This window comes from Rhinolophus ferrumequinum, chromosome 6, assembly GCF_004115265.2.
Source record: "Rhinolophus ferrumequinum isolate MPI-CBG mRhiFer1 chromosome 6, mRhiFer1_v1.p, whole genome shotgun sequence".
NCBI lineage: Eukaryota > Metazoa > Chordata > Mammalia > Chiroptera > Rhinolophidae > Rhinolophus > Rhinolophus ferrumequinum.
This window is the reverse complement of record NC_046289.1, coordinates 8,750,937-8,994,502: the sequence shown is the minus strand read 5'-3', so window position 1 is coordinate 8,994,502 and position 243,566 is coordinate 8,750,937. Positions and strand designations below refer to the sequence as shown.

The window sequence follows — 243,566 nt, the reverse complement described above, 5'->3', positions numbered from 1 at the left end:
CATGAAGGCTTTGCCCTCATGATCTAAGCAACTCCCAAAGGTCCCACCTTCTAACACCCTCACCTGGAGGTGGGGGTGTTCGAATTTGGAGTTGGGTGGGAGGGGGGGGGCACAAATATTCAGACCATAGCCGGCCTGTTGGGAAAGGAGAGCTTGGAGTTCATCCTGAGGGTTTTGGAGAGACAATGAAGGGTTTTCAACATGACAATGACCCAATCACTGACCTTACACTCCTGTATACCGTGTCCTAGGTGCTGACAGCAGCCTGACAGGATCTTAGTTTCCAGCAAGAACTAAACTTGTGAGTCTAGAGAATATTTCAAAAAAAACTAAACATCTCTTCCATGTCCTCAGTGGTTCCTAGTTGGGTCAATGAAGCATGGTTGTTACCCAGACATAAGAAAAAACCCCTTGGGATATTAATTCAATACTTGATTCTTTTTCTTAATCCCCTTTCTTTGATACCTTGGAAAATCTGATAAAAGCTGTGAACCTTTTCCCCCCAAAATGCACACCTTCTCAAAACAATGCCTTCAGCTTAAATGCACTCATTAGAGCTTCCAAAGGCCTTCCTTGAAGGTAAAACCCCTGCCTTAACTAGAAGCCCAAGTTCCCCACAGGAAGGGCACTCAGGTCTGACCTGGACCCAGGAGGATGGACAGGCCTCCCTCCCTGCCGAGGCCCAGCACACAGCTCTGCACAGCTCCCCCCAGAGCACCCATTTTTCTGGACTCTGTGCCATGACCCTTCCACACCCCACTCATGAAGGTGAGACCTCCTCGTCCCAGAGGGCGTTTCTGTTCTGACGCTGAATCTGCAGCCCCCACCTCTGTGTTCCTGGCCCTGACCTGGTCCTCCACCTCTGGCCCTCAGGTTTGGTCTCTATAGCAGGCAGAATTCTAAGCATGTCACCCAGTGACCCTTCCCCTTATATACTCCCCCCCACTTTTGGGTGTGGGTGGATCCTGTGACTATGATGAGATTGCACTCCTGTAATTATGTAAAGTTATAGGATGAAAGGGAGATTTTGCAGGTGGCTCTAATCTAATCACTCAAGACCTTTAAAAGCAGAGTGTTCTCTGCTCATCACAGAAGTCAGTGATTTGAAACAAATGGGGGATTTAAAGATTCTTACCACAGCCTCCAAATGAAAGCCCAGTCTGGTTGCCACCTTGATTTTGGCCTGTGAGGCCCTAAACAGAGAACTCAGTCAAGCCTACCTGGGCTTCTGACCTACAACCATAAGACAATAAATGGGTATTATTTTAAGCGGCTAAATTTGTGATAATCTGTTACACAGGAATAGAAAAACTAGTATCGTCTTGATACCCCTTCTCCTTTTATCAGGCTGAGGGTTGTTCAGTTGGGAGCTGGCTGAACATATGCTGGCAGCCTCAGGATTCTTGTAATTCCTGGCTTCAGTGGACTCCTGGGACTTCGGGTCCTGCCCCTGTGGGAGTCCAGGGTCCCCGCCTGCCCTCAGCAGCCCCCAGTGTCAGGGAAGCCAGGCACGCTCACTGCTCATGGTGTTCTGGCACATGGTCACTCAGCCTGTTGCCCGGGAAGGCACAGGGAAGCAGACATGAATTCTCATTGTGGCAATCTAGGATAGCTTCCTGTCCAGACCGGTATCTTTATCAGCATGGCAGAGGCCACTAGTAGTCACATCCTGTATACTCCTTCCCTCTGGATCATATGAAGTGAGCCCTGATCTTCGGCCCCCAGGAATGCATCATCCCCGGGGAAGCACTGCATTCCAGCCCCTTTTGCAGCTAATGTGCTTCTGGGACTGGCCAGTGAGAGGTGAACAGAGATGAAGCCTGCAACTCTCTGGGTGTGCAGTTGACAGGAGTAGGTGGGCCTGCCTCTGCCCCTTGGCTCCTCCCCACAGGCTCTGCTGCAGGCGGGGAGCGACTGTTTTCCACCCCGCAGATGAGAGCAGCACTTGAAGGGAGGCAGAGCAACAAGATGGCAGGAGCCTGGGTCTCCCAAAACAGTCCTGGCTGAGAGTCTTATGTGACTATGTAATAGAGGAAGAAACTTCTCTTGTTTCAGCCAAGAGGGCCTCTTTTACAACAAGCAAATAGCCGTTCTCATGAATGCAATAGGGAATCTTTCAATTGCAAGTGTCATGCAGGGTGTCATGAGGGGTCTCAACTCCTGCTTCCCACGTAAGAATGCAGGATATGATGAGGCCAAAAAGGAACACCCACGGAGCCATAGATAGCGGTTCATACCACCATATTCCTGCTGGCGGCTGGGTTGGAGACACAGGAAGCAGGAGCCACGCGATCCCCAACCTGCTGTCCGCTTCTCTGCCAACCATCCTCACTTGCCAACTGCAATCCGCCGTGCAAACTGCAATCCGCGCCTCTCTGCAATCCGCAATCTGTGCTTGCTAGTTTAGCCACGGCAGTTATATTAGTGGCTAATGGCTAACCGGTAACAGCTGATGGCCAACTAGTCCCAGCTGATGACCATCTACTACCCGAGCCAGCACCTTTCCACGTGAGGCCGAGAGCCTGGAAACTGCACCCCTGGCTCTGTCCCTACAGCAAGCAATAGAGAAATCAATCCAACAAATAGGATTTATCTGTTCCTTCTCAATACATCACTAAAACAACAGTAAAGAACTAAAAATAAAGCAAGGCTTAAACCTGAATGGACAAACAGAAGGGGAGAGAAGATGGCAGAAACACAGTTTTGGGAGCCAGAAATCATATGGCTATGTAGTTATACTTAGCAGTCCCAAGAAAGCTGCATCATAAGTTGTTAGTGGAGAAGAGGAGAAAGAGGCAACTGTGCCCTGTAGAACCCCCAGAGGCTCAGCCACTGGACTGGCATGAGCTTGTGGAGGTTGGCATGAAGGTGGATTGGCAGCAAGAGGGCTCGTTGGAAGTCTGTTTAGGAAGCAGGCAGATGCCCACGTACCCCTCTCCAGCAGACGACTGGAGGTTTATTTTTGGTGAGGTTCGGTCTCTAGGCCAGGAGGCACCAGGAGCTTAATAAAAATGAGAGTTTCCAGTACCTGCCTGTTGCTCCCACTGCCAGCACCTGTGACTCCCACCCAGGGCCCCACCTGTGAGGCCTACAAGGCAGGCTGGAAGTATCAGGTGTTGGTCCCTCCAGAAAACCCTCAGCCAGTGATGGATTTTAGTGGAGGGATGAACATCCCTCCGGTAGGACCACGCTGAGGCCTGTTCCACACTGTCCCCCAGAGGTTGGTAGGATTGAGCCTCAGTTGCCTACAGTGAAATCTCCCTTCTTAATGGGTCCTTTCTTGACTGCAAAACTGTTATACTCGAGAGCATTTGAGATCTTGCTCCCTGGCATATGTCATCAGTTTGGCTCAGATTGCTGGGGGTAGGTGGGTGAAATAAACTATTGCAGCTTTTAGCAGCAATCCCCCTTTCAAATGAACTCTTCTCTCCTATTTATTTAATTGTTTGTTTATGTCCATATGGACTCACTGATATTTATTTTATACTTTGGTTTATAATCCAATAGTACTGCTTCAATTACCATTTTTTGCCATTTATAATGTGCACTTTTGGGCCTTAATTTGTGAGGAAAAATAAGAATGTGCGTTATACATGGGTAGTACTAATTCCATATGTGGGGACAGAGCAAGGAGTGCAGTTTCCAGGCTCTCGGCCTCATGTGGAAAGGTGCTGGCTCAGGTAGTAAATGGCCACCAACTGTGATTGGATGGCCATTAGCTGTGGCTAGTTGGCCGTCAGCTGTAACCAGTGAGCCACTGGCCACTAATATAACTGCCGTAGCTACGCTATCAGCAAGAAGATGGTGGCTGGCAAGTGCGGATTGCAGTTAGCAAGTGGGGAGTCGCTCAGTTAGCAGGCAGAAAAGTGGACAGCAGGTCGCACGTCGTGTGAATCGAGCCTCCAGTGAGACTACAGTGGTATGAATCCCCTACCTATGGCTCCGTGGGTGTTCCTTTTTGGCCTAGCCACATCCTGAGTTCTTATGTGGGGAGCGGGAGCTGAGACCCCCGAAGGCCGCCCCGCACGACACATGGCGCAGCGAGCAGGGTACGGTGCCGGCCAAAGCCCTCCGAAGGGCTGTGGAGCAGTTTGTGCCTATGAACACTCAGTCTCAGTAAGACCAGGAGGAGCAGCTGCTGGAGAGCTGGATCCCCGTGGAGGGGTGGAAAGACGTGGACGGTTCCCCAACCAGCATAGGCCGGAGAAAGCAAAGGACATTGCGGCCCTGTGGGCTGGGAAGTGCTTGCTGACACAGCCCGGATGCAGGACTTGTAGTCCCAGGAGGAAACACTTGCTGAGTCCTCCGTGGGAGATGAGGGCGAGGCCAAGATCGTCCCTCACTCCCAGGACAGCCCTGGCGAATGACTATGGACTATGGGGAATTGCCTTCCATCCCTAATTTAATGGACTGCTTGGCTGTTTGCTTGGGAACATACCACCATGTAGTGGAACTGGCAGATGTTTGCTTTTGTGTCTCTACCGGCCGCCACCGTGGAGAATATGTGAGGGCCCTGACTGTGCCCAGGAAGTCTGGCTGTGCCCAGAGAGAGTGGCAGTGCCCTGAGAGCCCTGGCTGTGTCCAGGAAGTCTGGCTGTGCCCAGAGAGAGTGGCAGTGCCCTGAGAGCCCTGGCTGTGTCCAGGAAGTCTGGCTGTGCCCAGAGAGAGTGGCAGTGCCCTGAGAGCCCTGGCTGTGTCCAGGAAGTCTGGCTGTGCCCAGAAGGACTGGTGGTGCCCTGAGAAACCCTGGCTGTGCTCAGAGAGCCTGGCTGTGTCCAGGATATTGCATTGACCTCCAGGCTCATTTTCTCTATTTCTTGTCCCAGCCCTAGCACTGGCATCCTGGTTCCTTTTATCAGAGCATGGTATTTAAACCTCAACGTCTGCATGGTTGCTGTGCTCATTGCTACTGGGGTGTTGTTGGTTCTAGGCCCTCTCAGCTACAGAGCAAGGAAATAGATGTATGGACACTAATACATATACCGTGTTTCCCTGAAAATGAGACCTAACTGGAAAATAAGCCTTAGCATGATTTTTCAGGATGACATCCCCTGAACAAAAGCCCTAATGTGTCTTTTGGAGCAAACCTTGATATAAGACCTGCTCTTATTTTCAGGGAAACACAGTATATACACATACCTGTATTTTCCAATTTGTAACCACCTGCGTTAATGTTGAACTAAACATGAATTTACACCGATGTCTCCAACTCTAATCCCTCACCACATGGCCTCCTCCTCTTTCTTCTCTGTTAATTTCCACTCTAACAGAGAAAAACATTGCTCCCTTCACCTGTCACCCACTTACTTAATTGGTTCAATTCCAGTATACAGCACAGCAGTATCAGAACTGTGGGTCCAGGGCTCCACATTTTTTGTGAAGTTTAAAAATACTATGTAATAATCTCTACTTGTCCCATCCTGAAATGGAATTCACATATGATATCATCCAGTGACACACAATATGCTGCCCAAACTGTAATATAGAAGAGAAATAAAAGGAAGTTATTTATAATAAAAAAGTGTACATTTCAATATGTATATGCTCAAACACTATTATACCAGCAGATATAATGAATCAATTGCTTGCATTCATTTACGTTTAGATTAAGATCATACGATATTCAACTGAAAATTAGGAATAGTTTTTATATTTGATAACTTGAAACGGGCTTAAGAAATATATCTCTATATTCCTACCCATGTGTCGATATCTAATCGCCATGAATGTGACAGCTGCACATACAGACTGATTCAAGTACCATGAGTGACTTTGCTACTGGCAACACAATTTTCTGAAATGATCAAAAACTCTTAGTAAATTTCAGAACATATCAAAGCACAATTTCTCCCTGATTTTCAGGATAAATGAAATTTCTGGAAAATTCAATCTGTGTCAAAACTATGCAAAAAATACATGTAAGATGTAAAGTTCTAGGCTCAGATAATTATGAGTTTTTTACTTACATGAAATTTGCACAGGGTAACTTTTAGTTGTGTGGGACTGTCCTGCATATTTTAGGATTCAGGCATCCCTGGCACCTATATACTAAATTCTAGAGCATCTCTCCCTCACTGTGACTACCAAAAACATCATCAAATCTTGAAAATGTCCCCTAGGGGGCAGTATCACCCCTGTTAAAAAACGACTATCTTAGAAGCTAACTTGAAAAACCAAGGAATGTTGACAATTATTTAAAGAGAAAACAAAATATGAAACGAATGATATTCATATTTTGGCATTTGTTTTAAGAGTAATTTGGCATTTTGAATATTTTACTTGTGCATAAGAATTTGGTATATGTGACAAATTAAAGTTATGATTCCAATTTTAATTGTGTACTCCAGTAAGGGATTTGATCTTGTGGTTATAAAGATGAAACATATTCTATTTTTAAACCAATTTTGTAAACAACATTGTTTAAGAAAACTTAAAATTCAAAATTGTATAAGTTTATTTTATTAGATTATAAGACTCACCAACGTTCATGGGAAGGCTTTTCTTGTTAGAAACAAATGCAGTGTTTTAAAATAAAATTGATTATATATACAAACTTAAAAAGAAAATTGGTTATGTTAATATATACACAACCTAAAATATTTAGGGGATTTGATTAACTAGGTAGTAAAGATCCTTTTAGATTTAGACATAGAATATTAAGGTTTTAATTAAACCTAAAAACTTAACAATATAAGCTTTTAATTTTTATTTCAAAAAATTCAATGTTAATTAATTAACAAAACCAAGCCACAAATAGACTTTACTGTTTATAAAAGCTGTTTCAAGGTTAAACTAAAACTCAAATGTATACCAGCCACCTTCTTAGTCTCCCCTGAATAGTGCCAACTGGGTTTCTGGAATTCACAGGTAAAGACTGTAAGCTTAAACCAAACACCAAAAAGCAATTAACCATAAGGGAAAAGATTATTAATTTGAATACATTAAAATTAAGAAGCTCTATTCAACAAAGTCACCACTAGAAGAATGAAAAGTCAAGCCACACAATGGAGAAAAAAGTGTTTGTCACAAACATAACTAACAAAGGACAGATATCCAGAATATATAAATTACTCTTACAAATCAATAAAAAAGCAAACTATCTAATGGAAAAACATGCGAGAGACTTAAGAAACCACAAAATGAGGCTATTCAAATATCAAATAAATATGTGAAAATATGCACAATCTCACTGTGAATTGGGAAATAGAAATTAAAACTACAATATGAGGAGTTGTGCTTCTGGCTAATATGTGAAAGACCTTTGTTACTGCTGAAAAACAAGAAATCAATGGATAAACAAACAAAAAACACAAACAAAATACATATTTTTTCTTTAAAGTCAGTGTTGACAAATATTCTGTTTCTGTTGCATACTCTTCTTCTTCTTCTTCTCCTCCTTCTCTTGTCTTCTTCCTCTTTCTCTTCACTGGTCCTTCAAAACTGTAAAAGCCATTCTTATTTCATGATCTGAACAAAAGCAGGTAGTGAGTTGGATTTGGACTGTGGGCTAACCCCCATTTTAAAGTCATCAAAGAGCTGTAGACAAAGAAATATAAAATACTTAAATTCAAAAGAGATAAGCCCTTCTTAGCTACAAGGTCCAGCATCAAAAACCAACCAACAAATAAATAAAATAATCACAAAACGTACAAAGAAGCAGGAGAGTATAATTGTAGTCAAGAAAAAAATCAGTTAATGGACATAGTTAGTTCCATTGATGACCCATATGTTGGAATTATCAGAAATATATGCATACTTTAAAATAATTTTAGTAAATATATGAAAGAATCTAGAAGAAAGTATAAATATAATGATTGAAGAGACTGGAAATTTCAGGAGAGAGTTGGATGCTCTAAAAAAGAATTAAATGGAAATTATAAAAATGAAAAATACAATATGTGAAATTATAAATTCACAGAATGTGATTAATTGCATACTGGACACAATAAGAATTGAATTTGAAGAAAGGTGAATAAAGATAATTCAACTAAAGCATAGAAAGAAAATGAAAAATGAACAGAGCTTCAATAACTTGTGAAATAGTATCAAGTAGCCAAACACACATGTAATTGGTGAGAAGAGAAATAATATGTGAAAAATAATATTTGAAAAAATATTGGCTAAAAATTTTACACATTTGATAAAAACAAAAAACAGTAACTCATTGATCCAGGAAGTTCAGTGAATCCCAAAGAGGATAAATCACCAAGGCACATTGTAGTCCAACTTCTGATAATCAAATATTAAAATAAAAAAATTAAAAGCATCCAGAGAAAAAAGAAACATTTATATAGCAACAAGATTAATAGCAATTTTTTGAAATAATAAAACAACGGTGACAAGAAGATAACCGGATGACAACTTTAAAAAGTACTGAAAGAAAAAAAGCTTTATCAATCTAGAATTCTATATCCAATGAAAATATCTTACAAAAATGAAGGAGAAATAAATACATTTTAAGATGAACCAAAGTTTAGAGTGCTTTTTGCTAGAAGATACACACTTCAAGAAATTCTGCTGTGAGCGGCTGACCAACGACTGGTGACCAACTACTTCAGCCGGGGGGAGTACAAGGCTCATAATACCAGCATGGGCCAGGGAGCTGTGTCCTACACAACAAGATTGAGAATCAATGACTTGAACCAGAGTGGGGGTTGGGGGGAAGGGGAAGAAAAGGGGGGAAAAAAAAGAAATTCTAAAGAAATATCATCAGGTTGAAGGGAACTGATGCCAGATAGATGACTGAATGAGCAGAAAGAAACCAAGAACATAAGAAAGAGTCAATATGTGGGCTAATATAAAAGACCTTTTGAATTATCTTTATACACACATATGAATGTAATCTTAAAAATAATTATTGAAAATAATGACAATGTAGTATTATGTGATTATAACATAGACAGAAGTGTAACATATGATCAGATCACAAAGGACAGGAGAGGGGTAATTGGAACTGTTATAAGTTTCTGATATTGTTTGTGATGGAGAACACTATTTGTTAAAATAGAACGTGATAAGTTAAAAATTCATGTTTCAGTTGCTAGAAGAAACACTAGACACAACACAAAGAGGCTTTGCTAAAAAGTTAATTGAATAACTAAGTGGCATACTAAATGATACTTAATTCAACCCAAAATAAGGCAAGGAAGGATGAGTGGAGGAAAAAAGAATATATGGGAAAAAGAAAAACTAAACAAAGATGGTAGTCTCAAACCCAACCATTCTGATAGTTATTTAAATATCAATGAAATAAACACTTTATACAAAAAGCAGAGTTTTTTCAGACTATTTAAAAAAACATATAGACCATTCACCAAGTTAGACCATATACTGGGCCATAAAACAAATCTCATAAATTTCAAAAGATTGAAAACATACAGAGTACATTATCTGACCACAGAGCTATTAAATTAGTAATCAACAATAATAAAATATGTAGAAATTCCTTAAATATATGGGAATCGAATAACATACTTCTCAATAAATCATGGGACAAATTAAAAAACCATAAATGAAATTTAAAAATATTTTGAATTGAATGAAGATAAAACACCAAAATGTGTATGGGATGTGAGTAAATCAGCATATATATATATATATATATATATATATATATATATATATTTTTTTTTTTTTTTTTTTTGCAGCTTTAAATGTTTATATTAGAAGAAAGATTTATAATAAATTAGCTGTTTCCAAATTAAGAAAAGCAAATTAAATTCAAAGTAAGTGGAAGAAAAGAACTAGAGATAAGAGCAGAAATCAGTGAAATAAAAAACAAAGAATGGGAAAAACAAACAGTCCCAATTTCTATTTTAATAACACTTTTTAAAACCCTACCTAGAGTTTTCCTTGATCAAGGAAAAAAATGAGAGGAAAAAAATCACTATCATCAAGAATAAAAGAGTAGTTATCACAACATTAAAAGGATAATAAGGAAATATTATAAGCAAATTTTTGCCTGTGAATTTGACAATATAAGTATAATGGACATTGCTTGAGAAATTACAGAGCTAACCCATGAATAAATAGAAAAAGCAAATTTAAATATTAAATACATTTAGTTCAGCCTGGGCAGCAGGCCTAGAATGCTGAGATCCTGGGTCCTACCCTCTGTGCGTCTGTCAGCCGCACAGAGTACCGACAACTAACCAACCTGGCTGGGCCTACTCCAGTGGAATTCTCAGGACGGGATTTGGGAAGAATTCGATTCCTGCTTGTGAGCGCTCCCTTGTGGCAATATCTCAAACTGAAGCACGTTGCAGGTGAGCTGGATTAACACACAAACAGCATTCAGCTTTGTTGGGACAGAGGTTTGTTTTGAGGGCTGGAGCAAGTTTGTCACGAATCTCAAATTGAAAGTCCTGCCAGGGTAGCTCCCTTTCTTGGAGCAAACTTTTGTATTGAGTGAGCAGAGGTCTCACATTGGAAGAGTATTTCCAGTAACTTCTTTTTAGGATATCTCCCCAACTCTCACCCAGGCAATTAAATGCTGTTTCTTCCCCACTCACAGGTTGAGCTCCTAATCCAGGCTCGTGAACATGACCTTACTTCCCAGACCACATCCACAGAACCAGTGATGGGAGTTGGCAAATCTGGACTAACTGGGGTTCTTTCCCTGGAAATTTCTGCCCATTTCTACATGTCAAACACTGTGATAGAACCTGGGGAAGGAGCAGTGAACAAAAAGAAAATTTTGCTCTCATGTACAATAAACAAATAAACACATAAATACAGCTCTCTCCCTCTCTAGCCCTCTTGCTCTCTCTGTCTCACTCTATGTCTGTCTGTCTGTCTGTCTCTCTCTCTCTTCCACTTCAGCCATGCTCATTCTCTTCCCTGAGAAAGTACCACTAATGAATCCTGCTTGCATACTAATCAGCTTGGGGACCTTTGATTCTTCACTGTGTCAGCAAGAAAAACCAAGACTCCCGTACCATTTTGGTGCCTTGACTCTGATTGCACTCTGTCTGATTGCAGCCATTTGGAACATACATTCTTTTCAGGCTAATCCCATCATTGTTCGTGGGTTGCTGACTCCATCATAGAATCATGTGGCCAGAGACGAGGCTCCATGCAGACCCCTAGGAACCGTCATGTAGCTTCTGGTGAAACGGCCAGATTTTCCCTTAAAACCCTAAGCCAGTCTGAGGATGTTAAGGCAGTTTTTGGAGGTGTTAACCTGCTGCCTTCTCGGACCACTGGTGCTCTGATAATAAATGCTTATTCTATGAACCCCCTCCCAAAAAAACCCACAAACGCCTGAGTACATAACAGGTCAGATGGCGTTAAAGCTATGAAGAAAAGTGAACTGGAGTAAGAGGGATAGTGGGTGTTGAGTGGGGGCTGCTCTTGTAGACAGAGAGGTCAAGAAAGAATTCTCTGCTAAGGTGATCCTTGAGCGAAGGCCTAGAGGAACCGAAGAAGCAGAGGGAGCCATGGAGCAATTTGCTGAACAGCATGGGAGGAGAGACTGGTAAGGACAAATGTCCTGAGGCAGGAGGTGTTTGAAGCACATTGAGGAAGCAAGTGTGAGTGAGACTAGAGGCTTTGTGGACACTTGAAAGGACTGGCTTTTGTTCTGAGTTAGATAAGGAACAGTTGGAGGGACAACCTGAGTATGTGTTATGATCCTCCTACGTGTCTTAAAGGTAACAGTGAGACACTGGCATTCATTCGGGAGCCTGGGGGATCCATTCGAGACTCTGGAACTGGAAGCATCCTCAGGACTAGTGGGTAACACCCCCTGGAGGCTGCAGGTCTGGGTCCAGAATGGTGCCTCCCCCCCCAAACAGGCTGGGCTTTAGTACTGGCCACTAGATAGCTCCAGGTTTTTGCCCATTTGATTTATTCCCTTTTAGGAGTTTCTATCTTTCTTCTCCCATGAGACCGAAAGCTGAAAGATGGGCTGGGCTGGTCTCCTCTTTCTTGGGAGGAGAGACCCCCTCCTCTGCCCAGACCTCCCTTGGTAGCCAAGTGGGAACTGTGGGGCTGCAGGGCTTCCATCTGGGCAGATCAAGGACCACCCAGGTGTTTGCATATTACACAGTCAGGAACTCTCCTGTATTCACAATGTAAGTCCTCTCTCCTGTTTCACTGACACACAGCATCTGCCCAGGACATCTTTCCTTGTCCTACTTTAGATAGAGATGTACGTTTTGAGAAATAGTGTTTTAATATAAGAAAAACTGCAGTTCAAATGCCACGATAAATGACAGCAGAAGAACCCAGAGAGCTCCCATCCTGTGTAAAGGAGGGGACAGAGGAGAGATGCTCTCCTGTGGGATTCATTAGGGCCAGATATTTTGGATTTTGAAGATGAGCCAAGTCTCTGGACAGTCTTACATGAAGATAGCATGAACATCCATAAGAATCACCATGCATGGTCAGCCCATCCTGGGGTGGATCCAGCCCACAGGCCACCAGACTGTGCTCCAGGCCGTGGGCTGAAAGGCTTTCCTTCCCCAGCACCAATCTTTCCCTTCGATGTCCCTGGGGCCAGGCTTGTGTCCCTCGGAATAACCTCCCTCCATCTCCTTTGCATAGGAGGACACTAGCTTATTGGAAGATTCCCTTGGGTTGTTCCTTGCCATCCTGGAGAATTAGACAGAGTACCTACTGGTCTGTGAGGTGAACTTTCATAGCCCCAAAGCAGGGTTAATGGAGCTTGTATCAAAGTGGAGTTCATTTATTCATTTATCAAATATTTTCCACATGTCGCTGTTTGTCCCCAGGTTAATGGAGCCTATATCAAGTTGCTTTCCTGCATCCCTGTGAACTCCACTCCTACTGGCCTTGGTCTTACCTCGGTGCCCAGGATTGTTCCCAGTGTGACCGGGCTGTGTGACACCGAGGTGCGTTATCACTGTGTGTGTCTATAGTTGAGAACGCGTAACAGCTCATGCCGCTCTTTACTCTGAATAAGCTAACACAGGTTAAGAACCTCTCACCTCTCTCTTTGCTGCTCTTCTTTTCTCCCTCCCCATTTCTTTTCCTCCCATTTTATTTTTTCAGTTCTACTGCATATGTATTGGTTCGCTATGGCCACAAGAATGCCACCTAATAAACTGTCCCCAAACACAGTGCCTTAAAACAGCAATCATTTTTACCTTGTGGCTCTGCAGGTAGGTTTGGGCAGCTCTGGTGATCTAGGCTGGGCTTGGCTGACTGGCTCTGCTTCAAGCTGCGGCAGCTACAGCAGCTTCGACCTTTACTGATGGTTTGTGCGGGGTGGCTGTGCCCCACATGTGTTCATTCTAGAGTCCAGCAAAATGATGGGACAGCAGCCACTCAGGGGAACTTCTTTTATGGCGATGGCAGAAACATAGAAGGCGTCTGAAGGCCTAGGCTTGAAAGTGGCGTGCTGTCCCTTCCATTCCATTCCATAGGCCACAGCAAGCCGCAAGGTCTAGGCCAAAAGCAAGGAGTGTGGAATTACTCTGCCCAAAATGAGGTTGTGGCAAGGCAGTAGATACTGGGAGGGGTGAAGAATGGGAGCTGGTAATTGAATCCCCCACCCCCGTCAGTGCCCCGTACATACCTGTCCAGTGTGTCCCACGTGCTGACCTGTATATTCTCCAGGTTTGGAATGCACACCCAGGGGCACTGAAAACTACTGGCTGTGAGGATTTCTTTAACTTGATTTCCTCACGGGATCCGTTTGGCTGCAGAAAGCACAGAGGGCAACGGTGCTTGTGGTAGCTGAAAAAAAAATAGAAGAGATTTTTTTTTTTATGAAAAAAACACGACCAACCAAGAGTCGGGGCTTTTAGGATCAGGGCCTGGGGCGTCATCACCATGGACTTGAAGTATCGATTAGCAGAGCCATTAGGATGCAGCTGCTGGGGCCAAAGCCAAGGCAGAGACCTCTGGGTCAGAGCGAAGCTTTCAATTCATCTGCAAGACTTCAGAAAAGAGACCAGCAAGGAGCCTGTGCCAAGAGCGGTCCCTAGTTATCTCATTTAATGATCACCACAGCTCTGGAAGTCGGTATTTTTAACCCCACAAAATGGAGCGCTTGCATCTGTGCAATTATACCGCTCTCCCTGGGTAATTACTCGAATGGAATTTTGTCGAGTGTGATGCAATCCATTTCCCAGCATTGCTGGAAAATTTTGAAACACAGATCAAGTACCCTCACCTTCAAATCGTATCAGGAAGCTTGCTGAATTAAAAAATCCAGTATAACAAGAATATCACTCATGCAATGTGCAGGCAATGCCTCCGAGGCAGCCTGCAAAACCCCCCCTTTGCAAGGAGGGTGGGCTGCTCTGTGGTTCCCCCATTCACCTGCTGACCTCAGTCCTGGGTCTCCAGGGACCACATATGGGAGGCTCTGAGGCCTGGGGCAGGCTGAGACACCTCCAGCCCTCCTAGAGGACCTGGGGACTTTTGTAGCCCTGAGCCCTGAGCCTTCTCCTTCCATCTGCAGGGCTTGTCACCTTTGGTTATCTGACAGCAAGTGGGGGCTGTCCGCTTTTCAGCTGCCTTTGGACAATGGCTAACTTGAGAATCCATGTCAAGAGGCTTTGCTTTGGTGACTGGAGAGGAATGGGGTGGAGGTGACACGGGACAGGTAGAAGGAAGCACCGATACCGATCTATTTCCTTCTCATCTCCATCATCTTATCTTCTCCATTTCCCCTCTAGCTGGAGTCGCTCCCTCACCCCTTGCTTTCCTTTCACCCCACCAGAAATGTGTCTCTGCCACTCTGCCCTCTGCTTTCTCTCTTCGTCACCCCACATTCGTGACCCTCTTTTCTCGTTGAGGAAACGAGGCTCCAGCAGCTTTCCCAAGGCCACGAAGGCAGGGTCAGAGCTGAATTTGAACTAAGAGCTCCAGGCTCCAAACTGCAGCACACTTGGGTTTGCACATCGCAGTGCTCCCGCACACATTGCCTGGGGGGCTTGGTAAAAATCCGCTTCTGTTCAGCAGGTCTGGATAGAGGCCCGGAATCCTGCGTTTCTAACAAGCTCCCAGGTGATGATGGTGCTGCTGGTCCATGGACCACACTTTGAGTAGCCCCAATAGAGTGTCTTACAACCAACGTCTACATGTGTTATTCCCTCTTGATCCTTGTCACAACCCCGTGAGGCTGGCAGGGCAGGAGCGAGTGCATTTATATTTTACAGGAGAGGAGGCTGAAGCCCGGAGTTGGCATGGCATGTTCCGGGCAGCAGGCAGCACCCAGGAATTGGAACCTAGGTTCCTGTTTGGGAACCTGATGCCGGCTTTGCCATGCCGCTTGACTCCAAGATGGAACTGCATGCAGACGTGGGCTCCAGCTGGCCAGGTACAGCTCTGCAGCGGCTGCAAACCATTCTGTGTGTTTAATGTCATCCATGCCCCTGTCTCGAGAGCAGCCATGAAATTGTGGTGATTGTCCTATTATTCCGAGGTCCCATTGTTCCTGGCCTAGTGAGGTGCCCCAGTAAAGTGAAAGACTTCAGAAAAGTTGTGTGTGGCCATAGGTGAAGAGCACGCACGGCTCAGAGGGCAGAGCTTGTGGTTTCCTTACGCAGGATCAGGTGTGCTTTGTGGGCTGGCCTTGGCAATGGAAATGGGCCATATAAATTATACATTGAAATAACAGAGGCTGCTGCAGTCTGCCAGAAAGTCTGTGATGGTAGAGATGACGGACTTCTTTGCCGGGGAACTGTGGGCTGTGCCAAGGGCATCAAGAGAACTCAAGAAGGAAGGGGAGGTTGAAGCCAGGTGTTCAGCTTCTGGATATCCTATCAGCAGGGACACATGCTTTTCTCTGTGGTCAAAGCTCACTGGCCTTTGGCCAAAGACCAACACGTTCAGAGCTGCAGCTCCAGGGCAGGAAAAGAAGGATGGAAAGGGTGCCATTAACGAGTGACAATTTCAGCCCAAGGAGATCTGAGAAAGTCAGGTAGGCGGGGTGGAGGTGAGGGAGCCTGAGAGTCCAGCTTATCTTTTGGGTAGCTGGGGAAACAGAGGCCCATAGACAGGGCTACCTGCCCCAGGCCACCCAGATTACTGAGGGCAGCATAGGGGTCAGGGTGCTGGCTGTTGTACTGTAGTCTCAAGTTATCCCCCCTGCTTCATTCACCTCTTTGCCTTTTCATGGGCCAGGTTTTGTCTGACTTTCCTTAAGCAGGACAAGGGACTCTGGATTTCAAACAGACAGTAGCAGGGCACTGTTTTTGCCTTGGAGAGAATGACTCATTCTGGGCATGCACACAGAAAAAGGCAAAATATCTAGGATCGGGGAAAAATGCATTTTCCAACAGGTTGTCACCCCTTTTGGTCCTGGGGCAAGGCTCTTTTCTTGGGCCACTATTCAGCTGGCGTTTCAGTATGCCTTGCGTTAGAGTACATTGGTGGCCTGTCTGCCCCTCAATAAATGTTCGCCAGTTAAATGAGTGGATGAGCTGTGTGCACACGTCTTTTTTCTTTCAGGCTTTGTTTGCTTCTCCAACAAACCTGACTTGACATCTCCTGGCTGCCAGCCAGGTCCTGTGCCTGGCACTGGCCACTCAGAGATCAGTGCCATTGTCTCTGCCTCCAGGGACTGTTGCCACAATGCTCTTATGTAAATAACATGGATATTATCATAGCTACACTTTCTGGAGCAGTGCTACTCCAAGAGCCCATCTGCTCCTCCAGAAGGAGCTTGCACCATAACATAAATCAACACACTGTTAACTTCACTGAGAAAGTCTTAGTGTGAAAAAGAAAAGTCGGCTACCGCCTAAAGCGTGTGCTTCATAAAGGAGTTGATTGATCTTCTAGCACAAGGTCCTATCTCATCACGGAGCCTGACAATAATCGTGGCTGCTGGTCTGTGGACCATACATTGAATAGCAATGTTCTGGGGCACTTTATGTGCATCAGGCACACAACTGAACACTACGTGTGTGTATATACACACACCCATACATATACACATGTACATACCGTGTTTCCCTGAAAATAAGACCTCTCCTACAAAATGGGAGGGGTGCCAGTTACAGTCCCTGCCACAACAATGAGGCTCAAAAAATGTCTCCTTTCTTTATTTTTTAAACTAAATTAAATCTGGTTTGGAGCTGCCATTATCAAGGTGTGGGACAGGCTGACTATCGGTTGTTCTTCAGAGCTCCCTCCAGCACACCTTGGGCTCTGCTATCCAGAGCAGCGTGAGGAAAGAGACCCCTGGTTTGCACTGCCCCCTCTGCTGCCCAGTGTAGCTGACAAAGGGGGCTGCTCTGTTTTCTGAGGGACACTACAACTCTGAGGAGGGGACAGGAAGTACCCCTTCCCGAGAGCTCGGGTTGGATCCATGGAGACTCACGCTCCTGGCGCGAAGGCCATGCCTTCATAGGATGGCCTGCAAACAGGTGCATTCCAAACAGGTGTTGATGGAAGGGACAAAGGAGGAGGCAGATTTGAGCTGGGCTGTATGTGGTGGAGTGTCGTGAAGAGGACACATTTATGTGCAACGCCCAGATCGAGGCAGAAGGAGGAGCAAACAACACTCCTGGATCAAACTGCACAATTTATCTTAGAGCCAACAATGGTGAGTGGCATTTTGTGTGTGGCAGGAGGAGGAGAGTAGGGAGGTAGGAGGGGTTTGCATGTTCAGACAGGATTGGGATCAGGAAGGAGTGGGGCCTTCGTGTTCCTGCAGCAGCCAGCCAGCTCTCTTTAATCACAGCCAGCCCAGAAGAAACAGGCCTTGAGGTCCCTAAGAGCAACGGTGGCCATCATTATTGAACTCCCTATTTGCCCGATGCTTTTATGCCCATTACCTCTAATCAGCACCACAATCTTGCAAAGTAGACACTATTGTTCCGGTTTTACACAGGAGGAAACTAAGGTCCAGAGAAGTTAAGTAACTTGCCCAAGCAAACCGGTGCCAGAGCTGAGGTTCAATTCCAACTGCAATGAGCTTCCTGTTAGACTCCGTTGCCTTCCACATCTACAACAGAGACCCAAAACACCTGGAGCATTGAAGACTAGAAAGAAACAGACCATGTGGATAAATGGTGGGGGCCTCCAGATTGAGGACGAGATGAAGATTCTCTGAGATAGTTCCGGGGGAAAGCCAACATACATTGACCTTTCAAGGGCAAGGTGAATTACTAGTAGTGGAGAAAAAGGAAAAAGCGTTTATGGTGGGGACAGCATAGACACACGTGTGGAGGCAGGAGCGAGCACGGTTTACAGCACAAGCAGAGGCAACAATCCTGCTAAGAGCTGGAGGCTGAGTCGGGAGGGAGTTTGCTATAAGAAATGTGGGGGTGTGCTGGAGGGAGCCCTGAAGAACAACCGATAGTCAGCCTGTCCCACACCTTGATAATGGCAGCTCCAAACCAGATTTAGTTTGCTATAAGAGATTTTGGACTGGCTGCAATGGGACTTAGGTATCAGGTCCAGTTCTTGAACAGAAAAGTGAAACGATGAAAGCAGAAATGAAGGGAGATTAAAAGCCAAGGTACACAGTTTACCGCCACAGCCAGGACTTTGAAGAACGCATATGATACACTCTGTAAATTAGGTATTAATAACAAGTGGCTTTTAAACACATTGTCTAAGTTTTCTCTCTCTCGTTGTGTATATTTTAAACAGGGCTGTCATTCAAAACGTAACTAACACATCAAATAGTTTTTTCCCTTTTTCTGACTTAATGAGTTTAACTGACATTTGTCTTACTTTTCTGGAAAGCTGCTGCCCCTAAACAAAAAGCATGGGCATGACCCCACAGCTGTGAGAGCCGCCCTGTTGCTTTGACAATGGAAATAGTAGGCACCTGTAGGTAGGGCCCTGCCACCTGCTCCCTGACTGGGCTGAACACTTGGCAGGTGCTGAAAAGGAGGGCGTGGACTGAGGATTCTCCGGGAAATGATGCCCAGAGGGGCCCGGGGTGCCTGGCTCTGCTTCCACCTCCAGTGGAAGAGCACCTTTTCCAAGACACGGTGAGAGCCTGGAAGCTGGCTTTGAATTGGTTTTCATAACATTGTCAACTCAAAGTTAAACCAACATAAATGAACTTAACCTAGGGCTTAAGGAATAAGCAAGCTAGAGAAAGGTGAAATCCATGGCTGAGATGGTAAGGGGTCATCTAAGATGGCTGAGTAACCCAAGGCCACGGTCACTGCATATCCACCAGGTGTGAGGCTCCGCGCTAGGCGTAGGGTAGATGCAAAGATGGCTCAGGCCAAGGATCTGCTCTCAAGTGGAGAAGCCACAGCTGCTGGTCCTCATAGGTCACCTCTTCAAGGACCCGTTCTCTGACACACACATCCCGTGCCCCATTCAGGGATAGTTGCCTTACCTGGGGCCCCACGGTTCTACATGTTCACACTGATCGTGTTGCTCACCACACTGATTTGTCATTTGCTAACTTATCTGTCTCCTGTGCTCTCTATTGCTAGTGCGTCATTGCTTGGATCGATGTTTTAAAAAATTGATCATCCGGTGAAGGTATTGATCATCCGGGTAAGGTATTGAAATCTAGCCAAGGGAGTGAATGAATAACTTTGAGTTATCTTGAGATCATTTGCTTTCCTAAGAGAAGTAATTTATGACCTGTCCTGCCAAAGCTCAGAAAGAAACCATCTCCCGTGTTTCTGGGCTCCAGAGTGGTTGTGGAATTCTGAGAAACTACAGCCACCAACAGGCTACTGGATGCTCAGTCATCTGGGACAGGCTGGACGGTGAGGGCAGAGCTCCGAGGAAGAAATGCCAATCACCTTTGACCTTCTCACTCCTGGGGAGGAGAATTCAACCATGTTCCCACCAGCCTTTGTTCTTCTAGACGGGAGTGGCTTCGGGTAATGACGACCATTAACTGTAGAAGTATTGTCCCTCACTCTTCTCCTTCCATCATGTTGTCAAGTCCGAGATGTCCAGTTTGACCAGTATGACAGCACAGAATTTGAAAGAGAAAAAGGACAGAAGATGAACAGCTGCCATCCAGCTGGTAGGCCTTTGTGGATTGTCATGCGAAGAATCATATTCCCTTCCTCCCCCACATGAGCTCAATTCTTCCTTGACCTCTCTGTTCTTTCACCTGGTTCAGGAAAATATTCTTTAGGCTTCTGGACAATAATAGACTCACTGTAGGTGATGAAAAAATGCAATCCCACATTCTGTTCTCCGATGTGAAGTTCCCTCTAATTATGTTGGCATAATGAGTTGACACAAGACATACAGTGGTCACACACTCATACCAGGCAGTTGTGGTTTCTTAGCAACAAAGTAGCAATTGTGTTAAGTAGGTCTTGTTTGTGTCTGGGTTCATGCGTATCAAGAGCTGTAGTCACTGTTAAATGTAAATTGACATTTTGTGCATGAATTGATTTTTTTTCTCTAGACTCTATTGCCATGTAGTCACCTAACAAAGAATTTGAAAGACTGTTCTTGAAATTGTTTCACGGGTCTGGAGCTAATTTTAAGAGAATTAAGAGCTAATCTCATCTGCTTGCGCTTACCATTTCCTGTGTGCTGTGCTTTGAGTTACAGCAAATTGCCTGGAGTAGTGTAGAATATCCATTCTGAAGCTCTGCCTTAGTTTCTAAATCCATCAACTCTTCCTATTTTTTATTGCTCAAGTGATCTTAGAATGTCTTATTTCTCTTTTACCCTCTGCAATAGAGGTTCAGGAGGAGAAGAAACACGCCCATGTCACCGAGCTAGTGAGGGGTAGGACTAGGGTTTAGACCCAGAGCAGCCCACTGTGTCATGTCTGTGGGATATGGAGGTTTCTGGTTTGCGACTCGAGTTCCTATAGTGTCTCCTTAAAGATGGTAGCCATAGTGTTCTTGGGTGTCTATGATGTATGTTATCTCTCTCCTAGAGTCGAGTATCAAATGGTCATTGTTCAGGCAGGCCCTCCCTCTGGATCAAGATATGGGAGGGAATAAAGCCAGACTCTAGACTCCATGGTGTACACTTCCCCCTTCCTGCCATGTCACTGGTATTCTATTAGTATGTGCTGAATGAATGAATGAATGAATGAATGAATGAATGAATGAGTGAGCAAGTCTAATTCATAGCCAAGGGTTACGCTTGCCATGCAATCTGAAGCAGAACATAATGGTTTCCATTACCCAACACTCAGGAGATTATTTTGCAGTAAACGACACTACTTTTGCATGTTACCAGAGAATTGTAAGTTCTCATTATTCAAATTATTGTTCTCCATAATTATTGTGGTGACACAGGGAGAGAAACAGAGCTGTCCCCTCTTATGAAACAGTGAGCCAGCATGAGTCAGGAATGAGCATTGGCGGGTGCTGTGGCGAAACAGGTGGCAACGGACTGCTTAGGGCTCTGTTTGCCAAGACAAATGCTGTCACCGTGCACAGCATTAAGATCCTTGCACTGTCTTGCTGAGAAATTGTGTAGAAATATTTGCTACCAGCTTAGTCCGTTTCATCCTGAATGTGAGCCATTCGGACACAGGCTTACTTCTGAGGTGCTTTGAATCTTTTGGGCCACAGCATCTATTTATAGCTGGGTTTCCAAATATAAACTAACCAAAACCCTGCTTCATCTCCCCGTCCAACCCACACGCTCTGGAGGCACCTCACTGAGCATTCGGTATGTCCAAGTTGTACCCGGAAATGAGGGCTAGAGACACCCCTGTGCTAGCGAACCATCACCCATGCTCTCATTTGTGTCTATTCATTCATCACTTCTATTTTTTCTCTCTTATACTAAATGCTCATCAATTTCTTGCCAAGTGCCAGACAAACTGGGAGATGTGAAAATGCATGTCATTCTTTATGGTGAAGAAGTCCCACTCACGAGACATAGTGTCATTATTGGACAGGTTTTACTGAAGATTGACTGGCAAAGGAGGGACCTTTACAACTCAGCAATGCCAATGGCGTAATATGGAATATTAGACATCGTTGTCTTTGAAAGTCTTTCCACTACTCTGTCTCTTTGTGTTTTGGCCGTCTCCTCTCTTCCTTTTTCCTCAGAGGAGGAGACTTTCATTCCTGTCTCCCAGATGACTCAGGGAACACATTTGATGGCTAAAGATTCACTGATGCAATCTCTTCAAACCGTAAGCATCCATCTTCATTCTTACTCCCTCTCCTACCTCTCTTTTCAAGGGGAAGGAGTGAGTGGTATAAAGATTTAATTCACCCATGGAAAGAAGTTATATCGCACACTTTCTCCTCCACCCCTGCTCCCAACCCTCCTTTTTGCCTTAGAACTGATTTTGAGTTCCGATCAGTTTTGGTTTTAAAACACTTGAAAGAGGTGAAAGGGATTAAGAAGTATGAATTGCCAATTATAAAAATAGTCATGGGGATGTAAAATACAGCATGGGGAATAGCCAATAATATTGTAATAACTATGGATGGTGTCAGATGGGTACTCGACTCATGGGGGCGATCACTTCGTAAGGTATATATACATGTCTGATCACTATATTAATACACCTGAAACTAATATTGTATGTCAACTGAAATGGAAAAATGAATTTAAAAAGTTAAAAGCAGAACAAAACATTGATATCATCATTGTAAGAAGCTGTACTTGTTAACAGTTTGTATATCTTGTTTCAATTAGCAGAATTTGGTCCTGTCCAAACGTCCACGGAGACATCCGGTCCACGCCAAAAGGTCCTTGAAATTTGGTCCTGTCCAAAATGTCCACGCCTAGGAAACATTCCTGCATTCAAACAACGCGTAACATTTATTTATACTTTTTGTTTACCGGATTAATACATAAAAAATACTATCACTGGTCCAGTAATTGTGTTGTGGCTTACTGCCAATCATAACTCTTCTTGCCTCAGGAGCCTTGCTGGTCCTGGCACAGGGGGTGAGATAGGTGGGTCGATGGGGACCAAATGTTTCTGTGGACATTTTGGATAGGGACCAAACATCCTGCAAAGCTTATTTCTCCTTTTAGATCATAAGCTCATATAAGGAAGGGCTGCCTCTCCTTTATACTCCTTCTGTTCTCTCTTAGCTCCGAGCATAGTGGTAGGTAAGTAGAGTGATGCTTTATAAATATTTTTGTAGGCCGGAATAAGTTTTTCACGTTGGGTTCGAATAAAGGAGTCACTTCCTTAACGCAAAAGAACTGAGCATGTAGGCCAGGAACCCAAATCAGCTTTCAGCTCTGCTTGTTGAAGGGACTAATGAATGAATCCAAGGTGAAAACACAGACAAGTAACAAATGTGTGATGTGGCCCGGTGGACGCTAACATGGAACAGAGAGGTTGGAAACAACTGGGTGGCATTGCTTCCCTGCATAGATTTGAAATCTAAATTACGAACAAAACAAAATATTATGTTGGTCGGTAAGCACAGAACCCTAGCCTCCCAAACCAGTGAATGAGGGAAGCTCACCTTCGTACGGACATTGTGCTTATTCCTCTGCTCATGCGTCTGCTCTAGTGTCCCACCGGACTTCTTGTACAAAGCTCATGTTCAAAGATAAAATTAAGAATTTCAAGATGGTAACAGGAGAGCATTAAACCTGAAGCACAGGCCTTTCTGAGCACCAGGCCCTCCCCATGCAAATGTCTAGGCTGTAAGCCCGTTGAAGCTGGCCCTGCCCGGCACATAGTGAGTACTCAATAAATACTTGGTTAATGAATGAACGAGTGTTACATCTCAAGCCCAGGCCTCATTCACCAAAGCTCGATTGTTGAAATGATCCCAGGACTCAGTTATAATGTGGGGGGTGGTTTTCTCCACATATCCACTAAGCAATTCTCCAAAATATCAGCTAGGTGTTCCACAATTTAGTAATAACTTGATTCGGACACTATATATCTGGAGATAGCATCAGACCTCACAGGTTAAGTACTCAGTCTCACAAGACTGCCCCCCACTTCAGATGCCAATCACAAGTCCGGGTTTGTCATCTGTGCTTCTGACAGATCAGCTATAAATCAGAGGTTCCCACGAGTCCTTCCTTGGGTTCGATTAGTTTGCTAGAGTGGCTCACAGAACTCAGGAAAACAGCTTAATTACATTTACTTATTATCAAAGGATACGATCAAGGATACAGACAAACAGCCAAATGGAAGAGATGCATAGAGTGAGGGAGGTGGGAAGAAGTGTGGAGCTTCTGTGAGCTCCCTGGGTACAGCACTCTCTCTGAAACTTCACCTGTTCAGCAACCTGGAAGCTCTCTGCACCCCCTATTATTGGGATCTTATTGAGGCCTCCTCACATAGGCATAATCAATTATTCACTCCATTTCTACCCCTCTCCGCTCTCTGGAAGATAGGGGTGGGGCGGAAAATTCTAAGCGAACGATCTCGGCTTGGTCTTTCTGGCGACCGACCGGCACCCCACCAATCCAGGAGCCCACCCAGCATTGCCTCATTAGAACAAAAGATGCTCCTAGTGCTCTTACCACTTAGGAAATTACAAGGATTTTAGGAGCTCTATGCCAGGAACCAGGGGCAGAAACCAGTATAGATAGATTTTTCTATGATCGAACAATGGTCCATTCGTGGCAGACAGAATAGATAGAGTAATCTCTCAGATGATTTTTTTTAAAACACTTCTGAGCCAAGGGTTTGAACCTTTTTCTTATATGAGATGTGTTAGTCAGCTGTAATACTGAGCAAATTTGAGTTTCGTCAATTCCATCTTTTGCTAGAGAGAGGTGGTCCTTAAGAGAGAGGAGGATGGGAAGGGATGGGGCATGAACAAGTCATGGTTAGGGGAAGCAAGTTCCAGTGCTGGAAAGATTACTTGTCACAGAGTATAGCATTTGATACATCAATAACCGTTCCGGTTCAGAAAAGCTTGGATGAACAAATCTGTTGAGGCAACTCGACGTCAAAACTTTGGGGGCCTGGTGAGTCGGATCTGTCCGCTCTGGACTTCCCTATACGTTAATGTGCTGATGATAAAGTGAATAAATGCCATCAAAAGAAACTGGAATGCAGTTTTCCCGAAGGGAATAGATGGGGAAGAAATCAAAAGACAGAGGTCTGGAGTCCTAATTCCATTATACCTCCCTCCTAAATGAAGCTCATTGTTGATTTAGAGATTGTAGAGAATCAGATTCACACCACGTTTATTTATTCATTCAACCAGCATTTCTCAAGCATCTACTCTATGCCAGGCACCGTGTTAGGTGCTGGGGCTTTGAAGTGAAATTCAGCTAAGTCCTCATGTTAGAGAAGCCCTCACTTTATCCTGAGATGAAAATGTGGTGGTTGGGATGGGGTGGGCATGGAGCCCTCCCACCTCTTGGTGCAAATGACCATTCACATCCAGGGCCCCCATGGTGGAGGAAATCATTTAACCCCCCAGAGGTTGGTAAAGTATGAGTTGCCATGGCAACAGATGAAAGGCAGTTGGAATTGGGTATGAGGGCCCCAGCTGTGAGCACACCGTCCCTCCTCCTCTGCCTGAGTTCTAGCTGATGATTCCTTGCTTACAGCAGAGACTGTTTTCCTGGAGGTGGGATTGACTGAAGAAAGAGCAGAAGGAAGAGGGGTGCTGGGAAGGGGAGAGGAGAGGAGAGACACTACAGATTCACGTAGAATAACGAGCTAAAAAGCGTTAACACTCATTGGACCCTCATCACATGCCAGGCACTGTGCTGTCTTTTGCTGCCTCATCTAAGCTGATTCTCACAGTAACGCTGTGTGGCTGGCAGTCCTCCTTCCCCTGTTATAGAGGCGAGGAAACTGAGGCTCAGATGGGCTACAGATAAACTGCCCAAGTTGGTAGCAGAGCTGAATTGGGTCTGCCTGATCCCCATGCCTGTGCTCTCTACGCCAAGTGTCCCTGGGGGTGTGGAGGAGAAATGACTAAAATGCAGATTGCTAGGTGCAGCTCCAGATCTGCTGAATCAGAATGTCTGGGGGTGGGACCCAGGAATCAGAACACGAAGGCATCTGGATATTGCCTGGTCTGAGTGAGGTCTAGAGAGGGGAAGTGACCTGCCCCAGGCCTCAGGGCTCGTTAGGACTAGGAGACAAGTCTTGTATGCCAGCTTAGTAGGCTGAGAGGTGTGGAGTGGGATGTTCACAGGGAACCAGGAGAGAATATGATGGGCCCGACCACTGAAAGGTGCCCTTCATTTATGACAAGTCTCCATCTAACTGGTACTCCCGTCATTAAAAGAAAAGAGGGAGAGAGAAGTTTAACCAGTGCTTATTCTATTTGCTTTCCAGCATTTTTGCCTGCAAGGCCAACCCACTTCCTAGCCTGGTCACCAGGGTAACCATCACCCCCACCTTGACAGTCAAGCTCCTTGCACCCACATCCAGGGCCTCGGGACCCAGCCCTATAATCAGCCTCCTGCTGCTTCTGCACACAAGCAGCAGTGACAGTCAGATAGTCAGCTCCCGGTTCTCTGGGCCCATCACCCCATCACTGTTCACAGACACCCCCTCCTCAGGCTCACTCACTGAGTTTGCTTCCCTCGCCCACTGCCTCCCAGGAGACAAATGTGCAATCTGCTCCTGGCAGCGTTGTATCATCACCTCTGGAGGGAGGAACCTGCCCTCCAGTTGAGGCACAACCCAACACACACAGCCCACACAGGAGGAAAAACACCCCCTCCCGGAGGCGGGGAGCTGTGGCAGTAACCGTCCTCTCCCTCCAGAGACAGCTGAGGGGGCGGCTGGAGTTTAGGAAGAGTTTGCTAAGTGACATCAAAAGAGGGGCTGTGGTGGCCAATAGGGAGAATGAAGCAGCTCCCCGGCTGCTGAGCCCAAGGGACTCTTGCCTAGGAACTTGGAGCCCCTCCATCACCACAGACACCTAGAGTCTCACCCTGCAGGGAATGCAGCTGGGAGCCCTCTTCAAGGACCCCACCATAACAGTTTCATGCGGCCAGGCTGTTAGGGACATGAAGTCCCGTCAGGACATCAAAAAAACCAATTCCATCCAGCTCATCAGGCCCAGGGGCCACCCAAGGACCCTGCCTGCAGGACCGAGCTCCTCTGAGCTCCTTCCTGGACTCTTGGCGCTGATCTGTGCTCTATCCTGATCTCTGTCCCACACACTCCGTTGTCTCCGCCTCACCTCTTCCTTCCCTCATCCCTCCTGTCTTGGACGCATCTCAGACCGCATCGGATTCTCTGGGTCTCACCTGTCTCCTAGGCTCTGAGCCACTTGCTCAGCCCTGGGGACCAGGGATTGCTGTCTTGATTATCCTCCTTTCTTGGTTCCCTGCAGTCTGAGGCCAACCCCTCAGGCTCCGCCCCCAATTTCCTGACTGGGATGAACCCTCCTCCTGAGGCGCTGGGATCTGGCTTCTCCAGCCTTTACTGAAAGAACCAGGTGGAAAGGGTTCATGCTTCAAGGAGCCAACTTTGCCCAACAGGGGTCAAAAGGGAGGAGGAGGCCTTACTTGCCTCCTTCCCACGGAGAGGTCTGCACAGCCTGTCTGGAGACGTCCTGTGTGGCCGAGCACCTGGATGTGCCCGCTGATGCACTGGGGGCCAGCGAGGCAGCCCAGGCCCCTGTGTTTGCTTCCCATCCTGCCCTGCGTCCCTTCACTCTCCCCTCACTCTGCCTGTCCCAGGATTGCACCTCCCGAGGAAGGGTTAGCCCTGAAGCTTTGCCTCAGACTGTTTTCTAGGGAATCTGGGCTAAGTCAGCACCTAGATTCAAATAGAACAGAATTCTGGATCTGTATCATCCAACCTAATTCCCTCATTTCACAGAGGGAGCTGAGGCCCAAAGAAATGAAGCGACTTCCACGAGATGTCAAATGCAGCATAAGGAATGTAGTCAATGGTATTATAATAGCTATGTACGATGTCGGCAGGGTAGCAGACTTGGTGGGGTCACCACTTTGTGAGGGGTGTAAATGTCTGATCAGTACGTTGTTTTGTACACCTGAAACTAATAATAAAATTAAATTAAATTAAAAAAAAAGAAATGAAGTGACTTCCCCCAACTTGAATGTGGGGGAAAATCTATGCCTATTCATTACTTTAACAAATAATCAACGAGCACCTACTATGTACCAGGCAATAGTCTAGTCACTGGGAATGCCGTGGTGAATAAAATGGACAAAACCCCTGCCTTTGTGGGACACAACATTTGAGTGGGGAATTGGAGGAGAAGAGGACTGTAAATGAGATGAATAAGTAAAATATTCAGAATGCTAGACCTGTACGTGCTGGTGGAGGTGTTAGGAGATGGACTGTGTCCCCCAAAACTCCTATGATGAAGTCCAAACCTCGGTACCTCAGAAAGTGACTGTATTTGGAGGTAGGGCCATTAAAGAGGTGACCGAGGTAACATGAGGTTATTAGGGTGGGCCCTACCCTGATCCGAGCGGTGTCCTTATAAGAAGAGGAAATTTGGACACACAAAGAGATACCAGGGATGCCTCCACACAGAGAAAAGACCACGTGAGGACAGAGTGGGAAGGTGGCCATCTGCAAGCCTCAGGAGAAACCAACCCTGCCAACGCCTTGGTTTTGGACTTCCAGCCTCCAGAACGGTGAGACAATACATTTCTGTTGTTTAAGTCACCTGTTGTTTAAGTACTTTGTTATGGCTGTCTCAGCAAACTAACACAGTGGGATTTTAATTTCAGAAAAGGCATCCCGAGTTGGCCTCACAGAGAAGGAGGCATCTGAGAAATACCCACAAAGACATGGGGGGGGGGTGCATTATCTGAAAAGCCAACGGAAGAGCATTCCAGGCATAGGGAACGGCAGGCTTCACGGCTCTGACTGGGGTCATACCGCCAGTGTTCTGGTCTTTAACATGAGTGTTTGAGGAGGAGCAAGGAGGCCAGCAGGTATGAAGAGAGCAGAGTGGGTGAGGGAGGAAAATGGGAGGATATGAGATGAGAGAGGTGAGGGGAATGTGGGAAGACGTTCTCTGCATGAGACGGGGAGCTATTGCATAGTGTAGAGCAGTGGTTCTTAATCGGGGAGGAGGGGGTTTTGCCCCCAAATGTCCTTTATGGTAATGTCTGAAGACATCTTCCATGGTCACAGCTGAGGGTGGGGTTGAGGAGAAGTCAGGACAGGATACTGGCAGCTAGTGGGTAGAGGCTAGGATGCTGCGAAATATCCTATAATGCGATCGCTCCTCCCCCACCAACAACGAATAACTGGGGCCCACATAGTAACAAGGTCGAGAAGCCCTGGTATAGAGCCTAAGGTAACTGGGCCTGACTTTTGAGTGAATAGGATCAGTCTGGCTGTGTTGGAAGCAGCTTTAAAAGTGGAAGAGCAAAAGCAGAGGCTCTGTTAATCCAGGTGAGAAATAATAGCGGCTTGGACCGCAGGGGTAGAAGATCTTCTGCTATGTCAATTTAGTGCTCCCTGTTCTATCCTCCCTGCCTCTCCCCTCTTTCTTTTTTCACTTTCTCTGTTAACATCAACAGAGCCCTTACCATGTGCTAACCATTGTGTCACATGCTGGGCAGATTCCAACAGACGTGGTCCACTAGGAGCCTTGTCTATTTGCCCAGACCCAAGCTGAAGAGAAGGGAGCTACAGGGAGCAGCTGCCGTCTTGGGGGCAGACTTCAGGAAGTCCGCTTGTGGCTGCAGATGGAGCCCTGTGGCAGTTATCAGCAGCTGCAGTCTGCTAAGACACTGAAGGAAGCATGGAATGAGCACTGGGTGGTGATGTCATCATCCATCCGGCTGCACAAGCCAAACCTTGGAAATCATCCTGAATGCCTCTGTCTCCCTGACCTCTACCCTCCCCCCCAATCCATTCCCACTTCCTCCAAAACATCTATTGACTCTTTTCACATCACTCATCTCTATCATGATGACTCTAGTCCAAGCTACCATCATTTTCCACCTGGTCTCTCTGATGTCACCCTTGTGTCCCTACAGTCTTTCATTAATCAGGACAGATAGGTCATACTGCAGTAACAGAAAACACAAGATCTCAGTGGCTTGACGCAATAAAAGTTTATTTCTCACTTCTGCAAAAGTAGGTGGGGTGGCCCTCCTCCATCAGTCTTGTAACTCCCTGTATTGTTTCCATAGCTGGTATCATAGTTTGTAATTACATATTTATTTACATGAATATTGGATCTATTTCCATTGTTGTTCCTAGGACGTGTGCTCCTTGATGGTAGGATCCATACTTAGCTTGCTTTGTATCCCTAGATCCAGAACAACTGCTGTAATATAGCCAGAATTCTTGACACAGTTTTGAATGAATGAATAGACGAATGCAGTGGCTAAACTACAACAGGAAACCACGCAATCTCCCCAATCTAAAAAATTCTAAGGTATTTCAGGCATAAGATATCATATGGAATATATATGTATATTTTAAGCACGACAACGAAACACTCAGATATCACTAGCCAGTTCAAAAAATAACACATCACCAATGCCCTCTGTGTACCGCCTTCCGGATCACATCTCAGTCCCAGAGATTAACAATAGACTGTATTTTGTGTTTATTATCTCCTTTCGTTTCCTCGGTCATTTAAACCACCTATGGATTATATATATATATATATATATATATATATATATATATAATATATCTATATCTATATCTATATGATATATATATAAAAATATATACGAGTATATATAAAATTGTCTTTGAACAGTATATAAATAGTGTAGATAACCTTTGGCATTTGCATTTGTAACTCCACACATTCATGAAATTTTTCTTTGTTGAATTATGTAGTTGTGGTTCATTTTCAGGATCATAGTTTTCCACCGATTGAGTATAACACAATTCATTTATCTGTTCTCCTGTAGATGGGCTTGTGAGTTGTTACCAGGTTTTTGCAATTTGTACTGTCATGAACTTTCTTGTACAGTTCTACCTACGCAAGTGTGCGCAAGTTTCTCCAGAGTATATACCTTGAAGAGATGTATTCCATTTTACAACTGAATGCTAAATTATTTTCCAAAGTGGCTTCCAAAATGGTTGCACCATTTTTCACGTCCACCAACACTATGCAAGAGTTACTCCTCCTCCACATCCTTCAAACACTTGATGTGGTCAGACTTCAACGTTTTTGCCTATTTGGTGAGTGTGTACTTTTATCTTTCCCTGATTATTAATGACGTTAAGCTTCTTTTCATAGATTTATCGGTGATTCCTCTTCTGTAAACTGGTGGTTTATATGTTTTGCCAATTTTTCTGTTTAGCTGCCTTCTTACCGATTTGTTGGAGTTCTTGATTCTGGACAGCAATTCTTCTTTTGTTAAATTGTTGGAAATATCTTTCCCCAATCTCTGTTTGTCTTGTCACTGTCTTTGTGGTGTCTTTTGATGAATATAAGTTCTTAATTTTAAAGTAGTTAGATTTATCAATCTTTTATTTTATAATGTGTGCTTTTTGTCTTGTTTAAAAAAGCTCTCCCTAAACGCTTGTACACTGTTGGTGGGATTGCAGATTGGTGCAGCCACTATGGAAAACAGTATGGAGGTATCTAAAAAATCTGAAAATGGAACTACCTTATGATCCAGCAATTCCACTCCTAGGTATCTATCTGGAGAAATCCAAAACTCCAATTCAAAAATCTTTATGCTCTCCTATGTTTATTGCAGCACTATACACAATAGCCAGGACATGGAAACAACCGAAATGCCCATCGGTAGATGACTGGATTAAGAAATTGTGGTACATTTATACAATGGAGTATTATGTAGCCATAAAGAAGAAAGAAATCTTACCATTTGCAACAACATGGATGGACCTAGAGAACATTATGTTAAGTGAAATAAGTCAGACAGAGAAAGACAAATACCATATGATCTCACTTATATGCGGAATCTAAAGAAAAGAATAAGTGAATGAACTAATCAGAAACAGTATTGGAGACATAGAGGAAAAACTGAGGGTTGCCAAATGGGCGGGGGGGGTGGGGATAAAGGGGAAGGTGAGGGGATTAGAAAACAGTTGGTAACCACAAAATGGCCACGGGGTTTTGAAAATTAACTTGGGGAATGTAATCAATAATGTTGTAAAGATTTTGTAGGGTATCCAATGGACACACGTCCCATTTGGGAGACCACCTCGGGGATGATGTAGATGCCTGATCAGTGTACTGTACACCTGAAGCTGAACAATAATGAATGCCAACTATAATATTATATATATATATATATATATGTATATACATGTATGTGTGTACTTACAAGAAGCGGAGTACAGCATTAGGAATAGAGACAGTGGAAAGGTAATGGCTGTGTGCGATGGCAGGGGGATGGTGGATGGGGGGAGGTGGGGGTAGGTGGGTTCTCACAGTGTGAGGGATATAAATGATAAACGTCTAAGTATTACTTTGTCTTGTGCACCTGAAAGTAATAAAAAAAAAAGGGGGAAAAAAAACCCCAGCTCTCCCTATTCTGAAATCATAAAACTGTTCTCGTGTATTTTCTTCCAAAAGTTTGAAAGATTTGTCTTTCATGTTCAGGTTTTTTTTATTTACCTGAAATTGATTTTTTTATATGGGCTGAGGCAGAAATTTAATTTAAATATTTTTTTCTCACACTGATAATTGCATTAGTTTCCTATTGCTACTGTAACAAATTGCCATCAATCTAGTGGCTTAAAACAATATAAATTTATTACCTTCCAGTTCTGGAAGTTAGAAGTGGGTTTCACCAGACTAACAGCAATGTGTCAGGAAGGCTGCATTTCCGTTTGGAGGCTCTAGGAGAGTTGAGTTTTTTGTTTTTGTTTTCCTTTTCCAGCTTCTAGAGGCTGCCCATCTGCAGTAACTTTCCATCTTCAAAGCCAGCAAACGGCCAGTCAAGTTTCTCCTCCATCATATCACTCTGACACCGACCCGTCCTCTTGCCTTTCTTTTGTACTCACAAGGACCCTTAGGATTACATTGGGTTTACCTAGATAATCCCAGATAATCTCACCTCAAGATTTTTAAATTAGTCACATCTTCCAAGTCCCTTTTGCCATATAAGTTAAGATAGTCACAGGTTCAGGGGATTGGAATGTGGACATCTTTGGGAGAGCATTACTATACCTCCTACAAGAATCAGTTGATTCAGTGCAATTTATCAAATCTTTCTTGAACCTGGGTATGGAGGGACACTGGTCTGGTGGTAATAACAACAACAACAACAATAACAATAATAATAGCAAACACTGTGCCAGGAATTTCTCTAAGCATTGTATGCATATTATCTCATTTAATTCTTACTACAAGACTTTGTGCTAAGCACCACTTTTATTCTGGTTTTTAAGGTGAGTAAAGTAAGGGACAGAGTGGGTAAGTACCTTGCCCACAGTAGGAAGTGGCAGAGCCAGGATTCAAAACCAGGCAGTTGGGCTCCCAATTCCATGAGCATAACTCCCATGCTATCGTTGAATGAACGAATGAAGTGAATAAATTTAGCTTCCCTTAGCTGGGTGCTCAAGCCTAAGTCACCTAACTTCTCTGACCCTCAGTTCCATTATCTGTAACACTGGAATAGTCATGCATCTCTTCTGTACTTCACAGGGCTGCTTCTGGGGCACATTGAGACAGGTCTTAAGAAAGCAGTACAGATAAGGAAAATGGGCTCCAAAAGTCGTTCCACTGGGTGTCATTGGCAGAGCCAGGACGGGGACTCAGGTTTCCTGGCAGCCCAGGGGTGGGTGTGGGTGGGCTATTTCCACCACAGGGTGGTAACTGTAGCACTTACAGATTCCAGCCATCAAACAGAACATTCCTCTTCAACAACCTCCTGCCCTGTAACAGCCAACATCAAAGGTACGTCTGTGTATTCAATCATCATTAAGAATGTTAGCAGGTGTGAGATGATGCTCTTACAAAATCCAAATATGAGCTAATACTTCTTAGCTGAAACAGGGTCAAGTTTGCAAGTATTATTATCAGTTACAAATGAGAGGAAAAGGAGAAGAATTTCACAACATGACAGAAAAGGGAGGCTGCAAGGTATTTGCTGAGGAAAACCACCTCCCTCTTCTCTTTGCCCCTTCTCGGTCCTGATCCTCTGAAGATCTACCTCTTTTTGCTTTCCCTCCTTAGTGGCATAGAGATCTGAAAACCTGGATTTCAGCTTTGGGGTAGCAACCGTTTTGTTTTGCTTTGATCTTCAAAAGGCAATATTGAAAAAAGGAAAAAGAGGAAAGGGTGGGAGGATCCACTCTACCAGTTATTAGGACATAACAAAGCAACAAGATCAGGGCAGCAGTGGTGTAAATCAGTGGAACAGCAACGAGAACCCAGAAACAGAGACGTGTGTCTATGGAGACTGGGCATACTATACAGACACCATCACACATTGGTGGGGAAAAGATGGATTGTTTGGTAGATACTGCTGGGAAAACCGGCTCAATGTGTAGTGAAAATAATATCGTATTCCAACTTTGGATGAATTAAGAACTAATTATGATAGGTAAAAGTATGAAGCTAACGAGGGGAAAATAGAGAAGAATATTTTGCGACCGTGGGTAGAAAAGATCCTTAAACAAGACCCCAAAGCATACTCTGCAAGGCTAAAATCGGATGCATTTGGCTACACCAAAATGAAGGATTTCCCCTACTCAGTAGGATAGCAGAGACCAAGATAACAGGATGCTTGAAAGATTGGGAGATATTTGCAATATCCAAGACTGACAGGGATTAATATTTAGAACATACAAGAATTCCTTCAATTCATTCAGAAAAATGATAGGAAATCTAGCAGAAAAATAGGCAAAGGATGTCAATGGGTACTTCACAGGAGAAAATCTCAGTGGTTCTTAAGTATATGTGGAAAAATGGTTAACATCACTAATCATGAAACAAATACAAATGAAAACTACATATTACTTTACCAATATCAGATTGATATAAATTAGGACATCAGATAATTACCAAATGTTATGGTATAGAGTGGGAAAACAGGAATATTCCTATCTTTATGTGCCATTCATTGGTGGGAGTGCAAACTGGCAAAGCCATTTTGGAAAGCAATGTGGCAGAGTGAAACCAGGCAGTGGAGACTCCATGACCCAGAAATTCCATTTCTTTCTTATGGTCCATGAGAGACACGTCTAATACCCATCCTAGCATTGCCTGTGATAACGAGGAACTGCTGGCAACCTAACTGTCCGTTATTTAAGGAATTGATAAGTAAAACGTGTTAGGCGCACAAATCCAATAACATCAATGGTAGGAATTAATGAGCTCTAATGCATTACGTTGAGGGAAAAACAAGAAACAGAGTTCTTAGCACAATATCATTCATGTATATTAAAAATAGATACATGAATTAAAAACAGTATCTTTCCAGGATATACACTTGTACTGGTACATATCTTAAACACAAGACAGAACGGGTAAATGGGGAGGGGATAGGAAAATGCGCGTGTGGAGAGAGAATGAGTGGAAAATAACAACGACAACAAAAAAAAGGGGGGGGCCTTGTTGACGTTTACGAGCTGAAGAACACGGTCAACATAACTCATCCCTGAGGTTCAAAAACTGCCCGTCTCACTTTCATCGCTTCCTATTCTTAATAGAAGCAAAAAGCAAGCGTCTCAACGTGGCTGCCCAGAGCAGGGCCTGCCTGTCTTCCACCCACCTTGCCAAGCACTCGCTTCCCCGCACTCCAAGTTCTACTCTGAGTGCACGTCCCACAACCCACACACATTCAGGCTTCAATCCGAAATGGCCTTACTCTGATTCATTTCTCTTGGAAAACTCTTCTGGATCGTTTAAGATTCAGTTTAAGTTGTCTCCCCTCCAGGACTCCTTTCCTGACCGCTACTTTCCCCCAAATGCTAGCCCGTCCAGGACCGCATTCCCATGCACTCCTTCCCCATCACCCCGCTACTCGCCACGGTGTAATTGCTTATTTGGGGTACACTCCCCCCAGAGCTAGAGCTGAGCTAGGCTGCTTTCTGTGTCCGAAGCTAGCCAGCTGGGGTGAGCGGACCTACAAATAACCGGAACGTCACTCCAGCTGACTAAACAAGACCCCAGCCCACCTCCCCATCCTTTGCTTCCCCTCTTATTGGTTCAGCCTCTCCGCCCCCCGCCCCCGCCCCTAGCACGCCCCCAGCCCGCCCCCGCCGGTTGCGGGAGGTGGAAGGCTCTGCGCACGCGCCGCGGGGTGGGGCGCACTCGGTCAGGGGCTGGCAGAGGGCAGAGAGGGCGTGGTCAGAGGGGCAGCGGGGGCCGCAGCGACGTTGCTCGGCAGTTGCGTCCAGGCCGCGAGCGCGCGGCGCCCGGGGGGGCGGGGCTGAGGCGGGCGCGGTGGCATCGCTCCCGCCCCTGGCCCCGCCCCCGCAGCCCGCCCCCGCGCCTCGCCCCGCCTCCTCGTCTTGCCCGTCCCGCCCCCTCGGCGGCCGCGCTCCTTCTCCAGCTGCCGGCTCGCCGCCCGCCGGGTTCCCGCGGCCGAGAGCGGGAGAAAGTCCTGCTGGTGGGCGGCCGCGGGGCTGCGCGTGTCCGGCATCCCGGGGCCGCTCCGGCCAGGGCGGCGAGGGGGCCCGGCGGTCCATGCATCCGCCGCCTCCTGCCGCCGCCTCTGCGATGGATTTCAGTCAGAACAGCCTGTTCGGCTACATGGAGGACCTGCAGGAGCTCACGATCATCGAGAGGCCGGTCCGCCGGAGCCTCAAGGTGATCCCCGGGGAGGAGGAACTGCCTGCAGGGCGCCCGGCGGCCGGCCCGGGCCCCGATTTCCGTCCCGTTCCCCGTCCAGTCCCCGAGGTGGACCGGGACCCTCTCGGAGTCCGGCCCCTCAGCCCTCCTTTGGTCGCCGTGTCACCCGAAACTGGCCCCTCTCGGGGCCCCTTCTTCAACGCAGCCCGGGTTCTCTCTGCCTGGCCCTCATCCCCGAGGGACGGGCCCCTGGCTCACTAGTCCCCTTCCCCAGTCCGGCCCCCAGGAACGGCCGGCCGAGACCCTGTCCTTCCGGCCAGTCCAGCGTGTTCCCCCCACGCCTCCCCTCTCGGACAGCCGTGGCCCCTCAGTTGCGGCCCTACTTCCCCCCGCCCCTGCAGAGCTCCGCTTCGGAGCAGCAGCCGGCTGATCCTCGGTCCTCTCTTGGGTGCCCCCCTCCGCGGCCCCCTGGTACTGCCCGAGTTCTGGCCCCACTCCTCAGTCAACACAGCCGCGACTCCTCCCCCCGCCTTTCCCCGAGACACCCCAGATCCCACCCGCCCTCCTCCCCCGCATCGGAGCACGCTCGGGTCCCCCTGTCTCCAAGTCAGCCCGGGCCTCCCCTCGCCTCCCAACCAGCACCCATACTAGAGCCATCCTGCTACCACCCATCTTCAAAGCGCTGTCAATCCTTTGCCCCCATCCTGAGTCACCACACGTCCTTTCCTTCCTTTCCTCCCAGCCCCTCCAGGACTCTAGCGGGGACCCTGCTTCTCACCCTCCTTGAGGGAGTCAACCTTCTCTAGCTCCCCCCCACCCCCCTAGCTCCCCGACCCCGCAGAGTCATCTTCCTCCCAGCTTCCCAGAGGCTCCAACCCTCACTGCTGGCAAACCTAGTTTACGGAACCCCCTGCCCACCCCCATCCTCTTAATAGCTTTTTTAGCTCCTCTCACTCCCACCTGCGGCAATATCTCAAATCTCTGATTTCCTCCCAGCCCCAGATTTTATTCGCCACCCCCCCTCCAGATTTCGTCTTTTTCATTCCCACTCGGCTGCAGTCTTCATCCATTACCCTTTTAGCATTTCCTGGGGTGGAAAATGCTGGAGAGCCTTGGGGTGGTAGAGATAAAAAGTATAGATATATTTTATGTATGCATATAAAATTAATTACAGCAATGTTCTGAAGCCGCAATGTGCTTCTCAAGGGTCAATCTAAAAGCTAGAGAGTAAAACAAGAGAGAAACAAATAAAAACCAAACCCCAAACCTCCACCACCCAAACCTAATATTAGAGACCTCTCTGATTGAGGTCATCATTAGAGTCTCCAGGCCATTGATTAGTTTTCAATGATGATGCTTAATTGTGAAACTTTTCCATTAGTCAGTAGTAGTCATATAGGGTCCCTGGAGGAGTACTGGGGGACAAGACTGATGGATATTTGTGTGCATAATTTGTATTTTACACTTGACAGACACCAGAAGAAATAGAAAGATTGACAGTTGATGAAGACCTCAGTGATATTGAAAGGGCTGTTTATCTGCTCAGGTATTTCTGAAAGTCTTTCTGTGACATTGCTGCTTTTCCCCTGTGGCTGCATAGTGAATGCTTTCTGAAATGTCACGTTATACTTATGTTCAGATTTACTTAACCATTTGAACAGAGTACTTTTTCATGCATAGCACTTATTATGTTATAAGTTAAGATTTAGATATGGACTTATAAATTTGAGAGCTGAAATCAAATAAGATACCTTGCTTACAGAGTATTGCTTGGAGGAGGAACAGAACAAGTAATGGTTTGAGTTGAACCTCATTTTTTTTTTTTTTATTCTCCAGGTTTGGTGGTTCTCATACAACATCCAATACGTTTAGATGAGATTTAAGAATATCCAGGGATTAATTTTAAGTTAATTGTAGAGTATGAACCTTACATGCTATATACCATATATTAATAGAATGTGGTAGTTCAACTTATTGCTCAGGACAGCCTGTTCATATTACTTTTGCTATGTGAACTTTATAATGTTTTATGAGAGATTTAAAAATTTAATTGTGTCTACTCTCATTTAAGTTTCATCTCACAAGCTCTACAGAATTGCTTAAGGCAAATGGTTATTGCAAATATTTACAAAATTTCTCTCAACTGTTTTAAAAATTGTGGATTTAGCTTCTTAAAAGCTAATGCAGTGAATGTTAATTTAATTAATCTATGAAAATACTTAAGAAACAAAATTTCCTAAAGTATTTTATGTACCTATGTTTTAAAAATTTTCTTTTATTTGCACATCCCTCCCTCCCCCCCTTTTTGACAAATTAGTTTTCACTTTTGTTTTTCAGAATCAGATTTTGAAAACTGGTGTTATTTACCTCCTGGGATATTTGTCATCCATGTTTCTTTAGCTTAGGTCTACTTTGCCAGTTTTAGGTGCTGACAAGTTTCTTGTTCTCCTTTCTTGTTCTCCATTTCTAGACCCATGTTATTCATTGAAGAATCCTGTAAAAAAAAATTCCATCTCAATATGTCCATTTAAAAACATTATTTTTTAGCCTTTTAGTGAGTGGCATCTTGTGTTTCGTCCTTCGTTTAGTAAGAATTTTAGCATGCTTACAATTTAGACCTTTCTTTCTGATAATTCTATCAGTTTAAAGTGTTTCTAGATCTTAGACCTTATGTTCATGTTCTTTTTGTGTTATTTGGTAGCTACTTTCATCACTTGTACCTGTTTCAAGAACACTTTTATTTATGAATGAATTTGTAGCATGTGTTTTTGGTGTTTAATAGAGAATATTCCAACACTTAACCTATTTTGATACTTTATTGTTATATTTTAAGTACTTTATTCCTTAATAATTAACATTTCCAAAATGGTGAACAATCGTTGTAAGCATCTGCTTTTCCCCACAGTTCTTTGTTTGGAGTAGGTAGACGATTGATGAAAGTTTGGATAAGTTTGTTTTAACATCAAGCAGTTAATGATTTGAAATAAGTTCCTATTCACTCCTACTGAATTCTTTTCTTTGTATAAATGCTGGCTTACAATTAGGAAATGGAGAGTCTTGCTCTACTTACTTGCGACAGCAGATACCGTATTCTAGATATCAGTGACAAGGCTTCTTTTTTAGGATAGCTTATTTGTTTTCTATTTTGCTTTTATTGTTTGTTAGCGAACCAGGTCTTCTGAGTTGTCTGTATTTCTCAGACACAGAACATAACAGACACATCCAGTTCTGGAACTTACAAAGCCCTGATAGAGACAGATGGGTCCTCTCATTTTTAGACAAGAGAATTTTAAAAGAGATCTGATATCTCCTTTAGTTTCTTGTGGCTCATCTACCTTGAAGGAGCTTTGCAAGGTGACTGAGAAGGCAAACACTAGTTTGGTTGTGTATGGCTTCTCCGGCTGAGTTCTTCTTTTGTATTTCTACCATCTCACCACCTCCTGGGGGAAAGTGGGATTTCCCCTTTAGGCCAGCTTCTGAAGGGATAACACTAAGACTGCCTGAAAGGTTCTTTCTTCCATGGGATTCAGAGGAGGGTGTCCAATTGTAGACAAGTTCCAAACTTTGCCTCTGTTAAAGCCTTATCTGCTCTCAGGTACTGACCCTTCTGTTTAAAATGTAATTTTTTGCTTTTTGAAAATTTGTGCTCTCCAATGCTGTAGAGCCTAACACTGAGTTCTGTTTTTTTCTCCCCTCGGATTTTCAGGTTTATTTTTCAGTGCTTTACCTTTTCCTTTGTATGTAATATTGTTTTTTTATTTATTTTTATTTTTTATTTTTTTCTCTCTGCTTTTGAATGTTAGATTTGTTTCTTTAGCTCTCTATTTTGTATATTAAAACTTTTGGAATATTATGTTAAATTAGAATTCAGAGTCAAATGTGCAAATGTCAGTAGGAAATGCTTTATATTAGTGGAGATTCTGATAGCATTTAAATTGAACCTAATATATTTTTAAAAATCATATACAGAACACTGTCATCCAATGAAAAACAAATTACAGTGTTCATTATCTTACCCTAAAGTATAGCAGGTCACTTATTAATTCATGCTATTTTCACAATTAAGTTTAGAACATTATAGTATTTAAAGATTTGACACAGATGAATTTGTGGTTTTGCATAAATAAGATGCTGATGTACCCATCTGTGGCATTTAACACTGAAGCAAAACTACTTTGCCTAATAGTCACAGCTTGTGCATTAGTCAAAATCATACCAAACATCTTTTTCCTGTTCTGTCTCTTCTTTGTGATTTTGGTATATATTTTAGGAATGTACTTAAAACATGTGAATTATTTTGTTAGAGAAGAATCCTAAGCATGCCTCCTGTGCTTTCACTAGGTAAATCTTTACTCATATCTCTAATTGCCTATCAGATAAATTGCAGACCCTTACGCTTGGCTTAAGTGACTCTATCTTAGCGGTACAATGTGGTGTCCCACTAGGCCATCACATTTTTTAAATGGCTTGATTGAAATGTAGTTCATACGCCATATAGTTCACCCATTTAAAGTGTAGTGTTCAGTGCTTTTTAGTGTATTCAGAATGTGCAACCCTCACCACAATTGATTTTAGAACATTTTCATTACCCCGGTAAGAAACCCTGCGCCTGTTAGCAGTTCCTCCCCACTTCTTCCCAACCTTCTCAGCCTGTGGGAACCACTAATCTACTTTCTGTCTCTATGGATTTGCCTATTCTGAACATTTCATGTAAATGAAATTATATACTATGTGTGGCCTTTTGTGACTGACTTTTCTCATTTAGCACGTTTTCAAGTTTCATCCATGTTGTAGCATGTATCAGTATTCCATTCCTTTTTATTGATGAATAGTATTCCATTGTGAGGGTACATCCCGTTTGTTTATTCATTCATCAGTTGGTGGGCACTTGGGTTGTTTCCACTCAGTCCTTCACTCTTTGAAGCAGTCATTCTGGTCTCTTCACTGTTACTCACAGACATTGCATTCATCCTTAACTCTGCTTTTCCCCATCCTGGGATAACCTTTCATTATATCTAGCCAACACTTTCCACCCCCAGGATCCAGCTGTAATCCTGCGTCTTTCATAAGGCCTGTCCTAACTGATGGAACCACATGGATCCCAGGCTTGTCTGAGCTCCCATATCACTTAGTGTTTGCATCCATCAACTAGTAATTAATCACTACTTTGTATGCATTCATTCTCTCTCTCTCTCTCTCTCTCTCTCTCTCTCTCTCTCTCTCTCTCTCTCTCTCCACTTTCCTTAATAGATTGTAAGTTCTTCTAGGGCAAGCCATATTTTATGTTGTTGCTGTTTTGGTTCTTTCTTGATCTTTGCTGTGATATAAATATATACCTTTTAATAGAATAAAGTATATTTGTGTTTTTTACGATGATCAAAATGTTAGGTGGATTAAGCAGCTTCTGATTTTTTTGCATCATAGGAAATACAATCAGACAGATTTAGGTTATGTCCTATTCCACCATTTATTACTCGTGTGACCATGGACAAGTTACTTATGGTTGTTAAGCCCTGGTTTCTCACCTGTAAATGGAAGTAATAATTGGTTTCCCCAGGTTGTTGCTTATGGACCCTGACACAGAATAGGCACCCAGTTAATGTTAATTCTTTCCTGTGATCTTTCCCCTTTCCCTACTTCCTTGCTTTTTGGGTGCTCAAGATACATTTCAAACTTTTAAAAGTGGATAAAAGTATTAATTTTTCCTTCAATAACTGAACAAACAGGCAAGTGAAATAACTGACGTTTGTGATAAATATCTATTAACTTCCTTTACTAGTAGTATTTATCAGAAACCAGAATCTTCACAAATTATAATTAAGCATTTTCAACTGAGTGATAACAAGATCAGCTTGTTTATAGATTTATATATATACTTTTTAACCAAATGATAGTAAGCAATATTTGCTATTTACATTATGTATTAAGTGCGTTGATTGGTTAATGTACCGGAACTAACTTTTATGTTGCTTACTTTTACAGTCACTTGTCACTAGTTTTCACTTGGCACTGTGAATTTTAAAACATTTTGCACTTTACCTTTCAGGGAGAGTCAGGATTAAAGTGCATCTTTTTGAACATTTCCCCTTTTCTTTCTCTTCCCATCTTTTTTTTTTTTTTTTTTTAAGGCGAAAGTGCTCCCCCTGGTGATATCACAGAGTGAGTTTTCTGCAGCCAAATCTGGAAATAAAAGTACTGTAAACTGTGGCTATTGCTAATCACATCTGGGAACTCTTGCATTCACGACTGGAATATGGTAGCAATCAGGTAGTGAGGAAGAACTCCAGTGATAAGCTTTGCTACTCTCTTACATTTGATTGTTTATCTTTTAAAAATACCTATCCTATTTGCTCTGCATATGTGAAAAGTCGTGTGAAAACTCCTTATATACCCTTATTTCAAAGATCTTCTATATACCTACACTTCTTTTACTTTCACTATTGTCTTGATTTTTTTTTATTCCTTCTGCCTTTTATACTGTTTCAGTGAGGAGGTGTATAAGGGGTGTGTGTGTGTGTGTGTGTGTGTGTGTGAGAGAGAGAGAGAGAGAGAGAGAGAGAGAGAGAGAGAGAGGAAGAGAGAGGGAGTGAGAGGGGAGAGATGGAGAGAGAAGAAGAGAGAGAGGGAGAGGGAGAAAAAGAGAAAAAGAGAGAGAGAGATGGGGAGAGAGAAAAAGAGAGAGAGGGAGAGAGAGAAAAAGAAGGAGAAGGATAGTCAGAGTCTTGAGTGGCCAGTATTGCTTGCCCAGTTTTCTTGAGTGATGTACAGGAAAGGCCTATTTAATTCCTCACAATTGGGATGGATAAATCCAAAAATATTGGTTAACTTGTGGAATCATAAAAATGATACAGACCTTCAACATTTCATTTTAATATTATATATATATATATATATATATATATATATATATATATATATATATATATTTGTTTATGATGTAGGTCCACTACCTTTTCTTTGAGTATGGGTCTACTGATTATAGTTCAGAATCCTCTTTCTTGCATAAATCGTCCCCACAGTGCATTTACAATGTCAAGTTCACGTTTATTTAAAGATTAGTGACAACTTAAAGATGCTAATGAAGCAGTCTGAAAGCACGGTCCTGGATTTTTATGATTTCTCCTTGTTTTTTTTGCAAGTTGTCTTATTCTTCCTACTTTAATAGCAATTTTCTTTGGCAACTTTATTGAGTTTTTTTAAAACTTTCCCCTTAGTTTTCATAGAAACACTCTTTTGCATTCATATGTTTATATAATATTTAACTAAATTATGTAATTGCAATATTAGGTGAAATTGGGATAAACTATTATATTTGGGAACAAACACAGCTGACTCTTGGTTGCCACTCAGCTAGTGAGAGCAGAAGTCTGTGGGTATTCTAGAGAATAGCCTATTAGCTATGAGCTTTCAGCTCGCCTATGGCAGTCTTTTGACACCTTGTTGAGAGGGATACTATCCCCTGTCAAAGCATGCACTGTGATGATTTTGCTCCCTCCTTGGATACCCATGATATTCTCTCTTGTTTTTGAGTTTGGTCTTGTCCACGGTCTGGTTTATTCTTCTTTCACCTTTATATACTTAAAAAAAAAAAATAGGAATGTCAGTTAAGAGGTACTTTCATAAGCTTGTATTTTGTTTTTTAAAACAAACTTTCTGAACATATGCAGAAATGTGCAGGAATGATAAATATACAGCTCGTTGAATGTTCACAGGTGAACACATGCATGCAGTGAGCACCTGCATTAATAAATAGAGCATAATCTATAGTATTAGCCTAGGAGACTCCCTTTGTACGGCCTTGTCTAGTTCCCCACACTTCCTGCAAAGGGTAACTACTATCCTGACTTCTAACACCAGAGATTAGTTTCCCTGACTTTGAACTTTATGTAGTAGGGACCATGTAATGTACTGTTTTGTGTTTAGCTTCTTTTGTTCAGCCTTAAAAAAAGATTTGTCCTTTTTGTTTCATGGAAAAATAGATTGTTCATTCTCATTGTTGTATAGTATTCTATTATATGAATATACCACAATTTATTCATTCTACTGTTGACGGACATTGGCTTGTTTCCAGTTTTTGGGTATTATAAATAATGCTGCTGTGCACACTCATGTACAAGCCTTTTGGTGAATACATGAGTATGTATGCGTTTCTTTTAGGTATCATCATAAAAATAGAGTTACTGGTCATAGCATATGCATATGTCCATCTTAAAAGATATTGTTAAACAATTCCCAAAGTGTGCTTGTACCAATTTATACCTCTACCAGCAGTATATGAGTGATTCCAGCCTATATTTCTTAGGAAACAAAAGTGACAGACTTTATATAGTACATGAATTTCTAGCATATCAATAATGAAATACCTACTTAATCGCCCATGGAAGTTTCTGTTTTTCTGTGCATGATTTGCTTATATCATCTAACTTTTTTCTTTTCCTACAAGAAAGACAGTTTCCATAAGTTTTACAATTAGTCTTTATACTGCTAAACTGTTTGGTTAGAAGACCCTTGGTTAGAAGTTCTTATTTTAGGAGTATCACCTTCAGTTGCTGCACTTTTAATGATCCTAAGAGGTCCCATTAAAAAAGAAAATGCAAGTTACCATCTTCTGTGAAGATGATGCACAAATGACTTGCCTTTGCAGATAGAAATAGGAAGCGTCTTCATTTTCATGTTTTAGGATAGAGAGATCACTGTTTCACGTATTGAGAAGAATACATAATGGATTCCAGCTGTATATCTTCCATCATCACTGAGGCCAAATTACTTAAGTCTTGGCAAACCCTGAATTCCCCTGTTTTGGAAAAGTACTGGGCCTCTGAATATAAGGGGTTTGGAGACTACTTCCCATCTCCTTTTCCTTGGGTTTTGTTAGGGAACAACGATGGGAGGGATTTGCTTCTTTTCTCCTATTTACTGAAGCTTCAGAAAGCTCTGTCTATGACATCAGTGGAAAGCAGAATGCTCTCATGAGATCTGTAGGAAACGCTTAAAAGTAAACTATTTTCGTCAATGTAAAGGCGACCCATATAATCTCTTGGAAAGACCTAGAGCTTAATAAAATGATATGATTCTGACAGATTTGAGCACTTTTCTTTAGTATAGCTACTTAAAATATCTACAAATTTCTATGATAAAACACGATAAAGTAATATCAAAATGAATGATTTTACAGATTTGAATAAAAGGTGGGTTATGTAACTACAGTGTAACCATAACATGTTTGTGCATATTATAAATGCATGTATGTATGTGTGCATGTGTATTTTCATGAACAATTAGTTCATACTGACCCTTGGAAAGTAGCTAAGTGAGATGCAGGAAGATTGCCTTTTGTCCCAAATCATAGCTAATTAGTTCCTGGTAAAAATTTGGAGTTGTATTCCTTGGCTCACTATCTTGTTGAGTTTCTTAGTATTCAATTGTGAATTAAGATGCTGGCTGTACCAAGTGGTAAAAATCGTATATCTCTTAGAATTAGGGTCACACGATGGGTATTAAACCATTGAACAGGTTGGAGGCATGGAGCAGTTTTCAGGCTTAATTCTTCAGTCACCACTTGTAGCTTCGTCCTTTGGTGTGTGGTGCACATGTCAGAAATAATTATATCCTCACCTATGGATGTCCCCTATAGTGTAATTTTCCATCCAAATCAGAGATGTTAGTAATGGAGATTTGTAATGCCACTAATAGTTACTTTAGGATAAAGCTTAGGTTTAAACATACAAAATGCTTACTGAGTACTTATTCGTTAGGCGCCCCCTGAGGACTGAATGGCATTGTACCAGCAGATACTTGTGTTCAAGGAAGTACCTGTTTAAGGAAGCAAATGCATTTTTCTTAAATGTCAACAGCATGGAAGTCATCCCCAATTAACAAGTGTGTTGGGCATTGAGAAGGCAGTGTGTTGTGTCAGAAACACATACTTTATATGAAGACAGATCCAGATTTATTCTTGGGGCCTAGCCTTGCTCGTTTACTTACTGAGAGACCTAGGTTAAGTTGCTTATCTTCGAGTCCAAGCTTCCTAATCTAAACTGCGAATAATAATATCTACAGTGTGGGATTGTTAAGAAGATGAGAGGAAATGTATGTAGAGGGCACAGTGCTTGGTGCCGAGTTGTGTTCAGTAAAGGATAACTGGTCTTTGAAATCATCTGTTTGCAATTCAGAACATATTTTACTTTGGATGTTACAGGAAAATTCCCATCCAGAAACTTCATGTGGTTATAAAGTTTTCTCGCGAGATGATGCCCCATTTGCAGTTAATCCTCTAGCCTGACCTTAGGCAACCAGTGATCTGCCTTTTGTCACCATAGGTTGGGTTTTTCTGTTCTGGAATGTAGACATATGTTTTCATATCTCTTGGATAAATGCCTAAAAATGGAATACTAGGTGTCATATGGTGAGTGCATATATATTTTTATATGTTTTTCTTTTTTACCATTTTATTGAGGTGTAATTAACATCCACTGAACTGCACATATTTAAACTGTGCAATTTGATTAATTTTGTCATGTGTATACCCATTAAGCCATCATCACAATTAAGATAATGAACATATCCATCACCCTCAGAAGAAACTTTGTGCCCCGTTGTATATTTTCTCCCATTTCTCTGATCCCTTCCCCTACTTCAGGCAACCACTGATCTGCTTTCTGTCACTCTAGATTAGTTTGCAATTTCTAGAATTTCATAGAAATGAATCATACAGTAGCTACTCTTTAGTCTGGCTCCTTTACTCAACATAATTATTTAGAAGTTCATTCATGATATTGCATATATCAATAGTTTATTCCTTTTTATTATTGATAATTATTCCATTGTAAGGATATAACACATTTTGCTTATCCAGCCATCAATCAATGGACATTTGGGTAATTTCCGGTTTGGGGCTAGTACAAACTACATGGCTATAAACATTCATGTGCAAATCTTTGTGTGGACATGCACCTTCCTTCCCCTCTGATAAACAGCTAGGAGTGGAATAGCTGGGTCGTACTGTAGATATATGTTTACATTTTTAAGAAATGGCTAAACTATTTCCAGTGTGATTGTGCAATTTTACATTCCCACCAGCAGTGGATGAGAGATTGAGTTGCTCCGTATACTTGCTGATACTTGGTGTGTTTAGTCATTTTATTTTTAAGCCATTCTAGTGGTATTTCTAGTGGTCTAGTTACTGGTATTTCATTGTACTTGTTGTTGGGTTCTCCAAATGACCAATGGACATTGAGCATCTTTACATGTATTTATGAGCCAGCCATATATTGTGTTTGGTGAAGTGTCTGTTCAAGTTTTGGCCCATTTGTTGGATATCTGCTTTACGAATATTTTCTCCCAGTCTGTGGCTTGCCTTTTAATTTCTATAAGAGTATCTTTCAAAGAGCAAAGGTTTTTTTACTTTGCTGTGGTCTAATTTTGATGAGGTCTAATTTATTGATTTTTTTTTTTTTGCTTGGTAGTACTTTTTGTGTTATATTTAAGAATTTTTTGCCAAATTTTAGGTCATTAAGATTTTTCCCCCTGTTTTCTTTTATAAGTTGAAAGGTTTTAGCTCTTAATTTTAGGTCTGTGATCTATTTCCAGTAAAATTCTGTGTATGGTATAAGATAAGGGTTGAAGTTAATTTTTTCCCCATATGGCTATGTTGTACAATTGAAAGAGCCCGTTTGCTATTGTAAAAGCCAGGGGACCTGGCATCTGTCTCTGTGGTCACATTCAAGTCACTTAAGTTCTTCAGCATCGTTCCCTCCTCTTCCCTCCATGTGATATTATGGGTTGGGCCCAGTAGAAATTAAGGATCCACGTTGCTTCAGCAGGCTATCCTCAATTCTAAGAAAAGGAAAAGATGTTGAACTCCAGTTTCTTATTTCATCCACGAGGCCGTGCTCATGGATGTCCCAGAAGGCACAGAAACTCCTCGGGTAGGTGAACAGGTTCAGACCTTTTTTTTAGAAAGGGTCATTTGTAAGGTAGATACTCATAATTCAGAAAGTGCCTGTGTTTCATGAAGGATTAGATGCAATATTATAATAAAACCAAAAATATTGTTCATTTTGCAGAACTAAACTAAAATACATCAGCTGAACAATATTTTCTTTAAAGAGCTCTGTACATTGTAGATTCGGTTTGAATAACTTTTGGGCAGAATGTGTACCTCACATAATTTTCCAGTTATTTGGTGGATTTTTCCAGATATCTTCTTGCTATTGGTTTCTAGTTTAATTCTGTAATGGTCATAGTGATGTAGGATTCGCCTGCAATTTCTGAATGTGGGCCGGGATCGTGTCTTGTGAAGCCGAAGAATGGACACACATGGACCAGGGAGAGGCAAAGAGTTGCAAAGGAAGATAGTTTATTAAAGCAACAGGAAAGGTTACAGCTCCCAAGCAGGAGGGGGTACCTGAGACTGGGAAACCCACTAGCTAAGGCAAAAAGCTTTACTTTTATATTTCTGTTTCTCCCCGGGAGGGGAATGTTGGAATGCTGGTGCCTACCAGTATGATGTTTATCAGATCCACTCCGCTGCTCCAGCCTAAGGGAGACTTTTGAAATGTTCCTGTTGCCCCAGAGCATAAGATTAAGGTTTTTACCCTGAGGAGCAGGTTATCTTGAGACTTGGAATATGTGGGCAGTTTCAGTTTCTGCTCAGTCTACCAGGGAATTCCTAACTGCCTGATGTCATATTAACTAACCTGTCTCAATAGAACATACTTTGCTTGACTTCAGTTCTTTTAAATTTGCTGAGGTTTGTTTTTTGGCCAGAACACGTGGATCTTAGTGAATATTCCATGTACACGTGGAAACAACGTATCTTCTATTGTTGTTGGGTGTAGTGTTCTAAAAATGTCAAATAGGTCAAGTTAGTTGACGGTATTTTTCAGATTTTCTGCATCTCTAAGGATATTTTCTATTTGTTCTATTGACTACGGAGGGGAGTATTAAAGTCTCCGTACTTGTGGACTTGTCTATTCCTTCTTTCAAATCATTTTTACTAGCAGTTCATATATTTTGGTATCTGTAGTTAGGTGCATATATACTGTGTTTCCCTGAAAATAAGACCTAGCCGGACAATCAGCTCTAATGCGTCTTTTGGAGCAAAAATTAATATAAGACCTGATCTTATTTTACTATAATATAAGACTGGGTCTTATATAATATGATATGATATAATATAAATTACCGGGTCTTATATTAATTTTTGCTCCAAAAGACGCATTAGAGCTGATTGTCCAGCTAGGTCTTATTTTTGGGGAAACAGGGTAGTTAAGATTATTATGTTTGCTTGGTGAATTACCCCTTTTATAGTTATGTAATGTTTTTATCTCTAGAAATATTCTTTGTTTTGAAGTCTACTTTATCTGATATTAATATAACTCACTCTAGCTTTCTTTTGGTTAGTGTTTACACAGCATATCTTGTTTTGCCCTTTAACTATTCTTTTAAAAAAATAATTTTTATTTTGGAATTACTTTACATTTCCAGAAAAGTTGCAAAAATAGTACAGAGAGTTTCCATATACCTTTCACCAGTTTCTCCTAAAGCTACAATCTTACATAACCATGGTAAGTTTGTGAAAACTGAGGATTTAACATTGGTATATCACAATTAACCAAACTCCAGACTTTATTTGGATTTCACCAGTTTTTTCACTACTGTCCCTTTTTTCTGTTTCAGTATCTAATCCAGAATACCACATGACATTTAGTTGGCAGAGCTCCTTAGCTTTCTCTTGGCTTTGACACTTTCTTAGTCTTTCCTTGCTTTTCATGATCTTGATAGTTTTGAAGAGTACTAGTCAAGCATTTTGTAGGCTGTCCCTCAATGTGTGTTTGTCTAATGTTTTTCTCCTTAATTAGATTGGGATTACGGGCTCTTGGGAAGAATACCATAGAGGAGAAGTGCCTTTCTCATGCCATTATTTCAGGGGGTACATGCTATCAACATGACTTATCAATGGTGATGTAATGTTGATCGCTGGGTGGGAGTAGGAGTGGGGTGAGAGGACTGCCCAACCTTTTCTCTGATCTGTTTCTCACCATTGAGTATGTTGTTGATTGTAGGTTTTCTATAGATACCATTAAGGGAAGGAAGTTTCCTCTGTTCCTAATTTGCTGACAGTTTTTATCATGAATGGGTATTGAATCTTGTTAAAAAAAATTTTTTCTGAATCTATTGGTATGATACATGGCTTTTCTTATTTTGTCTTTTAATATGGTGAATTATACTGATCAGTTTTCAAACAAACCAGCCTTGTATTTTTGGAATGAAATCTACTTGGTCATGATGTATGAGTTTTTTTTTAATATGTTTCTGGATTCTATTTGCTACTATGTTTTTGAAGATTTTTGCATCTATTTTAATGGGAAATACTGGTCTGCAGTTTTGTTTTCTTGTACTATCTTTGTCAGTTTTGGTTTTAGGGGAATGCTCATGAAATAACTTGGGAAATCGTTTCCTATTTTCTGGCCGAGGTTGTATAGCATTGGTATTATTTCTTCCTTAAATGTTAGGGAGAACTCACTAATTAAACCCTCTGGGCCTGGAATTTTCTTTTTTGAAAGGTTTTAACTAAAATTCAATTTAGTTAATAAATGTAGGATTATTTCAGTCATGCATTTCTTCTTGAGTTTTAGTAGTTTTTGTCTTTCAAGTATAGGCATACCTCATCTTATTGCTCTCCACTTTATTGTGCTTCACAAATGTTGCGTTTTTTACAAATTGAAGGCAAGACCCTCCACCAGTATAAGGATGATGACTCGCTTTATTGTGGTGGCCTGGAATCAAACCTGCAATATATCCAGAAGTATGCCTATATTTAACTCTATTTCATGTAAGTTATTGACTTTATGGGCATTGAATTATGCTATGCTAGTATTACCTTTTAATGTTTGTGGGATCGGTAGTGATGTCTCCTCTTTGATTCCTGATATTGATAATTTGTGTCTTCTTGCTGTTTTTCTTGTTTAACATGTCTAGCGGTTTATCAATTTTATTGATCATTTTAAAGAAACAGCTTTTGGTTTTATTATTTTTCTTCAATGTGTTTGTTTTCAATTTCATTGAGTTTTGTTCTAATATGTATTATTTCCTTTCTTCTGCTTGTTTGCATTCTCTTCTTTCTCATTTCTTAAGGTAGAAGCTTAGGTTATTGATTTTAGATCTTTCTTCTATTCTAATACATACATTATAATGCTGTAAATTTCTCTCCAGGTACTTCTTTAGCTGCATCCTACAGATTTTAATATGTTGTGTCTTCATTATGATTTAATTGAAAAACTAAAAACATTTTCTCTCGAGACTCCTTCTTTGACTCATGAGTCATTTAGAAGAGTTTTGTTTAATTTCCAAATATTGGGGGATTTTCCAGATTTTTTTCATTACTGATTTCTAGTTCCATTATGGCTTGAGAATGTGCTTTGTTTGATTTCTATGACCTCCCCCTCCTTCCCCATTAACAGCTCTGATTTCATTTCTTACATTTTCCTTCTTTGCTTGGTGTGTATTCCAGCTGTCTTTGCTGTTCATTAAACATACCAAGTACACATCTACCTTAGGGCTTTTACATGTGCTGTTCTTTCTGTTTTTAATGTTTTTTTTCCCCCTCAGATATCTGAATTGCTAGCTCTATCATTTACTTCAGATCCTTACTCAATTGTGGGTTGTCTACTTATCTTAGATAAATGGCACCACCATCTACTTAGTGTCACAAGTTAAGCACCTTGGAGTATCCTCAATTTCTCTTGTTGCTCATCTCTGGTATTTAAACAGAGTAAATCTTCCTTTTACAAAATAGAAACATTCACAAGGTTTCTGTCATTTTCTGATACAAACATTAAAAAAAACCCACATTTGTTTAGTTAAACTGAGTTTCAAATATTTGATTAGCAGAAACCCACTGCTGGGTCAAAATTCCAGTGTTTTTTCTTTGGAAAACACTCATTTCTTTTGGTATAGTGGTGGGTAAATAGATGTGGCCTCCTTTTTTTTTTTTCCAGGAAAATATTTTTTAACGTTCCAAAATAACATATATTTTATTCAGTTCTAATCTCTTATTTATTATAAGGGCATATGTATATAATAATCACTCTCTAGACTAATTTTGTATTTCTTTTTATCAGTCAGTGAGAACTGTGTAACTTGTGTTTAAAAAAAAATTTTGTTGCTAAGAAACATAGAACTGAGCCACTAAAAGCTGCGTGACCTTGGTGACATCATTTAGCTCCTCTGTACTGTCAGCAAAGTGAGGGAGATGTACTAGTCATGCTGTTAAGATTTTTTCTTGCACTATGACTCTGTAAACTTGACTCAGGGCTTGCCCCCGTTGTTAACTTGCCTCAGGGGGTTAGTGCACTTATTTCTTTACTCTGTCAGAAGGATTGGCTTGTATCTAGTTAAAAAACCCAACTCAGTGTATACTAGTCAGCTCTGATTCTTTTGACTAGTGTTTTCTATAAAATATTAAAATGTTCAATATTTTTCATATTTAAATATGTGTGCTGCTCTCAATCCTTTTGTGTAGATAAACAGTGTATAAATAAGAATAGAATGGCTTGTTATTTCATCAAATAATTATTTCATAGTAAAAATCATTACATATTGTGATTTAAAAAGTCCATTATACTGCTTAATTTCTTCATGATTCCCACACAAATAGCATGTGGACAACATGTTAAAATCTATATCTATATCTATGAATCTAGGAAAGGTATATATATCTTAAAGATATATATATATATCTTAAATATATATATATATCTTAGATATATACGTATCATATATATCATTATTTGTTTATATATATGAGTAAATTTACTCATTATTTATTTATATATCAGTCTTTACTCATTGAGTTACATATGGTATAATTGACAATTGTGTTTCCTTAGACAATATTTTTTCTTGTAAGATAACTAGAGGACAAGTGATTCATATATTGCTAAAAGGAATGATATGAATGTCTAAAATAGTTCTTGAATTACAAGGGACATCAGGAAGAAAATTGACTATTTCTTTTAAAGAAGAAAATATATGTGTGAACTTAATATAAATTAATTGTTATTTAGGAACCCATGAGACATCTTATAGGATTAGTAGTTTGGGTTTTTTTTTTTTAATTAGATTCTTGCTTTTTGAAGACAGTATCCTAACCCTGACAATAACTAGCTGGTTGACCTTGAGAAACTTTCATAATCTCTGTAGGTGTTGGTTTCTTCATTGTCACAATGTGAGGAGGTGAATTATATTTCTAAGGCCCTCTTTAACTCCAGCATTCCATTAGAGAAAAGCAATCATCATTTCACACAGCTTTTACGAGATTGATTTTTGGTTGACTGATGTACATTTACATTTTATAATTGATTTGTTTGTATCACTTCTGATTCAGTGCTTCAGTTGTAATAATACCAGTCAAATGAACGGAGAGGAACCACAGTATCATGTTAGGGACTCTTTCTGGGCTAAATTATTTACTCCTAGATTTCAGTTATTGTCTCCATGACATAATTTCCAAATCTGTGGCTATAGCCTTGGGCTTTTCTCCCCAACTTTGGACCCGGACTGCTTGCTGGGTCTTGTCACCTTGATGTCTCTACCAGGATGTCTCACTGGCTTTTCAAACTCAGTGTGCCTGAAGCTGAGTTCATCATTTTTAATCTAAATTTGCCTCCACTTGTTATTGAAGCCTGACCATCCTTTTAAATCACACTGCAGGGAAGCCTGGGAATAATTTTGTACTATTGTTTTTCTTTCAGTAGTTCGTTTTATATCAAGTCCTATCGATTTTATTTCTGCAAGAAGCCATTTCTTCCTCCTACTCTAATTCAGATACACAGAAGCAGAGTGCTTTGTTTTTATTATTTTCTTTCTGCTTCTAGAACACAGTGACTGGCAATTCATAAGTGTTCAGTAAATCGTTATGAAATAATTGAATAAATCTTGTCAAGCATGGGATGTTTGAACACATTGTTCCTTCTCCACTTTTCACCAATTCCTACTCATTTTTAAGGTCACAACTCTTCAGGGAAGGCTTCCCTTGACCTCCAAAGTAAGTGATGTTCTTGATAGTGCTTTTCCTTTAGAGGTCTTTGCACACTTAGGATGATTTGATTGATTTTTGTTGTTGTTTAATGCATGTTGTAGTGCAGGGGACCCTGCTCGCTGCGCCATGTGTCGTGCAGGGCATTTTGCACTCTACGCCAAGTGTCGTGCGGGACGTCCGGCGGGGTCTCTGGTCCCACTCCCCACACAAAAACGCAGGACATGGTGAGGCCAAAAAGGAACACCCACGGAGCCATAGGTAGGGGAGTCACACCACTATACTCTCACTGGCGGCTGGGTTGGAGACACAGGAAACAGGAGCCACACAATTCTCAACCCTCACTGTGCCGCTTGCAGACTCAGCCACCATCTTCTTGCTAGCTCCCCCCTTCTCTTCCTTTTCTCTTCTTTTGCTAGCCCAGCCACGGCAGTTATATTCATGGCTAATGGCTCACTAGTTACAGCTGACGGCCAACTAGCCACAGCTGATGGCCATCCACTACCCGAGCCACACCTCTCCATGTGAGGCCGAGAGCCTGGAAACTGCTTTTTGGGGCTCTGTCCCCACACATGTCTTCTGTGACTGTGAAGCTCTAACAGGGCAGGGATCACGTGCTGTCTGTCTGTACCACCTTCTCCTTGCCCAGGGCTCAGTGCCCTGCTCAGTGCCCCATGTGTAAGAAGCACTCAGTTTATAGTTATTGCCTGACAAATTCTATGGCTGGGCCCAAAACATAATTAGATGGTGTTGGAGACTCCAGAACCACCGCCTGGCACCCAACAGGTTCTGAAGAGATACTACCTGAATTATTGGACACATCAGTCTACCTGTTTTCTGAGGTTAAGTCTTTGGGTTCCTTCTCCTTCCTACGATAGCTATGAGTGTTTATGCTCCTTTCTTCCTCCAGGTGCCAGGGATTTTCTGATTTTCACAGCTGTCAGTTATTATTCTACGTTCCCTCCTGGGTTCCTCATTTGCTGGATTGGCCGCTATGTAAACCCAGTCTTCTTAGCTACTCTTCCCCTGCTACGTGTATATATTTTTAAAAAGTATTTTTTTTAAAGGATTTTTACTGCCATTTGTTAATGGGGAAATAGAAAGGCTGATTTAAAAAAATAATAGAAGAGGTTACAATGTTTCCAGAAATCTTCCAAATTTGTATAGTTATTCCTAAACTCATGTTTTACGTACCTTTCAATATTCCTGCTACAGTTTATATAGTTAGGGCAGACCCTGGTAATGTTTCCTTTTACTCTTTGTAAAATACTGTAGAACAATGATTTTAAATGTTTTTTTACCATGACTCACAGTAAAGAATACACTTTAAATTGTGACCTGGCATATGTGTGTATGCTAAGATATGATTGAAACTAAATGCTAATAATTATCTTGCTATATATTACTTGAAAACATATGGAAGTTAACATCACATATAATCTGAATGTTGAAATACAATATGGAAAAATCCCAAATAAACAATACAAAAGCAAAAATAAGGAAAGATAAATGCAACAGGTGTGTGTGCCCCTTCGTAAGTGCATTGCACTCCAGGACAAGTGAGCATAAGTCCATCTTGTATACTGTTCTAAGATTCCATGTGGGCTGTGAGGGGGCAAAGAAAGGGTAAAGTAATTCTAAGGTGTTACTGGAGGATCAGAGAGCTGTTCGTACTTCTGTTGGTACAAAGGGAAGGGGAGAAGGAGCTCAATTTTGGATATGAAGTTGAAGACCCATTCGGAAGAAATGTGGTCTACATAACTGGTGAAACTGGTTTAATCCAAAGAGGAGTTTGTCTCTTCTTCACAATAAACATGCAACTTCTGAATACTATGTTGACATGGCATCGGGATAGTGAAAGATATAATGGCAATTATCAGTAAAAGGATATACCGTATTTCCCCGAAAGTAAGACGTAGCGGACAATCAGCTCCAATGCGTCTTTTGGAGCAAAAATTAATATAAGATCTGGTATTGTATTATATTATATTATATTATATTATATTATATTATATTATATTATATTATATTATATTATATTATATTATATTATAAAGACCCAGTCTTATTTTATATTTTATAGTAAAATAAGACCGGGTCTTATATTAATTTTTGCTCTAAAAGATGCATTAGAGCTGATTGTTCGGCTAGGTCTTATTTTTGGGGAAACATGGTACATTACTAAATAATTCATGTGCACATTTTTCTCTTGCAAAATGATCAACATAGAGACATTTTTAGGCTTGATAGTCCAGCCTCTTCTCCTGAGGAGACTATGATCCCAGGTAGTAGGTGGGCCTAGGTTATGGACTTGGAAAGCATAGTTTGGAATCGTGGCTCTAATCTTTAGATGGATGACTTTGGGTAAATCACTTTTTTTTTTCTGGGACTGTTTCCTCAACTGTAAAGTAAGGGTAGCAATATACTGCGTATGTATTGTCGAGATTAATGTGATAATGTATGTAAAATGCCCTGCCTGGCACATAGTAGACCCTTCAATGTTAATTTTTCTTTTCCATTTACTCGTCCTTGTGTGCTAGTCACAAATATAACTTGTTTCTATATGAGTCCAAGCATGATGACTATAAGCAGAGTTGAATGGTTCTCTAACTACTTAAACTTTCTAAAGTGATATTTTGAAGATTTAACGTTATGAAGGATTCAATTTTGTAGCACTAACATGAAAATATGCCACATTTGGAAAATTACTGATATTGTGGATTGCTATTCAGTGTCTTCTGCTTTAATTTCTTGAGTCATCTGTGTCTTAAAGTTTTTTCTTTCTGGGAAGTTTAATTTTCTAAGCTACTAATTTAATTTTATTCTATTTATTAAAACTATTTAATAATTTACTTTGAGTAAAGAAATAATTAAATGTCATCTATGTAAAGTTTAGTTTTCATTGTGAACTCAAAGCAAGGCCTATGTAGCATCTGCTTTATTGTTATAAATTCGAGCATTCGAGCAGTGTCAGCAGCTTATGTGTTATATTTTGGATTTTGAAATGAGAGCTGCTAGGATTAGGGTCACAGGCTCTGTATATACAAATCATTTAAGATTCTATACATAGTTGAGCAGTAACAGAGCTAGAGTTCTCCGATTTATGTCTCTAATAGCGACTATGTGACATGGTCATTTTGGGATAGCGTCTGTTCCTTTTTGTTTCCCTTTTCCCGTTGGTTTAGGAGTGAATAAACTATGAGACAGGACTTTTTGCTATACAGTCAGGATTCTTAGTGTGTGAATCTGTCTTCCTCATTAGATTTTGAGCTTTCAGACGGTTGAGGAAAGATATAAGAATAGAGAAAGACAATGTTGTCAGTATCTAGGTCTGTTCTGACATGCAGCTTATCTTGTTTGTGGGGGAGGGCATGGGTCTTGTAAACTGGCACAGATAGCCTCCTTTTTAGGGACTCAAGATAATGTTTCTAAAAGTGCTTTAGGCATACAATATAGTAAGAATTTCTGGTCCTTTTCTAGATTTCCCACAAATTGTTTATCATTTTGTTTCCTTCCAGCATCATTGAGAACCAGTTTTTTTGAAATTGTGTATTTTTAAAAACATTAAGTTGTACAGTTTCCTCTACTAGTGCTACATAGCTTAAGATCAAGAGTGGGATGGAAAAAAAAAGAAAGAGTGGGATAGAAAAAGCAAATGGATAGATTTGGTATTGTCTGGGTGCGCAGGTTGGAAGAGGGGCAGTGTTGTGGAATGTAACGGTTAGTGCATGGGTTTTAGAGTTGTGCAGGCTAGGTACCTTTGGGCTAGTACCTTCATCTTTCTAAGCCCTACTTTCCTCTATAAAATGGAGCTAATAATAGCATCTACTGTACCTTATAAAATTATTGTGAGAATTAAATCAGATGACTGCAAGTAAGGTGCTTATTAGCATAATGCCTAGCATATACTGTGTTTCCTTGAAAATAAGACCTAGCCGGACAATCAGCCCTAATGTGTCTTTTGGAGCAACAATTAATATAAGACTAGGTATTATATTATATTATATTATATTATATTATATTATATTATATTATATTATATGACCTGGTCTTATATTATAGTAAAATAAGACTGGGTCTTATATTAATTTTTGCTCCAAAAGACGCATTAGAGCTGATTGTCTGGCCAGGTCTCATTTCGGGAAACACGGTAGTATATTACCTATTATTGTTATGGTTGTTATTAGCAGGAGGAGAAATGAAGAAGTAAGGTCACTGGTGGGACTGTAATTGAAGTAATAGGGAGTTTCAGGCTGGTAAGGGAGAAAGGGAAACTAGGAGAATTTATTAGAAACTAGAGAATAAGAAAGAATTGAGGGATTAGAAATGTGACGGGGGTAAAAAATGGATTTAGCTATAGAAAAATAGAAAGATAAAAGTTTTTGGGCAGTAAGTGAGATCACAGAGTTTGAGATTCTAGAGATGGAGCATTTCCAGGCAATGATGTGATCCAGCCTTTGACAACAGTTGCTGATGTGGAGACAAATTCAGTTTGAATCAACAAATGTGGAGCTCTTACTGTGTGCTACAGATTAGGGAATGTAAAATTGGGGCAAAATATCACTGGATTAGAGCAGATCAAAAACTAGCTATTCATCGTTTACCTGAATGATGAAATTACCCAGGGCAGTGGCAGGAGCTGGAATGAGAATGAAGACTGAAACTTCATTATTGCAAAAAATGTTTGAGTGCACTGACTTGTTTTTCATTGGTATAAGATATTACTATAAATGGCTCTTTAAAATAGGTGCATCTCCCAATGGGAATAAAATAATTAGTAACATTAATTTAGAATTTAAAAGATAGCTGTCCTAAATTCATTTATTTAACTAGTCTTTTTTTTTCCTTCCTCTTTCCTTTTTAGCCACTAGCGTACAGATTAGATGATTAACCCAGTTCTTTTTAGTTTTAGAGAAATGGCTTGCTGAGTGGGATTGTGTCCCTTTTGTTTCTGAGTGAGTATACTAGAAAAGGAACATGTCCCAAAGAATAGCACAATTGGGGCAGAAGGAGCAGCTCGTGTTCAAGCCTGTATCATTGTTCCTTGTGCCCAAGTTGAAAGTTGCAGGTTTTGAAGTCTAGGAAGTTTATTTTGTAAAAAGAAAAAAAATATATCTGTATATACACATTGATTGAACATTTATTTTAAAATTACATATACCATATCGAATAGCAATAGAGCGAATTTTATACTGTTGACTTAAATCTATGCTGATTGTTTTTGGTTCCTTCCATGCAGTGGTTGGTAGCATAGATTGGCACACATTTGGCTTATTTATAGTCACTGCGACCGAAGTAAGCAGGAGATAGGTAACAGCAGGTCTACAGCCCCCAGGAAGTTCCCAGGCACGAAGGCCAGCACCCTACTTTCTGTACAGCCAAGTGTGCTCTCTGCCATGTTGATTGTCTGACACACAGCCCTCTCCCAAGCGGCCCTCATACCCTCCTCAAGTGTGCACTTAAGTAGACTGCATGCTACCCCACCTCTGCCCACTGTTCTTACCCACTCACGTCTCACATCGTAATTATGAAGGAGCCCTGTGGCCCGGACGAAGGGAAGCAGTGAACCCAGGCAGTCCACGTCAGATGGACCTTCTGCTTCGTTTGGGCAAATTGTTACTGTGCACTTGGCTCATTCCACTCATGTAGTCTGAAAACTGAGGAGTCTGAAAAATGTGAAGAATCTGCAGTTTCCTTCTTTATTTTTGTTTTTCACATTCTTCCTCTATCATGGTAGCTCTCAGAGTGTTGTCTCCAGGCTGGCAGCACCAGCATCGCCCGGGAACTTGTTAGAAATGAAGTTGTCAGGCCTCACCAAGAGCTATGGACCCAGAATCTCGGGGGGGTAGGGGGGCAGTTTTAACAAGTGCTCTGGGGTGATTCTGATACGTGCTCACTCGAGCATATTGTGTTTACCAATCTGTATACATGGCCTTGAGGGCTCCCATAATCCACTAAGCTTGATGTATCGGTTGAAACATGCAATGGCCATTGCTGGAGGTCATAATTGTGTAATGTTGGCAATTTCATATGGTTCAACGAATAGTTATTTTGTGTAAACCAGGGCTTCTTAGACATTTTCTTGTTGAATCATTGACATTCTTTGTTGTGGGCAGCTGTCCTGCACATTGTAGGATGTTTAGCAGCATCCCTTGATTCCACCTACTGGATTATAGTAGCATCTCCCGAGTTGTGTTGATCAAAAATGTCGTCTGACGTTGTCATACATGCCCTGGTCGTGGTGGGGGGAGCACTCCCGGCTCTCCCTGAGAACCCCTAGCTAACCCAGTTGCTTTTCCTGCTAAGCAGTAATACCCAACACACCACCCAAATAGATCCATTTTCCTCATGGGTGGGAGAAGGGCCAGACAAAAAGCAAATTTACTTTCTATAATTTATGTTTCATAGAGATTCTGGTGATTACAATTTAGCTTCACTTTCTTTTATATTTTTTCATGCCCTGTTTACAGTAAGCAGTGCCACCTAAAGATTATTTTCTTTTCTAATATTGCTGTCAAAGTTGAATGGCAATCTGATTTTGTTTCTGTAATTCACTCATTTTGCTTGGATGCCCAAAGGATTTTTCTTTTTCTTTAAAAGTCCAGCAATATATCTCAGTGTTGCTTATGCTGGATTGATTTTTCTCAGGTATATGGTGTGCTCTTATGAATCTTTTTTTTTCAATTCAAGAATTTTTTTTTTTAATAAGTTTTTTTTCAGGGTTTCTTTGCTTTGGTTTTCTTCTTTAGGGACTTCTCTTAAAGTATGTCGGATCTTCTTTGCCTGTCTTATGTATCACTTTCTTTCAGTTTTTTTTTCCTTTCTCTCAAATCTTTTTAATTTTTTTAATTTAAAATTTTTTCTCTTTTCACCTTTTTTTCTTAATGCATTATTTTCTTAATGCATTTTTCTTAATGCATCATTCAGCCTTATGTTTTTTCTAGTTTAGTCTTTTCTGAAATATTTTTTTCTAGTTCTTTCCTGAGTTCTTTCACCTTGTGTTTTTCCTGAGTTCTGTCACATTATTTTTCAGTTTTCATAATTATGATTCGTGTGCTTTTCCCCATATCTTATACATTTTCTTAATTCTTTTTTTTTTTTTTTGGCTTTTGGAGAAATAGGTTATTGTTATTTGTTTTGTGGGCATCTGTTTTTCATTGTCTTTAAGACTATTATTTCAGTCCTTATTCTCTTTTTAAAAATAACTACATATGGAATTTGATCATGATCCTTATGTATTTCTCATTTTTATGTGAAATTAGTTTCGTAAAGCTTAGAGGCAGGTGTGGTTCAGGATAGCTTTTCTAATTTCAGAATTCTAGATTCCCCTCCTTTTTTTTGTCATGTCAAAAAATGGGATGCCTTACTTTCTGAGGTTTGTTGGTTCTGTTTCTCGATAGTACCTTTGTTTGGACCTTCTCTTTCAGTTGTGTTCTGTTGTTTCTGTGCTGCTCAGTTTGAAATCTATTTCCTAGAATTTGTCTTCAATGTGGACTTTTGTTCTAGATGTTTTGAGAGTGCATGGGGATTAGACTACTTCAGCCGCTTCAGATATTACTATGGATTCATCGAACTCCTCAGCTATTGGAGTGTATAAAATCATTCACAGTGTTAGCTGCTATCCATACATGAATACAGTTTGGGTTTGTGTTGGAAATCTTATCATTTAGTTATGCTATAGATGTCATGCATGATTTTTAAATTTTACTCTCCTAATTGTTCTGTTTTTATGGGGAATTCAGGAATTTTCAAAAAATTTGTTCACTGCTTCCATCTTCCTAGATGCCCTTCTACCAGTCTTCCTTTTTGTATTTATATACTTTATTTGGCACAAATTTATTGAAGTATTATTGATGTACAATGAACTGCACATATTGAAAATGGCCTGATGAGTTTGAAATACGTATATGCCATTGAAACCCTCATGTGACCAAGATAATAAATGTATTCATTACCCCTGAAAGTTTTCTCAGGCCCCCTTCTAATTCCAACTTTATTTTTACCCCCTCATTCTTAGGCAACAACTGATCTGCTTTCTGTCATTACAGTTTAGTTTGCATTCTCTGTAATTTTACATAAATGGAATCATACAGTAGTATGTATTCTTTTTAGTATGGCCTCTCTCATTCAGCATAATTATTTTAAAATTCATCCATGTTGTGTATATCAACAGTTCATTTCTTTTTATTGCTAATAATAATCTACTGTATGAATATATCACAATTTGATTATCTATCTGCCTGTTAGTGAATATTTGCGTTGTTTACAGTTTTTGTCTATTACAAAGAGAGCTGTGATGAATATTTGTGTTCAGGTATTTCTGTGGAGATATATATATATATATATGTATATATATATATATATATATATATATATATATATATATATATATGTGTTTTTAATTTCTCTTGGGTAGATATATAAGAGTGGAATGTCTGAGTTGTTTGGTAGGTGTATGTGTGACCTTTTAAGACATTGTCAAACTTTTCCAAAGGGGTTGTACCATTTTACATTCCCACCATGGTGTGGGAATGTGCTGCCTCACCTTTGCCAACATTTGGTACGTTCAGTCTTTATAAATGTTAGTCATTCTAGTGGATAAGTAGTGGTTTCTTATTGGGGTTACACTTTGACTAACTAATGATTAATTTTGTTTAGCATCTTTTTCATGTGTTTATTTGCCATTTGCATGTTTGCTTTGATGGAAGTTTTGAAATCTTTTCTCCATTTATTATTGGGCATTATTATTATTTGGTTTGAGTTCCTTGTATGTTCTAGATACAAGTTGTTTGTTAGATATATGTCTTGCAAGTATTACATACCAGTCTATGGCTTGCCTTTTCATTTTTTGTAACAGTCCCTTTGAAAAACAAATGTTTTTAATTTTAAGTTCATTTTGTTGGTGTTTTCTTTTATGATTTATACCTTTTGTGTCCTGTTTAAGAAATATTTGTGAAACCCAAAGTCATTAAGATTTTCTGCTAAGATTTTCCTTTAGAAGTTTTATAATGTTGGTTCTTACTTTCAGGCCTGTGATCCACTTTGAGTTAATTTTTGTGTGTGTTTCAGGTGGGGAGAGAGCCATTGTGTTTTGCATATGATTATCCATTTGTTCCAGCACCATTTGTTGAAAAGATGATCATTTCCACATTGAATTGTCACCTTTGTCAAAAATTAATTGCCCATTTATGTTTGGGTTGATTTCTGCACTCTCTATTCTCTTTATTCTTTTGCATTGATCTATATACTAGTGCCTATCGTAGACCAGTGCCATGCTATCTTGTTTATTGTAGCCTTATAAAAAAGTATTGAAACCAGATAGTATTAGCCCTGCAACTTTATTCTTTTTCAAATTCATTTTGGCTATTCTAAATTCTTTGCATTTCCATATAACTTTAGAATAAGCTTGTTTATTTCTGCAAAAAGCCTGCTGGGATTTAGATTCAGATCATGTTGAATACTTCAATTTGGAAAATCGACATCTTTACAGCATTGGGTCTTTAATCCTTGAGTGCTAAATCTCTCCCCATGTATTCAGGTTTCTTTATTTCTTTCAACATGTTCTGCAACTTTTGGTCTACAGATCTTGCACGTCTTTTACCAAATTTTCCAAATGTATTTCATATTCTTATGTTAATGTAAATTGAATTGCTATTTAAATTATTATTTATGATTTTTCTTTCCTACTCTATAGAAATACAGTTGACTTTTATATATTGACCTTGTATCCTGCCATTCTGCTTGATTCACTTATTAGTTCTACTAGCTATTTTGTACAGTACATTTTAATTTCTTCCTTTCCAGTCCATAAGCCTTTATTTCTTTTTATTGCCTATTGCAGTGGCTCAAACCACCGACACAGTGTTGATGTAAGTGTAACAGTGACAAGGGAGAAAGGATTCATTCTTTTTTTTTTTTTTTTTAAATTACAGCTTACTGGGGATATGGTTCTGGAGATTAAGAGACATAGAAAACATTCATTCTTCCACCTTTAAGTACAATGTTAGCTGTAAGTTTTTCATAGATGCCCGTTATCTGGTTGAAAAAGTTCCCTTCTGTTTCTAGTTTATTGAGAGTTTGAACTCATGAATGAATGTTGGGTTTGTCAGATTTCTACATCTGTCTGTTGAGACATTCATATGTGTTTTTAAAAAATCTGTAATATTGATTGATTTTAAAAAAAAACTTAACCTTTTTATGTTGAGGTAATTATAGACTCACATGTAGTTGTAAGAAGTGATACAGATACGTACCCATGTGCCCTTTCCCCAGCTTCCCCTGTGGTAACATCTGGAGAAACTATGGTTCCATATCGTAGGCAAGATACCGACATTGATAAAATCAAGACAGGTAAATTTCCATTACCCAGGACCCCTCATGTTACACTTTTGTAGTCGCATCTGTTTCCTTCTTCCCCACCCAGTCTTTAACTCCTGGAAATCATGTAATTTGTTCTCCGTTTGTATAATTTTGTCATTTCAAGAATGTTATATAAATGGAATCATACAGTCTGTAACATTTGGGGTTGGCTTTTTCCACACAGCATAATTCTCTGGAGATTCATCAGGTTTTATGGCATCTAGCAATTCTTTGTTCCTTTCTTTTTGCTGAGTGTCACTCCAAGATGTGGATACCACAGTTTGTTTAACGATTCACTCATTTAAGGGTATATAGGTTGTTTGTGTTTTGGCTCAAATAAAGCTGTTATAAATATTCATCCATAGGTTTCTTTTTTTGTGAACACAAGCTTTCATTTATTTGGGATAAATGCCCAAGACTGCAATTGTTTGGTTGTATATTGTTGCATGTTTAGTTTTTTAAGAAACTGCCAAATTGCTTTCTAGAGTGGCTGTTCCAGGCTACATTCCCACCAGCAAAGAATGAGTGATCCAGTTTCTTTGCATTTGGTGATATTATTTTTTATTTTAGCCATTCCAATCAGTGTAGTGATATCTCATTGTGGTTTTAGTTTACATTTACCTAATGGTTAATGATGTTGAATACCTTTTCATTTGCTTATTTACAGTCTCTATATCCTTTATGGTAAAATACCTTTTGCCCATTTTCCAATTGGTTTGTACGCTTATACTATTGAGTTTTGAGAGTTTTAATTTTGTTTTTTTATTTAATTTTATTTTTTTTAACATTTTTTTATTAGTTTCAGGTGCACAAAACAATGTAATGAGAGTTTTTATTTTTTAATATCTTAGATCCTAACCCTTGGTCAAACATGTGGTTTGCAAATATTTTTTCCCAGCTTGTGGGTTGTTTTTTTCATCCTCTTAACAGTCTTTTCACGGTGCAAAAGTTTTTAATTTTGATGAAGTCCAATTTGTCAATTTTTTCTTCAGACTTTTGGTCAAATATGAGAACTCTTTGTTTAGCTCTAGATCTAGAAGATTTTCTCCTATATTTTTTTCTAAAAGTTTTATAGTTTTAGGTTTTAGGAAGATGTAAGTCTGTAATTCATTTTGAGTTAATGTGAGACTTAGGTCAAGGTTTTCTGTTTGTTTGTTTTCTGTTTGTTGAGATCATGTAGAATCATGTTTTTTAACTATTGGTGTCCAGTTGCTCCAGCACCTTTGGCTGAAGAGACTGTATTTCCTTCACTGAGTTGCCTTTGTACTTCTGTCAAATATCAGTTGGGCATATTTGTGGAGGTCTATTTCTGAGTTCTCTCTTCTGTTCCAGTGATTTATGTGTCTATCCCTCTGCCAATACTATGCAGTCTTGGTTATTGTAGCGATATAATGTCTTAAAATTGAGCAGACAGGTTCATCCCACTATATTCTCTTTTTTAAAAATTGTTTTTAGCTCTTCTAATTTTGTTTCCATATAAGTTTTAGAAAAATACTGTCTATGTCTCTGTCATGCAGGGGAACCTACTCACTGCACCATTTGTCATGCAGGGAGTCACGCGGGGTAGCATGCGGGGCCTCTGCTCCCGCTCCCCACACAAGAATGCAGGACATGGTGAGGCCAAAAAGGAACACCCACGGAGCCATAGGTAGGGGAGTCACACCACTATAGTCTCGCCAGCGGCTGGGTTGGAGACACAGGAAGCAGGAGCCACACAATCTGCAGCCTGCCGTCTGCTTTTCTGCCAACCGACCGACCCCCTTGGCTAACTGCAATCCGCTCTTGCAGGCTCAGCCACCATCTTCTTGCTAGCCCCCATTTTCTGCTAGCCTAGCCACAGCAATTATATTAGTGGCCAGTAGCTCACTGGTTACAGCTGACGGCCAACTAGCCACAGCTGATGGCCATCCAGTCACAGTTGATGGCCCTTTACTAGCTGAGCCAGCACCTTTCCATGTGAGGCCGAGAGCCTGGAAACTGCACTCCTGGCTCTGTCCCCACAGTCTCCCAGAAATCTTACTGGGATTTTGATAAGAATTGTGTTAAACCTGTACACTGATTTGGGAGAATTGACATCTTTACATAGCGTATTACGTCTCTAATTATTTAGATCTTTGAATTCTTGCATTAACATTGTGTAGTTTTCAACATATAAGTCTTGTACTTTTGCTAGTATTTTATTTTTTGAGTGATTGTAAATGGTATTGTATTTTTAATTTCAGTGTTTATGTGTTGGATTTTGTCAAATGTTTTTTCCGCATTGATTCATATGATCATGTCATATTCTTCTTCTTTAATCTGTTAATATGATGGATTACACTGGTTTTGAATATTGAACCAGGTTGGCATTCCTGAAGTAAGTCCCATTTGTTCATGGATAATTCTTCCTTTTATATATTATTACTGTATTTTATTTGCTAATGTTTTAAGGATTTTACATCTATATTCATGAGAGATTTTCTTTTATAGGTTTCTTTGTTTTTTTGTTTTTGCCTCGTTTTGATATTGATGTAATGTCAGGTTCATAAAATGATTTAGGAAATGTTCTCATCTGCTCGGGTTTTTGGAAGAGATCATGTAGAATGGTGTTAATTCTTCATTAAATGCTTGGTAGAATTCTCCAGTGAAACTATCTGGGCTTGGAGATATTATTTTAGGAATTTTAAAATATGAATTCAACATCCTTAATAGTTGTATGTGTATTCAAATGATGTGTTTCATATTGGGTGAGTTGTAGCAGTTTGTGTTTTGTGAGGAGTTGGTCCATTTTGTCCAAGTAGTCAGATTTGTATGTAAAGTTATTTGTAGCATTCTCTTATTATCTTGTGATGTCTGCAGGATCTGTAGTGATAGCCTCTCTTTCAACCCTGATGTTGGTAATTTGTGTCTTTCGTTTTTTGTCAGTCTATCTAGAGGTTCGTCAACTTTATTGATCCTTTAAAAGAACCAGGTCTTTGTTTTATTTCTCTATTGTTTTGTTTTTATTTAATTAATTTCTGCTCTTTATTATTGCCTTTTTCTGCTTGCATTGTGATTATTTGTTCTTCTAGGTTCTTGAGGTGGAAGGTTGAATTATTGAAGTTTTTCCCTTTTTGTAATGGGGAAACTTAGTGTTACACATTTCTGTGCACTACTTCATCTGTGTCCCACAAATTGTGATATGTTGTATTTCATTTTTATTCAGTTCAGTGTATTGTTAAAGTTTTCATTGGGATTTCTTGTTTGACCCATAGATTATGTAGCAATGTGTTTTTTGGTTTCCAAGAATTTGGAGATTTTTCGGTTATTTTTCTATTATAGATTTTAAGCTTAATTCCAGTGTGGTCAGAGAAAGCTTTATATGATTTTAATTTTTAAAAATTGAATGAGGATTGTTTTATGGCCCAGGATGTGGTCTTTCTTGATGTTTCTTTGGGCACTTGAAAGAATGTGTATGCTGCTGTTGTTGGATGGAGTGTTCTGTCGATATTAATTAGATCTTGTTGGTTGATAGTATAGTTGAATTGTTCCATATCCTTGATTTTCTGTCTAATTGTTCCATCATTTGTTGACAGAGAGGTGTCCAAATCTCTGCCTGTGTATTTGTCTGTTTCTCCTTTGAATTTTGTCAGTTTTTGTTTCACATATTTTGTAACTCTGGTGTATACACAGTTAGGATTGCTATGTCTTCTTGGTGGATTACTTCTTTTACTATTGTATAAAATCCCTGTCTGTCTCTGGTGATTTTCTTTTCTCTGAGGTCTACTTTATCTGATACTAAGATATAGCCACTCTTGCTTTCTCTTGATTCACAATTCTATAATGTATCATTTTCTGTTCTTTACTTTCAATCTGCTGATATTGTTATATCTGAAATTAGTTTATTATAGGCTGCAATTAGTTGAGTTACTCGTATGTTTTTAATCTATTCCACCAATCTCTGTCTTTTAACTGATATATTTAGACTATTTCCATTTAATGTAATTATTGGTATACGGGGCTTAAATCTGCCATTTCATTCTTTTTTGTTTGCCATTTGTTCTTGTTTTGTTTCATCCATGCAGTGTTTTTGTCTTCACATCTGTGATGTATTAGAGATCACATATGTTTTTCCTAATTGCAAAGTTAGTGAATAGAATTCATTGAATGTTCAATGTTAAATATTACTGACATCAATTCATCCAGTGAGCCATCCATTCATACACCCTTTTAAAAGACATTTACTGACCTTGTACTCTGGGCCAGGCATTGTCATGTGAAACAGTACTTTTTCAGATATTTCTCTTCTCTCTCACTTCTTTAGCAGTGTATTTGTTTCTACAGGCTGCTGTAGTAAATTGCCATGAACTGGATGGCTTAAAATAGCAGATTTTATTTTATTACAGTTCAGGAGGCCAGAAGTCTGAAATCAGTATTACTGAATCAAAATCAAAGTGTAAGCAGGGCTCTAGGAGAGAATCTTTGCCTCCTCCAGCTTCTGCTGGTTGTCAGCATTCTCTGACTTGTGGCAGCATCACTCCAATGTCTGCTCTGCGCTCAAGTTGCTTTCTGTTCTGTTGGTTTTCTCCTCCGAGTATCTCTTAAGGACACTTGTTATTGGGTTTATAGCCTACGTAGATAATCCAGAATGATTGCTTTATCTCAAGATCTTTTTCAAATTAAGATAACATTCATAGGTTCCAGAATTAGAATGTAGACATTTATTGGGGCTGCCATTCAACCCAGTACAAGTACCATATCGCCCTGAAAATAAGACCTAGCCAGACCATCAGCTCTAATGCATCTTTTGGAACAAAAATTAATATAAGACCCAGTATTATATTATATTATATCATATTGTATTATATCATATTATATTAAAAAGACCTGGTCTTATATTATGTAAGACCCAGTCTTATATTGTATTAAAATAAGACCGGGTCTTATATTAATTTTTGCTCCAAAAGACGCGTTAGAGCTGATGGTCTGGCTAGGTCTTATATTTGGGGAAACATGGTAGTATTTTTATATGCAATTTTAATTTCCATGTTGATTTTCTCTCCATCTTGGTATGGGTCCCATATTTCAGTCCCTTCTCCTTTCCCTCTTGATTTTGTCTTTTAAAGTATTTATTTAGAGAGTGGTGAGAATAGTGGAATGATTGTGCTGACCTGTATTTCACAGCTTACTGTACCACAAAAGAGAAAAAGCCTTTCTTCACAGCAGGGCAGCTTCGATTAGAATCAGAATATGCTTCTTATTAACAGAACTTATAAGACTCTGAAGCAAATAAATGTAATGCTTAAAGAAACTTCAAACAAGCAAACATGTTAAGGTGTTACACATATATAGTGATAAATAGTTCCATTTGAAGAGCTAAGTAAAAATAATTTTAATTAAGATAAATACTATGGCATTAGTAATTAACATTTAAATTGGGGTATCAGTTAAGAATAGGTGGACTTTCCCTCTGAGAAGGTACCATATTTACTAGTTACACACACACACACACACACACACACCGGGGGTGCCAAAAAAATGTATACACATGACTTGTATTCATCTTTTGTTATTGGTATATATTGAGTATTACAATTTTAATACAGTGTTTTCCTTTCTTAAAATGTGCGTATACATTTTTTTTGGCATCCTCTGTATGTATGCATACGGGGGTGCCAAAAAAATATATACAAGTGCACACTTTGGTCAGCATTGCTCAAGCAGTAGTTCGCCATAATCAGAAGTGTCTGGACGCTGATGGTTACCACTTTGAGCACCTCTTGTAATTGCAGAAGTCAGATGTGACTTGTATTCATCTTTTGTTATCGGTATATATTGAGTATTACAATTTTAATACAGTTTTCCTTTCTTTTAATAAACAAACAATTGTTTTGCATGGAAATGTTTTTTTCTGAAGAATCTGAACACCTTTTTAAGGTGTTTGGATCACTAGAGTATCACTGACATTATTTTGGTAAAGCCTTAGTGACCTAATGAATGTTATGTCAAAAAGGTACTGTATAAATATACCCTACTGACCTTTAAAAATTTTGAGTTTATCTTTAAAAAGTTTCTGGCAACCATAGAATTATTCTATTGCTACAGGTAATTTCATTGTACCAGAAGGAAGTTGTTGTATGATCTGTGTAGTTGATTTTGTTGCTTTCCCTGCTGCTGTTACGGTTATTAATATTTTACCATAATGAAATTTTACCATTCATATTTTTATAAAGTACAGCAAATTGACAGGTCACAGAAAAAAATGAGATAGAATTTTAAAGTAAGTATTTAATAATAGACTTCAAGACTTTGAGACTTGAGATATGTATATAGATAATCTTGTTTCAGCATAAGCATAATTAATATTTTCATGCATTTGTTATAAGATTTAGTTAATGAAATTTCAGTTGTGGTTTTTTTGATATCAAAGTGATATATTTAAAGTTTAAACTTCATCAAAGTCTGCTTATGATTAAAAACAGTCATTTTCAAATTAACCCCTACATTTTATAATCATAAACCAGGAATTCAGCTTATATTTACAAATTTTAAATTTGTGTTTTCTTTGTAAGTGCTGGTCAAGATATCCAAGGAACAAGTGTGATTGCAAATCTTCCGTATTTGATGCGACAGAATCCTGCTGAGACACTGCGGAGAGTCTTGCCAAAAGTTAGAGTAAGTTGGTGCGAAATAAGATATGAATTTACCATTTTTTTCAAGAAGCATGTCGTCATTTCAGAGCTTTTGATGGCTGATCTTTTGTACTTAATCACCAAATGGAGGAAGCATTATGATACACATTTTGAATTTTGATGAAACTATGTAGGGAAATTAGCTCATGGAAATGGAGAAATGCAGGTCGTAAGCTGTAAAGATTTCTTTAGTCATTTTTCTGAGTAGACACATTTTAGCAAAGTTAGCTTTTCAGTAGCTTGGAAAAAATCTTAGTCTCACAGTCATAGCTATCTTATTTGGTATTCTGTCGACTTAAATCTATATTAATAGTATTCTGTCACATTGATTGTATAATTTAACTGATACTGCTAATAATGACCCTACGGTGACATCTAAAGAATCATCAAATAAAGATTGAATGGTGGTCATCACAATTTTAGTTCTATTTTTATTTTCTTGCTTCCTAAATTCTTCAGAATTAGCTTTCCTGCTTTAAACAACAGTATTTGATCTACTATAATGTTCTTTCCTTTATTTAATACTTGTTGATAGTATATGATATTAAATATTTAATAGATAATATTTATTATTTCTTTGTACCTGTGTGCAAAGGGCTGTTCTTTGTAAGACTTGAATGAACAAAACAGATGACAGTCTGTGTGTCCTTAGGGAGCTCGCTTACTAGTGGGCTCAGGGAGGTTACACGCTAATGGGAGCATGTTTGCTAACAGTGACTTTTGTTTGCTTTGGCTTTCTCTTTGGTTATAACTTTTTCATAGTTAAAAAGTTTATTTATACATGTCTACTGTAATTATCAGTGTGTCCTTGTGTTTTATTTTTAGGCATGTATAGCATGGTTGGTTCCAGTTACTGTGATTTAGATCAGAAATGTATCATGTTATTTTTACAAGATGCCTGCATTTCTATGTAGGCAATATGAATATTTTCGCAAATTAAAATGGTGAATTGAGATGTTTGTTTTAGCATTGCATGTGATTCAAAAGTGAGTCAAGCCTTTTCTTACCTATTTTTCTCAGAATCATGCCATAATTTCAATGGAGTTAAGTCTACACAGCCCAGGTTTAATTTTATATTCAACTTCAGTGATATTAACTGACCTAAGTTTATTAGCACGACACCGTAAGTGCCAGTTAAACAATAGTGGAAGGGTTAGGACTTCTTGACTACAGAGTTATTTGTATGTCAGCTAATTAGATTTAAAGCTAAAAATATGGAGCATGCTACACACTGTGTTGAACAGGCTAAATCTGGTCCATAGACAACATACCGAATGTCTCAAGTTTCACAAAGTAAAAATAAAAGATGAAGAATAGAGAGTAGTGACCTTCAAATTATTTTGAAAAAAGCCTTTTTCTAATGAGGATATTGTAGAGTCAAATAGTAAGTCCCGCAAATCTTAATTTCATGGGTATGTGTAAAGAATATTATACACGCATACATAGGGTATATTTATACAAAGAATCAAATGTATCTGCTGAAACTATATAACTGACTTATAAAGATATCATTTTAATAATCTTTTAAAGTAATAAAAATTAATCCATAATATTAAAAACTTACTGAATGAATGGGTACTATAAAGAAAATATATACTAATAAATATGTACTGAGAAAACCATTACTCAATGCTGAATGATTTCATTCATTTCTTGAGTTAATCAGCAAGCAGTTGTTTACTAGGACTCTCATTTACCTCGCCATGTACAAAAAAGACACAGAAAAGGTGGAAGATAGTCCCAAGTTGGATTCTATGTCAGGAAGGCCTAAAGCTATGGAAAAAAGTTAAAGAACAAGCAGAGTATTTAATTGTGTGATTCTGACATTGTGTAAAAATGCTGAAGAATTAAGCAACTGGGAAAGACTCAAGGGCGGCAATAATAATGTCTTTTATAGAGAGTTTACTATATAATGCAGGCAGCTAAACATTTAAGCAACCCCGTGTCAAATTGTAAGACCTACGTTTAAGTGTAGGTCACTTTCAAATCATTGTGTTCAGACATTGTTAAATTTATTGATACTCAGAGTTAGCACCTTCTTCAATTCTGCCTTACTTCCGTGAGTGGTTACTTTCAAGTGATAAAACCATGACATAAATCACACATAGCCACTTGATTTACTTTTGCTATGGTCACAATTTCTTAATTTTATGAAAAAGGAATCTTGCAATACAACTGAGCATTTAATAATAATGGCATTCTCATTCATTTGTAAGTATTTACTGAGTACCTCCCACGCGCCAGGCACTGTTCTAAGCACTGAGAATAGGGGTGAACAAAACAGAGAACTTGCCCTCAAGGAGGTGACAGTCTAGAGTGGGGAAAGAAACATAAACTAAGTAAGTGAGTGTACAGAACAGGATAAAGTGACGGGGGACCTGCTGTGCGTTGGGAGGGCACGGAAAACCTCTTTGAGGAGCTGAAAACTGAAGGAAAGGAGGAAGCAGACACTTGGGGGCAGGATGACTGGTTCCATGCAGAGAGAGCAGCAGATAGTCCCGAAGATGAAAGAGCTTGGTGCAATTGAAAGAGGCATGTACGGTTGGAAACCAGTGGTAGGGGAGGGTGTGATTTCAAAAGGTGTTAGAGTGAGAGTAAGTGACAGAGCATGAAGAGCTCTTCTTTCTTAGGCTGGTGGAAAACGACTGAAGGCTTTCAGCAGAGCAGTGACTTACCCCATTTATATTTTACAGCGATCATTTTGATAATTGTGTGGAGAGTGGATTGGACTGGGAGAATCAGGAAGCTACAGCCCGGGTCCTCATGATATTTGAAGGTGTCTTGGATTAGGGCAGCCAATTCAGAGAGTAGAGAGGAGTGGATGTACCTGAGTCACATTCATCGAGGTAGAATGAACAGACCTTCATAGTGGCTGGGATGTGGGAAGCGAGAGCTACTTTCCAGATTTCTGGCTTGAGCATCCAGATGGTTCTGCTGGTTTTGAGTATGTTGGTTGATAACGTTTATTAAATCCATGGAGAAAAATAGTTTGAGTACTTACCAGTACTAATCATTCTATGAGTGATTTACCTTTAGAGAATTTAAAGATATGAATGAACAATAGAAATTTTATGTAAGAAGCTGATCATCCCAAGATTCTTCCCACATTTATAGCAGTAGTATAAGCAACTTTTGAACTTACTACCTGTCTTTACCTTAAAGAACATCAAATAAAGTGAGGGTGGAGATTTTTCTGGCTTTAGGCATTTATAATATTTCACCAATGATATTTTTATTTTTCAATTTTTTTGTTTTATTATATTTGTATTTCATCCTTACAATAATATATTAACTGAAAAATTGCTTTTTAAAATAGGTTGCTATTTTCACTGTTTTAGAGATAAAGGAATTTGCGGTTAAAAATAAAATGGCAGGTACAGTTAGGATTAGCACTGAGCTAATCCATAGCATTTCTGCAATTTACTTTCTAAGTTTTATCTGAAGTAGACAATGAATAATAATGCAATTAGGTAAATCATCTTAAGTTTGAATTTAAATAAGAATCCAGAAAGGAAATATTTTGACTTTCAATTTAAATTCCCTAAATATGGAGACACTTTTAAGTATGGCTGTTGTATCCATGTTATATGATTTAACCTAGGGTATTCCTTTAAAAAAGAAATAAATTTTTTTGTGGTCTTTATTAAGTTTGAATTCTTTTCCACAGTGTATTAAATTGAAATCTTAGATGTTAGATTTCAATATTTGATTTGAAATTCTGGTTATATAGAAGCAAAAGAAATTTGATTGCCAAGATAAATTTCTAAAATACTGTGTTCCTTATAAAATTTAAAATGGTAATATTGGTGACTCCTTTGTAATGAAGTGCAAAAATAGTCTCCACCTGTTGAGTTGTTGAATCCTTTTAATTGTTTTTTTCATTTATTTTAGGAACCAAAATATATGGCATAAAATTACATAATAGAAAATCTACAATGTCAGAAACGGATAAAAATCACTGTAGCTAACATTCATTGAGGTCTTGCTATATGTCAGGCACTGTAGTCTGTCAAACATTTTATGTATTTTTTATCTCTTTGAATGCTCATAGCAGTTCTATAAGTTGAAAGAGGAAAAAACAAGTTAGTTGAGTAACTTGTCCAAAGTCACAAAGCTAGCAAGTGGTATAATCATTTTGAACAGGAGGTTTGAATCCTGAGTTGTCCTCCTAACTACTACACAAACTTTTCATTAGCCAATAATGATTGTAACAGATTTATAATGCATAATTTTACTTCTCAAGCCTAGTCAGCTCTTGTCTGGTTACTACAGCAGTCTCCTCACTGGACCTAGTGCTTCTACTTTGCCCCCTCGAGCTCTCTCTGCAGGGAGATCATTTATTTATTTATTTGGGAACAATCTACAATATACATTCTTTTACAAATAAAATTGTACAACATGATGATTTAATGTATATATATATACACACACACACACACACATACATATGTGTGTGTGTATATATGTGTGTGTGTGTATATATATATATATATATATACACACATACACACATTGTGAAATGATTATCACAATTAAGTTAATTAATGCTTTGATCATCTCACATACCTATTTCCCCGGAAATAAGACCTAGTCAGACAATCAACTCTAAAGCGTCTTTTGGAGCAAAAATTAGTATAAGACCCGGGTCTTATATTAATTTTTGCTCCAAAAGACTCATTAGAGCTGACTGTCCGGCTAGGTCTTATTTTCGGGGAAACATGGTAGTTACTTTTTATTCTTCAGAGAGATCTTTTAAAAGCATCAATCCCATCTCGATGTCTTCATGAAGATTACTTAAGAGATGTGATAGGCAGAGTTATGGCCTCCCAAAGATATCAGGTCCTCATCTCTGGAACCTAGAAATGTCACCTTATTTGGAAAAGTTTTTGCAGTTGTGGTTAAGCATGTTGCAATAGGGAGATTATCCTGGATTTTCCAGGTGGACCTGAAATCCCGTGTCTCCTTCTAAGAGGAAAGAAGAGAGAGATTTGGCACAGACATAGAGGAGAGGGCCATGTGAAGAGGGAGGCAGAGATTGGGGTGACGCAGCTACAAGCCAAGGAATGCCAGCAGCCCCTGGAAGCTAGAAGAGGCAAAGAACAGATTTTATCCTAGCGCCTCCGGAGGGAGTGTGGCTTTGCCAACTCTTTGATTTGGGCTGAGTGCTACTGATTTAGGACTTATGGTGTCTAGAACAGAGAGAATACATTTCTGTTATTTTAAGCACTCATTTTGTGGTCATTTACTGCCTGCAGCCACAGAAAACTAATACAAGAGTCTTCCCATTTCAGATAGAATAAAATTCCTTGCCATGCCCCGAAATGACCCGTCTAGCTTTCTGACCTCATCACCTACCGTTCTTTCCCCCATCTTCCATAAGGGCAGACTCTTTGTCAGTCTGGTATACCACAGTAGCCCCAGAACCTGGCACAGTACTTGGCAAACAGTAAGCACTCAAAAATTATTTTGAAATGAGCATTGATTAAACTTAATATTCTGAGACAGTAAGTGTCTATCTGAAAGACCAGTGATACCTTGGCCTGATCGACTGATGGCATTCTTGGATGAGCAGTAAAAACAGGACATCAGCGGGGTGATAGAATGCTGGTCTGTGCTCCTAGAGAGACCTTTGGGGAGGAGTGGGAGAAAGATAGACAATGGGGAAAGGATAAAAGTCACATGATTAATCGATATGAAATTTGATCATTTGAGATCAGTAGATGGTGGTGTACCAATCTTCTGATTCTGAAAGGATTCATTCATTCAATGTATATTAATTTTGTATGACTTTCTTTTCATTTATAGAAATAATAGAACAATATCATGCATTTCTCCTAATGTGATTTTATTAGAGTATTTTGCATCTACTGAATATAGGTAGATGTTTTTTTAGAAGCTCTAATTTTTCAGATTTTTATAGAAAGGATTTACTGTGTAAATAATGATATCTGTGAATAAAAAGCTTAACTTGACTTATTCTTTAAGTCCTATTTCAAGTGGTACAGATACGTGGATAAGCAGTAATAACATGAGGGACTGTTACTGTGGGCCAGGCACTGTGCTTAATGCTATAGATACATCCTTTTAAAGTCTTTATAACAATTCCACATGATGTATTTATTGTTATTTTACAGTTGAGAAAATCCAGACCTAAAAAATTCAATGTTTGACTATGAATACTTTTGGGGAGGTTTCTAGGAAGAATGGAATTATACAATTTATTCTTACAGTTCACCAAGAATACTAAGAAATAGCCTTAAAGGAATTAAATAGCACAAGCAGGTGATGCAGATTGCTTTTTTCTTTTGTTTGCTGCTCAAAAATAAAAGTACCTGTCTTTTTCACCATAGGTGATGTTTTCTGAGATAAGTTAAAAGTTAAACTCTGAGAAAAGCAAAAGGATTTTGTAAAAGAAACACATTTACAATAAACAGAACATGATGTCTCAGACACCCCATAGGTTATACAAAGCCCACAGTGGAGTACAGTATTCTATTGACAGGCCAGACATTTAGGGACATTCTGATGTGAAGGAAGGTGAGGAAGAAAATGAAACCATTCCTGTAATGTAAGGTGATGTAAAGCAATGATCAGGATTAGAATTGACCTTACTAGGAGGTTTTATGAGCTAGGAAGCATAAAACTATATAACTATTTTTCTAGTTCACTAAGAAAAGAAAAAGTAGTGGTGTTAACCAATGGAATTAGAGAGCATGAACAGATGACACAAATCAGTCTTTGTTCGGTGGTTTACATCTCAAAAAAAAAAAGTACCTTGATCACAATGCATTTTGAAAATAATGCCTGTGTTATGTCTTTCTCTTTTTTATGTATATCTATTTGTGTTTAAGGACAAAGTTGATCAACACCATTATTATTTTACAATAAAGATTAAATTTAATGGAAAGATTTACTGGGCATATATAAAATGTTATATTTACCAGTATTCCTAATAGACTTAAAAATATGGCCTTTCAGTAAATTCTAGTGGAGACCACTGTTCTCATATGGATTTCTCAGTCATTCAATCATTTGTTATTTTTACCCTGCTTACAATAAAAATGAACTGGAACTTCTGAAATTCTTAATTCAAAAATCTTCTGTTTCTGTGAAAATGGGACCACTGTTACTACTTGAATATAGTTTCTGACTTTAGAGATTTGAGTGATATGAAGGATCATTTATAGATATTTTTATTTACAAAATTATAAAACAAAGATATTCACATACTCCACTGTAATAAAGGTCTGTACTGTTTGATTTAAAACCTTATGGATTAACTAAACTTCTGGAAATGTGGTGAACTAAATATCCTAGAAAAATTTCCAAAATCAGAACATCTAGAAAGTCTGGACAAAGTACAATAAATATTCTTTTAAATGCATAATTAAACTTGTAAGAGAGTAAAGGATTTTCAGGGCTCAATAACCAAACAGCCAGTTCCACTTCTACTTAGACTGTAGGCAAGTGCAAGAAAACGTCACTCTCATTTTAAAATAGTGGGTTAGTCACAAAATCCATACAATTATGATTTTTCTTGAGCTTACCAGAGGTGGTCACAAGGCAATCAAGTAAACTGAATTCGAAAGAGCAGCATCTCCTGTGAGGAAGATGGGACACAGGGACACAGAGTTATTTTTTTTTAAATTAAAGTTTATTGGGGTCACAATTGTTAGTAAAGTTACATAGATTTCAGGCGTACAATTCTGTATTACATCATCTATAAATCCCATTGTGTGTTCACCACCCAGAGTCAGTTCTCCTTCTATCACCATATATTGGATCCCCTTTACCCTCATCTCCCACCCCCAACCTCCTTACCCTCTGGTAACCCCTAAACTATTGTCTATGTCTATGAGTTTTTGTTCCTTCATTTGTTTGTCTTGTTCTTTTGTTGTTTTTGGTTTATATACCACATATCAGTGAAATCATATGGTTCTCTACTTTTTCTGTCTGACTTATTTCGCTTAGCATCATAGTCTCAAGATCCATCCATGTTGTCACTAGTGGTCCTATTTCATCTTTTCTTACCACTGAATAGTATTCCATTGTGTAGATATACCACAACTTCTTTATCCATTCATCTATCGAAGGACATTTTGCTTGTTTCCATGTCTTGGCCACTGTAAATAAAGCTGCAATGAACATTGGAGCACACATGTCTTTATGGATAAATGTTTCCAGATTGTTTGAGTAGATACCCAGGAGAGGGATTGCTGGGTCATATGGTAGTTCCATTCTTAATTTTTTTGAGGAACCTCCACACTGCCTTCCATAACGGCTGCACCAATCTGCATTCCCACCAACAGTGTATGAGGGTTCCTTTTTCTCCACAGCCTCTCCAACACTTGTTACTATTTGTCTTGTTGATGGTAGCCATTCTGACTGGGGTGAGGTGATATCTCATTGTGGTTCTTATTTGCATTTCTCTGATGATTAGTGATGTTGAGCATTTTTTCATATGTCTATTGGCCATTTGTATGTCCTCTTTGGAGAAATGTCTCTTCAGGTCCTCTGCCCATTTTTCAACTGGGTTGTTTGTTTTTTTGTTGTTGAGTTGTGTGAGTTCCTTATATATTTTGGATGTTAGTCTCTTATCGGAGGCACTGTTTGCAAAAATCTTCTCCCATTCAGTTGGTTGCCTCTTAATTTTGTCAATGTTTTCTTTTGCTGTGTAGAAGCCTATAAGTTTCATATAGTCCCATTCATTTACTTTAGCTTTTACTTCCCTTGCCTTTGGAGTCAAATTCATAAAATGCTCTTTGAAGCCAAGGTCCATAAGTTTTAGTATCTATGTTTTCTTCTATGCAGTTTGTTGTTTCAGGTCTTATGCTTAGGTCTTTGATTCATTTTGAATTAATTTTGGTATGTGGTGACAGATAGCAGTCCAGTTTCATTCATTTGCACGTGGCTTTCCAATTCTCTCAGCACCATTTAGTGAAGAGGTTGTCTTTTCTCCATTGTATGTTTTTTGCTTCGTTGTCAAAAATTATCTGTCCATATTTATGTGGGTTTATTTCTGGGTTCTCAGTTCTATTCCATCGGTCTGTGTGTCTGTTTTTCTGCCAATACCATGCTGTTTTGATTATTATTGTCCTGTAGTACAAGCTAAAGTCAAGGAATGTGATACCTCCAGCATTGTTGTTTTTTCTTAGGATTGCTTTGGCTATTCAGGGTCTTTTGTGGTTCCATACAAATCTGATGATTTTTTTGTTCTATTTCTTTAAAAAATGCCATTGGGATTTTGATGGGGATTGCACTAAATCTGTATATTGCTTTGGGTAATACGGCCATTTTAACTGTTGATTCTTCCAATCCGTGAGCATGGAATGTCTTTCCATTTCTTTGTGTCTTCTTCAATTTCTTTTAGAAATGTCTTATAGTTTTCAGCGTATAGGTCTTTCACATCCTTGGTTAAGTTTATTCCTAGGTATTTTATTCTTTTTGCTGTAATTGCAAAAGGAATTTTTTTTGTATTTCTTTTTCTGAGATTTCATTGTTAGTATATAGGAATGCAATGGACTTTTGTACGTTGATTTTGTAGCCAGCAACTTTACTGTATTCGTTGATTGTTTCTAATAGCTTTTTGGTGGAGTCTTTAGGGTTTTCTATATATAGCATCATGTCATCTGCAAAGAGTGATAATTTAACTTCTTCATTCCCAATTTGGATGCCTTTTATTTCTTTCTCTTGCCTGATTGCTCTGGCAAGGACTTCCAACACTATGTTGAAAAGCAGAGGTGATAGGGGACAGCCCTGTCGTGTTCCTGAACGTAGAGCAAAGCACTTCAGTTTTTCACCATTAATTATGAGATTAGCTGAGGGCTTGTCATATATGCCCTTTATTGTGTTAAGGTATTTTCCTTCTAAACCTATTTTATTAGTTGTTTTAATCATAAATAGATGTTGTGTCTTGTCAAACGCTTTTTCTGCATCAATTGATATAATCATATGATTTTTGTCCTTTATTTTGTTTATGTGATGTATCACATTGATGGATTTGTGAATGTTGAACCATCCTTGTGCCCGGGGGATGAACCCCACTTGGTTGTGATGAATAATCTTTTTAATGCATTGTTGCATTCGATTTGCTAGAATTTTGTTTAGGATTTTTGCATCTGTATTCATCAGAGATATTGGTCTGTAGTTTTCTTTTTTTGTGTTGTCCTTACCAGGTTTTGGTATCAAGGTAACGTTGGCCTCATAAAATGAGTTAGGGAGTACTGTCTCTTCTTCAATTTTTTGGAAGAGTTTGAGCAGGATTGGTATTAGATCTCTTTGAAGGTTTGGTAGAATTCACTAGTGAAGCCATCTGGTCCCGGACTTTTGCTTTTGGGAAGGTTTTGGATGACTGATTCAATGTCCTTACTGGTGATTGGTCTATTTAGATTTTCCAATGCTTTGTGATTTTCAGCTTAGGAAAGCTATATGTTTCTAAGAACTTGTCCATTTCTTCTAGGTTATTGAATTTGGTGGCATATAGTCCTTCATCGTATTCTTGGATGATCCTTTGTATTTCTGTGGCATCTGTGATAACTTCCCCTCTTTCATTTCTGATTTTATTAGTGTCTTTTTATCTTAGTGAGTCTAGCCAAGGGTTTGTCAATTTTATTAATCTTTTCCAAGAACCAGCTCTTTGTCACATTCATTTTTTTATTGTCTTTGTGTTCTCTATTTCATTTAGTTCTTCTCTGATTTTTATTATTTCCTTTCTTCTGCTGACCTTGGGTTTCATTTGTTCTTCTTTTTCTAGTTCTTTAAGGTGTAACGTGAGGTTGTTTATCTGGGATTTTTCTTGTTTCTTGCCTGTAGTGATATAAATTTCTGTCTTAAAACTGTTTTCGCTGCATCCCCAAAATTTTGGTAGGATGTATTTTCATTCTCATTTGTTTCGATGTATCTTTTGATCTCTCCTCTTATTTCTTCTTTGACCTGGTTGTTCTTTAAAAGTATGTTGTTTAATCTCCACATATTTGTGGTTTTCTGCTTTCTTTTTGCAGTTGATATCCAATTTCAAAGCCTTGTGATCAGAGAATATGCTTGGCATGATTTCAGTTTTCTTAAATTTGCTGAGGCTAGTTTTATGTCCCAATATATGGCCTATCCTTGAGAACGTACCATGTACACTAGAAAAAAATGTATAGTCCGATGTTCTAGGATGAAGTGCTCTATAAATGTCAGTTATGTCCATTTCATCTAATGTGTCATTTAGGGCTGCTATTTCTTTCTTTATTTTCTGTTTGGATGATCTAGCCATAGCTGTCAGTGATGTATTTAGGTCCCCTACTATAATTGTGTTTTGGTCAATTTCTCCCTTTAGTTCTGTTAGTAGTTGCTTGGTACGTTTCGGTGCTCCCTGATTGGGGGCATAAATATTGATGACTGTTATGTCTTCTTGTTGTATAGTCCCCTTTATCATTATGAAATGTCCATTTTTGTCTCTTGTTACCTTTTTTATCCTGAAGTCTCTTTCATCTGATATCAGTATGGCTACACCTGATTTTCTCTGCATACCATTTGCTTGGAGTGTCAATTTCCACCCTTTCACTTTGAGTCTGTTTGTCCTTGTAGCTGAGATGTATCTCTTGGAGGCAGCATATAGTTGGGCTTAGTATTTTTATCCAGTCTGCTATTCTATGCCTTTTTATTGGTGAGTTCAGTCTGTTTACATTTAGGGTGATTATTGATACGTGAAGATTTCCTATCATTCTATCTTTAGTTTTCTGGTAAGACTGTGTCTCCATTGTTTCTTTGCCTTTTTATTGTCTATTATTTCTGTGTGGTGGTATTCTATGAATTTTCCCTCTGTTTCTTCTTTTATTAAATTATATATTTCAGTTCTGGACTTTTTTTGAGTGGTTACCATTAAGTTTATATAAAAGAAAGTTTCATATTTAGAGTATTCCATTTTCTTCAGCATGCTTACTTTCTCCATTCCCATATTCCGGTTCAGGCCTTTACTCTTCTCCCTTTTATGTTTTGGTTGTCACAAATTATCCCTATTTATGCAGGTCGAATAGCCTCCTTCAGTATTTCTTATAGTGCAGGTTGTGTGTTAGAAAATTCTGTCAACTAATGATTTATTATTTCTCTTCCTAAACATCTACAGGAGTGGGTTTTGCAACAGGTTGATAGGAAGAGGTCTTTTTTTTTGTTTTCCAGTAGGTGTTGGTAGAAAGTTTTGTTTTCTCTCTGACTGCGGCCTTTTATTCTCTCTCACACTGTAGTGTTATATTTTCTCTGCACTATTCCGGCTTCTCACACAATGTGGGGATTCCCTGGAAGGCAGGCTTTTCCTCTGTGAACAGTTCATCTGGGTCATAGGGCGCCGCCTCCATGGGGGGATGTGGAGAGCTTCTGAAGTTCCAAAGCTCTTCCTGCACCAGATTCAGAGCCCGTATGTTTCAGCAGTTCTGTTTACTCCTGCAGGGATCCGCCCAGAGAGGTGGGGCCAGGGGCGGGGTGAGTTGTGAGAGGTGGCCCAGAGCAATGGCAGGCGACCACCACCACAGCTGGTCCTGCTTCCACAGCTCCCTCCCCTCTGCTGGAACTAATTGGGCTGTGAATCTGTGTCTGCGGTCCACAGTTCTCAGAACAGCAAATATTCTGTTCTTTTGATCTCACACTGCCTCTGTTCCGCTTCTAGCACTGGGCAGGTGGGGGCGGGGCGAGCTCTGGGAGGGTCGGGAGGGGGCGGCTAGTCTCAGTGCCTAAGGCTTCCATTCTCTGCTCGGTAGTGAGGGCTTAAACCACCGTTTTCATCCTTCTTCCCTCAGTCTTTTCTCCGAGGTCTCTGCCATGAGCATTGGGTTCAGCCGTGTTATATGCTGCTCCCTCAGCCCTGTGGGCCATAAGCGGAGCCCTAGCAGTCCAAGTTCTTCCCTCTCCCGCAGCTGGCATAGTTCTGGGATGCAGCGAGCTTGGAGCACCGAGCTATATCTGCATCCTGTGCCTGCGTGTCCCCGTGTCTGCACTTCTCCCTTCTCTCCTCCCCTGCATGTGCAATTTGCCCACCTTTAGATGATTTCAGTAGTGTGCCTCTTAGTCTTGCCTGTCTGCTACGCAGGGAGTTGTTTGTGGAGTTACAGTTGTTCAATTTGTTGTAAATTCCAGGGGAGATTTCAAGAGGCTCACCTCATGACGCTATTTTTATGACAACTGGGTCACAGATTTTTGACAAAGTACAGGAGGAAGAAGTGACCACCACATAAGGTTGTTAGGAAAAAAATCAGCTAAAATTGTGACAAGCTTTTTAAAGTTGGCTGTGGGCTAGCACATCTGCTTAGAATAACTTGGAGCTGCAGACACAAAGGAACTTTGCACTCACTTGCAAGCTCTTTCCCACAGGCCTCCTTGCCTTGGGGGAAGGGCAGGAGACTGGAGAGAGTCTCCCTTGATGCAGGCATGGTGATCATTGGCTAATGCTGGGGACAGGATCACAGCACCACCACCTCCTCCAAATGACATGCATGGACATATAGGGAGTTTCAGCAGAGAGATGGAAACTATAAAATAATCAAATGAAAATGCTAGAAATAAAAAAGGATTATGTCAGAGATGAAGCATTCCTTTGATGGGCTTATTAGCAGTTTGGACACAGCTGGGGAAAGAATCAGCGAACTTGAAGGTAGAAATTATCTAAACTGAAATACAAAGATAGAAAAGAGTGAAAAAAAATAGAAGGGAGTATCAAATAGCTTTGAGACTATGTAAAGTGATCTACTGTATGTGCAATTGGAGTCTCAGAATGAGAAAAGAGAAGACAGGGGAGAAGAACTATTTGAAGAAATAGTGGCCAAAACTTCTGAAATTAATGAATGACAACAAACCAAAGATCCAAGAAGCTCAGAGAACCCAAGCAGGATAAATACACACACACACACACACACACACACACACTCTCTCTCTAGGTACACTATGATTGAAGTGCTTAATATAAAGAAAAAATACGAGACAATCTTGGGAGCAGGGACAAAAGAAACATTACATACAGAGGAACAAAGGTGAGAATAAAGCAGACTTTTGGTCAGAAACTATGCAGGCAGATAATGGAATGTCATATTAGAAGTGCTGAAAGCAAAGAGAAAAAATAAAGTGAACAAGAATGTAAATATATCTTTCAAGCATGAAGGCAAAATCCAATTTTTAAAACATAAACAAAAATTGAAAAGATTTTTTTTACTAGACTTATACTATATGAAATGGTAAGGGAAGTTCTTTAGGGGATGTAATGTGATACCAGATGGAAATTTAATTTATGTGAAGAAATGAACAATACCAGAAATGGTAAAAATTAGGGTAAATTTAAATGAAATAAGATTCTACACAAATTCTTCTGGAAAATAGAGGAGGAAGTAAGAACTTTACAAGTCATCCTATGAGGCCAACATTACGCCCAAATGAGACATAGACATTACAAAAGCAAACAAACAAACAAAAAACTAGATGCATATGCCTCATGAGCTTAGATGCAAACATCTTGTGAAAAGCAGAAAATTAAATCCAGCAGTATATAAAAAGGGTAATACATCATGACCAATTGGAGTTTATCCCAGGAATTCAAGGTTAGTTCAAAATTCAAAAACTAATCAATGTAAGTCATATCAACAAACTAAAAAAGCAAACCACCATCTGGTTATCTCAGTAGATTTAGGAAAAGCATTTGACAAAATACAACAGTCATTCCTGAGAAATTAAAAAAAATAAAAAATAAAAAAATAAACTAGGGATAGTCAGGAGCTTCTTTGGAAAAACCTACAGGTAACATACTTACAGGTGAAAAACTTGAGTGCTGTTTTTTGAGACCTGTTTTTTGAGTGCTGTTCCCTAAGATCAGGAACAAGTCAAGAGTGTCCACTCTTACCACATTTGTTCAACACTACTGGACATTCTAGCAAGGCCAGTAAGGCAACAAAAAGAAATGAAAGGTATCCACATTGCAGAGAAAGAAGAAAAACTGTCTTTTTTTTTTTTGTCAGGTAACATCATTTATGATACATCTATAAAAGAAAATACTAGAGCTATTCATATTAACCCAAAATGTTTCTGTCGTGCACCTGCGTACACCCCTTCACCACACTCTGTCATCACCCTTACTGCACACAGACTGATAGATTGTTTTCTAATGATGTGTTAGGAATAGTCCAGAACTTAAAATGAAATATTCTCCCAAAACACTCATGATGGATCTCTTTATTTAAACTTTGAGTTCTTCAACACCTTTGTTTTGTTGGAGTGAAATTTTGTTTACAGTAGCATATCTCCACTTTCCGTCTATGTTTTCTCTGTAGGCAATCTCATCCACACCCAAGCCTTAAAATATCATCCATATCAGTTCTATTCCATATAAATTCTCATTTATAGCAGACTTTTTCAGAGTATCAGATCTATAAATACAATTTCCTGTTTGTGGTCTCTATTTGGATGCCTCAAAGTTATGTCAAAGGCACAAGTCCAGAATTGAGCTTCTCGTATTTTCCTTTGACACCTGGGCTTCCTCTAGTGTCCCCTATCCTAATGGGTAACATTGTTACCCATATGGTTTTCAAGCCAGGATTTGGGGAGTCAGCCTTGATACTATCTGTTCTTTTATTGCTTGCTTATACAATCTTGCTTGTTTTATTTCTTAAATATTTCTTGAATCCATCCACCTCTTTCCAACCACCCTGCCTTCACCCTAGTCCAAGCTACTCTGAGGGTTTGCCTAGATAAGTGTAATAGCTTCCTGAGTGATCCTCACCTACTACCTCCCTCCCATCGCACCCTACCTCACTACTTTCTGGTTCATTTTCATCTTGATAATCGGCATGATATTTCAAAGCATTTAGGACTGCAGTTTGTATATTCTCTTGCTTCATGCATCTAAGGCCCTTCATAATTTGGGCTCTGTCTGTTTCATTAGCCTCGGCTCCAGGCACACTGACCTCCTTTCAGTTCCTGAATCTACCATACTCCTCCTTACTTCTCAGTGCAAATTCTTTTTTTCTTAAATCTTCTTGCTTTCCTGCCTCTTTATTCCAACTTTTGTCTAGTTATTTCTTTGTATTCACATGGGCTCATTGTTACTTGTCGGTGACCCTCTCCTCAGAAGAGATCAGGCCACCCATTAGATGTTCTTATGCCATCTTGTACCTCTCATCCTGGTCTCTATTCACGGTTTTAATTACAGTATTAACAGGTACATTGCCAGTCCTGCTCATTGTTCAGTCTCCATCACCTAGTCTTGAATGTAACTGAATAAATATTTGGTGAATGCTTGAGTGTATATAAGCAACAGGAGGCCCTCAACGGTAGGGAACCGTGTCTTTGATTTTTCTCCAATTTCCCAGGATGCTTAGTATGATGCTGGTCCTTAATAAATAACTTAATGAAATTAAAATTACATAATCAGAATTAGATTTTCATTGGGTTACTTTAGAGAAACTTTAGGATAGAAGGGAAAAGCAGTGACTGACTAGAAAGAAAGCCTTATTTCCACTTGCTTATAGAAATTTGCCATACTTTCCAGTGTTGCTTCCCCCCAGAAAACAGTTTATAATTTTTTCAAAAAATATTTAATTAAATATGGCTACAATGGATCATTTGAAATAATAACCTATAGCCATTATGTCCAGTAAATAGGTGTTTTGTTTGATAAGCACATCTTTCCTTTTTAACCTTTAAATTGCTTATTTACATTTTAAGCCTAAATCATGAAATGACATGATTCTAATGTATTATATGTAAAAATGACTTAGCAGAGTAGTGCAGCTAAAAGTTCAATTTCATAACCATTGTCTTGAAATGTGTTTGTTTTGCTGTTGTCATGATTTTGCATGGCAGGATCCTTCATTGTACATTTACAGTGGTCAGATGCTAGTTGTTACTATGGGATTGGTATTGCCTTAAGGAAAGAAATCTTTGGGATATTTTTATGTGTACCTCCTCATGAACCTTGCTAATCACTGAAATACAGATTTAAAGAAGGATGAAGCACATCTCTTTTGTTCCTGTTTATTGTCTCCGCTATTTTTTCCCTCTCAGAGTTTGATTTTCAGCTCTCTCAACTCGTTCCCCACCCTTTATTGTAGTGGGGAATGTGGCAGTCAGTGATAGGGAAAAGAATGAGGTATCGTAGTTAATTGTTGAAGATATCGTAGAGCTGGCATGTTCCAATTACTCATATTTAGCTCAGTTTTAAAGTCTTTTATAAATATTATCATTTTATAGTGAAAAGAGCTGTTCACTGTTACTGTTAGTTGCTAAAAATTCACATTTACAACCCTCAAAACTGCAGGTATCCTAGATCTTCAATATTTAAGTCCCTATTAATTTCAAAATATCAGTGATGTTATCTCTAAAAATATACAAAGATACTTCGTAAATTTAGGGCTTCCTTTACCTTTAACCAGCACCATTTATGGTAAATGTGTTTACCAGTTTTATTCAGTAAATTTAGTTTCCAAATGTCTGAATCCAAAGTATTTGCTCTTTTGGAATAAGCCAGTGATTTATTTAATGCTTCTCTATATCGTGTATTGCAAAGAGAAATCTCTTCTTGACGCATATAATGTGGGTTTATTGGAGACAGGGCAGTTTCCCTCACTGCAAGGACTGTATTCCATCGTTTCACAAAATGCTTTCTTGCACCATTCATGCTAACTACAGAATGAATTTAAACACAGAAGTGTCTAGTACATTTTCCTTCCTTGAATGGGAATAGGTTTTTAAATTTGGAATTGTACCATTAACTCATTTATCAAATGTCTCATTACATTTTTGAGGAATTCAGGTTGGAATGCCAGCCATACAATAGTGTGTAAGAGGAAGGGTACTGGCACTGAGGCATACACTTAAGCAATAGAAGAATTTACTTTTCAGTGTCTTCCAAGGTCCATGAGGATACACACTTATTTACCCAGAGAGTATGGATCTCACTATGTTTGTCCAGAAGGTGTGACTCTGTGGACGAGAATACTTAATGGTAAGTATCAAACTCTTATTGTGTTATGTTTCTGAAAAATATGTTTAGAAATCAGTTGATTTTTAGCAGTGACAAAATCTCTTAGTCTGTGCTGGTTTCTTAACAGTGGACAGTCCCAGATGTTGAAATCAGCACAAGAGAAAAACCCAAATCCCGATAAGACTTGAGGATTTTTCGAAAATTAAATGCAAAATGGTTGGGGCAAATGCTGCGGGAATCAAGACTAAGTAATACAGTAAGAAGATATGACGTTGGAGAGCTTCTCAAGTCCTTCTTTGCATAGAGTTTGCATACGTACAAAACCCAGGACTTTAATGACTTTTTAAGAGGGGGCAGAATTACATCTCTTGGAACTTAAAACAGCAGACTCATGTGAACCCGGAATGTACGTTGTGGCCCTCACAATTTATTTTACTATTTCTTCACAAAGTACTTTCTGTTTCTAAATAAAAGCTGTGCTTCTGAAACCTGTAAGTGATGTATACCGGCCACATCAAATTTAAAAGCGTTTTCCAAATCCAGAATTGTTAGTGTGGAACAAATGTTTGCTTTGGAAACAGTAAAACAAGGGGATGTGGATGGGCTGATTTCAGAGACCAATTGCTGCTTCTGCTTTACGCTTTATCATGTCTTCTCGTTTTCTGTCAGTCAAGAACTCTTAAGATACATAATTGACTATTGGTTGAAAAAACTTGTAATGTGTATGCATGTGATAGAAAAGTTTAAAACAAAACAATCATAGTGTTTCTGTGCAGTAACCATCCCATGTAAGCATATGCCCCAGTAAGCCACTGCCGTATCTCCCACCTTTCCACACGAAGGCTTAGGATGGATTGAAGTCATGTCTTAATAAATGATGAATGGACGTGTGGAAATGTGAGAAAGAATTCATTGCTTAAATTTGATATCGGGTAGACAAGGGTTCTGCCTTAGAGTTGTCAGTTACTAGCTCATGGGCCTTTGGCAGAATATTTGAAGGCTCTAAGTCTGTTTCTTCTGTGGTAGAATGACATGTGTTATCTCTTAGCTCAATGACTGGCAGCCCCACCATGCTGAATCAAGGAGTCTGGGTACATGGTCTAAATCATGGTTAGAAGATGGCAGGGACATCTCCTTATTGACACGATAGAAAGAGGATTGAGAATGCATTTCTACGTGATCCATTTTTGCTTGGCCTTGTGTCTAATTCTACCAAACCCTAATCTTTAGGACTCACCTTAAAATCTCTTGAAGCCACCTTTCAGGAGATGTGGAAAATGTGTGTGAAGTGAGAAAATACCAAGAGCAGAAAGTTTAGGAGAAAGGGTGAGAGATATTCAGTCATCCGGCCATTGTACTGAATGCCTGCTGTTTGCTAGGAGTAGGGGAGAACAAAACAGACAAAAATTCTTGCAATCGTGAAGCCTATGTTCTAGATGTCAGAAATAGACCATAAACAAATGAACGTGTTGGATGATGGAGGTAATAAGCCTGTAAATGGGGTGGTGAGAGCTGGGGCAAGGGAGTGGCTTTCAGTCTACATTAGGGTCCTAGGGAGGGCTCATTGAAAAGGTGGCATTTGAACAGAGGCTTGAAAGAATCAGGGAGCCAACCATGTGGAAATCTGGGAAAAGGGGGAATTGGGAACAGGTCTTGTAAGTCATTGAAATGAGTTTGACTTTTCCTTTGAGTAGGATATGAAGCCTTTGGAGAGTCTGGAGCAGAGAAATGACATGATCTGACTTATAAAAACCTCTGGCTGCTGTATAGAGGGGCAGTGATGGAATCAGGGACTAGTTAACAGGTTATTGAAATAATTCAGGCAGGAAATGATGGTGGCTTGGACCAGGGTGGTAGTGATGGAGGTAGGAGTTAAGGATGACCTCAGAGTTTTGGGGTTGACAACTGGAAGAGCAGAGTTATCATTTACTGTTTACTGAGATGAAAAGTGGAGGAGGAGCAGGTTTGAGGACAAGATAATTTCAGGTGTGGACAAGATGAGATTCCTACTAAGTAGCCCAGTGTAGAGAGGAGACAGTTGAATGTATAATGGTCATTATTTAATGCTCAATTTGTACAAGTTGGTAAATCATAAGTTCTGTTTAAATGATTTAAATTTCTAAGAAGACAGTATTATTATTCACATTACATATATTAGGAAATGATGTAGAAAAGATTAATTTTCTTAAAATCACCGCTATGAAACTTTGTTTTATGGCTGTAAGTTCCACATTGTTCTATTAACCTTCTATGTTACTTACAAAATAGGCATTCAAGGGAAAATTTCCTAATTGATATAACTGATTAAACAAAGTAATACTTACAGTACCTTTACATCATACACACACTCTCTCTTCTATTATAGGTGGTATCTTTGATGAGCTTTATATGGAAAGGTTTTTTTTTTCACTTTTCAGTGTGTTGAAAACTAATATTCTTGTGTAGGCTTTAACTTTGAATATACACTTCAAAATTTTTCAAAATGGTGAATGGAGATGGCAATGAAAATAATTAGTTTTAAAAAACATATTATATTTAAAAATTCCTTCTTTTAAAAGTAGTTTACTTCCTGGTAATTTATGTTCTTGCCAGTTGTTTAAAGGGGAAAATTCATTTGCACAATCTTAGAGGTATTTCTTTTTTATAGTAAAATGCATAATGTTTATTTTTTGAAGCAGAAATACAAATAATGAAGACACATGTGATTCTCTGAGCTTTGATGTTGTTATCCTAGGTATGATGGCAAACTGAGTGATACAAATTGCAAGATAGAAGTTGGAATCTGTCAAAAATGCCTAGTCTATTTAAAAGTTTATATACTTTTATAATTTTCATTCAGTAAACCAATGGAACATTATTTAACTTCATAAATTCCTAAGACATTTAAACTTTATGTGGTGTAATGACTTACGTGGTCAGGGACAGATTAATATAGTTTTCTTAACTAAAGTAATAAGAGGAATTACATATTCTTAAAAGTTATACATAGTTATTTATGGAATATGACTATGATTGGTTTCTATGACCTTGGAGTTTTAAAAATTATAGCTTCTGATCTCTCATCTATGTAACAGCAAACTCTTTCTGATTATACAGGAAGTCCTGCATGTTGCAGGAGTGGAAATGCAGTTAACGGCCGCGGTGTCATTTTTGACCATTCTACAGGAAGATTCAGTGTCAATTCATACTTACGCCCACTCCTTCCTCCAAGTCATTCTACTACATCTGGAACACAGGGATGCAGGTCAGCGGCCTGGCATGCTTAATTATATCCTTATTTATTGTTTATTGTATGTGGCCAGGATGTTCTTTGGATCTTGTTAGCCTGGTGAGGATAACTGAATGAAGCCATGCTACCCAAGCGTTGATCATTAGTGTGACTGAAAATAGCCGTGGTTATCTCCTTTGAAAATCCACAAACTTCAGGATCCTTGAAAGCTGAAGACCCATTAGTTCATCTTATGATTTATACTTTCTTCTTAGATATATTTTTTATTTTGCAACATTTGTGTTTATATTATTGTGTGGCAAAAAATGCACAATTTGGGTTAAAGATATCCCCCCGCCCCGATATTATTTTTAAAGATACATGTTTTCTAGATGTTGGCTAAGATAAAAAATAGAGAAACTTTTAAAACTAGTAATGAAAGTAATGATTCTGTTTTATCATTAAATACCATCGTACCTATTAATGGCTGAGTTGAAACTGAATTTGTGAGACATTTCATTTGGCATGTTTTATCTGTGTCAATCAGGGGTCAGCAATGCATGGCTGGAAACTCTTCTGTTTGTGATAGAAGTATTGCCCAAAGAAACCCTAAGACATGAGGTAATTCTTTTTTTTTTTTTAATTAATCTGTAATGTATCATTGTGTATTCACCACCCAGAGTCAGTTTTTTTGTTTTGTTTTGTTTTGTAAATACTAATAAGTAAGTCACTCTAAGGTTTCGTTTTTTTGGTTTTTGTTTTTGATAAAAATTGTATTTTAAAAAAAAGAATAAAGTTATTTCCCCTCTGAAAGCAATACAGGTTCATTATAGAAAATTTGAGTTATACAGAAAATAGTAGGAAGGAAAATCACGGTTCTGTGCTTAGCCACTTTTAACATTCTGATATATTTTCATTTCAGATTTTTCCCTATGTGTGGTTGCTGTTGGCCATATTAATCATCATATTGAATGTATATATGGTTGTTTTACACTTAGCATTATTTTCCTATGTTATTTTAAACTCATTTGGTAGTAGCTACAAAATATTTTACTTATTAGACATTTAAGCCTGTTTTCAGTATTTTATTAAAAATAAGACATTAATGAACATCTCTGTAGAGCTTTCCCTGTTTTTTACATAATTTCCTTAATTATGTCTTCCAAAAAAGTGAAATTACTGGGTCAGAGGGCATTAATATCCTTCAGGGTGTTGACAAGCAATATGAAAATGCGTTTCCCTGGACTTTTATCAGCAATAGTGTTCCAATTTAATTCGATAGGCCAAAAATGGAATTACATTTTAACTGGAATTTTTAAAATTATGCTGTGAATATTATCTCATGTACTACATTTTTATCTGTTTTGTTTATTCCTTTGGAATTGTCTGATTATATCCTTTGATCACTGTATGTGCTATTTATCTATCAGGGTTGCCAGTCCTTGGTTATATTTGTTGCAAATATTATTACCAATTTGTTGTTTGCTTTTTAATTTCCAACATTGTTCAACATACCCTTCTCGGAAACTTTTAGTAAATTATGATGAGAGAATAGGAAAATTAGAAAGGAAATTTGTTCTCTAATGAAATGATTTTTCATCCTGTGAGCATGATCCTGATATATATTTCTTTTCAAATATGTCCTGGTTGAAAAAAACAGTTATCTATCAGTATCCTCTGTGGAATTCGTGAAGAGTCTTTGTCCTTTCTTTGCTCTCAGTTTGTGGTCCTATCTCAATGCCAAAACACTTGCTTGAAAAATGGGAAGATTTACCCAGTTTTAAGGATGTTTGTATATTTGATGCCAAATATCTAGATGGTTACACATATTTAAGTGTTGAACGTAATGTTGATGTGTTATTTATATTTTTTGAAGAGGAATATATAGTAGAATGCAGTTTTTTACTCTAGAATACCATGTGTTATTTAACGTGATTTTTTAAGATTTTAAATATGCATTTTATTTTATTTCAAATATTTTACTTGTAAATTATATTTATCATTATGCATTCAGGAATTCTGTTTACTTTGTTGAGAGAAGGAAAACCGGTTGACCCTTTTATTAGATTCATAGAATTTTAGAACTTGGGGGGATCTTACTACGCCATCTTGTAATTTCCATTTTAAGTAGATGAGAAATCTTGGGATGAGAAATAGCAAGATGACCTGGGCAAATTAAAGAGCTAGGACCAGAATCAGGACCTGATCCTCATAGTTCTTTACAGTCTATCATGCTGTTGAGTTTTTGAGTGCCCAGTATATGCTTAATACAGTATTAGACTTGGGTTATTGTATTCAAATGACAGAATTGCTTAGTAGAATCTATTTGAAGCTATAATCTCTAATGTTTTGCATTCCTTTAGGCTAAATATAAAAATCTCTATGGAATAAAAATAAATTTCAGGGTAGCTGGTAATTAATTTGCTTTTTTCTTTTGAAAATGTATATTTCACAGTTATACTTTATGTCTGTACAGATCATTACAGACTTCGCCATAAGCTTTAATTCAATCTTTTTTGTTCCTGATGGTTTTTAATTTTGTAATTTATTACCATATATATATATAATAGCCAAAAAAATGTATATACATTTTAAGAAAGGAAAAAACTGTCTTAAAATTGTAATACTCAATATATACCGATAACAAAAGATGAATACAAGTCACGTTTGACTTCTGCAATTACAAGAGGTGCTCAAAGTGGTTACCTGTAGCGTAATTTTAATACAGTTTTTTCCTTTCTTAAAATGTGTTTACATTTTTTTGGCACCCTCTGTGTGTGTGTCTGTGTGTGTGTGTACGTACATTAACCTAGAACACAAGCAAAGTGATCAAGTTTATGAACAACTGTGCACCTCAAACTCTTATTCAGATTCTTTAAAACCATTTAGAACATTAAAATATTCTTTGAACAATATAGCTGACATTAGTGTCAAGAATATATAAAATTTTGTGAATTTGTTCTTTAAATCTTTCTCTTTAGATTTTGAACCCACTTGTTTCCAAGGCACAGCTTTCCCAAACAGTCCAGTCTCGTTTAGTTAGTTGTAAAATTTTAGGAAAATTGACCAACAAATTTGATGCCCATATGTGAGTATTTGGATTAACTTTTGTCTATTTTATTAAATTAAATTGATTTAAAAATGTATAATAACTGTGTGACTAACAGTTATATTAGATTTGTATTATTCCATACTGCATACAAATTTAGCTGTTTTAACTTTATAGAATCCTTAGAAGTCTGCTTATTCAGATGCATTTCTTCTTGATCTCATGGCTTTTCAAAATCAATAAGGTTAACTTTTCTTCTGTTTCCTATCTTGCTCTACCTGTCACATACCTAGTATAGTTTTGAGGATAAAATGGCATAGACTTCAAAAGTTGGTAAAAATGACATAAAATTAGTTTTTCTGCTTTCTTCCATTATTGCTATAATTCATTATTTTGAGTAACACATTTTATTTTGAGATGAGAATATTTATAATTTGTATGCTACTCTCTGCCCAGATGATAAATCCCAAAGGGAGAAATGGAATGGTGTGTAATTATGACACAAGAGTAAAATATAAAGTGGAAGAATAATTTTGGTTGATGGTTGCTAGAATCAGATATTCCACTTGCCTACAGCTTTTTGTCTTAGCTAGAATGTTTAACTGTCAATCTAAAATTAACCATTATTTTAAAAAGACTCAGTCACATACATAATTTACAAGTAGTTGATGATAACATCCAAATGTAATCACATGTGTAAAAATACATTGTAAATCATAAAGCTTTATATTAAAGTATTAATATATTTGTTATTAAGCTAACATTTTAAGGATAATTGTTTGAAAATATTAATTATTCTGTTGTTCTAAAACATTCATCTATTTGCATGTTTCTTTCCTCCCTCTATAAGCATTAAAAGAGAAATACTTCCCTTAGTCAAATCGCTCTGTCAAGATGTAGAATATGAAGTTCGATCTTGTATGTGTCGGCAATTAGAAAATATAGCTCAGGGCATTGGGTAAGTATACTTTCAATTTCTATGTCATATTCTTATTTCTGGATTGCAAACATGCATATCCTCTTCATGTATTCCATGAAAACATGCCATTGAAAGGCTAAACTTTATATCATCTTAACAATGATCATAACAAGTACCTCCTAATGTGTCTGGATTAAGAGATAAAAGTGGAAATCCTTCACACGGTGGTAGGCATTCAAGTCATGTTCACTTCTTTTCTTCTCACCTGAGGTTACTCAGCTGTCATTCCAAATGCCTAGATCCAGGAAGGGAAAATGTCACGATATAAAAAGTGTGCACTTGTATTTACTAGGAATCGATTCCCTAATTTTGATCTCAGAACCAACTTTTCATGATCGGTCTTCTAAGGCTAAGCTGACTCGGGGTCGTTGTGGGCCGTAATTAATTCAGCTGTACTCAGATCTGGGTTCCTTCGTCAGGATCAGAACCTATTGGGAGAGTGTGCTGTTGTCTTTTTGTAGTCTACTTTTTTGTCATCTGATATTTGCCACTGTTAAAAATGGGCAGGTCATTGTGTATTCACATCAATAGTTCTGAAAATTAATTCAGGATTATCGTTTAAGGATTAATTTACAGAAGGAAAACTAGAAAGAATCCACCTAGCTTATGTAAAGTGCTTATGTAAAGTACCTGGCACATAGTGAATATTAGCTAAGTGTCTACTTCTATTATAATTTCATAAATTTTGACATAAACAACTAATTCCTCAGACTCATCTCTGAAAATGGAATAAAATAGGTAAAAAGTAAGCAAAATTTTATGTCTTGTGGAATTCAAAGACTAACTTTATGCTTCTCGCAGTAGTACTTGAAGTTTTCCTGAATCTTTGCAATAATGCAGTTGATCATTAACTTTTTCAATTTCATTGGCAAAAGTAATATTTCACTATTGTTTTTGCAAATGTTTCATATTCAATAACTGTCTGTCTACTTGACTATATATATCTTGCTAAACTCTAAGCCCCTGGGACACAGGATTGTATCTTTTTCATTGTTACATCAGCCACATGTAATCTAGTGCTTACTTAAGGCAGTTGCTCATATATGTTCATTAAATGAATATATTTCTCTGACAACTAATGAAGTTGAACAATGAGGCTGAATATATGGTTATTAGCCACTGGTCTTTTTATGAAGTATATGGTCATTTTCTTTGCCCATTTGTCACAATGTAAGAGTCGAGGGGAAATAAGGCAGCATGGCAGACCAACACGTATAGGATGCAAATAGTTCCCTTTCTTTAGTTTCTCTTAGCAAATTGGATTATAGTGGAGTGATTTTTTTCAGGAAGTATGTGCGGATTGTATCCTCCCTAAGTTCGTGTATTCATGAGAATATCTTTCTCTTGCTTTCAAATGTAAATTCCACCCTGGCTCGGGCAGATTTCTAAGTTATAGCCATTCTACTAAAATCCCTTCTGGCATTTAAGTATATGGAACAGAAGTCTGAGGACAGCCTGATCCTATTGTCTTTGTAGAAATCCAGTTTTATCAGCCTACATGCTAGTAATTACAACCTAACCCTCCATGGTGTCACAAGGGAGTAAGATATATGGTCAGGGATAATGACATGAATGAAATAGGCAGGTTGCCCAGATGGCCAAGCAGGAATCCTGGGGTCTGGTTGTGTGATATGAATCTACTCAGGGGCTGGCTCTGATTTGTTGTCATCTGATGGTAGCTGTCTGCTCCAGCTTAAGTACTGTTGAAGATGATCCTGAGTTCTGTGGTTGGCCAAAACAACACACCAGCACCAGCATTTCAAGAACCCTCACTTATTTGTGCCTTTTCCATTGGCCTGTTCTAAGGAGGCTGGGCCAGAAGACGTACTGGACACGCAGTCATCTCCATCTCTCTTTTCACGAGATGAAGTTGCCTCTGGTGTTCTTACGTAGCCATCCCCGACATGGTCCCCCTTCATCAACAGCCTTCCAATCTGATAAAAGAAAAAAAACATGGACAGAGGCAAGAGCCAACTATCAGCCCCATCAGATCTGAATTCTACTATCTGCCTCAACAAAGACGATCACAAATCTGTTTTGCTATAGTTGCTTAAAACGAAAAAGTGTATTATAATTTGTATAACTATATTAGAAACTAGCCATTTAGATCTCTGTAGGTAATAATATTGTGCTGGGGAAACTAGAGTTGATTTAAGTAATTTTTCAGTTACTATTAATGTTTCTTATGTTTATATCATGCTTTCTCAGCCAGACTGCAAGTTTCTGGAAAGCAGGAGCTATGTGTTTATTTTTCCTATTTTCTATAGCATCTAACCCAGCAAGTGACTTGTTATTAGTAAGTTCTTGCTACAGATTTATTGATTTGCTTTATTTTCTTCCACTGCTTATTGTGCAGGACAGAACTTACAAAAAGCGTGGTGCTCCCTGAATTAATAGAACTCTCTAGGGATGAAAGCAGCAGTGTGCGGCTTGCAGCATTTGAAACTTTGGTTAATCTGCTTGACATATTTGATACAGGTAAATCTTCATGTGGATGCATCTTTGCTTCTAAAAGCAGTGCTTTCCCTTAGGTTTTGTATCACTAATAAGGAGGAAAGATAGATGCAGGACAGGGTTTCTTATGCTAAGTTTCATGATGAATGTTCAGTTTCGCTTCCTGTCTCTTTTTTTATGGCCATTTTTCTTTTGGTGCCCTCTCTTCTGCCCCTTTTACCCTCATAGCACCCCCAGTATTGCTACATATTCCATACCTCTCTCTTTTCTCTCATCAAAATTTAACTGACCTGTGTGTAGGACTAAAAATTTGGCTTGGTCATTAACCTGTAACTTGCTCAGCTAATTGACCCTAAGAAAGATCTTGATTAAAACAATATTTAAATTAGTTTCCTCTCCTTAGTATTTTAATGTTAGAAATCTCATGGCTCTCAGGAGAAATTTGGAATGGGGAATTTGAGTGGGAATGAGTAAGGAGGTATTTCTTAGTATTGTGCAAATCAAATCACAAAGACAATCAGCTGTTCTGCTGAGTATTGTGCAAATCAAATCACAAAGACTCTTGACTGATGCTGGACTTTGGTTTATCAGTAAGCATTAACCATTTTGATAGGATGGAATTCAGAGGGCTAAATGTCAAGTACTTGGGTGCAAAACGCTATTGTGTAATTGCAGGATTACAGTTGTTTGGATTAACATTTTATCTGAAGTGGGAGAGCCTTTTAAGGATTATTGCAATGTAGACAATTATGTATGAAGTTACAGAACAGTCATTTAGGCCATATGACAAGTTTATAGGAGTAAAGGCGGATAGGCTATAGGAGTAAAAACTGCAGTGCACAGTGAATGGCCGACGGGCTGAATGAATCTACTTGTCTTAATAACGAGGCACCCCCGACAACCAAACTAGAAACTGGACATCATCTTCGATCTCTTCCCCTTCTCTGCTCCACACTTGGTTGTCACCAATTTGGGCCTAACCTGTGTTCATGGCTTTATTTCCTGCCATTCTTTCCTACTTCTCTGGTATCTGGTGATCCAGCCACACTTGCCGTTATGTTGGCATTCCAAATTCTTTCACACCTTAGCTTTTCCACATACTCTTTATCTCCCTATGTTTTTTTCCCTTCCCTGTATTTTTCTCCTAGCCTGCTTCTCTTTCTTCAGTGCCCAGATCAAATACGTTTTCCTCTCTGATGTTTTCCCAAATCCCTTATACTAGGGATTGGCAAACTATGGCCCATTGGCCAAATCCTGCTGCCAGCGGGTTTTGTCAGTGAAGCTGATTGGAACATAGCCAGGCCCACCTGTAGTGTCTGCAGCTATTTCTGTACTACACTGACAGTGTTGAGTAGTTTGGACAGATAGACTGCAGAATCTAGAATGTTTACAAAAAAGGTGTGCTGACCCCTACCCTAGACCAACTCTGAAAATGTGATCACTATCACATTGTCTGATGATATTTTTTGTGTTTGGTTTCTTTGCTGGTGTGAGTTTCTCAAGTTCAAAGGTCAGTCATTATTCATCTTTCTACTTCTATTTAATACGATTGTTTTATAGAAATTTAATAAATGTTTATTAAATTAATGCCATTTAGTTAAGACAGTAGATGTGGTATTGAAATGTGATGATAGTAACAGTAATAATAATACTAATAAGCACTTAATGTTTTCACATCCTTAATAAAGTAGTAATTTGTTTCTGGAAGAATAGGAGAATTATGGAAAATGCAGAATATTTAGAATCAAGACTTAAATGTTACTAATCTGTCAGAAACTTCTGACTTAAGCATACATACTCAAAAAAAATCAACTTTTTAAAGAAGATTCATTTAAAAAATAAAAGTGAAGAAATTCACTATACAGAACTTATCACCAGCTAACTTAATTTCAATCAGAAAGCTGCAGCATGGGAGGAGATGTATACAAAAGAGAGTCAGAAAGATTTTCTGTGTCTGCTTCTCATCTGTTGATATTAGTGGTATTAGAATTCTTTTAGTTGTTCAGACTCAAAACTGCAGTCAGCTTAGCTTTTCAATTTGTAATCACTATATTCTATTCCCTATGGCCCACAGTGTAGGGTCCAAACCCCTAAGCCCGGCAGTCAAGTTTTTGATAATGTAAGCTGTCTTCTGACTTCTTCTTCACCACATACCTCCATCATGACTAATTTTCAGATATGTCCTATTACTACATGGCTAGCATGGTAATCTTTCTTTCTGGAATTTGTGTATATGTATTAATTTCCAAGTGTGCAGTGTGGGCAGTGGATCTAAAGTATGTTTTATTTTGTTTTGTTTTCCAGATGACAGAAGTCAAACTATACTTCCCTTAGTGAAATCATTTTGTGAAAAATCTTTCAAAGCAGATGAATCAATTCTCATTTCCTTATCGTTCCATTTAGGAAAACTATGCCATGGCCTATACGGTATGATGCATCCTAAGAATTTCAAGATTATAAATATTTTTTTCCTTTTTCTTCCACCTCAGCCAGTAAACTTGAGCTCTTCAGTTGTAAAACCTATCCTTTAAGTGTGTAAAATCTTAAGAAGTCTTAGAATTTTGATAGCATAATTTAGAACACATTTAGGAATGACTTTTTCGCTACTAAAACCTATTTGAAAGAATAATGACGGAGTGAAGTAGGTATAGCCCTTTAAATTTCTGAATATTTTATATTTATGTAACAGTTGCTATACGATAATAGATACTCAGGTATATTAACTATTGGTGCATAGTAAGTATGCTATTATTAACCATTTGTTGAATAATTAACATATCATGTGAAAAGTTCAGCTTAGAATGTAGAATAATACCCATAACTCTTGGCATTTTGAACATATTACTCAGCTCTTAGCTTACTATAATAATGTAAGCGTCAATTAAGTATAACTATCTACCATAGTAAAACATCTTTTAATGTGGATTGTAGACTTTTAATGGGCGGTTGAAAAAATGTATTGCAATATATGATGAGTTCCTAGGTCCCTAAGGTAGTTAATGAATGTGGAACCAGTCCATTGATCAAAATATTTTGAGTTTACTTTGCCTTCTTCAGATTCAATTTTTAAGCTCCTCTGCAGACACATATACATGTCTTTTCTGCAGGCAATTTTTGAATATTTACCATAATATTAGTATTATAGTGACTTGTTAGTGGTCTACAGTATGATCTATGCTGTAGAAATTAATGCAGGCATAATTCCTGCATTGCATAGTTTATACTACTAAAATTAAAATATTATTAAAATTAACATAAAGTAAAACAGTAGACCCATTGGATTTCTTCATAATTGTTACTCTTTCCTCCTTTTTGCTTTTATTTATGATCTCTAACCATTTATTTAAATATTTGGTTCCAATTATGTTTTTATTGTACTTTTCTCTTTTTAATTTTTGTTTTCAATTAAGGTATTGAGCAAAGGTTTTACATTTGTTTTAGGAATTTTTACTCCCGATCAACACTTGAGATTTTTGGAGTTTTATAAGAAACTTTGTACATTGGGTTTGCAACAAGAAAATGGACACAGTGAAAACCAGTTTCCTTCCCAGATTCTAGAGCAGGAGAAGAAATATATTTCAGTGAGGAAGAACTGTGCTTATAACTTTCCGGTAATAAATTATGTATTTGTGTTGACTAAGCATTTTGATTATTACTTAAAATTATGTAAATAGACAGCATTAAAGAATATTGCCATTTTTGACACTTGGTGCTTAGCAATATGTCTGGTATATACAGTAGGTACCAAGTAAATATTGGTGTCATTTATATTTACCTCTATGTGCAAATAGAATTATATGCATGCATTTGGATCCTCCAGATATGATTTCTACCTAAATTATGACTCAGAGGACATGATTTCAATTTAAGTGAAATGGTTGTAGCAGTAGGTATTGATCCATGTTTTTCTCTCCTTTCCACTCATCTTCTCCCTTCCACCTCCACCAGGCCATGATTGTTTTTGTTGATCCTAAAAACTTCCACATGGAACTCTATTCTACATTCTTCTGCCTTTGTCATGACCCTGAAGTACCAGTCAGATACACTATTGCTATTTGCTTTTATGAAGTAAGTCTGAAGAAGTCATACCACTTTACGTTTGTTGTTAATTCTGTGTACACTAGATAATTTTTGGATATTCTGTACACTTCTGTTTACAGATATATTATAAAATACAGGTTCCATATCTCTTTCATATTCTAGTCCTAAATCTTATTTTAAAATTCTCATATTTTTTTTAGAATGTTTACAGAATTCATTCACATAAATATTATATTTTTATCACTTATTAGTCCAGTCATTCAATATATTGCTACTAAGTGCTTACCTTACGTTGACATTGTGGTGTGAATGTGGGTGCTGCAGATTTGGAAGTAAAATCAGTTTTTATATGCTTTATAATATTTATATTTAAGTTTGTACCTAAGCTTACGAACTTGAGAACAAGTGGAAAATTGAGAGATTGGTTATTTAAATTTATTGTTTTTACTACAAATGTATCATATTTTTGAGCATAGCTTTTAGATTCAGCTATTACAACAACTCTCCATAATGTAAGCGCAAAAGTGAGTTGAAACTTTTATGATGGATTTAATTAGCTTTTTAACCCTTGAGGCTGAAATTTGGGGCATGTTTCTTGAAGGATCACAGTAAGTATGTGTATGCTTATAATTGCGGTAAACATGTATAAACTATAACTTGTCCACTTCAAAACTGTGACATAAAAATCTCTTTATGATTGGCATAATAAAATATTTCCTTTCTTTGTAAGAGGTATAATAAATACTGTTATCCTCAACGAGAGTTTTTCATCCCCTTCCTTGCACTGTAGTCCTATGTCAAAGAATTGTTAGATTGACTGAGAGTGTGTAAGATAGCCACAGCATCATTATAAATGTTACTTAAGATTCTGTCAGCTGTTGAGTGATAGTCTTTGCTTCTTTTGAATAACATTTTTTTCTGGTATGAATGAAATAGATGTTCATTGTGCAGAACCTAGGAAATATTTCCTTTAAATGGTATAATTAATTAACATAATTCCAGCATTGCACAGTTAAATCATTTTGAAAATATATGTATAGAAATCTGTTTTTGGAGGAGAGAGAAGGCAGAGGGCACTGGCCAGCCGAGTGACAGGAATGAGTGGAAATCATGGATCTAGTTATTTGCTAGACGACTAGTTTCCTTGTTCTCACAATCGTACCCTGTAGGGAGGCTAATAGTGATACTCAACCCCGGTCTACACTGGTGGATTTAAACTTTCCGAACAGTGTTATTGTGAGGTTCCGATAATTACTTTAGTATGTTCTGACTTTATTCTTGTTTATTATTTTGAAAATATTTCCAACAGGTTAAAAGCAACCCTGTAGAGCACAGGTTTTAAAACATTTTCTTTAGTAGGAACCCTGTTTTCAAACAAACCTTTACTCAGAAGCCCAATATGTAAATAAATAAGTACATAAATGAAGGTGAAGTGGCAACTGGTGAATCTACTGTTGTGTTTTCCTGGAGGGGAAAGAAATACTTTCACAAAGGAGCTGGGTTAGTCTAGACTCTCCCAGCTCCTCTCAGGCTGAAGTCTTTGATGGGAAAAGCCTTCAGTGTTTTGCTTGCTTAGGTGTTCTCTCCATCACCATGTCACTCAGGCCTTCAGTAGAATTTGCCTCTTTGGGAAGCTCTGAACCCGGATACTGCTTGTAAGCGTGGGATATCCTGTCAGACCCTGATGGCTGCTGTAAGACTTCCCAGCATAAACTAGAGGCATCCATGGCTGCATTATTGCTTGTGATATCAAAGTTATGACTGATAAGTTCATTTTTCTGCACTTTCCACCCCTGTATGTTCATTCCCCACTCTCATATGTCATATACTCCAGTGTGTTATGAAGCAGACTAAAAAGCAGATTATGTATGCAATTAATTTTTCTAGAAATCTAATTTTAGATTTATGTTGTAACCTAATTTCATTTTAGAAGAAGTATCTAACAGGGATGTATTTTTTAAATTATTATTATAACCTTTATATGTCTAGTAGTCTCAAATCTGAGAGACTTTATTGCTACATTTTAGGTGTCTAAACTTCTGAATTCTGGAGTATATTTAATACATAAAGAACTAATAACATTATTACAAGACGAATCACTGGAGGTAATATCTTCTTACTCTTTGACTTTTACTTCTGTTTTTGTTAAGTCTGAATATACAAATGCCTTTTCCCCTTCTACTTCTTGGGAATTGAATGAACACTTTCAGCTGACTAGCCCTAGAAGTTTCAAGTCAACGTATTACTGTATCATAGACTGGAAATTGGGAAGATCTTCAAAAAAATATTAGGTTTTAAAATATATTCAGCTTTAAAAAATATATGTGTGTATATTTGTTAAGGACAATTTTGGAAATACCAAAAAGTAGACAGACAAGAGTGCCTTTAGTTCTAATCACTGTTACTATGTTGTGTTTTTTTCATTTTTTTCTATATAAATGTTTTTATTTTACACAATTGTAATCATATGATATGTCACATTTTATATCTCTTTTTCTCATTGTTTGGGGAGTATACTTGTGAAAGATTTGCAATACTTTATCTTGATGCTGTATTTAGTATATCCTATGTACCTAAATGACTATTAGTTTGCTAATGTGCAGCTCACCAACATTAGACATGAGTGAGGGTGTTGTCTGACTTAAACTCTGCTTTTCAAAAGGTTTTGAGAATGTTGGTTGTGTAGAAGTAGCTGTTTCAGATGGAGACTATTTGAACAATATCAAGAGGCAGATATAATAATCTCTTTTGATAGTTTGCGAGTTTGATAGTGATAGATGTTTTGATCAATGCAGTTGATCATGTTTCTAAAACCCTCCAGCAAGAAGATACAAGAAAAGTAAGAAACTAGAAACCTCCAAAATGTTGTTTGGTAAATAACACTATTTCTATGTAGTAATTGACATGTGACATTAACTAGTGTGAAAAAGCCGTAATAATCACTGTAAGAGTAATCAATATCTCTATTAAAAGGTACTAGATGCTCTTATAGATCATCTTCCAGAAATCCTGGAACTTATGTCTGCGGGTGGAGAAAGCAGTGCCCAAGACAGTAAGGTAAATCCCATGTAGCAAAACGTCTCTGAACGTTGTATTACCTTACACTACAGCGTTGTTGGTGAGGAATCAATAAAAAGGTGTATGGGAAGCGTTTAAAATAGTGCTTGCTACATAGTAGGTACTCAGTAACTGTCTGTTGGAGTTTGAACAGCTTGAATTTCCTCCTCAATTCTTGTATTATCATGATTCTTATTTATTGTCCTTGGAGTTGACAGTCATATTTCCAGTTTTTATTCACATTAATTACAATTCCAAGAATAGCAACTAGTGAGGACAAAAGGATAGGAATTTAGAAGGTCAAAGTGTGCTGACAATGAAATTTAATAAATTTTACTTTAATTAGAAGGGTTGTGAGTCCCAATCTCTATTTCAAAATTTTGTTTCCAGTAGTTATAAATTTTACTTATGGATTTTTTAAAAAGTATTTGATGTAGTCAGATTATGATCTCCCTGTGGCAACTGAGATGATGCCCAAGTTCTGAAATGAATAAGAACATCTCCCTCCCCAGGGTGTTGTCAGCCGAATAATTTGACTGAAGGCTGCAGTTGATTTATTTATCACTGCTTTTTTTGGTGTGTTTTCTTTCTCAGTTTTCATCTCTGCCTGACTTGATTCCAGCACTCACAGCCGCTGAACAGCGAGCTGCAGCCTCTCTGAAATGGAGAACTCATGAGAAGCTACTACAGAAATATGCCTGTCTGCCACATGTCATATCAAGTGACCAGATTTATTACCGTTTCTTACAAAGAATGTTCACAATCATGATGACAAATGTGAGTCCAATACCTTTTATCTTCTTCTTTTGAACTTGCACCTGATTTTGGAATTGCTGCCAAATGTTTACAGTCTTGAAATAATACAACAAACTGAGTTCACTGCATTGTGCCTGGAAGGACGTTATCTTGCCAGGTCCCTGAGGAGGGAACTCAGGTTTCCCTTAGTTTCTCCACTAGTTCTCCCTTTGATCATCTTCTACCCAGCTGGAGAAAGGAATGAACAACAGGTGGTACCTTCACTTCCCCTGTGTTTCCATACTGCCAGGGAGAGTGTAAATAGACTCCCTTCAAACTTGACGCACTTCTCCAGGGGAAGGTTGACAGGAGCCAGTGATCTCGACTGCAAAGTGTACCTTCTGCTCTTACGTATACCTCTTATGTGTCGTAGCCTCAGTGGCTACCTCAGCCCTGCCATTTTGCCAAGGCCTCCCATAAGCCCCTTAATGTTAGTTCGGTTACTTTTAAAAAATAATCCCTAAAGAGGGGCTATGTAACAGATAAAGTTTATACCAAAAACATGGATGCGCTACTAAGAATAACCTTAAAGTCAGAATCAAAAGCAGGGGGAAAAAAAGAGTTGTGCTCAAACTTCCCCTAAGTAAGTTGTCTACCGTTTTCACAAGAATTTCCAGAGAGGATTATTTAACCCACAGTTCACTGTACAGTTAGGATGACATCCTATTACCATTTTTTGAAGTAGAAGAATTTCCATATAATGTGTACATTTTAGAAACCATTAAAAAAGTACTTCAAAGTCTCACTGTTCTCAATAAAAGGGAGATAATGAAATCCAGCAGCCATTTCAAAAACCCAAATCAGTTTTAGCTTTAAAGATTAAAAAGAGGAAAAAAATGACATTACTGGTATCATTTACAACTTAGATGAAAAAAGCATAGACTTACATTTCATGAACTAACACTTCTACAAGCTTATTTCATGTGTCAAAGTAAAGCCTAGAGGATGAAGGTTACATTATAGATACAATAATCTTAACAAGTGGTTTTGACGGCAGTAGCGTCCTCATCAGAGGACAGTGCGCGAGTGCACCACATAGGAATTCCACACAAAATTGAGCAGAATTTATTAATTATTTTATTCGGAAATTACTTATTTGAATGCCTGTTATGTGTCAAGTACCGTTCTAAGACGTAGGGCTGCAGAAGTGAACAGGACAGAATGCTGCTTTGATGGAACTTGCATTCTAAAGAGGTGGTGGTGTGGGGAATGATAGATAATAAAATAAGTGAATGTATTACAGGAGTTGATAAATGCTATGAAGTTGATCTTAATTGTTTGTATCAGCCGATTTACTTAGTCAGCCTGTTTGTGTTTAGAAACTAAGAATGATAATTATTCCACATTTTTAGCTTCTCTTATTAGGAAAGAAAAATGATTTACAACATAGGAGTGTGAACAAAATACTGTTAAGCCCAAGAGATCTGTTTTTCTGTTTTCTTTTGCAAGGAGGTAATTCCACACTTAAAAGAAGATACATGATGATTATAGCACATTTTCCACGATGAAAGAAGACACGTATATTTGGTTCAGTATTCTCTGGAGAAAAGATTTATGTTTTCAGTTCCTTATCTAATGGTCATAACATTCATTCATTCATTTAACAAAATGTATTGAACACTTACGACATGCCAAGTAATATTCTGGATGCCAGGAATACAATAGTGAATGAAAGGGACAAAGGGCCTTATTCACGTAAAACCTTACATTCCTTTAGAGATAGGCAGTATACCAACACGTACGCATAGCACGTCAGGGATGAAAAGGACAGTGAGGAACTGTAAAGCAGGGCGGAGGGGAAGAAAGGAACTGAGGGCAGAAGGATGCTATTGTGGATGCAGTGATCTGGAAGAAGTCCTCTCTGAGCAAGTATGCTTCACGCACAGGCTGGAGCAAAATAAGAGAGTGACCACGTGGATGCCTGAAGGGCGAGTGGGCCACACAAAGGGAACAGTGAATGCAACTGTGTGATACAGGGATGCTTGGCCGTGTGAGGAGCAGCTAGGTCATTGTGGCGAGTGGTGCGGAGAGAGGAGGCTTGGAGGCCCTGACGTGGAATCTAGATTGTGTTCTCTGATGCAAGGGAAAGCTTTGGAAGGTTTCGAATAGAGGAATGACAGAAGCTAACTTTTTCCTCCTTTTGTTATGAAAAAGTTTTAAAGATACAGAAAGGCTGAGAAAATATTCTGATGATCCCTCATATGCCCATCACCTAGGTTTAACAATCGTTAACATTTTGTCCTACAGATGCTCCTCGACTTCCGATGGGGTTACAGCCCAATCCATCAGTTGAAATGCATTTAATACACCGAACCTACCAAGTATCGTAGCTTAGCCTCGCCTATTTTAAACGTGCTAAGAACGCAGACGTTAGCCTACAGTTGGGCAAAATTATCTAATGCAAAGCCTATTTTACAATAAAGTGTTGAATATCTTACAATTTACTATGTGCATTGCTTTCGCACCATTGTGAAGCTAAAAATCCTAAGTCAAACCATCACAAGTCGGGATTGTCTGTGTTTGCTTTTTCTGTTTCATCGTGGTGAAGAATTTTAAATTATAAATATCATTATATTTTATCTCTAAACATTTCAATACTCATTTCTAAAAAAAGGACATTCTCCTATATAATCACAATACAATTATTACGTTTAACAAAAGTATTCTTTAATGTCATTTAATATCGAGCCATATTAAAAATTTTACCAATTATCTTCCAAATGTGTTTTACAGTTGTTTTATTCCATGTAGGGTCCCATTGAGATCTCTATATTGCCTTTCGTTGTTACGTATCTTAATTCTCTTTTAATCCAGAACAGATTCTCTTCTACCCCTTTCCCCACTTTTTCTTGATGTTGAATTTGGAAAAGACTTAGTTGTCCTGTGGAATATTCCAACTCTGTATTTGTCAGCTTGCTTCTTCATGGGATTAATTTGTTCATCTAGTCTCCATACTTCTTGTAAACTAGAAGTTAGAGCTAAGGGCTTGCTGAGTTTTAAGTTAAACATGTATTATGTATTTATGACATGTATTTATGACAAGAATACTTCATAAATGCTGCTGTGTATTTTATATTGCATCGTATCTGAATGGTGAGTATCTGTAAGTGAGCTAAGGTTAGCTGTGCAGGTGGTGACTGCTCTATTTATTCACTTCAAAATTATGAGTTCTCCCTTGTGATTTGCACTGTAATCTGAAGCTGACACCCAATTTCCCACCCACCTTTTACCCATTACTTTTAGGATTCCATTGATGATCTTTGCCTGAGTCAGTTATTTCATTAGAACTTGCAAAAGAGTGATTTTTAAAAATTCTATCATGTCTTCTACATTTTGATGACGTTCTTCTGTGAAGAAATGTCCTTCTTCATCCACTTGGGCTATTTGATTACACTGAAACACGTTTCGGAATGTAAAGACGGGATTAATTCTTAATTCTTTCCCTCTATCAATTTTCAGAGCCAGGAGTTGGTGCAGTAGCCACTTTCAGTGGTAACAAATGAATTTTGTTTTTGTCTCTCTTTTAGATTTCATTTTTTATTAAATAATGTTTTAATCAATTGCAGTCATTATTTGCTCAAATTGTTACAACTTCTTCAAGCTTTCTTTTATGTGCTTTTGATCTGATTACACTTATCTTTGATTTCTGGCCCAAAAGATAACTTACCTTTCATGATATATATTATATACTGTGAGGTACAAAATATACGTATTTTCATATGACTAGTTATATATGCATTTAAAATTCTATTAGCATACACAAAATGAAAGAAAAGAATAACATGCTTTTATTTAGTTCATTTATCTAAAATTCATTTTTCTTAATTCTGGTGGTATTTCTGTTCATGTGTATTTCTTAAATTTCCTGTTTTAATTTATAGTAAACGTTCTCTTTTTCCATTCAACAGATTAAAAACACCACCCAGAATAGTACCCAGTACAATGGAAATAGCTTGTATAAAATATGAGACGAGGTAGCAGGCAATACTTTCTTAGCGATGTAAAGTTTTATTCTACTTGCATTTCAAGATTCCCCACTATAATAATCTGAATCTTCAAGAATTGAATATTATGATATTTATGTGTAAGTCAAGGCGGTGAACATGAATTTATACTGGACACAATATATCTGGTTAAAAGATTTTTCTCTAATAAATAGCTTGAACCCAAACCCAGTAAAGATGGATGGGTCAATTCAGTGAGAACTAAGGTTCTGCCCAGTGATATGACAGAATTTCAAAGGACAATGGAGTTTTAAACACTGTAAGAGTGATTGACATGGTGTCCTTTGGATTCTAAATTTTATCTGTGTCATGGACTAGGGACCTCAATGAATGACATTGAGGTTGAAGAGCCAAAAGTGCAACAGAAGGATTGAAAAATATACGTGATCATGGGATCTCGAAATATTTTATTTAGCAGTGGTATGTTTTTGGTGATGTACCTGACACAGGGTATGATCTAGCAAATGTTTGTTGAATAAATGAGTGACAAGGTCCAGGGAATGGCTAAGAGAATCGGTGGCTATGATGTATTTGGGGAGATTGTCACGTAAGATGAAGTGGCAAGAAAATGAGAGTTACATATAAATCAAGTCTGGAGGATTTGCATATGACTATGCCACATTAAATTAACTTTGCAATGTGATGTGATAGTTGATTTGCCTGAATCATATTAACATTAAATTATGAGGGCACTACGAGAGGGATATGAGCTCAGTGATTTGAGATGCAGATAACACTGTTCTTACTTTTACCCAATAACTTAAAATTGATTTATGGGGCCAGGTTATTTAGAATATATGCTATTATACTAGTTTGATTATCTTTCTTATTTCTTTAAGAATGTCTTACCTGTCCAAAAGGCAGCTTCACGAACTCTATGCATTTTTCTACGTTATAATCGTAAACAAGAGCAGAGATATGAGGTCATTCAAAAATTAATTGAACGTAAGTAATCACTGTCTCTTATTTTGAAAAGAAAAAGAAAGTAAGCAAAGGGGTTGGCCTGCGTTAGATCTGATTTATGTTAGATTTTGCCACTATTTGCCACGAATAATCAGGCTAATGTTAGTAAATACATAGAAGGTGTTTGTATTTGAGTTTTGCAGGTTAGATTTTTTTTTGTGGTTCGTTTTAGAAATCTTTATGACAGAATCAGATCTGTGATGAATGAAAGTAATAATTACTTTGGGCTTTGTGTGTGTGTGTGTGAATTTCTACACTTGAGAGATTAAAATATGCAGACTTGAATGCCTAGTTTCCACCCTGATGAAATAGAATTTGGAAACTAAAATATAGGCAGAAGATCCATGAATCTAAGCATTTATTTTATGTTCCTATTTTCAGTATTAACAGACTGAGGATCTTTTTTTTTTCCTTGAATAGAGTTGATACTATACATACATGTGAATCTGGTGAGTCTAGGTGGTTTATAATGTTAAAAAAGTCAAGTCTGTTACCACATGCAAATTTGTTTTAATTTGCTAAGGGTCAAAATTGAAACAAAAACCTTAAAAATGTTCGTTCTCGAAATAGTGGCCCACACTTATATCTACTTAGTGAATTTGTTAATTATTGTATACTTGTTTTGACCATAATGTCTTAAAGCTTTTATTAAAGTGCTATCCAGCATAGGCAGGTAATGCGATTTTCTGGCTATTGGAGTTTACTGTTTTAACTATGGACTGTCACTTTTCAACAAATTAGAGTACATAAAATTTCATTTAAGAAAAAATTTGCTCAGTATACTTTAATCTTCTTTTAGTCTATTTCAATTTGATTTTCATTTTTCAGTGATAAGAATTCACATTTAGAATAAATTTTATTTTGAAAAATTCTATTTAGTTTTAAATACTAAGACTTTTGCTTTTGAACATTTATATAATAAGGGAGAAAATTATTCTTTACACATTGACATGAATTATTTCAACAATACTGTGTTTACATATGACTTTATCTACTTCAAAATGTTTTTTAAGGAAATGAGAAAAAAACAGTTCATTTGATTGTTATAACATTTTGAAGTTATGCAGACCTGCATTTAAATTCTAGGTCTAAACTTACCTGCTCTGTGATTTTAAGCTCTCTGAATTTCAGTGTCCTTATGTTTTAGGAGGGATAAGTTGGAAGGATATGCTTATCTAAATGGATTACTTTCCAGGATTGAATGAGATAATATATATGAAGTACTTTGTACATAGTGGGTGGTTAAAAAATAGTAGATATAGTCAATATTTAATAAATGCAATGTTTAAGAAATTTTTATCTGGTTTTTGAGGTGTTGTTAATTTGGGGGTCTACAAATCTGGAGTATGTAATATGATTTTTTTCTCTTTTGTATTTGCTAAACAAATTGTGGGTATAAAGAAACTTAACATGGATTTAGTGTGCTTGATTTTGCCACATGTAATTTCATGTAGGAAAAATTAAACTAATGACAATTGTGTTTGTTTCTAGAACTAGGCCAAGGAAAAAGTTATTGGAATAGACTTCGATTTTTGGATACCTGTGAATTTATCATAGAGATCTTTTCCAAATCATTTTTCTGTAAATATTTCTTTCTACCTGCTATTGAACTGACACATGATCCAGTAGCGAATGTGAGGTATGGTATCAATTCAAGCAAATATTAGAAAAAATGATATTTTTAATGTATCTACTATAATGAATACATGTAAAATCTTTTTCTTAGTTAAAAAAATCAGGTAAAGAATTTACATTTGCTATGAAATTCTCAGTAGTCTTAATTGATGAGTCTTAATCGGACTTGGAAACACAACTTTTTAACACTGTCTTGAGTCTTTTATTTATTGGGTTGAGAAAGCAATACGTCAAAGCCAGCCTGACATGCTTTTCTGGCCACTTGGATATACACATTGGCATCAACAGAAGATGGAGTAGATATTCTTAATTTATCTATCTTCTAAGGCTAAAGAAAAATAGTTTAGAATTGGCTTGGAGAGGATCTGTCTATTTTTAGCGCCCCATTTATTCAGAGAAGTAGGGCTGCTTTCCGTTCTTTTTCTTGCCTTGTCCAGTGCTATCTTACATTTTTGAAATCCAGTAGATGTTAATTGGAGTTGATTGATTAACTGTTAAATTAGATGGAAAAGGTCTGGAAATGGTTTGCTTAGAAATGGAAAAAAACAATAAATATATTTTGTCTTCTTTTTTCCCTCCTCAAATAAGCATATTATTTCTTTTTTTTCCAATTGTGGTAAAATATACATACCATAAAATTTACCATTTCAGTGACATTAAGTACACACATACTATTTCTTGAGAGTTATTTGCACATTGCATAATGAGTTGAAGAGAATTTTGAACCCTCAGCTGTTAGATTTCTGTGTTCTATGCTCTGTGTTTGTTCTGAACTTGACCTCAGATCTGTAGGAGGGAAAGACACAGTTAAAGTCAGGTGGCCATGGTTTCCCTGAGCAGAACTCCAGAACTCCCTGCTGAGTTTTCACATGCGAGCCACACCGGTGCCGTGTGACATAGATGCATCTTTTGTACACAACTGACATGAATTCTCATTACAGATTATAATACTTACTAACAGGAAGAATTTTCAAAGCGATAATCATAGACTGATAGTGCTACTGCTGAGAGAAAATATACCAAGAAAAATTGTCAAAAGATGTTGAAAAGTTCAACTTAAGAATTTTGTGCTGGGTGGTGAACACACAATGGGATTTATAGATGATGTAATACAGAATTGTACACCTGAAATCTATGTAATTTTACTAACAATTGTCACCCCAATAAATTAAAAAAAAATTTTTGTGAGTACTGTGCAAGGGGAACAAATCCAGAGATTAGTTTTTGTTTTGCATCTTGAGTGAGAAAATGCAGAAAGTGCAATTGCTTTGGCTTCAGTATTTTGTGCATCTTCTCTCTGCTGTATATATATATAGAAAAAATAATATTTTTAATGTATCTACTATAATGAATACATATATATATAAACATATATCATATATATATATGATAGGTGAGGCTTCCTTGATTTGAGATTTAAAGTAAATTTAGAAAACTTGTTGGTAATTCTTTAGAATTTAGCTCTTGCTAAATAACTAATGGATCTGACCATATTGTTAATATTTTGCAAATTGAAGTTGTGATTCTAGAAAAGCAGCTTCCAAGTGATGAATTATCACTTATGAAGCAGTTGACAAAAATTATTTGAACGGAAATGAAATCATCTCTACTCTGGTCAGTGTGACTAATAACAAAACATTGACTCTAAGGAAAAGCAACCTGCCAATTCAAAAACCAAATGTAGATTAAGTGAATATCACGCTATGACTATTGGCAACGTTTTTGGGTAAAAGATCATTATATCACAGTTTGTCTTGGTTCCCGCTTCCTGCCTGGGTAGCTGCCAGCCAAAGAAATGGGTACAGTAAGACCATATACTAACTGGCTTTTGGGTACAAAAACTATAGAGATGTGGAGATAGAATGGAAGCCACCACAGGCAAGGGTGGTAGGGTCATGCAGGTTAGGAGGAGGGTTTGTGGTGTCCCACTGCCTGAGCTGATTTCTAGCTCTACACTAGCTGTGTGTCTATGAGCAAGTTACAAAACCTCCCTATGCATCCATTTCCTTAGTACCTAATTCATAGGGTGTGCTGAGGAATAAATACTAGAGATAATGTGCGTAAAGAGTTTCGCTTATCATAAAGGTATGGCCCCTAACCTCAAAATCTTTATCATCTCTTGGGCCCAGGATCCTCATAGAGATAAATCATTACTATAGTAGGTGTAGCTTTTGCTGAATGTAAGTTTTCTAGACCTGCTGTGGGTTATAAAGAATGAAGTATACGTAGACTGTTGTTTTTCCTTAAGTGAATGTTCAAAATTTAAATCCACTGAGTCTAGAAAATATCAAGGCTGAAAAAAGACTATTGGTATTCAAAGGAGCCTTCTCCTGAGCTGCGAGAAGTGGAAAAAATTCTCTTTGGGGGAACTGAAACCACTTAATTAGAGAACGTATCAACAGGCTTAGCAGTATCCGTGGTGAGCTCTGAATGAGTTTGAGACCATTACAGCTATTTACAGAGCTGAAAATTCTAGTGGAGGAGCTTTCTCCTTTTTGGTTGAATAAAAAGCAAATTTTTGTTGGATAAGGAGAATTCTTAACCAAAGGAAATGAAAGCACAGCTGAGAAAGCATCCTGGAAATTCTAGGCATGGGACTTAGCCGACCCAAGGTTTGGTACAGAAGTAAAACAACAAGATGAATAAATGAATACAGCAGCCATAAAACAGACAACCGCCTAGCGTCCCTGGCCAACACCAGCCCTGGCAAAGCAGTTGAGTTTGAACTTAGCAAGGCAGAACTTTCCTTTGAACCACCTCCTCCTACGAAGGTTTTCTGCAGGTTCCTGGGTTTCCTCCCCCTCCTGGCATTCTTCAGTCTGCTCGTGGCTTCCTTATCAGCCCAGTCTAGACTGTGACAGTGTCCTAGACTCTATCCTTGGATCTCTTCTCAAACTGCACCTCTGGCTTACAAACTGTGTCTGTTGAAGATTCCTGACCCTGTACCTCCGGCATAGACATTCACCCTGGACAGAAGACTCATTGAGCCAACTGCCCACTTAGCATTTCCATTGAATGGTGTCTAATAGACTTCATCTGTTCAAAAGTAAACTCCACCTTCCTCATCTGCACTTGCTCCTGTGGTCTTCTCCATCTCAGTAAATAACCATTTCATCTTCCTACTTGCTCAGGTCCAAACCTTCACTCCTTTCCGTCATTCCCTCAGGGCATCCTGTGCTTGCAAAATATTTTCTGAATCCAACTGCTTCCCACCACCTCAACTGCTAACACTCTGGTTCAAGCCACCATCGCCTGAATTATTGCGTCTCCTCTATTGTTCCTTCTTCTGTCCTTGACCACCTGCAGTCTAATCTCAACACAGTAACCAGATGATACTTTCAAAATGTCATGCGGGGAATCCTGCTCGCTGTGCCATTTGTCGTGTGAGGCGGCCTGCGGGGTCTCTGCTCTTGCTCCCCACATAACACAGGATATGGCTAGGCCAACAAGGAACACCCACGGAGCCATAGATAGAGTAGTCGTACCATTATAGTCTCACTGGAGGCAGGATCCACACGACCTGCAACCTGCTGTCTGCTTCTCTGCCTGCCAATCAAACTACTGACCAACCACGCAGCCGCAGCAGTTATATCAGTGGCTAATTGGTTACAGCTGACGGCCAACGAGCCACAGCTGACGGCCGTCTACTACCGAGCCAGCACCTTTCCACGTGAGGCCGAGAGCCTGGAAACTGCTCTCTGGGACTCTGTCCCCACAAACATTAAGTCCAATCATTTCCCTGCTCTGCTCAAACCTTCTGTGGCTTCTCATTGCACTTAAAATAAAAACCAGTCTCCAAACAGGGGCCTGCAAGGCCCTGAATGAGCTGGCTTCCTTCTGTCTCTCAGATCTCCTGCTAATCTCACCTTGCTCCGTTCTATCCACTGTGGCCAATTGGCCAGTTTGAGCCAATTTGCTAATTTGGGGCAACACCTAGGCAACCCCCCCTGTAGAATATTTGTGCTTACTGCAGCCACTGTCTGTAATTCTCCAGATACTCACATGGCTTATTCCCTTTTTCTTTCTCTTTTCTTTTTTAACGTCTTTGCTTAAATATCCTCTTTTCAGTGAAAACTTCACTGAAACACTCTCTCTGACCACCTGTTTTAAAATTGTAACTCCCCTCCTCAGGTACTCCCTCGTCTTCCTTCCCTGCTTTATTTTTCTCGAGAGCACCTGCCACTATCTTGACAGACATTTTGCTTAGTTTGAGCAGAGACTCTTGTTGGTTTTATTCACTCTTGTGTCTCAGCACCCAGAAAAATGAGTGCTTGACTCATAATGGGTACTCCATAAGCATTTCTTGCATAAAAACTGAACTCTCAGGCTATGTGAAGCTTGAATTTTCTTTTATCTTCTTGCTACTGCTCTAATTATTAAGTTTCCGTTATAAATTTACTGGAAAGTAAACGCTATCTAATTTATTCCAGAATGAAACTTTGCTACTTGTTGCCCAAAGTGAAATCTACTCTGAAGATCCCTGCAGATAAGCATCTACTTCAGCAGTTAGAAATGTGTGTGAGAAAACTCCTATGTCAAGAAAAAGATAAAGACGTTCTGGCCATTGTAAAAAGAGTAAGTATCACGCATGCCCTGACCTTTACATTTCTTGCCTTAAGATAGTCTTAAGCATATCGTCACTATTTTAGCTGGATAGGATGGCACCAAGTGAAGATGTGTATATCCTTGCTAGAGGAGTAAGAAGTAGCAACTGATTTGGCTGATGTCGGTTACAATTGGATATGAAAGTTGGCACTGAGACATCAAACTTTTATTATTGGTAAATATAAGCTCCGTGAGAGAGAGCTTGGCATAGTTTGGGTGCTCTATACTGTTCCACTAATAATGAATACTTCATTAATCAGATTTTATTTATAAGTCATTATAATTGGAGAAAACTGTGTTGGTAAAACTGGTAAAGTCACATTTGATAGAAATTTAGCCATGGAAGGGCCCTGAGTTAATTCCGTGTCTATTTGACTTTACAGAAGCTCTAGGCCTAGAAATATTAAGTGTCTGCTCAAGATCAGATGAGTAAGTGGCAGAAATAGGGCTAGAATATTGCTCTTTTACCCTAAGAGCATTCTTGTTTCAATAATGTAACATTGTATCTTACGATTTTTGTTTTAGTCTGTCATCTTATATGGATTGTTTGGGAAAGTTGGAAAACTAAAACAGTAAAAATTTTGATTTGTGAAGTCAAACCATAAATACTTTAGTGTTCAAAAACTCTTTTTGCTGAATATAAAACTAATGTTTTTATAATATAAGGTCAAGTAAAATTAAAGTGGTTGCTTTTATGAATCTGTGAACTTCAGGACACATAGTTTTTGAGCACTTATTTGGAATGAGAGACATTAATTTATTAATGTCTTAAATAATGTAACATTGATGTGAGAAAAAAAAGAATCCTTGATTTTTCTTCCTTTTTTTCTTTTCTATAAATCATTGCCAGATGTCACATGAGGACTTTTTAATAATGTGATTTGATAACTTAGTATTAATTAGCATAATTTGATTTTACTGAAATGTGAATTTCTCTTCACCAACTGAAATAACCAGAAATACCCAGAGTCTGGACATGCATCTAAATTTAAAAACATGCATATATGTATATACACATTTGTTTCTACCAGATATTTCAGACCTTGGCATTTAATTCCAAAAGTTTAGGAAATGAAGTTAACTTGTCAAGCTAATAAACATGAGAGTGTTAGTTACGTTTCTGAAAGAATTTATTAGCTTGAGATAATAAAAGCTATTCCCATAATGTGTTACTAACCTACAATGGATTATTCTGGAGTCCAGTTCTTATTTTAAGAAGTCAATCTGTCCCATGAAAATTCTGTAGTATAATCTCATTAAACTGAGGTGTTGGTAGGGGAAACTCTGAGGAAGCTACACAAAGCTTCGGGATAAAAATGGAATAACTTACTCTAGTCAGTTTTATAGATGGGAATTAATTTTATCTAAAAGAGATATTTCATTACATACATTTTTAAATTTCCATAAATTTCAACATAGAAATAAAGCTTCAAATAAATATTAGGTTGGTGCAAAAGTAATTGTGGTTTAGAAGGCTGAAAATAATTGCAAAAACCGCTCTATTACCGTGTTTCCCCAAAAATAAGGCCTTGCCAGACAATCAGCTCTAATGGCGTCTTTTGGAGCAAAAATTAATATAAGGCCCAGTATTATATTATACCCGGTATTATATTGTATTGTATTGTATTATATTACATTATAATGTTATGTTATACCCGGTCTTATACTACATTATGTTATATAAGATCCGATCTTATATTACATAAGACTGGGTATTATATTATAGCAAAATAAGGCCGGGTCTTATATTAATTTTTGCTCCAAAAGATGCATTAGAGCTAATTGTCCGGCTAGGTCTTATTTTCGGGGAAACACAGTATGTTTGCAGTGGATAGCTTTGGCATATGAATATGTAGATGCACTTTATTTTGGTCATTAGAGTTCCTCCTGTAGAGAAGTACTGCCCTCTGTCAGAGACAGAACACTGGGATAGGTGGATCATTGTTTGATCAAAATAATTTGTTTCAGACTAACGCATTCTGAAAGACAATACTAAACTGAGAGAATGCTTAGAGCATAAACTCTTTTCTGTTGGTTAGAGTGTCATATGATCATAAGTTTCTTTGGAAAGGAAAGGAATTGAGAATTTTAAGTCAAATGGTAGATTGCTTCATATATATTTAGTTAAAAGATTTCTTAAAAATTCAAAAATTATATTGCATTTCTGAAAATTCAGAAGAGTGAAACTGGGAATTATTAGAAATTTGTTAAATTGCGTATGTTTAGTATTTAAAATATTCCTCTAGATTTGCTCTTCTTAAGGTTAAAAACCTTTAAAAAGTTTAAATATATCCTGACATTAATATATATATAGGTTTATTCAAAATACAATGTAGAATTGGGAAGAACTTCGAAAGTTTTCTGGTTTAGTCTTCCACACAGTGCAGATGTCTCCTATTTGAGCCTCCCTCTGGAAAAAGAGTCTTTTTGAGAAATGATTGGTTGATTTAATTTAATTACTGCTGAATAATTTTAAAACCTTTCTTTACAGACTGTGTTAGAATTGGACAGAATGGAAATGTCTATGGATGCTGTAAGTCATTCTCTTTACCTTATGTTGAAAGGAGTATTTAAAAGTTGGCAGATACTCATCATCAGTGTTTCACAATTTCATTTTAAACTTTAAACCTAGTTTCAGAAAAAGTTTTATGAAAAAGATTTGTTGGATCAAGAGAAAGAAAGAGAAGAACTACTTCTTTTGGAAATGGTATGTTGTTTTTACACGCATACACACACACATTCGTTTCTGACCAATATTAACTGTGCTTTGTTATTAAATCTAATAAATAATTTCTTTCAATTTCACACAACGTTTTTTCTTCCTAAATGACTAAAGAATCCTGATTTTTTGAAATCTGTTATTTTATGAACTGTAAGGAAACTACATTTGAGAGGCTTTTTAAAAAAATTGTTGAAGTATTATTGACATACAGTTATTTTAAGTGTACAATTTGATGAATTTTGACATGGATATATCCATGAAACCATCACCACAATCAAAATACCAAACATTTCCATTCCCTCAAAGGTTTCCTCATGCCCCTTTATGATTCATATCTTCTACTCCAGTCCCCAGAAACCACTAATCTATTTTCTGTCATTACAAATTAATTTGCAACTAGAATTTATATAAATTGATTATATATTATGTAATTTGTTTTGGTCATGCTTCTTTCCATCATTATAATTTATCTTCATATAAAGTTTAGAATCAGTTTGTCCATTTCTACCGTGTTTCCCCAAAAATAAGACCTAGCTGGACCATCAGCTCTAATGCGTCTTTTTGAGCAAAAATTAATATAAGACCTGGTCTTATTTTACTATAATATAAGACCCGGTCTTATATAACATAATATAATAACGTTTTATATATATATATTTATAACATTATACATATTATGTTATAATATATATAACTATATATATTATTATATGTAATAATATAACATTATATAAGACCGGGTCTTATATAATATAATATAGTATAAGACCGGATATACAGTAATATAATATAATGCCGGGTCTTATACTAATTTTTGCTCCGAAAGACACATTAGAGCTGATGGTCTGGCTAGGTCTTATTTTCGGGGAAACATGGTATAAAAAGCCTGCTAGAATTTTTATGAGGATTGTTTTCATTAGGAATGATCTAGAGATCATTTTGGAGAATTACCATCTTAACAATATGAGTCTTTCTAATCCATGAACACTGTCTACCACTCCGTTTATTTAGCCTTCTTTACTTTTTTTCTCAGTAATTTTTGGTAGTGTTAATTTTGGTTAAGTACAGAGTTCAAAGAAGTCTTTTGTTAGATTTATTTTAAAGTATATTATGTTTTTTGGCATCACTGTAAATGGTGTTGTACTTTTTAATTTCATTTTGTAGTTCAGGATTGCTAGTGGTAGAAGCTGTAGAAAATAAGAAGGCTCTAAAAAATTTTAGGGCTGAATGACTTAAGCTCAAGAGAACAATCAGACAGTAGAAAAAGATCTCTGCATGCACCTGATACTGGAGTTAGCAGACAAGGAATTCAAGATAACTGTGATTATTATGATCAAGATAATAGAGGAAAAGATAGAGAAAATAGATAACACATCTGCCAAGACCACGTAATGATATTTTATTTTTCAGTTTTACATGTTTTATCTTCAGTTTTCAAATTTCCAATTGGTTCTTTTTTATGCAGTCCAGTTCTGTGTGGAATATTTGAAAAGCTTATCTATTTTCTCCATCTTGTTTTAAATTTTACATGTCCATTTGAAAAGAATGTGTGTTCTCCAGTTGTTGAGTGTAGTGTTCTATACATGTAGTTTGTTCAGAACTTGGTTTGTTTATTGATTTTCTTGTCTACTTATTCTGTTGGGATAAGGGACTCCTAAGATTTGGTAATATTTTATATACTGATCTGGGAGCTGGTATGGCTATATAGGCATGTTCATTTTAGGAAAATTTGTAGAGCTATACCCTTATAATTTGTGTACTTTCTCTATGCATGTTATACTTCAATAAAACATTTAAAAATAACCCAAAGACTATTTCCTTTTCTCTCAATCTTTTTAAAGAAAAACATTATTTTGCTGTTTACCAATCTGTAATGGAACTGATCAGCAATAACAAATATTTTGCTAATGAGAATTGGTAAATACAAGGGCCATTACCACAATGATACTAAACGCCTTGTTTCGGCTTGACAAATCTGCAAAGGCACAATTCTATGCATGTTGTGACACAAATCTGAAAGAAACTGGACTTCCTTAGAGACTAATTTGGAAAAAAGAAAAAGGACTCCTTTTAGGCATTTTTGTGAATGATATTTGTATCTCCAAAGTTTAGAGTAATTTCTCATTAGAGCATTTTGTTAAATCTATTTATGCTTACCTTTAATGCTAAGATACTATTTTAATAATAGGAACAATTAGAGAAAGATAAGCAACAAAATGATGGAAGGCCCATGAGTGATAAAACCTTTGAAAAGAAACGTAAGTAATTTTCCTATGTCTTCACCACCTAAATCACACAATTAATGTTGCATCCTTGCATTCTAAAAGACCATGCTGAGTTACTAATTTTATATGGAAAATTGCTTTTCTTCATTTCATTTGAAAAATCTGTTTACAAAAACTAACTACTTAATGTGGTATAGATGTTACAAATACTTGAATAAATGGTGGGAATCAGTGTGGAGATCCTTCAAAGAAAAACTTAATGTTTGATAACAGCGATAAGATTGTGAAACTGATCGCTGAATAACTAGGACTGAAATATATAAATATATAAAGTAAGAATATTTGGGAAAGAGTACAGCTTTGGTAGGAACACTGTTTCATATTTTCTGTGTTGTCTTGTATGTTTATGGAGATTAATAAGAACTCAGAGAAAGTTACAGCACTTAAAACAGAGATTGTTTTAGGTAGAGACACCAAGACACCAACTCTGCCCAAGAGCGTCTCCATTTCTGTTCCTGGACCCTCTTCTGGCACCACATCAACAAGTAAGAAACAACTCCTTTTTATGTCTCCTTTTTTTCCTCTTATAAAAATTAATTACAGGGAAAATCACTCTCTTAGATGACAGATATTATTCTAAAGCACCATTTACCTTTTATTGGTTGTTGTTTTGGTAGTTCTTAATGGGCAGGGAGGGTAAGAAATACTCCAGTCAGCTCAAACTAAGGAAAGGAAGCGAGACTCACCTGTGTTTAACTGAAAATGGTGTGAGTTAGAGAGGGAATGAGGTTGAGGCATCTAAAGATGAACTGAACAATTGCATTTTCTTTCTGCTTATTATTCTAGGCAAAGAAATCAAGAAATCCAAATTGATTCGAAGCCAGTCTTTCAATAATCAAGCTTTTCATGCAAAATATGGCAACTTAGACAAGTGTGCTAGGTATGATCTGTCAGCTATTCACATTTAAATTTTTATTTTATAGTCACACTTCTTTGTTTATGTGAAATATTTACATTATGAAAATCAGGATTAATTTTGAGTTTTTTATAGGTCAATAATTTAAGATTTTTCTGTAAAGGTTTTATGTTAAAAATTAGTAGCCTACAATTTGCATAAGAATAGATATTCTGGTATTCTAGGAAGACTGTTGCCAGGACACTGTATAATTACATAATGGAATCCATATATTGTTTTAAGAGAAAGGTGGTACTGTGCCACCCATGCCACTCACTTCTAAGTGGGTACAGACATGGCCCATTTACTAAATGGATGTGGACATCCATTTGCTATTAATATTATTTCTGTCTATAAAGAAGATACTGACATGTTTCTGTGGCAAAGTGATCACAACCGAGTTCTCCCGAGAATAATGAATGCCTAGTTTCCCCTTTGGCCCAGCAGGTAAAATTATGAACAGTTAAGAAAGATTAGGAGAGAATCAGCATCAATTAAATGCACGTGATATTTTATATGTCATGCACATGGGGTATGTAACAGCTGCATATCAGTAGACAAACAACATAAAAGTCTTTGAAAGTATTCATCTATCCAGAAAAATAACATGTTATTGGAAAAAAACATGTTTTTCTTTTACTATTCCAGAGTTTCAGCTATATTTTAAGACATTATCACTAGATCTATCTAGAGTTCCTAGCTATTAATAATAGTCCAGATGAACCAAAGAGATTAGAACTAAAAAATAAGTTATTTCCAAGAAAATTTCATCCATACTACCTGACTAACTTCTTGACGCAGCAAAAGTATAAGGAAATGCTTTTTTAGGTTATAGACACAGGAATTGTTGTGAGGCATGGAATGTAAAATATAAACGAGAAATAAGAGTAGCAAGCATATTTCATAAGAAGTAGAAGAAAGCATTTAAAAACACCAAGTGCTAGATGACTAGGATTGAAACAAGCATGTTCTTATATTTTAAACTTAATTATGTTCTTTTCTAGTAAAAGTTCTGTAGGAGCATATACACCTTCTGTCTCAGGGTTAACGAAGACTTGTATGATTTCACTAACTGGTAAGTAAAAATCTGTGCTCTTCCAGAAATTGCTAAATTTAATAAAATGTGTTTTCTTCAAATGGTCAATTTCTTTATTTGTAGATAAGTGTTTTTCCTAAATTTATACCTTTATCAAATACCTAAGAAATTAAACTTTACCCTAGTGGTTGAGAAAATACTTGACTGTACTATTTTTTTTTTTCACTGTGCAAAGACTCAGAGTTCAATACTTTTAAGAGAGAAAAAAGACAAAATGATAGGATAAGTTTTGCCATAGTTTGAAACCCTGCTGAGGCATAGACTAAAATTTTTTGCAGGAATTTTAAAGATAGTTAAAAACATAGGGCTTCACTGTGGATCATATGCAACTAAACATTTAGAATATTACGTATTTGAAAGTGTATACCAGGGGTCAGAAAACTTTTTCTGTAAAGGGTCAGGTAGTAAATATTTTAGGCTTTCTTGGCCAAATTGGTTTCTGTCAGAATTTCTGAACTCTGCCATTGCAGAAGAAAAGCAGCCATAGACAACACATAATGAATAGGTATGGTGTGTTCCAGTAAAACTTTACTTACAAAAACATGCAGCGGGCAAGATTTGGCTCTCAGGCTATAGTTTGCTGACCTCTGGCTTTTGCAATAGAACATAGAATTATACTATGAATAGGAGGAATATATTGCTAAAACTTGCTAGTGACTAAAAGTATATTTTAAACTTTTTGCTCTGGAAATATTGGTTGAAAACTAATATTGATGGCAACTTGTTAGTGTAAATAGTAGCACATCTACTCAAGGTCTGAAATTTTTAAAAGTTTAGTTATATTTCCCTTTTAGGTTATGTTATGAGTATTCTGCCTTCCTCTTACTTCTTATTACGTTTTTTTAGTCTCATGGAGACTGTATATACACTCATTGGCTATTCTGTAAACAGTATCTTTTCATTTGCCGGAACAAATTGTTTCTAATATTAAAGTATGGATATTTATATACAGTATGTAGACTGTTTCTACAAGGTGTACTCAGAGTATCATAAAAAACTTGAAAGCATTTGATAACAGAAAGTTGGAGAACTAAAGTTATCTACATTTCCTGAAGTTAGGTCTATAAATAATAAAACTGTTGATTACTTTTGTCTCAGCAAAGCAGTAAATTCTTTAGGAGCTACTAAAGGAACATCCAGGGTTTGAGAACTTTATGTACAATATAGAGTGCCTTGAAAATCATAAATGCATGTAGAAAGTCAGTATGAATTAGCTGAACTTGGAATTTATGGTTATAGATTTCCAGAAGGGGCTCTTCACACTTGGATGGGTCCCATCTGGCCCCTTGGAGATGACTTCACCCAGCTCTAAATGAGCATATTTATTCATAACTTGTAATAATTCTTGCCAAGAAATTTCTTTGCCTAAATCATTAAGAATATTGATTCAGAACGGGTTTTTAAAGTTTTAATTATGTGCAGTAATTTCTTCAGTTTTTACTTTGCTAGTTCTCACGTCACCTTTAGAATCAAGAGTGTATGTGATCTACAGATCCTAAAACTTAACATCCAAAGTCTTAAATAAAAGTGTGCATTTATAAGTGTAATCTTTTATTAAAATACTTGAAAAATAGTCTTTCTTAAAGGTTTAATGTTTGGGGGAGGGGGAATATAGATTGAATGAAATATCTCCTAGGTTATTATTATTTATTACTTAATGAAGTACAGACTGAGGAAAAAGTCATTATCAATTACACAGCTGTTATATAAAGAGAAAATGGAAGCAACATTTCTCTTAACAAATGTGTTAGGTGTTCACATAAAGAAGAGATTTTATCTATTTGTGGGACTTAAGACAGGCTTCAAGATGATTGGGTCATGTGAGATGAACCTTAAGGTGTGCTAGGATTTTGATAGGCAGAGATGGGTATGGAATAACATCCCATGCAGAGTACCTGTCATAAACAAAAGCTGAGTGAGTATTGGTGTCTTCGGGGAGAAACAACAGGCTAGTTTGCCTGGGGCATGGAGTGGGTGTAAGGGAGAGTAGGGTTAAATAAAACTGAAAGGAGAGACCAAAGTCATAGTTTGGAAGGTCAGATTGAATCCTTTTTACTTAACATGAGCCCATCGTTAATTTTCTGGTGACTTTTGCCTGTCATCAGTTACAACATCCCAAGGTTATGTGGGTACTACAGACAGACTGGAGGAAATATAGAGGGAAGGCTAGAAAGGATTCCGGGGTATAAACTGCAGTGTATCCATTGGTAGTGGGCATGAAAATCGATGGGACCCTTTTGGAAAGCAGTTTGGGAAAGTTCAGCAAGAATCCTAGATTTTAAAAATATTCTATAATTTAAAAAAAAAATCCCATTTCTAGTGATTTGTCATGAAGCCATAAAATAAAATGTGATAAAAATATGTCATAGTATGTACCCTTGATATGATGTGATGAAATGGCACTTTACCTTTGTCATCCTCCCTCAAACTCATAATTCTAGTTTAATGTGAGAAAATCATCAGACAAATTCCAATAGAGGGGCATCCTACAAAATATTCGACTAGCACCCCTCAAAACTGTTAAGGTCATCAAAACCAAGGAAAAGCCGAGAAACTCAGAGCCAAGGAGAGCCTAAGGACACGTGACAAGTAAATGTAATGTGGTATACTGGATGGGATCCTGAGACAGAAGCAGACGTTAGGTAAAAACTAAGGAAATCTGAACACACTATGGATTTTGCCTAATAATGTATCACTGTTGGCTCGTTAATTATAACAAGTGTAGCACACTAATGTAAGGTGTTATTAATAAAAGGGAACCTGGGTGGGGGGTAAATGGGAAATCTTTGTACTACCTTCTCAATATGTCTAAAAGCTTTTTTAAGCCTATTTAAAAAATAACATTTATAGTAACTTCAAAAACATTAAATGCTCAGGGATAGATTTAGCAAAATGTGTGCTAAATGTACACTAAAAACTTTAAAACATTGCTGAAAGAAATTAAGGAAGACCTAAATAAGTGGTTTTAGGACAGGGAGAATTCCCCCCCGCCCCTCCTTCTTTAGTTCTTACGGTTGGACTAACGATAAATAATATAATTGACCCAAGACTATATTAACAGGAGAAAAACCAATTTAATATGTGTGCACAGGAGAATCATAAAATTCTCAGACCATAAAATGAGGCTCAAAGCAATGATCAAAGCAGGCACCCTTTTATATTTTTTAGACAAAGAAACAATACGTTTGTGAAGAAATTAACAGGACAAAGGGGGGATAGTTAGTGCTCATTATAAAAAAATATAAGCAAAGTTCGGATATTTATTGATGAGGAATTTAAAGACAGTAGTACATAAGAAAAGGGGCTACAGGGCTTGTTTATACAGACTCTTTGGCTAGAGTTGTTTAACTCTAGTATAGGTTGACTCCAGCTGTAGGGCAGACACCTTTCACAGGAAAGATTGATTTCCTGCATTCCGGGAGGTGGAAGGGTCAAGGTGCCCTTCTGACCTGGCTGCTTGTCAAGTAACTTTAAATTCAAAGGAAGCAAAATGCCTTGTGGGATATTTCGGTGTCTTGTCTTGGGCCTCGACAATGGAGAGATATACCAGGTTTATGGATTGGAAGACTTCTTATTGTGATGACAGACAATAAGAAGTCATCGCAATTGACATTATTGTGATGTCACATGACATCACATGACATTATTGTGATGGCACACAATTCTTTTTAAATTGATCCAGAGAGTCAGTGCAATCCTGATCAAAATTCCAGCAGTCTTTTTGTAGAAATTTATAAGCTGATTCTAAAATCTATGGTGAAATGCACAGAACTGAGCACAGCCAAAATCGTTTTGAAAAAGAAAAAACAAAGTTCAAGAACTTAACTTACCTGATTTCGACACTATAAAGCTCCAGTAGTCAAGATTGTGTGGCCTCCATTGACATGTATGGTCAGCGGAGTTTCAGTGGGTGCTGTAAGATAAATCAGTGGTGATGGGATGGTATTTTTTAAAAAGGAAGCTAGAATAATTGGATATCCATTGAAAACAACAAAAACCAACAAACTGAACCTCAATTCTTATTTCACACTATACCCAAAATTAACTCAAAATGTATTATAAACTTAAGCATACAAGCTAAAACTATGACATTTCTGAAGGAAATATAGAAGGAAGTTTTTGTAATTTTGGACTAGACTATGAAAGATTTCTCCAAACCATAAAAGAAAATGTTAACATTGGGCTTCATCAAAATTTAAAACTTCAGCGCTTTGAAAGACATCATTAAAAAGCAAAAAGGCAGGACACGGATTGAGAGAAAATATTCATATTACATATACCTGACAAAAGACTTGTATCCAGAATATACAAAGAAATCTTTAAATTTATCAGGCAACTAATTTTAAAATGGGAAGAAGACTTGACCAGGCACGTCACAAAAGCAGATACACAAATAAGTACATGAAAAGATACTTAACATCAGTAATCATTAGAGAAATGCAAATTAAAAGTAATGAGGGAAAAAGACAAAGAGATGCCACTTCACGCCCCCTATAATGTCTAAAGTCAAAAAGGCTCCCAGTATCAAGTGTGTACGAGGATGGAGCAACTCCAGAACTCTTGTACAATTCTGGTGGAAATGCAAAGTGATACAACCATTTTGGATGACCATCTGGCAGTTTCTTATAAAGTGAAAATATACACTTACTATGTACTCTAGCAATTCTACTCCTCAACTTTTAATGAAGAGAAATTAAAACACATGTCCACATACAGACTTGTACATCATTGTTCATAGCTGCTTTATTTATAATAGTCAAAAACTGGAAAAAAATCCAAATGCCTATTAATAGGAGAATGGCTAAACAAATTTTGACATATTCACACAATGGAATACCAGTCAGCAGTAAAAAGGAATCAAGTATTGATATAGTCGTGCACAACAACATGGGTGAAGGTCAACATAATTATGCTGAATGAAGAAGCCAGACAAAAAGAGTACATATTGTATGATTCCATTTATATAAAATTCTAGAAACTATCTATAGTGACAGGAGGCAGATCTGTGGTTGCCTGGGGGGTGGAGAACACAGGGAGGGATTCCAAAGGGGCAGGAGGAAACATTTCATTGTGATGGGTGTGTACCCATTTGACTGTGGTGATGGGTGCATACTTAGTCAAAACCTTAAATTCGTGCAGTTTATTGTGTATAAATCATACTCTAGTAAATTGATTTAAAAAGAAAAAAGTCGGTTATCATTAACCTTTCTTCGCTCAGGTTCACAACTTTCTTAGAATATTCAGTATGTCTGACTATGCATGTATTACTTCCAGATGATTCATTCCGGACTCGTAATGCCAGTAGTGCTGCAACTTCCTTTTCTCCTAATACTCCCCTACCAAGCACCTCCCGTGGGACAAGTAACTCAGTCGATCCAAAGAGCAGTGGAAGTAAAGATGTACAACCACGTAAGGCCACCTTGTAAGTAATCCAGTGATGTACTGCTAAGTGTATAACCCTACTCTTTGCTCAGTGCACTTTCCTTCCCACTTATATACTTTCCCCAAAACAGAAAATGTCTGTACTGAGGAAATGTTCTAAATTAAAGGGGATTATCAGCATGCATGCCTCTGTTATGTTAATGTTTATATTATATAAGATGACCTACGTATGGCAAAGACATTGTAGTTTTAGGGAATCGACAAGAAACTTTAAATGGCTCCCGCTAATATCTGAGATCTACTTGTTTTTCTCTGAAATGTTTGCATTCGGGGACTTTATCTGAGAGGACCTGGGTATAATTGCATCCCTTTAAACAACTAGCTCGAGTGCACACAGTATTTCATCATCCAGTGCTCAGAAAGATGGGTGCAGCTGCTGCCACTTAAGAAAATACTACAGCGTGGAATCCAGAGTTGTGGGTCAGTGGGCTGGAGATTTCTCCAGACCATACTTGTCCATCTGTTTGTTTGTTTGTTTGTTTGTTTGTTTTGTTTAATTAAATTTATTGGGGTGCCATTGGTTAATACAATTATATAGGTTTCAAGTGTACAATTCTATAATACATCGTCTGTATATTGCATTGTGTATTCACCACCCAAAATCAAATCTTCCATCACCATATATTTGAGCCCCTTTAACCTCTTCTACCTCCCTCCCTCCCCCCTTACCCTCTGGTAACCACTAAACTGTTGTCTGTGTCTATGAGTTTTTGTTTCTTTGTCTTGTTTGTTTTTTGCTTTCAGTTTTATATCCCACATATGACTGAAGTTCTCGACTTTTTCCAGCTGACTTATTTCACTTAACATAATATTCTAAGATCCATCCATGTAGTCACAAAGGGCAGCATTTCATCTTTTCTTGTGGTAGAGCAGTATTCCATTGTATGCATGTACCACATCTTCTTTGTCCAATCATCTATCGAAGGACACTTCTGTTGTTTCCATGTCTTGGCCACTGTGAATAATGCTGCAGTCAACATAGGGGTACATATATCTTTATGGAAAATTTTCAAAATTTCCAATTAGATATCCAGAAGAGAGATTCCTGGGTCATATGGTGATGGTGTTCTTAATTTGTTGAGGACCCTCCATACTGCCTTCCTTAACGGCTGTACCAATTTACATTCCCACCAACAGTGCATGAGGGACCTTTTTTCTCCACAGCCTCTTCAACGCTTGTTATTACTTGTCTTGTTGATAATCGCCATCTGGAAGGTGTGAGGTGGTGTCTCATTGTAGTTTTGATTTGCATTTATGTCCCTAATAGCTAGTGAAGGTGAGCATTTTTTCATATATCTGTTGGCCATTTATATGTCTTCTTGGGAGAAGTGTCTGTTCAGGTCCTCTGCCCATTTTTAATTGGATTGTTTTTTGTTGTTGTTGAGTTGTATGAATTGTTTATATGTTTTGGATATTAACCCCTTATCAGAGGTGTTGTTTGCAAATACCATCTCCCACTCAGTTGGTAGCCTCTTTGGTTTGTTGATGGTTTCTGTTGCTGTGCAGAAGCTTTTTAGTTTGATATAGTCCCATTCATTTATTTCAGCTTTGAGGTCAAATTTCCTTGCCTTTGAGGTCAAATTTGTAAAATCCTCTCTAATACCAAGGTCATTAAGTTTAGTATCTATGTTTTCTTCTATGTCTTTTGTTGTTTCAGGTCTTATATTTAGACCTTTGATCTACTTTCAGTTAATTTTTTGTATGGTGACAAATAGCAGTCTAGTTTCATTCTTTTACACGTGCTTTTCCAATTTTCCCAGCACCATTTACTGAAGAGGCTTTCTTTTCTCCATTGTATGTTTTTGGCTCCTTTGTTGAAAATTATTTGCCCATATATGCATATATGTGGGCTTATTTCTGGGCTCTCAATTCTGTTCTGTTGGTCTATGTGTCTATTTTTTTTTTTGCCAATACCATGCTGTTTTGATTATTGTGTGTTTGTACTATAATTTGAAGTCAGGCAGTGTGATACCACTGCCTTTTTTCTCAGGATTCCTTTGGCTATTTGGGGTCTTCCTATCAAAAGATTACCTTGGAATTCTTCTATTGAAGAACATACTTATAACATCAGAATGTAATTCATTCTTTTATCAAGTTATTTTTTTAAATGCCATAGGCATTTTTAAAAAATAAAGACCATTAAAACTTCACATTTTTTGTAAAGACTCATTTATTTCAGATTACCATCTTTATCTGTTCTTCTATTGTTGAGCATGTTTTTCTTTTTTCTAGAGTGAATTTTCTCTTGCTCAGTATATAACATTTAATTATACTAATAATTATACAATCAATTATATATAATTGTTTAAAAAATGAATCTAGAAACAAACACTCTAACAAATCACATCGAGTTTGTTTCTTCTTTTCTGAATAATCTAAAGGAGAAGGAACATTGGTATCACAGCTGCTTTTAAAACATGTAGCTGGATCTATATGTCCATAATGGCATTGCGGCGTAATGTGGATCTGATTTGGACTTTCTCATGAATATACATTGAGCATAATTGAAACAGGTGATCGGTGTGGTTATGGTTGGTTATGTTTCTGTGAGCTGTTGTCCACAATAGAGCACCATGCCATAGCCAAATGAACAGATATCCTTTTTACTTAAAATAAGCCTAGGAAGTGATTTTGGAAAGTATTAATCATCTCAGTTTTGTTCTATGCAATACATTCTCCAACTTTTTAGTGTCATAGAGATGACACACACATCTGGTATTTAGGAATCTCAGTGTCTTAAAGGAACTGTGGGAATGCATCGTATCTTAAGTCTTTTAAGGCCAATTGATATATTTAGATTGCATTATTTCTGTAAATAAAAACTGTAAGAAGAGTTCTAGGCCCTGAATTGAATGCTGTTAGATGCACATAGGATTGGGTAATTAAAGTTAACTCCAAGTAATCTTTAATGTGTAATTAATGTTTTTCACTTCATTAGAATCCTTATAGGTTTATTCAAAGTAGATTCTATCTATATTTCTTTATTTACTTTGTAAGTATTGTATGGATAAAATTTTTCATGTTTTGTTTTCTCTTTTTCTCTCTTTCTTCTCTCTCTCTTCTCATTCTCTCTTCTCTTCCCTCCCTCCCTGATTCCTTCCTTCCCTTCCTCTTTCTTTCTTCCTTTTTGACAAAGAAAATCCAGAAAATCCAATCCTTAAATCATCTGCTTGATAAAGGAGGCAAAACAAGACTACTGGAGACAATGTGATTGATGGACAAAAGCTAAAGCAATGGCTGGGGCCTTTTTTTTTTTTTAAATGAATGCAAAAGAGATATATAATGGCAGCTGATGTTGCTAAACGTTCCATATTTGAAATTAGATTCCCTAGGAGTTATAATACATATTTCTCAAATAATAATGTGGTTACCGAACTCCAATGTTATAGTGAAATGTAATGAAAAACAACTTTAGGTATGTGCTTTACTGCTGAAGAGACAAGTCTGCGTTTGTTTGTGCAGGAAACCATCTATTTAATTGTTATAGAGTTTTAGCATTTAAAAATTATACATCCAAATCAACTGAAATTGCCCTCGCTACATAATCACTTGCAGGGGGACTTGGGAGTAAGAAAGACATTGCATTCTCTCATGAAGCTCCAAGCCCAATTGAAAAGTCACATCGAGAAGGATACAAACAGCTGTCCCCAATTTTATCAGTCCAATCGTGGTGATGATATGTTATACCTGGACATTCCGAAATTGAAATTTGGCAGTGAAAATTCCACAAAGATTTCTGATAACTTTTAGCCAGAGCTACCTTAAAAATAATAGATTGATGATTTCCTTTATTTCCCAGAAGAATTTATTTTATAAATACTTTGTTTATATTTTAGGTTGTATTTGTTCTTAATTAAAAATGATCACTCTAGTTCAAATCAGCTGTTAGTCCAAGCTATCATGCTTAAGCTATGTCAACAGCATTTATTTGTACTAATGCTTAATATTTCCATCAAAATTTGCCTGTGGAACATATACGGTTATTAATTTTAAAATGTCAGTTCTCGAGATATACTGTATGAAGCTATTGTCAGCTTCTCTATTTCAAAATGCAATCAACATATAACTATATTGATATTAGAAAATACTTGTTTTTTAAAATATATTGATGTATGATAAAGATGATCTAAGTTGTGAATGCATATGCGTGTGTGGTTACTTTTTATAATGTGAAATAATGAATAATGAATTTACTCGAAAATAAAACATAGGTTAATGAGATACCTGTGTTTGTGAAAAAGTTTTAAACACTTTCCTGCAGTTTTTATTCTATAATTAAAGCGTAAGACCATTCACTTTTAAGTAATGAATCGAAGCACACCGACGTGAACTATAAATGACTCAGGACAGCGACTCAGCATGAAAGTTCCACGCCATCTGTTCCCCCTTTGCCCGACAATCGGCCTCTTTGGGGCTCTTTTGAATGATTCTTACTATCTTTCATTTAAGGACAGTCAGGTAAATGTAATTGTTCACCACTCATTTTGTCAGTAATTAACAGTCGAGTGGGTATAGAAGCTTGACCGTCCTGGCTAATGTAGTACATGCTTTGGGGATTTCACTTAACTGGTGTCCCCCAAGGTACCAGCATCACTAATGGGGAACTGAACACATGGGCCTGGGTGGGAGTGTGTATGGTGCGCTTGGGAGCTCAGGGCGCCATCAGCTTTCCCACACTTTGATTCGTAAGCAGCATTGACTATGATTTTAAATAAAATGGAGAATTTCAGTTTATTTGTTCAATAATAAATTTAGCAGAGTCAGGAACTTTTATTTTCCAGTATGCATGTGGGAGAAGAGGAAGGCGATTTGACAGAGAAAAGTCGCTACTGCTTATAAAGTTCAGGCATCTACAGAAGTCAGCTACCGTCTTATTCCAAGGCACTAAAATTAAGACAGACAATCAAAATTACATTGGGAAGATTTCTTTTCTTTTCTTTTTTTTTTTTTGCAGAGCATAATTTCTAAAATCATTGAAATATTTGTTTAAATTATACTTCCAAAGACAGATATATATAAAAACAGTGAAAAACAAATTGGTGACAGTTATGAATATCCACACACATCTCGATTTACACTGGAAACAGGATTGATACTCTTGTAAAAGTCCTCAGTTTAACACTTTATCATATACCGTGTTTCCCCAAAAACAAGACCTAGCCAGACAAGCAGCTCTAATGCATCTTTTGGAACAAAAATTAATATAAGACCCGGTATTATATAATATTATATAAGACTCGGTCTTATATTATTATAAAATAAGACCCGGTCTTATATTATATAAGACTCGGTCTTATAATAAAATAAGACCCGGTCTTGTATTAGACCCGGTCTTATATTATAGTAAAATAAGACCTGGTCTTATATTAATTTTTGTTCCAAAAGACGCATTAGAGCTGATTGTCCGGCTAGGTCTTATTTTCAGGGAAACATGGTAGTTCCTTTAAACTAGTTGTATGACAAAGAAAGCTCTCTCCCATCTGTAGCTGTGGGGAAATAGCGACATGGCTTTCTTCTGTTTGTTAATTATGGAAAGTTGCACTTTTAAGGATCGGTCCTAGAATTTCACAAGTTAGCATTACAAGCAAAAATCAGACCCGCAGGACTCAATTTTGTTGGTAGAAATGGAGATAGGACTCAAAAGGATTTTATTTCATAGAGGAAAAATAAGGAGCATAAAAAATTTTTCTTCCGTAACTTAATACACATTTAAAACTCATTTCCATTCTCTAACTTAGTGAGCTCAGACGCCTTCCTCTGCAGGATACAGCCACTTTCACTTGCAGGCAGTTGGCGTATGTGAGATATTTGAACCGAAATGAGCAGGCTCGTCAGCTTGAGTAGGAGCTTTACAGGGAAGAGAAATGAATTAGATTAAGTCAATAATCTGCTCTCAATTGTTACAGCGTGTGTGAGAGAGAATGTGTGTATGTGGGTGTCTGTGTCTGGCTGTCTGTGTGGGAACAGTTGTGAAACCCTGACACTGGAATATAGTGAAGCCTGCTACAGTGGTCCGATTTTTCCTCTCAGTTGAAACCTTGAATTCTTTGTATGATTAATTATACTTTTTATTGTTCTGCATTTCTTCACCATGCAGATATACTTGGAAAATCCGAAACCTAGTGTCTTAGGAGCGTCTTCAAGCATATGTTGGGAAGTTTTTAAAAATGTGTTTTAAAATAGAGAATAGAGCCATTTTCTGCCTTATAGAGTAACATGTTAGATATAATCGTTATGCTGTCATTGTTTTGCAGTGGGGAGATGAGGACAGAGTTCGATCTGCATGTTATATGAACTCTTCAATAATAACGAACCTTTTCCTAAATGGATTTGGCCATATTTATTTCAGAGGGTATTATGTTCTCATAGACTTTTTCTTTCCCCTCCCAATTTCGTCTCTTAAAAGTGGGTAATTTGACTGGACCCTTTTTTATTTCTCTTTCTCCTATTTTTCCACAAATAAACCTGATTAATTGAATACTGACAAGTCACTGAAGAATGCCAGTTGGAGTTAGTCCTCTATTTTTGTCTCTCTTTCTAGGCCCTAGAAGTGCCTCTGCCTTACCATGGGTCAGCTAGTGCTGGAAGGAATACAGGAGTGAATTCATGTCCAGATTTTAGAAGATGAAAAGCCAGTATTTATGCTGCTGCTTAATATCATTGCCTATTCACATTAAGTAAGATACACGTTATTCTGATGTACATTGATAGTTAAGATGACTCATCAGCAAATTAATTTTAGGTATAAAATTGGACAGCAAAGAGATAGAAATCCAATTAGGCATTTAGTCAATAACAGTTGACACTCCAGGATTAGATAGCCGTATTCATGAGCCTCAGAATTTACTCCTGAAATATTTTATTGTCTCTATAACAGAAAATGACTGCTTCAGAAAGTTTCGGGGGTATTTGCTGTTTTCCTTTTAACCTTGGCATCAAGTCTGTGCTTATCTGCTGTTTGACCCCAGGGGGTAACAGAGGTGAGCACGTGCTGCCTCATTAAGTGGACTCAGCAGATGTTTCAGAGACAAAGAAGGAAGAGTGAAATGGGCCTGGAGTCAAGAGACTCTGCCATTGCCGCACTGGGTGACTTTGGGCAAGTGTTTTGCTTTCTATGAGATGTGCAGTATAATTTATCATTAGGTGCGGTAGGCACGGCTCCTAAGACCTATGAAACTTTTAGGGGCCCATGAAGGTGTTTTACTTCTTGCAATAAGCAAGTTATATACTTTGATTGCATTGGTATAAAGACAAATACAATCCAGAATATAGTCGTCATTATACCAATGCAGTCATAAAATATAATTTTTAATATGCATATATGTACTTTTTTATGGAGGAAGGAGCCCATGAAAGCAAAAGTGCCTGAGGCCTGTGAAAGTCCGAATGTGACTCTGTCTCTGGTTCCCCCTTTCTGTCCTTCGTACAATGAAGGTGTGGAACTATGTGGGCCTGTGGCTCAGTTAATACTTCTGCCAAATGACCAGATGACCGCGGGTGGACGGGCTGCACCGAGGCAGATGCTGTGACCAGGACTGACGACAACCACTTCCTTTTCATTTTAGGCAGCAAGAAATGATTCTATAAGAGATGAAAGGAAAACACCTATTTTGCACCAGAGGGAAGTAAAGAGAAGCACATGACTCATGGAGAATGTGTGCATGTCTTTCTCCCAAAGGCTTCATCTGGAAATAGTGTTCTGAGTTACTGTTTTGGTTTTTTTTGAGTCCAGATACGTGAGTAACAGAGAAAAGTAAAGATGTTCTACCAAACGAGTCTTGAGTCAACAACAAAGGCTCTTAGAAACAGGCTCAAAGTACCAGACAAACTACCCAAACATCTCCTTAGAGCAAGTTTGAGTTTAATACTCCAATTTATCTAAGAATGGCTCAAACTAACAGAGGACAGGGGTCCCCCTTGTACCACTCAGAGCCAGTGTCCTGTGTGGGTTCCCACACCTCTGATGGAGCATCTGCTATGCACTACGGACTCATGCATGACGGGAGTCACAGGACAGTTGGATTCACCACCCTGCCCAGAAAGAGAAGCATTCTAGAGTTTTCTTCATAGATCATGAAATGAAATGGCCGGTCCACTTTGATGATGGAAGGCATGGAATAAGCAATAATTTCTGACAGCGTTCCCGCCATGGCCTCAGTCCCTTTTTCATTGACCTCGATCACTGCTCTTTGTAAAACCTAGAAAAGAAAATAATATGGAAGACCATTTGGGTGGCAGCCCCTGGACATTTTTTCTGTGGTCCTTTCTCTCCATGAGGCCATGTTTCTGGGAATTGGTGGGACGGGGCTCCCCGGTGCTAGAGGAATGGTCTGAGGTTGCACCAGGGACTCCCTTCGAAGCCCAGAACATACCAGGAGACCCCAGAAACCCAGTGTGAAACGCTTCCCAGATGTGCGCAAGGGACTCGGGCCGATTCGTGCCCACGTGCATCAGATCCGCAAACATGCACTGAGCAGGTGCTTGTGCTACTGATTCTTGAGCTGAGCTGGTACTCCTCCAGCAGGTTCTCAGGCTGCCTGGGCCCTGAATACTTTAACCTTCCGGCAGCAAGGTGGGTCAGGGGTGGGGCTTGTCTTCTAGAGCAGCTTCCTGCCCCTGGTACTGCGCTCGGGAGTCCCTGGGACAAGCCCTGGGGTCCCCGAGGTCTTCCTGAACTCTGGCTGCCTGCACTCAGGCCACCTGTCCTGTGTGGGGGCCCTTTTGTCCAGGTGATGTGAGTGATATACCTACGTCTATAAGTATTATAAGAGGAGATAATGAAAATATCAGTGTGATAACACCTGGAGAGTCCCTGATTTTCTGGAGTGAAAATTTACTTCCCAGAGTAAACATGGAGAATCTTTAATGGCTTGTGATTTAAATTGTAAAACAGCAGCACGAATTCTTTCAGGCGCTGGTCTGCAGGATCGTCCTGTTTATCTGACTCACCTTCCCAGAGAGGCTAAGGCCTGATTGCAGCCAAGGGTGCTCTACTGAGTCCTATTTAAGTGGACACCCTTTTAAATATTTCTTGGAAATAGGAAATGCAATTGTCTGGGAAAATACTAACCAAACCCCACAGTAAGAAAGAAGTGTAGTAAGATGAGCTGCCGTTTGGAAATGTCAGAACGTTTTCTTGGTTGAGATAATGACTGGGGTTACTGCTGCGTGGTGAACACAGGCCAGGAACGTTAACCAGTTCCCGACGATGCGCTGCCCTGCCCCGAACAACAGGTGACAGCTTCTCCTCAAAATCAGTAGCCCTTGCACTGAGCAAACGGATTAGCTGGAGCTGTTGCTTGTGGAAGCTGAGGAACCTTGCTCTTAGTAGCTTTCCAGGCAGAACAGGGGCCAAAGAGTATGAGTTAGGAGGGAGTTACAGGTCAAAAAATATATACATATGAAAAAAAAACCCAATGCAATCTTAGTCATCTGTGAATTGGGCTGCTTTTCAAAGAAGTGGTGAGCTCCCTGTCACTGGACTTGTTAAAGAAATCGGATGGTTATTTTGTAGGGATATTATAGAGGGGACTCCCGTCAGGGGTAGGAAGTTGAGCCAGATAACTCCTGGGGGTTTCTTTCTTCTTAAAAGTGGTGTAATTTCATGAAATTTTAAGCGAGTCTGTGAACTAATTCCTTCTTAGGGGTAAATTCCTCCTGGAGTGTTTGAGACAGAAGAGGGAGAGCTGTGCATAAGAGAAATTAAATTAGTTAAACAACTAATAAAGTAGATCAACATTCTTAAAACGTTCCACTTGAATGCTATTTCCAGTCTTTGGAATTTAAATCTAACTTTCTACTACACCTTGGTATGTGATCAACGTTAAAATGGTGTGCAAAATTATTTGTTGGTTTTGGTCCCATTTCCTACGTAGGGCTTGGGTCCTAAGGAGAGATCCTGACTTACCTTAGATACTTTAAGATTTCTCGCAGTAACCGAGAGTTCGCCCAGGTCAGCCCAGGGTGAGAAGAGTCTTCTGATTCCCATCTGCTTAAGCAGTTCGTGCATCTCATACTTCTGATCTAACTTGAACTTGGGAAAGAAAACTTCCATATTTCTGTGGTACAAGTACAGATAGTGGTGAAATGTAGACAAAAGCCTGAAAAAGTCACACTTTCTTTTTTTCCTTCCTCCAAGGTTATTTCCATTAATGAACGAGTCTCAGTTGACTCTGTGTACAGCTCATTCCATTCTTTCTAATGGTCTTGCTCAGAGAAAATAGTTCTGGCTTATCAAATGTATCTATAACTTCAGCGTCACTCAACCGGTTTTATTTCCCAGCCAATGACTCACATTCTCTTTAGCAAAGAATACCATATTTTGTATCCATTTCCCTGTGTTTTAAAAACAACCCAAACCAACAGCCGCTTCCAGCAATTCTTTGCTTCCAGCAATCCTACGGACTCCAGGATGATGTCTGTATTCAATCTCTAGATTCTGTAGACGCCCAGAATTCCAGGAAAAACTTAGGAGTCTGGGGACAGACAGCAGGAGGGGAATGAAGGAAACTCTCAACCCCCGATGTATCTGTAGCCAGAGAAACTCTGATATTATCTGTTTTATATATATATTAGAGTTCTTCTTTGAAAATACTTTGTTCGGAAAGATGAGTTCTGTGGCTCAAAAATAAAAAAAAACATGAAAACGAATTGACACTAAATTAGTCTTAAAGAAGTCTCAATTTCTTAATGTATGAAATGTAGCCCAAAATACCAATTTCACAGGGCCGTTCAGAGGATTGCATGAAAGAATATTTGTTAAGTACCCCAAACAATATCTGCTGTATAGTAGGAGCTTCATATTATTTCCTTTTGCTCACTTTATCCCCCTTCATTTTTTCTCTCTGTCACCCACATCCGGTCCCTCAGCAAATCCCGTCTCCTCCAGCTTCCTAACCGATCCAGGATCTCCTGCTGTTCATCACTCTGCTGCCACCCCCACAACCCACGGGGCAGCACCCTGACCTGGATGGCTACACTGACCTCCTGACCGGTCTCCATGCTTCCTCCCTCGGCCCCCTAGTCTTTTCTCAGCGCAGGGGCTGTGTGGCCCTTTCAGACCACGTCGTTCCTCTGCGCGGAGCCCCCTGTGGCTTCCCGTCCACCTCCAGAAGAACCCAAGTCTTTTCGGGGGCCTGTAAGGTATGGCCCTGGGTGGCTGGGCCCCCGGTTCTTCTCTGACCTCATCTGCTCACTGGCAGTCCATCAAGCTCACTCCCGTCCCAGAACTGTCTCACTTCTGCCTGTAACGCTTCTCTCCCCAGGTCGCCACAGGGTCACGGGTCACTTCTGGGCTTTGCTCCCCACCTGGCATTCACCTGCACCCTGCTGGCGCCACCATCCCCTTCCCTGCACTATGACTTGTCTCCCTCCCTTCACTAGCGTGTAAGCTCCTTGAGGGCGCCGTCGTGCATGTGTCACGATGCCTGGCCCAGGAGCATCTCGGTAAGTGGTGGCTGAGTAAGTCAACGAGCCAGGCACTGTGAGAGATGCCAGGATAGAGTGGACAACAGGATGGATGCAGCCCCTGCCCTCAGGGAGCCCACAGGGGGAGCCCGGCATCAAACCACGCCCCTGGGGTCAGTGCTCGCAGAGATGGGAAGGCTGACCTTGTGCAGCGCCAGGGGACATGCTGTACCTGGTTTTCATGTTTCTCAGCCACGTGTCCACTAGGTCTGTGGTCAGGTAATCTTCAAGGGCGAAGTGGTCACCCATTTTCTCCATGAGGACCACCAGCATGGTGGCATTTCCTCGGTAGGGCAGTTTGAGGACGTGGCAACGAAAATTCTTATCAAAAGTGGAGGCAAAGTCGCCAGCCCTGTACATCATGGGCACCTTGACTGTCTTGTACTTGTCCAGGTGGAAAGTGTCCGCCTCGGTGAAGGCAGGGTCAAAAGGGCTCAGCCAGTTCCCTGAACAGGTGAGAAGAGAACTCGTTGTGGAAACCACCCTTCGAGAGAACATCGTTCTTGCCAACGTCATAGGGCCCAGGGTTCTGTCCCTCTTCCTGCCCCAACTAGGACAGGCAGTCCTTTATGGGGTTTGTTTTGACCACAGCTCAGGTAGGCAAAATAAATTCCCCAAAGACCAGCCTTTCCCAGCAGACCAAATGCGGACCCACCCGCAGGTCCTACTGGAATCACACACAGCAGCAAGGAAGTGTCTCTAGACAACCTGTTCCCGTGTGGCTAGCTCTGGCCCAGAGAGGACTTCGGGCCTCTCCCCATCCCCATCTTCACGAGGGACCCTCCCACTACCCTTTATCAAGTGCACACCCACGTGCAAGCAGAGTCCGCTGTAGCAGAAGTGATGACATACCCCACCCATTGCTGCTTAGGGTGGTTCTGAGAGAAAGGGTCCCCTGCTGACCAATCACCACATAATCCAGGGGAGGCCACCAGCATGCGGCAGCAGGACCCTACACACAGACCTCTGTCCTGGGGGTGTGGCTTGACTAACTGGAAGTACATCCTCCTTCTAGACTTTGCAAGTCCCTAGTGTCAGCTTTCTGCTACAGTGGCAGCCAAACAAGACCACTGCCCCGTTAGAGGGCCAGGATGTCAGGACCTCCTTGTGGAGTTTGGCTTCTGCCATCTATCATGTGACCTTGATCAAGCTGACCTCTCTGAGGTTCACTTTCATCTGTGCAGTAGGTGAGAGTGTCTCCATTTTCTTTCTATATTAAGAATCCGAGGACGAGAGACTTTTTGTCACTTGCCCCAAGTCACAAAAGTAGAGTGAAGGAGCAAAGATGTAACCCTAAATCTCTCAGATCATTTGCCTTCTTTTTTCAATGACCCCGATTCCCTGCGTCAGAATGTCAGAGGACAGGAGAGTGGTGGAGAGGTGCTTGGAAAACTGTAGGGACTCCAAGCACATGGGCCACCAGGGCAGGGACGTCAAGTGAACATGCCCCGCACTGCGGCTGCCACATCGTACACGGTCAGTGACTGTTTCAATCCGGGAACCCTGAAAACCCGTTCATAGAAAATCATGGGGCATTAACCAGATGCTGGCCAAACAGGAAAGGAAGAGACCGACGCAGAGGCTTTGGGAGAGCCTACCATGATCAAAAATACCTTGGAGCAAGATGTAATCCACAAGAATTAATTTGGTGTCAGGATTAACCTCATCAAAGAGTTTGGGGATTTTCCCCTGCGTCTTTTTGTTAATGTAACGATTCATGAGCCCTTTGGCCTGTGAGGCATTGCGAAAATTCATAGTCACGCACTCTGTATCGAAATACCTCTTGGATAAATTGAGGAAGGTCTCTTTGACATCAAAATCCTCGTGGATGAAGGCCCAGCTACTCTGGGTGAGGCCCAACTCGCAGTTGCCAGAGAGGTGCTCTCTCAGCTGCCGAAAGAGGGCTGGCAGGAGCCAGGGCCAGGTCTGGTTCTGGGCCTGGGGGCGGAGCCCGCTCTCCAGCTGGGCTTTCATCTGCCCTTTGGCCCCCAGCGTCAGGACTGCCATGGCAGAGGACAGGCCCAGCGGGGAGAAGACCACGTTGCCTTCGTGTCTCATGGAGATCTTTCGAAGCAGGCTGAACCCCAAGTTGGAGGACTCCTCAGAGAGCTGCTGCCCGCTGGCCGTCAGCCAGGTCTCGTCCCTCCCCTCAGCAGGCTGCACTCCCTTGGTGGTCTCGTTCTGGGCAGTGGGGGGCTGCAGAGTCTCTGGCTCTGCCTGGGCCTCTGGTGACCAGGGACCAGGGGCCAAACCAGGCACCAGCCACACGTCGGCCAGGAGGCAGGGGAGCAGGAGGCTCAGCACTGCCTTCATTTGCTCAGCTGTGGAGGCCAATGGAGCACTTTTCTTCAGCAGCGAGCCTTGGGAGAAAAGAAAGCAGAGATTATTTTTAATGCCTAATACAGTAACTCCTGCCTGTGTCATGATACAACCCTCCAGTGACCCCGCTTCCTTCTTGTGGGGGGCTGGGGCTTGGCTCATGCAGCCAAGTTCCCTCAGGGAGACCTGGAGCAAGTGGGGGTGCTATTTGTTCACGTGATGAGGAGATTCTTCCACAGAGCAAAACCTCCTCCACCTCCCATCCCCTGCCAGCCCTTGGGCAGCTGGCCTCCCCCAACTTTTCCATGCGTTCCACTTCCTCCCGGACAGGACATGCTCTGGCCTGCAGCCCTGACTGGGTGTGGGTCAGAGCAGGGCCTGGGTCAGGGGGTCTTCACAGACCTTTTATCGATCTGTTTCATTCATTGCCCTTGATTGCTGGGCCCTATAGCAGCCCATCGAGCTGGGTTTCGGGGACCTGTGTCTGGGGCATGTTTGGCTGGGGATTTAGAGGGTCTCGGTGGTGATCAGGACCAGGAAAAGGGAAAGTGCTGCATTTGCCTGCTTGGGTGGTCAGAAGTCTCTCCCCTACCCCTCTGCTCCACCACTCCACCCAGCCCTGGGGCCCCTTACACCTCCTTGCAGGTCTCCCTTCCTTCACTACCCCGGAGCTCCCTAGGATAGAGATGATGACGAGCCAGCTTGTCCAGCAGAGGCCTGGGTTAAACTCATCTAATCCTCACAGTGACCTGTGGAGTGTGTCCTCGCTCTCACCGCCCCAGGTTACATGGTGGAGCCAACCTTCCAGTACCGGCAGTGGGCCTTCAAATCCCGCCCTCCTCACCACTACCCATCTCTCCGGGCTCCCTGGCATCCTTGGGCACAGAGCCTGGAAAACACGAGCACCCGCACAGTTTCCATCTGAATAAACGCCTGAGGGCTGGGCTGTGTCCCTCCGCAGTCTCCACACTCAGTTCCTGATGTTCAGCTGATAGCACCAGGCCTGTGACCCAGAGGCTGACTGGTCACCCAGATGCACACACACTCTCTCTAGGCTCATTGCCCCAGGACGGCCTGGGTGGGGCGGGACCACTGAGCCCAGGGCACAGAGCAGGGGAGGCTGCAGAGCTCACGGGCGTTCCCATCAGCAGAGACCCTCATTCTGAATCAGGCCACCTGTAGCAAAAGGTGGTGACAGGATGAAGTCCCCAGGCCTATTTCTGATGCAGGGGGCTGTGTCCTCGTCTGTGCCTGGTACAAAGTGACACCGGGCCCCAGGACTCAGTGCACTGCTCCTTATGCTGAACAGGGCCACATAATTCAGGACCTCACTCATCCCACAGCCTGAAGCCACTGCCCGACTCAGGAAACACTTCTGCTGTGTTTCGTAAATGTCTGTGTTTACAGAATCCTGATCAATTTTAAATGGCCAGCCTTGTTCAGTAGCTCACGCCAACATTGGGACTGCTGGGTAAGGACCTCCGACATTGCCCAAACGTACCCCAGGCTCATGCCTTCATGATACAGGCAGACCTCATTTTCTTGCGCTCTGCTTTGCCACGCTTCGCAGATACTGCCTTCTCATCACCGTGGAGGCCAGACCCTCCACTGGCACAAAGATTAAGCCTCACTAACGGTTCAGATGATGGTTAGTATTTCTTGGGTAATAAAGTATTTTTTAATTACATTATGTATATTGTTTTTTTAGACATAATACTAGTTAGTGCACACTTAACAGACTGCAGTATACTGTAAACGTAACTTTTATAAATGCACTGGGAAACTATACAATTCACGTGACTCTCGGTCACAATATTCACTCTCTTGCGGTGGTCTGGAACCCCAGTACGCACAGCACCTCCGAGGTCTTCCTGCATACAGTAGTTAGCCCTGCTTTGTAAATTAATAAATCACCTCCACAGCAGGGTACTCCTGAATGCAGCTCACTTCTCTCTGTGACAGCTGTCAGGAAACACTTCCCGCGCAGCAGACAGATGTCACCCCTTCCGGTTGCTAAGTCTTACCGTGTAGCTCCGTCTGGGGTGGCAGCCCAGGAATACATGGACAGTCCTACGTATCCCCCCCTAGCGTCGTTCATCAACTGAATGGTACAGGATCTGAATGCAGGGGCAGCCCTCGAGCACTAGGGTGCCATCAAGCACACCATGGGTGCATCATCCTAAATAGAAGCTGAGTGGTAGGAAATCAACCACTCAACACTCCACAGCCCTGAATGTACCTGGGCAGCACCCCCACCCAGCCCGGAAAGTGGGGAGCTCGCTCACCTGAGCAGGAGGGTCCCTGGAGGAAAGTCAGGGACTTGAGTGTGGCTTCCACGTGAGTGTTGTGGACATGAACTCTCAAGCCTTAAAAGCCTCATCGTCTCACCTCCTCCCTGCAGCGGAAGGCCCCTGTGTCCACAACATGCTTTGTGCCCCCCTTCTGCCCTCCCCAAGCTAGGAGTGGGGGATCGGTGCTGCCCAGGCTCCCTCCCCCTCACCTTGGAACCCATCCAGAGAGGACAAGGATGTGTCTCCCCAGCCCTCGCCGTTAGACATTGCGAAGGCCTCCCTTTAAATGGCTGCTTCTTACCGGTGAGTGGCCCCCAGGTGCCAGGGAAGGTCCTTCATTCAAGGAAAACCAGAAGGCGAGGGTTTGCAGCCAAATGCCTGCAGCAAATATTTGCTATTCCAAAGGATGGTCCTGTGGGACCGTTACTGATTAACATCCTGCTGGGAGATGGTGGCGTTTCTGGAAAAGCAAAGGCAGAGAGGCTTCCCATCTTCCCCAGCTGCTCCTCCAACACTGAATGGGACGGAAACTTCTCCAGGGGAACTCCTGCTTCTCAACTCCAGCTTCCAGGGAGATGGAGTTGCTTCGGGCACTGAGCGCTGGAAGGGGGCTCCCACCAGGCCTCCTGAGTCCCCACCTCAGGGCTGGGCACTGCGTGGGGGCGGGGCAGAGATGACAGGAACTATTTCCCTGAAACCCCACCCCCCCAAAGGAACTTTCAGTCCAGTGGGAGAAAAGGACATGTAAATCACTATTAGCAATACAAAGTCATTTCAAGGTCAACCCACTGCTTTACCAGACTCATGAGACTGGAATCCTCAAGGACCTGAAGTCAAGAGTACTGGAGACCCTTTAAGACAAAAATCTCAGACCTATTAGACACCCCTTTTGATAACACAAATATTTTATGTGCCCCTCACTATCCTGCAGTGAAAAGTATAGTTAGTATAACATACCCACGACATTTTTAAAAAAGCAAAATACTGCTTGAGCCACAATATGGAGGGGAAGTGAAAGTAAATTAAAAGGAAATAGTGTTTCTTTTAACATGTAGACGCTCTGGCATAACTGCACTGGAAGTCTGAGCGGACGCCGCCGCACACGGGGCCAGTCGGAGACCCTCAGCGCTGCACAGGCTATCACCAGGATTACTACCAGCCATGTGATTGTCTGCAATGGCGAATCATGTTTGGGAAAGTTAAAAACAAAAAGAAAACGGAAGCAAAGCAAATATAAATCTTCCTCTGATTTACATGGTTGTCTTCACAGGAAATTCAGTGGGAATTAAAACCTTGGGAGGAAACGGTGTTTTCATATGAAATAAAACACCCGTCGGATAACCTATTGTGGGGACAGAGCCCCAAAAAGCAGTTTCCAGGCTCTCGGCCTCACGTAGAAAGGTGCTGGCTCAGGTAGTAAATGGCCGTCGACTGTGATCAAATGGCCATCAGCTGTGGCTAGTTGGCCGCCAGCTGTAACCAGTGAGCCATTGGCCACTAATATAACTGCGTGGCTACGCTAGCAGCAAGTGGGGCCTAGCAAGAAGATGGGGGCTGAGCCTGCAAGTGGCGCAGTGAGGGTTGAGAATTGTGTGGCTCCTGGTCCCTGTGTCTCCAATCCAGCCGCCAGCGAGAATATAGTAATATGACTCCCCTACCTATGGCTCCGTGGGTGTTCCTTTTCGGCCTCACCATGTCCTGCGTTCTTATGTGGGGAGCGGGACCAGAGACCCCGCAGGCCGCCCTGCATGACAACTGGTCCAGAGAGCAGAGTCCCCTGCATGACACACGGCGAAGTCGGCAGGATCCCCCGCACTACACCTATGAATGGGGTTTTCACCCGTGTGAGCTTGGTGTGGGATAGTTCCATCATGTGGGACCTGGGCCACTTTACTGTGGTGGACAGTCCTGAACATTCCAGTATGTCTGGAATCTCTGGCCGTCTTCACTGAATCCCAGTAGCGCCCTCCAAAGGTTTGTGAACATCAGAAGTGCCCCAACCAGTTTCCAGAATGTTCCTTTGGGGCAGTGCCTGCTCTATGGAGAAGCCCTTCCTTAAGAGGTGGCAGTGTAGACAGCAAAGCTGGCCTGGACTTCTCCGCTCAGACAGCACAAGAGCCCCTTGGCCTGTCGTCCGCTGTGCCTTGCAGCCGAGAGGCAGAACCTCAGACAGAGGAGGCAGGACTGCTTCCTGCAGGTTGGGGTATGGAACCTTTGCCAAATGTCTGCGAGGAAGCAGGCGTGTGAATGCTGTGAGGCACGGCCGTGGTCACGGGGGCTTCAGAAGGGATGTAAAAGTCATTGAGGTGCATTTGAGCATCTGGAACGCTCTTAAAACTGCTGCCATTCAGAAATGGATCTTTATAAAGAAGGCAGCAGAATGTACTGGAAAGAGTGTGTACGTCAGACACCTCTGGGCTGGAAACCCGAGTCCTCCAAATTCCTAGCTGCCAGACCTTGGGCATGTAATCCAGCCTCTGAGCTTGCTTCCCCCTCTGTAAAACGGCCAGAACTGAGCCTCTGGCCGATGCAAATCTCAGAGCAGCTAGGAAGCAGGAAGCTGATAGAAAACATCGTTCCCAAGGCCGTGGGCCCTGGCCCCAGGAAGTGTGGCTCACAAAGTCTCTTCCTTCAGCGAGAACACGAGTCCTGCCCTGCTCCCAGAACCTCAAACTCAGTGCCAACCACCGTAGCTTGAGCTCTTTCGCCAGCTGTGCGACCAGGAGCAGCTCCTTAACCTCCCTTTGGCTCTGTTTCCTGATCTGCAGAATGGGGCTGCCAAGCCTGAGTGGTAAGGACTGTTGTGAGGATGCAATGAGGTTGTGCCTGGAAAGAGCTTGATACCTGGTAGGAAGGGCTAAGGAATGGTATTTGTCGTATAATTTTAGAGCAGAATGCACCCAGAACCCCGATTTGGACGTTACAGAGGAGAAAATGCAGACCCATGGCCATTAAGGTCTTCCTGCCAGTGTGGGAACCAGAACAGCGTCAGGCTACCTGACTTCCGGTTTGCCCTGGATTTCAGCTTATCACTCACGTCTGTAGAGAAAGGTTGGGAAAGATCTGATAGGAAGGCCTCTGGTGACTGGACTAAATGCCGAGGCAAGAGAACAGCCCTTCCTGGAACTCCCCACAGGCAGGAAACACAACGCCCCCAGCAGCACACGCGCACACACATGCACACCGCGTGCACACAGCTGTTCTTGACTCTTCTCTGTCTGGTTATATAGCCTTTCCTTATTTTCCTTTTGTGCTGCTGGTCATCACTTATTTATTTCAGCTTTTAATTTAAAATTTTTATTTTTAAATAATTCCAAGCAAGGTAATAATGTTGCAATGATAGTTCCAAAGAACTATCACCCTTTACCCAGATTCACTAATTTTTAAACACTTTTCACGTATGTTTTACAATTCCCTTCTCTCTCTCTCTATTTATATCTGCATGCCCCTCCACGCATTGTCTTATTCTGAATCATTTGAAGTGATTAGGTAGTCCCGAGAATGAGAATATTCTCTTATGTAAGCAGTATCGAATTATCAAATCCCAGAAATTTAATTTTGTTACATTACCTGAGCTACAGTCACATTCCAGTTTTGTCGATTGCCCCAGTAATGTCCTTTGTGGCATTTTCATATTCAGTAATAGGACCCGCTCCAGGGCCATCGACTGCATTTGATGCCATGTCTCCTTCGTCTCCTTGAATCTGGGGCAGTTCTTCAGCCCTTCCTTTGTCTTCCATTATGTTGACATTTTGAAAAGTGGAGGCCAACTGTTTTATAAGTATTGTCAATTTGGGTGATTCTGATGTATCCCCATGATTAGCCTGAGATTATTCATTTTTGGCAGGAATAGAAACAAGTATTGGGACCATCTCAGAGTATCACATCCAGAGGCCTCTGATGTCTGTCCCTAATTGGTGCTGTGAATTTTAATGACTTGGTTAAGTTGATGTCCATTTCTCCAATACATAGCTACCATTTCTCCTTTTTTAATTAGTATTTTGTGAGGAGATACTTTGAAATAAACTTAAATACCCTGCTGTTCATGAAACTCTCCATGCCCCCAGATTTAGCATCCATTGAATATTCTTTGCTGAATCAATTTTCAGTATGATAGTCTAAATCCATTATTCCTTTCATATTTATCAGCATTCTCAGTAGGGATTCCTGAACTCTTGATTTCATTCAATGCATTTAATCCATTACTGTTTTTATTATATTATGTCTATGTGTGCATATATTTATTTATTTAGATGTTCAGATTGTGCCAGGTATATATATATTAGAAATATACTAGAAACCACGAGTTCATGCCTGTAGTTCACATCCTACTCCCCAGGACTCTTCCTTGCTTTCTCCGTTCCATATATGCATCCCTCTTCATGCTCAACCCTACAAAACACATCCAGTAGCCCCTCGCTATCCACGGAGGGGATACGTTCCAAGACCCCCAGTGGTTGCTTGAAAATGTGGATAGTACCAAACCCTATATATTCTATGTTTTTTCCTATGCCTTCATATCTACGATAAAGTTTAATTTATAAATCAGGCACAGTAAGAGATTAACAAAGTAATAAAATAGAACGATCATAACAATATACCAGAGTAAAAGTAACGTGAATGTGTCCTCTCCCAGAATATCTTACCGTATGTACCATATTCACCCTGCTCCTTCTTGTGACCTTGCCACACAAGAAGCAGATGCCTACGTGATGAGATGAAGTGACGTGAAATTTTCCCATGTAATAGTTTTGGACTGCAGTTGGAAACTGCGGAAAGTGAAACTGAAGATAAGGGGGGACTACTGTAAATATTGTCACATTTGCTATACGAATTCCAATATGAAAAACAAACCTGGAAAGAAGGCTTCTTGTTTTTAGTATGAGGAATGGGTCCAATTTTATCCTTTTTTTTTTTAAAATGGCTATCCAGTTGTCCCAACATCATTTATTTAAAAAGTCCTTCTTGATCAAATATCAAATTTCCATTGTACTTGAGTCTATTTCCAGACATTCTAACCTATTTATTTCACTGGTCTGCCTATCTATTAATGTACCAGTACCACAGATTTAATTAAAGAATCTGTGTTACATGCTTTAATATCTGGTCAGACTTGTCCCCTATTCTCCTACCCCCACCCTTCATATCTCTTCTTTTTCAGTCTTTTCCTCGATATTCTTGCACATTTATTTTTCTATATGAACTGTGGTATCATCTTGTCTATCTCCAGAAAAAAAATTATTAGTTATTTTTATTGGAATACCATCGAACTGTCAAATTAACTTAGGGAAACTAATATCTAGATGATGTTGAGCCATCTTATTCAAGAAGAAATATCCATTTGTTCAAGTCTAATTTTGCATCTTCAATAAGTATGTTATAATTTTCTGAAAATAGATTTTGCACATTTCTTGTTTATTTCTAAGTGCTGTATCTTTTTGGCTGCTCTTGGGGTTTTGTATGTTAATTTTTTATACTGATATCACGCTGAATTCTTTCATCACTTCAGTTTGGTTTTTCATCGATTTGGGTTATGCAGGTATATTGCATGTCATCTGCAAGTAGAGGTAGTTTTACTTCATTTTTTTCTGATTCTATGCCTCTGCTTTCTCTTTTCTAACTGCGTTGTCTAATAACATCCAGGACAGTGTAAAACAGTGGTAGATGTAACGAGCAGCCTTCTCTTCCTCTTGACCTCAGTAGGAATGCATTTAGTGTTTTCTTATTGAGTAAGACGATGGCTTTAGGATTCCGGTTCATATGTACATATACGTATATATATGAAAGGTATAAGTCGTATATTTAAGGAAGTAGCCTTTAATTCTTATTATTCAAGATATACGCCCTATCCATGCGTCTATTTATATATCATCTATCTATCCATCTATCTATCTATCATCTATCTATCTATCATCATCTAATTTATCTATATCTGTCTGTCCATCTGCCTGTTCGTCCATCTGGTTCTTTATCTCATTTAATGCTTTTTGCCCTTAATCAGGAGGGTAAGGCCTCTTCCTCCTGCAATGTCGATCTATCGTCCTTTACTGACAAAGTTTAGCGTCGTGCCCTGCAGACAAAGCAAAAAAACAATTAAAAGGTCCAGATCCATTTTTGCAGAGCAGCTGTGAAGAGAGGTTTTAGAGTTGAGAAGCAATAAATTGATAAATTTTCTGCCTTAAGCAGTTAATTATATTTTGAAGATATTTTTAAAATATTTTATATTTATCCACATATTTATCCTTTCCAGTGTTTTTCTTTCTTTTGTGTAGGTCCACGTTTCCCTCTAGAATCATCTTGTTTCTGCCTAAAAATTTCTTTAGTGAAGATGATAAACTTTCTCAGCTTTTGTTTGTCTGAAAAAACTATCTTTATTTTGCCTTAATTTTTTTAAGATTTCTTTTTGCTTTTTGAAAGATATTATTATGACATTTCCTCCCTAGCACTTTAAAAATGTCGTTCTGTTGTGCTTTTGACTTACATGATTTCTTTTCTGTAAGTTTTTATTTAGAAATAATTCCAAACATACAAAAATTTCCAAAAATACTAGTGTTCCCATATACCCTTCACCCAGTGTCCACATATTACATGACTATGGTACAATGATCAAAACCAGAAAATTACATGGGTACTCTATCATATGGATATTATTCAAATTTTGTCAGTTGTCCCACCTTTCCCCCTCGATGTCACAATGACAGTTATTTATTACAGAGGAGAACCTGGAGAAGAGTGGGGGAACACTCCCACTCCCCAGATCATTTCTGGTGCCCCAAGTCAGATGGCGCGATGGCTCCTGGGAGGGCGGCTCCTTATGTCGGATTCACAACCTTGACCAGGAAAAGGCTGCTCCACGTGAAGTTGTCGAAGATCATGACGATGAAGGGCCGGTTGAACTGGATGGTGAGAGGCTCGGACGTCACGTTTCGGGGGACTGCAGTGGGGGCGGCTGCCATCACTCCCTTCTCATCGAGCTGCAGCATGGCCTCATGGACCACCTGTAGGGATGGACCAAAGCGGGTGGTCAAGCACGTGCTGCGTGTTGGGAGCGCCCCACGCCTCATGGCGTGGGCTCCTCTCACCCTCAGTTTTAGGGATGGGGAAGCTGAGGCTCAGAGGTCACGTGCTGGCTCCGTATCTAAGTGGCAACCCCCTGACTGGAGCTGAGGTCTGTCCATTTCCAGAAACTGGGCCACACCGAGACCTGCTCCCTAGAAAGCCTGTTGATGGAACCCATCACATGGAGGTTAACGGTCTCGTGGTTCGAACTGGACCTGGTAGAGGGAGCCCTCACTCCTGTTCCCCTTCACTAGGTAAACTCTAGGGTACAATTTATGCGAAGGGTTCACGCCTACTCTGTATGGAAAAGGGTAATCTCTGACTGTTGAAATGTCCCTTGTGATCAAAATTAGAAGGAATTCTGAAATTGGCAAAATGCTTGAGTAGCTTGTAATAAAAGCCTCCAACGGATCAGAACTGGCTAATTAAACAACTACATCCTATGGTTAATAACCCCTCTCACTGACTGCACAGCAAGGTATTGGAGGCTCTGAGTGGCTCTGTAGATAGGCACATGTGGCCAGAAGGAAGCTGGCCTGGGGTAGCAACTCCTGCAGTGTGTGTCTGGGGAAGTGAGGTTTTGAGTGGAACAGACCCTAGGTCAAATGTCAGGCTGTGAGTTACTAGTGAGTTACGGTGAGTTATTTGCCCTCCCTGAGCCAGAGATTCCTCCACTGAGAAGCTGGGATAATACCCACCGTAGGAAGAGGTTGGTGTTTGACTCAGTCCTTTACACACCATCCATTTTATTGAGCACATACTGTGTACCAGATACACAATGGTCAGAGTCTGTGTGCTTGAGGGAGGGGGCTGCTGCCACTACAACTTTCTCCTGTTCCCTCACTTGTTTTGTCACCCACAGGACTGTAAGGCCCTGTGAGGGCAGGGCCACATCAAAGTAATGGAGGCGTACCCAGTGAATAGCACAGTTTGGGGCACATAGTAGATGTTCAATAAATATTTTCTGAATGAATGGATGGATGAATAACAAAACATAAGGCTGAAGGATGAACAGAACAAATGTCATTGGGTAGAAGTTTCAGTGTGATCTCATTTAGACATTTCCCACTTTCCAGATTCCTTTTTGCTGGGGGTCTCTCACAGGCCTGCCATGAAGACTTCATTTTGCACCGTGCCTCCCCTGTGTGGCCTGGCAGAACGGGTGACCGCCCAGGCTGTGTCCCTCCTTTATCACTAGCTTCCTGTGTGACCTTGGGGATAGCACATTTTCTTGCTGAGCCTCCACTGAGCCCATCGTGAAACTAGGGCCTTGGACGAGACCTGGGGCTCTCAGCCCGGGGCCTACTCATGAATTGGCTCTGTGTAGCTTCTTATTGTTTATATTGTGAATATTTTGGGGGGGAGAAAAAGATAGGATCTAGAGACACTTACCTTTGACACCTTCAGCTGGGCCTCGTGGGTGATGCCTGAGAAATCCGCCTGGTTGTAGAGCAAGTCTGCAAGGCCCATGTCCTCCAGGAGGCTCCCAATGTCATAGGCTTCGGAGATGGAGACCTTCGGGATGTACAGGTCCACATGGCTGCTCGGGGGTAAGCAGACGGGGTTACACCTTCTCGGGGCTGCACCAGCCAGTCACACTCCATTTCCCCTGTGGTCTCTCCAGACCCTGCTTCTCAGCCGGACACGCACTTTGGGGACAGGGGAAGGGAAAGGACAAGGCAGGATCTACCCCGCCCTTCACCACACAGGCAGCTTCCTCTTTGGGTCTATGAGTGGCAAAATCTTTTCTTCCCAACTCTTTTTTTTTTTAATTAAAGTTTATTGGGGTGGCAATTGTTATTAAAGTTACATAAATTTCAGGTGTACAATTCTGTATTACATCCTCTATAAACCCCATCGTGTGCTCACCACCCAGAGTCAGTTCTCCTTCCATCACCATATATTTGATCCCCTTCACCCTTATCTCCCACCCCCCTCAACTCTTTCTTTGAGCTGATTCCACCTGTGGTACAGCTGGACTACTGGAGAGGGAAGAAAAGTGTCCTCAAGAAGTCCCCAAGCACCCCCAGCAGACGTGCAGGAGTGGAGGGAGCCCCCGGCTGGGAGCAAGGGTCTGGACCCTGCCGGGCCACTGATGCTGAGTGGCAGAGCCAAGGCCCGCCCCTCCCTCCGCTTGTCCTATCTCCACAGCAGTGCCGTGTAAGGCAACACGACCTCTGTCGGAAACCTGTGTTAAAGCTCTCAGATTGATTCTGCAGGAATTTGATGACTTGGCCTGCAGTTCCCACTGGATAAAGCAGGTGGGGTTTCTAGAAAGGTAAGTGGAATCAGGCGTGCCTGAACATTGTTATATATCAAGACATTCGTTTCATTTCAACATCTCTTCCTTTTCTAGAGGGAGAGAAGACGCCTGAAATCCTGCGGCTGCAGGCCATCAGCAAACGGGCACAGGCTCCCCAGCAGGTTGGGGGGGGGGGGTTGGCGCAAGGCCTCCTCTTCCCTGAAGTAACACAGCCCTGGGGGAGGCGAGCGGCTGGAGGCTGGCAAGCAGCCAAGAGGAACTTTAAGACTTATTGTTCAAGGGGAACTGAGGAGGAATTGAAGGTGAGTGGACAAGCAAATGCTCTCGATGGGGAAATAGCAACAGAAAGTAAGGGAGACAGACCTCCCCCAAGCACCTGGAGGACCACCTTTGCTTTCTGGATCTCATCAAATGCACACACGCTCACACAACCCTCCCAAAGTCAGAGGCCGAGGAACGCCCCATAGTCACACCGCGGGAATGCAGCAGAGATGTGAAGAAACCTCAAAGCCCATCTCCTCACCCTTGGAGAGCTGCCCGTACAACACAGCAAAGGAGGTTTGGTCCATAGCAGTGGAACCAGGGCACAGAGAGGAAGGAGACAGGGTAAACGCTCTGTGAGTGGGGCGTGGAGGCTTCCTGTGGCAAGTGGGGTGTAACTGGACCTGAAGGGTGCAGGTTCAGGTACACTGGACACCACGGTGGTGGGGGGGGTGCTGGGAGCGGTGAGATGGGCAAAGGGGTGACACAAGCACGGAGCTGGGGCACCGTAGGGTCTGTCTTCTGGCATTCGGCGGACACTTTTCGGATTGAGTAGAGAATTCATGCCCAATCACATATGAGAGCTAATGTTCAAAATTTTACATTGGATGTTTATTTAAAAAAATATTTAGAGGGAAACGGCACGTTGTTCATTAATGGGAAGCCAAGGTAGTTTAGTGAAGAGATTATTTTTGGTGTAACGAGAAAGGTTATCCACGTCATTTGCAACACACTAGGGTCCAGACTTTGTTAGGATCATGGTGCGTGACAAGCATCCGCTGGCACTGTACCTGAATTACAGGTTCCCTTCATGGGGTGCGGATGAGGTGGGGATGGGACACTTGAAATGGTGAAAAGCCAGCAAATGCATCCCTACCCTCACCCAAACACAGGCTCACAGGCACCCCACCCCTCGCCCCCACTCACACACACTCAAGGGCAGGCAAGTTTGGTTCCAGGACTCGAAGAAGGCCTTCTGTGTCCCACACACAGCCACAGAACCCACCACACCCCTCTTCCCGGCAGGAGTGAGGTCAGACTCCCAGGTACCACCATGTCCCCTCATGGAGCTGGATGCATCTCTCCAAAAGCACCAGCCCTGAGCAGTGGAGTATATCATTCTAAGGAAAAATAACTCAAAACCCTAGAGCTCAAAACCTACACACATAATAAAGTAGAAGAGCTGCTTTCTAGTTTTTCTGCCTGCAAATTCTTAGATTGCTAACTTCATTCCATTGGGATTTTTCTTGTTCCTTGTTGCTGCAATGAGAACTTTGAGGTGAGTCTGGGGGAAGAAGGACACCAAGTGGACCCCTCTTCTGCCCTCCCCACTTTCTGGAAACAGGTCCACTGCAGAAGTCAATACAGCCGGCTGGAGGGCTTACCCACTGATCAGGGAACTGGACCACCTCTTTATGGTGTCCCGGCTCAGGGCAGTGATGACCATGTCCACCTTCCCCTCCTCCGGAAGGACGAAGAAGACGGTCCCATTGCCCATGTAGTCCAGCTGCACCAGCTGGCAGGGGAGTTCCTGGTCGTTGAGGTACTTGATCTCACGTGACTGGAACATCATGGGCACCTTCACGAGGGTTGTCTTGTTCACGTAGAAGTTCTCCTCCCTGGTACTTTCCCATATGAAGGGGTGTGCCCATGTGCCTGGGGAGAGGAGAGAGGGAAGGCAGGAGACAGGTCTGTGAGAGCAGGAGTTGGGGTGGCAGCAGAGCAACAGAGGTCACCGCTAAGCCAGTTACGCAGCAGCCTCCCTCACCCCTGGGAGGTCCCCACCAGAGCCACTCGATTTCCCTGGTAAGATGTGAAACTCCCAGAGGTTTAAAGCCTGTTCCATCCTCCACTTCTTGGCATGGATTTCGGATTAGCTGTCTCTGAGATTTGTCTCTAAAAATGCAAAGAAGTCGTGAAAGAGGGAATGCTGGCCTTTGGGTTTGGGGTAGGATTCAGTAAACCAGACTGCCACATGGCCCCTGGCCTGCAGTGTATCCTGGATGTGGTGCTGGATTCAAGCTCGGGGTCGGGGGAGGTTTGGAGGAATGGACCATTCATTCCGTCTTCACCCCTTGTTGTCCTGGCCACAGAAGCCCAGCAGGCAGCCTGGCTGCCAGCTGATTGTATCCATTCTCCTGCAGGGGACTCCTGGCCTTCCTCATGGCCCTGAGAGCTACACTACATTTCCTGGAAGCAGAGTCAGGGGGAGAAGATTCCTTCAAGGTCCCAGGCTCCCACCCCAGCTGGACTCAGCTCCCTTCCAGCACGTCCACGGTGTCACCGCACAGCCTGTGTGCTTGTCTGGTGATGGGCAATTCACTACCTTCACAGATGGGACTTTCCAGTACAGGTCCGCTCTGTCTGATTGTAACACTTGGCTGCTGGACCTCTTTGGCCCTTTTGAGCTTATTCCAAACAACTCTGAGTCCTCTCACAGGTGACAGACTTTTGGATATTTACAGATACGGGTTGAATCTTACCAGGACTCTAGGTTAAGTCTCCTGGGGTCTGGAGATTACTGAGGACCCTGAGTCCAGTGGATCGCAGGTGTCCTGACTGCCCTTGACCTCAGGTCCAGAAGCCCTTGTGAGGTTACTGTTTCCCAACTGAGGCTGCCTGAAGGTGGCCGGAGCATAGCTCCAGGGAGAAGCTTCTCCATCCCACCACCTGTGGGATCTATGGATTATGAGGCCAAAACTCTTGGTTCTGAGCTGGCCTCAACCCCCCTATAAGGGCTACTAAGGGACACAACAGGGAAAGGCTGGAGGACAGGGAAAAGAGCTATGGATGCAGACCCTGGAGACCTGGGAGCTGTGCATGCTCCATCCCTAGAGACTGAGTGTCAACTCCCGGTCTATCTGTCTCACAGCAAGTGAGATAATTTGATGATTTTCGAACCATCCTCCAAAGGAAGTCTGGGGTTCTCAAAACTGAAGGGGCTGGTGTTTTGTAGCTAACTTGTCCAATTCACCAAAGGAAAAATAAAAAGTGGGTTAAATACTTTTTTTTTTTTAATTAAAGTTTACCCTCAATACACTGTTGATGGGAATACAGATTGGTGCAGCCACTATGGAAGGCAATGTGGAGGTTCCTCAAAAAATTAAGAATAGAATTACCATATGACCCAGGAATCCCTCTCCTGGGTATTTACCCAAAAAATCTGAAAACATTTATCCGTAAAGATATGTATCCTCCGATGTTCACTGCAGCTTTATTTACAGTGGCCAAGACATGGAAACAACCAAAGTCCTTCGATAGATGAATGGATAAAGAAGTTGTGGTATACATACACAATAGAATGCTATTTGTGGTAAGAAAAGTAAGTGGTAAGAAAAGATGATATAGGAACATTTGTGACAACATGGATGGATCTTGAGATTATTATGCTGAGCAAAATAAGTCAGATAGAAAAAGGTGAGAACCATATGATTTCACTGATATATGAGTTAAATACTTTTCAGTGTTAGGTTTTCATCCTTAAGTTTGCTGTTTGCTTTTTACTGAGTATTTCTTTTCTAGAAGCAAGCATAACATATCCAAATGGGGTCTAACCTCTACTTTAAGGAATTTCTTGAAAATTATTGGGCCAGGAGAACTCATGCTAAAGAAACTTAAGAACTTATGGGGGGAAATCAGAGAGAACAAGGATGATTCCTCTGGAAAATATTTTAACAACATTTTTAATCTTCTTCAAAAAAGAGTTGTCATCATAGTTCACTAAGTAAGGAACATGAGAGGGACACTTGCATGTCCTGAGTTTCGTGAGGATAGCTACACCACTCTTTATTCCTGTTTATTATCCTGGCTTGCTGGAAACATTTCAGGGTATTCACTAGGTTAAACAGGGACTTGCCAATTAGTTCTGCTGCATCACAGAAAGTCTGTGTACAACGAGGCAGCCCACACACTTGTCAATGTCTGGTCCTGCATGCAGGTATTCAAAGCCTCTCTGGTTTTATTGCCAGGAACTATTATTTCCCATCAATTCAGCCCCACCGAGATTGTGAGAATGCTGAGGATCTGTGAGAGAGAAGCCCTGTGCCAAATGATGCTCTGTCAATACCTGTCCCACCAGCCCCCTCTCAGGCTCCTCTCAGGCTTAGGGGAGCCCTCCTTGTACTTGGTTTTGCTGTGCTTTTCTCCCAAGGCTGTTTTATTCAAATTTCTTTCACATGCCAAGCACTATGCAAATGCACTGGGGCCACCAAAGAGATGAGGAGAGACGGCCTGCGGAATTTGGGGGAGCACCCAGAAACATTTCTGGGCAAACATTCCCAGACTCCTTGGCCCTCTCACTGTCAGTTGTAAAGAATGCTGCCCTTTTGTATGGAACCACAGAAGACCTTGAATAGCCAAATCAATCTTGAGAAAGAAGAACAAAACTGGAGGCATGACACTTCCTAATTGCAAACTATCCTATAAAGCTATAATAATCAAAACAGTATGGTACTGGCATGAAAACAGACACATAGACCAATGAAGTTCTGATTAAAAGCCCAGAAATAAACCCTTGCACATATGGTCAACTAATATTTGACAAGGGAGCCAAGAATACACAATGAGGAATACTCAGTAAATGGTGTGGGGAAAACTAGATAGTCACATGCAAAAAAAGAAAAAGAAAGAAACTGGACACCTATCTTGCAGCATTCATGAAAATTAATTCAAAATAGATTAAAGACTTAAAAATAAGATCTGAAACCATAAAACTCCTAGAAGAAAGCATAGGAAAAAGGACACTCCTTGACATTGGTCTTTATGATGATTTTTTTTAGATATGATACCAAAAGCACAAGCAACAAAAGGAAAAATAAAGAAGCAGGACCACATCAAACTAAAAAGCTTCTGCACAGGAAAAGTTATAATCAGTAAAATAAAAAGGCAACCTACGGAAAGGAAGAAAATATTTGCGAACCATATATCGGATAAGGCATTAATATCCAAAATATATAAGGTATTCATGTTGTTCAATAGCAAAAAACCCCAAATAATCCAAGTAAAAAATGGGCAAGTGGCTTGACTAGGTATTTTTTCAAAGAAGATATTCAAATGGCCAACAGGTACATGATAATGTGCTCAACATCACTAATCATTAGGGAAATGCAAACCAAAACCACAGTTAGATATCACCTCACACCTGTTAGAATGGCTACCATTAAAAAGACAAGAAAAACAAGAGTTGGTGAGGATGTAGAGAAAAGGGAACCCTTGAGCACTCTTGGTGGGAATGTAAATTGGTGCAGCCATTATGGAAAACAATACGTTGGATCCTCAAAAAATTAAAAATAGAACTACCTTATGATCCAGCAATCCTACTTCTGGGTATATATCCACACATGATGGAATCACTATCTCAAAGAGACAGCTGCACTCCCATGTTCATTGCAGCACCATTCCCAATAGCCAAGAAACATCCTAAGTGTCCATCAATGGATGAATGGACAAGGAAAATATAATATATAATATTATATATCTATATCTATATATATATATATATGTAAAATGGAATATTATTCAGCCATAAATGGGACTTGTGACAACATGCATGAAACTTGAGGGCATCATGCTAAGTGAAATAAGTCAGCAAAAGACAAATACTGTATGGTCTCACTTATGAGGTCAGACAATTAAGTTTGCGAACTCATCCTCTAAAAAGTGCCACATACCTCATTGCTGAATATCACTACGATCACCTTCGACGTACTCCCCTTGGGGAGCTATTCAGTGATGCCAGCACCTAGTCCACCCTTCAGAGCAATTTTGGAATTCTCTCTGGAATGGCCATCAGAGTTGCCGTCGTATTACCCTTGATGTCCTCAAAATGTCTTTGAATGTCATCAAAATGTCTTCCTTTCAATATTTCCTTTATTTTTGGGTAAAGAAAGAAGTCACTGGGGGCCAGGTCAGGTGAGTAGGGAGGGTGTTCCAATACAGTTATTTGTTTACTTGCTAAAAGTTCCCTCACAGACAGTGCTGTGTGAGCCGGTGCATTGTCGTGATGCAAGAGCCATGAATTGTTGGCAAAAAGTTCAGGTCATTTTCATCTAACTTTATCATGCAGCCTTTTCCGCACTTCCAAATAGTCAACTTGGTTAGCTGCTTGTCCAGTTGGTACAAATTCATAATGAATCATCCCTCTGGTATCAAAAAATGTTAGCAACATCGTTGCAACAAGTTCGTGAACTTAATTGTCAGACCTCATATATGTGGAATCTAAAAATATAGAATTCATAGAAACAGAATAGAATGATGGTTGTCAGGGACAGAGGGTTGGGAGAAATGGGTGGAGAAGGTCAAAAGGTACAAACTTCCCGTTATGAGATGAATAAGTTCTGGGGATCTAATGCACAGCATGGTCACTACACAGTTGAGAACACTGTGTTACGTATATGCTTGAAAGTTGCTAAGAGAGCAGGTCTTAAATATTCTTATCACAGATACACAGAGGTAAATAAATGAGGTGATGGATGTGTTAACTAACCTTATTTTGGTGATCATTTCCCAATGTATACATATATGAAATCATCACATTGTACACTTTAAACTTACACAGTGTTATAAGTCAATTCTATCTCAGTAAAGCTGGGGATAAAAAGAACGATGCCTTTGTTTGAGAAGGTTCTCACCCTCGCCACCTTCCAAGGAGGGAGGCCTCTGCCAGGTGGGTTCCCAGACTTGTGCTGGAAAATAGGCAGAGAAAGACCCAGAGGCAGGAGGAGGAGGGCTTACCAAGATGCTAAGTCCATCAGGTAATAAAGAGCTGGGAGAGGGAAGGGGGACTTTGGCCGACGGGAGGCTCTGAGTGAAAGCTGGGGAGGGAAACAAAAGGGACTCATGAGGAGTCTTTGCTGGGGATTAGATTTGGATGATCTTTAATATTGTTGATAGACCCATGTTAAATATTGTAATTCCTTATTTTTCTGTTTCATCTATACTTCTTTGAATATGACTGCTTAACCAAAACTGAATCACTTGGGTGACAAGTTCTGATAAGATGATTGTTAACATGAGCTGTGGGAAGACTGCAGAGAGTGCACATGAGAGAAAAGCAGGGATTTCCCTGAGAGAATCAGGGGAAGCTTCACGGAGGAGGTGACTTTGGAGCCAAGATTTGAAAGATAGAAAGAAATGTTAGGCAGTCAGCTAAGTGGAGGGAGGGGTCAGGAGACCAAAAGGGCATGGGCTTTGTGGCAGGAAGAATAGCCCCGCAAAGATGTCTCTGTCCTGTGACTAGGTTATGTTACATAACAAGAGGAAATTAAGGTTGCCCTTCAACTAACCTTGAGATGAGATTATTTTGGATTATCCAGGTGGGCCCAATGTAATCACAAGGTGCTTTAAAGTTGGAGAGGAAGGCAGGAGGGTCAGAGTCAGAAAGGAGATGTAATGACTGAAGCAGATGTTGAAGTGATGCATTCCTGGCTTTGAAAAGGGAAGGCGGCCATGAACCCAGGAATGCAGGTGGCTTCTAGAAGCTGGAAAAGACAAGGAACAAATTCTTCCTTACAGCCTGACACCTCCAGAAGGAGCACGTCTTGCTAACCCAGCGTGATGCATTGTGGACTTCTGACCTTCAGAATTGTAAGATAATAAATTGCGTTGTTTTAAGCCACCAAGTTTGTGGTGATTTGTTACAACAGCAGTAGGGAACTCATACAGGCTTCCCCGGGAACAGCCATGCTCAAGGACATGAAAGGAATTCAGTGTAGTCAGACATTGTGTGTGTGTGTGTGTGTGTGTGTGTGTGTGTTTGTGTGTGTAGGGAAAATGCGAACGTGAGGCTAGAAAGGACAGAGAAGCAGGTGACTCTGAGCCAGGGTTTCTCACCCTTGGGACTATAGCCATTTGTGGGGGCTGTCCACGCATTGTAGGGTGGTTAGCAGCATCCCTGGCTTCTACCCAACAGATGCCAGCAGCACACCTCACCCCACGCCTCGTTGTGACAACCAAAAATATCTCAGTCATTGCTAAATGTCCCTCAGGGTGGATGGAGGTTGAGAGCTAAGGCATTTGGATTTATTCTCAAGGACAATAGTATGTCCCTAAATCGTCTGATCATTAAAATGATTAGGGGAGGGAACCTTGTTAAAAATACAAATTCTAGGACTTTCTTTAGGAGGTTTTGCTTCAGTGGCTCTGGTGTGGGATCTGGAATCTATAATTTTAACAAATCTCCCTGGTCATTTTTATGAACAGGCACTTTGGAAAGTCTGTTCCAAGCTGGTGGGAGGGGCTAAAGTTTGGCATGGGCAGGACCTGGTCAGAGCTGGCAGTGAGTGCCTGGGAAATGTGTATACAGTGGCTCAGGGGCAGTTTGAGAGTTCCTGAGGTCTGTCTGGTCCTAGGCTGTATTTCCAGTGCCTGACTCACTGCTGGGACTCAGCCAATCTTTGTAGATCATGAGGCAGCCAGACTGTTCAGGATTACGTGTTTGGGCCTCAAACCAACTGTAAGAGCTTGGGCAAATCACTCCACCATGCTGGTTGTCATTTTGATCTTTTATAAGATTAAATATTAGGTTGGTGGAAATGTAACTGTGGTTTTTGCAATTATTTTTAACCTTTTAAACCGCAGTTATGTTTGCACCAACCTAATGATTCCGCCTTCCTACTAAGATTATGGTGAAGATGGAGACTCACAGATGTGCATGTGCTTTGTAAAATGAAAGGCTTTGCCTAAGCGTGTGCCCTGGGTTCTGATAGCTGTTACTGTCCTTGGCAATAGCAGATGGGGTCTTGTCAGAATGGGATGGGTAGAGATACCTTTGAAGAAGATGTAGTTGACCAGGATAAGTATGGCTGGGCTATCCAGCTCCGAGAACAAGTCAACCATCTTCCCGTGGGTCTTATTCTTGATATAGTCATTGATTTGTCTGCCGGCTCTGGCCCAGTCCTGGAAATCTGTAGTCAAGGCATCCAACTCATAGTAACGCTTGGTGTTTGCTGAGAACGACTCTTGAAGCTCCAGGCTCTGGTTGAGGAACAAGGCGTTGCCCATGGTCATTTCCAAGCTGGTGTCTGACTCCCTAAGAAGGCGGTGGAGGGACCAGAATCCCTGGTGGATCTCGGCCTCGGACTTCTCAGTGAGGTTGAAGCCCAAGCCCTGGAGAATCTGGGCCCGTGTGTCATTGCAGGCACCCAGGGAAAGCATAGCCAACGCCATGGAAATGCTGACGGGGGAAATGAAGACGTTTTTGTCAGGAGTTGAGGCCACTAGGTGCTTATAAAGGCCAAAGGCAAAGTCAACATTGTTTGGAGCCAAGTTCCGGTGATGGCTCCTTGTGCTCATGTCAGCATCGGTGTCTTGAGCCTGGACAGTCCAGAGGCCACCGGTGGACAGCCAGAGGAGACAGGTGTACAGGGCAAGCAGCATTGCTCAGGATGGCTGGGACCTGCAAAATTAGAAATGTTCATTAGATGATGTGGGATCTCCAAGAGAGTACACCACGGTGGAACAGTAGGCAGAAGACCCCACTGCCCACTGAAGACCCTATTCAAGCCCCACTTCCTTCCTCCACATTGGATTCTGGGCCTTAATTTCCTCATCTGAAAGTATGAATTATACTTGCTATGATTTACCAAGTTCTTACCAGGTGCCCAATGCTGACCTAGGTATTTTGCCTATATTTTCTCATCTAACTCTTGCTAACAAACTAATAAAGCAGACAATTATTCTGATTTTAGGTAGGCAGAAACAGAGGCTCAGAAAGGTTAAATATCTACCCTATCAATATAGTCAAAGTCCTGAAAGAAAAACTGTCACCAAGTCAATTCTACGTCTGACAATACTGTTGCCCTTCAAAAATGAGGGAAAAATTAAAACATCCCAGATAAACAAAAGCTGAGGGAGTTCATTACTTCTAGATCTCCCCTGCAAGAAATGCTAAAGAGAGTCCTTCTGATTGAAATGAAAGGACACGAGGGTGTAAATAGAATCTATATAAAGAAATAAAGATACCTGGTAAAGATAAATACATGAGCAGATCTAAAATTCAGCATCATTGTAATTTTTGTTTGTAGCTCCACTTTTTATCTTATATATGATTTAAGAGACTAATGCATAAAAAGCAATTATTAATTTATGTTTTTGGATGCACAATGAATAAAGATATACTTTGTGACTAACGAAAAGAATGTGGGGACGAAGATATAGTTTTTGTGTGCTGTTGAAGTTAAGCTGGCATAAATTCAATGAGAGTGTTATAACAAATGAGAGTGTTATCACTTTAGGATGTTAAATGTAATTTCTCTGGTAGCTATAAAGAAAATAGAAAGTGAGAAGGGGATTAAAATGTTTCACTGAAAAAAGCAACAAGACACAAAATAAGACAGTAATACAGGCAATGAGGAGGAAAAACTATAAGGCATATAGAAAGCAAATAAGAAATTGACAAAAATATGTCCCTTCTTATTAGTAGTTATTTTAAATATAAATGGATAAAATTATCCAATCAAAAGACATAGATTGGCAGAATGGATTAAAAAAAGATTATCCAGCTATCCGTTGATTACAAGAGACTAATTTTAAATCCAAAGACAAAAATATGAAAATGATAGAATGGAAAAAAATTTTCATGCAAATAGTTACCCAAAGAGGCTGGTAGTAAGGTAATAGAAGAAAGGAAACAATAAAGATTAGAGCATAGATAAATAAAATAGAGAATAGAAAAACTAGAGAAAATCAATAACACTAAAATAAAATATGTCTAATCAATATAGTTAATATAATAATAATCAATATAATAATCTTCTAAAAGATTAACAAAATTGATCAACTTTTAGCTAGACTGAGTAAGAAAAAAAAACAGAAGTCTCAAATTGCTCAAATCAGAAATGAAAGTGGGGACATTATTACCAGTTCTATAGAAAAAAGAAAAACTGAGAATACTACGAAAAAATTACATACTAACAAATTGGATAACCTACATGAAATGGAAAAATTCTAGAAGCACAAAACATAACAAGACTGAATCACAAAGAAAGAGAAAATCTGAATAGACCTAAAGGAGTTAGGAAATGGAATCAAATTGAAAACCTCCCAACAAAGGAAAACCCAGGACGATATGGGTTCACTGTTGCAGTCTACTAAACATTAAAAAAAACACCAAACAAACAAACAAACAAAAATCACACAAATTCTCAAACTCTTCAAAAAAACCGCAGAGGGCGGGAACACTTTCTAACTCATTCATTGCCCTGATAGCAAAGCCAGACAAAGACACTGTAAGAAAACTACAGATGATATCGCTTATGAACATTGAAGCAAAAATCCTCAACAAAATACTAGCAATTATAATTTAGCAGCATGTTCAAAGGATGACACACCATGACCAAGTGGGATTAATTCCTGTAATACAAGGATGGTTCCACATATAAAAATCAGTCAATGTAATACATCACATTAACAGAATGAAGAAGAAAACACCACATGATCATCTCAATTGATGCAGAAAAAGCATTTAGCATAATTCAACATACCCTTTCATGATAAAAACACTCAACAAACTAGGAATACAAGGAAACTACCTCAACATAATAAAGGCTATCTATGAAAAGCCCACATCATACTCAACAGTGCAAGATTGAAAGCTTTCCATCTAAGGTTTGGAACAAGACAGGAGGCCTGTTTTTGCCTCTTATTTACCATAGCACTGGAAGCTCTAGCCAGAGCCGTTAGGGATAAAAAAAAAAAAAAAAAAGAAAAGAAATAAAAGGCATCCCAATTGGAAAGGAGGAAGTAAAATTACCTCTGTTTACAGATAATCTTATATGCAGAAAACCCTAAAGATTCCACCTTCCACATACAAACTGTTAGAATGAATAAAGTAGTTCAGCAAAGTAGCAGAATAAAAAGTCTACACCCCAAAATCAGTTCCGTTTCTATATACTAACAGTGAACAATCTGAAAAGGAAGTTAAGAAAACGATTTCATGTACAATAGCATTAAAAAGAATAAAACACTTAGGAGTTGACTTAACCAAGGAAAGACTAACATACTGAAAACTAAAAAAAAAAAAAAATTGCTGGAAGAAATTATAGAAGACATAAATAAGTGGAAAGACATCCTGTGTTCATGTGTTAGAGGACTTAATATCGTTAAGAGTTACTACTCCCTAATGCAATCTTTATCAAAGTCTCAATGATGTATTTTGCAGAAATAGAAAGAGCCATCCTAAAATTCATATAGAATCTCAAGGGACCCTGAATAACCAAAACAGTCTTGAGAAAGAAGAATAAAGTTGGAGGTCTCATACTTCCCAATTTCCAAATATATTATAAAGCCACAATAATCAATAGTGTGGTATTGACATAACTTAAATATAGTCCATTAAAAAATATTTGGTAAGAGCAATTGGAAAAAAATGCAGCCAAGGTCAGAATCAGTAAGTGGATGTTCTGTCTGCAAGGCCAGTTGTCCAAAGTCCTGTGCGTTATGGAGCCACCTTACATGCCATTAAAGAAGGGATGCTTACAGGAGAAGCAGGCTCCTCCCAGCCCCCGCACCCCCGTACTGCCCCACCTATGGGACCAGCCACTCTGGGAGGGGTCAAGAACTCACAGTGAAACCAGTGTCCCCAGGAGAATGCGGTGCATTTAGTGTGGGCACCACTGGTGGGAACAGCCCCGAGGCCCTTTTCCTTGCACGCTCTGAAACCAGAACCTTCGCATGAGACAGGTGCAAACATCCCTCTGACCTCCCTAAGTTCTCTTCCAACCCTCCCCATGTGCCTTTCTCCATGGGGTGGAAAAACAATTCCTGCTGAAATTCCCACCTTTGGGTTCTGCTTCTCTGCTTCAATAACGACCTGGCCACCCTGCCCCCTCCCTCCCCAGCTGCCTGTCTTTATAGATGATTCAGTCATTTTCCTGGTTTTCAGGGCAGACCAAGGTGGATTAGAATCTCGGCATTGCTAGTTATGAACGAGGTGACATGGGGGGACTATTTAAATTCTACGTCAGTTTCCTTAGTATAAAATAGATACTAACACCTACCCTGGGCCTTGCCCACTTGATCTTCTAATTTTCTCCAGTCTCTGTACACAGGCCAAGTTTGGAGCTCATCATCTCGATTACTATTCACCAGGATTAGCCATCACCCCCTACCTGGGCTCCTTGCCTTTTGCTCAGCTCCCTCCAATCCTTTCTCCCCTCAGCAGCCACAGGCATCTTTCTAAAATTCAAGCTGATTGGCATTCTCCCGCTGAAAAACTTTCAGTGGCTCCATTGCCCCCAGGTGGGGTTGATCTTCATGGCCCCTGGTGATAGCCCTGACTCTAGCCTCAAATATCACCCCTTGAAGTCTCGGCTGCAGAACACTGGCTGTCTCAGGGGCTTCTTCCCCCCACACCAGATTTTCATTCCCCCTGCTGGGGTCAGGGAGGCAAGGTCATTTCAATTCCCCTCCAAGGTCATTTCAGTTCCCCAATGTTTGCGCAGCTGGTGCTGACCTGGGAGCTGGGCAGAAAGCACCTGCCCACCCTTGCCCTATGTGGCCCATCCCCTCCCTGCCTTGCCTGGCTCACTGCCTCTTGTACTCTGGTCCCAGGTCACCTCCTGCAGGAAGCCCTTCCTCTGTGCTTCTCTCTGTCACTGCCTCTATCACACTGCAGTGAAATCTTTGCTTTAGATTTCTGTCTTTGCCCTTGTCTTGGGCAAGGACCCCATGCACTGTGCAGCGTGGAGTGGGGTGGGTTTGCCTCCATGCAGGTTCCTCGTGCTTCCCTTCTCTTCCTGCTTTTCATTTCCCACTGCATCCCCCTCCTCTGTTAATCCTTCAGGATGGGTGAAAACTCTACAGTAAGGTGGGGAAGATCAGCCAGCACTGTTGTCAGTGTTTTCTTATGTGACTTCACTTAATGGGTCTTCCTGGGCTCATAGTGCAGATGAAAAAACTGAGATCCAGGGAGTGAGAGCTGAAATTCTAAGCAAGCTGTGTGGTCTGACTGCAGAGTCTGTGCCATGCCATTCTGCCTTTCTCTATGGAAAGCAAAACAATGAGTAAAACGGCTTTCCGAAAGGTACCCACCTCTGTGAAAATGCAGCATTAATATTATTCACGACTTTCATTTCATGTGTTTCCTCCTTGTTCCTCATTTCTGAAGTGACCCACCCACTGTGTTCTTTATTTCCAGAAATGTCCCTGTGGGCTAGTATAGTCGTGGGCCCTCTGCATTGAAACCTCGTAACATGTGGTGAAAATGCAGACAGTTCTGTTCGATCTGCAGTACCCTTGCCCCAGGTTCCCGAGCCAGGAGGTGTGTGTGACTCTGTAGAATGCACAGTCTGCTCTGTACCAGCCAGGCACCCTCTCCCTCCCACCCTGCGTCCCCAACAGGGTGCTGCTTTGCGTTGATCCATCTGGTCTCCGGGGCTGTTATGTTGTTTGGCTGGGCTTTGGAACACAAGGAGTGTGATGGATGGGGACAACTCTTAGCTATGTCAACCCCTGCAAGGCAGGAGGCCAGAGGAAATCAGCCCTCACATGGGCGACCCACAGACTCTGGGAAGCCCACCCAGGGTTGCCTCCTATTCCTCTGTCTGTTCTGATGTTCAGTGCCCCATTAAAAAAAAACTCAAATAAGCAAGTTGCTGTCATCATGTTCTGCAGGCCTGGCCGGAGTGGGAGGATGGAGCCACCTCAGGTGTTACTCACGGTCTGCAGATAGCTCAGGCTGCACCTGGTGACTGGGTCCTGCTGTCCTGGATCCTTGTGTGTGTACAGTAAGCCAGCGGAGCAGCTGCTGCTAAATCTTGTTTGCCAGCTTCCCTGCTGGTTAATGGTTAGAGGGGGCCAATGGCCTTCCTCATTGGTGATCCCCTCCCCCTAGCCACTAACCAAAGGGAGGCTTTTCCAGGAAATTTGAGTAAGCACAACAATGCTCCAAATTAACTTTGGATTCGATTCCCTGGTTTTATTTTTTAATATCAAAATGTGGTTAGTGTCGCATCAATGTCTGTGATTGCCCAGTGGCAGCTGACACAGAAGCCACAGGTACCCTTAATTAGCATGATGGCACTAATACCTTTGAAGAACCAGGTGCTAACCTCATGCTAAAGATGAGTCTGGCATGGTCCTGCCTTTAAGGGCATCTTATTCTGGTAAGAGAGACAAACATGGAATAAAAGCAGCCAAGTGCTTCCCGTGGATTATCTCATTTAATCTCCACAACGACTCTATGAGTGGATATTGTTATCACTTTTCTTTAGGTGGGGAAACTGAGGCACACGGAACTGAAGTGAGCTGCCCTTGAGATTCAAATCCAAGACCATGCAACTCTAAAATCTAACAACTCCCCTCATCCCCATATTTTTATTCATCAGTCCTCTTTTGATTGCATTGACAGAGACCAAACTCAAACTGCTTTAGAGCAAAAAAGAATATTTATTGAGTCTCTTGAATGAGAGTTCTGAAGGGTGAAGAGGGCTTCAGGCCTGGCTGGATCCAGGGGTCCCAAGTTAGTTATCAGATCTATCTGTATCTCTTTTTAAAAATTCTTTCTGAGCTGTGCGTGCTTTCTTCTGCTTTCCTGTTTTAGTCTCTCTAAGGCGGGGACAACGGTGGCCACTGCAGCTCCAGGTTACTTGGTTCTAACGGATTCTTTGATATCCGGAGAGAGAGTCACTTTTTCTCAGTATTCGTGTCAGTCCCCTAAAGGACTTTGAACATGATTATCCGTTCTTGGACTGATTACAGTGTACAGAATAGGGCATTTGAAAATGCCCAGCCAGGGTCCAGTGCCCTCTGCTGGGTTGACAGTGCCATTTACTTCCCTCCAGGGGTGAGGGGAGCTGTTTCCATGAGGAAAGAGGAAAGTCGGGCACATGGCTGGGGCTAGAGTTTTGAGGGGATTTCAGTTTTATTAACAGTAATTGGTCGTTTCAACTTTTTTTATTTCTTAAGCCAATTTTCAAAGTTTTATCTAAGGAATTTATTATTATTAAATATGTCAATTGGTAATTATTATTATTTTGTTCTATACACATTTCTTGTCTTTTTTTTCCCTCTTAATGAATTTTGTTAGGGAGATCTGTCTAGCTAATTAATCTTTTCAAAAGACCAGCTTTTAGTTTTGTTAATTCTTATTGGTATTTTAAAATCTATATTTCATTGATTTCTGCCTTTATTTTTATTTTTATATTTTTTACCATCCTTTCAAATTCTCTGGGTTTTCCTCTGTTGCTCTTTTCCTATTTTCTTGAATTATATACTTAGCTTCCTTACTTTTTAACATTTTCAGTCTCCATATAATGTATTTAGAGTTGAAAGTTTTCATCTAAATTCTGAGTTAGCTATGTCCCACAAATTTTTGAAATTTACTATTTTCATCATCACTTTTTTCTAAGTATTTCTTAATTGCTTTTATTGTTTTAATTGTTACCCAAGGGTAATTTAATAATATGTCCTTTAGTTTATTTAGAATTTTGGTCTACTTTTTTGTTATTAATTTTTACTTTTATTTCATTGAGGTCAAAGGATATCATCTATGTGATACAGAACATTTGGAACTTATTGAGGCTTTTTTACAATTCTATATGGTAGGAGAGGACACATTGCGAACTGAAGATGTCTGCCAGCAGTACCAGGCCTGGGGTAGCTTGGCAAAAAGCCAGGACACCCAGAAACCTGCTGCCACATGCCAGCTGCTGTAAGGATCAGCCCCTGATAAAGCCTCATTTGGTATGCAAATTGGGTGAGGCAGGGTCTGAGGGAATCACTAGAGTGGGAAGAATTGTGGTCACCAGGTTAATGTAGACTTTGATTTGATTCCAGTGCTGAGCCTGGAGCAACTCAGCACAAATCTCAGAGCCACCAAGGCCAGCTGCTGCCCACCTACTCCTGTGGACTCCCCAGTTTTTTCAAGAAAGAGGGCAATGCAGGCTGGACTGGCTGCTCTTGGAGAAAGTGCCTCAGGTGTTGGGTGAGTTCGGTTGGGTGGGGTCCCAGTGAGTCAGCAGGGTGGAGCAGCGGAGCTCACCAGGCCAATCAGATTCAGATTGCGTAGGGGGTGGGCTCAACACAGGAAAGGTGGTGGGTGCCTGCCGGCTGCACTTAGGAAAGCCCCATGCAGGCAAAATGGCAACTTTCCCTCCAGTCCTCACCTGAAGCCACACAACTCAGCCTGCCCCTGTATGCCTCCAATGTCCTCCTAGTGACTGTCCCTCTGCTGGAGCCCAAGGTGAGTGTCTGTGAGCGAGCGAGCGAGCGAGTCTATGCACGGGCTGTTTAAGAGAACGTCTGTGTTTCCTGCAGCCTTCTGGCCCACCCAAACAATTGGAATCCCCACTGTTTTTCACAGCCAGATGTTATGGGGGCTCCTCTTCCTGGCACCAGTACTCCGGGCTGGGGAGGCGGGTGTGGCATTGGGGTCTCTCACTCCTCTGGGGAGAACCTCCATGGCTGACATATCCCTTCCAGTTTTCAACCGCCACACAGAGGTTTGGGGCCTATTCCACGGCTCCGTCCCTCCTACCAGTCTCAACATGGCTTCTTCTTTATGTACTTAGTTATAAAACTTCTGTTCAGCCAGATTTCAGTTGGTTCTCCAGGTTGATTATTCTATAATTTAGTTGTAATTTTATTGTGTTCACAGAAGGAAGCAGGCACAGTGTTTATCTACTCTGCCATCTGATCTCTGCAAATTTTCTTTTTCAAAACATCTTTAGCTATTTTTGTGGATTTATTTCACTAGAGGAACTTTAGAATCAATTTGCCAAGTTGAAAAAAATCCAGATGGATTTCAATTTGAATTATTAATATGAGGGTGATTTTTTCTCTTTGCTCATTCAGCTCTGGGCAGGAAGAACTCCCTGGTTTTGCTAACCTCTGGATGTCTTGCCAGACACCCTCCTGTTTTTTCCCTTAACCCTTTCTACAACTTCCTACATAGTATCTTCATAAAAGCATCATCTTTTGAACCATCGAGGGGACTCTGAGTAATACTCCATTTAATCCTCACAACCAACCCCTGTAAAATTTGAGTCCCTAGAAGGTAAAGTTGTTTACCCAAGGTCAATAACTAGCTAGTTATTGAGCCAAGTTCCAAGTCCAACTCTGCTGCCTCTAAGAGGTTGATTTTGTCCTTTCGCTCGCTATTTCAGAATAAGGCGACTCTCTACAATGTGACCCACCTGCATGAGAGCCCTGCAGGTCCTGTTGCACTGCTCTGCTTCTTCTCCTTACTGACTGCTCGCCCCCTCACCCAGCCCACAACCATACAGAGAGCTCTGTCTCCTCAGGTACTACCTGGGAGTCATGGGGACAAGACATGAGGCTAAGGGAAGGTAAATTTTACTTCTAGGCCAGGTACTAGAAGTCTGATGCATCCACAGCACCCTGGAGGCTGGCCCATGTGTGCAGCTGTCCTTGGATGATGAGTAGAGAGGGTAGCCAACATCAGCAGCTGATTCTGGTGGTCAAAGATGCAGAAACACATGGGAAGGTCAGGTTGTACCCTCCTCAGGCAATGTTCCAGCCTTCAGCCTACTGCACCTACATCTTTTGGGTATATGGTGTGCAGTGCTCACTGGCGCATGGGGAACGAGAGAAACAGGAAATGATGAACCAAACTGGCCATGGCGAGTGGCCTCACTGCACTATCAGAGAGGCTGACGATGAAGGACAGATGCCACATTCTGTGGGGAGTGATTTCCTATCCTCCCATCCCCCATTCATTCTCCCACCCATCCATCTATCCCTCCTCCCATCCTCCTATCCATCCACTTCTGAAGCACTTGCTATGTGCTTCACCTTGGCTGGACATTAAGGGAAGATTTAGAGTAATCACATTGCTGAGACTGTGCATGTCGACGGTTTCCATACTCACATACCTCAGGGCTAGGTGGTGGGGTGTATGAAACTCTGGATTGAGGAAACCTTGAATTGACCTTGAAAGAATCCTGAGTTGATATGTTGAATAAACAGAATTCAACTAGAATTAACTAAGATTAAGCTTCCTGTACCAGACAGAGTAGGGGTTTGAATACTCAGTGGAAGCTCCTAGAAGGGTGTGGTCTTGAGCTGGGTCCTGAAGAATGGGCGGGATATGGGCAGCCACAAAGAGGGAAGAGGCTATGCAGGCCAAGAAACCACTGAGCAGTGCCCTAAGGGGACTCAGAGTCCACTGTGTTCACCCTAGTCATCCAGTTCATTCATCTATCTTTGCTCCCTTTTGCGTTTTTGTGGGGGCATGAACAGTATCTTATTTCTCCGTGCAAAAACCCAAGGGTTGATAGATCAATAGAGAAATAGTACTAATAATGATAGTAATACACAAAAAAATAGCAGCCAATCTGGTTTATTTGTTGAATGTCTTCTAGCTAATAGAATACGAACTAAAATAACCATATGGGGAAGCACTAGAGCTGTTGTTTTGCAGATGAAACCAGGAAAAGATTGAGTAACTTGTTCAAAAGCAAACAGCTTGTGAAGATTAAGTCAGTCTTGGCATGAAAAGCTCTGATACCCAGGTCTATATTCTACGATAACAGGTAACTTCTAGGGAATAGGAACATTCTGAGGTCGCTGCAGAGGTAAAAGGAGAAGGGGAAACGGGGTTGAAGGTTTAGTCTTGAGTAGTAAAAAGAAAGCTATTCGTATGACGCTGGATTGAAGCCGATATCTATAAACACACACACACACACACAGAGGTACTTTTTTCTTGGTTTAATAATTTGCTCCAGACTCTCTCTGGACATGTTTTCTTGAACATGTGAAATGGCCAATGGCCATTTTATCTGACACGTCAATTTTAAGTAATCAGTGGGGCTACCTGGAAGACTGAGCTGAGAAGGCATGTGAGCCTCCAGCTTTCTATGTGAGAGTGCCGGATCCATTAACTGTGACTATCCTGGGCACGGACAGAGGAAGCCAGGTCACTTAATGGAATTACCACGCTCCAGGGCAAAGTGAGAATTACAATCCCTTCTTTTGCCTCATGAGCAACTGTTCTTTTAATCCACTGTTCATTTTCTCAGGATTGACTAGAAATTATAGCCTATTCTCAGTGTCTAGTGGGGATAAACACCTGAAATCAACATGATATCAGTTTTGACTTTGCATCCACAGGCCTGCTGACCTTCACCTGTGGCTATTTGTTTATTGTACAAACAAGCCTTTGAGCCTGTTTATAAGTCCTTGGGAGGCGTATCTCAATCCTGTCTCTGGATTTTTGTCCCCAGTTCTTGAGCATCCACTATGTGCTTTCCATGGAATTTCTTATCTAATGCTCCCAATAACCCGTGTCTTTGTGAATGAGAAAGTTGAGTTCACGTGGCTTACCCAAGATGATATACCTCGTGAGTGGTTCGTGCCAGGAATAGAACCCAGACACCAACCACCCTTTGTCATGGCTGGTTGCTTGGGTTCCTATGGGTTTTTAAACAACCTCTTCTGGTGTCTTTATTTGTGGAATAGCATTGGGTGTCAAAAATCAACAGTGGCAAAAGCTCTTTGCTGATAGTCTCATTATTGGACATTAGCTGGTCTTTATATCCTAATGGACAATGCCTTCCCTTCATTATCACTCACTTCCTTTCTCTCTACTAAAACACTGCCAAAAGCCCTCCTTCCATCTGGTCCTCTCTGGAAGTTCGAGGAGGCGATCAGGCCACTGCTAGCCAGGGTGCATGCAGACCAGGAAAAGGCATCTGTTTGCTAGGGCTACCATAACTAAGTACCCAAACTAGGTGCTTAAGTAACTAAAATGTATTGTCCCGCAGTTCTGGAAGTGATAAATCTGAAATCAAGGTTGGTTCCTCTGAGGGCTGTGAGGGAGGGGGTCTGTTCCAAGCCTCCCTCCTTGGTGTGACCATCTGCATGATAACATGGTGTTCTCATGGCATCTTCATATCATCTTCCCATTATGTTCCCTCTGTGTCCACATTTCCTCTTCTTTTAAGGACACCAATCATACGGGATTTAGGCCCATCCTAATGACAGGGCAGAAGCTGGTGGAGGTAATCGTTTTAAATTGATTAGCTCTATAAGGACCAGAGCTCCAAATGAGGTCACATTCTGAGGTACTGAGGATTAGAACTTTAACATGCAAATATTTTTTTTGAGGGGGAGACACAATTCAACCCATAACAGCTTAACTTTACCACCTAGATTATGCCACTAACATGGTACTATGCTCATTTTATCACATACCCTGTGGAGTAATAGCATCTTTGTGTAAAACAGAAAGAACAGCTGTTTTACCAGATGGGTGCTGGCGTACACCAGGGTACACCACTGGGCAAGTGTAGCATGGGCGCAATTTTCAGATCCCGTATCTTCTGTCAGGCATCCACGTGCAGGTACCACCTGTACCACTGTCCTTACTGATCCGGAAAGATAATCCTCTGGAAAAGCAGCAGGGCAATGGCATTTCTACAAAGCCCTTGCTTCTTTTTACAAAGACGTTTGTAATTCAAAATTGTTCACTGAACTTCCATGAAACTCACACAGCGCACAACGTGTAGTCCAGGGGATTGAAGCTGCATATTTATGAGGAACTAATCAGGATCACAGTCAGAGGCCAGGTGAGAAGCACTGGTGATCCAGCCAACGAGATGAGCAAAACAGGGCCCTGACTCGGGAGATTGCTGATGCTCCCTGGGCTGGAAACAGTTAATATTAACAGGCCCAAGGTGATGGGAGCTTGTGTAATCACAGGCCTGGCCACCTCCTCCCCCGTGGCTGACCATCCTGTTTGTCCACTCCGCCTCGTGTACCTCAACTGTCCTCCAATTAATGACCAGGGAGGAGGCTGGGTCTCTGGGCAGCAGCAGGTGGTGCTGTCACTCTGAACCAAGAATGTCAAATGTCACTGCTGCATCAGCAAGCTTTCAGGAGATGCCACGGGGTGTGCTCGCAGTGTGCAGGGGGATCTGGCATCTGAATCACTGTCTATGAGCACCAGGGCGTGTTAGCCGAGAAGGGGCACCAGAGGTGCGTGATGGGAGAGGAAGCTCTCAGGTCTCCCCATCTTGCCGCCCCAACCAGTTCCCTTGGCCACAGCCCGAGAGAGCTGACAATGCAGTATGTCCTTGCCACAAGCCCCCTGAGAGTCTCATCACCCACAGCAGCATTTTGCAAAGTGTATTTCATGGAACCCTACATAGGATTCATAAAGAAATGGCTCCAGGGTCAAATAAGTTTGGGAAATACTATAGCATCTCTCTCCCGCTTGGATGGCAATATTTGAAAGGAGCTGAGAAGTCCTGCAGTAAAGATTTGTCCCGATTTCCAAACACATTTCATCAAGGAGACTTGCCCGCTGTAACACAAACGAACACCCCAGGGAAATGCCTTCAAGATAGGTCCCCTGTTTCTCTGTCCAGGATAGAATGGCCTCCCTGAGCTTCCGCTGGCTCACCCACCTTTCCTTATCTCCTAGCATCCCCTTCCATTTTATCCTTAAATTAATATTTCATACTTTTTAAATATAGAAAACTCTAAAGGAGAAGACAAAATGGTCTACAATTCTACCACCCATCTCTATGCGATTCTGTCAAAATATAAATCGCGTCATGCCTCTGCTGCATACCCTCCTTGGGCTCCAGGTCACTCGGAACAAAAGCCCTTCCTTATAGGAGTGCAGTGTAGCAGGCCCCTCGCCACCACCAAGCCCGGCACTACAGGTGCCTCTCTGCCCTCTTCTACTGCTTCTCTTTCTTTCATACTCTCCACTGCTCTTGGCACACTGCCCCTCGCTTCCCTTGTACATGCCAGACACTTTCCTGCCCCAGAGTCTTTGCCTGTTTCCTCTGCCTGACTGCTCTTCACCCAGATATCTGATGGCTTACTCTCTCACCTGCCTTGGGTTTCTGATGCCACCTTCTCAGTGAGGCCTTCCCTGGCCACTCTGTCTGAGTGTGTCTCATATCCCAGCACTCCCCATCCTCTGTCCCTATATTATTTTTTGCGGTAGGACTTATCCTCTTCCCTGATTCTATACATGGGATTGACTTATCTGGTTTGTTGCCTGGCTCCCCCATTGAGCTCCTGTGGGAAGGGTTGTGTCTGTTTTGTTCACAGTTGCACAACCAGTGCCTGGCACGTAGCTGGTGCTCAGTAAATAGTTGTTAGATAAATAAACGTATGTGTTCACAGAAGAAATCATACTATGCACACTATTTTGTATTTTGTTTTTTACTGTATTTTTTGCTTTAAGAGATCTTTCCCCATCAGCCTATGCAGAGCTAGCCTTATGCTTTTTAGACTGTATGACTTTCCATTTTAGGGGTGTATCTAAGTTTATATAATCGACTCCCCATTGATGGGCATTTAGGATTTTTTTGTTCTTCAAACAATGATACAATTAAAAAGACTTTTTTCTTTTTTACATTTGTTGTTTGTAAATATTTCTATTGGGTACATTCTTAGTAGTAGACTTTCTGAGTCAAAAAGGGTTCTTGGTTTTTTTTCTTTTGACTTTAATAGTTGTTAACAAATTATTTTCCGAAGAGATCGCACAGGTTTCTACTCCACCGTCTATTATATAAAAATGTCTGTTTCCTCTCATGCTCATCAGCAATGAGTATTGCCAGCCTCTTACGTTTATGCCAATCTAGGTGGAAAATGGCACTTTGTTAATTTGATTTGTGTTTTTTAAATTATGAATAGGATTGAGAATTCTTGCATATTTTCATTCGTCATTTATTTTTTTGTAATCTGCCTGTTTAAATCCTTTGCCCATTTTTCTACTGGATTACTTATGATCTCCTTCTAGATTTGAAAGAATTCTTTAAAATTAAAATGATCACCTCTTTGTCGTACCTGTTATAAAATTTCTCAGTTTGTCCTTTGGCTTTGTTTATGCATTTTTGATATGACAGTTGAATGTATATATTTTCAACAAATTGATATAAAATTGCCATAAAGGTGCAGGATTATGAGTTATAGCTTAATATGTCAGACATTTCACTGGCTTACTTAGAAAATATTGGTCATATAATGATTATTATATAATTTAAACATAATTTTTATCTTTTGTGATAAAATGCACATAACATAAAACTTACCATGTCACCACTTTTTATTAATATTTCTTTTTTTTATTGAGGTAACATTGGTTAATAACATAAATTTCAGGTATACAGCATTATAATTCAATATCTGTGTACTCTATTTCGTACTGACCACCAAAAGTCTACTTTTGTTCCATTACCATATATTTGATCCCTTTTACCCAGTTTGCACCCCCTACTCCTTTGGTAAATGCCATTCTGTTTTCTGTATCTATGAGTTTGTTTTTGTTTTATTTTGTTAGTTCATTTGTTACTTTTTATTTTATATTCCACATATGAGTGAAATCATACAGTTTTTGTCCTTTTCTGTCTGACTTATTTCACTTAGCATAATACCCTCAAGATTCATCCATGTTGTCACAAATGGCAATATTTCATCTTTTTATATGGATGAGTGTATTCCATTGTATATTTATACCACACCTTCTTTATCTATTCATCCGTTGATGAACACTGGTTGTTTCCATATCTTGACTGTCGTAAATAATGCTGCAGTGAATATAGGGGTGCATACATTTTTTTCAATTAGTGTATTCATATTCCTCAAATAAATACCCAGAAGAGGAATTGCTGTACAATATGGTAGTTTTATTCTTAATTTTGTAAGGGATCACCACATTGTTTTCCAGAGCAGCTGTACCCATTTACAATCCTATCAACAGTGCACAAGTGTTCCTTTTTCATCACATCTTCGGTAGTATTTGTTATTTCTTATCTTTTTGATAATTGCCATTCTAACAGGTGTGATGTGATACCTCATTGTGGTTTTCATTTGCATTTGCCAAATAATTATTGATGGTGAGCACCTTTTCATATGTCTGTTGGCCATCTGTGTGTTTTCCTTGGAAAAATATCCATTCAGATCCTCTACCCATTTTTTAATGAGGTTATTTGGGTTTTTTTGCTGTTGAGTTGTATGAGTTCTTTATATATTTTGGATATTAACCCCTTATCATAAATCTCATTTGCAAATATTTTCTCCCATTCGGTTAATTGCCTTTTTCTTTTGAAGATGGTTTTGTTTTTGCTGTGCAAAAGCTTTCTACTTTGGTGTAGTCCCTTTTGTTTATATTTGTTTTTGTTTTCCTTGCTTTTGGAGCCAAATTCACAAAAACACCATTGAGACCAGTGTCCATGAGCTTAGTGCCTATGTTTTCTTCTATATATTTTATGGTTTCTGGTCTTACATTTAAGTCTTTAATACATTTTAAGTGAATTTTTGTGTATGGTGTAAGATAGTGGTCTAGTTTCATTCTTTTGCTTATTTCTGTCCAGTTTTCCCAACAGCATTTATTGAAGAGAATTTCCTTGCTCTATTGTATATATTCTTGGCTCCTTCATTGTAAATTAGTTGCCCACACATGTGTGGGTTTATTTCTGGGATCTCAATTTTGTTCTATTGGTCTGTGTTTCTGTGTTTCTTTTTCTGCCAATGCCATATTGTTTTGATTACTATAATTTAGTATAGTCTGAAATTGGAGAACGTGATACCTCAGGCCTTTTTTCCACCTCGGGATTGTTTTAGGTGGTTCCCTATGAATTTTAGGATTTTTTGTTTTATTTCTGTGAAAAACGCTATTGGAATTTTGATAGGGATTGTAAGGAATCTGTAGATTGCTTTAGGTAACACAAACATTTTAACAATGTTAATTGTTAAACAATCCATGAACACCGAATATCTTTTTATTTCTTTGTATCTTTTTAAAATTTCTTTCAACAATGTTTAATAGCTTTCAGTATACAGGTCTTTCACCTCCTTTGTTAAGTTTATTCCCACATATTTTATTCTTTTTGTTGTGATTTTAAATGGGATTGTTTCTTCATTTTTTCCTGATAGTTCATTGTTATTATATAGAAATGTAATAGATTTTTTGTATATTTTGTATCCTGCAAATTTACTGTATTTATTATTTCTAATAGTATTTTTTTTGTCTGTTTGGTTGGTTTTTGGTGGAGTCTTTAGGGTTTTCTTTGTATAAAATCGTGTCATCTACAAATGGCAACGGTTTTACTTTTTCCTTTTCAATTTGGATGCCTTTTATTCCTCTTTCTTGCCTAATTACTTTGTCTAGGACTTCCAGTACTATATTGAATAAAAGTGGCAAGAGTGGGCATCCTTGTTTTTTCTTTCTGATCTTAGAGGAAAAGCTTTCGGTTTTTCACCATGAAGTAGATGTTAGCTGTTAGTTTGTCACATGTGGCTTTAATAAGTTGAGATACTTTCCTTCTATATTAATTTTATTGAGATTTTAAAATCCTAAATGGATGTTGTATCTTGTCAAATATTTTTTTCTGTATCTATTGAGATAATCATGTTATTTTTATTCTTCATCTTGTTAATGTGGTGTACCATGTAGGTTGATTTGTGGAGGTTGAACCATCCTTGCATCCCTGGAATTAATCCCACTTGATTGTAGGTGCATGATCCTTTTAATGTATTGTTGCATTCGATTTACTATAGCATTTTGTTAAGAATTTTTGCATCTATGTTTGTCAGAAATATTGGCTTGTAATTTTGCTTTTTGTGATGTTCCTTGCCTAGCTTTTGTATCAGTGTACTGTTGGCATAGTGAAACGAATTAGGAAACATTTCCTCCTTTTCAATTTTTTGGATGAATTTAAGAAGGATAGGCATTAAATCTCCTTTGAATGTTTGGTAGAATTCACTAGTAAAGCCATCTGGTCCTGGATTTTTGTTTTGGGGAGGTGTTTGATTACTGTTTTAATTTCCATACTAGTGACTGGTCTATCAGGTGTTCTAATTCTTCATGATTCAGTCTAGAAAACTTGTATGCTTCTAAGAATTTTCCATTTCTTCTAGGTTGTCTAATTTGGTGGTGTATTGACTTTCAAAGTATTCTTTTATAATCATTTGTATTTCTGTGGTAGCCATTGTAACATCATCTCTTTCATTTCTGATTTTATTTATTTGCATCTCCTCTCTTTTTCCCTTAGTAAATCTAGCTAAAGTTTCATCAATTTTGTTTATCTTTTTAAAGAACCAGCTCTTCGTTTTATTAGTTTTTTCTATTGTCTTTTTATTCTCTATTTCATTTATTTCTGCTCTGCTTTTTATTATTTCATTCATTCTACTGACTTTGGGCTTTGTTTCTTCTTCCTTTTCTAGTTTTTTAAGGTGTAATCTGAAATTCTTATTTGAGACTTTTTTTGTTTCTTGAGGTAGGCTTGTATTGCTATAATCTTCTCTCCTGTCACTGCTTTTGTGCATCCCAAAGATTTTGATATATCGTATTTTCATTTTATTTGTCTCTAGCTGTCTTATGATTTCTTCTTTTATTTCTTCATTGACCCAATAGTTGTTCAGTAAGTAGCATGTTGTTTAATCTCCACATATTTGTGATTTTTCCAGCTTTATTTTTGTAGTTGATCTCTAGTTTCATACCGTTGTGGGAAAAGTTGCTTGATGTGATTTCAATGTTCTTAAATTTATTGAGACTTGTTTTGTGTCTCAGAATATGGTCTATCTTGAAGATGTTCCATGTGCACTTGAGAAGGAAGTGTATTATGTCACTTTGGGATAGAAAGTTCTATAAATAGCTATAAGTCCATCTGGTCCGACGTGTCATTTAAACCGATGTTTCCTTATTGGCTTTGTCTGGATGATCTATCCATTGGTGTAAGTGTAGTGTTAAAGTCTCCTACTATTGTTGTGTTGCTCTATTTCTTCCTTAAGTTCTGTTAATAATTGCTTTCTAGATTTTGGTGCTCCTAAGTTGGGTGCAGGTATATTAATAAATGTTATGTCTTCTTGATGGATTGTCCCCTTTATGATTATGAAATGTCCATTTTTGTCTCAAGTTATTTTTTTGTCTTGAAATCTATTTTGTCTGATACAAGTATGTATCAGACAACTGATACACCTAGTTTTCTCTGCATACTATTTGCTTGGAGCATAACTTCCACCCCTTCACTTTGAGCCTATGTTTGTCTTTGGAGCTGAGATTAGTCTCCTGAAGGCAGGATATAGTTGCATCTTATTTTTTAATTCATCCAACTAATCTGTGACCTTGATTGGTGAGTTCAGTTCATTTACATTTAGGGTGATTATTGATATAAGAGGACTTACTATAGCCATTTAATCTTGTGTTTTCTGATTGCTGTGTATCTCCATTGTTTCTTTCCTCTTGTGCTTCCATCTGCTATTTCAGTTTGATGGTTTTCTATGATGTTTTTCTCCATCTTTTCTTTTTTTATATTTCATGTCTCAGCTCTGAATTTTTGTTTTGTGGTTACCATGATGTTTGTATAAAATGTGTCATAGACAAAATAGTTCTTTTTCTACTGATAACATCTTATCTTCATTCACCTATACAAATTCTGTCCTTTTCCTCCTCTCCTTTTATCTATTTGTTGTCATAAGTTATCCCTTTTTATGTTGTGCATTTGTTACCTAATTGTAGTAGCTATAGCTGTTTTTAATGCATTTTCTCTTACATAACCTTTATACTATAATAAAGTGTTTAACACCCTATTGTGAAATAGAGTCACAATTTCCTGCTTCTTTCTGTCACCTTATTTAGAGTTTTGTGTACTTTAGTATTTTTCTTTCCATTAGAAGACCTTCTTTCAACACTTCTTGTGATGTAGGTCTTGTGGTGGCAAAGTTCCTCAGCTTTTGCTTGTCAGGGAAAGCCTCTATTTTTCCTTAATATTTAAAGGATAACTTTGCTGGATATATTATTGTTGGCTGGGGGTTTTGAATACATCTTTCACTCTCTCCTGGTCTGTAGGGTTTCTGCTAAGAAATCTGATGATTATTTGATGGAGTTTCCTTTGTAGGTTGCTGTCTTTTTTTTCCGTTGGCTACCTTGAGAATTCTTTTTTTTATCATTAACGTTTGGCAGTTTTAATATAATGTGACTTGGAGAAGGTCTTTTTCCATTGAGATAATTAGGTATTGTGTTAGGTTTTTGTACTTGAATGTCCAGTTCCTTCTCTAGGCTTTCAAAATCTCATCAATTATTTCTTTGAATAGGCTCTCTCTTCCCTTCTCTCTCTCTTCTTCTGTGATACCCATTATTTTATGTTACCCTTTCTAAAGAGTCAGAAAATTCTTGCAGAGTTCTTTCATTAAAAAATCTTATTTCTCTCTCTTCTTTTACCTGAATAATTTCAAATGTTATCTTCAAGCTTGCTAATTCTCTCTTCCCAATGCTTTCTAACGTATCCTTCATCTCATTTACTGAGTTCTTCAGCTCCAGAATTTCTGTTGTTTTTTTTTTCCAGTTTCAATCTCTTTGGTAAAGTACTCCTTCCATTCATTAATTTTATCCCTGAGCTTATTGAACTATTTTTCTGAGTTTTCTTGTCTCTCCTTGAGTTTTTTCATGACTGCTATTTTGAGTTCTCTACCATTTAGATCACCATCTTCCATGACTTTGAGATTGGTTTCTGGAGAATTGTCATTTTCTTTCTGTGTTACCATGTTACCTTGGATGTTCATGATGCTAGATGGATTATTCCTGTGCTGGCACATTTGAAGGAGTGAACATTTTTGTTATTTAGGTGCCATCTTGATTTTAACAATACAGTAGGTTGATCATTGCAGGCCTTTATTTTGTTTTCCAGTAGATGGTGCTACAGCTCAAGTTTTTGTTTTCTCTTACTTGCTCTACTTGCATCTCCAAGGTTATGTTGGGTGGGGGGCATTGCTGTGGTTGTGGGAGTTACTACCACCTGGGTGACCAGGATGGTGGGTACTCTGTGTCCAGGTTGCCTGGGTTTCAGGGCACCACCACGGTGTGTGTGTGTGTGTGTGGGGGGGGTGACGATGTGGGTTGGGAGGAGCCGTGTTTGTGAACCCACTGCACTGCTAACTGGTTTCCTATGGCCCCTGGCGCTGCTGTGCTGTAGCCAGGATGCCATAGACACATCTCTGCTGCTGCTTTTGGGCTCTACTGCAATTTGGGGTGGGAGCCAGATTCTTGGGCACTGACGCTGCTCTGCCCCTCTTACCCTCTGCCCAGCTATAGTGTGGGGGCGGCACACTGATTCCTCCACTGCCACTGTGTTAGCCGGGACTGCAGGCTCAGCCACAGTGGGCAGGGAAGCATGCCTGTGGTACTGTCCCTGTTCTTCCCCCATCCTGCCTCCCCTATACATTCCACGATACACACATCCCAATGTACTGGTGTGTGGCGATCTCAGGCATGATAGTGTGTTGAGCAGAGGAACCTTTGTTTGCTTATAGACAGACGAGTCATTACAGAGTAAGGGGAGATAAGAAGGAGCCTTCTCACTCTACCATGATGCTGACGTCATTCTTATCTTATCGTTTTTAAGTGTACAGTTCAGTTACGGTCCGTACATTCACATTATTGTGAAACCAATCTCCAGAACTATTTTCATCTTGCAAAACTGAAACTCCACACCCATTAAACATCATGTCCCATTCTTCCCCGCAGCCCTCGGAACTCTCCATTCTACTTTCGTTATCATTTTGACTATTCTAGGTACTTTATGTAAGTGGAATTCTGCAATACGTGTGTTTGTTTTTTGTGACTGGCTGACTTCACTTAGCATAATATCCTCACAATTCATCCACACTGTAGCATGTCTCAGAATCTCCTTCCTTTTTAAGGCTGAATAATATTCCATTATACGTATATGCCAATTTGGTTTATTCATTCACCTGGAGATGCACTTTTGTGTGCTTCCATCTTTTGTCTATTGTGAATAATGCTGCTATGAACAGTGTACAAATATCTCTTCAAGACCCTGATTTCAAGTCTTTGAATCTACACCCAGAGGTGAAATTTCGGGATCGTATGGTACTTTAGTTTTCAGTTTTTGAGGAACTACTGTACTATTTCCATAGCAGCTGCATCATTTTACATTCTTACTGATAGTGCCCACAGTTTCCGATTCCTCCTTGCCAACACTTGTTATTTTCTTCAAAGAAAAATAATAGCCATCCTAATGGGTGTGAGTTGGTATCTCATTGTGGTTTCCATTTGTATTTTCCTAATGACCATGATATTGACCATTTTTTCATGTGCTTGTTGGCCACATACAGATTTTTACAAAAATGTTAATTCAAGTTCTTGGCCCCATTTTAATTGGGTTGTTTGTTTTTTCTTGTTATGGAGTTGTGGGAGTATTTTATATATTCTGGATGTTAATTCCTTATTAGATAAATAATTTGCAAATATTTTTCTCCCATTTCATAGGTTGCATTTTCACTTTGTTGATTGTGCTCTTTGATGCATAGATGTCTTAAATTTTGGTATAATCTACTTATTTTAACTTTTGTTGTGTGTGCTTTTGGTGTCATCCAAGAAATCATTGTTAAATCAATTTTATGAAGCTACCCCCATGTTTTCTTCTAATAGTTTTAGCACGTACATTTAGGTTTGTTATTCATTTTGAGTTATTTTTTGTATATGGTATAAGGTAAGCATCCAATTTTATTCTCTTTCATGTGAATATACGGTTTTCTCAGCAACCACTTGATGAGAAGTGGGTCCTTATTCTGTTAGTTTAGCACTTTTGTCGAAAATCACTTGACTATATATGTAAGGTTTTATTTCTGCCTTTTCCATTTTATTCTATTGGTCTGTATGTCTGTTTTTAAGCCAGTACCACACTGTTTTGATTACTATAGCTTTGAAATCGGGAAATGTGAGACTTCTAACTTTATTCTTTTGGCTATTGTTTAGCCAAGATTGTTTTGGCTATTTGAGTTCCTTGAGATTCCATGTGAATTTTAGGATAGATTTTTCTATTTCTATAAAAGATGCTTATGGAATTTTGATAGGGATTGCATTAAATATATAGATTGCTTTGGTACTTTTGACATCTTAACAATATTGTTTTCCAATCTCTGAACATGGAATGTCTTTCCATTTGTTGATATCCTCTTTAATTTCTTTCAGCAACTCTTTGTGGTTTTCAGTGTACAAGTCTTTCACCTCCTTGGTGAAAGTTTATCTCTAGGTATTTTATTCCTTTTGATGCTATTGTCAATGAAATTTATTTTTAAATTTCCTTTATGGATTGGTCATTGTTAATGTATGAAATGCAACTGATTTTTGCCTGTTGATTTTGTATCCTGCAACTTTGCTGAATATATTTATAAGTGCTAACAGTTTTGTGTGCATGTCTGTGTGTTGTGCATGCGTGTGTGTGTGTGTGTGTGTGTGTGTGTGTAATCTCTAGGGCTCTCTACATGTAAATCATGTTGTCTGTGAACAAAGATAATTTTACTCCTTTCTTTCTAATTTGGATGCTTTTTATTTCTTTTTCTTTCCTAATGGCACTGACTAAAACTTCCAATACTATGCTAAATAGAACAGGCAAACGCAGGTATCCTTGTTTTGTTCCTATGATGTTAGTTGTGGGCTTTTAATATATGGTCTTTATTATGCTGAGGTAGTTTCATTCTATTCCTAGTTTTTTGAGTGTTTTTATCATGAAAAGATGTTGAATTTTGTCAAATATTTTTCTGCATCAAATGAGATAATCATGTGTTTTCCCCTTCATTCCGTTAATATGGTATGTTGTAATGATTGATTTTCATGTTAAACCATGCTTACGTTCCAGGAATAAATCCCACTTGGTAGTGGTGTATAATCCTTGCAATGTTCTGTTGAATTCTATTTGCTACAATGTTTCCCCGAAAATAAGACCTAGCCGGACCACCAGCTCTAATGCATCTTTTGGAGCAAAAATTAATGTAAGACCTGGTCTTATTTTAATATAATATAAGACCGGGTCTTATATAGTATAATATAATGTAATATAATATAATACCCAGTCTTATTTTAATATAAACTAGATATAATATAATATAATACTGGGTCTTATATTAATTTTTGCTCCAGAAAATGCATTAGAGCTGATGATCTGGCTAGGTCTTAGTTTTAGGGACACACGGTACCATATTGTTGAGAATTTTTACATCAATATTCATCAGAGACATTGGTTTATACTTTCCTTGTTTTCCTTGTCTGGCGTTGTTTTCAGAGTAATACTGGCCTCATAAAATAAGTCAGAAAGTGTTCCTTCCTCTTCATTTTTATGGGAAAAGTTTGAGGAGAATTTGTGTGAATTATTTTTTAAATGCTTGGTAGATTTCAATAGTGAAGACATAAAGTCCTGGGATTTTCTTTGTTGGGAGGTTTTTGATTATTGATTTAATTCCCATTACTCTTTATACATCTGTTCACAATTTCTATTTCTTTATGATTAATTCTTGGTGGATTTTGTATTTCTAGGAATTTGTCTATTTTTAACTAGTTATCCAATTTGTTAGCATACAACTTTTTCATAGTATTCTCTTATAATCTTTTTCATTTGTGTAAAATCACTTGTAACATCTGCTCTTTCATTTCTGATTTTAGTTATTTGAGTTTTCTCTTTTTTTGTTAGTCTGTCTCTCTGAAGGTTGTCAATTTGTTTGATCTTTTCAAATCTTGGTTTTGTTGACGTTCCCTATTTTTCAATTTTCTATTTCATTGATTTCTACTCTAATTTTTATTATGTCCTTTCTTTTGCTAGATTTGGATTTAGTTTTTATTCTCCTAGTTCATTACGTTGTAAAGCTAGTTGTTGATTTGAGATCTTTTTTCTTTTTTAATGTAAATGCTTACAGCTATAAAATTTCCTTTAGTACAGCTTTCACTGCATCCCATGAATTCTGATATGTTGTGTTTCCATTTTCGCTTGTCTCAAGATATTTTCTAATTTCTCTTTGATATCTTTTTTGACCCATTAGATTTTCCAGTTTTTCTTCTTCTACTAATTTCTAGCTTCATTCCCTTGTGATTGTACAAGCTGCTCTATATGATTCCAATGTTTTAAAGTTTATTAAAACTTGTTTTGTGGCCTAATGTATGGTTTATCCTGAAGAATGTTCCATGTGCCCTTGAGAAAAATGTGTATTCTACCCTTGTTGGGTGCAGTGTTCTGGTATGTCTGTTAGTCCTATTGGTCTATAGTGCTGTTCAAGTCCTCTGTTTCCTATTGACCTTCTGTCTGGTTTTATTATTGCTTATCAAATGTGGAGTATTTCTTCTCATACTATATTGTGTTGCTATCTATTTCTCCTTTAATTCTGGCAATGTTTGCTTTATATATTTAAGAGCCCTGATATTTGGTACATATGTATTTACAGTTGTAAAATCTTGGTCAATTGAATGGCATTTTTTTCAGCCATACAGTTTGCATTTTGTAAAGTCAAAATGTTAAACCATATGTTAAACCTTACTTTTATGGGTTTGGGTTGTCTGTCTTGTTTAGAGAGATCCTACCCACTTCAATATCAAGAAATAGATTAACCAATGCTTTCTTCTAGAACGTTTATATTTCTTATGTGTTAATGTTTGAGCTACCCGGACATCCAAGCACCATTATTTAATGTGGACTTGAGCCTCTGACATTCTAAAGTGATTGGCTCCCCCAAATAAATGCAGATCCCTTCACCGTCTTCCTGTTGTGTGGTCTGCCTGGCTTAGCCTTGCCTTCCTTTTGCCCTCTTTCCCTACCACTCTTCCACCAAAATCTAAACAATTAATTAGGTGTCCCCACCCATCTCCAGTAGGTCCACCTCTTGTCATTGCTGGTTTTCTATATCTGTTAAGTAAATAGTTTCAGCCAAAATGTTATGCTTGCTGAGCACAGTGCTTGGAGAGTGTAAATAATAAATATTAAGTGGATACAAAGATCATTATGACTTGGATTCCACACACATCCTGGGGACGTGAAGGGAAACTCAGTCATGAGAGGATGAAGGATTTGCATGTCACAGTCAAACCTGGGCCAGTTCAGCCATTCTTTAATGTCATCTAGGGAAAGGACCTGGCTTGGGAAGGGAAGGCCTGACACCGGAGAGGCAATTATTTTTGCATGGGATTCATCATCTTTCCCACGAAGAGGGGAATATTGATATTGTCATCCTTGATGATGACTAAGAAGGGCCTGTCAGACTTGATGGTCAGATGTGTAGACCACGCACTCTCTTCCAAAAGGGTGGCACCAGAATGTTCTGTCCCATTCTCATCAATGGTCAGCACAGCCTTACGCGTGCCTGGAGGAGAGAGAGCACAGATGGCTGTTTGAGGCAGAGGCACGCTGCACCATCCCCCACTCAGGCCAGGAGCAAGGACCAGTATTCAGGGAGCTCAAAGAAAGGTCTGTCCAGTGGTCCATTGGGGAACTAGGTCTTTACAGCATTTCCTTGATTCAAAAAACAAAACAATGAAAAACAAGCAGAATTGCCAGTTGGGTGTCTACCATTTCAACATTTTTATCAGAGAACCACAAGATTCACAACTGGAATCATCCCTGTGTCGTAGCAAGAACATGATTATCCATCATAGGATTTGGGTTCAAACCCCATTTTTCCCACTAACTGTGTCACCTCGAGGAGATGAATACACTTCTTGAATTCTTGGTTTCCTAAATAGGAAAATCAAGCTACATGATATGATCACCTAGGGCCACTATGGTACTTCACGAGTATGTGAGAAACCTCAGTCAGTTTAGCTGTTCCTTAAGTGTGTGTGTGTGTGTGTGTGTGTGTGTGTGTGTGTGTGTGTGATAGAGAGAGAGAGACAGAGCCTAGCTGCGTGTGCATGGTGAGTCGTGTGCATATATGTGTGTGCGCATGAGGAGAACAAAGTCAAAGCTCTTGGGGACACTGTCAATGGGTCACACCTACTTACCTAATATCTTTTTACTCTTCTCTCCCTGGGGCTGGTCCCTTCGCTGTCCCTCAACATCATGCTCAGTCCTGTCTTATCACCTGGCCTGTCCTTCCCCAGCCTTCTCCTCCCTCCCTGCAGGGGGCACACGGCCCTGTAGCCACCTTCTCGAGGCCTGTGCCTGACTCCCACCGCACACCCTCACTTCTCCTTCCTGACCACATTCTCTGCCTCCCCGAAAACAACCCACCACCTCAGGAGGTACAACATTTACTTGAACTTTCTGTCTTCCTTGACATATCACTTATTTGTAGTGTTAGACTTTAAGCTCCTGGGGGGCCAGGACTTTGACGGGGACCTTCACAGCCAGGCACTCAGTTTGTAGTCTGTATTGAACTGCAGTTGGTCACCTTTAATTCTTCTGAACAAATGGCATTTTTGGCCCAAATCGGGTAGTGTGGGTCCAGAGAAAATTCTCTAGAAAGTTCCACTAACATCTGCAATGACCTGAGGTGCAAACGCAACAGCCCCTGTCTTACAAAAGAAGAAACTGAGGCACAGGAAGCATAAGGTACATGTGCACAATCACCCAGGAAGGGGTCAGATCAGGCCTAGGGATGACTGGATCTGGAACAGCCCCAGTGGGGGCCGCCGTTGACCCCTGTTATTTAATGGACAGAGAGCATCTTGCCCAGTGATACGCAGCCGGAACACAGTGGAGCTGTGAGGAAGCCCATTGGGCCTGGCGTTGGCCCAGACCCTCCCTTGCTCCACACACTTCATTCATCTCCCCTTTTCGCAAGTACTACAGCCCACACCTGTGGGCCACTTGAGCCTGAAGTAAATTAATGTCTGATCCTGCACATTGCAGGCCTGGGGAATGCTGTTAAAAAAAACGCCCACGAGAGCCCTTAACCTCAAGGCCTTCTCAGAACAGACATTAACCTTTGTCTCATGGAGTATCTTGTTATCTTCATTTTACCGGCTGTCAAAAGTGAGCTCTGACATGGAAACAACCGACATGCCCATCGGTAGATGACTGGATTAAATAACTGTGGTACATTTATACAATGGAGTATTACGCAGCCATAAAGAAGAAAGAAATCTTACCATTTGCAACAACATGGATGGACCTAGAGAACATTATGTTAAGTGAAATAAGTCAGACAGAGAAAGACAAATACCATATGATCTCACTTATTTGCGGAATCTAAAGAAAAGAATAAGTGAATGAACTAATCAGAAACAGTTTTGGAGACAAAGAGGAAAAACTGAGGGTGGCTAGATGGGCGGGAGGGATGGGGGGTGGGGGGGAGGGTGAGGGGATTGGAGGGCAGTCGGTGACCACAGGATGGCCACGGGTTTGAAAATTAATCTGGGGAACGTAATTTGGTGGTTACCAGAGGGTAAGGGGGTTGGGGGGTGGGGGATGAGGGTGAGGGGGATCTGATGGAAGGGGAGCTGACTCTGGGTGGTGAACACACAGTGTGATTTATGGATGATGTGATGCGGAATTACACGCCTGAAATCTATGTAATTTTACTAACAATTGTCACCCCAATAAATTAAAAAAAAAAAAAGTGAGCTCTGAGCAGGTCACTACACAGCTGGTGAAGCAGAGCTGGGACAGGCAGGTCTCTGTGCAGGGGTTTTCTCCTGCTAACTCCCTCCCTGAGGTAGGAACCTAGATGCTTCTAGGGGCCAGCACACAGGGAGTCTGCTGTCTCAAGCTCAGCACTATTAACATTCTGGGTTGTGGGGGGCTGTCCTGTGCATTGTAGGATGTTTAGCAGGATCCTAGATAAAACTAGATGCTGGTAGCAACCCCCAACCCCCGGGTGTGACAATCAGAAATTCTCCAGATATTTCCCAGTGTCTCCTGAGGTCCCTGTGGAGACAAAAGTGTCCCTGTGGAGGTCCCCTGTGGGGGCAGAGGGGCTCAGAGCAAGAGGCCCACTTGGGAGGCCTTCTCCTCCTTGGTTGGACAGACTTCTCTCGTTTCAGAGTGGTTTGGGTCAAGGGAGTCCCAACTGAATTTTCTCACTGGGGCCAAAGTGTTCAGTAGACCCAGTCAGTTTGGGGTGTCCATTCTTCTTGGACGGGGCACCCTGTCAAAGGATCCCAGCGTTCTGCTGTGGCATATTGTGCCAAGGCCTCAGGAGACACAGCAAACAAACCTCCTCACCTGTCATCTGGGAGCTCGAATGGCCCTGTGGTCCTTGTGCCACTGGGAACTTAATGACAGCCACTTGGAAGAGGGTTTTAACAACAGGGTCTGACTATGAGGGCTGCCCCCACTGAACACTCACACACCCACAGACCCCAGAAGCCTTTCCCAGGCCGGCCCCACGATGAGTCTCAGGTCCCAGCCCCCAAATCACAGTCCCGGCACTCGGTCAGCTTACCTGCCCAGCTGGGCAGCACCTGCCTCCCAGCCCTGGGCTCAGAGGACAGGCCTCAGAGATGCTTCTTTCTCCAGTGACATGGCGGGTGGTAGGGGAGGCAGGAGGTGGTGGAAAAGCATTGCTTTTAGCTTTCAATAGGCCTGGGTTCACATCGCCTCTGTCATTTATCACCTGTGGACCCAGGACAAAAGTTTTCATTTCTCTGAGCCTCCTCTTTAAAATGAGATTGTTGGGAGAAGTGAATGGAATCAGTCTACTCATCAAACTCAGCCAGAAAGGGGCCTGGAGATCAGCTCTTTGGGGGAAGAAGGTCATGGGTTTTGCAAACTAAAGCTTTTAGGATCAGTGAGGGGCCAACAGATAGCAAGATGGGCCACGGACCCGGATAAGAAAGGGGAAGAGGTGACAGAACAGGCAGCAGGGTTATCTGAGGAGTTAATGATACACCTCAACCTTTCAGAGATCAAGGCCAGGGGTCTGCGGTGTGGGAGGGTGGGGGTCAGGGAGCAGAGGGGGAGACCAGGGGCCATCCTCTGGCAATCTGCGGAACAGGCTGTCACAGGGAAAGCTAAACAGGCATCGCTTTCTCCAGGAAGATAGCGCGTGGGATCACAGGTAGGGCAAGGACTCTGGCTCTGGCTGAAGTTTTAAGGAGCCAGGTAAGACAGAAGGACCGTGGGGTAGAGAAGCATGGTGAAGAACTAGGGGCCTCTAAGGTGGCTCGTTCCTGCCTCTGCAAGGTGGGAGAGTCACAGCTGAAGACCACCACAGCCACAGGGTCCAATCCAAGCCTGGGGAAGAGAAGGGAAGCAGAAAAGTAACAGCAAAGCAGCCGTGCCCACCAGCACCTGCTGTCCCAGAGGGCCTACTGTGCGCTGGGGCATCTGAGGGGAGTGATTCCGTTACCCACTGACCGTGCTGAGCAGGACAGTGGAGGCTCGCTGACTGGTTTCAAATCCTGACCCTGGCCAGGGGAGCCAAACCTGTCTGCACCTCTGTTTTCTCCTCCGTCAAGTAGAGATAACAGTCCTGGCACGGTGGCCCAGCCTCACCCCACGCTGGCGCCAGCTCAGGAGGCTGACAGAGGATTACTCACTCAGCCCATGAAAGTCACTTATTCTCCAGAGAGGCTCGCTGGGCTGGTCTTGCCCACGGGCTGTCCCACACTCTCTCATGGCTTCACCTATTTATAGAGCAGTCTCAGGGATTAGGACGCCACGTTCCATAGCCCAATAACTGCCCGCCCCCACTTTTCGTGCAGGAAATAAGCCTGGGGAGCTTCCTGTACCTGGCCAGCGAGCACCTGATACCACCGGAGGGCCTTGCTGTGCTTCCCTGAGGTGGCCTCGTCTAGTGGAACCAGCAGGCGCAAGGCCACCTGAGGGTGGGCTGATGGGAGCCCATGACCATGCAGGACCAAGGGTTCATCTTGCTTTGATACCCACCTCACAGAGTTATTGAGAGGAGTAAGTGATTAAAACACACCCAGAGCCTAGAACTGCGCCTGAGACATGGTTGTCCTTGAATACATAAATGTCAGTGGCCTGAAGTCACAGGGCTTGTTGCTGTCAAGGTACCAGCCCTAAGAAAGCTCATGTCGAGAGCTGGGATCTGTGACCCTCAGGCTCCAAAGTCCATTTGTCCTGGAACAGAAGGGAGATAACAGGCACCGGCCAAGTGCCAAGGCTCAGAGCAACCACATGAAAGAATGAATGACGTTGGGCCGCCCTCATGTCGTTAGTATCTTGCAGAATATTAAAGACCTTAAGGGATCTTAATGCTCCGTTTCGCTGGTGAGAAAACCGAGGCTCGCAGTGGGGAGGTGACTTCTCCAGCTCCCGGAGAATGTTAGCGGTAGGCTGTGAAAAGATCCCAGGCTGTCTGACTCCCGCTCAGGGTCCATGGTAGCCAACTGTATGAATATCTGTAATTTACTCTTTCCAGAGACAGGAAAGTGGAAAGCTAGCCCCAAACTATTACTTTTGGAATCTGCAGACTTGATGTGTGATTAATATTTGGTAAGAACCAGCACGAAGAAACACTTCGCAGAATAATCCATAGAAGAAATTTGAAGGAGTTAGGTCTCATGATTCTCATTTTTCAGTAATGGAAACTGAGACACACAGAGACCAAATGGCCTGGCCAGGGCTCTACACTAATTAGAGGCTGATGTAGGATACCTGAATTCTTTGCATGTTGTTGTACTGCCTTTAGCATTTTCATTTTAACATTTTAATGCTGAAGGTCACCTCAGGACTAAAGGACATTACATTAATAATACTCAGAACATACTTTGAGGCTGCGGACTAAAGAAAAAATTAGCTTTTTAAAATTAATACACAGTTCTCACTTGCTGTGTTTGCTGTGGTCTCTGTGATAGTTCCACTGTGGCATTAAAAATATTCTAACAGCTCTGATCTTCCATTATATGGTGTTCGCTTTGTTCTCAGGTAACCAAAGTGATAAAAAGTCCCAAGGGAACATCTGATCATGGAGACCAAATGTCCCTGGTATTATCTGTCACAAGCTTTCCCTGTGGGACTGTCCTGTTGTTACCTTTTCCCATGTGACTCCACCTCACATCCCCCAAATTTCCTACCACATGCTTACAACGGCCACCTGGACTATTTCCCCCTGGCATGGGTTTTTTTCCGACATTTTCTTTCCAGTTCCCTCCTGAGGTTTGCCTTTCTACCTTTCCTTGTCCTTTTTGATCTTAGCTGTTGATAAAGGCTTGCTTTTTAGGTGAAGTCTTCTTTGAATGCATTTTCTCAAATTCTAGTTGCATCAGTCAGGATGGGCTGGGTTTTGCTGCGGCAACAAATTGCTCAGAATCTTGATGGCTAGCACCCTGATTTGCTGCCTGTGTCCTCGCTGGGAAGGGACATGTCTTGGTGAGAGGGCCTTCCTCTGATTTCTCCACCCTGGAGCTCTACTTCCATTAGTCCTGCAAGACTTGGCTTGATTTCATTCCAAAGCAATCCTGCAGGGCCTGGCCATGAGTGTGGCTGTGTGATTGCTGGCAGCACCAGTCATGAATGTCCAACAAAGAACAGCAACAGAAAGGCCCCAGCTTCTGAAGGAGCTCTCAGTTGCCCAGGTTGTTTGCGGATGTTTGTGGGTTGTCGCTGATGGCTCTGGAAGGACTTCGAACATGCACTCTCACCACGCGGTAAGGCCTGATTCGTTAACCATTATCTACCACCACAGATCAGTGTTCTTCAAGGTGGGTCCTGGGTCTCCTTTTCTCTATCCCCAGGATATTGCAGATACGCAGGAAATGTTAGTGTTTTCTTGTTGAACAAATGCCCACCCCCTGGGCTTGTGGAGAGGATCAAGGGAGCACGTGGGCTAGAAATCCACATGTGATCTGTATTTCCCATTTCTGAATCAGTGCACCTGTGTGAGAGCCCAGACGCTCCCTTGACTTTTGTCTTCATTTTATGAATGAGGCTCAGATGCCCCAGTCAGGACAGAGCTCGCACTTAAACTCAAAAGTTTGTTATTTATGCTTAAAATTGAACTGGCGTGTCTTTCCTTTCAAACTGATAGAGAGGTGTTACTGTCATCACCATGTTGTCCCTGCCTCAGCCTGGAGCCTGCTTGTGTGTTTCCTTCTCATCTGTATCAGAGAAGAGCTGGGTCCTTGCTGGAGGGGACAACTAACCTGGACCAGTCCTGAACCCCCAGAAGCTGTGTCTTCAGCTGGTGTTAGGCTAGAGAGGTGGACCCTGTGTGAACTGGGAGGTTGGAATTATTCATAATGTCTGAGATGTCTGGAAAATGCATACTGTCGGGGCAGCCCAGGCCTAAATGAGGGACCTGCCTTCTAGGTCTGGCTGGCAGGTCTTCCAACCTGCTGGAACTCCATTTCCCCATCTGTAAATTGGGGGTAATGATTCCTAGCCTATGTCCTTCAAGAACTGGTTTCAAGAGCCAGTGGGTGTGTGTGTATATATATATATATATATATATATATATATATATATATATATATATATACATATTTAATTCAAATCTATTGGGGTGACAATGATTAGTAAAATTATGTGGGTTTCAAGTGTACAGTTCTATAATATGTTATCTATATATCAATCCCATTGTGTGTTCACCACCCAGAGTCAGTTCTCCTTCCATCACCATATATTTGACCCTGGTAAGGGAGGACGGGGTGGTAGATAAATAAACAGTGAATATATCTTAAATGCTCTGAAGAGTAGGCAAAGCTGAGGCTTATGGCTGTCCTGACTGATTGGTGGCACACTCTAGTCATCCTTCTGACAAGGTGGCCCTGATTCTTTGCCCACCCCATGATGAACCCTATTCGTTCCCATCTGAGCCAATGAATTCCCCTCTGGGGTTTTAAGCTAATTTGAATTGGATCCCAGCCAATCAGCGTGCAGACAGATGTAAGGACAGGCCATTGTCAGAAGTGAAATGATGGTATCTTAGGTGAGTACACCCAGCTCATTCAGCGTTCTTGGCCTTTCCCTGGACGCTCAGGAGTTCCAGCTGGCCTTTGCATCTGCCCCTTTTCTGCCACGAAATGCTGCTGTGGGGGAGTGTGAAGTGTTGTGAAGGTGGCTTGCTGAGGGCTATGCACTCTGTAAACTGTTGGGGCGGTGGGAACAGCTGTAGCAACTCAGCCCCTTTCCCACTGGGGCCAAGGGGTGTTTCTCTTGCAGAGGTATGTGCTGTGGGCCCCAGCCTTCCTTATATTCCTCCTTGAAGGAGGAATTCAGCTCTGCATAAGTCCAGTGGGGCTGTCTGAGAGGGAGCGTGGTGATGTGAGGTTCGGAGGACCAAGGAAGGCCCTAAAGCCACTTATTAGCTCCATGACCATGAGCAAGACAGCTAGCCTCTCTGAGCCTCGATGTCCTCATCTATAGAATGGGCATAAAAAAAAAAAAAGCAGCTCTGCTCACGGCATCACACTGCTGCTATGAAAATTCAGTGAGAAAATGCTTGAATGACCCCTCCCGAGAGCCAGGCGTGGAGAGGATCAGCATGCCACCAATAAAGTTCCTGACATCGGCACCCCGCTCTGTTCTTTACATGCTGTGTTAACTATTCAATGTGAATCTCACACCAACTCAAGGTATGTTTTATGTCCATATGAGAGTCTACTGAGGCTCAGAGAGGTTTGGCAACCTCACTAAAGTCACACAGCTGGAAAGTGGCAGAGTCTGAACTTGATCCAGTTCCTTAGACCCTCAGATCTGGCATCACTGTAGGTGTTTGACAATGTTCATCTCATTATTGGGATTTGTGGAAACTGGAAGTCTCTAGACAGAGAAAACTCAAGAGGATATGAGGCTTATTTGGGAAACAGTTGAACCCATTATATTAAATGATGTAAAACTGCACGTATGTGGCCATTTTGACTTAAAAGGTGTACATTTCTATGACTCAGCCATGTTCTTTAGGTGTACGTTCAACGCAGTGAGTGGCTTAGACGGTGATTACTAGATTTGTGTGAGATGGAGCAGCCCTTCCCCAGGACAAGCAAATCCCCTGAGAGCCCCGGGAGCTCGCTCCTTCAGGCTGGGGGCCCAGCCAGGCTTCCTGACTGCTGTAGCCCTTCGGCAGGGCCTTGGACACAGGAAGGAGCCACGTGGCCCTTGGTGAAAAGGGCTGCTCCTGGGGCAGCCTCTAGTTCTGGCCCAGAAGCTATGGTTTCCCTTCGAAGACCATCTGTAAAATGTGTCATCCGTCAGAGCTCAGCCAGGGAGGGCAGGCAGGGTCAGTGGGGGTCAGGAGTCTGCTATACTTCCTCTCTTGTGACCAAATAATCATTGGAATGACTTTCCAGAGCCACCCAGGATATCTTGGCCATATGTTGAGGGAGGACAAGAGGACGTAGGGTACGTGTCTTGGGGGTTGAATCTCCTGGTCAGTTTGAACAGGTGATACAGACCAAGAGCAGAGACCATTGTCTTCCCCTGGGGAGAAAAGACCTGCTTCTAGGAAGATGTTTTGAAGGACCTGAGGCAGAGATGGAATGACAAGGACAGAATATATATTCCCAGTCCAATCCCATTGGAAAGGACTCCTGGAAAGATCAGCCAGAACTGTTTGCAGAAAGACCTGTGAGCAGTCGGGGCGCAAGCCTGGCTCAGGGGACAATGTGGGATGAAAACGGGACCTGGCCTTCATGCTCCACTGCTGGACATGTGGCGGCTCAGTGCCCCTGTGTGACCTGAAGGTGCTGGGAGCACCAGGGAGGCAGCCTTGTGGCAGGTGCCAGCCACCCTGCAGGGTGAGAGGCTCTCACGGGGGCACAGAGGTAGGGGCTTAGCAGGAGGACTTGGGGGACCCTTGGTGGACCTCCTTGGTGGAGGCAGGGGCCCTGGGCTGGAATTTGAGCGTGTGATACCCCTTGAGCAATTCCCAGACAAGACTGGAAACGTGGAGCCTTTCCATAGTGATTGGGGTGAGGCAGTAAGCTGTGGCTTTCAGCCACTGTTCTCTTGGCCGAGCACAGTGCCTGGACAGGGTAAACGTTTAATACAATACACATTAACATAGTGGCTACATGAAAGATCGCTGTAGCCTGGATCCCACACACGTCCTGGGGACATACGGGGAGATTTAGAGATAAGAAGATGAGGGATTGGCACATGTCACACTCAAGTTTGGCCGGGCCAGTCATTCTTTATTGTCATCTAGGAAGGGGACCTGAGCTCGGAGGGGAGGGCTGAACCAGACAGGCAGTTACTTTTGGGTAGGGTTCACCACTTTTCCTACAAAGAGGGGACTCTTGGTGTTTTTATCGTAGATGATGGTGACGAAGGGCCTGTTAAACTCAACAGTTGGGGGAATGGACATTGGAATGGCTTCCATAAATGTGGCACCAGCAGCTTCTGTCCCTTTCTCGTCGATGGTCAGCACAGCCTTATGTAGGGCCTGGAGGGGAGAGAGCAGAGGCCGATTCTGAGCAGACACAGGCTCCCCTGCCTCCACAGACTCCCCTGCCCCCACAGACTCCCCCGCCCCCCACCGCAGGCTCCCCCGCCCTCACAGGCCTGGAAGCAAGAACTGAAGAGGAGAGTGGTACCCAGGGAGGGGCTCACTGGGCCTGTCCCCACCAGCCTGTCCTTCCCCAGCCTTCTCCTCCCTCCCTGCAGGGGGCACACGGCCCTGTAGCCACCTTCTCGAGGCCTGTGCCTGACTCCCACCGCACACTCTCACTTCTCCTTCCTGACCACATTCTCCGCCTCCCCGGAAACAACCCAGCACCTCAGGAGGTACAACATTTACTTGAACTTTCTGTCTTTCTTGACATATCACTTGTTTGCAGTGTTAGACTTTAAGCTCCTGGGGGGCCAGGACTTTGACGGGGTCCTTCACAGCCAGGCACTCAGTTTGTAGCCTGTATTGAACTGCAGTTGGTCACCTTTAATTCTTCTGAACAAATGGCATTTTTGGCCCAAATCACTCATTAACTCAGATTTGGTGATTCATCGATAGCTCCCAATGTCACTGGACACGGGGGCCAAAAGTCCTTTGAAGTCCTTGACCTTAACTTTGTCTTTGTAAATATGGGTCCAAAGAAGGAGAGGCCCTGACCAAAGATGAGGCAGAGGGTCAGTGACACAACCTCAGAGGATGTCCCTAAAATGTCCAAAGCACATGAGGCCACCTCCCCCACTCAGTCATCTGACCACATCCCACTCTGGGTGGATGCAGTGGCATTCCTCGGCCACCTCAGTCTGTAGGTGTGTTTGCGACCCTTTGCCCTTGCTCAGCTCACCCCTGTCTGATCTGCATTCTCCTTACACATTCTGACCTACGGACACCACGGACGGACTCACCTTGGACAGCTTCAGGGGTGTGTCCTCACTGATCCCGGACAGGTCAGCCCCGTTGCTGAAGACCCTGGTGATGCCCAGGTTGCCCAAGAGGGTTTGCAGATCGTAGGTTCCAGAAATGGACAGTTTAGGCAAATGTAAACTGGCAGACCTGTCATAATGGTTGGAAAACAAAGGAATTTCACAGCATTGAAAGTTTCCTTTTCTGATTATTTCCCCCACTTAGTGCCCTGCTTCTTTGCTCAGTGGAGATGGATGTTGGTTTATTCTATGTTTGGATCCTCTGTACCTATGTCGGAGAGTGTTAGAATAATTGGGATCTTCTTGTGCTGCAATACCTCTCAAATGCCACCTCCTCTGAGAAGCCGTCCAGGCAGACCCAGGTGTCCTGTGGAAGCACTTTGCACACTGCCCTGCCGGGTTTGGTCACCCTCAGACAGGGACTTCTGTGTGGGTGGAATCCCAGGGGAACGTGGGGTGTGGGGTCAGGTGCTGAGTGACATTGGCCCAGTGACTGATGAGTGACTGCGTGGGGCTGATGGCTCAGCTCTTGTTTTCCATGGGGACAAAGTGTGGCCCCGAGAAGGGTCTGACATGATCCTAGCCGGACTTTCTATCCGTTCACTCCACACTCCATTTCTGCCAGGAAGCCCATCGCTCCCTTCTTGGGTTTCTCATGGCATGTGTTGGTGTTACTCTAACTGCACCTGGTGTGGGTACCAGGAAGAGGCAGGGTCCGTGCTGTGGAGGAAGTCCCCAAGGTCAGGACCGTTTCCTCCTCAGCTGTGGGCACCGTCCGTCTCACGGAGCCCGGCTGGTGCCACCTGAATGGACGCTGGCCTCTGTGTCTGCAAGCACAAGGCCACGCACAGTGGCTTGGCCCACGCTAGGTGGGTCCACTCTCCCCCACCCCGGTGGCCAGGCCTGGTGTGCCAGGCCAGCCTATGGTTTGGGCACTTACCTCACGTTTCTCTTCTTCAGGAAATTGGTGAGGGCCTCCTTGGTGAGGTTGCTCTCCATATGCTCCATTTTCCCCTCGTCCGGCAGGATGAAGAAGGCGGTGGCATTGCCCACGTAGTCCATGAGCAGCACCAAGCTGGACAGCGTGTCACAGCGGTGCATGTCAAACATGCCCAGGCGCTTCATCATGGGCACCTTGACCGTGGTGCCCGCGTCCACATGGAAGTCCTCCTCAACGGTCTGGTCAACCTCGAAGGGCTTCTCCCATTTGCCTGGAGAGAAGGGAGGGTGCAAGTCAGCTGGTGGCAGGGGTCGGGGGGGTGGTTAGGAACAAGCGGGAGAGGAAAGCAGGCCTGAGCCTCCTCGATGAGATGTTTCTCTCTGAGCCTCTGCTTCCCCATCTGTAAAATGGAGCTAAAACGCACATCCGTCCACTGAAAGGACTTTTGTCGATGATGGCAGCCTAGACTAGGGTCCAGATTTTCTGTATTGTAAAGGCTACGGGATGCCGCTCTGGCTGGGCAGAGTAAGCTTTGAACTTGCATTTCATGCTTATTTAATTGAGGGCTGCTTAGAAGATTCTAGATGAAAATTATTGGCATCAGTCATACGTGGCATCTCCTCGTCCGAGTCTCCCTGCCCCTTATTCATTGGCGGTTCTTTGCATTCAGGGAAATCACTCTGTTCTGACTCTAATGACCTTTTCCTGGACCAACATGTGAAATGCAGGGGCCTGGCCATGTCCCTCCCTGCTATCCCAACTGAATGTCACCATCCTGGAAAGTCAGAGGACATGGGAACCTCGGGGTCCCCTGAGCTCAAGTTTCTCATTGGATGGGAGATGGAGACTGAGGCTGCAGAGGGAACAAGACCTGCGGAAAGTCGCACAGCACACCTGGGACCCAAGATGGGCTGACTCCAGCCTCGCTGCTCTCAGATCCGCCTCAGATCAAGGAGCCCACAGTGTGAAGGAAGCAGCCCCTGACATTGACTGTCGCCTCCCCTTCCCCAGGCTATTTCCATAGACTGTTGAAACGGCCTCAGAATGCCCTCTGGGGCCCACGGGTTCCTCCTTCCACTACACTAGAGTTGTTCTAAGTTGTTCCATGAAACTATTCCCTCATGCACGCTGCTAAAGTTTGCCTTTCTGGCTCTCTGTTGGAGGACACATTGCATGTTTTACCTCCCTCCCTGGTAGGGGTGTGCAGTGCACCTGAGAACGTTCACACCGTAAAAGGCTCTGAAAAGTCCTGCAGGGAACATGGGGCTTTAACTGTTTTCCTCATTGCTCCCTAACCTACTTCATCGTGGAAAGGTTTTTAGTGGTTGTGTGAGGACACTTGAATAACACATGCAGAGATGCACAGCCACATCACATCGTGTACTGCCAAGGAAAGTTTAAGAACTGACTGAGAATATTTGGGGATGTTTCCATGGGAACAAGCTCTGGCTAGTGGTGCAACCTACCTCTAAAGAAGATGTAATTCACCAGGGCAAAAACTGTGTTTTTGTCAAGCTCTGTGACCAGATCCACAATTTTTCCTTGGGTGCCCTTCTCTACATAATCGTTGATCCGTTTCTTGGCTGCCTCGGAATCCTGGAAGTTGATGGAGAAGGCTTCTGAGTGGTACAGTTTCTTGATGTCCTCCAAAAACTTATCCACTAGCTTCGCCTTCTCGCTGATGAACAAGCCATTACCGGTGGTCAGCTGCAGCTGGTTGTCTGGCTGGTTGAGGGTGTGGAGGAGATTCTGGAAGCCTTCGTGGATATCGGCCTCTGCTCTCTCGGTGAGGTTGAAACCTAGACCCTCCAGGATCTGGGTGTGAGTTTCCCCCTTGGTCCCCAGGGAGAGCACTGCCAAGGCTGCAGCGATGCTCACTGGGGAGAAGAAGATGTTGGACTTGGACTGATGGGCCACCAGGCGGTAGAGGCTGAAAGCGAAGTCTGCCAGGTTCGGGGCAATCCTGTGGCTGGCCGGCTGGTCACAGAGCTTGGATGCATTAGTCTCCTGGACACCGTCGCCCTGGAGACCCTCAGCCAGGGAGCCAGGGACCAGGCAGCACAGGCCTGCCAGCAGGAGGAGGCCCCACGTGATGGAGGATGGCATTGTCCTGCAAGAGGAGAAGGGGCCCCATACCCAAGTCAGGCATGTGGTGAGTCCCCCTGGACACCGATTAACACCATGAAAAGCATCCAGAGTTTATTAAGCATCTACTATGTGCCAACCCTATGCCAAGCCTTTGCCTACGTCAGCATCATTGGAAGACTCCCACCAGAATCACACCCAGATCGTCTGGGTCTGGAATTCACACTCTCAATGTCCCCACTAACATTTGCAATGGCCCTGAGGTGCAAGTGCCAAAGCTCCTGTTTTACAAAAAGGGTAACTGAAGAACAGCAAGCATAAGGTACATGCACACGATACTCAGGAAGTGGCCAGATTAGACGTGGGGATGATTGGATCTGGAACAGCCCTAGGAGCACTGCCATCGAACCCTGTTATTTGGTGGACAGAGAGGCTACTGCCCAGAGGGGAGGATCTTACACAAGGACATACAACCAGAACACAGCGGAGCTTTGAGGATACTCAGGGTTGGGGTGGGGGGTTGTGTCCCGTGGACAGTCACGTGAGCCTCAGCCCTTACGGCCAGAGGGCTGCCCTCACAATGAGTCTGTGATCTCGGCCATATGAATGGGGTGTCGTCCCTGCAGTCAGCTTAGCTGCTTATCCCGGTCACCACCTGTGTGTGTCCCAGCTCTGGGCTCAGCAAGGACTGGGTGTTTGAGACGCGCGTCTTTCTCGTGTAGCAGGGGCTTCTGTGTGTTTGGAGAGGGGTAGTTATTGAAATAGCATCTTTTTTCTCTTCACACAGACCTGGTTCCTCGGTACAGATCATTTAGTCACTCTGGCCCTCACTTAGCCTCATGTACAGAGTGAGGTTGTTAGGAGAACTTAATGAAATTAGTATAGACATCAAGTCTTACATTGAGGGCTCTGAGAGAGCAGCTGGATGAAGGAGAGGCTAGTCGGGGGTGCAAAGTAGAAGCCTTCAGAGGACAGGCAGGGGAGGGAAATGTGATCCATGGCTGGGGGGTGAGTGTGGGGCCAGACAGGTGGGAGGGGCAAGGCCTGTGGCTGACCCAGCAGGCGCAGATTCTATTTAGGGATGGTCACTGTCACAGCAGCGACGCAGATCCCTCCTTGCCCCACAGAGCTCCCTCACTCCAGATATCCCCAGCGCCTGTCTGCAGCCCCCAAGCGCAGCCTGCTCTGCTCGTGGATGTTGAGATGCAAGCAGAGGAAGGTGTGTCTGTGGCCGCCTATGAGGTGTGATCAAACAATATGGTGAATGTTGAAATAAACAAAAATATATTACTTTGGGGGAATAGAATCAATAATGTGGTAAAGATTCTGTAGGGTATTCGATGGACACTTGTCTTATTGGGGACACCGCTTCATGGATGGTGTAGATGCCTGGCCACTGTACTGTACACCTGAAGCTGAAGCTGAATAATAATGAATATCAACTATAATTTTATATATTTATAGTCACGGGACATGGAATACAGCATAAGGAATAGAGTCAGTGGAACTGTAACAGCTATGTACGATGACAGAGGGGTAGTAGACTGGGGGAGGAGGGTTATCACTTTGTGAGGGGTATAAATGTCTAACTAGTACATTGTGTTACACACCTGAAACTAATTTAAAAGAAATATTACAGTAATGGACATTACCATTAGTCCTCCTCAAAATACCTCCCCCCCGCTTTGAAGACATGTATCCCATCGTCCTCGCCACTTTCTGAAGCAGTTCTGGAAGTCCTCTTTCGTGAGTGTCTTTACTTGCACTGTCGTGGCTGCCTCCATGTTCTGAATCAATTCAAAACGTTTCCCTTTCATGGTCATTTTGACTTTGGGTAAGAGCCAGAAATCACATGGTGCCAGGTCCACTGAATAAGGTGGATGAGGACACACTGTAATGTTTTTATTTGACAGAAATTTCCATACCAGAAGCGATATGTGACACGGACCACTGTCTGATGGAGAATGAAATAAAGACACTCACGGAAGAGGACTTCCAGAACTGCTTCAGAAAGTGGTGAGAATGGTGGGATAAGTGTGCTTGATGCGAAGGAGAGTATTTTGAGGGGAATTAATGGCAATGTGTCTTTTACTGTAATACATTTTTAAAAATTTAAACATTCACCATATCTTTTGATCATCCCTCGTCGCTAGGTATGCCTCACATAACTAAAACCATCATTTTATAAAATACAGAGACAAAAGAGTCCTTGAATTGGGCACATAAAAACCTGAGTGGAAAAAGTTGGAAATAAGAAAGGCTGGCTTTCATCTATTCCCTTGGACTTTTAAAAGTTTTTTTTCCAATAAAACAACAAAAAGAAGCACCAAACTGGTCTCTTCCCACCACCTTCTTTCTAGCATTCATGCCTCTAAATAATCCAAACAAAGCAGACCATGCATTACATAATATGTGTTTATATTTTTCTTGAACTAGCCTGTGGTTTTAGAGCTGAATCTTACTAAAATTAGTTCTGTATGTTTCCATCTGCCTCAGGTTTCTTTTGACTTCCTCTAGTGGGTGTGGTCCTTCAGAATTCATGGAAATTCCCCATCTTTGTAGGCAGGACCCAGAGATCAGGAGAGATCAGAGATCTTAGGTGTGGTCCTTCAGAGTTCATGGAAATTCCCCATCTTTCCAGGCAGGACCCAGAGTTCAGGAGGGATTAGGACCTTGGCAGGGTGGGGACACGAAATATGCCAAAAGACCTCAGGGCCAGAGGCTGTGGCTTCTAGCCCTGACAAGGCCACTGCTGTCCACTTGGACTTGGGTAAACATCTTCTTGTCCTGGGGCATTTTCTCTCCATGTGATAAATCAAGGTGGGGATAGACCTAACTGAAGTCCTGGGCACTAACGTTGGATGCTTTATGAGAGGGGCAGCCAGGTTAGGTGGCACAAACTGGACTGGGACGTCCCATGGGGAAGGATGTGGTGAGGTGCCCTCTCACTTAGAAGGTGGCAAGCCTGCCGTGAGGCTGAGGTGGAGAGCGGCTACAACTGGGCGAGCGCTTGTTGCCCCCAGTCCATCTTCCTGGGTGTTAGATCACCCGCTCCGGCTTCCTCCCTCTACAGTAAGGGGTGTGAAGCCCAAAGCCGGTCAGGGCCTTGCCAAGGCCACACAGTGAGGCAGTGACAAAGCTGGAACAAGCCTTGGTTTTCTCGCCACTTGAACTACAGACTGAGACAGCCATGTCCTCAGGTCTCAGATTCTACGATTGTCAGCATTGGGCCCTAAGGGACCCTGACCTTCAGCCTCCTGTTGGCTTTATTTTGCCTCCCAATCTGTTTCTTACAACTTTGGGGGCCCAAGATTTCTGCTCTCTCCTCGCCCTTCTGTCAAAGGCAGCACCCCACACCCTCCCCAAAGCCTAGTGCCAGGGAAGCCACCCCAAGATGAGAAAGTAGAAGTGAGGCATCCGGAGGTGTATGGACCAAAGGAATGAAGCAAAGGAATGAAGACATCATGATGATGTTTCCAGAGTCTGTAGCAGGTAGGGTAGAATGAAGGGAACCATCCCTTTTGGCTAATCTCATACCGTGTCCACCCAGAAGCATGAAACGAGTGGCTGACGGTGACCTAGTGGGTTTCAGGGAAACAACTGTGCATGAGGTCACAACCTGCTGAAACCTGGCATTTAATAAGCCCAGGTGTGACCCAGCTCTGCCACTTACAGGCAAGTGCCTTGGGCAAGTGACTTCACTTTTTTGAGCCTCATCTTCCTGTTTGTAAAGTGGAGAAAAGAATCTCTTACAGGGCAGTTGTGAGAAACAAACAAGGTGATGGCACCTACCAGGTATGGCAGCCTCCCTATACCTGCATACAGGCAGGGACCACGCTTGAGAACTGGCAGATTTCTTCCTGGCCAGTTACCACATTGCCCAGGACCAGAGAAGGAGCCCCTGCTCAGCAATGAACCACCTTTGAGTTTGGAAAATTTTAAATTCAATCCTCTAAATATTTATTTATTGCCTATTAGCTGCCAAACGCTATGCACGGCAAACATCACATCACTGTCGTCATCATCACACTTCGCAAATATCTGGTACTTGATATGCACTGTTTCATCTAATCTTCCTTCAAAGCTTACCCTTTTGGGTGGGAATTATTATTAGCCCCGTTTTCTAGATGGAGAAATTGAGGCCTACAGAGGTTAAGTAACTTACTGAAAACCATGGAGCTAGTTGCTTACAGAGCTGGGATTGAACCCTAGGCATTTCAATTTCAGAACCTGGCTTTCAGCCTTTCTCTATGTATCAAGCTGAAGCCAGAAGCCTTGAAACAGAAAAATGCAGAGGTGTCCTGGCTAAATCAAGAGGAGCAGCATTGCTTTGTGGCTAAGCTCAGAGGCTACGAGGCCAGAATGCTCGTGTTCCACGTGCTATCAGCTGTGTGATGTTGGATAAGTTACTTAACCTCTCTGAACCTCAGTTTTCTGGAAATGATAAGGGTGTACTTCCTCATAGAGTTATTGTGCAATTTAAATATGCGCAAAGTGCCAAGAAATGCCTGGCACACAGTCAGCTCTCAGGAAGCATCAGTTGATATTGATTTCGTTGTGGGTCTTTCAGAGCACTATATGGGAGTCCAATTGCCTTGGCTATGGTCATCTTTGTAGCACTAGCTCCAAAATCCAATGACAGAAAAAAGAAATCATATCCTTCAACACTCCAGAGGTCAAGGCCAGTGGGTTGGGGTGAGAAGAAAGAGGGCAAAGGTTATCTATCTATTGCCTAAGAGGAAAGAGAAGTTGAGACCGCCCAGCACCAGTGAGGCCCGAGGCCAGCCCGGGCTTCCCGCGTCCCAAATGGCGCCCAAGGCCCCAGAGAATTAATGTTCGCAGTAAGAAGTGGATCAGGAGTATGAGTGCTGGAGCTAAGTGCCCCGAGTTTGAATCCTGGATGGTCTGTAATTTGGGGCAAGTTATAAACTTCTCTATCCTCATCTATAAAATGGGAGTAACCACGGTAACTACTTCAGAAGGTTGTTGTGGGGCTTAAATGTGGGACTGCTTACAAGAAGCCTAGCAGCCACCTGGTCAGAGGGAGGGCTCAGGAACACCGCTCGGCGCCCCCATGATGGTGCCCCTCCCAGCGTTTCCCATCTTGCTCTGTGCATGAGGACACCCAGGGCCAGTGCACAGGGAGGCCCATTTTGATCCCTCCAGGCTGAAGCCTGGCACAGCTCCGTTCTGAGCATTTCTGCAGAGGATGGAGGCCCGATGAGCAGCTGGGACTCTGGGCTTCTAGTCTGGACTGGCCTCCCCACCAGTTCCCCTCAGTAGCCTGGGCTTCCCACTGTCCCTCTCTGGGCCTTAATTTCCTCATCTGTAGCACAGGAAAAGATACCCAGCCAAGCAGTAGGGGAGGGGAGGCCTACTGGAGATGACTGGCAGGAAGGGTGCAGCTCTGCCAACAGAAACATGCTCCTTCCTGGGTCCCAGGACACCACAGCCTGCTTATCCACAGCCACCTCCACTTCTGCTTATCGAGGGCCAGTTTATTCACCAGTAGGTACTGGGGAGGCCCTGGGCAGGCTCTGGGGAGCAGGAGAAGATCTTCAAGGATGCTATTGCTATGACGACAGGAGCCCCCCCCACCCCACTCCACTTTCCATACATCTCTGGCGGGGGTGACGGTGGGGTGCTGCCTGGGTATGCAGGGACCCCGAAGCCCCCTCCGGAGACTCTCCCCAGCAGAAGGCATACGTACTTACGATTCACTGTCCTGGGCCGGGGCTGGTGACCAAGGCTGAGGAGACAGAGCCCTGTCCTCGTCTGTATTTAAGCAGTGGACCCAGAGGCGCGATGGGGGAGGCTGCTGGTGAACATTAACCAAGGTCAACCCAGTTATCGGAGGAGCAAACAGGGCCTAAGTCCGTCCTCCTGACAATGAGCTGCCCGCCCACGCTGCCTGTATGTGCTCTCCCTGGACAGCGCACAGCCCGTTCTCCACAGACCAAAGGGAATCATTGTCCCGCTCGTAAATCGCGGCATCCTGCATCCAAGGTGGGGGTGGCGTGAGTCAGGCACTTTGGGACAACATTACTGTCCTGGCCCTACATTTGCACTGGGGAGTTCTCCATGGCTGCCTTATTGGTAGCGAGAGCTGCCATTTACTGAGCAGCCTTGAAATACCTGCTGCTGCTGACGCACTGCTGCCATGAGCAGTGGGTATGTGTGTGGGGGGGCTGAGGGGTGGCGGCTGCAATGGGTGATGTGCCCACTTGTCAGACAGGGAAACTGAGGCCCATAACACACAGGCTATTCATTCCAAGTCAGATACAAAACCTCACTCAACTTCCTTGAGTTGAAACGGGGGGTCTGATTGACGGGGACGTAGCCATTTTAGGCTGGGTGGCCGTGGGCACAGGTCAGGGGTCAGAGAGTACATTTAGAAAGAAGAGCTGTGCTGCTTTAGGCACACTGCTTTACCTCTCTGAACCAGAGGGTGTTTTCACCTGCACCACCAGGGTTTGGAAGTCCTACTTCCTACGGTACCATGGTTGTCAGGGATACACAAAATGGCTTATGTAAAGTGCCACAGTAGGCTCTTTATTTTGGTCTACACAACCCTCTGGAAGCCCTGCTCTCCATGCTTCTCTGGGCAAGAGGAGGCTCAACTCCCCGCCAGGCTCAGACCTGTCTATTTCCGCTGGATGTGGCTCCTGGCAGACCAGTGCGATCCACATACTGCTGGAATTTTCCTCAGGAATGTGGCCCCGGTCCAGCTCTATTGCAGGCCCTTAGGGGCCCTGGTGGAGGTCGGGGGTGATGGTGCAGGGTTGAGGCCAGTAGGGCCCCACTTGACTGCGATCCCTTTAAAAACCTAAGGCAGACCACATCGCACTCTGTACCCCCTCCCCACACCCACACCTGCTTGAGACATAGTGTGTACTCCACAGGTATTTGTTGAATGACTGCATGGGTGAGTACATTTTTGTCTCCCTTCTCAGTTGTGGAACTCTGCCAGGTGAGTGACCTGCAGGTTCGTCTAGCACACAGGTTCAGACCAGGGAACCGGCTCCCCACTCATGGGCCATGAGATCTCGGGTAAGCTGTTTAACCTCCCTGTGCCTCAGTTTCCCCATCTGTATGATGGGATCACGACAGTACTAACTTTGTCGAGCTGCTATGAGGATTAAATGCAGCAGCTCAAAATGAGCTCAGAGCCCAGTGTTGGTGTGCACAGGACGCCCACCCCACCCCCCAGTGCCAGGGGGTCTCCCAGCGGAGGGCGTGAGGGAGGGGAGCCGTCCCTCTCTGAGCTCGTTTCTGCTCCTGCATGGGGGTGGTGCACACCCCCTCACAGTGTACTGCACTGAGCGACTGCATGAGAGGTCCATCCCCTCCCGACTGCCCAGTTCCACAATCTGGTTTCAGGGCCCCAACTCTTCCCCCTGAGCTGGCTGAATGGGCGTCTCCCCCACAGCTCTACATCTATTTGTAGCTTAGAGAGCTAGGCTGTGGCTGAGGTGAGGCCACCCTCCACACCTCTTGGGCATTTCTTCTCCTCCTTGTGCCTCAATTTCCCCATCTGTACATTGGCCTTTCTCCAAGCTTGTCTACCCCTCCCACCGCTCGCACTGGATGGACAACAGCAAGCACCCCACTGTCCAGGCTATGGCCAAGTTCGGCCCCCTCAGCCCAGTGGCCTGGGGACTGAGAGGAGGGCTGTCCTCCCTCTACCTCCGATTCCGAGTGCTGTGGTGGCCACGCCTCTTGTCGCCCCAACCTCCTGCTCTTCCTCCTCTTCCTCTGGAGCTTTGGGGTGCTGAGGGCTGCAGCACGCAGGCCACACGTGCCCCAAGCACAGTGCCCAGTCTCTGCCGCCTAGGAGGAAGGAGTGGCCGGTGGGGGCAGTAGGTCTGGGAGGGGCGGGGAACTGGGGCAGGAAGCTGCCTTGCACAAAGCTGCCAATAGCTATCAGGTGACCCTTCCCTGCCCGGGCAGTCCTGTGTGTCACCTGCTATTCCTGCTCTGTTTGGCCTATGTGACCCAGGACAAGTCACCTAGTTCCTCTGCAAGAGGGATGGTGGCACCCAGTTCAGAGGATTAATGGGGATGACAGGCATCCCCCTCCTGCCCAGGGCCTGGCACCAGCATCTTGGCAGATTTCCAGGGCCAGCTGTAGAGAGAAGAGGATGAGCCACCTCTGAATTGCCCAATGGGAGCCCCATGGAGGCTGCGAGGGGTCTGTGTGTGTCCCAGACCCTGGCTGGGTACAGAAGGGATGCAAGACATCACCGGGAGTGCAGAACATTGGAGGAGGAATGAAGAAAGATGAGGGGGCGGGAGGAGTTGGAGAAAGTGAGGGGCTCAGGGTTGTCCCTTTTGAGTCAAGGGCTCTATGCTCAGCCCCTCCTTACCCTCATCCTCACACTCCCTCACTCCCCGTTCCTCTGCAGAGAGGTCTCCTGGACACGTCCTGGGAAGAAGGGGGTGAGAGGATCTGGGAACCGAGAAGGCACAAAATTCCTGGGGTGGGGGAACCCAGTGGCCATTCTTGAAGCCACTGTGTCCCATGAACCACAAAGCATGGTAGGAAATGTCTTGTCCCCTCGGTTACTTCTGGAATCGTCAATTGCAACGTCTGGAATAATTCCCTAGGAGTGAATGCATCAGAGGAAGATCCTGTAGGCTGGTTGTAAATAATGGGAACCTGGGGACACCCTTCCCCTCCATAGGTCCTGCCTAGAGAGGGGAGTAGGAGGGAGAGAAACCTGATAGCTGAGGCGTGAGCTCTGCAACAGGAAGAGAGGGGAGAAATGTGCGAGGGGCCCTGGACTAAGCACATCAGGGACCAGAGACCTGGACTGGTCAGGAGAGCGATGGTGAACTTTAGGGGTGCTGTACCCATTGGCAGACTTCCCTGGGGAGTGCGGGAGCCAATCTGTCCCATGCACACACACAGATATGCCACATGTACCCCCACTCTTGGATCCCCCATGCTCATTATGGGATTGCCCCTCCAGGCACTGGCTCTCTTCTTCAGGGGGCAGTATGGGGCAGGTGTGGACTTGGTTGCTAAGCACCTGAGTTCAATCCTTAACTCCACCACTCTCTTTTTGTGAGGTCTTAGCCTCGTTAGCTCTCTGGGCCTCAGTTTTCTCATCTGTGAGAAGAATGGTTACTTCTACCAGGACTGCAAAGAGTCAATGAGATGACGAGAGTTAGGGCGGCCTCAGGCACAGATGGGCCCGAAGTCAATGCCAACCACGGTATGCTCTTTGGGAATGTGTCCTGGGCCTGGGAAGCCTTTCAAACGGGTCTCAGGGGACTGAGCAGGAGGAAGATTTGGGGGGCAGCACTCTTTGTCCCGGGACCAAGAGCTTGCACAGGCCCAGGTGCAATTGCATCTTTCTGAGCATGTGTGAGGTCCAGAGGGCCGAACTGGGCATGGGGTGGATGGAGCCGGGCCAACTTGGATTCAGAGGAGGACTTCCTTTCATCTCTCTGAGCCTCAGCTTTCACATCTGTAAAATGGGGATAATATGAGTCTTTCTCTTAGAGTTCTTATGAGGGGATGCTTGTGAAGTGTTTAACACCAGGCCTGCTCTTTTCGCATAACCGACACTGTCTGTCTTCTCATAGCTCGTTAGTCAAAGGTTCTAGCTTTTAACTTCCAGGTGATGAATTGAAGTTGCACCACTGGTTCATCTTCTCGTGACTTGTTGCAAATCTTGCAACTTGCATCCCCCTAGTGGGCCCTGTTTCCTTCCTCTTTCTTCTGGAGCCACTTCCTGTGTGTGGTTTGATTCTTGCTTTTTCTGAACTATTTGGCTAATTCACAGCGTGTTGTCTTCATTCCTCATCCTTACTCAGCGAATAAGAAGACAAATCTATGCACTGGAAGCGACATTATAGTTAATAGAAGGAATAGAACGCATCTCTAGCTTCATCCTCTACTTGTTAAAATTAAAAAAAAAAGCACTAATGTTTTTATTATAAAGCTAACCTTTTCTACACTTTAATTTTACCCCTTTGAATTTATGGGCCATTGTGGCCATTATGGACTTTCAATTTTTAGGAGACTGACCTTGTCCTATTTAACTAGTTCTGATATTTCCTTTTAGAAGCTCAAGTTGTCATATTTTGATGAATAGGAGATCCTTTATCTCTTTCACCTTTCAGCAATCTTTGCTGACATTTCAGAAAGCACACGCTTGTTTTCTAGCAATGACATGTGTCCCAGGCCCATCTGCATTTTCTCCTGTCCCAAGACATGGCATCAACGACCCTCTGGGGAGCTGTGGGAGACCCCCCAAGGACCTTGGGACTTGTTTTTCAGAAATAGAAGCCCTACGTGGGTGGCTCAGATAATAGAGAGCAATAGGGCTCTTAAAACTTGCCCAACTCGGACCTTGGGTTGCAATGGTTCGATCCACCTTGTTGTTTTTCCTGTTGATTTTAAGCATTTCTGTTTGCTTGGTTTTAACGAGTCTCTCACTGCTTTCGTTTTGCAATACAAATCCCCAAACTGACTCCACTGAGTGGCCTATCTGCATCATAGCTAATATTTCTTGAGCACATACTATCTGTTTGCCAGGCGCTGTTTGAATGGCATTCAGTGGGTGCCATTAATACCCCCTTAGTACAGATGAGGAGGAAACTGAGGCACAGAGAGTTAGCGAGATGCTCACAACGCAGGCCCATCCGACCTGCTGCCTGTTTTGTAAGGTCGGCAAGTCGAGAATGGTTTCTACGTTTTTTAAATGGTTGAGACAAAAAAAAAATCAAAAGAAGCATAATGTTTTGTAACACAAGGAAATTATATGAAATTCAGTTTTCAGTGTCCACATGTAAGGTTTTCTGGGAGCCTAGTCATGCCTGTTCATTTATTGCCCATGGCTGCTTTCATGCTACGGTGGTAGAGTTGAGTCATTGTGACAACGACGCTGTGGCCTGCAACGCTGAAAATATTTACTATCTGGGCTTTTCAGAACAAAGTTGCTGGTCCCTGCCTGAGGTGACAGTCACATTCACCACCTCCATTTGTCTATCACACCACTGCCTCCTTGGCTGCCAGCTTTTGTGCAGGCTTCTCTCTGTCCCAAGATGGAAGCACCTTCCCCTTTCTCTTCACATGGCGGACTCAGTGTGTCCCCCACCTCCAGGCCCAGGACAAACTCATGGCCCCGTCCTGATCCCCTTGGCCACAGCCTGGCCTTGCTGGGTTAGGTCTCCCTCCTGCTGCTTCCTTGGCACTTTGTACATATCCCTTTAGGACACTTACGGTAACAGGTGACAATGACTGAGCAGTAGCGCCCGCCAGACACCAATCTAAGCACTTAAGAGAGATTAATTCTTCTCATCCTCACAATAGGCCTACAGGGTGGGTGCTTTTGTTATTTCCATTTCGCAGAAACTGATGCTCATAGACGCCAAGCAACTAGCTCTAGGTCATGGAGCTGGTGGGTGGCGGAGGGGAGATGTCAATCAGGCCACGTGACAGAGGGCAGGGGCATGGAGCCCCAGAGCTCGGCTCTAACCCCAGACTGCACTCACCTGAGGGCAGGGCCGGGCTTTCCCCAGCTCTCTGACTGCGCTGGGCACAGAACAGGTGCTCCGCAGGTGCTTGATGAGTTAAAAGGAATGAAACAGAGTACAAATGGAGCATGTCTTTGGCAGAAGGTTCAAGTGTCTTGCCAGGGTGAAAGCGTGAAAAGCTTTAGAATGTAAAAATGTGTATGGGGCATGCAACTTCCTAATTAACAAACGGTTGTTTCGTCTGTTTGAGCTGGAAGCCGTCATATGATCTTGCCCCTCACAGCCAGGACCTAAAGCCTGGTTTTCCTGCTCGCCAAGCCTGGGCTCCCACCAGCACCCAAAGCCGCTTCTGCCATCTGCCTCCTCAGTCAGCCCTGAGAAAAGGGGACCCGTTCACGGGAGAACAATGGAGCGAGGACTGAGATGGAATAGTGAAATGCCACCGAGGGAAGGGGATGGCATCACACCCGCTGTCCCCTCCTTTAGGTCTCCCTGTGGCTCAGCCTTTCTCCTGGGCCCCCTGCCCAGGCGCTGACCCTGCCATCTCCCCGCCCCTACAGCTGCAAACAGCATCCCCCCAGCAAAAGCAACCCGTTCTGTGGGGCTACGGGGCTGCCAGGCCCCGCGAACACAAATGCTCATCTTGCCAACAGCTCTGCGAGGAAGGTTTAATGATACCCATTTTGCAGGCGAGGCTCAAAGAGAATAAATAGGATGACCCTGTAAAACCTGTCCTGAAGCCTCCCATCGCGCCACCTCTGCACCGTTACCACCTGTACGTGCCACCATCGCTTCCCTGCCTTTACTTTCTATGTATTTATTTTTATTGAGGTGTTAGTTAGATGCAGTGAAACCGTAAATCCTAAGTGCACAGCTCGATCCATTTTCACATTTATGTACATCTGTGTAACCTCCATTCAGACTGAGATGTAAAGAACAAATCCTTCCAACCCAGGACATTCCTTCCCGTCAATCTCCCCATCTTCCCCGGAATGTCACTTCTGCTCTCACTTCTGTCTCCATAGATCAGTTTCACCCCTTCTAGAAGGGCATGTAAATACACTGTGTACTTTTTTTTTTTTTTTTTTGCATCTGGCTTCTTTTGTTCAATCATGTTGTTGTTGTTGTTGAAATTGATGGAAGTTGCTGCCTATATCAGCACCTTGCTCACGCTTCTTGCTGAGTACAGTTCCATTGTAAGGACGTACCACAATTAGTTCATCTGTTGATGGATGTCTAGATGCTCCCAACTTTGACCATCATGAAAAAAGCTTCTGAGCGTTCAAGCGCGAGTCTTAGTGTGAACCTGCTTTCATTTCTCCTGGGTCGGTGCCTAATCCTAGGGTAGCGTGCACTAAACTTTGTAAGGAACTTCACTCTCCTCTGCACCTTCCCCTTGCCCATGTCTGTGAAGGCTTCCAGGACAGCAGTGGAGAAGCAGTTCAAATCCCAGATGTGCCTTTAAATGCTGAGAACCTGGAGCCAGCCACCCCATCTGCTTTGTGGATTGGGGATGATAATCTTGACATTGTGGGGGTCCAGTGAGGATTATAGGACACCCTGATCACGAAAGGCCTGACTCAATAAATATCATTTCCCTTGTTTTTTTCCACCCTTGGGGCTGTGTGGCTGTTGTTTTAATGACAAGCAAATGGAAATTAAATAGTTCAGTGAAATGCCTGGGAACAAAATAACAAAATGGTCCAGGAATTTAGTGAAAAATCAATGATTTCCATTCTACTTAAACCAGTTCTCAGGGGCTCGAATTCAAGTTTTCACCTTGTGGAGTGTTGGGCAAGCAAGGTAAACATAGCTAAGTCAACACTGCCTTTGGGAAGAAGGTCTGTGCTGAGCAAACAACAGGATGCGTGTTTTTCTGGGCCTCCTTCTGCCCTCTTCCCCTGCCTCCACTGGGCTAAAAGGGAGGCAGGTATGAAATGCCCCGTTAAGGAACTCCACTAGGTCCTGGAGGTAGTGGGGTGGGATTAAGGGAGAGGTACCCTTCTCCATCCCAGGGGCTGGAGTCTCCGGTTCACGGGGGAGGGGAGACATTCAGGGGCTTGTAGGCACACGATTTACATACACACAGGCAGATACACAGAGAGACATGTTACCACCCTCTCGTGAGACTCTGAGACTCCCCTTTCTTGTATGAAAAGCTCTGGAAAAATGGTGGTTCCGACACTGCCTGGGATGGTGTGGACCATGGGATTATGGGCCAATCAGAGCAGCCTCGGTCACTGTGAACAAGTTACTTAACCTCTCATGGCTCCACTATCCATCCTTATCTGTAAATGGAGATTAGAGTTCCAAAGTCTTAGGGTGGTTGTTAGGATAAAATAAGGGAATATATGTAAAGGACCAGAGATAAAACAGACACTCAACAGATGTTGATTCCCTTCTCTTCCCCTTTCCTCTTCTGGTTTTTTGGTTTGGTTTGAACATGAAGACGTAAAAGAACAACTGTATAGGGCAAGAGCTTATATATCTAGAAACTAAAGTATATGTATAGAAGTTTCTGGAAGGAGATAAACCAGTGGTTATCCTGGAATGCACACTTACCAGTTGGAGGGACTTTTTGTCCTTTGTATATTCTTGTGTGTTTATGTTTTCACAACAAGAACAGGTTGCTATTATGAAAAAGCACATCTTTGACTCCTTTTAACTTTAGAACCAAACAGAAGGATGCTGTATGTGACATCTGGATCTTCCAAAAAGTTGGCTTGCCTGGGATTTCTCTTTCACGTCTTTGGCTTTCCTCCAACCACCCTAACCCTTGGACGTCACTCAGCCTGATGGGGCGGAAAAGCTTTCCCGGGGAAGTCAGCCAGCGCAGGGCTCAAATCCTGGTCTGTTGTTTATTAGGTGGGACCTGAGGAAAGTTCCTCAATCTCTCTGTGAGCCCAGCAAAAAAATAGAAGTTGTATCTACTTCAGAGAGGTATGGGGAAGGCCAAACAGGATGGCAATATATGACCCAAGCCTGTAGAAACTGGAGCAATTGGAGGAGCAGCTTTCCTCCCCTGCAATGTGTCGGTCACAGTCCCCAAGGAGATGGCCCCTGCAGCCACACAACAACCCTGTGCCAGGGGCACTGCCTGTTATTATCTTGCTCTGCAGGAGAGCAGCCAACACTCGGAGAACTTAAGGGGCTTGTCCAGTTTTGCCGTGAAAGTCAGCAGCGTTCCTTCTTCTCTGTCTGTACATTACAACATAAACGTTGTGTAATTTATGGTCATGTCATATTGTGGCTTTGATCCTGGTGCCCGGAGAGGCTGAAGGTCTGTGTTGGTCATTCATTGGTCCTCTTGCAGTTTGCACCCTGGATGTGCCCTCTAAGGGGACATGGGAGGGCTCCTGGGGATGGAAACCCCCATGGCTGGATTTCAAGATTATCCTGTTAGCCTCATGGAAAAGGAAAGACGTAGGGAAACCCGATACTTCTGCATCTAAAGAACATCTTCCAGACGCAAATCAGCACCGACCCAAACCCTGTTCAGAACGTTGGTCATGTGGTCAGCTAGAGCAGGTTGGAACCGTTCTCCTCCACCGGGAGCAGCCATGACTCACAATTACGTGTGTGGCAAAGGTTTCAATCAGCCTAATGAGCTGATGCATATCTACTAATGGAATCAAAAAATAGTACCTCCAATTTATGTTTCCTCATTTCTTTATAAATTATACACCTGTGCAACCGCCTCAATGCATCATTGGCCTTAGTAAAACAAATAAGACATCTTAGGAAGGAGCTAAAACTAATAATAGAATTGTACAGTATTTTTTCCCGTGCTCCAGTGGATCCACTGCGTCTGTTGGGGCACCCCTGGATTAGGCAGGGAAAGCCTTGTAAGGCTGCAGCGGTCTGGCGCTGGGGCATCAGAGAGTCGGCGACCATCCCTGGAAATCCACATGGGTATTACCACGAACAATGCAAAATGGAGGTACACACACATGCATGCACGTGAGGTTAGCACCTGAGCTCAGTGCCTGTGAAATCACATCTACTCTGCCTTTGTAACCAGGGACAATGAGCCCGCTTCTCAGTGGCGATGAGGTTCACCTTCCCTGTGAGGGGCCTCCAAGTTCTGAGGGAACAATAGCCACAAAAGTCCAGAGATTGACGTTGCTCAAAACCTTTCTGCTGTGTCTTCTGTGTTCTAACGTGTGACTCTGCATGGAGCTGGTGACACGTCCCATCACCCCACAGAGAGAACAGAGAGTTCCTTTGTCTCTATCCATACAAACAGGAAAAGGCTGATTTGTGGAACCTGCTTATTCATCTTTGTGCATCCAGGGGCACCTGACGCAGTGTCTGGCAGAGGTATGCTCCGCTTGTTAGCAGAAGGCAAAGGTCAAGGACAGAGGGAAAAAATGGTGGTACAGTAGCGGGGGGCGGGGAGAGATGTCTGGGGCAGGTCCTTGAGCTGGCAAAGGAGGTGGGTCTAGTGCACAAGTACAGGCGTTGGTCATGGCTGAGAGCATGGACACGACACCCAACGTGCAGAAGAGAAGGAAGAGAATAAGGGCATATTTGTAGGAAAGTAGAAGAAGGCTGAGCTGGAATCTTGTAAAAGTTCTCTTTTGATTATTTCAATTTTATTAGAGCAGCAAAAAAATAAAGTCATCAGCTGAGAATAAGAATGGAGAGGAGGTTTTGGCAGTGTTAGGAGAGGGGGAATGTATGAGGTCGTCACAGGAAAATGGGAAAGAATGGGTTAGGGAAATGTAGACTGATTGCTGAGTAGCATTAAAAGTCTCCTGTGATTACAGTGATTGTGAAGTTCAGGTGTGCCCAGTCATTATGGCCGTGTGCTTTTGTTCCATCTTCTTTGGTTATTCAGCTCTACTGTGGAGTGGATGAAGGGCAGGGCTTAATTAAGGTTTGGTTTTGCCAGTGTGACAAAGGGAGAACATGGCATGTTAGTTTAGTGATTATAATGACTGGCAATTACAAGATCAAGGGTGTGACCATGGGAGGGAGTGTCTTAGAGTAGAAGGAAACATCACCGGAGGGGAGGAGAACGTCTAGGGACTGGAAAGTTCTGTTCATGCAGACATGGCGATTGTGAAGAATTAAGTAAGGAGAAATGTTGGAGAGTGTGACAATGAACCAGCAGCTAAAATTCTTCAAGAAAGAGAAACAAATCAAGAAGAGAAATGTTATGGTAGGAACGAAACTACTGAAGGGCTAAGACAGACAAGACAGGTGTGAATGGGAACCTGATTTAGGTAGAGTGACCAGGGACGTCATCTAGGAAGAAGTGAAGTCAAGTTGATACTACAGGATAAAGGCTGAGGGTGAAAACATGCCAGGCAAAGGAAACAATAGCAAGTGTAAAGGTCCTGAGGCAGGAAAGAGTGCATTCTGGGACCTACAGGAAGAAGTCATGTGGCTGGAGCATAATAGCAAGTAGAAAAGTGGCGGGAGATACTTGTTAGAGAGGGAACGCAGAGAACAACAGTATACACTGTGAACCACAAATTCCAATGTGCATTTCTTTAAGCTCACCAAAAACGCCTAACAAGCACTGTGCCTCCTTTCTCGTGGTAGATGGTCCAGGATACAGCAACTTGTCTTTCACCCTAGAGAGGATATCTCGACATGGCCCAGACCACTGACTCCCCAGCAGATCCAGTGAGGTGGCAGGCCTCTGGGTGTCTCTAGTATACACATGTGTTACTAGGGGAGGTAAAGTACTTGCTATTTTCCTGCTCACTGGATGCAATTGGCATAACATCATCCATGTTGTGGACCAGTGTGGTTATGTTTACAATCATCCAAAGTCATTCTCCAATATCCACTGACTTCTGCTCAGGCCAAACAGGTGAGGGACTGGGCCTGGCCTCAGAAAATAAGTGTCTCAGTTTAGCTGTGACACTAGTTTCATGGGTAACCTTAAGCAGGATACTTTCCCTCACTGGACCTCAGGGTAGAGTTGGGTGTGTCTTTAATGGTTACCTTCAAATTTTGTGTATATGGGAGAGCGACCCCTGCTGGTGGATGTTGGAGGAATCGGGCTGGGCAAGGACAGAGGTATCTGGATTTTAATAAGACAAAAAAGTGCCTGGAAGACGGCCTGCACCCACGCTGGTCACCCTTTTCTGAATTCTGTCCTTGCCCGGGAGGCCCCTTTTTTTCCGTTCCATCCCTTCCCTCCAAGCCCCCTGCAGATCTCCAGGATTCTCTGTCTTCTCACATCATGAGCCTGTTCTCTGGAGAAGAACGGACCATGTGGTACCGAGTAGGACATTTTGCCGAGGTTGAAAACCCTGCTGTTCCCCGTCCTATTGCCCTGGGGGTGGGATGGCAGGCTTTAGTGACCAGCTAGGGGGAAGGTTCTGAGCAGCAGGCTTCTTCCTAAGTCTTAATTCCCACCAGAAAATGGTTGATGAGCTGCTTTGCTTTCACTCCTCTTAAGCATATGTCACTCCTCCTATTGGTTGTCTGGGGAGGTGGTCAAGGACCCCTAAGAAAATCTAACGGACAATATGTTTCCTCTGTCCAGAGAAATACGTGTACATAGTATACACAAGTAATCCAGGTGTCAGCTGGGGCGTTCTGTCCCTTGAGAGGTAGGGACAGTCAAAATGAATGTTCTAATTTTGTGAGCTTAGCACAAACCCTCAGTGCAAAAGCCTCTTTCATGTTTGCTTATCTCTGTGGATTATTGGTTTCTTATCCTTTTGCCCTAGTAAGTAATTTTGCATATTATCTCTTTGATACTTCTAAGAATTTTGTTTACGTTGAGATTTTCCAGTTGTTATCAGTAGTAGGGTTGATTCAAATAAAGAAGCTGGCCACTATCTAGAAACAGGTATTTATTTATTTGATTAGTTGCCTTTTAACAATGAACGTCTGTGTTTGCCCTTATTTATCAGCTGTGAGAAAGCAGAGACTCATTCCTGTATTTCTCAGTCCCATCAAAGCACCAACGAAGGGCCCTTTTACCCAAATTGCCTCTGGTGGCCCTGCAGGAAAACCTGGCCCATAAATGCCAAAATATGTGTGTGTGTGTGTGTGTGTGTGTGTGTGTGTGTACGTGTGTATTGCTCCTTGCAGTTTTTTAATCAACCTATAATTTTTGAGTAATAGTAGACTTATAGAAAAGTTACAAAGATTGACTTCCCATATATCCAGTTTCCTCTGTGTTACCGTGTTTCCCCGAAAATAAGACCAGGTCTTATATTAATTTTTGCTCCAAAAGACGCATTAGGGCTTATGTTCGGGGGATGTCATCCTGAAAAATCATGCTAGGGTTTGTTTTCCGGTTAGGTCTGATTTTCGGGGAAACATGGTAAATTCATATATAGCCATGGTACATTTGTCTAACTAAATTAACTAAACTCTAGACTTTAGTCACATTTCTGTGCATTAAAAAATATTGTTTCCAGTATTTAAAAAATCAAGAGCTTTTTCATTTTTGCTTAGAAAATTAAAAGATCTGGCAACATTGATGTGTTCCCATCTGGCGACAACTGGCTGAGGCCAAATAACAGCAATAGCAATAATAACGTAAATGCAATTAGCATTTACTGAGTGCTTATTGCGGGCCAGGCGTCCTTCTAAGTGATTTACATGTATTAAGGCATGCAATCCTCATTACAAGTCTTTAGGTGATTACTAGTATCACCCATTTTACAGAAGAGGAAACTGAGGCACTGCGAGGTTAGGTAGTACGCCCAAGGTCACCCAGCTGGGATGTGGATCAGCAGGTGTACAATACAAGCAGTCCCGTGGTCCTGACCAGCACGGGGTACTGCCGCCCCAATCCTTTAAGACTGTTGTCCTCTATCTGTCTCTTTTACTCATTTACATTTCTTTCCAGATCCCTGCAGACATTTGGTTTCAAAACCTATGCATGTTGGCAATACTCCCAGACAGCCCTTCACAGTCAATACACCCAGCGCTTCACAGTTTATAAAGCACACTTACATCGGTGACATCCTCTGACCCCCTAAGGGGTCACCTTCATGGCCAAGGGCTGAGATGGAAAGAGTAGAGACACTGAAATAATTGCTGTTATAGTTGGTGGGGTGCCCCAAATGTCCCTCTCCCTCCACTGGTTGGGGGCTGCTGATCATTTCCCTGCCGCAGATGGCAAGCCTCTGAATTGGGAGAGTATCCAGTGACACCCCCAGCCTCTTCCAAGACCCTCCTGAGTCACAGGTAGTAGTCAGCCCCACAAGGGGAGGGCCTGACCTGCACGCGGGCGCAGGAAGCATACTGTCAGTCCCAAATGACTTCTATCTCCCAAAGTGACCTCTGCCCCCTGGGCAGAGATGGGTCTGACCCTAGTGCCTCTCTCTTGTTGGAGCTACTCAAGTCACCTGGGCAATGCTGACCCCAGCTCAAGGAGAGTCACGCCAGCCCAAGTTCCCTGTTGAGCTCCCCGCAACTTCTGCACACCGAACATAATTTCATACCTTAGTGGCTCAAGGCTGGGCCAGGAAAAAAGAGGATGTTCAAGGGAATCTATTTGGATTTTTCTTAATCTAACCTCAAACAGGGTGCCATGCAGAGGAAAGATACATATCACAGAGCAAAGCAAACCCTTTGGGCTAAATTCAAATTGTGTCATGTGCTCTATATGAATTCCAGGTTTTCTGTCCTTGCTGTGTCCCTTTGTTATAGAGAACCATGAACTGGCCATTGCTGGTGGTGTTTGTCCATGGCTTTCCTGTGAGGCAGCTAGAGGTAGCCAGGAAATAATCTAATTTTGCCAAAGAGGACACTGAGGTCCCCTCTGGATGGTCACTCATTTGGTTTGGCTAAAAGGGAGGTTTGGTATTGAGACCACAGACATATCCTCCGGTGCAGCTGCTTGCTTTATACTATATCTTTGAGGCTTTTTTGGGGTCTCCTTTAAAGCAACTCTGTAGGATTATGAGTTCTTTTTGTGGTCAATCTGTCTCTTCTATTAAGCAACGTGGTTGCTTACGAGTTACAAACCTGTTCCTTGCTAGCTAGGTTGTTTGGAAGAATAGGTATTAGAACTAGGAGAAGATTGAAAAGTTCTGAAGAGAAGAAAGGAAACTATGCCAGGAACTAGGAGGGTTGTGCCAGAGCCACTCATACATAATTACAGGGTGTGGGGTGAGTTCAAGGGAGTGGTGCAAGGGTCCCCGGGGGAAACTCAACAGTGTGGGCTCAGCCCTTCATTATCTGGCAGATGACACAACTGGATGGCTCCACTGGCTTGTGAGAGGAAGAATGAAGAAAACCACTAAATAGTGAAGATAAACATGAACAAAGGCAGAATAAGCCACTATCTGTACTGTGTTGATAAGTTTGGCTCTGGTGATAACTTCCTTTGAGTAGTGAGGGTTCCAGGTTTTAACTAAATGTTTTAAGGGTTTGTAATTCCTCACTTGGAATGAGGGATGACCAGGAATTGTGTCTGCCGTCCTGGTCAGGTTTGGCTTCTATACCTTGATGCTTTGATGTGGTGAGGTCTTTGAAAATCCACTCTGCGTTAACAACATGGGTTGCTATGGATTGTTCTAGCTCTCAGGTATGTTCATCTGCCTCCTGCCTCATGCAGAGATTAACCATGGACTCTGTACCAAGAACAATTCGGGTCTTCCAGGAGAATCCCTTCTGCCCTGGTTGCTTGGCTGGATGTCACTCAGAGCTACCTAGATCAGTGCTTTCCAGGCTTTGTCATCAAAGTCCCCCAGGTTCCAGAGGAGAATGAATACGTTTCCCCGAGGTAGGGAGCAGGGTAGGGCTTTATATTTTTTGTTATCCAAAGTTTTCTCTTTTGGCCGTGATTTGTATAACCCTTCTTTCAGTCCGATTGTGTCCTTGAATGCTTTCCATAGTTTCATGGCCCCAGGCTGACATGATACATAGTCAAGTGTACATCGTTCACAACTTTCTTCCAAAACGGTATTCATAGAAGCCCAATCCTTTTCTCAGAGAGTGTGCCTTAACCCAACCCAGTTTTATGTTAAAGGCTCTTAGTCCAGTCTGGCTCCTATAACACTGTGCCTCTGACTGGGTGACGTACAAACAACAGAAACTTATTTCTCGCAGTTCTGGAGGCTGGAAGTGTGAGATCCGATGCTGGCATGGTTGGGTTCTGGTGAGAGTCCTCTTTTAGGTTGTAGACTGCTGACTTCTCGTGTCCTCATACAGTAAGAAGGTGAGCGAGCTCTCTGGGGTCCCTTTTCTAAGGGCACTAATCCCATTCATGAGGGTTCCACCCTTATGACCGAATCACCCCCTAAAGGCCCCACTCCCTAATACCAACACGTTAGAGCTTAGGATATCAACATATGAATTTTGTGGGGATACAAACATTCATGCCATGGAAAAGGACCACATACCGTAATAGAGTTTTGGGATCCCACACATAATAGTAACAGGGAGTATAAATATCCTTCATCATCACATATCCTATATATTTCATTCTCCTACTATGCTGTAAGTTCTATCATAGAAGGGACTATATTTTGTTTACTGACTTATCCTCAGTGTTTGGAACAGTGCCTAGAATATATTCGGGTTTAAAAAGTACTTGCTCCTAGTAAATGACTTTTGTTCACTTACTATGTGATGAATACTTTTCTGCTGTTAAATTCATCCATTGACTTCTTAATTTAGTTTCAGTTCTAGAATCAATTTTCTTCCAAATCTGCAATGTCACTTTTTATATTTTCATATTTTCTAGTTCCTTGTTGAAGTTTAAAAGGATTATTTTTAATCTTCAGAAACATGGTTGGTTTATAGTTTTTGTTTGGTAACTCCAGACTTTTTTTTCTTGTCTATTATTTATGCTTATTTGCATTCATGTTGTCTTGTCTCTTGGTATTTCAGGTTAGTTATATTTGATTTTGTGCTAGACATTGTATTGGAAAAAGCATTTGAAGAAATAATTTTGGGTCTAAGATAATGGTATCTTCTTTCAGATAGAAGTTTTTGTTTGTTTCTTCCAGGTGTCTGGGAGTATAAGCCATCTGCGCTTACTTATCCTCATGCAACTTGGGTCTTGAAGTTACAACTGGTTCACTCTAAACCCCAGGTGCAGTCATTTATGACCCCACATCAGGTTTCCTGGTGCACCATGCCTCTGCTCTTAGCACAGTCTGGACTCCAACTTGTATCCATCTAGCTTGCTGAGGGTGTCAAAAACGCTGCCGAGCCTTTCATCAGCCTCCTAGACCAGTAGTCTCTTCCGGATCAGCAAACACCTCCTCGTTAATGGTGGTCTCAGTTTACCTTTCTGGATTTTCATCCTTTCCTAAAACTTGGCACAAGGAGCCTCACTAGTCGATCACCTTTTTTCATGCCTAGAGGAAGATTTCTGAAAAATATTTAATCCAGACATTTTCATTGTCTTTAGTGGGATGGTTGGTTCATATTTATATACCATTTATGTATTATTTTTATAATTAAAAATTATAATTCAAGAAAATATATGCAAAGGACTAACATGATGTGGGGCACATTATCGTCATTCAAAATGTGATCTTTTGCTTTGTGCCTTCCTCTTTTTCTTGTCCACCCTCTCCCCATTCCCACTAGGGTAACAGTCTGCCTGTCTTTGTCCTGCTCTCCTGGAGCAGTGACTTCTCCCTCTGTCAGAGGGACCCCTCCTGTTCTTATTCCGCACTGTGTCGGCTCAGTCTTCAGGTGTGACTCAGATCTCAACCTTACCAGGGGTGGAAGGAATCTATATGTCTCTGGAAAAACCTAGAACGACGTGGTGATATTGAGACCCACAAGGGTGCTCTCACCACCTCACTGTCGGAGAAATCCTATAGCCGTAGGGAGTCAACATCTGGACAGCCTAGTAGTCATGGAGCCGAATAAATCTGGAATACATCATGCCAAAGACATACTGATTGTCTTGACTCTGTTAACATAAAAATATAAAGGGTTTTTCAAGGTATGTGACAACAAGCATTTATTTGAGATTAAAAAAAAAAGGAATAGCTATTTGGGAAACGTTGACTCAGGCAGAAGGCCAAACGTTCCAATTATTAACAGGGGACAAAGGCAATGGGTATTTATGAGAAAGGAATAGGCAACAATGATATCAATAAAAGAAAGCCGTTTCTATTGGTGTACATAGCGTAACATGGCGATGTTAATTCAAAACAGTTAAAAAAAAATTCAGTCCTGTAGTCATAATAACTATTCTCTTGTTATCTTTCCTAACGGTTCTTTGGAAAACAATGTTGCTTTAGGCCCAGTCCAAAGGTTTATTTTTCCCTGTTACTCCAAAGGTTAGCAGAATAAGACGTGCAAGGCAGTGTCTCTGGGATGGCAGCTGGGCTTCATTTTAAGCAGCTCCATTTATTATTTTTCACAACTCTTTGCACTATTTTCCAGAATAGGATTCATAAAACCCCACTCTAGTTTGTATGCTTCCTGTGAAGATGACAGTGGCAAGACTTGGAATGTTCGAAAGCCTTTACTTCTGAGGGACTCATAGGAATAGACTCTCAGGCACAAGGCTTTGAGTGTCCATGGAATAAATATTGGGGATTCTTCCAGTCTTTCAGATCCAATGTACTTTCAGTGACCTTGATAGAATCTGCGTGTATTCTCCTTGGGTGCTTCGTAGCATCTGAATTTTTCTACTCGATTTTCCGTTCAGTTTCGAGTTTCATCCTGTGTGATGTTTGGTTTTCATATTGAAAGTCATCTCAAACCACGTTTGAAGACAAGAGTGAAAATATCATAAGTCACAGATAAGGGAGCACAGGTGCTTTTACAATGTGTTTCTCCAAGGGAGGGGCACCTTTTTGGGTTACTTTTTAGAAAAGCATCAGCCCCCAGGAATGTCCTCACTCCAGCACAGCAGGGGTGTACTTTTATTTAAATGACACTTTATGGCACTTACTCTGTGCAGGCACTAAAACTGCATCATTCTCTCACTGAGGGGAACAGTGAGTCCTAGATGGATTTGAGGGAAAAGTCCAGGGCACAATTGTCTCCTCCGGCTGAAAGCAAAATGGAACAGATGAAAGATGCTTTGTGGGTCAAGGTGCTGGCTCTGGAATCAAGGCCAAGGAGAACCGGCCACGTGGCCGGTGCCTCTACTGTGGCTGCATGACACTGACCTGTGATGGGAACTGTCCTGACTTGGGTAGGGCACGCTTGCAAGAAACACATCCAGTCAGCATGCCGAGGTTCTGCGCAGGGTCCCAGGAATGGGACTGTTGGAGCCAAGAAGAGCATCCAGGTCCAGCTATCCAGGTCACCCTATCCGAGGTACCAAGGGCCAGGGGCTGAGCAGGAGCTGAACTCCCTGTGGGAAAAACTCCCAGTTTCAGGCTTAGACCAGCAAGACCAAAGCTAATTGGGGTACAAATACTGGGAACATTATTTCAGAACCTCTTTTCAGCATTCTAGCACATTGTTTTTTTATATTTTTCTGAGACTAAATGTAAGCCCTAGTATCTAGGCATAGAACAGAATATTCAAATAAAATAAAAATAATTTATATATGAATTGCAAGTAATTAATTTTATCTTGGAAGTTTTAAATCAGTATGCAACTTTCTCTTTTTCTCCTGGGTCCGATAAGTATCAATGTATTGCCTCTCCTCTAAATTCACTCTTCAGTACATGCTCTGTATTGCAGATTTTGATAACGGGCATGATTCCGTTGAGCGTTTTTTTCCTTTACAGTGAGTGCGTATGTTAAGCTTTCTCCGTAGGGGGCGCTGGAGAGGCGTTGCAGGAGGAAGCCGGCTTCCCCAGGCTCCCAGCAGCTAATAGTTGCGTTAGTTGGGAGGACAGTGGGAGGACTGCGCTGTGAGGACATCCTGTGATGCTCTTGTCCCAGAACACGCCAGAAATGTGCAATCCCTTGGCAACCGTATAGCCCTGGCCCAGCATGGTGGCTGCCATAACACAGCTCCGCCCTCACTGACCCCTGGCGCTTCAGGCGTCCTGTCCGCCCTGGTGCCTCACTCCCTCTGCTTGTCTTTCCCTTTGGAGTTTTGTCTCCCGTGGCCCTTCTGAGGCTGTGGCCGTCCCTACACGGACACCACGTGTCCTCCTGTCTTCAGGAGAGCCCACACTCCCTCTGCATGTCTGCACAGCCGGCCTCTGACTGTGGCCTGTGTGTGACCTGGAGGGCTGCCTCCTCTTGCCCGGTGATGCCAGACCAGCCCTGGCAAACCAGTGAACTTCCCTGCCACCGGTGGCCTGCAACGGCACCTTCCCCAGTGAGGTCTGCACCCCTTGAGGAGGGGACCCCCTTTCAGCTTGTCCTTCCTCGGATATTCTCTGCTAGCCCTAGAGCATCTTCTAGAATTCTAAATTTTACTTCTTTGTTATTAAGCTATGATTAAAAAAAATAATTATAAGACATAAGCACTTGGCAAAGTACCTGATAGAAATTTAGCACTCAAAGGAGTTTGCTAGTAAGATTATTAAGGAAACAGAGACCTTATTATCCCCATTTTACACATGAGGGAATTGAGGCTCAGCAAATTTAAGTAACTTTCCAAAGTCACATAGTAAAGAGTGGAGCTAAGAATGAAGAGTGTGTGTGTGTGTGTGTGTGTGTGTGTGTGTGTGTGTGGTTTCTTTTATGCTACCACTTTATGTTGCCTCTTGTTCTTTGGAGCCCATTGGTATAGTTTTGATAGGTGTTTTTATTACAATAAAAAGTTTGTGGAGGAAGTTCGGAGGGGCAGGTAGAAGCTTGTCTTTGAGGCTTGTGGAAAATGTGTGACAGTCAGCTACAAAGAAGTGCAAAGAAGACCCAGGTGTACAATAGATCTGTGATAAAGGCTTCTATGGGAATCGAACTCGAGAACAACAAGCACTGGTGTTAAAGAAAACACCCAAACCATTGTTTGGGACTGCCATCCTAAGGCAGAAATTGGAATGTTGAAGCGATGTACCTCCCAGAAATTGTAACGGTTTTCAGAGTCATATTTAACTAGTCAAATTCTTAGAACTGGAGGGAAAGGCCAATAGAGTTTTGTTTTTACATGATTTGTACAATTCACAGGTGGGTTTTTTTCCCCCCACTCTGGGATAATGGAAACAATAATTCTCTTTGTAGAAGATTCTCTTGAGTGCCTCTGGTTGAGAGTAAAAGGAGCATAAAATGAAAAGCCAAATGAATAAGAAGCCCTTTCTATAGAATTGGGAACCAAAAGGAAACAGCGGACAAGGAGACAATGTTTAAAGCATTGGATATGGTGCCTGCTCTCCATATCCACCCTTCTGGGTGTCATTGTCCCCAAGGCACTGTGGGCTGAGCTTTCAACATGGGTCTGGGGCACAGCAAGATCCAAGAGGGAATCAGGAAATGCCTCCTGGTCTTTTGTCTCTGCCTGCTGTGTCTGAGACCCCATGGGCCACATAAAGGAAGTAAAGCTTCACATCGCCAGAGCACATGATGGGAACACAGCTGCCCTGGAACCCACGCTAGGGACAGGAGAGTCTGGGCAATGCAGTGGAGCACAGACGGGTGCCACCATCTGGAAGAGAAGGTGGCTCTCCCTTCCGTCTCTGGCCCCGAGTAAAGCGTTTTGAGGAAACAAATAATCATTATATGACCATGTCCTACGTTACAGTGCTGGGAAAGCCAAGAGAAGAAAACTGAAAAGTTATTAGACACAATTAACATGTTCAAAATGTTCACGCAGGTGGTCACTTAAGATGTGAGTCTGTAGTTTTGCTATATATAGTATAAAAGCCAGTCAGCAAATGGAAGGAAAGATTTATGCATAAGAGCACAAAATGTATAATGCACCCATAAATGAAATCAATAGGAAATGTGCAGGAGCTGTAGGAAAAAAAGAAAAAGAAAACTTGGTTAGGGCCACAGAAAGATGAGAGTAAGAGAAGTATTTGTCTTGTTCTTAGATGGAAAGACTCTACATTTTATAAGATATAAATTTTCTCTAAGTTGATTTACACATTCCAGCAGAAGGTTTCTTGGAGCCTGACAAGAGGATTCTAAAATTTATCTAGAAGAATTATTTTATTAAAAAATCCTGGAAAAATTTTTTAAAAGTAAGAATAATATGGGGACTTCTTCTATATAATAAAACTATAGTATTAACACCTATGGTACCAGGTACAAAAACATGGACAGTTCACGTTAGCAAAGAGAGAATCAAGAAATGTGTCTAAGAATTTGATTTACAAACAATCATAATTCAAATAAACTATGGCTACCCAGTTGATTTGATACAACTTTTTTTTGGAAAATAATCTGAAAACAAAACTTCAATATCCTATAATCTGCATGTACTTCATGTGAGCAATTTTAATTTCACAGATACTTTCAAAGGATGTGCATCTGGTGTTTTTAAAATTAAGTAACAACTAAAAAGTCTGTTAAAAGAGAATTTTAGACTAAATACTTATATATGGCACACCTAAAATGGACTATTATACAGTCATTAAAAGAATATGTCCAGAAAAAGTAAAAAAAAACAGTAGGTATAGTAAGATCCCATTTTGGTAAGAAAGAGAGAAAAAGAGAGAAAGGAATGTGTGTGTGTGTGTGTGTGTGTGTGTGTGTGTGTGTGTGTGTGTATTTTAGCAATGTGTGTATTTATATAAGAAAAATATATAGCAAAAAGCTAATGGGACTTACTCTGGATGGTGAGCTTTTGAGTGACTGAATTTTATTTTCCGTAGAGCTTTCATGGATTTTGTGAAGCGCTGATAGCAACCATGTATGATGCATGTAATTAAATATTAATAAAGGCAGCTTTTGTGGAGGCGATTGAAAATCCTCATTGGTAGAATAGTACTGTCTCATTTGCTACTCCATACCATTGATGACACCACCAAGTGTCTTACTCATTTAGTCACAGGACACATTCATCCTAACGGAAGGCTATCTCGGGGAGAAATGTCTTGGCAGACAGTGAAAAATCTGAACCTAATTTAGTTTCCTACTTGTCTTGCTTTTCTGAAACCTGAGCTTCAGATTCAAAGCCCAATTGTTCAGATTATTTTATCCAGTTCAGCTAAGTCAGATATATCTATGGCATATTCTTGACCTTTTTAGAGCTATTGCAAGCATCAGTCATTTGAACAATACTTCTGTGCCTTTTAAAATCAGAGCAGAACAGATTGTACTAATATAAAGACCAACTGAAGCTGGAATTCAAAAGGAAACAAAGCTTTTTTATGCCCACAACCATCCAATGCTCTCTCTTGCCACTAAAAACTATGTAAGCTTATATGTTTTCTTTTGCTTCAAAAGCCAAGAACTTATAACTGAATTCAGTGCACGCATACAAACAATATAAATGATTGACACACGTATTTCTGCGTTTTTTCATACTCTTTAAAATGGCTTTCCTTATATTTAAAGAAAATCTTGAGCTATATTCTTTCATATTGTGTAGTTATATAAGCAGCCTCAATCCTTCTGGAAAAAAGGTAGATTCGGGACCCCTTCTCAGGGAGGCAGAAATGATGGAGAAATTGTGGCCTATAGTCAGCCTGGCTTCTAAAGATGCCAGGTGGTGGTTATAAAGCCAGTTCTGGCAGGTCCAGACTCAGCCCTGCAGGAGTAGCGGAGTGGGAGTGGGGGAGGTCCTAGTGGTGACGCTGGCAGGTGCAGCAGGGTCTGTCTGGTTTTCTCTCGCTCCGGAGGCTAAAGGAGGGAATATTCTGAGGGCTCCCAACCCTGGAGACTCAGGCCTCAGTCCCCAGTGGGACTGAACCGAGAGAGGGGGAGCATGAAGTGGGGGCATTGGAGCCAAGGATGGTGTCTCCTCCCGCACGTGGAGGGCTGCAGGCACCGACATGGGGGCCCAGTGTTGGTGGCTGAGGTCACTCATGATGGAGGCCTGTGGCTGCTAGGGCTCTGATCGTTCACTAATGCCCCCAAACTTTCCCAGCCCACCTGCCAATTCACTCAACCTGCTCTGGCTCGAGAGCCCCCCCCCCCAGCCCCGCCCGCATAGTTCAGCTTCTGTCTTCCAGGCGCAGAGATAGTTACCCAGGAGTGTGTGCCCAGGGGTCCAGGTGCAGAGAACAGCCGAGAACTCTGCTCTCACAGAAGAGTCTCACTTGCTCTTTGGTTTTACTTCTCTTTCAACCTGGAGGGTTTATATCTCACCTACCTTTCGACCCCCATAGTATCTCAAACCAGTGCCTTTCGCTTAATGCTCGGCAGCCATGCTGCTGTGCTTGGTTTTTCCTATCTGTAGCATAATTGTGTCTAACATTGCCTAATAGTCTATGCCCAGGTTTGCTACTAAGGGACTGGGTGACCTCGGGCGGGACAACTACCTCTTCAGGCCTCAGATGCTTCTTTACAAATGGGGGGACAAAGAAAGAAGAAATAACACTAGATAACATAATGCAGGACCAGAGGGCTGGTCCTAAGTGGGCAACGCAGAACACTAAATCTCTGGGATGTAGGAAGTGTTAGGAGGAAAAAATATTTCTGTGATCCGATGACCTTGATAAATACTGGATTAAACAACACAAGGCAAGCTTCTTTGCTGCAGGACTTTTCAGTGGCCTAGGATGACCTCACTCAGTTTTGCAAGAGGCTGGACAGCAACCATGGTGATGGGGGAACCTGAGCCAGGCATCTCTCATCCTTCAGCAGCTAGCCCAGATTCGTTCACACAGCACATGCAAGGGTCCTGACTGGGTCCGTCTCACAGTGCTTTCATCTGAGTTCTCTTAACCAAACTCACTGCTCTCTCTATCCTGATATTCAGACCAGCCTGCCCTTTAGCTTGACAGATCTTTTTCTTCTTCTGGCTGCTGCATGAGTGGTGACCATATACACCCCTCGCTGGCTTGCCAGATTTAACAAGTAAAAATACAGTACTTCCTGTTAATTAGAATATTATGTAAACAGTGACAACAGTACTTAGTATAAGTATGTCCCACATATTGCATGGGCTATACTTATACTGAAAAGTTATTTGTTGCAATTCAGGTTTAACTGGGCATCTTGTATTTTATCCGGGAACCCTCCCCTCTCACAACTCCTTAGCCCAGCCTCAGGGGAGAAGAGGACCTGCTTCTGGGACGCGTCAATGACCCTCTGTAACCAGTAGGGGGCAGGGCGAGCCTTTGGGGTGGTGGGTGTGGGATAAACATCTTTTCTTCTCAGTGCTTCTCTCTTGTCAGTGGTGGGTGATAAAATGTAGGCTTAGGGTACCCATTATCTGAGAGATTCCAATTACTTTGAGAAACATTTGCCCTTCAAACATGAAGATGATCAAAGCATCTCCATAGACTCATGATTCAGCCTTGCCTCATTAATCTTACTCTATTTGGTGCTGAAGACAACGGACTCCTCTGCCCCGGCTATCCTGATATTATGTAAACATTCAGTAGTGTGAACATTTCACAGATGCTTCCAACTGAGCTTGAGACTTGGACTTGGGAACTCTGCCAGGGGTGCAGACCCTGTGGGTTGAAGTGTCAGTCAAGGAACACACTCTCACCTCTGGTTTCCTCCCCTCCCAGGAGAAGGCTCAGTTACCTCACTCACTTTCTAACATCCCCATATACCTACCAGAGCCCTTTAAGCAGCCTTGGTCATCATTTCCTTTAACTTTGGCGGGAGGGCTTTCTTTTTACATGGGCAGCCAGGGTAGGATAACACCCTGTCACACATTTAGCATGGCACGTATTCCCTTTCAGTCTGCTTTCTGGGTACAACCCAACCTCATACTCCCTCATCCCCTCACCTGCCATTGGCTTTCTGTCTCGAAACGTCTTAAGAACAACATCCCAGAGTTGGGTTTGGGCTTTGGGTGAAACAGGCCCTGTGGGTCTGAGGCATATATGTCAGTGGGTCCGGCCCAGATGGCCAGAGTTTTGTGATGATATTTGTTCAAAGCCACAGCCAACAACAAATGGATTTCCATTTGCCTTTTGCACCATGTTCAGACATCACTGTTGGGAAGTTCAGGAGTGTTTCCAGATCCTTGCTCCATTATAGTCTTAATAGCACACTGATTTCTAACACATCAGTGAACAAAAGCAAAATAAAACCCTATTCCACAATATTGAGAAATCTAGAAAAGAGGTAACAGCATTTCTTACTACCAAGGGTCATCTCACACAATGGAGTCGTCACTGGAGATTGTAGGAGAGTGCAATGGGGCTTACTAGAGAAACAGAACCAAGAGGAGATATCTATATACCTACAGCCATGTCTCTATCTCTATCTCTATAGCTGTCTGATTTATTATATGGAATGGCTCAAGTAATTATGGAGGCTGACAAGTCCAAAATCTGCAGAGCTGACATCCCAGTTCAAAGTCCATCAGGCAAGAGGATTCTCCCTTATTCAAGGAAGGGGGTCAGCCTTTTGTTCTAGAGAGACCTTCAACTGATTAGACTATGCCCACCCAACATTATGGAGGGCAATCTGTTTACTTAGTCTGCAGATTTAACTGTTAATCTTACCCATAACACTCTCACGGAAACACTCAGAATAATGTCTGGGCACCAAATATCTGGGTACCCCATGGCTCAGTCAGGTGGACACATAAAATTATCACGTGGGGTTATCAGAGCTGGCGTGGGCATCATCGCTTGGGGTTCTCTTTGCTGTATTAAGAAAACACCTGGCTCCTGACTATGACAGAAATGCCAATATTAGACTAATTCTTCCTCAAGAAAAGTATAAATGCTGAATAAAATACAAAATATAGATGGTAGAAGGTACTGGAATACAATGAGGGAAGCATGAGTTAAAGATGAGAAGATTCCAGAGAGAAGGCAAATGCACTGAGACGAGGCTTATGTTTGCTGCTGCCTTTTCCCTCTGGGACTTGTGCTGATTTGCAATCTGGGGCAGAGAGATGGACAGAAAACTGTAGCCTTGGGGCTGTAACAGTGCCACTGGGCTGGGGGACAAAAAATTGGATTTCAGTTAGGACTTGAAAGACCAAGGTCCTAGAGATAACCCCAAGGAGGTAAATCCAAGGGTCGGCATGCAATTTCTCATCGAGGCATTTTCTCTCTCCTAAGTGGCCCACGTGTGGGATGAGATACTGAGTAACCATGTAGAAGCCATTGGCTAAAACAACAGACTTTAGCTGGCTCACTGGACTCAGGGGACAAACATTGGTGTATGGACATATGAAGGGAGAGGGGCCTGGAAGACAGCCAGGCTCTGCACTGAGACCCCCTAACGGCTACATTATAGGGACAAGGCCAAACAAGCCAGGCCTAACACTGAAACCCAGCCTTTACTGGACTCTATCTGCTGGAGAGAAGAAAGTCAAATCTCCTCTGGAGGGAGAAAATATCTAAAGGTACATAATTTTTAATGCACGTTGTCTGGCATTCAATAAAAAATGACTAAGCATATTAAATAACAGGAAAAATAATGGAAAACTAAGAGAAAAAAGTAGATGTACATATTCACAGGAATCTAGATATTGGAGTTATCAAACACAGATTTAGAAATAGCCATCATTATTCTGTATAACGAAATCGATGAAAAGGTAGAGAATTTCACAGAGAATTTTCATTCGTAAAAAGAATCCAATTAAAATCCTTGTGCTAAAAGTTAAAATGACTGAAATTAAGGATTCAATAGATCCATTTAATAGCAGATCAAACATAGCCAAAGAGAGAAGTGGGGATGAGGCAAATAGAAAATATCCAGATTAAGCCAGAGAGCAAAAAGAATAGAAAATGCAGAAGAGGACATAACAGACATATGGACATAATGGAAACATCTAATATATGTGTGATTGTGGTCCCAGAAAAAAGAAGAGGGAATGGGAATAGAAGCAATGTTTGAAGAGACAGTGCCTAAGAATTTTCCAAAAGAGACATCAAATCACACGTTCAAGAAGTTTATGGACCCTAAGCAGAATTAATGCAGGAAAAACTGCATCTAGAGACATCATTTTAAAATGGTGAAAGACTAAAACAAAGAGAAAATTTTCAAGCAGGCAGAGGGAAAAAAAAATCATTACCTTCAAAGGATAATATTAAGAATTACAGACAACTTTTCAACCCAAATTGTGAAAGTTAAAATATAATTGAATGACATCTGTCTAGCACTGAAAGTAAGTATCTACCTACCTAAAATTCTAAACCAGATGAAAATACCCTGCAAGTACAGAGGCAAAAAAAAAAAAAAAAAGTGTTTTCAGGTGAATCAGTCTGTTTTCTTGATCATGAAAACAGAGGCACTGCAAGTACTTTTTTGTAATAAAGTAGTTTTAGAAATTTAACACAGGAATTGGGGCTTACACGAGTGTGGGAGGATTAGGGGGCCGTATGATCTGGAAGAGTACTGCTGGAGGATCAGAGAAAGAGTCACCCACTACTTTAGCCTGAACTACTGGCATGGGCCACATAACAAACACTAAAAGCAAACAAAACAAGCAAATACCTCTAAAAAACAAAGCTGGAGGATTTGACTTAATATCAAGACTTATTATAAAACTTCATTGATTACCACAGTGTGGTGTGGACACAAGAGAAGATAAATATTTACACTGAATAGTAAATAGAGAGTCTAGAAACAGACCCACTCTTACACGGACAACTTTAAAGCTCTCAGCTCTGGTCCTGGCTGGGGTGAAGGGAGTAGAGATTTTTAGGACAGTTTTCATGGGCTCGGTGGGACACATGGAACCGTGAGGTGGGATGAAAGACACAAGTGGCTCCAGTGATCTTTTCACATAAGGTCCTGTGAGTTCATGTAAGCTGTTCCTGGCCAGAGGCTTAGGCCCAACATTCAAAGCCTGGTTCCCGGCTACTGAAGACAAAATAAGTGTGTCTGGGGCTCCATAGCGTTACAAAGATGGCTCAAGACCCACTGGAGAGAGCATCACAAGATCTTTAAAAACATAAATTTTAGGTAGCTGTGGACTTACTGTGAAAGTGATCGGGTTCTTCCAGATGGTTAAAAGGTCCAAGTGGAGTGTAAATACATCTGGAATCTCCAGTTGGAAAGAATCTTACTTAAATCACGGGTGATTGAAAGGAACAGCTTAAGAAGGGAGGGAAGAAGCAACACAGTAAATGATCACTGACAATGATGTTTTGTGGACAAAACCTCCAGGGCTCTTACTCACAGGAGCCTCCGCAGTTTCAGTGCTGATCCCTGGGCCAGGGACTTCCTTTTAGTGATACAATGTCATAGCAAATGTCCCTGCAGCAAGAATGGTCTTGCCTTCCAGATGAAACCTTTCATGCCCAGGCAAAGTGCCCAAAGCATCTCCATCCACACCTTTGGGTTTTGAAGAAGTGCTACCTACAGGGTTTCACTGGGAGGGGTCAGATCTGACACCTACACCAGTGGTCACTTGGGATTTGGACATTCCCCAGAGATGAGCTGTGCTCTGAGGAAATAAAGGACAGCCTTGATGACTGGGGCAGCCAAAAGGGTGGAGTGGGAAGAAACACAAATGTTCATTGAGCTCCTACTAGATAACGACAGCACTTTACACTCAGGACCTCATATGATTTTCACAACAGTTCTGTAAAATGGGTTTTATACTTTCCATTTTGCAGAAGAAAGCGAGTCACAGAGGGATCAAGCAATGAGTCCAAGGCCGCCCGACCAGCGGGACGGTGTAAGAATTCACTTGAGTCTAGAAGTCTTACTTCCCCAAGGAGAGAGGAAAGGAGGAAGACTGAAAAAAAACTGCTGTCTGCACAGCTTGGAGTAGATGGGGTCCCTCCCACTGAAGTGTCACACACAATTTGTGTACCTTTATACCGTGTCCTTCACCAAGCTGTTTTCTTCCCTACCTCTGAGTCTTTACCTCGACATCCCACCAGGTGACATCACTTTCCCCTGGAGGGGAGGAAAAATAATTTTCCACCTACCCTTCCAAGTTCTTCTGGCTGGTCTAATAATCAAATTGACATGAGACAGATTCACAGAAGAAAATAACCAAATGTATGACATACGCACATATGGGGGTTCCATAAGAATGTGGTTCTTGAGGACAAATGAGGCAGATGAGGGAACTATGCCATCTGGCTTAAGAGAGGGAGCACGTGCCTGCGATTTCAAAGGGAAGGCAGGCAACTCACAGGTAGCTGAGAAAGAGCACAGATGTGGTGGACAGATTCTTGTCGGGCCCCCCGAAACAATGCGACACAGAAGGGAATTGAACAAAAAGGCTTTCTTAGATTCCTCTCTGTCTGCCACAATTAGTTTATATTACGCTGACCTTTAATCTCATTTTTCTATCTGAATTCCTTTAGGCAGGTAAGGAGGAGGGTCAAAATTTCTTTCTGAGTCTTTTGTGTCTTAAAAATAACCAGCTTAAAATAATCGATATCCCAAAAAGGCCTATTTTGAGGTGGCAAACTACTTCCCTTCACCCTTGACAGCATTAAGTTAGTAAAGGGGTTATGTTATGCTGTTTATTTGGGGCCAGTCTGGTCTCAGGTAACGTCAGTACATAGATGAGTGGGCGTCCCTCCCGCATTAAGTGCTACTTAAACCATCACTTTCCACCCGTGCTTCTGGGGCTTCCCCAGTAATCTTCCCCAAATGCTCCTGTTCATGGGGTTTCTTCCTGCTCTTCCCCCTCCAGCCCCTGAGAGTCAGGTCCTTAGAAGGGAGCAGCCAGGAGCCTGTGGAAGAGTGGGTTTTGAGTTGTGCTCCTGAGAGGAGGTGTGGCAGAGAGGTCAAGGATAGGGGCTATGGAGCCCGACAGCCTGGGTTCAAATCCAGGCTCTGTTATAGGCTAGCAAATCGTGCCTTTGTTTCCCCACCTGTAAGATGGAGACATAGCAGAAATTACTTCTTCTGATTGCTGGGAGTGCTAAGTTTGTTCATATCTGTCAGCTGCCTGTCAGTGTCCAGGACACAGTAAATGCACAGTGTACTTTTGCAAGGAGACACAGTGCACAGAGTGGGAGACCGAGGCGGGGTTGTTCCGCTGTTCTATGATCACCATGCCTGGGCCAGAGCAGAGAGTTAATAAATACATGTAGGCCATTGACTACCTGGAGATGACAGAAGAGGTGACAGAGGGGTATCTTTCAGCTGCAGTTTCCCTTCATAGGATGAAAGCGAGCACATTACAGCTTCAGCTTAAATCCAGCTTCGCCACCGAGCACTCCACTTGATCACCATCGGAGGATCTAGCTGCCCTTTCACATGCAACATAGGGACTCTCCTGGGTATATTCTTGTCCACAGAAAACTTGACCTCCCTGCTCTTCTATAGGGCATACTTTACTTACTTGTTTTATTTACTGTCTGCTTTCTCCCCACTAGAATGCAATCCCCATGAGGTCAGAGTTTATTGTCTGTTTTGTTCACTTCTCCATTCCCAGGGCCTAAAACAGTACCTGTCACAGGCTGGGGGTTCAATCAATCTGGTTGAAGTGGTGAATGTGTGTGCCCCAACAGCCTACATGGAGCCCACGTAATGACTGTCCACACACGCTAATATAAATACGCGTTCAATGTCCATCTCCTCTGCCAGTCTGTGAGTCCCACGAGGATGGGTGTTTGTCAAGTTCCCCACTCCACTCTCAGAATCTTCCAGAATGCCTGACCCAATGTAAGATGTTTTGTTAAGGATCTTCTGTAATGTTTTTGGCTTGCATGTCCCCTGGAAAGTCAGTCACTTGTTTCTGCAGCAGCCATTTCCACTGCTAGAGAGGATTGGGGCAGATCTTTAAGTGCTTGAATATAGTTATTACTCAATTTTTAGTTCAAAGCGACAGAAAGGTATTGTGCATGGCAGGTTGCTCCGAATGTGGGCTGGGCCTTCGGTAGTTCCTTCCTTTCTGATAAGGGAAGTGGTGTCCACAGACCCAATAGGCAGGCAGGGCAGGGTGGGGAGGGGTTGTAGAGGGTCAAGGGGGGCTGGCTGTGATGTGGGATCACGTGTGCTGGTGGCCTGGTGGAGGAGGGATGTGGGAAGGATGAGAATGGGGCATGTGATCAGGAGGACCTCACCGTGCAGTACCTTCCTGCCTGCCCCTCACCCTGGGTTTGGTCTTACCCATGCCCGGCTGTCAGAGGATTTCCCCACTCACCACTTTATCCACACCTGCCACGAGCCTACAGATACTCCCCATTGTCTGCAGGACAAAGTTCACAGCCTTCACCCTGACATCCAAAGCCTCCATCCTTTTACCTCCGAGTAGCTCTCCAGCATTACCTTCCACCGTGACCCTCCATGAACTTGCTATTGCTGCAAAACAGGTTTGCTCTTGTTTTATCAGAATCACCCTTTTCTTTCTTTCCCTAGAGTCCTTTGCCCATAGCATGTCTCCCCCACCCTCCCACAGACTGACTTACCCTCTTTCCCTTTATTTAAGACCCACCTGATTTTCAAAATCCAACTCAGGTCTTACCAACGTGGGGTGGGTGTTGGGGGATGGTGTCCTACCAATGATGCTTTTGTGTGGGACTTCTTCCTATACTTGCACCACTTATAGCCACCCTCAAGGTCCTGGCACCAACTTCTTTGTGGGGATGGGTATTGTCACATGCATGGTGCACACATGCAGCTAAGTTGGCATACCTTTGTGTTTCACCACTAGTTTCAGGCAGATGCCTCTTTAAGACTGGAGGGACACACTTGTGGGAGTGGGACTTCCAACCTCGGAAGGACGCTCCATTGTAATCAAATACCACCCCCAATTCATCCCACTAACCAAAACTGTGGTGACACCCATTGCCACCTGGCCATGTTGACTCTCCCACTTCCTTTGCTCTTGGGGTTGCCCGTGGGCGTGTGATCTCCCATGTTGGATTGGCCCATCCTCGCACCACCTTCTCTTCAGGAAGTTGGTGTGGTGTGGGGCCTACGCCCTCCCCCTTGCCCTGGCACCCATCTCCACTGAAGGTGATTAGCCAGTGACATTTCAGGA

The 243,566-nt window shown here is 41.3% G+C and overlaps 4 protein-coding genes across 15 annotated transcripts; 1 reads left to right on the top strand and 3 right to left on the bottom strand.

The window, feature by feature from the left end:
• The first annotated feature begins 36,188 nt into the window (after positions 1–36,188).
• PPP4R4 (protein phosphatase 4 regulatory subunit 4) lies at positions 36,189–135,866 on the top strand. 7 transcript variants are annotated; one of them, XM_033109273.1, is made up of 26 exons: positions 36,190–36,488; positions 37,943–38,016; positions 71,400–71,502; positions 89,379–89,481; positions 92,557–92,704; positions 93,216–93,289; positions 95,650–95,756; positions 96,568–96,675; positions 99,053–99,174; positions 101,455–101,577; positions 102,592–102,761; positions 103,099–103,218; positions 105,219–105,296; positions 106,165–106,248; positions 106,843–107,025; positions 111,887–111,992; positions 113,502–113,649; positions 118,076–118,220; positions 120,742–120,783; positions 120,883–120,957; positions 123,161–123,230; positions 123,662–123,742; positions 124,044–124,137; positions 125,157–125,227; positions 130,523–130,670; positions 133,827–133,945. In XM_033109273.1, exons 4-26 carry the CDS (start codon positions 89,479–89,481, stop codon positions 133,849–133,851), a joined length of 2,325 nt encoding a protein of 774 aa, XP_032965164.1. In that variant the 5' UTR covers positions 36,190–36,488; positions 37,943–38,016; positions 71,400–71,502; positions 89,379–89,478; the 3' UTR covers positions 133,852–133,945. The 7 variants fall into 7 exon arrangements, with proteins under 7 accessions (XP_032965163.1, XP_032965164.1, XP_032965161.1 ...); XM_033109270.1 differs by lacking the exon at positions 89,379–89,481 and having other exon boundaries at positions 133,836–135,866; XM_033109269.1 differs by lacking the exon at positions 89,379–89,481 and having other exon boundaries at positions 133,827–134,461.
• Positions 135,867–136,071: 205 nt separating this feature from the next.
• Positions 136,072–147,229, bottom strand: SERPINA10 (serpin family A member 10). 4 transcript variants are annotated; one of them, XM_033109731.1, is made up of 5 exons: positions 146,976–147,057; positions 143,770–144,516; positions 142,329–142,602; positions 140,598–140,748; positions 136,072–136,537 (listed from the first exon to the last, which is right to left on the bottom strand). In XM_033109731.1, the coding sequence occupies exons 1-5, from the start codon at positions 147,031–147,033 to the stop codon at positions 136,400–136,402; spliced, it is 1,368 nt and encodes a 455-aa protein (XP_032965622.1). In that variant the 5' UTR covers positions 147,034–147,057; the 3' UTR covers positions 136,072–136,399. The 4 variants fall into 4 exon arrangements, with proteins under 4 accessions (XP_032965622.1, XP_032965623.1, XP_032965621.1 ...); XM_033109732.1 differs by lacking the exon at positions 146,976–147,057 and adding an exon at positions 147,068–147,229 and having other exon boundaries at positions 136,426–138,888; XM_033109730.1 differs by having other exon boundaries at positions 136,426–138,888.
• Positions 147,230–153,130: 5,901 nt separating this feature from the next.
• SERPINA6 (serpin family A member 6) lies at positions 153,131–171,099 on the bottom strand. 2 transcript variants are annotated; one of them, XM_033108698.1, is made up of 6 exons: positions 171,005–171,099; positions 168,911–168,999; positions 165,115–165,743; positions 157,735–158,005; positions 155,218–155,365; positions 153,131–153,764 (listed from the first exon to the last, which is right to left on the bottom strand). In XM_033108698.1, the coding sequence occupies exons 3-6, from the start codon at positions 165,722–165,724 to the stop codon at positions 153,579–153,581; spliced, it is 1,215 nt and encodes a 404-aa protein (XP_032964589.1). In that variant the 5' UTR covers positions 165,725–165,743; positions 168,911–168,999; positions 171,005–171,099; the 3' UTR covers positions 153,131–153,578. The 2 variants fall into 2 exon arrangements, with proteins under 2 accessions (XP_032964589.1, XP_032964588.1); XM_033108697.1 differs by lacking the exon at positions 168,911–168,999.
• A 29,960-nt stretch (positions 171,100–201,059) lies between these two features.
• On the bottom strand, positions 201,060–211,106 carry SERPINA1 (serpin family A member 1). 2 transcript variants are annotated; one of them, XM_033108956.1, is made up of 5 exons: positions 210,999–211,106; positions 204,670–205,313; positions 203,204–203,474; positions 202,246–202,393; positions 201,060–201,337 (listed from the first exon to the last, which is right to left on the bottom strand). In XM_033108956.1, exons 2-5 carry the CDS (start codon positions 205,307–205,309, stop codon positions 201,146–201,148), a joined length of 1,251 nt encoding a protein of 416 aa, XP_032964847.1. In that variant the 5' UTR covers positions 205,310–205,313; positions 210,999–211,106; the 3' UTR covers positions 201,060–201,145. The 2 variants fall into 2 exon arrangements, with proteins under 2 accessions (XP_032964847.1, XP_032964846.1); XM_033108955.1 differs by having other exon boundaries at positions 211,003–211,106.
• Positions 211,107–243,566: the final 32,460 nt, after the last annotated feature.

Coding starts and splice junctions, on each gene's coding strand:
- PPP4R4 (XM_033109269.1), top strand. CDS start 36,366: ATGCATCCGCCGCCTCCTGCCGCCGCCTCTGCGATGGATTTCAGTCAG. Junction 92,705..93,215: donor TCTGGAACACAGGGATGCAG/GTCAGCGGCCTG, acceptor TGTGTCAATCAG/GGGTCAGCAATGCATGGCTG. Junction 113,650..118,075: donor GATCCAGTAGCGAATGTGAG/GTATGGTATCAA, acceptor AATTTATTCCAG/AATGAAACTTTGCTACTTGT.
- SERPINA6 (XM_033108698.1), bottom strand. CDS start 165,724: ATGCTGCTTGCCCTGTACACCTGTCTCCTCTGGCTGTCCACCGGTGGC. Junction 155,366..157,734: donor TCCAGTTCCCTGATCAGTGG/GTAAGCCCTCCA, acceptor ACCCCCGAGCAG/CCATGTGGACCTGTACATCC. Junction 153,765..155,217: donor CCCAGCTGAAGGTGTCAAAG/GTAAGTGTCTCT, acceptor CCATCCCTACAG/GTGGTCCATGAGGCCATGCT.
- SERPINA10 (XM_033109730.1), bottom strand. CDS start 147,033: ATGTCTAACGGCGAGGGCTGGGGAGACACATCCTTGTCCTCTCTGGAT. Junction 144,517..146,975: donor CTCTCTGGATGGGTTCCAAG/GTGAGGGGGAGG, acceptor TTTTCTCCCAAG/GCTCGCTGCTGAAGAAAAGT. Junction 138,889..140,597: donor GAAATCTTAAAGTATCTAAG/GTAAGTCAGGAT, acceptor TTTCTTTTCTAG/GTTTTACAAAGAGCAGTGAT.
- SERPINA1 (XM_033108956.1), bottom strand. CDS start 205,309: ATGCCATCCTCCATCACGTGGGGCCTCCTCCTGCTGGCAGGCCTGTGC. Junction 202,394..203,203: donor CTGAAGAAGAGAAACGTGAG/GTAAGTGCCCAA, acceptor CCATTATGACAG/GTCTGCCAGTTTACATTTGC. Junction 201,338..202,245: donor CACCCCTGAAGCTGTCCAAG/GTGAGTCCGTCC, acceptor TCTCCCCTCCAG/GCCCTACATAAGGCTGTGCT.